Source organism: Lemur catta, chromosome 2 (assembly GCF_020740605.2).
Source record: "Lemur catta isolate mLemCat1 chromosome 2, mLemCat1.pri, whole genome shotgun sequence".
Classification (NCBI taxonomy): Eukaryota; Metazoa; Chordata; class Mammalia; order Primates; family Lemuridae; genus Lemur; species Lemur catta.
The window spans coordinates 133,916,260-134,202,125 of record NC_059129.1 but is presented as its reverse complement, the minus strand read 5'-3'; the positions used below and the strand labels follow the sequence as shown (position 1 = coordinate 134,202,125).

The following is a 285,866-nucleotide window of genomic DNA, read 5'->3' as shown; positions in this document are numbered from 1 at the left end:
CTGAAAGACAAAATTTATCCCGGTTGTAACTGGCCAACCCAGTGCCTGGGTTTTCACAAATAGTTGGAATCTCTATTAAAAATGAAGAAACTATTGGAATATTGACACTAGATTCCAGATAAATATCTCATAGCCAGATTTAGTACAGTTTAGTAGAGAGTTGATGTAACCAGTGGTTCAGCACTAGGATGTTGCGTGCTTAATTAATTAATTGCATGAATTCTAATGGTCCCTTGGGAACCATAGGTCAGTTATCCAGGATCAGATTTGTTTTCTGAATTAATCATTTTTATTGCAAGGACTACACAAAGGCCAATTTCTCTGGAATTTAGCCCTTAAGAAACAGTATATTTGCAAAATACTTGGTTTTAGGAATTTATACACATTTCACCCACTTTGACTTAAATTTTGACTATTTAGGAAACGTTAGAATTCTGTTACAGGCTGTGTTCAAAGCACTTTGTATACATCATCACATATAATCTTTACAATAACCCCAGGGTATAGATACTATTATTCTCATTTTACCAATGGTGATGGGAGGGGGTAGGCCCAGAGAAGTTAACTCATGTGCTCAAGGTCTCACAGCTGGTAGAAGGAAAAGCAAGGAGTTCAACCTGCATCTCACTTAAAAATCCACACGTAACCACTGCACAACACTTCACTCCCCTTCTGTAAGAAGCTTTCAACTGGGTTCTCTCTTCGGTTGTTAGTGAAAAAGTGGCATTTGGACCTCACTTAGGATGTTAAGAGCTTAAAAACACTGTTAAAGCCTATCTGAGAATGATTAACGTCAGCACATTTGAAAATGTATCACTCAGTACAAATACTATCAACATTTTCACATTCCGTGAGATTATATTTATTCGGTTCTTGGGAAATTCTTTTTTTTTTTTTTTTTGAGACAGAGTCTCACTCTGTTGCCCAGACTAGAGTGCCATGGTGTCAGCCTAGCTCACAGCAACCTCAAACTCCTGGGCTCAAGCAATCCTCCTGCCTCAGCCTCCCGAGTAGCTGGGACTATAGGCATGCGCCACCGTGCCCGGCTAATTTTTTCTATATATATTTTTAGCTGTCCAAATCATTTCTTTCTATTCTTTAGTAGAGACGGGGTCTCGCTCTTGCTCAGGCTGGTCTCGAACTCCTGAGCTCAAGCAATCCACCCACCTGGGCCTCCCAGAGTGCTAGGATTACAGGTGTGAGCCACTGTGCCCGGCCTTAGTTCTGTTTTTAATTATCCCTAACAGTGAGATATCCCAACATTTTGGATATGCTAGTTAGAATGTCACAAAGTTCATTCATTCATTCTGTTCTTTCTTTCAGCACACATTTATTGAGTGCCTATTATGTGCCAGGCACAAAGTTACTACTATGCCTCCCACTCAAGGTTCTATATCAAGCCACTAAGGTTTTCTTTTGTAGGGTTTTGGAGATGCCTTCAGAATTGCTTCAACTGGCATCTGGGTGACGGGGAAGGCAGCTGGTCTCTGTTTTCCACTGCTCAGTCCACGGCTGTCAGTTACCCTGTTTCTCCTCGGCAGCTTTGTCTTTCTCCTCCAAACAGCCAGTCGCAGGTGTCCCCACACATCCTCTCCCATGGGGCAGTTGTTGGTAGAGTTGTTCGTTGCCCTGAGAGGGTAAATTCTCATAAAAACAGTTTGAAATTTCTCAAAAACAAATATGTGTTGCCAGTGTAGCAGGCTAAACTTGTACTTCTTGTGCTTCTCCAGAAAGACTGGTCACATGAGACTTACCAATAAAATTTAGAGCCATAATAAGCATCTTGTGCATGTACCAAAACATTTTCAAATATAACATCAAAGGAATTCACAAATGTCAAGCATTTTACCACTGAGTTAATATACCCTCTTCAAAAAGCAATAATAATTACAATTATTAAAACAGTTTAAAATCCACACTTAACCCTACCCCAAAGATTCCTTCTCTAGCTACAAAGCCTTCAGGCAATTTCACTGAGCCAGTGGCAACTCTTCACCCTTGAAACTACTCTCTTATCCCTTTTTTGTTTTCCTTAAATGAAAAGTCTACTTCTTCTTTCTGAACCAACTGTTCCCATCAAGATATCCAATCATCTAAGAACCCAAATCCCACCCTCCTTTCTTGCATTTGCTAATTATAAACTAGAAGAATTAACAGTTTTATTCAGTTCATGAGTAATAATCTAACATTCATATGGGAACTGCAGAAAATGTTCAATTTACATATGAAGTTCAAAGGTCAATCACTTATAGATATACATCATATATAAGGCAAATACTAAATACTATCCTTGTAACTCTTTTTTTTTTTTCTTTTAGAGATAGAGTCTTGCTCTGTTGCCCAGGCTGGAATGCAGTGGTGTTATCATAGCTCACTGCAGCCTCGAATGTCTGGGTTCAAACCATCTCCCTGCCTCAGCCTCCTGAGTAGTTGAGACTACAGGGCTCACCACCACACCTGGCAGATCTTGTAATTCTTAAGAAATTTATTGCTTTGAAATTAAGTATAAAGCTAGCTACTTATATATCAGTTTCATTTACTAAGATTTAAGATTGGTTCCTCACTCAAATTCAAGATTACTCTAAAGTAACAAAGGAGAGATTTGAACCAAGTTAGAATAAATGATGTGCCCAACATGGAGAGAGAATTTCTCAGGACACATTTTTGGAAGGTTCCAGAAGGTATGTGGAAGGTATCTTCATTCCAGGGTGGATCAAATTAGCATAATCCTCACAGTTTCAAATCCCTTCACAAATTCTACAAAGGGTCCTAAAAGTACAAAACATTTTTTAAAAATATATTTTAACATGTTAATTCAATGAACTTTTATTGATTTGAGTGCCAGGCAAAATACTTGGGACTTTTCAAAGTTAAAAACTTGGGTTTCATGCCCCGCAAGGTGGCTCACACTTGTAATCCTCGCACTCTGGGAGGCCAAGGCAGGAGGATCGCTTGAGCTCAGGAGTTCCAGCCTGAACAACATAGTGAGACACCATCTCTACAAAAAATAGAAAAATTAGCTGGGCATGGTGGCACACACCTGTAGTTCCAAATACTCTGGAGGCTGAGACAAGAGGATCACTTGAGCCCAGGAATCTGAGGTTGCAGACTGCACTCTAGTAGCCGGGCAACAGAGCAAGACTTTATCTCAAAAAACAAAAAAAAAAGAAACTTTGGTTTCCCAAGTCAACATTGCTTATTTAAAAAAAAAAAAAAAGAATGATATTATAGAGACGTACACTTATGTTATAGAGAGGTATGTTCCTCTACCAACTTGAATTCCTTTTTGAATTTTTAATCTCAGATTTTCGATATGTTTCTTTGACATTGAAAGGTACATGTGATTAGGTACTCAATGAAAAGACCAATGCTTGACCTGAAGAAGAATTATTAAAATCATTTACAAGAGAGGGTGACTGTTTTAACCCATTTTGTAGATCTCCTATCCAAATCTCAGGAGATGAGGAGCTACATTCCTGGAAATTGATCCGGGATTTCTATCAGCTGTTTTTTTTTTTTTTAATGACTTTTGGTCACTCCCACAAATGTAGTATCTATAGGAGGGGTAACTGTGATAAATCAGAATAATAGATAGAAAATCAGTAGTGAAACTAGATACACTTCTCCTTCTCTCCCTCCTCCCAACATGCTGGAATGTTACTTCATTGCAACATCATTGGAAGCGTAATTAATTACATGAAAATGACTCCAAAAGCTGCAGCTGCTTATGCTGCTAAATCAATGCAAACTTTACTATGGAAAGTGAAACGATTATTTGGGTATGTTGTTTTTAATGTTACTGTCCTTTTGAGGATTCTTTGGAAGAAATTATGAGTAACTTATCTGAATTTTCCCTTCAATGTGAGAATTTGAAGCTGATTATTTCAGAGTGAAATTGTGGGGTTTTTTCTGAGTACAAACAACTCCTTAGTGAAAATGATATACAGTAAGTGATCACAATATCCAGTATTTCAAACACTACTTTACAGAACAAATTCCATGATTGGTGAGTGTCAACAGTCCCTTAGAATAGTTTTTGACAGGCTGGTTCTAGTACAGTGGTGTTTACAACTAATTGATCACAACCAGTTACAGATTCCTTTGTTCCTTCTCCACGCCCACTGCTTCACCTGACTAGCCTTAAAAAAAAAATAGTTTTTGATAGTTTTATTAAGGTATAATTGACACAGAAGGAATTGCCCACATTTAAAGTATACAATTTAATTTTTGACAAATGTTTATATCCTTGAAATCATTACCACAATCAAGATAATGACCGTAACCATTAACCCCTGAAATCTCCCTCTGTACCCTTGGAATCTCTCTGTCCAGGCCTCCTGGCCCCACCCTGCCTTCCCAGGCAACCACTGATCTGCTTTCTGTCATTATAGATTAGTTTTCATTTTCTAGAATGTTATAGAAATGGAATCATTCAGTATATACTCTTCTTCATCGGGTTCTTTTTACTCAGCATAATTATTTTGAGATGGCTCCATCTTGTTTTAGCAATAGCTATAGACAATTTTTACCTTATTAAAAAATTTTTTTTCTAAATATTTTACAGTGAATATGGATTGGGCTTTTTCTCCTGTAATGAAAAGATTGGCTGAATACTAGAGTAACCTGGGAGTTTTAGCAAATACTAATGCCGTGTTTTAACAGCAAAGATTCTGATTTCATCAGTCTTGTGTGAAGCCTGGGTATTGGGGCGGCAAAAATCTCCCTAGTGATGCTGACAAGCCGCTGAGGTTGAGATCCACTGCTCCAGGGCCTGGAGATTGAGCTGACTTTGTCGATGCTGCCTGGCTTTTCCTGTGTCTCCACCTGATGGGAATTAACAAACAGTGAACTAAACAAGGCTGTGGCAGAAAAGCAATTTCCTTTTAGCACAGTTTTTTAATAATATTAGGGGAAGGAGTCTATGCTCTGAAACCATCATGATTACGTATATTCAATCTGGTCCTTTCAAGGAAATCAATCCACCTGGAAGGGGTCAAAAATAGAGCCTCATGACATAGTGAATTTTGTTTTACAGTGGGAAAATCTTACAGTAAGACTAATTTTTTAAAGTCATGCCAAAGAAGATGGTTTTTCTAGTATATAGTTACAGATAAATATATTAATATAATAATCTATATGCAATTATCTACCACTTATTATATCCCTGGGCAAGAATATGGCTGTGAAATACTGAATATTTGCTCCTAAATGAGGAATTTAATAACTATAAAAAAACTAGGTGAGAACCTACATGCCTTCAGTCATGAAATAATCAGGCTGTGAACTGATGAACATTTTAACTAGGAACAAATTGAGGAAAGGCAGATAACGTGATCTAATATTTCTTTTGTATTCCTTTAGGCTAACTTGCTAAATGCTTTTAAGATACATGTAAAATAATTTTATAACAATAAATCTATGTAAATATGCCCAAATGATTTTTGACAAAAGTGCCAAAGCAATTCAATGGAGGGAAGATAGCCTTTCAACAAATGGCACTGGAGCAATTGGATATTCAGAGGCAAAAAACATCATCCTTGACTTAAGTCACATACATTATGAAAACGTTAACACAAAATGGATCACAGACTTAGATGTAAAACATAAAACCATACAATTTTTAGAAAAAAAATAGGAGAGGCCGGGCGTGGTGGCTCACGCCTGTAATCCTAGCACTCTGGGAGGCCGAGGCGGGCGGATCGCTCGAGGTCAGGAGTTCGAGACCAGCCTAAGCGAGACCCCATCTCTACTAAAAATAGAAATTATCTGGCCAACTAAAATATATATAGAAAAAATTAGCCGGGCATGGTGGCGCATGCCTGTAGTCCCAGCTACTCGGGAGGCTGAGGCAGTAGGACCGCTTAAGCCCAGGAGTCTGAGGTTGCTGTGAGCTAGGCTGATGCCACGGCACTCACTCTAGCCCGGGCAACAGAGCGAGACTCTGTCTCAAAAAAAAAAAAAAGGAAAGAAAAAAAATAGGAGAAAATCTTAGGGAGTGCAGACTAGGCAAAGAGTTCCTAGATTTGAAACAAAAAGCATGATCCATGAGAGAAAAAACTGATAAACTGGACTTCATAAAAATTAAAAACTTTTGTTCTAAAGAAGGCCCAGTTAAGAAGATAAAAAGACTAGCTGCAGATGGGGTATAAATATTTACAAACCACATATCCCACAAAGGACTAGTTTCTAGCTATAGAAAGAATTCTCGAAACTCAACAGTAAAAAAAAAAAAAAAATCCAAGGAGAAAATGGACAAAAGACTTAGACTTTTTTTTTTACTTAAGACATTTTACCAAAGAGGACATACAGATGATAAATAAACATGAAAATGTGTGTAATTTGAGAAAAACAAATTAAAATCACAGTGAGTTATCACTACACAATGGTCAGGATGCCAAAAAAAAAAAAAACCATAGTGACGATACCAAATGCTGGCAATGATATAAAGTGGATCACTCATACACTGCTGGTGAGAATGTAATAGGGTATAGTCATTCTGGAAAAGTTTTGCCACTTCTTAAAAAACTAAACATGCCCCCCAACCCCACCAAAAAAACCCAAAAACCCACAACTCCACATGACCTCACAATGGCACTTCTGGAGCTTCACAGACTTATGTTCACACAAAAACTGGTATGTGAGTGTTTATAGAAGCTCTATTTGTTATAGCCCCGAACTGGAGGCAACCCAGATGTCCTTCAACATGTGGAATGGTTAAACAAACTGTGATTTGTCCATACCACGAAATACTACTCAACAATAAAAAGAAAAACTGTTAATACATGCAACAACATCGATGAACCTCCAGAAAATCCTGACAAAAGAAAACCACCAGTCCCCAAAGTTATATAGCGTGTGATTCCATTTGCAATCACAAAATTACAGAAATGAATTAGAGATTAGTGGTGCCAAGGGTTAAGGAAAGGTAGGGGGTGGAGAGAAGTGGGTGTTGCTCTAAGAAGGCAACAGGAGGGATCCTTGTGGGATGAGAATGTTCTGTGCCTTGACTGTATCAATGTTGATGCCCTAGTTGTGACATTGTACTACACTTTTTGCAAGATATTGCCATTATGGGAAAACTGGGTGAAGGGTATATGAGATCTCTTTCTCTGTATTATTTTTCACAACTGTATGGTAATCTACAGTTAACTCAAAATGAAAAGGTTTAATTTTTTCTTTTTTTTTGAGACAGAGTCTGGCTTTGTCACCCTGGCTAGAGTGCAGTGGCGTCATCATAGCTCACTGCAACCTCAAATTCCTGGGCTCAAGGTATCTTCCTGCCTCGGCCTCCTGAGTAGCTGGGACCACAGGACCACATGGTGTGTACCATGACACCCGGCTAATGTTTCTACTTTTTGTAGAGATGGGGTGTCACTCTTGCTCAGGCTGGTCTCAAACTCCTGACCTCAAGCGATCCTCCTGCCTTGGCCTCCCAGAGTGCTAGAATTACAGGCATGAGCCACGGCACCCAGCCTGAAAAGGTATAATTTTTTAAAAAAGGGTGATAAAACATATATTTTCAGATGTGCTAAAATAAAGGTCCAAGATACCTGTTTTTATTCCATTTACAGCCTCAACTTTCCAGTGTCTTTGAAATACCTTTTAAAACTAAGCCAAATGAGACGTCAACACTGTATTAAAGGTTGGTATTTTGTTTTGCTTGTAAGCTTGTTAACTCTGAAACAATCAGATTTGATAAAATGCAGAAACAATAGGTTTCCTGACTCTGCCCTGCTATGTAAATACCCTCCTTTAATTCCTGGGCTTCATCTTGCCAATAAAGTAGCAGACCCACCTATAATTCCCAGCCAATATCATTTCCAAATCCTGCTTTAAAAGGGCCTGAAAAGAACCAGATCTAACCAGAAATGAAGCAAAGGCAGCAATGGGCTCCCTTTGTGAGACCAGCTAAGGGGAACATCTACACTCCAGAACAGTTCAGTTCCCGCCCTTGCTGCTTCTCTCACCAACGTTTAGCACAGCTTGAATTTGTAAAATACATACTGGAATCTAACAGAATCATGGAGGTGTGTACCTAGAGTCAGATAAAGAAACAAAAGGAGGAGGGCACTTTGGGGTTTAAAATGTTAATTTTCCAGGGTAAATTTAACTTGAAAAAAATTGAACATGATTCATATTTTCTGAATTTAAAAAATCCATATCTTCATATAGTCTGTATTTAATAACAACTATTATGTACTCACTTGCCTATAAAGGTTTGCAACACTCAAGGCAATGCAGCAAGGCACTCTCTGAGATTAACAAATTAATAACCTTTTTATCATCATAGTTTTAAAAAGCTCCAGCAATGATAAAGCTCTCAGCACACACAGTGTTCACCAACATTACATGCTGATTTTTGAGCAGGATGAGGCTCAAGTCCTGCCAGTGGAGCTACCCCAAAATACATCTATCTACATGGAAGGAGTTTTGATTTTCCCCACTTCATTGTATTCAAGTACAATGGTCTCTAGACACTTTGGAGATATGCAGAGAAAAATTCCATCTTGGCGTCTTTTCAGTGTAATGGTATGCCCAACTTTGGGGTCAGGGATAAGAGGTAAGAGGATGTGAAATGTTACTATAAACCTCTCCTCTAGACTTTGAGAGACTGAAGAGGTTTAGAAGAGGTTTAAATAGCTCATTGGGCCAGTCTGAGGAGGAAGACAGGTGAACTTTCTCCACATATGAAAAGAAATGGCTCAAGGACCTTATTCACCATTTGTCCCTGGCTCCAAGGGTTCTTTGAGATACATGGAATGGGCTTGGTCTGCTGAACAAACTAGCAATTGAGTTGAAGAATGATTATGTTTATTATTGAACAGTTTCTCCCTTCCTAACACTGTTTTCCTCAGTACAAGTAGCAAGAGTAAGGCCAGGCCCAGTGGCTCACACCTGTAATCCTAGCACTCTGGGAGGCCGAGGCAGGAGGATGGCTTGAGGTCAGGAGTTCAAGACCAGCCTGAGCAACAGTGAGATCCCGTCTCTACTAAAAATAGAAAAAATTATCTGGGTGTGGTGGCACGCGCCTGTAGTCCTAGCCACTCAGAAGGCTGAGGCAGGAGGATCGCTTGAGCCCAGGAGTGTGAGGTTGCTGTGAGCTAGGCTGACGCCACAGCACTGTAGCCCGGGCAACAGAGTGAGACTCTGCCTCAAAAAAATAAATAAATAAATAAAATAAGAGTCTCTTTCCTCCCACCCCAGCCATAGTTGGGATTCAGGAAATCATTTAGAGCTGCTAAAAATGTTTGGCCTTGGCCTTTATTTGAGTTCTTTCCTAAAGCTGCAAAGCTTCAGTTACTGCTTTTATTTATTTGTATGTTTGTTTGTTTGTTTGTTGGCTCATACATTCATTGTGGAAGCTGCTGTTATGATTTAGAGTCCCTTGTCTGTCCCCATCCTACCCACAACCACCCCCTCCCTGCTCTCTTCTCTTGCATTCTCCGGTACAGCCCTGCCAGTCAGGGATAAGGGGGGAGTTTGCTGTGGGAAAGCCCACCGCAGGGCCTCCTTGCTCTTCCTGGTGCCTCTAGCAGCCGAGTCAAGGACCTAGACCCTTGGAGAAACTAGCACCATTTGTCTCTTTGTGGGGTGGAGGTGAGGGTGTTAGAGGACAGGCCCTGCTTGGAACAGGGCCAAGGACAACAAAGTTACTCTCTTGATAAACCTGACATATTTTAAACCAGTGCATTGTCTTTTTTCTATTTTTTTTGGTGGAGGAGGGAGGGTTGACTATGAAAAAGGAAAATTAAACAATGTGATTTAAGCCAGGTGTGGTGGTACGCACCTCTAGTCTCAGCTACACAGCAGGCAGAGGTGGGAGGATCTCCTGAGCCTAGGAGTTTGAGGCCAGCCCGGGCAACATAGCAAGACCCCATCTTTAATATAATAAAATAAATAAGTAAAACACAAAATCCAACTTTTAACTGCATGATTTCTTTCATGGCTCATTGTGGAATTTTAAAAAATGATGTCTTCCACCAACCGTAGGTGAGAGTTCTGTCTGTGAAGCAGTGGCTGACAAATAAGAGATGAGACCTGTTAGTATCACAGACTCAGCCGCAGGCGGAGCTGATTTTCTAGAGGAAGAACTGGTGAAAACAACAGGAATTACAACCCATTTAACCTGTCCTTGAGACCTTGAAAATGAGAACTATTTATCTTGAACATAATCATCGGCTATGATAATTAAAGCACTCTTCATTCACATTCTCTCTTCTAGTTGCACTCTGGACCTGGAATAATTTCCCACTAACAAGAATTCTGAGACTGAGATTCTCCAGGAATTCTCCATGAGCAACAATGCTGAGCGGCCATGAAGGTGGTCCACACAGGGCCACACCTAAACACAGGTCCTCAGAGGACTGTCACAGTGGAAGAAAAAAACAGGTACCCTTTGTTTATATGTATTTAATCTCACCCTATTAAATTACTAACTTGAGTGCAGTCATGTGCTGCTTAAGTCAACAATGGGTCGCATAGACAATGGTGTTCCCATATAATTATGCTGGAGCTGAAAAATTCCTATCACTTGGTGACATAGGAGCATAGCTCACGTGTTTGTGGCAATGCTGGTGTAAACAAACCTACTGCACTGCCAGTCATACAAAAGCATAGCACAGAAAACTATATATAGTACATAATACTCGACAATGACAATAAACAACTATATTACTGGTTTGTGCATTTACTATACTATAGTTTTTACTATTATTTTAGAGTGTACTCCTTCTATAATACTTATTTAAAAAATAAGTTAACTGTAAAACAGCCTCAGGCAGATCCTTCAGGAGGTATTCCAGAGTAAGGCATTGTTGTCAGAAAAAGGCAGCTCCAAGCATGTCATTGCCCCCGAAGACCTTCCAGTGGGATGAGATGTGGAGGTAGAAGACAGTGATATTGATGTTCCTGACCCGGGTAGGCCTAAGCCAATGTGTTTGTGTCTGAGCTTTTAATTTAAAAAGCTAAAAAAGTAGAAATTTAAAAATTAAAAATTTTAAAAATAGAAAAAAGCATATAGAATGAGGATACAAGGAAGAAAATATTTCTGTACAGCTGTAAAATGTCTTTGTTTTAAGCCGAGCGTCATTACAAAAGAGCCAAAAAAGTTTTTATAAAAATGGAAAAGTTTATAAAGTAAAAAACTTATATTGAGCTAAGGTTAATTTATTATGGAAGAAAGAAAAACATTTTTTATAAAATTTAGTGTAGCCTAAGTGTACCGAGTTTATAAAATCTACATTAGTGTACAGCAATGTCCTAGCCCTTCACATTCACTCACCACTCACTCACTGACTCACCCAGAGCAACTTCTAGTCCTGCAAGCTCCATTCATGGTAACTGCCGTATGTGGATGTATCGTTTTTTACCTTTTATACTTTATTTTTACTGTACCTTTTCTATATTTAGATATGCTTAGATACACAGATACATACTATTGTGTTACAATTGCCTACAGTATTCAGTACAGTACATGCTGTACAGGTGTGTACCCTAGGAGCAATAGGCTGTACCATATAGCCTAGGTGTGTAGTAGGCTGTACCACCTCGGTTTGTGTAAGTGCACGACATGATGTTCAAAGGACAGCGAAATCGCCCAACAACGCATTTCTCAGATCATATCCCTGTTGTTAAGTGACATATGACTACATATTATATGATATACCTATCATATTGGTGCTAAAGGAATATAAGTATAATCTTTATAAATAAATAGATGTATGTTATTGGATGTGAGTGCTCAATTTTTTTAATTGATGGAGTATACAATCAAAAAGGCTGGCGACTACTAAAGGCAAAGAATATGTCTTATTCAATCAACTCCATAGAAAAGGACTGTGTTTTATGACCAGAAATTCATAACTGGCATTAGGGCTGGCTGTTAATTTATTCACACATCACACAACTCCTCAGGTGTGGGACCACGTTTTGCACGTGTTTGTTTGCCTGTGGCCTAGCATAGTCCTTGACAGTGTAACGGGGTTGTTAATGGAGGGTAACTGCGATGTTCATGAGTTAGTTTGCCTGGTTTTGAATCGTGGTCAGCCCCTTGGTGGCTGTGTGGCTTTGGGCAAGTTCTTTAACCTCTCTGTGCTTTGGTTTGCTCAACTGTAGAGTGAGGACGATATTAACACCTTCCTGATGAGGTCATGAGGAATAGAGGTGAAGATACACACAAAGGATCGAGAACAGTGTCTGGCACTGAGGAAATATTCCCAAAGCCCACTTTCTTCTTCCTCAGGGCAGTGGCCACCAGTGTTTTTGACTATAAAGTCCATCGATTTAAAAAAAATCGTTCATCTCCAATATATGTACTTGCAATTATTTATAACATATATCTAATTTATGTTAATCCAAAAATTTTCTGTTAATCCAAAACTTTGAGCATTAGTGCTAGCAAGCAAAATACTACGTATTATGTTACCAGGGTTGGACTGTGTGCTCAACCCTGGTATCACTTCTGAGATTAAAGACTTCGGCTTCCATCTTGGATTCTCTCTCTGTCTCTCGTATCTTCCTGAGGAAAGCAGGCTGCCACCTTGTGAGCCGCCCAATGGAGAGGCCGGTGTGGTGAGTGTGAACCCTTCTGCCATAGCCAGCTGAGGGCTGACACCACCAACAGTCATGAGAGTGAGCTTGGAAGAGGATTTTTCACTTTGAGCTGACAGCAGCCTTGGCTGACAGCTTGAATACAATCTCACGGGGGACCCTGAGCCAGACCACCCAGCTAAGCCATTTCTGGGTTCCTGATCCTCAGAAACTGAAATAATAAATATTTGGTGTTTTAAGGTATTTTAAAAAATGTTATGTGTTTGTGTTTAGAGGACAAATTACATGTAAATTTGCAAATACAAGGATTTTCAGATGTTTATTAAAGAAGACGGTGGTGGATTCTTATGATTTTTAGCAAATACACATTCCCAGTGGTTACTAGACCTGCGTGAGTTGAGGCCTCGGGTATTTCTCATGTCACAGTTAGGCCACACTCTGCGAAGATGCTGCACTGCTTGATTTCCTAACAGCAACAGAATCAAGCTCTCAGAGGCAGATGTCTGAGTAGGAAATCAGTTCATTAAATGCAGGCAGTCACAGAACAATTTCACGACAAAGACATTGCTGTAAAGAAAACCTGTACAATTACCACAGAAGCAGAATTAGCTGTGATAATCTCATGTGCAACTAAAAAAACCAGGAGGTCCTCAACTCAAACCTACTTAAATAGAACTACTATAATAAATGTAAGACCTAAAGCTATGAAACTCTTAGGAGAAAACAAGGAGGAAAATCTACATGACATTGGATTCGGCAAGTACTTTCCAGATATGACATCAAAAGCATAGGCAACAAAAGTAAAAATAGATAAGTCAGAAAACATCAAAATTAAAAACTGTGCATTAAAGAATATAATCAACAGTGTGAAAAGGTAATCTATGGTATGGGAGAAAATATTTGCAAATCATATATCTGAAATCCAGAATATATAAAGAATTCCTACAATTCAACAATAAAAAATCAAATGACCCAATTAAAAATGGGCAAAGGACCTGAATAGACATTTCTTCAATAAATATAAATGACATACAAATGACCAACAAGCATATGAAAAGATGCTCAATGTAATTAATCATTAGCAAAACAGATCAAAACCATAATGCAATATCACCTCATATCCACTAGGATGGCTACTATCAAAAAAACAGAAAATAAGAAGTATTAGCAAGGATGTGGAGACATTGGAATCCTTGGACACTGCTGGTGGGATTGGAAAATGGTGCATCCACTATAGAAAACAGTATGGCAAAAAAATTAAAAATAGAATTACCATATGATCCAACAATTTCACTTATGGGTATCTATCTATGAGAATTAAAAGTAGGATCTGGAAGAGATATTTATATATCCATGTTCATAGCAGCGCTATTCACAATAGCCAAGTGGCAAAAGTAACCCAAGTATTGACAGATGGATGAAGGGATAAACAAAATGTGATATATGCATATAATGGAAAATTATTCAGTCTTAAAAAGGAAGAAAATTCTGACACCTGCTAAAATGTGGATGAACCTTGAGGACATTATGCTAAATGAAATAAACCAGTGACAAAAGGACAAATACTGTATGATTCCACTTATATGTGGTACCTAGAGTAGTCAAATTCATAGAAACAGATTGATGGTGGCCAGGGGCTGGGAGAAGAGGTAAATAGGGCATTGTTTAATGTGTGTAGAGTTTCAGTTTTGCAAGATGAAAACTTTCTGGAGGTCAGTTGCACAATTATGTGACACTACTGAACTGTACACTTAGAAATGGTGAAGATGGGCCTGGCACGGTGGCTCACACCTGTAATCCTAGCACTCTGGGAGGCCGAGGCGGGTGGATCGCTTGAGGTCAGGAGTTCAAGACCAGCCTGAGCAAGAGCGAGACCCCATCTCTACTGAAAAAATAGAAAGAAATTATCTGGCCAACTAAACTATATATAGCAAAAATTAGCCGGGCATGGTGGTGCATGCCTGTAGTCCCAGCTACTCTGGAGGCTGAGGCAGTAGGATCCCTTCAGCCCAGGAGTCTGAGGTTGCTGTGAGCTAGGCTGATGCCACGGCACTCACTCTAGCCTGGGCAACAAAGCAAGACTCTGTCTCAAAAAAGAAAAAAGAAATAATGAAGATGGTAAAATTTGTGTTATACATTTTTTTGCAATAAAAATTTAAAAAATAAACAGCAAGACTTTGCTCAATGCCCTAAGAGAGTGCCTTTCTTTTACAATAAAAGTTTTAAAAAAAATAAACTGTAAGACTTTGCTCAATGCCCTAAGAAACAATCAAGTTTCTTGAAAGAACAGTGTATATAGCTCTTGGCTTTCACCTCTACTTAGTTCCTCAATGCTGTGCCATGTGGCATGTGTCTCTGCCACACCAGCAGGCCGCTGTCTGGTTGTCTCAGCTGCCACCTGCAGAGAGCATGTCTCAGCCTCTATCTTTGCTCAGACCCTGCAGCATTTGCCACCGTTGACCACTCCTCTTGGGAACTCTCTTCTCCCCAGTTTTTCTTTTTGGGGGGCCACTGCCCTTTGGTCTCTTTTGCAGACTTATTTTTTACTTTCCTTTACTGTGGCTCTTCCTCAAGTCCCCGTGGTAGGTCTTTTCTTTCCTCTCTCATACTCTATCTCCTTAAGTGAGCCCAGCCCCTTCCATAGCTTTGGTATCATCTGGGAGGAAAACTTTTCCTTTACCCTCTTAAGTGACGTTTTGGGGGATTGTGAATTAAACTAACATAAGACAGCAAAAGAAAAGACAGATTTTTATTCACATATCTATGGGTGTTCATGGAAAAATGCGATTCAAGGAGGTGATTAGAATTGGGAGTTCACAGCCGGGCGTGGTGGCTAATCCCAGCACTCTGGGAGGCTGAGGCAGGTGGATCGTTCGAGCTCAGGAGTTCGAGACCAGCCTAAGCAAGAGCAAGATCCTGTCTCTACTAAAAAATAGAAAGAAATTAACCGGACAACTAAAAATATATAGAAAAAATTAGCCGGGCATTGTGGCACACCTGTATAGTTCCAGCTACTCGGGAGGCAGAGGCAGGAGGATCACTCAAGCCCAGGAGTTTGAGGTTGCAGTGAGCTACAATGATGCCACTGTACTCTACCCAGACAACAAAGGAGAAGTGGTCTCAAAAAAAAAAAAGGTTAAAATGGTAAATTGTATTTGTATATTTCACCACAATAAAAAGAGTAGGGGAAAAAAAGACCAGACCCTAATCAAAAGTCCACCCTCAGAAGGTACTGCAGATATCTCACTTAACCTGCACTAGAGGACCCACTAATTAGCATAAAGATGTTAAAGATCATTTTCAGTTGGTAAATGAAGTGATCCAGGCAGTGGCTGCTGGAAAGAGCTATACAGGCACTTCCCCTCTGGTACAAATGGGTATACGGGTGAACTCAGTAGCCTAACACTTTCAGAGTGCTGCCTTAGTCTGGAAATCCTAGAAATCCACTAGTGTGTCCCCTCCATTGGCCACGCACGCATATTTAATGGAGGCTACTTAGGGAGAACTTGATGACATTCTGCCCTCAGCACACTCACTGTTGAATTTGTCATAGATTGAGTCTTTCTCGTGAGAGCCACCTCTGCTCCAAGAGGGCAGAGGGCTAGGATTTCACCAGGCTCACTCACACAGCAGGCTGTCTGACTTTCTGTGCCTGCTTGCTCTTGACATTGGGACCTGTTTTAGAACTCTGGGGACCTGTAGCTCTTGGCCTCTAATCCCGCGTGGCTGCAGAATTTCTCCAGCCATCTCCCTACAATGCAAGCAGGTCATGTCAATTTCTCCCTCAAAATTCTTCCTGCCACCACCATTACCATTGCTTTCCAAGTAAAATCCCAAAGCCTGGCCTCTAAGATCTGCACCTGTCTTCTTTCCCCTTTGCTTCCCAACCTCACTGTTGACCCCAACATACTAAACTCCGACCCCAGCATGGTAGCCCTTGAACCTGCCCACACCTTTCCCACCTCTGTACCTCTGCACGTGCCATTTGTTCTGCCGGAAAAGCTCTTCCTCCCCATACACTCGGGCTTTTGCTTCTGGGAACACAGCCGGTTTCAGGGACACCAAGTCCTTGCCTGGGATAGCATCTGTCCCTGGAATTTTACCTTTTCTCACAATACTTTTAGCAGCAATGAAAGCATCCAGTTGCTGCTGCTCATAAAGGAGGCAGAAAGAGAGACCCAGAGGGCAGCTGTCTTTGTTCTTTAACTGGTCCAGTTCCCGGCTCCCTTTCCTCCAGGGAAGCAGCTCAGCTTCCTGTACTTGGGTTCTGGGGAGCGAGCTGGAAAGCTCTTTTGTAGCCAATTGAGTCTTGACCAGGCGACAGGTATGCAGACTAAGCCCTCTCTTGGAGGTGAGGCCAGCTTCCAGCCACACTGGAAGACCACCTGGGGGGCAGGAAAGGGGGCCAAGTGACTGCCCCCAGCTCCCTCCCGGGACTGGCCACCTGGGGCAGCCGGCTTCCTCGCTTTTGGAAGAACTGGTTTAGCAATCTGGCACTTTAAAGTCAAATTAGGTAATTTGACTTTCTATTCTGTTCAATTGATCACCAAGAGAGGATTTTAAAAACTGAAAGGAATTGTTAACAATTTCTTCAAGAGGAGCCTACTTAACCTCAAAGGAAAGAAAAGATAGAAGGGTACCTAAAATAACAATGGAAACCATAGGATTGTTTGCCAGGGACTGGCTAACACACAAAAGGGAATGTTAAGATGGCACCTCCTTGGGTTAGTTATAGAAAAGCAATTTACTCCAGAGGTTTCATTTCCTTATGCTGCAACCTGAGGCTCTTCTTGGGAGCTTGGGTGAAACTGAAAATGTGAATAAGCTGTATTGGGGGCTTTTAAGTTAATAACAGCAAGAAAGACCCAAAATAGGACCTTGAAATCAATATTTATATTCTTAAAGGGCTTGTATTCACAGCTGATTTCCAATGTGAGGAACCAGGCAGCTTTTTGCTATAAAGCTGCTCCTGAGAACAAGAGGTACCTTTATCTCACGAACATCTCCCAGTGGTGCTGAGTCAAGGCACCCTCATCCGATCCTGCAGAAACACCACCGTGGCCTGCAGCTGATTCGCTGCTGACACAGAGAGGCGCCGAGCGAAAGCAAGCACTGCAGTCTCCAGAGAGCACTTAATCAGATTGTCGGGACGAGCTGGGCTCCTTGTGAAATGGAGGGTGGAGTGGGCACCGGGGCAGGGACAAAGCTCGTTGACAACAAGGGCAGGATGCAGGGAAGGAGCAAAAAATAAACCTGAGCTCTGTCTCAATTACAGTTAAGTGTCAGCCACCAGAATGCAACTTCAAACAGAAGGCAACCACCTCGTCTGCTACCGCCTGCAGGCTCTTCGGACCAGTCCTGGCTGTGCAGCTATTCTTAGTCGCGTCCCCCCACCCCCAGTCGGGAGTAGAAGTTAAAAGACTCTTCCACCTACAATAAAGGGCTGTCCTCTCCCCCTCTATCTCTTGATTTTTACATTCTGTTCTGTAGTCTCTGTTAGTGTGTGTCCCAGACATGATAAAAATGTAGCTAATTAATTCAAGCAAAAGCTTGTGGTGAGTTGGCAAACCATTATCATGATTAATAAGAGGACAGGCAGAGGGTAAAAGGAGGTTGAAACTGGCTTTCTTTGTATTTGAAAATCCTAACTCCTCTTTTTTTTCAATTATCTTAGCTATGCATTTTTTGAAAGCTTCTTGAATTCAAACTGGATACAGCTTCATTTCTTTCAAATGTACATAATAACTCACATTGAGCCCTCACTGTGTGGTTTCAATGACTATAACTGCTCTCTTTAAATCAGCATAATTTCTAAATCAAAATGTTCTGAAACCAGCAGAAATGTTTACTGCTAGATAAATTAGCTATGATTCAACAAGCTTGTTTGTGCTCAAATTTGTGGAAGAGATTCTTTCTTCAGGAACACGGGCTAGGTTGTGTTGTTATAAATGTGGCAATACAAATTGGGGAGATTTTCCTGGATCTGTCCTGTCAGGTTGGGTATGTCTCTTGAGACGGGCGGAGAGGAATTGCACGTGTAAGAGAGGAGCACCTGAGTCTCGGGGGTGGGCACGTGTTGGGGAGAGATGAGGGGGTGTCACACTGTGCCTAGAACACAGCCTCTACTGTCAGACAGACCTGCCTTGACCACTATGGGACCTTGGATGAACTGCTTAACGTCGTTAAGTCTTCATTTCCTGTTTTCTCATGTGTGAAGTGGGCATATAAAAGCCAATCTACACAACAAGATTGTTTAAAGGATTCCATAAGATGAAAGATGTAAGGCATTAAGCCCAGCAGAAAAACATGAGCTGTTGCTGTTGTTCTAACACCAGCCCCACCACCTGTGACTGTGCAAGGTCGGGCGAGGCTGCTGAAACCTGGTTCCTCATTTGTAAAGCGGGGCTGTCAACATCTGCGGCAGGATCACTGTGAGAATGAGCAGACAGAAGGTGTGTGTGCAGAGTCCTGGCACACAGCCTGTCGCCAGTCAATCCTGTGCCTCTGTCTCACCCCTGCTCCCTTCACGGGAAGACCACAGATTCTCTGGGTGTAAGGTATTACAAAAAAAGGAAAAGAAAAACATGCACACTCAGAAAACAAAAAGCAGCTCCCCGGATTCTGATGTGAACCCAAGGTAAGACCCTGGATTGCCTGGAGGTTTGGCTGTAGAACCTGAGACACCGAAAGTGACCTACCTCTATTTCTGCCACTGACACAGAGTATAAGTCCTCATCCTCACAAATGCCAGCCATTGGTCATGAGGGACATTGAGTATGTGAATGACAGTCCAGCTCATCCTGACTCCTGACAATCAACGGTATTTGTCAGCTGGAGATGCCATAACAAAACACCATGGACCAGGTGGCCTGAATGACAGGCATTTATTTCTCGTGATTCTTTCTGGAGGCTGGGAGGTCCTTACCAAGGTGCTAGCCTATTTGCTTCCAGGTGAAGGTTCCCTTCTGGCTTGCAGATGGCCCCTTTCTCTGTTTCCTCAAATGGCAGGGGGAGGGGAGGAAAGAGATAGAATGCTTGAGCAAGCTCTCTGGTGTCTCTTCTTATAAGGGCACTAATCCCATCATGAGGGCCCCACCCTCATGACCTCAGGCAGCCTCCTTGTCTCTGAGTGCAACTTTAGCCCTGCCTTGAGGTAACCTAATTACCTCCCAAATGCCTATCTCCAAATGCCAGCACATTGGGGGTTAGGAATTTTAGGAATACAAATTTTGGGAGCACATAATTTAGTTCATGGCACCAACTCCAAGACGAGGCCCCACTGACTAAGGATTGATCATCTCTTAGGGCCAAATAAGCTCATATTCAATGAAAAATCACAAGTTAATGCAAGAGTTTTTAAAAATAGCAATAATAGCTATATTTTTTGAGTTCTTACTATGCTCCAATTTTGCATATACATAAAAGTTTCTCCTCTTTCTAACAGCTCTGTGGGATAACTGTGAAATCCGCCAGTTGTTGCCTGCTACAGGTTGTGCATCTCCCAGTGGCTGAGCAGCAGATTCCAAACTTCATTCTTTCCATTATATCAAATAAATGGCCTTGAAAGATCTGTAATGAGGACAAGAGTGACCAGTCAGAAAAACAGCAAGGGAACCAGTAACACAAAGGAATATGACAATTAAGTGTATAATAAGTCGGGTAGGGGAGATAATGACAAGTAAACAGATAAAGGAAGAATGCATGAATAGAATTTAGGGCAAGCATCTGTATTAGCAAAAGAGACCAAAAAGTCCAACCAAGGGAGTCTTTTGTGAAAAATAATGAAACAGGCCCAGCATTTTCTGACTCATGTTTTATGTGTGTGCAAGTCTCATGTTTAAAGTTTTTCCTGAACACACTCTCCTCTACTCCACTCTCCCAGGTTTTTTGACCTCAGGAAAATCAATATAAAGAGACTATTTCTGTCATCTCCAGCTGTCCCCGTTGTCCATCAAATCCAGGCTTTGTTTCTCCGGCAAGCAGCCTCCTCGCCTCTTAGCGCAACTTTAGCCCTGCCTTGAATTGTCCTCCAGGCTGGGGGCTGACAGCAGAATCCAACCCTCAGAGACACAGACCTTGACCTTTACAGCCCACTGACCCACAACATGCATCAGTTAATACCCACAGGAAGAGATGGGAGAAAGGCAGCACACGAGTGGGAAAGGATTATCAAAGGAGGAATAAAAGGACAGAGAGCAGAGCCGGCTGAGCAGAGAAATCTAGATTCATGCTGAGGCAACCGGGGGATGGCTTTCAGGCAGGCTGGGGAAGGTCCTGGTGATGGCGTTAGCAGCCATTTCTTTTTCTTTTTACTTTTTTCCAGCTAGGCCCAAAAGAAAGGAGTTAAATATAACCTGGAATTTTGATCAGCTGTAAGAACAAACGTTCAAGGACAAAGCCTACTTAGTAAAGGAAAAGATGTTGACAAGGCTCCAAGTCACCCTTATTGGAGAATGTCGGGGCGTAATTATTATCAAGCACCAGCTAGAAGTCTGGCAGTGTCCTTGGCACTTCAAATGTATTCATTCCTTCATTTAATCTTTTAGGAACTCCCTGAGGTGAACATTATTACCTACAATTTACAGAAAAGTAAACTGAGGCTCAGTGAGGGTGAGGGACTTAGCCAGAGGCATGTGCAGTGAGCAGCACAGCGGGGTTTAGGCCAGGTGATGTTTGACTCTAAAGTCAATGCTCCAGACACCCTATCAGAAGGATCCACGGTCTTGAATTGGTTCAGACCAAGCCTTGGGCATGACCAAATCAACACAGGTGGGAGCCAAACCTGCCTTATCTTAGGGACTGAGTGTAAGAAAAGAGAAGGGAGGAGAGGGGAACTGGGAGTGACCTCACAGGGGCAAGTCTCCTGGTACTGCCCCCAGCACAAAGCCAAGGACAACCTTCACCTGCTTCCCTCAGGGTAAATGATTTTAGATTTGAATTAATGACATTAAGAAGTCCAAGATCAAGATGACTGCCTATTTGGTTCCCCAGTGAGGGCTCTCTTTCTGGTTTGAAAAGAGCAACTTCCCAGCCTCTAGAACTGTGAGAACTAAGTATCTGTTGCATAAGCCAGCAGTCTGTAGTATTTTCTTAGGGCAGTCTGAGCAGACTAAGACAGCGAGGTTTACAGAAGAAGACCAGGGGCTTTGAGGACACCACTGAGCAGATGGTATAAGGCTCCCACTCAGGTTTGAAATGTAAGAAAAAAGGATGTCAGCAAAAATAGCAGAGAAAAGACCTCTGAAAATTATCCCCTTTATAAAAGTAATGAGAAAACTGGCAAAAATTGTAGGAATCAACTTTTTTAGGACTCTGGACATTAACCAAAGGGTTGTAGGAATTCAGGGAGCATGTATTGAAGAAAAATGGCCAAATCTCAGTAATTAGAGAAATTAGAAAATACTTTGAGATAAATGAAAATGTAAACATACCAAAATTTATGGGATGCAGCTAAAGCACTGATTACAGGGAAATTTATAGCTGTAAAAGCCTATATTAACAAAGAAGAAAGATCTCAAATCAATAATCTAAACTTCCACGTTAAGACACCAGAGAAATAAGAGCAAACTAAACTCAAAGCAAGCAGAAGGAAGGATATAATAGAGATTATAATGGAAATAAATTAAACACAGAATAGAAAATCAATAGAGAAAATCCTCAAAACCAAAAGTTAATCTTTGAAAAGATCAAGAAAAATTGACAAAATATTAGCCAGACTGACCAAGAAAAAAAGAGAGAAGACTCAAATTATTAAAATTAGCAATGAGAAGGACACCATAACTCTAGAGCTTATAGAAATAAAAAAAAAAAACTTATGAGGGAATATTTTGAACACCAGGAAATTATTAATAGATAACCTATATGAAATAAACAAATTTCTAGAAAGACACAAGCTATTTAAACTGATCCAAGAAGAAACAGATCCAAACAGACCTGTACCAAAGAGATTGAAGTAATAGTAAAAACAAAAGAACAAAACAAAAAAATACTCCCACAAACAAAAGCTCAAGTCCAAACACGAGAAAAGAAAAGATCATTAGATGTATGATTGATTGATGAAGAAAAAGGACTTAGAATTCCAAACCCTTGATTAACCTACTTTCCTTTATTTTTATTGTGGTAAAAAACACATAACATAAAATTTATTATCTTGGCCAGGTGCGGTGGCTCACCCTGTAATCCTAGCACTCTGGGAGGCCGAGGCTGGTGGATCGCTCGAGGTCAGGAGTTCGAGACCAGCCTCAGCAAGAGTGAGACCTCCTCTCTACTAAAAATAGAAAGAAATTATCTGGCCAACTAAAAATATATATAGAAAAAATTAGCCGGGCATGGTGGCGCATGCCTGTAGTCCCAGCTACTCGGGAGGCTGAGGCAGTAGGATTGCTTGAGCCCAGGAGTTTGAGGTTGCTGTGAGCTAGGCTGACGCCACGGCACTCACTCTAGCCCGGCCAACAGAGTGAGACTCTGTCTCAAAAAATAAAATAAAATAAAATAAAATTAAATTAAATTAAATTAAATTAAATTAAATTAAATTAAATTTATTATCTTGACTATTTTTCAATGTACAGTTCAGTAGTATTAAGTATGTTCATGTTGTTATGAAACAGGTCTCCTGAACGTTTCATCTTGCAAATTGGCTACTCTATACCCATTAAACCACAAGTCCCCTTTTACCCTTCTCCCCAACCCCTGGTAACCACCATTCTACTTTCTGTTTCTATGAATTTGACGACTTTAGCTACTTCATGTAAGTGGAATTATATAGTATTTGTTTTTGTGACTGGCTTATTTCACTTAGCATAATGTTCTCAAGGTTCATCCATACTGTAGCATGTAACAGGATTTCCTTCCTTTTTAAGGCTGAATAATATTCCACTGCATATATACACCACATCTTGTTTATCCAATCATCCTTTCGTAGACACTTTGATTGCTTCCACCTCTTGGCTATTGTGAATAATACTGCTATGAACCTGGGTGTGCAAATATCTCTTTGGGATCTTGCTTTCAATTCTTTTAAATACATACCCAGAAGTGGGGTTGCTAGAACATGATAGTGCTATTTTTAAGTTTTTGAGAGATTGCCATATTGTTTTCCACAGAGGTTGTCCCATTTTACAATCCCACTGACAGCGTGCAAGGGTTCCAATTTCTCCATTTCCATTCTCCATTTACATATTCTAGATGTTAACCTATTTTCAGATATATGACCTGCAAATATTTCCCCCCATTTTGTACGTTGCGTTTTTACTCTGTAGATTGTGTCCTTTGATGCCCAAAGGTTTGTATGATTGATGTAGTCCCATTTGTCTACTTTTCCAAACTTCTTTTTAAAGTTGATTTTCTTTTATGTATTTCAATCTTACTTTTAAAGTTGATTTTCCACCCCATGTATCTTTACCTTGATTCAGTGACTCTCAAACTTGGATATGCACCGAAACCTCTTGGAGGGCTTGTTACACCGTAAATTGCTAGGTCCCACCACAGAGTTTTTGATTTGGTGGATCTGGGGTGGGGCTTGAGGACTTACACTCCTACCATGCTGATGCTAATGGTCTAAGGACACACCCTGAGGACTGATGCTTTAGTCAAACTCAACGCCATGTTTTTATGCAATGATTGGCATGCTACCCCGCCCTTGCTCGGGCTGTTTCTTCTGCCTAGACTGTCCTTTATTCATGCACCTCCCTCTATGAACTTTCACTGAACTCTCAAGCTGGGATGAATCTCTCTCCTCCTGAGTTTCCGTGTCATTTTATATTTGTTTTATTACTTAACACCTTTTACTTCTGATTATACTTATGTACCTAGTTGCATCCTCTATTAGATAATAACCTTTTGGATGTCAGTACTCATGTTTAATTTATCTTCATACAGCCCCGCAGTGCCTAGCGAAGTACCTCACTTGCACTAAGCATCCGTGAATATTTGTTAAATGAATGAAAAAATAAGGAAATGCTCCATGAAGAAAGAGCAGTATTTAAGGAAAGAAAAAGTAAATACAAATAAATTTAAAAAGGGAGAAGATAAATGTGGTGGAGTAAAATGGTGGGAATACTTTCCAAAAGGGAATTCTGTTTTGCCAACAAGATGGAAAACAAAAATAGACCAGTTCTTCCCAGCTGTTCTGTTTGTGTCTCTTTTCTTGCAGCTGTGCTAGAATTCTTTTTTTTTTTTTTAAGGCCAGAATTGCTAATGACCATGCCAGTAGGGCCCTTGTGATTTTAAAAACAAGAAAGAAAAAAATTAGTGACTTTAATTCCCAAACACCTAGGGTATAAGTATGGAGGAGTCCACTGTTCTGGCTCATGTCTGGAAATCTATGCTGTGCTTTGCATCTGATGAAAGATCAAGACACCTGTCCCTGTGGAGAATTAGGTGCCACTGAAATATAAAAAACAAGCATTGAAGAAACAGTTATGAACTCTAGAGTTATTAATAGTTGTCTATGCATGAAATTTTAAATTAATGCTTATAAAATGATCCAAATCTACAATTCTATATTATATTTACGGTCCCACTTCTCTAGCAGGTTAGACTCAGCATGATTTCTAACTTTTGCTTGGTGGTTTGATTATTTATTAGGTGAGCCTTCATTTAAAACTAGTAATACCCAATAGAGTGTTTTCTCTGTCGTGAGATGGCCTGTGGGCTGGCAGGGGGCTTTTCCAGTGCATTTGTGAATAGGCCTGTGAGCCTGAGGATACAGTCCCACTGCAAACGCTATGAGCCAAGGAAAGGAAAAAAACACAAAGTGCCCCAGGGTTTCTCATGGAGCACTTGCCCTGAACACTCTTTGGAAGTTTCTGATTTTTGTCCCCATGGCAGTGGTTTACACTGGGTCGTGGCTGCTACCCTGGGATTTTTCTGTTCATCTGCTTGCTTTTTCCATTTTTGTTTCCTTGCTGTTTCAATGCATTAGGCAGATTCCATTTTGTTATCCAGATGTTTCTATGCCCAGGTGCACTACCTAGCATTCTAATCACTGGACATGTGTTGCTCTTTAATAGTACATAGAAAATTCAGAGTCTTGAGAGCTGGCCTGAAAAATTTATTAGGCTCTTACTAGAAATTCATATTTTAAAATCATTTCTCCATGGTGTGATTGCACCTGGAAGAACTGGAAATCAGCCACTCAATTATGAGCGTAAGAGTCTGTGAAATTAAACACGATCAGAAATTAATCATTATTCTCTTCTCTTCTGTGAATGATCTCTCAGCAGTCAAGTTATCTTCTGCTGTGAGGAGACATTCAAATGAAAGAATTTGGAAGATCTTTCTAAAAGAATTTACACAAGACCTTGAAATAGATTCTTTGCATTTTGTATGCAAATTGATTTTTTAAAAATTTCCCTGCATATGCTAAGGGAAATGATGAGGCTGCCGAGATGGGTTTGTGTAGCAAAGTGGGGTTAGTGCCTTGTGGAGATGAAAGCGTAGCTATCACTCTCAATTAAATTTAACCCAAACTGAAAATTTTGGAGGAAATTTGCTATATCAAACATGAACCTGTTCTAACATCAAATGAATAAACTATTTTCTTGCTCAACCAGGGAGAGCTAACAGTGACCCTAAGCTGGGCGTCAACAGCCGCCTGTTTCTTCAAGGACTTTTAATACACAGTGCCCGTGTTTATCCATAAATTGGACAGAGATGCTAAAAGGCATTCTAAGAGGAGAAGCGAAACTGAGAAAGAAATAAAGATGCGGTTTTAGTGCCAAAAATTCTTTCTTTTCCTTTTAAAAAAGTGATAAAAGTGATTTTTCAATTTTGGAAAATAAATCCCACAGCTACACTTGTACACACGTATTTTTTTGATCTGTCCTGTACCAACCCCTGTCCTGGGAACTGCTCCTTCTGTAACTTCAGCCCTGCGATTCCTGTGGGAGTTCTTACGTGACCTGGCCCTCGCCTATGGATGCTTAAAGGAAAGACAGCACCAGTGATTCCCTTCTCTAGGCTATTTGAACCTGATTCCAGGGATGATTGTCAATATCTGTAACAACCAGGTACCCACCAGTCAGGGCAGACATTGAAACACAATGGACACGGGTGCCGCAGTGCATGTCGTCTGAAGAGCACCTCGTTTGAGAAGAGAAGCCACAGAGAGTCCCCTTCAGAGGCAGAAGCTGGACAGTGTGATTTGGGGAGGATGCGTTTTCTCCATGTAGACAAGCTGATTACAGTGAATAGGAACGAGGCCAGTGGCAAATACAGACACGGACGGAGACTCTCCGAGATATTGAAACTCCTGGTCCCTGCTGTTCCAACAGGCCAGCTGGATTCTCGCTCTTCCATAGCTTTATTGCTCAATGTCTCCTCATCTGGGAGCAAATAAATTCCATTTTTGGCCTAGTTAGTTCAAGTTCAGTTTTTTCCCTCCTGTAACAGAGTCCTAACTGATTGAACATTAAACAAAACTTTTTTTTCAGCTTTATTGGAGTAAAATTGACAAATAGAAATTACATATAATTAAGGGTACAACTTGATGTTTTGATATATATATACACTGAAATGATCATCACAATGGAGCTAGTTAAGATGTCCAGCAGCTCACATAGTTACCTTAGGGTGTGTGTGTGTGTGCGTGTGTGTGATAAGCACACTTAAGATCTATCCTCTTAGCAAATTTCAAGTATATAATACAGTATTGTTAACTATAGTCATAATGCTGTACATTAGATATACATAACTTCTTCATCTTGTGTAACTGAAACTTTGTATCCTTTGACCAAGATTTCTCCATTTCTCGCATCCTCCAACCCCTGACAACCAACATTCTACTCTGCACTTCTCTGAGTTCAACTATTTGAGATTCTACATATAAGTGAGATCATGCAGTATTTGTCTTTCTGTGTCTGGCTTATTTCACTTAGCATAATGTCCTCCAGGTTTATTCATGTTGTTGCAAATGGCAAAATTTCATTCTTTTTTAAGGCTGAAAAATATTCCACACACACACACACACACACACACACACACACACACCCCTACTTCATTTTCTTTATCCATTCATCTGCCAACACTTAGCGTGTTTCCGTATCTTGGCTATTGTGAACAGTGCTATAATCAACATGGGAATACCTCTATCTCTTCAACATACTGCTTTCATTTCTGTTGGATAGACACCCAAAAGTGGGATTGCTGTATCACATGGTAGTTCCACTGTTAAGTTTTTGAAAAACCTCCATACTGTTTTCCATAATGGCTGTGCCAATTTATAGTCCCATCAAAAGTGTGCAAAGGTTCCCTTTTCTCCATATCTTCACCAACATTTATCTCTCGTCTTTTTTTGGTTTTTTTTGTTTTTTTTTTTGAGACAGAGTCTCACTCTGTTGTCCAGGCTGGAGTGCAGTGGCATCATCATAGATCACTGCAACCTCCAACTCCTGGGCTGAAGCAATCCTCCTGTCTCAGCCTCCCAAGTAGCTGGGACTACAAGCATGCGCCACCATGCCTGGATAATTTTAAAAATTTTTTGTTGCCCAAGCTAGTACTGAACTCCTGGCCTCCTGAAGTACTGGGATTACAAGCATGAGCCACCATGCCCAGCCCTTCTTTTAGTTTGTGGGAAGAGTTTAAGAAGGATTGCCATTAATTCTTTTTTGAATGTTTGGTAGAATTCACCTGTGAAACCATTTGGTCCTGGGCTTTTCTTTGTTGGGAGGTGTTTTATTATGGATCCAATCTCCTTATTTGTGACTGGTCTGTTCAAGCTTTCTATTTCTTCTTGACTCAGTTTTGATAGGTTATATGTGTCTTAGGAATATATCCATTTCTTCTAGATTATCCAATTTGTTGACATACAGTACATGCTAGTATATACAATATACTATATATATAGCACCTAAAACAGGAGGAGTATTTAGTAAAGAATAACACTTAAACTGTTACAAATTGCTATTTTTATATATTCTCTCTCTATATATTTTGTATATATATTCCTCATAACAACCATAGAGGAATTATTGTCTTCAGTGTAGTGATGTGGGGACTGGCTTAGAGAAGCAAGGTTACTTCCTTAAAATCACATGGAAAGTTATAGACTAAGAATAAGTCTTGGTCTGTGCCATTCCAAAGCCACGCCCACCATGCAGCGTGGCTCCCCACTACCATGGTTCACTACAGCAATCCCACCCTTGGTTGACATCTATGTTGCTTCTTGGATTTTGGATGCTTTAGACTGGGTTAGAAGTTTGGCATCTAATTGTTTGCTTCTGTTGACTTCCAAATTGCTGTTTTTATCCACAAAGAGCATTTAAACTAAAAATATATACATTGTGTCAGGTTGTTGGACTGTATTTTGTTATCCTGTTTGGTCCAGTTATCTACCTTTATTATTAATAATTTACTCAATAAATTTTTTGAACAGCCAGCAGGTATTTGATGTTAATATCTAGTGCAAATGTGAAGAAATATGATAACCTTGGGAATATCAAGTTGACTCAGCCATGGATCCTGCGTAGAGCTTTTAGATTCATGGATCCTGCGTAGAGCTTTTAGTTTAGTAGAGAGGAAAAGAAGAAAAGCATGAATAATTATAATAAAAGGAGGAAAAGTTTAATATAAGGTGTAGGTTAAGAGACATACAGATAAATATTGTAGAAATTCAGAGGACGAAAGGATGGCTTGCAACTGAGAAGACTGGGGAAGACTTCCTGGAGGAGATGACATTTGAGCTGGGATACGAGCCATGGGTGGCATTGGAACCAGTGAAGGACAAGGGAATTTGGAGAACAGAGGTCAGCATCAGTGCTGCGCATGTCAGACAGAACTGCAAGGCCAGTGTCCCTTAAAAGGAAATACTGAATGAAGACCCAGACATCTCCAAACAGGAGGAGGGAGAGAGGTCAGCACCATGATTTATCAACCTCAAACATATTATTAAGTCAGAAGATGGAGTTATTTTCCTTTCAGATAATATTACCCTACTTACTAACTTTCCTTTCATTCCTCCATCCACTGCAATCTGACTTCTAAAGTCAACAGAAACCTCCTAATTACCAAATCCAGTTGTCCCTGTTCAGCTTGCATCCCACTTACCTTTCACATTGTATGTGATCATCCTCTTCCTTGAAAATCCCCCCGCCCCACCCCACCCCACCCAGCTTCTGTGACCACCCCGTTATTCTGGCACACCTCTCCTCTCCCGTTTCAAGAACTTTGAGACAATACATTTCTGTTCTTTCAAGCCACCCAGCTTGTGGTACTCTGTTACAGCAGCCCTAGGAAACTAAAACATTGTTTTAAAAAATCCTTTACAGATATATGATTTTTTTTTGTTTAGCTTTGTCTAGCCTGAAGTTAGACACTGAAGTATCTGTTGGATGAATGAATTCATTAATAAGCATATTCTCAGTAGATAGACCCATCTTAAAAATGGAAAAAAATGTTAACATCTACCATAGCTTCAAATCAATATTTATTAAAGTAAATTTACTGGAAGGTAACCTGTGATTATGCAAAATAATAGATATTTAAGGATATTTATTGCAGCATTGTTTACAATAGCAAAAGACTGGCAGCAACCTAAATGTCAATAGAGGAACTGATCAAATGAAGGACGCTTTTATATCCACTCAGCTGTTAAAATTAGGACTTTGCCTATGTGTGAGAAAAGCAAGTACAGATTCACATGTATAGTTTGTTATCTTTCATGTAAAAAAAGAGAAAATTTTATATGCATATATATACACACACATATTGATATTATAGAAAATTTCTGAACGTAAACAGAAGAAAATGGTAGCAATGCAATAGTTGCTTTAGGAAGAAGAGGAACCTGGTGGTCTTTAAATAAGTAAATAAATAAAATATAAAAGTAGAGTGTGTGAAAGGGTATACCTTTACATTTATTCAAATGCACCTTGATATTTGGTGGTATTTCACTGGATTTTTCTATTCTTCTGGCTTAAGGGGAACATTTTGTAATGAAAAATCAGAGGGTAGTCAAACACTAAAAGAGAAAAAAAATCACTATTATAAATTCGGCTCTAGTTTAAATTTTTTTAAAGTTTAATAATACAAACAGACTTCTTATTACGTGAGCTTCTTAATTGAAGCAGAACATTCATGCAGACAAGCTGACCCATCATCTAAATAAACAAACCCTGAGTAAACACTACTCAGATCAAGATTTAGAATGTTCCCAGCACCCCAGCCCGCCCCTGTGCCTCTTCCCAGCCCTTTCCCTCAAAAAGACGGCCACTGTTCTGACCTCGATCATTGGAAAATGGTTCTGCCTGGTTTTGAATTTTATATGTTAATAGATGGAAGCGCATGGTCTGCCTTTTCTCTGATGCACTGCATGAGTGTGACAAATATGACAATGAGTGCTTAACACGCTCCACCCATGCCTGCAAGGCTCACCCGCGTGGCTGCCATCTTCCCATCTTCCCCCATTGTACATCTGTGCCAGTTTATTTATCTATCCTCTTATGGCCATCTGGGTTATTTCCAGCCTGGGGCTCTTACAATAATACTACTATCCACACCATTGTACACACTTTCTTGTGCACATACGTAATGCTATGGTTTGAGTTCGGCCCCAACAAAACTCATGTTGACATTTGATCTCCGATGTGGCAGAGTTGGGAGGTGTTTGGGACATTGGGTGGATCCCTCATAAGGGGCTTGCAGTAATTCTCAAGGTAGTGAGTTCCTCCGCTGGTGAAGGTGGACTAGTTCTCTTGGGAATGGATTAGTTCTCGAGAGAGTGGGTGGTTGTGAAGCCTAGACGCTCTTTGGGTTTTGCCCACTTCTCCTTTGACCTTCCCTGCCATGTTATGACGCAGCATGAAAAGCCCTCACCAGAAGCCAAGCAGGTGCCAGTGCCATTTTTTGTGTCATTCCCAGCTTGCAGAACCATGAAGTAAACAAACCTCTTTTCTTTATACCCAGCCTCAGGTGTTCTGTCATAGCAACGCTAAAAGAAACTAAGACAGGTACAAATTGCTATCGGGTATTGTATTAGTTTTCTATTGCTGCTGTTAACAGATTACCCCAAAACCTTCAGCTTAAAACAGCACATATTTATTATCTTACAGTTCAGTGGGCTGGAAGTCCAGCCTGCGTCTCACTTGGCTAAAACCGAGACATCCGTGGGACTGTTTCTTTCTGGAAGTTCTAAGGGAGGATCTGTTTCCTCACTCATTCAGGTTGTTGGCAGAATTGTTTTCTGCTGTTGTAGGACTGAGGTCCCCGTTTTCTTGCTGAAGATCATTCCCAACTTCTAGAAGCCTCTGCAGTCCTTGGCACCTGGCTCCCTTTCTCTGCCTTCGAATCCGGCAATGGAGGTTTTGAATCCTTCTCCCTTCACGTGTCTCCAACCATTCCTTCTTTGTTGCGTGTCTCTGACCACAGCAGGAAAGGTTCTCGATTTTTAAGGATTTAGGTGATTAGATTGGGCCTCCTCACTTAATTCAGATAATTTCCCCACCTCACAGTCCTTAACTTAATCACACCTGCAAGGTACTTTTTGTGATGTAAAGTAACACATTCACAGGTTCCCGGATTAGGACATGGATGCCTTAGGTGGAGAGGGATGGTCTTTGTGGTTGTCCCTCGGTATCTGGTGTCTGTAGGGAATTGGTTACAGAACCTTCCAAGGATACCAAAATCCATGGGTGCTCAAGTCCCTGATATAAAATGGCATAGTATTTGCGTACAACCTATGCATATCCTCTGCATACTTTAAATCTCTAGATTACTTATAATACCTAATGTAATGTAAATGCTATGTAAATAGTTGTTATACTGTATTTTTAAAATTTGTATTATTTTTATTGTTATTTTTAATTTTTTTTTTCTGAATTTAGTCATGCAATGCACATATCATTTTGGTCAATGAGGTACTGTATATATGACAGTGGCTCCGTAAGATTATAATACTGTATTTTTGCTGTGCCTTTTCTTTCTTTTCTTTACTTTTCTTCCTTCCTTCTCTCCTTCCTTCCTTCCTTTCTTTCTTTCCTTCTTTCTTTTTTTTTGACACAGTGTCCTGTTCTGTTGTGCAGCCTAGAGTGCAGTGGCATCATCATAGCTCACTGCAACCTCAAACTCCTGGGCTCAAGTGATCCTCCTGCCTCAGCCTCCTGAGTAGCTGGGACTAGATGTTTGAGCCATCATGCCCGGCTATTTTGTCTATTTTTTTTTTTTCCCCTAGAGACAGGGTCTCCCTATGTTGCTCAGGCTGGTCTCTACTCCTGGCCTCCAGTGATCCTCCCATCTCAGCCTCCCAAAGTGCTGGGACTATAGGGATGAGTCACCACACCCAGCCCAGATTGTACCTTTTATATATTTAGATATGTTTAGATACACAAATACCATGTGTTACAGTTGCCTGCAATAGTCAGTATAGCAACACGCTGTACAGGTTTTGAACAGGTTCGTAGCCTAGGAGCAATAGGGTATACTATATAGCTAGATGTGTAGTTGCCTGTACCATCTGGATCTGTGTAAGCACACTCTATAATGTCCACATGATGACAAAATTGCCTAGTGACAAGTATCCTCATCATTAAGCAATACCATGACTGTATTTTCGATCTGAGGTTGGTTGAAAATGCAAATGTGAACCCACAGATACAGAGGGCAGACTGTATTCTGACTACCACAGGTGTATACTAGGAGTGCTGGGTCACAGGGTGTGTATCTATTCAACTTAGTATAGTCACAGTTTTTTAAGTGTACCAGTTTACACTCCCATCAGCAGTGTGGGAGACTCCAGTTGCTCCACATCCTTGGCAATTCTCAGTATTGGCAGCTTTTGTCAATGTTAGCCATTCAGCTGGGCATGTAGTGGTCAATAAATGTGGGTTTAATTTGCATTTCCTTAGGGATTAATCATGAGCACTCTTTCATGTTTCTTGGCCATTTGTATGCCCTCTCTTACAAAGTACCTGTTCAAGTCTTTTGCCCATTTAAAAAAATTGGGTTAAAAGAAGACCTTTTTTTAGACTGTGAAAACATTCATCAGGGTGAGATTTTTCCATCTGAACATGTTAAAATACCTAGAAAACAAAATAGATCATTCTAATGCATTTAGGGTGCCAGTAAAGGAAGAAAAGTAGCTAACATGCAGTTCTTTTCATATCTTTTTTTCCTTTAAGTAAAGCTTAATGAACAATGAAATCACTGAGAGTAACTCACATCTGTAGAGTGCTTTAGGATTTACAAAGTGTTTTCCTACCCATTTTCTCATTCTGTTTTTATTAGAAGTCACAAATGAAATATTGCTTGCTAGTCCCGTTTTCGTAACATATATTACTTCCACCAAATGCAAAAATCAAGGCAAAATGCATACATTAAACATAATTGTAGTTGGGTAAATCAGTAGCATAATTTGTGGATTTGATAATTTTTCTTCTGTGCTCACAATTACCTCTAATTTGGTAATAATTATAATACATGCTAGAAGAATGTCTAAAAACCCTCCATCTTCTGATATTGGAAGGTAACCGCCTTCTGTGAGTTATGTTTAAATCAGGAAAAGAGCATAAATCCACAGGAGCCTGGTGATTGGAAATGTGTCTGCTTCAGACAGGAGAGCAAACTGCTATTGTTGAGGGCAGCAGAGAGATACAAATCAAACAGACATTTTTCCAACAAGCAGATCACAAATAACCTTTCTACATTACAGATGCTGTTTTCATTCCTTCCAGGCTAGACACTAATTAAATTCGTCTTCTTTACTTTAGTGCTTAAGTAAAAAAACTGCCTCTTCTTTGAAGCCACATGTTTCCCAGGACTAAATATGTATGTCTTGGGGTTAGGGCAGTAATATCTATATGTACGTGTGAAATGAAGAGAAGCAATGAACATGCATTACAATTCTCAGGATAAATGGTACCCCTATGTTTTTTACTTTTTTGCTTCTTGACATTTTAAATACCAATATGCTATAAAAATATATGACCTCTTTTTCCATAAAGTTTACAACCTTCAAAGATAAGACAGACAAATGTAAGATAGGAATAAAAAATAAAAATTTAATCACTGTTTTTTTCATATGGCCATCTCAAAATTAGAATCATATCTCATAAGAAGTGACGCTGTAGTAAAAGCCACCAAAGACAGAAGATTTTACTTGCAAATATGATACCTACTGCAAGTATGTGTAGTTTTCCCCTCTCTTCTTAAACCACCATCTACCTCAACACAGATTATTGTCTTGTGCCATTTCTTTATTTTTCATACTTCTTTGCTATTATATTATTGCATTGGACATCATGGCGTCACTCAACATGCATTTTCCCTTTTCTCGATAGCTACTCTGCTCAGGATTCATCCACACCTCCCCCTCACAGCTCATCTGCTTCCAGGGAAGTGGACGGCCCTCACCCCCTAATTCCAGGTAAGTCACCCGGCTCAGGCCCAAATTCATCAGCAAAATTCCTTTCTTGGCCATGCCTGGGCACATGCTCCAATTTTGCAAAGACGCTTGCTGGGGCTCTTGAGAAGAAGCTGTCCATTATTCTGAGACAGCATCCAGAAGAGCCCTGGTCTCTCTCCCTAGGATTGGATAAGGATGCACATGGGCTTGGGAGGGAGAGATGAACCTGCTCATATAGAGTGGAGGTGAGAGTTAGACAGTGAGTGGGTCCTTCCTGGAGAACCTCACCAGATACTGAAATAGACCAGCCCTGGAGACTGCTCTTATTCTCAACACACAACACACCTCCTTCACAGCTTAAGGCAGTTTGAATTCGGTTTTCTGTGCTTATGACTGAACATATCTTAATTGGCATATTGTTTCTAAAACATAGTGTATTAACAGAAAATTTGAGGTATAGTAAGTCCAACAGATCGGGACACAATTGCCATTGAAAAGATGGTTTGTCACTCACAGTTCCTAAGAGAACGGGGCATGCCACACCCATGGGAGCCACACGTGGACACGCCAGGGTTGGCCCAGAGGCAGAGCGGCAGCAGGAACTGTGGGCAAGAACCTTTATTGTGGTTTCTGTGGGAAGAAACAGATGAAGCAGAGTAAGCAGTTCAGGATTGGCTGGTTTGAATCATTTCTGTGGGCTCTGGGGCATAGGAGCTGTCCCTAGTAGTCTGCTACCTGGCCCTGGGTGATGAGGACAGGTGGATAGTGGCCTGGAGCACGAGCGCTCCGTAAAGGAGGTGGTTGAGTTGTGAGCCCTGGAGTTCTGGGTTTGCATTTGGAAAGGAGGCTCGTGGCTGAGTTGTTTGGTATCTCTAGGGATTGGCAGTGCCTCCAGGGTCAGCGAGGCCCCAGATGTCAAGCATCACAACACAGAAAATGAAAGATGTGATTAATGGATACATTCACTAAAAGTTTAGCCAAGCACCTAAGGGATCATATTTTTACTATTAATATTGCAAAAAGGAACAGGGAAATAAATAAAGCTGGTTTTCATGAGGCCACCACAAATTTTCTGACCCCAAAGTATACGTGGACCATGCGTAATTTTCATGGAATGAAGCACTCTGGATTGCCAGACTCCCCACAGAGTGATTGATGAGTTGGGCTTGGTTACCTTTGCTTTATTAAAGAAGCTTCTGCTATCCTTTGCTCTTTCTCCTTTATTCATGCAACCATGTTTCTGAGCATCTGTGCTGGGCACTGTCCTGCTTATGGAGACACAGTGAGGACCACAAAAAGGTCCCTTCTGTCTTAGAGCTTATATTCTGGAGGTTGTGGGGGAATGGACTGTGGAAGTAATTAAGCAATTATATAATTTTTATATGTTGATAAGTACTAAGAAATAAATAAATAGGGTGGGCAGGCAAATAGGTGACATGGGACAAGGCCAGCAGTGTGTGTGTCGGGGGGCAGGTAATCTGTTATTGATGGGGTGATCCGGGAACATAATGCACTGCCTGTTCCTCCTCCCACCTCCGCCCCCACCGCACACACACTCTGGAGGTTTCTTATCTCTTATCTCATACTCATGCTCTCAAGGGCTTCCGAATCCAAGTGCAGGTGGCTTTTACCCCTCCACTCCATCCTGCTGCCCCAGATGTTAGGGGTTCTCCACTCTATGCCCATTGTCAGAACAAAGACAACTCACCAACACCACGGAGATCCTTTCTCCCTCCGTCTGCTCGTTTTTCATAAATTCAATCTAGTCGTTGCTTCTGGTGAGTCTGCTGTGCACAGAACACTGCATGAGACAGTGGGTCTTCCAGCCCATCTGGACACTGCATGTCTTGGCTTCGCCCAATAAGGCTGGTTAGCTGAGTGTCCCTGACCTTCCCACAGGTAACCAGCTAGCTGCAGAGTGTTTGCATGTGCGAGTGCACCTTTGATTTGTGGATTCCTCGGCTGGATTCTTTTTGTTTGTTAGTTTGCTTGGTTTTGGCTATGCACTGCCATTCCAGAAGGCTGAGGTTTTAGAAACCTAGTTTCTAGAGAAGACAGATTTATCTTTCAAGATGGCAGGTTTTACTGATTTAGGGTGTTAAATAAAAATTATAGGAGCCCATTGTTTTGGACTAAGCTCTGCACTAGGCCCCAACAGTCCAGACTAAAAATTACAATGGAGTCACTCATAAGTTCCAGATTTCCAAACTAAATTGTTATCTGACCTTCAGAGAAATCAGGAGCGAGGTAACAGGTGATTTCCCAAATGGGCCAGTTTCCATCTTCGGTGGCCATGATAATGATGTTCCCTCTGTTTTAATCCTTCACCGGAAGTAACCCAATGTTAACCAATCAGTTATTTTTCTGTTGTTCTGTCTCCATGTACTCACTTTACAAGGAGATTAACTTTGAAATGACCAATTCACTTTCTGTGCTTTGTTTCAAACTGCGTTCTTCAGCCCTCTTTCTGTCTATGAAGCCAACCTCCTCTGCTCATCTCATTGGAACACTTATTCTGTTTTACGGAATGAAGTGTTGCCCAATTCTAGAATCGCAATTAAAGCCACTTTAGACCTTTAACTAAATTTGTTGTAATTTTGTCTTTTGCCAGGGTCATAAAGAATATTTGCTGGGAACTGGCTGCTCACACCATTCAGGGGTCATTGTTACATTTTCTATAAATGTCAAAGAAATCCAAAATCTATGTGTTTCATTACTGCCCTTTTGACCACAGTGAGTGGTATGTACTGAATTCTGTCCCCCAGTGCTGCATACTGTCACCATATTAGAGACAGGGCCTTTGAAGGGGTAATCAAGGTGAAATGAGGTCATCTGGGTGGGCCCTAGACAATGCGATTGGTGTCCTTATAAGGGAAGGAAGAGACACCAGGGGCACATTACAGAAGGGAGGCAGGGAGAGGGCCGTCTGCAAGCCAAGGAAAGAGGCCTCAGAGGAAACCAACTAGCTGGCACCTTGATCTTAGACTTCCAGCCTCGAGAACTATGAGGAATTAATTTCTATTGTTTAAGTCACCTATTCTGTTGTGACAACCCAAGCAAACTAATGCAGCAAGGAAGAAGGGGGGCCCTGCCAGCACATTTCTTGTCTCCATGAGTTTTCTCTTCTGTTCAGCCCATCCTATTCCACACATCCTAGACTTTACAGCTTTGCTTTTTCTCTTCTGTGCCCTAAAACTCGAATGACATCCTTCCTAGCATCCATTCCCCTTCTACTGCCAATAACACCTCACTTTTTTTTTGAACAGCCACCCTTTTGAACTCTGAATCCCTGTAGTGTGGGTGGGACTGAGGCGACATTGGACTCTTCTGCCCCACCCATCCAGAGTCACAGGGAGGTGGGGAGGTTGTGGACGTTTCTGCAGCTCTAAGGAAGGAGAGCCTCTTGGATGGCTAAACTGAGCGGATATAAACCCACAGCTGCCAGAGGCCACCCCGTGCATTATGAAGATGCAATGAGCTCAGGAAAGCGGAGCTGAGACCACATCCTAATGACATCATTTGGTCTCGAGCCAGCCTTCTCTGAGCTGACTTCTTGCCTTTTTAATTATATGATCCAACTACCAACCTCCTCCCCACCCACTCTTTTTTTCAAGCAGGGTTAGGGTGAATTTCCATAACTTGTCGCTAAAAGAGTCATGACTTCCATACTAAATCAGATTCATTCCTTCACGCCCAGGTCATACCTCATCTACTTCAACAAACCTTTAATCATTTACTCCTGCACGCAGACTTTCTCAGCTCTGCATCTTCAAAGACTGTGCAGTCTGTGCTACACAATTCTGTGTGTCACTCTGCACTTGCTGCTCCTGGAGCACTTCAGCAGATGGTGAGTTCAGTCTTGTGTCCCAGCTTTCTTCCCTGCCGCACCCGCCCCACAGCCATCCTGTGTCACCACAGGCCAACTAAAAGCCCTATGTGCTTTCTCCTGGTCTCTTGATGGTTTATGTCATTGGGTTCTCCCTGCCACTGTGAGAAAGGTTAAGTCACTTGCTGAATGAAAGTTGTATAGTAGGACTTCGGGAGGGGAGGTGCTTATAGAACTGTGCCCTTTTAGGAGTTAGGATTACATTTGCCTACAATGACAAAAACCCAAAATAACAATGGCTTAAATTAGATAGAAGCTTACTTCTCTTTCCCATAAAGGAATGGGGGTTGGCAGTCTAGGGTGGAGGCTGTGCCCCAGGGACTTGGGTCCCGGGGCTTCTTACATCTGGAGCCCTGCCATGAGCGACTGCCACTGCCAAACTCACCTCCTGACTCAAGGTGGCTGCTGCAGCTCCAGCTGGCAGGAAAGAGGAATGGATTGTTCTTTTCCTTTAAGAATCTTTGTCGGAAAAGCACCATCATTTCTGCATTTATCCTGTTGGACAGAATTTACTTACACTAAACTGAAAGAAAGGCTGGGAAATGTAGTCTGTGTCCCAGCAGCAGGAGGCAGGAGGGCTGTCTTACTAAAGAAGAAAGGGAAACCAGGAGTCTCTGGCACTGGTTGCTCAGCCCAACCCCACCCTTAGGTCATTTATTGGTTCATATTTGAGTTCCCTCTTCCACCTGGCAGGAAGTGTTGTATGCAATTCTCCTTTGCATTCCTAGCTCCTTGGATAGTGCTTTCTACATTGTATTTTGGTGATAATAAATCTATAGGTGTTAAGGAGAGGAGGATTTGTAAAAGGAAACCAAAAGCTATGTGTTGGTTTTACAGCTTAATTGTCCCCCAGAGAGAACACCCAGCATGAAGCTGAGCCCATGGTCTTGCTCACGGTTTGTTTTTGGTTTTGGTTTTGTTTTTTGAGACACGGTTGCCCAGGCTGGCCTCGAACTCCCAGGCTCGAGGGATCTTCTTGCCTCAGCCTTCCGAGTAACTGGGACTACAGGTGTGAATCACTGCGCCTTTGCGCAGGCTTTGAAATCAGGTGATTCGGTTCTAGAATCCTGGCTTTACCTCTTCAGAGCTAGATGGTCATGGAATAGTGAGTAAAAGCTCTCTGAGCCCTATTTTCTTTATCTACTAAAGTGGAGATAATCTCTTCCTTACAGTGTTGTGAGAATTCCAAAGATGGTTTGTATGAACTGCCCAACACGCTATGGGTTTCATTTATTCCTTTCTTTAGTTTTCAGTATGTGATTATGGACTTGGGGAGGATGCTGTCTGGCTCTGTGTGTGTCTAACTCAGCAGGGCAGGTTTACTCCAGGCACAGAACCTACAGCCTCCTGATTTCAAAACTGTTCTTTTTTGTTCAGGCTCAGTGGCTCATGCCAGTAATCCTAGCACTCTGGGAGGCTGAGGCAGGAGAATTGCTTGAGACCAGGAGTTGGAGGTTGCAGTGAGCTATGATGACACCATTGCATTCTACCCAGGGTGACAGAGCGAGAGAGTCTAAAAAAAAATTGTTCTTTTTTTAAGCACCAGTGGAGGCAAGAAAACCTTCATCTTTCTCTGGTGCACCCTTTTAATAAAAGGATTTGTTCTGTAAAATTTGGATTCAGTCAAAAGGCTGCACTTAAGGACCTAGAAGGACACATGTGGCCTTAAGGCCACAGGTTCCTCACCCCTGCAGGGCATCAGAAATGTGTCTACTCTCTCTGATTTATGCAGTTAAGACTTAATCTTTGGCCCGGTGCAGTGGCTCACGCCTGTAATCCTAGCACTCTGGGAGGCCAAGCGGGGGATCGCTTGAGGTCAGGAGTTCGAGAACAGCCTGAACAAGAATGAGACCCCGTCTCTACTAGAAATAGAAAAAAATTAGCTGGGCAACTAAAAATAGGAAAAAAAAAATTACCCGGTCGTGGTGGTGCGCACCTGTAGTCCCACCTACTCGGGAGGATTGTTTGAGGCCAGGAGTTTGAGGTTGCTGTGAGCTAGGCTGATGCGACCCGCACTCTAGCCCAGGCAACAGAGGGAGACTTGGTCTCAAAAAAAAACCCCAAAAACAAAAGGCTTAATCTTTGTCTATCATGAGCAAAACAAAGGGTGATTCAAAACATAATTACAATGTTAATGTAAGAAGTTTCTAGGTTTGTACACATGACAGAATAAGTAGCATTTATTGGAAGATTTCTTCTGCAGTGACTTGCAAATAGCAACTGTAACTTAATTATTCAGAAAAATTCCGGGAACAGTCCCTTTGCCTTTGTATCTCCCTCTTCTGGAACATCAACAAATTGTTCCCTGGTGACTTTCAGCAAATTATTTAGAAAGTTATTGCAGCTTGAATATGGAAGGCTCTCAGTTCTAAGATATCAGAATTATAATAGGATCAACCCTTAGGAAATTGTTGTCTGTTTCTTCTTAGCTTTAACAGTCAACATTATTCCACCAGCTGATACTGAGAAGAAAAATTTAAAAAAAAAAAACTTTAACAGTCAACAGATTCATTTTTTAAATTCATAGTAGTCAGGTTTCTGATGCTTGCAACGAGTGGAGTCTAACACATAGGGATTACAGATGTTCTTTTTTTTTCTTTGTCAAGCATATCTCTTCTGTATTTTAGGTCAGAGCTATACCCATCAATCATGAGCCTGTTCTCACAAGCTTGTCTCAATCCAGAAGAGAGTCAGAAATTTCTCATATTTAGAAGAAGAAAAAACCTGCTCACAAGAATATTCTAATTTAGACTCAGCCAGGGACAAAATCATTTGCACAGATACATGCTGCACTCCCTACCCACCTATAATAGTCTCTCCCATTCCTTCCGCCAACGCACTTCTCTTCTCTCTCGTAATCATCTTAAGACTCACCTAATTTAGCACAAGGCACTTCCAAAGCTTTTTCTTATGCCATTTCTCTTGAATCCACCTGTGAATACTGTCCTATTCCGCGTGCAGGAACTTCAACACTGTGACCAGGAAGTGACAGGGTGCTTTTAGCCTCCCTTCGTCCGGTTCTCACTCTGTGACCACTTCTGCAAAGAGTCTCTCTTCTTTTTTTTTTTTTCTGAATTAATCTGCCACGGCCCCCTTTGGTTTTGGAATCTCCCTTCTCTTTTCCCCTGTGACTAGAGTGCCATTGTCAATTACAAAGCCCTGCATCCCCTCCCCACCAAGATGTGACTTGTGCTAGTCAGTGTCCCTACTCCCCAAGGTCCAGTCATCAGTCCAGCCATGGGCCAAGATGCCAGCAAGGCCAGGCTAGGTCATTTTCTAATTTTTTATTTTTTGTAGAGACAAGGTCTTGCTATGTTGACCAGGCTGGTCTGAACCTACTGGCCTCAAGCGATTTTCCTGCCTCAGCCACTCAAAGTGCTGGAATTACAGGTGTGAGCCACTGTGTCCATCCCAGGCTAGGTCATTTTGAGAGACTGAGATGGATGCAGGACGAGAGATGCTCTCTCTTCCCTTCCGGGATTGCAGCCTGCAGGGGCTGCAGCCTGAGCATGGCAGTGGCCGTCTTCCCCTTCCCCACTGTGCAGAAAAAGCCTGCCTGGGAAAGAAACAACCCAGAGGAAAGCAAACTGAGGGAGGGGGAGTGCCTGGCATCAGCTGGTGCATTCGAGCCTGGGCTTCTCATGAACAGCAGCCAATAGTTTCCTTTTTCGCTTCATTCACATTAAATCAGGTTTCTGATGCTTACAACTGGAAGGGTCTAACGCACAGGGATTATAAATAATCTTTTCCCCCTTCTTGTCAAGCACATCTCTTCTGTATTTTAGGCCAGGGCTCTCTCCATCAAACGTGATTCTCCACAGTTATGGGCACTGATACATTAAACAGACATTCACAGGTAGTACTATAGATCCCTTCATTTCAGTACAGACTAGGATTATATGTATTATATATTTGTTTAAAAGTTTATCTGAAAGTTTTAAAGCTTTTCCTGTGCACATATCTTGCTATCTTGATTCTGGTTGTGAGCTCCTGGACTGTGGCATGCATATGTCTATCTTTTTGTTGTCCGTGGACACTGCCTAGTATATTACAGATACATATTCCCTTACCCAAAGCCCCGGGGGCCATCCTCAGAATTCAGAACACTCTAGATTTTAGAAGGGCAACACAGAGCATAAAAATCCCCAGTGGGGCCTGTGGAAGCTCCCTGTAATGTAATGCAGTGATATATTTTCATTAATATGCATATTAACACTATTTGGGCTAAATAAAGACTGAATGGCTTCACATCATTTGAGGTTAAGGTTTGCTACCAAATGAGTTTTAAAACATTTTTGTGTTTTGGAACTTTTTAGGCTTTAGAATTATGGCCACGCTTGGTGTCCCTGTCCTCTGGCCTGGGTGAGACACTCTTTCCTTACCACCCTTCTCACAGCAGGGACTAAACTGCTCAGGGTAACATAAGAAGTCCCTCTGTCCAGTCACTTTATATTTCTCCCAACAGTAAGTGGCCTTATAAATAGATATAAGGTGTTTGGAATAAATATATTATGTGTACACAAACATAAACATACGCAAATATGTGCAAAAACATAATAGAAGATATGAACCAAATTATTCATTTTTAACATTGGTTTCCTCTGATTAGAGGGATTATGGATGATTTTTATTTTCTTTGTGGTTTTCTGTGTTTTTGAAGTTTCCACTTATACATGTCTTTTTATTTATTTATTTTTGAGACAGAGTCTTGCTCTGTTGCCCGAGCTAGAGTGCCATGGCATCAGCCTAGCTCACAGCAACCTCAAACTCCTGGGCTCAAGCAATCCTCCTGCCTCAGCCTCCCGAGTAGCTGGGACCACAGGCAAGTGTCACCACGCCAGGCTAATTTCTTCTATTTTTAGTTTCCCAGCTAATTTCTTTTTATTTTTAGTAGAGACGGGGTCTCACGCTTGCTCAGGCTGGTCTCGAACTCCTGACCTCGAGCGATCCACCCACCTTGGCCTCCCAGAGTGCTAGGATTACAGGCGTAAGCCATCACACCCAGCCTAAACATGTCTTTTTAAAATTAAATGCTTCTCTTGGATTTTCTAGGTAGTCAAACAACTTTTTTTTTAAATTTTTTATTTTTTACTTGTTAGAGATCTTGCTGTGTGTCGAGGCTGGAGTGCAGTGGTGTGATCATAGTTCACTGCAGCCTCGAACTTCTGGGCTCAAGGTGATCCTCTGGCCTCACCCTCCTGAGTAGCTAGGACTACAGGCACGATAAAAATTTTGTTTTCTAGAGATGGGGTCTTGCTATGTTGCCCAGGCTAGAAAGAAACATATCATCTTTAAATTGCTGTTTTTGTGTTTCTTTCTCTGTATTAACTATGTGTCTTTGTTTCCTGGGTCTCATTTCATTGGCCGGGATTCCAGAAGAGTTTTGAGTAATAACGTGATAGAGACTATTCTCACTTTATTTCTGACTTCAATAGGAAAGAACATATTTATGGAATTAGTGATTAAATAAACATTATTTTTAAAAGCTTTCATAATTTTGATGTATACCACATGGGGAATCTAAATGGTATAGATAAAGGATCTTTCCACATAAAGGGATCCAAACAAGTGCATAACACAAGGAATTTCACAGTTATAATCTTCACCACCGATTGTCTAGAGGATAGAAAATTGAAAATGGAAATGCGAAGTCAGTGATCAAACACTGATTTATTCTCTATTTATATTTTGAAGAAGTAGTTTTACAGAGTAAGTTCAAGAAAATATAATCTGAAAGCTAAAATGAAAATATCTAAAAAGAGTGGGAGAAAAAGAAAATTGAAAAATACAGCCACCGTAAAGTCCTCCAGAAAGAGAATTGGGAAATCTTAAAACAACAACAACAAAAGTCTGAAGTGGGGAAAGTTCTAGGCAAAGTCAAGTAAGAGTCACCCAAACCAACAAACCAAACAAAAACCAAAAAATTCCAGGAAAAGTATTTCATGTGTTAATGACTAAGGAACAGAATATATGAATACTGTGTTAAGGAAGTAAGATAAATTTGAGATCAGTTTAAAGTTTATAAGACCAAATTGAAAGGAAAGACAAAAAAGAAGAAAAATGCACCCCACCATCCAATGTCAACGCGGCCATCACTAACAAGTGTGCCACCTTTGTCTAAGCATGGCAATGCAAATCTGTGACCTTGGGGTGGCCTATTGTTCTGAAAATTAAGTCCCAGCTCCAGCCCTTCTGCTACCCACCTATACCCACCAACAGGATTTATTCTGGGTCCTCACTGGTTTGTTGCAATTCAGAAACGAGCCAGAAATATTTGCTAAAAAATGCTTTTTTGTGGGCCAGTAAATTTGCCTTTTATTCCAGGAATGATCTTTGTAATGAGAACTAAGTTCTGTGGGATCATGCAGATCATAACATTTTAAAAAGAAAGCAAAATTCTATTTTAAGGGAAACTTTGCTGGAACGATGCTGAAACCAGCTATTTTTGGATCACAAGATAATTTTACATCTTAAAGAAGAAATGGGCTGGGTGAGGTGGCTTACGCCTATATCCCAGCACTTGGGAGGCCAAAGCAGGAGGACTGCTTGAAGCCAAGAGTTTTTGAGACCAGCCTGGGCAACATAGCAAGACCCAGTCTATACAAAAAAAAAAAAAAAAAAAAAGAATAGCCAGGTATGGTGGCATGTGCCTGTGGTCCTAGCTACTTGGGAGGCTGAGTCAGAAGGATTCATTGAGTCCAGGAGTTCCAGGTTGTACTGAGCTATGATTGTGCCACTACACTCCAGCCTGGGCAACAGAGCCAGATCCTGTGTCTGGGGGAAAATAAAAAAGAAGAAGAAGAAACTTACAGTTAGAAAAAATAACACAGTCTATCAGGCACGATGTGATGTGGCCCTTCTGTGATGTCATTCGTCACTCTCCCCTTCTCTCAGTGTGCTACATCTGTTCCCAGGACACATTTTTCTCAGTCCTGGCCTTGTGCCAGCTATCTCCCCTGCCTGGAAGGCTCTTTCCCCAGGTCTTCATCCAGCTGATTCTTTCTTGTCTTTAAGTCACTGCTCAAATGACACCTCGGAGAATTGCTTTACCTTCCAGTCTAGAGCAATGCTTGCCTCACTTTTTCCTATTGTATCATCGCTTTCATTTCCTTAGACTCCATCATTATCTGCGATTATCTTATGTGTTTTTTTTATTTTCTGTCTTCTCCAATTAGAATGAGACCATGAGACTGAGGGTGTCATGTGTCATTTACTGCTCTATCTTTAGAGACCGGAACATTCTGAAACCTGGTGCGTGATTACTAAAAATCTGTGAATGAATGAATAATTCTCTGTTTTAGAAAAATGCATAGCTCATTGTTCTAGGCTTTCAGTAATCTGGCGCTGCGTTGAGCCTGGTCCCTGTGGGATCCCACAGTCTAAGCAAGCAGAGGGTCTCAGGGTCTTGGGGGAGCAGAACTTCAGTAGATGGAATCTCTGTGAATATTTATGCAATGGCCTTTAAGTTTCTGGGCACTTTTCCTTGGTGAGGACCAACAGCCTCACTGAAACTCCTTATCTCTCATGCTCTCTCTAATAAAACCCACAAGGAAGTCTCCTCTGAAGAATTTTGGCTCAAAGCCCTTAGCCTCAGATGCTCTGCCTGCCGACTGGTATCTTAGAATTTGAAATCTTCTTGTCTGGTTGCATCTCTTCAACTTGTGTTAGGAGGCTGCTGAGGTAAACCACCTCAGGATTGGTTGAAAATGTTTCTTTTTCAAGGAAATTTCCATGCAATCTTATTACAGTATTTGATGACATTGGGAGAGAGAGACAGCGAAGACGAATACCGGCCTCTGAACAAGGCCCTGGAAAAGATGTATTACGTCTGTCTGGATTCTGCCAGATAGGGTGGAGAAGATCAATCCGCATCAGGTTGAACATGACAGTGGTTGGTGAGCGTGGCGCCATGATTTAGGACTCCCACTAGGACAGCGATGATCTTCTTAGGCTGAGATTCTTTGAGGATGTGCCAGTGAATGACAGTTGTGTTTTTTCCTGTAGACCTAGCACAATTAACAAGTAGTTGGGAAGTTATTGAACGCGACCAGGTGCAGGCACTGGGCTAAGCACCTTGTGTGTAAGGTCTCACTGGGTGCTCACAACAGTCCTGTGAGACAGGTAACATGGTTAGCTTCCGTTCTGCAGCTGAGGGGGCTCAGGCACAGGGAGGACAAGTAACTCACCCAAGGCAACGCGGGAGGTGAGTAGCAGCCTTCCTGTGAACCCTCGCCGTGGACCCAGGCTAGGAACCCTCATTCTGCTGACCTGTGGCTGGGCTGCATGGTTTCTGTGAACTCCATGAAATTGTATGTGAAAACATTCACCTTATGCAAATATTTCTGGAAAGAGGGTCTATAATGATCACATTTCCAAGGGATTGTGACCTCAAAAGATTAAGGTCCACCAAAAAGGAGCAAGGGAGAACAGTAGATTATAATTTGTCCTAGAACAGTTTCTATGCTGGTTGGCTTGCTTGGTTTTGGTCCCATATTACACTTATCTACACACCAGGAAAGACTTTTTTGAGCTTTACTTTCTCCAGTGTGTGTAAGGAAAAATGAAAGCAATAGTAGGTTGGATGTGCTTTTTAAAATTACACCTGTTTCCAAGAACCAGTAACCACCCTAGACTATTCTCAAGGACACCTAGTTCAGCCTTCTGCTCCCTTGTGGTCTAACATTTTTTCCTTCGATGTCCAAAGGATAAACCCATATGAAAACTCCTTGGTATTTCTTGAATGTATTTCTTGTACTTCTTGAATATCTGTCATCTGCCAGGCACTCCGTTTTGCGTGAGCCCACAAACATGACTGGAACAGTCCTTGATTCTAGTGGGGGAAACAGATATGCAAGTGTACAATTTCCTTAATTTATAAAGAGCTCCTATAAATCAATATAAAAGACTTACTTTCCAGTGAGAAGGTGGCAAAGGATATGAAGAGACAAGCCACAGAAGAGGAAATGCACATGGTTCTTATACAAGAAATGATGCTTTACCTAACTCATAATACAAGACACACAAAACTACAATGAGATCAAAAACTCTCCTGGCGCGACCCATAGATCATCTCATAGCACAGTGAGGCCAACAGGATAAAGTGTGAAGAATGCCCTGGGTTTGGTGATGAGGGTACAGCTTCTTAGGTAGGAATGATTTTTGTTGACACAAAATCCTACTTTGTAAATTTTTAAATGGTCACTCAACATCTTTTGAATGACCTTCCAATTTTGGGGGAATTTTATGCCTTACGAATCTTGATACCCCAGAAACACACTTTCCCTTGAGGTTAGGGCTCAGGCATTGACACAGGCTCTACCAGCCAACACTTGTTTAGAAAGAGGGTAATGCAAAGAAAGAAACAGGTTCTGTGGGGAGGGTGGTGGTGTTGGTCCTGGCTTTGGGGCAACAGCAGTGGAGATTCTGGCACTACATGCTGGGCAGTGCCCTGGCCTGGTACGGCAGCAGAACTCTTCTACCGGAGCAGTGCTAGCTGCAGAACCTCTCAACCTGATTCCTGGACTCCCATAAAAATTTTGGTAGTATATTTATTAATATCATTTAATAAATATGTTTTCTGTTTTAAATAGCTTATAAAGGGTTTGTAGTGATTTTCAGGGTTGTGGGAGGAGGATGTAATTTAAAAAGAATTCCAAGGGTAAATGACGGTGGATGTAGGAAGCCAGTTTTCTCACTGTTGGAGTGGGAGATCACAGGTAAGCAAGAAGAGAATGCTAGGATGACTCATGCAGAACTGCATTAGAGTTGGAGATCAGTACAAGCTCATTTAGCTTAATATAGACACAAATGGCTACATATAGAAATATTTTTAAATATATGTATGTACCTGGGTAAATATAGCATATGCACATATATTTCTTTGCTCTGTCTGCTGAAAGGCTTATTTAGAAGCAATAACACCCCAATAGCAATGTGCACACCTAGGGCCCAGATCTTGGCTTCTATCACCATTCTCCAAGAAAGGGTACCAAGGATTCTTGAAGGAATGACTGATTCGAGAAGTGCAGCAGGAAACATACAAGATGAATGTGAAGAATTTTGTAGTATCAGAAAATAAAGAAGTACTCAAAACAAACAAACAAACAAAAACCTCAAACAACAAAAAAACCTAAATTGATGGAGATATATAAAAGGGACAGTAGAGCCTACTTAGAGTTCCCAATGGCCAAAACTGGAACAATTTTAGCAACCAAATGAATAAAATATTATAAAATATTCCTAAGTCCATACTGATATAAATAAATGATCAGGTAAATAATTGAGGAGAAGAGACAAATCTCCCATGCAGAAGAATTGCAAATAATTTATGTAGCTACTCCACCCTCAAGAACGTGGAGCATAACTCCCTGCATTTAGCTATTTCTTTCCAAAGAGAACAGTATGGCAAGGGGGAGGGTAACTTCAGAGTGGAGGAACCTGACGCATATCATCTCAGCCAGGTGATCAGCATCAACATCAACAGCGATAAGTTATGCTGAAAGTATACCCTTGATGAGATGTGATAAAAATGGCACTTTACCTCTGTGGTCTTCCTCCCAATAACCCATAACCCCAGTCTAAGTATGAAAAAACTTCAGACAAATTCCAAAAGAGGGACTTTCTACAAAATACCTGACCAGTGCCAGGAGCTGACCAGGAACAAGTAAAAGGATCTGTAGGTGGTACGAGGACCAGCTGAGATGGGGAAATAGACACTTCCCGCGACAGCAATCGGTGCTCTTAGCTCTTTTCTCTAGGCAGCTGGAGGCAGAGGCAGAGGAGACAGGGCGAATCAATCGTGGATTTGTACAGGGAGTGGAATAGGTGGTCGGGGAGTTGAGGGCCAGAGAGTAGTAAAGTTTTAGACTAAGAAAGAAGGTAGTAAGGCCAGGAGAAGCTTGCTATTGGGGGAAAGTGTGGGGCCGAGGAGCTGGACGTCTGGATTTGGTTGAGGACTGTGGGTTATGGGATAGTGGAATGAAATTCCGATTCTGGTCACAGTGGAGGGACTTGAAGTGTGAGATTTGAGGGCCATGCCATAATAAACTATGGAACATTCACGTAAGAAAATGTTAAGTAGCTCTTAAGCAAGGTAAATGGGAAAAACAGAAGCAAAGAGGTGGGAAAACGTTAAGGGTGGCTGAGAAATGTTACGGAATACTGTTTGGTTAGAATGGAAGATCTGTATATGTGTAAGTTGGGGCCAGATTGTGCCACGTTTCTGTCTGGAGTAGCGTGTCTGTACACAGTGCAAAATAATAATGTCTTCTTATTCAAGTCAACCTCCTATCAGAGGGTGGGAGATGAGGATGGCAATCACAGAGGTAGATTAAAAGATTAGGACTGAAGGACGACTATCCTGATTTCTGTACTAGGTCAATGGCATTAAAAAAAATTTGACGAGGGAACTCATCAATAGAGTCTTAAGAGGTATAACAACCAAATGAAATGCGTGCAACTTTTTTGGCTGTTGACTCAAATCAACTTAAAAAGACTATTCTATGAACTAGGGGAAATTTCATATGGACTGTGATTTAGCTACTATTGAGGAATTACTGTCAATTTTGTAGGAGTGACAATGACATTGTAATTATGTAAAGAAAATGTCTATATTTTTAGAGATGCTTCCTGAAGTATGAGGGTCTAAAGTGATATGATGTCTAGAATTTGCTGTAAAGAAAGAGGAAAACTGGGCTAGAGGAAGAAAGGTGGCAGATCTTAGTAACTGTTGAATCTGGAAGTTCAGCATGCTCTGAACTTTCACATACACTTGAAATTTTTCATAATACATTAAAAAATGATAGCTGAAAAAAGATTTGGGTTGAGAGTTAGAAATGTTCATTCCACCTGTAATCCCAGGGTGGGTAGGAACCCGGAGGTGATACCACTGGTGGGACAGGCAGTAGAGGCGGGTGGGCAGCCCCCAATCCAAGGTTGGACTCTGATTCAAGATCTGGAGTTGGGGGTGGGAGGTGACCGCTGGAGAACCCACCCATTTTTTCCTCTGCTCAATGTCTGGAAACCCCAAGGCTCCTTCTTTTGGTCCTGCCGGCTGCACTACAGCCCACAGAGGACAGGCTGAATGACAGAAGAAACAGAAGCTCCCACCTCACTTGTGTGTTTGTGGCTACTTAGCAGTTCTTATTACCCTAGAGTAGGGTGTGAGAAACAGTGATTATGGTAAAGTTTGTGATGTTTGTTTTTCCCCAAGATCAAAACTCCATCTCCCCTCTGTTAACATAAGCCATCAAAAGTCGATCTGTATTTAATTTTCCCTGGGTGGTCCTGGGTTGACATCTTGACCTTTTGTCCTACCATATGAACTTGGGAACCCAATCCTTCGTTCCATCTGCTTCTGAGACAGCCCACCTCCCGCTGCTGGCCTGGAGGTTCCAGCGTGGATTCAATGTTTTGAAACCTCGTCTAAAATTACAGGGAACAAGAGATCCTTACATTTCATGTGAGTACTCTCAGTGAAAAGCATGTGTCCTGGCCACAGTTGTGCACAATTGGTCTGCACTTATGAGAAAGCAGCAGAGCAGGTGAGGCCAAAACTGTGACCTCTCCTCCCCCCACTTCCTAAAGCCTCCCTTGTGTTGGACAGACCGCCCTGCTGCCTCAAAGTAGTAAGTGAAGCCCACTCTGGAGTGAGCGAATAGGCCTTCAATGGCCTGAGGTCTGGCTGGGGCTCAGTGAACTGTCCCCTGCCTGGCCCTGGAGGCTTCTCCCCTCTCTCCCTGGTGGAGTTGGGGTGGGTGATCAAGACAAAGAGTTGTGATAACTGACCCAGGAACCTGAGCTCCTGAGTTTTCAAACCACCTTTGCATGTTGGAGTCTTTCCCGGAGGCCACTCCTTCGTCAATCTGAGCACATCTGCACCGCCACCCCGACCCCACCAAAGAACAAATGTGCTTCTCTGGCACCTGCAAGGCGGGGCTATCCCAGAAATGCAAAAATGTACACAGGGCCACGTGCTCCTGTGACCAATCACAATCACAGGGCACACCTAGAGCCAGGGGAGGAGTGAGGGAGGCCCAGTGTCCCTCCTTCTTGTGCGTTTCTTTCCTTAAGCCATCCCTCCCTGCACAGGGAAACGCACTCACTTTGTTCCTTACCTCCTGGCACCCTCCAGCTATAGGACAATAGTGTTGGAAAGTTAGCAGTCATCTGAAACTTCGTATCCTTAGCTTTCTTTTCATTTCCCTGGAGTCTGAAGTCTGTTGCTATTGAAAAATCCTAAAAAGGCTGGATCCAAATCATAAAACACAGCTTTTACATGGAATTACTATGACGATGTGGGCATCTTGAACTCATTACGCGTATGGTTTTATAGGGTATATTTAAAATGCATATACTAAAATGAATGTAAACTTTACGATTCATTTTGCCCAAGAGGGAAAAAAAGGATGAGAGGAAATTAGAGTTGTGCTCTGGCGCGTTTACCTTCACGCAGCCTCCCTCAGTCCACGCAGCTGACGCGTCTGGGGGGAGGGAGGGAGGAGGGGGGGTGGAGGGGGAGGGGGACGGGGTGGAGGGGGAGGGGGAGGGTCTGCGCAGCGCCCCGGACTCGCTGCCTCTGCGTGCAAACTCATCTCTCCCCGGGTTGACAATCGCGTTTTTACGCAGCTCCGCTCATCGCCTGAGAATCTGCTCACATGACACCACCTCATGGCTCGGAGCAAAATTGTTCAGATTTTTCAGGTGTGTGGATGCAATTATACATCTAAAGCTCGGGGACTGCTGCTCACCTGCGCGTGAGCATTTTTCAGTCGTGCCTGAATCCTCCCGGAGATGGGTCCAGAGATAAACTCATTCAGGCATGACCATGAAATTCGAGGCTGGGAAAGCAGATTTGAAAAGCTGCCCTTAAGCGATCTTGATTTTCAGGTGAGGCCGAACTCCCTGAACTTAACTCACAGAAGCTCCGACGTAATGCAGGGCAACCCCCGGTTGCCGTGACAGTCTACCCCTCGGTAAAGTTCTTAAAGTCAGTTGTGGTCATTAAGTTGTCTGGAGGAAATAAGTAGTACATGCTGGCTCTCTGGATAAAATACATCAATATATTTAAGACACTCGTAACTGATTGACAGGTAGCAAGTGTTACATACTATTTGTTTCAAAATCTGGTTTCCAAAACAACATGATCTGCTCTCTCTCTCTCTCTCTCTCTCTCTCTCTCTCTCTCTCTCTCTCTCTCTCTTCTGTCTGTCTATAGAGAGACTTCGGATTTGAATCCTGGCCCTGCCACTTTGTAGCTGTGTAATTTAAGGCAAGTTAAACAATCTTTCTTTGCCTCAGTTTCTTCATCTGTACAATAGGCATAAGAATTATACTTTGCAGTATTATTTTGAGAATTACGTGAGGGACTATCAAAACTCTTAGGACAAAGTGTAAGAGCTCTATGATTCTGCAGTGATGGGCCTTGCTTAAAAAATAAATAAATAAAAGAGCTCAATAGTGTTCACTGTCATAATTATTGTACCTGGAATGATGTGCACCAAAATGTTAATAGTCACATTTTTGAGTGGTAGACTCCAGATGAATGTCTACTTCATATTACGTTGGGTAAGTTGAAGCTTCTAGGCAGGGGTACATTTTCTTGGCCCTCCTAATCTTGGTGTATTTAGTGCTGTGTCTGATTGATAGTAGTTGCTCAATAAATGTTGAACTCAGCTGTTAAGATTGCATTGCGTGGTCAGCATCTCTCCCAGGTATCCATGGTCGTTGTCTCATGTTTTCATAGCTTTTCAGGCAGTTTCTGGAACTGAAGTGGTAAAGTGGGATGAAATAAACAAAGCTTAGTAAATACTAATCCACATGAACATATTTCTCACAAAATTGTGTATCTTTCTCAAGACTCCTTGAGGGCTTAGATAACAGGTTCTGGACTTGCCTTCTCAAGCGAGGCCCCTCTGTAAGCCTGCACTGTGTGGTTTGCCATAAAAATAACAAACAAACTACTAGTTAATCATCTGCATATGTGGCCCATGTACTGCTGGCCCCAGGAATAGTAAGTAGATGGGATTTTATGGAAGTCAGACCTCTGAACAGGCAGTGAAATTGGCAGTCGAGGAAAACATAAACAGCAAAAAGCACGATTACAAGACAGCATATATGGCATGATTTCATATGCGTGTAAAACTACATATATAAATTTATATACACATACATGTATGGAATGTCTTAAATATAAATGGTGTTTATCTCTGGTAGTGGGATTTGGGGTGATTTTTTCTCTCTGTTTATACTTTTTCTGTACAGAAAACACACACACAAATATATTAAATATGTATGAGAAAGAAAAAACACACACCAAGGAAAATGCTCTATGCAATAGACTTCAAAAATTAACTGTAAGAATATCAAATCTGATGTCTTGTAGGGTTTCTAGATTTAGCAAATAAAAATACAAGACACCAAGTTAAATTTGATAAGTTTGATAAATAATGATAAGTATGTCCCATACAATATTTAGGACAACACCTCTTTTCTTCATTGTTTTTTGAAGAAATGAAAAGAAATATTTAATGATAGGAGCATAGCTTCTACACGCCTACCATTACTTATATTTATTTTTATTCTTTTCACTGTAAGTAGGTTTTGTTTCACATTGTCCAAAATCATACTGTGTGTGTGCAGTTTTCATTCACTTACTAAGTTTGTATTGAATCACCGCTATAGATCAGGCACTGTGCTAAGCATTGCAAATACAGCTGGGATAACACACCTTACGCTTTGCCTCCACTCGACATAAAGTCATTTTACATGGTTTTTGTATAAAAAAATTTAAATGAATGCATGATCTTCCATCGAGTTGGTATAGTCCATTTTACTTAACTAATCTTCCACTGTGGATTAATTTATTCACTCATTTACATATTAACTTTCTGTTACTGCAAACAATAACACCCTGAATATCTTTGTATATCAAGCTATTCTCGTGTCTTATCATCATTATTATTATTTTAGAGACAGGGTCTCGCTCGGACACCCAGGATGGAGTACAGTGCCACAATCACAGCTCATTGAAGCCTCAAACTCCTGAATTCAAGTCATCTTCCTGCCTTAGTCTCTCAAACTGCTGGAACTACAGGGGTGAGCCATCGTGCCTGGCCAGCATTATTTTATTTTTAGGATAGATATCTAAAAATCCTTTTATTTTTAGACTAGCTGGAATTTCCTAATAATTTGCTTAGAAAAGGTCAATTGGCTAGAATGACAAAAACAATTTTTCTGTATTTCTCTGACTACTAATATATTTAATCATCTTTCCATATATGGGTTCACTAATTTTATTTGCTGCGTTATATACTAATTTTTTGGGGGGAGAGAGAAGGTCTTAGTGATTTTTCTTATTTACTTTATGAACTCACATAAAAAGGCTGTTAACTTTGCATCATATTTATTTTTTGCATTTTTCCATCTGTTGGTGTTTTAGTTTTGGTTATTGGTTTCATTTTTTATTTTTGACCTAGAGCAATTTAACATTGTATCTAATAAAATATATTCATCATTTGGTTTCTTTAGCTGCTTCTCAAGAAGTGTAGAATATCATTTTTCTATCCAGATGTTTACTACCTGTTTAATTCTATTTTGTTATTGTTTATATTTTAAAATATATTAGTCTGGTTCCACTTAGGGGTTGGAAAAATAAGAATTAAAAACAAACCAAAAAAATATCAAAACCTTAAGTCATCTGGAACTTATTTTGGTGTAGGTTTGTAGTGAATGACTGATAGGATTTTTTTCCAGATGACCTATCAATTATTCACAAAGAATAATCCATTTTCCTTTCTTTCCTTTTGATTTTTATAATGGCCTTTTATCATATATTTAATTTTCTTATATAATAAAGCTTATCTTTGGATTTTATATAATATTCTTAATTCTTTATTATACAATATAATTACATGGTATTAGAAAGTGCTATAGTATTATATTATAAAGTATATAAAATGCAAATCATTATAGTTTTTAAAAATATTTTTAAATGTTAGAGGTATTCCCCTAATTCTAGACTCTTCTTTCTGAAAAAAAAGATTAACTTCTACAAAACTTCCATGGGGATTTGAGTTGGAATAGCACTAAAGGTAAAAATGAATTGGATAATAATGGATATTTCTCTACCCAGGGGCATGGAATTTCTCCATTTATACAATTCTGTTCTTTTCTATATATGTTAACAAAATCTATGTTTACCTCCGTTTTTTACATTTCTCTTATGAAGGTTATACCTGGGTTTCTCATATCTTTCATGGCTGAGTTCCATGAGATACACCCTGATCTACTCAGATCAGCTCCACTTTTGTCTGTTTTATATGTTGTCTGAAAGTAGTCTTTTAGTTAAACAGAGTTCTGTGGTTTAACATGATTTGAAAAATCACTGGACTAACCAGTCTGTTGAGATCTCTTCTACTCCTGAAGGTCTCCCTCCCATCCTCTCCTGAATGCACGGTGCTTTCTTGCCTCTACATTTGCTAATACTGTTCTTCCTGTCTGAAGTGGACCCGTCTCCACTGAACCCAACCGTTTCTTACAATCCAACTCACCTCTCGCCTCCTCTCTTCCCTCTTCATCACATTCTCTAGGACTGAGAAGCTCTCCACTCTTTTGGCACTGAATATATTGTCTTATATACTCTAATACTATCTCTCTCTACCCACGTCTTGTCTTGATTTTTTTTTTTTTTTTTAGACAGAATCTCGCTCTCTCATCCCAGCTAGAGTGCAGTGGCATCATCGTAACTCACTGCAACCTCAAACTCCTGGGCTGAAGTGATCCTCCTGCTTCAGCCTCCCAGGTAGCTGGGACTACAGGCACGCACCACCACAAGCAGCTAATTTTCCTATTTTTTGTAGAGACAGGGTCTTGCTGTTGCTCAAGCCAGTCCTGAACTCCTGACCTCAAGCGATCCTCCTGCCTCGGCCTCCCAAAGTGCTAGGATTACTGGCGTCAGCCACTGTGCCTGGCCTTTGTCTTGATCTTTGAATTAGATTATAAATACTTCGAGAGCAAGAACCATATATACATATCTATTTCAACAGCATAGTGCTATTATACTTTGTATGTACTCCATAAATACTTATTAAATGAACATAATAAATAGCAAGCATAGAATTAGAAATATGTTTGCTTATTTGTTTTAATCCTATGAAAATACAGTTAAGGCATGTTACTTTTTTTTTTCTGGTGTAAGTGAAACCTCATATCTTAATAAAAATGGAATACTCAGTCAGAGACCCAGTGCAGACATAACATAATTTGTTTACTCATTCATTAACATTCGCTGGCCTAATCAACATAATGGGTGCCATGGTGTAATGAGCTCCCCATCATTGCTGGCATTCAAGTAGAGCTGGGTGACTGCTTGTGAGATATGTGGTAGAGTAGATTCATGTCTAGATTCCTTCCAATACTGAGATTCACTTGTTTATCAGATACACATGGCTGAGGAAATATAAATGAGTAAGACGTGGTCCCTGATTTCAAGATGTTCACAGACTAGAGGACAAAAAATTATATATGAGGAAGAAAACCCAAAAACACATGCTGTTCATTTTGGTAGATGTGAATGAGGTATAGAGAAAGCAAAAAGTATTAAAGGGAGTTTTGATGGAGGTAGAAGTCAGAAAAGGCTTCATCGAAGAGAGAAAGTGACTGAGTCTTGAAGCTTTTTTTTTTTTTTTGCTTTTTTTTTTGAGACAGAGTCTCGGTTTGTTGCCCAGGCTAGAGTGAGTGCCGTGGCATCAGCCTAGCTCACAGCAACCTCAAACTCCTGGGCTCAAGTGATCCTCCTGCCTCAGCCTCCCAAGTAGCTGGGACTATAGGCAAGAGCCACCATGCATGGCTAATTTTTGTTTCTATTTTTAGTTGACTGGGTATTTTTTTTTTCTATTTTTAGTAGAGATGGGGGTCTCGCTGTTGCTCAGGCTGGTCTTGAACTCTTGACCTCGAGCGATCCTCCCGCCTCGACCTCCCAGAGTGCTAGGATTACAGGTGTGAGCCACCGCGCCTGGCCAAGTCTTAAAGCTTGAACAGGTGTTTCCCAGGAGGACGCAGGTGAGGGGAATGGGGTTCTTGGTGGAGTGCGCAAATTGAGCAAAGGCATGCAGGTGTGAAACCAATTAACTCTGAATGGTTCACCATAGCTGGCATAACCGCCAGGTCTTGAAGACCCTGGGTCTCTGTGAGTGTGGTTGATTCAGAGCACAGGCTAGTAAGGCCAATGTCCACCTCCATGTGGCCCTGCTCCAGGGGCAGTTCTGACCCTGGCCAGGTTGCCAAATGAAGGTCCCTGGATCCTGGGGCTTTACTGACCAATGGGGTTGGATCTGCCCCAAATAATTCCTACTACTATAAAAATACCTTAATGGATAGCCTTGTTTGTTGTTGCAAGATTATATATGTGTGTGTTTATATATAGAGAGAAAGTAATAAATTATAGAAAATAAAATACATAAATGTATATTCTTAGACAAGCTATAGAAGTGCAAGGTGGCATTATTATTACAAAACTTATAGCAGAGAATTTTCGTGGCTTCCCAATATCCATTCTATCAACCTATCCATGGTAATATGTATCCTATTGATCCTCTTTTATAAATAAATGCTGATTTTTATTCAACTGAACACACTGCTGCCTAGCAAAAAGGCTACGTTTCCTACCCTCCCTGGTACCTGGAATGCCTGGCCAGAGAGATAAGAGCAGAAATGTGATGTAATATTTCTAGCAAATCTCCTTCAAAAGGAAAGGGTAGCGTCCTTCTTCCCTCCTTCTCTCCCTTGTTCCCAATGGCTGGAATGCAAATGCTGAGGCTTGAAGATCTTGGACCCTGGAGCAGCACTCAAGGCAGAACTGCTAAGGTGGAACAGCAGGACCGGGGGCCTTTGATGATCTTGGGGCTCCCATCTGGTTATCAAGAAAGAGTTCTCTCTTTTGTTTAAACTACTGTTATTTTGATTTTAGTTTTGTTGTTATTCAGTGAGGTTGAACCTAATTCCACTGCTCCAAGATCTCTGTTATAGGCTGAATTGTGTTCTTCCCAAATCTCCATGTTGAAATCCTAACCCCAGAACCTCAGAATGTGAGAGCATTGGAGACAGAGCCTTTGCTATGGTTTAAATTTAATCCCCAGTGTAACAGTATTACCAGGTGGGGCCTTTGGGAGGTAATTACGATTATATAAGGTCATCAAGGTGGGGCCCCCATAATGGGCCTTGTGGCCTTATAAGAAAAGAAAGACCTGGATTGGCATGCCCTCACCCTCCCTGCCTTTCCTCCATGTTATAATACAGCACGAAGCCCTCACCTCGTGAGGGATTAAGTTAAAATGAGGCCATTAGGGTGGGCCTGAATCTAATCTGATTGGTGGCCTTATAAGAAGAGGAAATTTGGACACACAGAGACCCCAGAGATGCACACGCAAGGACAGACCATGCCAGGATGTAGACCGCAGCCATCTGCAAGCCAAGGACAGAGGCCTCAGAAAAACCAACCCTGCCAACACCTTGATCTTGGACTTCCAGCCTCTGCAACTGTGAGAAAATAAATTTCTGTTGTTTAAGACACCCAGTCTGTGATACTTTTTTATGCCAGTCCTAGCAAACTAATACAATCTCCATAAGAAGCTCAAATAAATCAATGGACATACTGGTTTCTTAGTCACTTTGGAAACAGGTGAAAGTAATGTTTTAGAATAAAGCTATAAACACCTTTACCAACGTGTCTCTCCATTTTTTTGGAGATCTTATGTAGTCCTGACATGTTTACTCCTGATTAGCATGAACAATTTAAGATTTACAGAAACATCCAGATTTATCTTGTGCAAATACAGTTAACTTCTTATACTAGAGTAAATGAAAGGGCATGGATTTGAAGATTCGTTCACAGGACAATAAACCACTGTACACTTACATTTCTGTGAAAACCTACTTGTGATCACACCCATTCAGCCTCTAAACACTAAAGAATGTGTGAGAAGTTGCCCCTTTGGGGTGAGAGGCAGCTGTGGAGGCCAAAATGGGATTTTTATTTGTTTTTGTTTTGTGCTAACTGGGTTTTCCTCTGGTTAAGACAACACAGTGCAAACCCAGAGGGACTTGTGCTGTAGAGTATAGAAAGATATTCTGAATCAATGTTGCTTAAAGAGGAGGCCTTTTCGTCCTGGCTCTTTGGCAACAATCCGAAAAAGGAGTGGAAAGTGCCACGGGACTGGGCTGGGGTGCAGAGTCGGCAGCAGAGCTCACAGCAAACCTCTTCTGACTGTATTTCTTCAGCTCTTCCTTTGAACACTATATCCAGAAAAGCAACCTTCCCTGAGGGTCTGCTCTGTGTCAGGCACTGCCCCACCTACAGCTGTCCGTATGAAGCATCTCGCTCAAGTCTATAATCCCACAGCTTCTTCCCCTTCCCGATCCCTCTGGCCCCGTTCATCTGGGCATCCACTTTCTGAATATACCAAGGAAATACACCCCTTCTTAACCATGTCAGAGCACAGAAGCAGAACAATTTAGAGATAGAAAGTATCTTAGAGACGGTTGGATTCCTAAGACTCTCAAACAAAGTACCACCAACTGGGTGGCTTAAAATAACAGAAATCTATTTTCTCACAGTTTCTGGAGGCCAGAAGTCCTAAATCAAAGTTCCAGCCATGTTTGCTCTGAAATCTGTAAGGAAGAATCCTTCCTTGCCCCTTCTGGGTTCTGGAGTTTCCCAGCAGCCCTTGGTGCTCCTGGGCTTGCAGCTGCCTCACTCCGCTGTCTGCCCCTGTGGTCTCAGGGCCATCTTCTCTCTTGTTTCTCCACCACTGTGTCTCTTCTCTTCTTATAAAAGCACTAGTTATGTCAGATAAAGGGCCCACTACTCCAATATGACCTCATCTTTACTAAGTGCATCGGCAAAAACCCTGTTTCCAAACAAGGCCACCTTCTGAGGTATTGGGGATCAGAACTGTAACATATCTTTTTTGGTGGGGGCAGGGGTACAATTCAAGCTGTAAGAGAGGCCATCTCCTCTTACTCATTCCTTTTATAGCTGTTTGTTTTTAAGGAAGTCAGGATCTCAAAGGTTGAGTTGGATTGTGAATTTGTATGAAATGGTACATTATTACTCTTGGGAGTCTTGGTTTCAAGAAACTAGAAACCCATCTTGCTCTACATTAGGCTAAAAAGAGTTCTTGGATCATAGAGTCTAAAAAAGAATGAACCAATCGGGTGCAGCTTGGCTTCAGAACTGGAACAGGGGCTCAAGTGGATCAGGAATTTTCCCTTGTTCTCTTCTTTGGGCTTCATTCTCTGTTGAAAAGATTTCTCTCTGTGTCTCTTTTAGAGATGGGTCTTGCTCTGTTGTCCAGGCTGTAGTGCAGTGGCCCCATCATAGCTCATTGTAACCTCGAACCCCTAGGCTCAAGGGATCCTCCTGCCTCAGCCTCCCAAAGTGCAGATAGAGGTGTGAGCCACCGCAGCTGGGTACCGTGACTGTTGTAAGTTCCCACATTTTACTCTAAGACTTTCTACACCAGAGAAGGCCTGCCTTTAGGGCTGGATCCCAAGGGCACATGCCCTGGGGGAGAGAGACAGCGCCCACAGGGACAGGGCACCTAATCACGGACAGAGAACTTTGGCCAGTGGGATGGAGCACGGTAAAAACAAAGCAGTCCCCACAGTAGCCTCACAGATGAGGACAAGTGAAACAGGACTGAACAGATGATATTATAGATGTCCACTATAAAAAGATAACTCAAGAGAGGAAAATCCAATTTTTATGTAAATTATCCAGACGGGCTCCAGTGCATATTGATATTCAGCAGAGAAATTGCTCTGTTCTCTATTCTGTGTCACTTGGTAGATCAGGTTTATATCTCTGCTCCAGGGAAATGACCTATGACATTTACTAAATCTTCAAATAGTGATTTCAGAGTAATTTGAAAATTGATTAGGTTGGATGCTTTTGCAGACACGTTTTTGCCCTTTTGAGGTGGGGGGATGTTAAATATCCATTTATGAATCCAGGTGTTATTTGTCAAAACAGGCTTTCAAGTCAATTACTAACATCCACTGGAGTTTAAACATAACCATTTTCTTTTCTTTTTTTTTTTTTTAAATAGAGATGGGGTCTCGCTCTTGCTCAGGCTGGTCTCAAACTCCTGAGCTCAAGCAATCCTCCCACCTTGGCCTCCCAAAGTGCTAGGATTCCAGGAGTGAGCCACTGCACCTAGCCAAATTTTGTCCTTCTTTCAAAAAGCTGTGTTCTCACTTCTCCAAGACCCTTTCCCTCTCTCATCCTGCAGTTCTCTCCCTGTCCCACACTGCTTGCCTTTATTGCCTTCCTTGCTGCCATTTTTAAAAATTCACGTCTTCCTCTATTTAATTTAGACAGACTGGATATACAAACGGGTAACGGCCAGACCACATATAAAAACAGACTCACAACCTCTAGCAACCTGCCCAGGAAATCAACCCTTTATCTATAATCAACAGCCCAGGAAGCCAGCCTGCTATAAGTCAGACTGGCAGGAAGTCAGGCCCCTATCTCTAGTAACAATCCAGAAAGCTAAACACCAACCCCTCAACAAATGGCCAACACTTGATTAATAACAGACAGTTTCCCTAATTCTTAATTCAGGACCCTACTTCCCTACTTCCAATTCAGGACCAACTAAAAAAAAACCAAATATGTACCCGTAACCAACCACATAGGATGCCCTGCGTCCAGTGAGCCGCCTGCAGCTTCCAGCAGCCTCCAGTCAGGGCACACCTGCAGCCTTCCCTTTCGTCCACTATAAAGCTCTCCCACTCCACTGCCTGTGTTTGAGTCACTGTCAAAATGCAAGTGACAGTGGCCAACTCCCTTGCTATAAGCAAACTCTTCATAAATAGCCTTTGCTGTTTTTATTTGGTGGGTCTTTATTTCCACAATTTGTAAAACTTTTTAAAAAAGCAAAACAATTGTATCACTGGTCCCTACTTTTTGCATACTCAGGGTCCTTTCCTTTGTTAAATCAGTTCCCTAATCTGGATAGAAAATGATTAATCTCCATGCCAGTCCAAGAAGAAATGGTCAGATGTCCCAGGTCACTGTAGGAGTTTTCTTGTCCATTTTGTTGGTTTTTCTTTTTTTTTTTTTTTTGAGACAGAGTCTCACTTTGTTGCCCGGGCTAGAGTGCCGTGGCGTCAGTCTAGCTCACAGCAACCTCAAACTCCTGGGCTTAAGCGATCCTCCTGCCTCAGCCTCCCGAGTAGCTGGGACTACAGGCATGTGCCACCATGCCCGGCTAATTTTTTATATATATATTTTTAGTTGCCCAGATAATTTCTTTCTATTTTTTATTTTTTTGTTAGTAGAGACGGGATCTCGTTCTTGCTCAGGCTGGTCCCAGAGAGCTAGGATTACAGGCGTGAGCCACCACACCCAGCCCTTTTTGGGTTTTATACAACATACTGCTATAATAAATCTTGTCTATTTGCTGCATCACTGTGTTGATATTAATTTGAAGTTACTCAGGTCAGAATTGATATTTTACTTTGCTAGAACCACTTCACTCATTTACCTGAAAGAGCAAGAAAAACCGTCATATTTTCAGCTTGTCATGAGTGACGCTAAGGCGGACACTGTAGTCAGCCTTCTCCAGCCTCTTAGACTTCTCGCCTCTCGAACCAGCCCCCTAAGGGCTTCTCTTGCCATTTTTTTCTGTTCACTTTAACCCTAAAAAATCTGATCTTCTGAAGTCTCATATCTCAATTTTCCAAGATTTCCTGGAACCCTGATTAAGCAGCAGAGTTAGAACAGCCTGCCAACCTGGTAGGACGGAACACCCAAGACACTGTTCTTTAAAACGAGCTATTTTATCCTAATGCAAAGTTCTAGAAAGCTTCAGTGGCTTTTCCCCTGACTATAGCATGAAGTCTGGTGGATCTGTGAGCCTTCCCACTAAATCTTGCCCAATTTCCAGCCAATATTTTCTGGTAGGAGATCATGTGCTCCAGCGTATGCCTCCTGCCCGCCTGCCTTTGTTCCTGTGGCTTCCCCCGCTTGGAAGGCCCTTCTGCCCTCCTCACCTGGGTATGTGGCCACACCTGTTGTTCTCCAAGTCCAGCTTTGGCAGTGGGAGAAGCACACTCTGTGTGGGGGATCATTCTGGGCTTTCTTGCTTCCCAGCTGTGGGAAGTAAAAAAGCTTAATCTTTCTAAGTCTGTTTTATCATCTGTAAACTAGGTCTCGTAATAATTACCAAATAGGCCTGAGGATTTAAAGAGAAAAATCCTTATTAAAACATTCCCAGTCAAATGTTCTCGTTCTTGACATGGGTGGTTACACAGGCATTTGCTTTGTGATAACTCATTGAACTGTATATTTATGTCCATGCACTTTTCTGTATGTGTGTTGACGTCACTTAAACAATTAGGAACAATTGTCTTAGTCTTGCTTGGTGGGCTCTTAATAAAGATGATAAATATTGGTTCTCTTTCATCCTTGTCTTTTTCTGCTGGAAGCAGATGAACAGAGCTGGGTTTGGTGGCTAGTGAAGGAATGACAGACCCATATTCACAAGAGTTTCAAAATGATGCATGGAATAAGATGAAATTTAAGAGCAATAAAATGAAATTTAATAGGAATAAATACAAAGGAGATTCAAAAAGAAATAGCACAAGTAACAAGTGGGAGATGTGCTTCAAGAGGAATTGTTATGAAAACTCAAAGATTTTTAACTGACCGCAAATGTTACCTGAGTTAACAGACCATCTTGGCCACTAAATTCTACAACCCTCTACAACACAAACAAGCAAACAAACCCAGAACAAAATAAAACAAAACAGAAATTTCAACATAACTTTAAGTTGCAGTAGAGGTATTATGCTCACATCCAGGAAGTAAATGCAACCACTGATTCCTGAAACCATCAGACCATATCTATATTGTAGGTTTCAGTCCTGGAAGCCTCCTCTTAGGATGAGCTGAGACCAATGACCATGTCTAGAGTTCAGTGACTAGGATCCTAAGAGGGTCTTAAAACCATGTCATATGAGGCCAGGCATGGTAGATCTGTAATCCTAGCACTCTGGGTGGCTGAGGCGGGAGGATTGCTTGAGTTCAGGTGTTCGAGACCAGCCTGAGCAAGACCGAGATCCTGACTCTATTAAAAATAGAAAAAAAAATTAGCTGGGCAACTAAAAACAGAAAAAATTAGCCAGGTGTGGTGGTGTGCACCTGTAGTCCCAGCTACTCGGGAGGCTGAGGCAGGAGGATAGCCTGAGCCCACACTTGCTGTGAGCTAGGGTGATTCCACGGCACTCTAGCCCAGGCAAGACTCTACTGCAAAAAAAACAAACAAACAAACAAATCATGTCATATGAAGATCTGGAAAATTTCACCTTAAGAGAATATTTGGAGACTGGCTGGGAGGGCCTTCTATGTTTGAAAGGATTTTGTCAATAGTGATTAGATTTACTCTGTGTGGTTCAATAAGGGAAAACTCAAACCAATAGGTGAAAGTTAGGAGAGGCAAATTTTGGATTCCATTAAGAAATGAGGTAGCTTATGATCGGGGCTACCTAAAAATGGGACGGATTGTGCCTGGCTATCATTGGCAGTATTTCAGCAGATGCTCTGTGGCTACACATTATGGGCATTTAGATTATATTTTTATTCTGGGTGAGATAATAAATTATATGCTTTCAGCTATGGGTTGAATGGTCCCCCCAGAAGATATGTTGAAGCCTTAACCCCCCAGTACCTGTAAATGTGACTTTACTTGGAAATAGAGTGTTTGCAGATGTAATCACATGAAGTTGGGGTCATCAGGGTGGGCCCTAACCCAGTAGGACTGGTGTCCTTGTAAGAAGAGACACACAGACAGGCAGAAGGCCACGTGAAGACACAGATGCACAGAGGGAAGGCGTCCACGTGACGTGGGAGGCAGAGAACCAAGTCATGCAACTGCGAGCCAAGGAACGCCACGGATTGCTGGCAACAACCAGAAGCAAGGAGAGAGAGCATAGCTCTGCCGGCACCTTGGCTTCAGACGTCAGCCTCTAGGACTGTGAGAGAACACAATTCTACTGCTTTAAGCCGCCCGGTTGGTGGTGTTTTGTGACAGCAGCCCTAGGAAGTTAATACACCAAAATCCATTCCCATTCAGCCTCTGATCCCTACTATAATAGTTGATGGCAACAATAAAGGCAGCCTTGCCGTACAAAGTGGTCTGGACACACAGGTATCTCTGGCCTTCTGCAGCCATCCCCAGGGTGACAGTCTTGACCTTCGATCTCCTTGTCCTCAGAGCCTTCCCCAGCAATGCTGTGGCTGCTGAAGCCCTGGGGGAGCCTCGCCACATTTCACCTTTCCCTTCTAGCCCTGCTTTCAGGCCCACTGCTGCCCGGGCCTCACAGTCCGGGGGCTCTGTGAGGCCCAGGGTCAAGGCCAGGGAGCTGTGATAGTTGCATCTGGCTCACAGTAAGTATCAATAGGCTTTGAGATCTCTAGCCCTCCATATATTAAAGAAACGGCTTTCTGAGATGCGAACAACTCCCCTGCAAATGAACCTTTGGCATACATAGACATGTGTGAGTTCAGGGACAATCCGTGTTTGACACTCAGGCCCAGTTTGTAGATAAGGCTGTAACCTTGCAGCATTTTGGAACATTCAGCTGTCCAGAAACACGCCGAAGGAGCGCAGAAAGCAACTCATTTTTCCTCCTACTGAAACTCAGGAATGTCCTGTGAGTACTTTTGCTGAGATATGCGAATGATTTGCTTTTCAAAAAATTGTAAATCAGGACCTCCGTGTGATTTTTGTCCAAGTCCTGCCTATCACGTGCAGAGCTTTTCTGGGCACTGATTGTCCCCGTGGGGGGAGACAGACCTGCAGAGCTGAGATCCAGAGCCAGAGAGGGAGGGAACCGGACATTGTCCCTGAAGACAGTAAGTACAACTTGGTCCTCTCTCTGACGTCCTTAAAAAGATATCAAAAACTTGATATCTGCAATCCTACATGTCCTTGGTTGAGTGATGCCGGTCCCCCTGCACCATTCCCCACACCCCCTCTCAGCCAGATAGCCCAATATAGCCTTACATATCGGGGTGCCACATAAGATTGCCTTTGAAAAGAGTCAACTGCTAACATATACACGTGCATGTGAATCTGTTTGAAAACCACTCTATGACCTGGAAGAACATTGTAGTGGGTTGAATAGTGGCACTGCAAGAAGATGCCCTTTGCCTTAACCCTTGGGACCAGTAACATGATCTTATTTGGAAAAAGAATCTTTGCAGATGCAATTAAGTTAAGGATCTTGAGCTGAGATGGCCCTGGATTATCTAGCGGGCCCTAAATCCAATGAGACATGTCCTTGTAAGAGAGAGAAGAGGAGAAGACACAGACACAGAGAGAAGAGGAGAAAGCCATGTGAAGACGGAGGCAGAGATGAGTGAGGCAGCCACAAGCCAAGGAATGTTTGGAGCCACCAGAAGCTGGAAGGGACAAGAGGACCCTACCCTAGAGCCTTCAGAGAAAGTGTGGCTTTGCCAATCCCTTGATTTCAAGCTCTGGCTTCCAGAACTGAGAGAATAAATTTCTGTTGTTTTGAGCAGCCACACTGTGGGACTTTGTCACAGTGGCCCTAGGAAACCAGTAGAAACATCATGAGCCATTTGAGTGTGCTGTGCCGTGAGAGGGGTTGGCGCATCCTGCCCGGTGACCTCAGCATTGTGTCAAAAGGAACATTATCATTCTACTTCTGGGGATCTATCCTGAGGAAGTAACTAAGGGTGCATGTGAGGATATAACTCGAAAAATGTTCGTCACGGTGCTGTCTGGAATAAAGGAATGTTGGAAACAATCTGAATGTCTCACCCTAGGTTATTAATTTAATCAGTTATGGTGCAATCATACAAAAGAGTCCTATGTAGCTGTTAAAATAACATTGCAGAAATGCAACTATTGATGTGGAAAGATGTTACCAATCTACTCGTACAAAAATACATCATGGTCTGATCTCATTAAAAAGTATGTAAGTACATGTATTTTGTATATATACCTAGAAAAATCTAGAAGGGAATGTGAACAGTGGTTTTCCTTGAGAGAGTGAGTGCTTTATATTCTTTCACTTCTCTATGTCATCTGTAATTAATACATAATTTATAGAAATATTGAAAAGTACTTGTAATAATAACGAAAAGCAATCAAAGACATTTCATTTAGGGAGAGCAAAAACCCTGAAACTTGTCATCAGCAACACAGTGGGGAATGTTATTTTGCCATGTGGAGGATTTAGGGCGACAGGTCAATCCAGCCCCAGGAAAGCCCTTTGTCCCGGGAGAGGCTGCAGTGTCAGGAGTAGGCTAGTACGCAGGGGATACTGAATTAGACAGCTGCAGGACTTGTCAGAGCCTTGGACATGCTAACGTCATCGTAAATCTCCAAGAGTTGGCTAAGTTACAATTTCCCTCCTACCTAATTTGATCTCTGATCCAGGAACGTATTATAGTACTCCTGAGAAACACACTTTGGGAAATTTTGGAATACCACTTGACAAAAACCAGTTCAACTGAATTAAGAGCAAAACTACCCAGACACAAATTGAGGAAGAATGTTTTCAGTTTATATATTGCCGAGAAAGACAGGCTGCTCTAAAGCGAACACAAGCAACAGTGAGCTGTAAACTGAATGTGAGTAACAGTGTCCTGAAACAATATTAAAAGTGTGGCAAGTAAGGACAAGGAGCCTGTCGTTGAGGGGATCCTTGTGGCTGCCTGTGCCTTGTGTTTTAGGAGGAATGTAGAAATCTTAGACAGGGTCCTGAGGATGGTGGCAGTCGAGGCCGCAGAGGAGAGGCAGAGCCAGAGGAATAAAAATCTTCCCAGCTTTGAGCTGACAGTTCCAACAGACTCTGTGTCCAAGCGTTAGTGCACATGAGAGACCTGCCGGCAGAGACCTTCCTCAAGCTGACTGGTGGGTTACGAAACCAGCCCTTTCCTGAAGACGCTGACACCAAGTGTTTACCTTGCATTCAAGTGTTCCCTGAGTTCTTACAGACTGCTGCTTCCATGGCAGTGGGGCTTACCTGGCCTTCCCTTTTCTGCCCAAATGCACACTAGTAATAGATTAGGTCCCCTCCCTCCCTGCCTTCCTTTCTTTCTTCTCCTTTCTTTTTTCTTTCTTTCTTTCTTTTCTTTTCCTTTCCTGACGAGCCTTTAGGAATCAAGTGGCCTGTCTTGCAGGCTTGCCAGGGGGCGAGGACGGGCAGGGGCTGGACACAGGACGCGGGGGGCCTTTACCAAAAGGGATGCGATGGGACATCCTACACTGGTGGGACACTCCTGGATTCCAACTTCCTGCCCCACGATATTATTACAAATGACTTAGCTTTCTGTGCTTCATCTGTAAGATAGGCATGATGGCAGTAACTTCTTTCCTGGGGATCGTGGGGTATTAAATGAGTAACTGTGCCTGGTACACAGCAAGTACTCAGCAGATATTACCACCAGCAGGTGCTATGGTCCAAGGGCTGCATCTCTAACCGGGGACCTCTGACGTACAGTGTGTAGCCAAGCCCCCGGCTCTGTGACTTGGGCTGTTGCAGAGAAGCATCTGGAGCATTAAGGCCAGCTGGAAACAGCTTGAGGTTTGTCCCAACCAGGGCGATCCTGGCACTCAACTTGGGACAAAGTAAATAGAAATACAGCAGGAGGAGCTGGTGTGGTGGGGACAGCAATGCAGAGAAGGAGGAAGACCCTCTTCATAGGGGATTTCTCAAAGATAAAGAAACTTGGTTTTCACATTTCTTTCAGCAGCCCGATATTCCGTCAATCAATAATTACTGGTTGGTTGGTAGTGCTTTGTCTTTCATGCAGAGAGCACATGTAATTTTGACAGCAGAGCCTCCGTTTGGTGGATGAGCGAAGTAAGGAATACTGTTGCATGAGCTGAATTTGTCCAAATATCCCCATTTCTTATCATTTGGGTTTACTAGACCTAAATCTCTCCTATTAGGGAAAGACTTTCAAACCGAGGCAGGACATTTCCCCAGGTACAAAGTGCCAGGCGCCGCACAAGGCCCTGAGGCCACAGCTGTGAACAAGGCAGATACTCTCCCAGCCCTGCTGTCGCTGCCCATCTGGGCAGGGAGGGATGAGGTTAAATAACCAGCGGCACAGGAGCTGCAGACTCGGGCCTCTGCTTCTCCCGGTAGCGTCTTCCCCCAAGAGATGGCTCGCGAGGCCAGCTCCCAGGAGAGGAGCTGCCTGAGGAAGAGGCTGGTGACACAAATCCTGCGCCTGTTGCTCTAAAGGACTGTGTGACCCTGAAGCGGGCTGTCTGCGGCTCTGCAGAGCTCTCCTGCCACCCTTCCCTGGGCTGACACTGCTTATCCGTGGCCCTCCACATGTTAATTCTGGTGGAAGCCTTTCCTGCCACCCAGGGCTGGGGTGGCTGCGCTGCCTGATGCCCCCTCGGTCCCCTGTGCTTACCCCGTCACAGCCCCGAGCACCAGGGCTCCGGCTGCTGCCTTCCTGCCCGCCTGCCGGTTTCCTGGGCTCCCAGAGGAAGCCAGGGCCACCCCTGGACCCCCAGCTCAGCACAGGGCCTGGCACATAAGAGTCACTCTGTAAACGTGAGTTCCAAGAAAAGGAGATGGAGAGGAGGAGGAGGGGAGGAAAAAGAGGAGGAAGAGGAGGGAGAGGAAGAGGAAGGGGAGAAGGAGGAGAGGGAGGAGGCAGCTCCTGAACACTGAACACCCCCAGCTGTTTAAGGAAAGGGTGTTGGGCTGAAAGACCGAGGATCTCATCTCAGTTTCCCCATTGATTCTCTGTTTGACTTTATGTATTTTAATACAATTGTAATTTCTGGAGCTTTACTTTTTCCACTTTTAAATGTGGATAATACTAGGAATTAACAGACTTGTAGTGAAGTTTAAAATAAAATGATGTGTATAAAAAAGCTATAAAAATTCAGTGTGACGTAACTACAAAAAATTGTTTGCATATAAACGATAGAATTACAAAAGCTTCATAAATCAGAATGATAGCTCCGGGGTAGATGTTCCACCTGCCACATGCACAGCAGAGCCCAGTGCGCTCTTTCTTGCCCGTGACATGTTCTGCTCGGGGCACCAAGAGTCCAGGTGGCTCTGTGGGAGTGGGAGAGGCAGCACTGGGGGAGGGGGAACCATATTTCTTTTAACTTGATCACTGAGCCACAAACTTCAAAAAACACACCCAACTGGCCTGGCCCGAAATCCTCATTTGCAAGCACTTTTTGCACCGTATTACAGGAACAATTTCTGAAAAAAGAAAAACATCAACATAGATTACAGGATATCAACAACACATAGAAGCTTGGAACTGGAAGATCTTTGGTATCAATGCTGAGACGATATTCTCTCCCCTCCCCATTCCTTTCTTCCAAACCTTTGCCTCTGCTCCGGCTCCAGGCCCCCTTCCGACTCCCACCCCAACCCACTCTCTGCAGCTGAGCAGCCTCCCGCTGCACAGAGAAAACAGAGGCTGCAAAGCTGGGACTGTCGCAGCTTCCCACCTCCCACCACCCATCCACCGCAGTTGTCTGCATCCACACTCATCCTCCCCTCTTTTTTCTGGGGAAGCGGTGTTGTCGTCCCTACCCAATTCTAATTCTTCCACCTGTGTTTGGAATCTTATTCCTCTCTGTGTCCTTCAGAATTTCATTCTATGAATTAAATCTTCCTTTGCCTCCATCTTTAACTTCTGGGCACTTCCTCTCCCACCGCCAGGTGTATCCCACACTAACCCTAACCCTAACCTTAACCCTAACCCTAACCCAGCACAGTGACTTTTGGCTGCAGGCTCTTTCATATCTTTTGAATTTGGCTTATTAAATGTATTCCTAGGCATTCCCTAGGTACTCAATTCCTATTTGATGAATTTGACCTCATTTAAATGTAGAAGATTCAAAATCCCTAAACCAAAGCATGGCATCAAAAACCAGTGGTGGGCCCCAATGCTGCCTCCCCTTCTCTCTGAGCTGTGACTTGCAACAGTTCCTGGGGCTGTGAGCTCCCCACGGGCAGAGGCCAACTGTGTTTTCACACCTCTGCAGCCCCAGTGCCTAGCTCAGTGCCTGGGTCTCAGTGAACATTTGTTTAAAGAATGGACTCAGGATGAGAAGGGATGAATATTTCATAGGGGGTCAAATGGCCTATTGGAAATCATTTTGAGCACTGGCTTTTTAAGCATGAAGAATGGTAAATGAAGAAGATGATAACTTACACGTATATATCTATTTAATATTTATAAAGTCCTTGTGCATATGCTTTAATCTGATTCTCACATACCCTTGAGAGAAAAGCTGAGCCCCAAAGAAATCAAGTTTCTTGCTCAAGTTCACTGGGCTAGTAAGTGGCGGGTTAGAAGCCAAATCTCTTTGCTACTGTTGGGCGTTGAGTCGTTTTGTGCTTTCAACAAACAGGGTTTGATAAATCACAGTCCTTCTTCCTCAACTACTTAACCAAGCCTATTGTGAAAAAAATGTCAGTGAGGAAGAAAGTATCATGTTTCTCTTTCAAAATGACAAAAATACACACTTGAAAACGAAGCTAAAATTCCATTTTTCTTTTTTTCAGAGACGGGGTCTTGCTCTTGCTCAGGCTGGTCCTGAACTCCTGAGCTCAAGCTATGCTCCTGCCTTGGCCTCCCAGAGTGCTAGGATAAAATTCCAATTTGTTATGAGAAAAGCCAAATGAAGGTTTTTTTCCCCTAAGCTAAAAGCTTGAAAAATATAAATATTAAATATTTCAATATGTAAAGCATTTGCTTTAAAAAATTGGTCCTGTCGCACTGATCAGTAGTGCGATCGTGCCTGTGATAGCCACTGCACTGCAGCCTGGGCAACATGGCGAGACCCGTCTCTTAAATAAATAAATTAATTAAAAGAGTAATAAAAAAAAGGTCCTGAAATGCACAGATTAGATTATTGCTAATTATCATTATTTATCAGATTTTAAATATTTTTATTTTCTTATTTCCTGTTTATGATGCAGACTCATCATTGGTAATACTTTTCATTAAATTCCAAATACAAACAAACGTTTTCATCTCAATGGTCTATGTCGGGGTTGGCAAACCATGGCCGAAGGCTTGTTTTTGGATAGCCCGAGAGTGAAGAATGGCTATTACATTTCTAAGGGTTGTAATAAAAACAAAAATATGCAACAGAGACAGTACGTGGCCCACAAACCCTAAAATATTTACTAAAAATGTTTGTTAAGCCCTGGTTTGTATTCAAGTGTGTGTGTGTATAAAATCCTTGGGCCAGAAAGCCTAGCATTTATCTATGCAGTCATGTGCCACATGATCACATTTTGGTAAAAGATGGACTTCATACAGGACAGAGATCCCATAAGATTACAACACTATATTTTTAGTGTGCCTTTTCTATGTTTAGATGTGTGTAGATACACAAATACCACCGGGGTCCAGTTGCCTACAGCATTCAGTCCGGTAACACGCTGCACAGGTGTGTAGCCTAGGTGTGTAGCAGGCTACGCCATGGAGGTCCGTGTAACCATACTCGATGCTCCCACAATGACGACATCACCCAATGACGCATTTCTCAGAACGCATTCCTGTCGTTAAGCGACCGTGACTGTGTATTTACTTACTCCCTCCTTCATTCCACAAAGGGCTCTATCAAAGCAGATGACTCCCAAAGGATCCATAAATCTTCTGCAAAATAAGCTGCTTCAGCTGTATGACCATGGCATCCGGGGCTTAAAAGTTGAAGGAGAGAACCAGCGTCGGACGGCCTGCCGCGTTCCCTGAAAGGAAATGCGACATGATGAGAGACAGCAAGGAAGAAAGCTGACATAGAAGAGCAACTTCTGCTAAGAAAGATGATTTGCAACATACATAGAACTTCCTATTTTACAAGTGCATTTTAATTCCGTTTTATCAATTTTCCAGTAACTCTTGATGGTCCGTGTGGTGTTAACTACAGACAAATCAATGAGAAAATAATGGTCTAGGCAATGCTAAGCAGTGATCTGTCAGTCTGAGATTTGTTTTCCGGTGCCACAGCAATACAGATTTTAAATATTCCAGATTTTTCTCTGGAGGCGATTGAACTGTGTTCTAACAGCCATCACTGTTATCTTGCTCTGAGATTTGAAAGTGGTAGTTAAGCTTTCGGGGTCCCTCGATTAAAGTGGAGGGTCCAGAGAAAGGGGAACGAGAAAGGGCAGGGTGGGGTGGAAGGGAAAGGGGACAGACAAGTCTCCTCCTGGCCCTGGGCCTTCTACACTTGCGTTGCCCAGAGACCTGCACAAAGTGGGGGTTACTTGGGGGGAGAGGGTCAAAGCATGGGAAGAAAATAACACACCAGAAACTTGGTGAAGCAGCTGGGCTTTTCAGGAGCAAAAACATCAAAGGCGTTTTCCTAATTTTCTTAGCATCAGCATTCAGGGTACTCATTCACCAAATCAATGAATCCTCCCCCACTTACCTAGTTAACCCTCCCCAAAGACAACTGCGGACAGTGTATTCATCTGGCTGTCCCAGAGGAGAAGTGATTTCTTAAGCCTATTGCTCAAATAACACTGTTCTGTGTGTCTTCACTACTTTGATGTCTCCCCTCCCAGCCTCTTAATGATGGGACTGCAGCCCGCAAACCATTCTTTATTTGCCAGGAGGAAGAAAGAGGAAAAGGTCAAAGTGTGAGCACAAGATCAATGACTTGCCTGAAGCTAATTCTTTTAACTCTGCCAGTGAGCAGTCCTGTGTTTCCGAGAGAATTCCAGAGACAGGTAGAAGACCGCCCTGTGGGTCCTCCATATTTGTTAAGGTAGCCCTAGCTGCCTTAGGCACTTAGCCCTAGCTACCTTAACAATAATCATGAACTGGATGACTTAAACAACAGAGATTTGTGTCCTACAGTTCTAGAGGCTAGGAGTCCAAAGTCAAGCTCTTGGCAAAGCTGGTTTCTTCTCAGGGCTGTGAGGGAAGGATCGGTTCCAGGCTCTCCGCGAGGCTTGTAGGTGGCGTCTTCTCCCTGGGTCTCTTATCTTCCTTGTATTCGTGTCTATTTCTAAATTTTCCCTTTTTATAAGGACACTGGTCACCCTAATGACCTTATCCTAACTGGATTCAAAAACTTTCTCTCCAAAACACTTTCACAGGTACAGCACTTCAACACTGAATTTGGGAGGCATGATAGTGAAATCACATCAGAGAGAGGCAGGAGACACAAGAGACTGTTGAAGAAGTGGAAGGATCACTAAGGAAATGGGAACGAGTTCACCACAAACAAGTGAAAGATTAAACAGTGTAAGGGTCCAGCTGAGGCTGGAAATAAAAATAATAAGAATAGCTAAATTTATGGAGCTGCTACTATTTGCCAAATATTATGGTAAGCATTTTGTGGCATTATCTCATTTAATCCTTCTCGTAGTCATGTGAATACTGTTGTTTTGTTTACTTCACAGGTGAGGAGCGTGAAGTGATAGGAGTATACCCAGCTGAATCATTTTCCCAGCTGTGCTCAGCAGCGTGGGTGTAGGAGCAGAAACCAGCAGATGGGAAGGCTGGGTCGTGGCTGTGGATCTGCCGGTACAAGGGAAGGACAAGAAATTAAGAAACCTAATGGTTTATTCATTTTACTCAACAGGATACTAGTCCATGTAAAATTAGTTCAAGGGTCTACTCAGAAGATCCAGAGTGGTGCTGTTCATAAACTTCCTGCTGCGATGGGAATGTTTTATAATTTGCACTGTCCAATACAGTAGCCATTAGCTCCATGTGGCTATTGTGTACTAGGGAACTGAATCGTAAGTTCTGTTTAAATTTGAACATCTGTACGTTGCTGGTGGCTACTGTCTGGCACACATAGCACACATCTATGGCATGCCGGAAAGCAAATACTCCCTGGGTGCACTGTGGACCTTTGTAGTCACATGATAATCAAGGTTAGATGAGGGCATTGGGGTGGACCCTAACCTAAAATGACAGGTGCCTTTATAAGTAGAGGAGACAAAGGGACAGAGGGAAGATGCTCATGTGAGGACGGAGGCAGAGAGGTCGGATGATGCAGCCACAAGCCGAGGAATGCCGGCGGCCACCAGAAGCTGGCAGAGACAAGGGAGGACTCTCCCCTGGAGGTTTCAGAGCAAGCACCGCCCTGCCAACACCTTGATTTCTGACCTGTAGCCTTCAGAACTGTGAGAGAATAAGTTTCTGTTGTTTTAAGCCACCCAGTTTGTGGTCCTTTGTCATAGCAGCTGCAGGAAATGAACACATTCAGTGGATGAAAATAGAGACCATTAGTTGTGAATTCTCTCAACCTCTTGCACTCTCCTCTGACTCCCCCTCCCTGCACCCCAGCGTGTTTACATCCACCCCCATCCTTGCAGTCTCTCTTGTCTCAGAGACTGGAGGAAGAGGTACTTTTCCTGTTCAAACTTAATCCTTTGCGTCTGTTACTCTCAAGTGGCCCTTGCATCTCTTCCCAAAGCCTTGCTCTGCCAGTCTCATGTTCTCTCTCTCTCTCTTTCTGCTTATTCCTCAGTTCATAAATGCTCTGTCCCTCCAGCCCCTTGCATGCAGCCTCATCCCATACCCTCAGTCTCCTGTCTCCATCCTCCACTGCCCAGCTCCTGCCAAGGTCATCAGTCAACATCGGCACCAAACCCCGTGGATGCTTGCTGCGATCCTCCACCTTGAGCTTCCTGTGGCATTTGCCTTTGCTAACCATTCCCTTCTTCTTGAACCTTTCTTCTCTTAGCTTCCAGAGACACACTCCTGGCTTTTCTTAGTTTCCTTTGCTGATACCTCTACCAGTATCCATAATTCTGGGCTGGGATTCTCATGGTTTCACACTTTTCCTTTCCAATCTCCAATATCACAGCAATCTCATGCATGCCCATCGGTGCACGGCGGGGCAGAGCTGTGGAGAGAAGCAAGGTCTTCAGGCCTGAGCTGCTGGATCAAGACAGCCCTTCCTTGGGTCTTTTCAAATATGTGAGCCGATCCATTCCCTTCATTGTTTGCTGTTTAAAGTGAGCTTTCTGTGTCTTGTAGCCAAAGAGTCTGACTTGATACAGTGGCCTGGCCTAGTTACTTCTGTGTTCTGCATGTAGCACAGAACCAGCACCTCTTTGACTTTCCAAATCATTCCCCCCCTCCCTTCCTGCTGCTAGAGGGGAGAGGCATTTTTAAAGCTATTCTCCTCCCACCCCCAAAAAGGCTTTACTGAATTCTTCTTCCAGGTCAGTGAGAGGAACTCTTCCTTATAGTAATTATTTGTGGAATAAGGCAGATCTGCTTTAAGGAGGTGATCTTCAGTCCCTAAAACAGGGGGTAAGATGAAAAAACCCCAAAATGTAATTCCTAGGAGAGCCCCTTGGTAGGGTGCTATCTTGTTTCCTGTGGCTGCTGCAATAAATTACCACAAAATTGGTGGCTAAAAATGACAGGAGAGTATTCTCTCATAGTTCAGGCCAGGAGTCTGAAATTAAGCTGTCAACAAGGCCAAGCTCCCTCCTATGTTCTAGCAGAAAATCTGTACCTTGCCTCTTCCGCTTCTGGGGGCTCCAGGCTTTCCTTGGCTTGTGGCTGCATCACTCAAATCTCTGCGTCTGTCCTTTCATGGCCTTCTCCTCTGTGGGTGTCTCTGTGTCTGCTCCCCTTCCGTCTCTTATAAGGACACCTGTCAATAGATTTAGGTGTGACCTGATTAATCCAGGATGATCTCATGATGAGATCCTTAACTTAATTACAGCTGCAAAGACCTTTTTCCAAATAAGGGCACATTCACAGGTTCCAGGTGGTCATATCTTTTGAGGGGGCCACTCCTCTACCCACTATAGGCTCTCTGCTAAACAAATGTCCCTTGGAACCCCTCTGCCACTGTCCGGGATCACTTCCTGGTCATTTGTTAGCTGGCTTGTCATAAAACTTGCCTCTCTCTTCTGGTTCCTCCTCTGAGCAGCATCAAAATGATCTTCCTGCAATGTGAAACTGATCGAGTCTCTCCCCTGCTCAGATAGCGTGAGACTGCATCGGCACTGTAATTCTGAGTGTTTCAGAAAGTGTGTTGTAATGGGAATGTCTCCAAGCTTTCAAAGGACAGAGAATTTGCTCCAATTTGTCTATTAGAACAATTTAAATACATTCATCTGGGCGATGCCTGCACATAACCTCCCACTCTGATGCCTGAATTAATGAATTAATATCAGGGCTCCAGCTTCTACCCAACTGCTTTATCTAATCGCATGCAAATTAAATATGCATACTTAGTAAAGTGAATTTGGAAAATGCACAGTCCCTCAGAGGAAACAAACTTCCAAATGCTCAATATGGCCAACCAGTTCCCTTAGACCTTAGCGTGAGATAATTTTCTTAAGTTTCCCACACTTTATCATAAATTGAGAACATAGAACTCCCATTATACATGAGCTAGCACAGGATGGTTAGCCCAGGCCCAAAGCCAATTCACTTAAGACCAGGAAAATCTGCTTTATTTCAGCAAGTGCAAAAAATCAAAATAAAATGAACAATACTTTTTAAAGATATCTCAGTGCTTCTTATAAAATGCTGATCTCCAAGGATGTGCTGCAAATCACCTGCTGGACTGCTTAGATTTCCAAAATCACTAAACAGACCAAACTCCTAATGATTCAGAAGCCTTCCCCTTTGGAAAGCAAATCGTATTTTTAAAAATGTAGTTGTGTCTCTGAAGCCTAGACAATCAAGTTATAAGACATGATTAGAAAGTCTCAAGTTATCACCAAGTTGAACTTTTCTCATTGGGTCTGTCCAAGGCAGCCCAGCCAAGACCCCTGGCATGTACCACTGTGGGGGACCACTTTATAATGTGCCATTGGAGCTTGGCAGTTGCTCTGATTTATTAAATCTCTTGAGAGAGCAAGTGACCGAAATTTAACTCAAATGGATGTAACATAAAAGAGCGACTTTATTGGCTCAGTAACTGAAACGCTTGGGGAATGGTTTGGCTTTAGTCATGATGGAATCCAGGGGTGTAAACAAATGTCATCAGGACATGGTTCCCTTTTTCATCTTTGCTATCGTTTCATTTCTGTTGGCTTCATGCTCAAGACACCTCTCTCTCAGTAGCTCCAGGCTTACTTCCTACTAACTCAGCAACCTCAGTGGAAAAACTAGTACTTGGTTCCTCCAAAACCTCCTACTCCCAGCAAAGTCCTAGGATTGGCTTTCACTGGCCTAATTTGGGTCACATTTTCATCCGTAAACAAATCCTGGTGATTGGCAGACCTGGGTCAACAGCTCATACCTGGAGCCAGTGATGGGGTTTGCCCTACCAGAATCACTCAGGAGTAGAGCGATGTGGTTCCCCAAAGGAAAACTGAGGTGTTGTTTCTAGACAAAGAGCATTGGGTGCTGGGAAGGCAAAAGCAGTATATCTGCTACATACCAGGATGTGAGTCAGCAATACATAGCGTCATAAAAGCACTCTTGTTCCATCTCTGAATTGTTACTGTCTGGTAGCTGAATGAGAAGGAACTCATTGGTGCAAAATAATATATATATATAAACATATATGTATATCTGGCCGGGTGTGGTGGCCCACGCCTGTAATCCCAGCACGCTGGGAGGCCAAGGTGGGAGGATCGCTTGAGCTCAGGAGTTCGAGACCAGCCTGTGCAAGAGTGAGACCTTTTCTCTACTAAAAATAGAAAAATTAGCTGGGTGTGGTGGCGTGTGCCCATAATTCCAGCTACTCAGGAAGCTGAGGCAGGAGGATTGCTTGAACCCAGGAGTTTGGGGTTGTTGTGAGCTAGGCTGATGCCATGCACTCTAGCCCAGGTGACAGAGAGAAACTCCATCTCATAAATAAATAAATGAATAAATAAATAAATGTATCTATATCTGTGTAGCTGTTTTGATTAGAAGACACAGCTCCTGAACTTTGTCACTCTTCAGACGCTGATGCATATGAAATTCCGAAGAGCCCAGGTAATGCTATTCAGGTTTATTTGTGATGAATATGTACCATCAGGCTGCAGGGACTGATTTGCTTCTCATGCACGTGGGTACTAGTCTGGTTGTCATCGCACTGTAAAGGTCGACCAGTTCTGAAGGACCAAGAACTCCCCTTCCCTCCTCATTGCTTTAGGCCTGGTCTTTACTGGGATGCCCCTCCCAGGACTCTGCAGTCTGTGACAGGTTGACAAAGTAAACCTTTGCCACTTCTAGGTTTGTTTTTTCTGTGCTAGAAAGAAACAGCTACTGAACACTGATTTATTGAGTACAATTTGCCTGAGTTTTGAGCTTAGAAATGTGTTCTTTGGACCACATACTTGCCCTAAAATACCCAGTAGACTACCACATATATACCCCTACCCCTACCCCTACCCCTACATTACCGATAGTAGGATGGCCACATTCACTGTTTACAAAGATCTGTTCTTTAGGACGGAGTCATTAATACAATTCTGTCTTCATAGCTTATTGGAGAAATCTGAGATAGGATATTTGAATTGAAAGGTACCTACAGGTCCATCTTCTTTTCCATTGATTGATTGAACCCCTTTCATACTGCTTCTCGAAGATGTTCAATCAGTCCTGCTTAAATATTTCCCCTGAGAGGAAAGTCACTATTTGCATGTTCCCCACCCCCTTCCTTGCTGGACAGTTTGCATCGTGAGGAAGATCTCTCCCATGTAGATCTAAAGTTGCTCTCTCACTAATATCCACCGCTTCTTAAAGCAACAAAGCAAGTTCAGAGGAATCTCTTTGTGCCTTTTTTCAGTAGGAGATCAGGGTTTATACTTCAAACGATTTCTTCGGTATCTCTTTATGAGTCAAAGGCTCATCATCTTTATTTCAGATCAGTAACAAGGCAGGTTTCTGGAATGTGTATACGGTTTTCGTATAAACAGTCCCCAAACTCATGCATCAATCTGACAAAGTCTAGACTCAAGAGTTTGTTTCAAGAAGAAATAAAAAGCCACTCATGATAGAAAGAATTGCAAGCCTGTAAATTGTGCTGAGGTGTGTTTATACAAGTAGATTAGAGTTTAAATAAAGCAATCCAAGAGTAAACTAAGCCACAACTCATAGTTGTAAAAGCAACCTCAGAAGGGTCAGTTGAAAGGACAGGGCACACTTGTCTTGACTGTGCACACAAGCAGATGGCCAGGACATCAGGATACTGCTTCCAGGGGGTAAGTTTCATTATCATCATTTTCATCTTGAGAAAATGAAGTTCAAAGAGATGAGTGACTGCCCCAAGTCAGACAGAGCTTTCATTTCAAGGGGAGGAATACCTGTGACCACTCTGACCTAGTCCAGGTGACAATTTACAGCTGATGCATATGACCCTGTTGACTTAGGCCAATACCCCAAAGCTGTTTCCCATTTCTTGAGATGGCAAGCTCACCTGGGAGTGCCATATGAGCTGGGAATTTTGTGAATTTTCATCAGTTTCTTAGAGATGTCTGTGACATGCCCCTCCCCGCCCATGACTAACTAGAACTCCTGAATCACAGTTCAACCGTCAATCAAGTGTTTTAGAGAACCAGGGAGATAATTTGCTCAGTGGTTTTGGCTTATGCTAAGGGTTAAGCAAAGTCAGGAAAGGAGGAGGGAGGGAGTAATGTATTCAAGTTATGTATTAAAAACAAGTCCAAGAAGAAGCTGAAGGAGGAAGTTAGTAGGGTTTATAAGCAAAATCAATGCTTTACAAAATTTCATAGTGTTAAGTAAATGTAATTTTAAGGGAAATTATATTATATGTGTATAATCACAAATACATAAAATTATACAGTTATACATCACTTAATGATGGAGATACATTCTGAGAAATGGATCGTTATGTGATTTTGTTGTTTGATCATCATGTGTACTTACACAAACCGAGATGGTACAGTCTACTGCACACCTAGGCTATATGGTACAGCCTATTGCTCCTAGGGTACACACCTGTACAGCATGTACTGTACAGAATATTGTAGGCAGTTGGGACACAATGGTAAGTATTTGTGTGTCTAAACATAGAAAAGGTACAGTAAAAATGTGGTATAAAAGATAAAATATAGTATACCTGTACAGGGCACTTACCATCAGTGGAGCTTGCAGACTGGAAGTTGCTCTGGGTGAGTCAGTGAGTGAGTGGTGAGTGAATGTGAAGGCCTAGGGCATTCCTGTGCACTAATGTAGACTTTATAAACCCTGTACACTTAGGCTACACTAAATATATAAAAATTTTTTATTTCTTCCATAACAAATTAACCTTAGCTTACTGTAACTTTTTTACTTTATAAACTTTAAAATTTTTTTTTAGCTTATTGACACTTTTGTAAGCTTTCTTCTGTTTAAATTTTTTTTTTTTTAGAGACAGGGTCTCACTGTGTTGCCCAGGCTAGAGTGCAGTGGTGTTATCATAGCTCTCTGTAACTCAAACTCCTGCCTTCAAGCGATCCTCCTGCTTCAGTCTCTGGAGTACCTGGGACTACAGGTGAGCACCACCATGCCTGGCTAATTTTAGATTTTTTTATAGTGACAGGGTCTTGCTGTGTTGCCCAGGTTGGTCTGGAATTCCTGGCCTGAAGTAATCCTCCCACCTCAGCCTCCCAAAATGCTGGGATTACAGGCATGAGCCACTATGCCCAGTCTGTTTTTTAAATTTTAAATATGTTTTACTTTTTAAACTTTTTTGTTGAAAACTAAGACACAAACACACACATTAGCCTAGTCCTACCCAGGGTCAGGATCATCAATATCACTATCTTCCACCTCCACATCTCATCCCACTCGAAGGTCTTCAGGGGCAATTACACACATATAGCTTTCATCTGACATGAAAACAATGCCTTCTTCTGGAATACCTCCTGAAGGACCTGCCTGAGGATGTTTTACAATTAGTTTTTTTTATATATAAGTAGAAGGAGTACACTCTAAAAATAATGAGAAAAAGCATAGTATAGTAAATACGTAAACCAGTAACATAGTCATTTATTAGCACTAACAAGTATTATGTGCTATATGTAATTGTATGTGATAAACTTTTACGCAACTGGCAGGGCAGATTTGTTTGCACCAGCATCACCACAGATACATGAACAACGTGTTGCACTATGAGGTTAGGATGACTAGGATATCACCAGGTGATAGGAATTTTTCTGCTCCATTATAATCTTACACGGCCACTGTTATATGCTCTGGACTAAAACGACATTACGCAGCACATAACTGTATTTCCAAGGTATCTCTTTAAGACCTATAATCTATTAATATTAGATGCTGGAACTACTTGAGTCCTAGCTACATACATAATTAGACAGGAACAAAAATGGACAGATGGTGTAGGCTGGTGGCTCAGAAGTGCAGATACATGTCATTGTCCAGACTCCTGATGTTTCTCACCTGGGCCACTTTAATTAACTCCCAATTTGTCTCCCTGACTCTTGATTCTCCTTTGTCTAATCCACCCTCTCTAGGGCCAGGAGGGCAATGTTTGCTGGAAATACTTCTATGGCTCCCTAGTGCTCCCGAAATACACATTTTTGATATGTCATTCCAAACTCTCTGAAATTTGGCACTAACGTATCTTTCTAATCTCATCTCCCACCATGTCACCAGAAACCAAATGTTTCCCCGTTCATCAGTTAGGATCCGCCTAAGACTCTGTCGTTTATGAAGTCATTGTACCGTGGAGCACATACTTACAGAAACCAGCTTTAAAGCAGAACTCTGTACGGGAAGGCTATAGATGTATCCCAGTCTATGTGCTCTTCTTCCGGCACAGATGTTCGTCCCATGGAGATGTGCGTTTACATTCCCTCCCGTTGAAGCTGGTGGAGGCTTGTGATCAGCCTGGTCAATGGCGTTTGTTGGAAACAATGCTGAGTAACTTCCAGGATAGGTCAGAGCAAGGACACAGCTTCTGCCTGGCTCTCTCTCGGAATGCTTGCCCTTCGGTCTCAGCCACCACCTCGTGAAGCAACCCAGGCCACGTGGAGAGGCCCAAATGTGAGTGTCCCAACCAACAGCCCCAGCTGGGCCCTTAGCTGGCAGGCAGCATCAATGGTCAGACATGCGAGTGAACAAGCCTTCAGGTGATCCCAGCTCCTACCCTTCAAACTTCCAGCAGAGGCCCCAGACACGGTAGAGCAGAGACAAATCTGTACCCCCCCCCCCCACCGGGCCTTTCCTGATTTCTGGCCTAAGAAATCATGAGAGATAATAAGTGACTCTTGTTGCTTCAAGTCACTAAGGTTTGGAGTGATTTGTTATGCAGCAATAGCTAACTAACACAGCGCTACTCACCTGGTTTTACCCACTCCAGGTAACAGATCTTGGTCCTCAGCAGGTAGTATTCAATGCAGAAATCTATACATAAAGTTACCCTCAAAGGCCTTTTAATTTTGGACTTTGTAGGAAAAAGAGAGAGAATATTTGAATCCTGATGAGGAAGTGGGTATATATGTGTGTAGTATTTGATGCATAGATAAATATGGTCAGTGGAGTTCTGATTATAAGCATCAATTGCTCTTCCTGAATTCTGGTGAGGAGCCTTAGCCAACATAGTGCAAAGGAGAAAAGCATACTTGGGTTTAGATTTCTGTTATTTGCACTTGAGCTATTCCTTCCTCTACTGTGTCCTACGTTATTCTTTTTACAGACTCCTGTGGTGGCATTGGCTACTTCTCCTTTAAAGACCTTAACAGTATTTTGAGATCTGTCTCTATCTCTGCAAGATGATTGCTCAATTTGGTTTCAAGTTCCAAAGCTCTGTTGATTTGGACAATGATTTGCTCTGTTAGAGCTCCCATGTATTCTTAATGGCTGCATAATGTCATTGTATGGATGGTCCAAGTTCTTTTTATTGTTGTTATCCAATTCCTAGGTTGATTTCCAACAATTTTGGTCCAGGAAGATAAATACAACTGGCCAATGCCCAGTTGTACTCTTGAGGCCTCTTCTTGCATTTCCTCCTGCTTCTCTGGCTGAGGGTCTCTGGGCAGAGCCCTGATCATTGCTGTGGTTTAGTGGGACAGAACAAATAATGGTTAGAAATAAACTTAGAGAATATTTGAAGGTCCATGGATCTTCATTGCACACCTGAGAGTGAGCCAATGTCTGCTTCACAGTCTGCATCTCAGGGGCGTCAACTGTTGATTGTATTAATGGTGGGGAGTAGGAGTCAGCACAACCTAATGTTCTGCCTGTGTCCTCATCCGTACTTTAATCACATTGAGATAGGACGTGGCTAATTTGGGGGGATTTCAAGTTGTTGAGAGAGAAAGAAAGAACCCACTATGACGGCCCGACTTTGAACGAGCCAACAGGCTGCCTCGCTGGTCTGTCCTCAACCCTCCATCCCTGATGAGACGACAGCATCATCCGTCACCCGGTAGGAAACGCAGCACAGCGGAAACAGCTGCTCTTTTTCTGGATCTACGTCTTCTATTCCAGCTAATTGCTTTTCCAGGGAGAAAGGTCCTTGGTGGTTTGGTTCGGATGTTTTTCCTGCTGCAGGACAGAGCAGCAGCGGAGTGCATGGGCTTGGGGGTCCCACAGACCAGAGTCCAAGGACAAGGACAAGTCACAGAAGCTATCTGAAGCCTCAGTCTCCTCTCTCCCAGACGAGGATAATCCTACCACCCCCATGGGATCCGTGCGAGCAGTGGATGAGGTAATGCTTATGCAATGTGCGGCAGGGAGCCTGGGATGGGGTCAGCTCTCATAAACGGCAGTTGTTATTAATCCCGGAATATCAGAGCTGCAAAAGACCACAACAGGCAATTCTTTTCAAATCTCTCATTTTACAGGTGAGGCAACTGAAGACCAGAAAGGCGAGAGACTTACGCAGGGTTGCATAACCAGTCTGAGTAGAACCCTGAATCAGAACGAGGGCTTACCTAGTCCCCGGAGATAATATGGATAAGGATGAGGAGACAGATTGTTATCAAATGAATCAAAAGGTTTGTAGGTGTCTAATAATCAAAGCATTGAAGCATTTTTTTAATTTGGCAAAATATATACAACATAGAATTTACCTTTTTAATAATTTTTCAGTGCACAATTCAGTGGCATTAAGTCCATTGACACTGCTGTGCACCCATCACCACCATCCATCTCCAGAACTTTCCCCCTGTTTCCATATTGAAACTCTGTACCATGAAGTAATAATTAATGGATTTTTAAATTAGAATTAAAATATTTTGAATTGGGAAAATAAAGGTCCAGGCCCCCAGCATATAGTTATGACTTAAAAATCTCGTAAGTTTTCCTCTTCTTCTTCAACTACTAGTGGATTACATCAGTTTTGACCACTTTTATTTAGAAATTATTTGTTCATTTTTGGACCATGGGGAACTTTTGATTTTCTACTCTCCACCCCTGAATGGGCCCTTGCTCTGCCCTGGGCCTGGCTGGGGGGGAGACTCGCGCCATCTAGGACCTCCGGCTTTACACATATTCTCACTCCTGGACACTGGTGCCCCCTCCTCCCCACCCTGCCTCATCTTTCCAGGATGCTTTGGTCACTGTGGTGCCTTGCATAGAGTGCTCAACGCTGACATCAACATAGTGAACAAGGGAAGCAAGAACTGTGCTCTCTCTTCATAGGAACAGGCTGAATCCCATATGACACATAGAGAAGAAAAATAGCCTGAAACCGGTAACTGCGACTCATATCCAGGAAACTTTCAGGACAAGTGACAGCCAAACTAGCCAGTTAAAGCTAAATCTCTGCGCCTTGAAAGCTCTTGCCACTGGCTGAGCTCCCACAGAACAAGAGCTGCACAGGCTGCGAGGTCTGTTTGTGTGAGAGAAACTGTTTCTGTGTCCAAGCATGCTTTCCTCTCGCTGGATGGTTCCATATCAGACCTGACACCTTCAAAGCAGGATGGTGACACAGACCAACTGTTTCCAACCCTCCCAAACGTCACTGGGGTCTGGGGCGGGATGGGTGAGAGGGCTAAGGAAAATGGGAGGTTACTGTGTCCAAACTTGCATGGGGATGCATCCCAGGAGAAAGTGACAAAGTGCCAATGGTAAGAGCAAAGGGAACTGTAATGATAAGGGGGCCATTGGGTCCATTTGCCCACAGCTGTGATTGGCAGCTGCTGGGGACCGGTGGTTTGTCTGGCTTCCCCAAGGAGCCACCAGCAGGCTCAGCCTCACCACCAGGGAATGTTCAGGAGGCTTCATGCCCTTTCTCAATTCCAAGGACTGAGTTTCCTGGTAGGCTGTTGAGCCATTCTCTACAATTCCTTCCTTTGGAATTGTTAGTGCTTCTTAATCATTTTTCCCTGTTAAATCCCTATCACCCATTTAAAAACCTGAATTCTGTGATGATAATATTAATAGGATTAATAGCTTAACTATCAGCATTTACTATGTGCAAAGCACTATATTAAGCACACTACACTTGTAACATATTTTATCTTCATGACAACGCTATGAAACAGTTATTATTGTATGAAGTAGAAACCGAGGCATTGTAAGCAGAAGTGACTTACTGGTGGTTGTCACTTACAGAGGCAGGAAGCAGAGAGCTAGACAGACTCCAGGCTGCCCTGGCTCTGCCCTCGTCCTGGATCCACTGTCCCCAGGAAGGGCAGTCCTAGCCAGGCTGCCATTATATTGATCACGTCAGCCAAGTTCAAAAGTCATTCAAAATTGGAGTAGTATGTTGGAAATAAATGTCATTACAATGCCTTTAAACACAAGCCAAGAAGAATAATAATTGTCAAATTAGCCAAAAATTGAAATACTAACAGAAAACCTGAACTTTTTTCAAAATTTTTGTGCAAAAATATACATAACATAAAATCTACTGTTTTAACCGCTTTAAATGTACAATTCAATGTCTTTAAATACATTCACAATGTTCTGCAACCATCACCACTATCTAATTCCAAATTTTTCAACTCCCCAAACAGAAACTCTGTCCCCTTCAAGCAACAGGTCCCTATTTCCCCCTCCTCCCAGCCCCTGGTAACCTCCAGTCTACTTTTTATCTGTGTTATAATTTGCCTAACTTATAGCTGTTTCATGTAAGTGAACTCATACAATATTTGTTCTTTTGTATATGGCTTATTTCAGTGAGCACAGTGTTTTCAAGGTCAATCCGTGTTGTAGCAGGTGTCAGAATTTTATCCATTTTCTGTATATACCACATTTTGTTTATCCATTTATCTGTTGATGGACACTTGGGTTGTTTGCACCTTGTGGCTATCGTGAGTAGTATTGTCATGAACATGAGTGTACAAGAATCTATTTGACCCCTATTTTCAATTCTTTGTGGGTATACCTAGCAGTGAAATTGCTGGGTCATATGGTAATTCTATATTAATTATTTGAGGAATTTTCTTTTGCTATAAAAGATTTAAATAAAGGAGATAAGGGTGCAGTGGCTCATGTCTGCAATCCCTGAGTTTTGGGAAGCTGAGGTAGGAGGATCACTTGAGGCCAGGAATTCCACAGCCTGGGCAACATAGTGAGTCCCCATCTCCACAAAAATCATTAGCTGGGCAAGGTGGCATGCACCTGTGGTCCCAGCTACTCAGGAGGCTGAGGCAGGAGGATTGCTTGGGCCCAGGAGTCTGAAGTTGCAGTGAGCTACGATCATGCCGCTGCACTCCAGCCTGGTTGACAGAACAGGATGCTTATCTGAAAAGAAAAAAAAAGAAAGAAAGAAAAGAAAGAAAAATGTAAAGTTAAAAAAAAAAGAAATGATAAAAGGAGATAAGCTGCAATTGTATAGAGTAAATTTCATTGCTATGATTAAAAACCAAACAAATAGTTCCATTTGTGGTTGAGAATAGCAATGATATACTTTTTCTATTTTTTTATTTTTAAAGTAGGGATCTTGCTCTGTTGCCCAGGCTGGAGTGCAGTGGCTATTACACAGGCACTGTCATAGCTCACCGTAGCCTTGAACTCCTGGGCTCAAGTGATCCTCCTGCCTCAGCCTCCTGAGTAGCTGGGACTAGAGGCACGTGCCACTGTACCCAGCCTGCAATGATATTCTTAACAATGTATTTTTAATTTTATGACACAAAAATAAGAAATACTTGTTGTGAAAATCATATTCAAAATTCAGCATAGTTGAAGTGAATCTGTGGTTGCATTCCAAGGATTGGAGTCTCTCCCTTCTTGAGGTGACGTTCGAAACACAGGCCAGAAGAACTGGCTGTGCTGGGGTGAGCAGTTTTCATATCAAGTCAATGGGGCTGGGCCTGGGCCCTTTAAGCCTGAGAGGGTCCTGGCGCAGGGAGGGCGCAGTGCCAGGCAGGGACAGCCTGCAGGAAAGGGCACTTCCAGGATGTTGACTTGCACTTGGTGGGGCATGCGGGAGAAGAAACGCTGGACTCTGAAATCCCTCCTTGGCCACCAGTGGATCAGCGGAGATGTCATTCATAGCTGCAGGTGGCCTGGAGTTTGAGAGAGCAAAGTTGTTATAGAAATCCTGAGTTCCACGCTGGACGCAGGTAAGAGCAGTCCTGGTGGGACCAGGAGGGCTGGCAGCTCCTCAAATTCCTCCCTCTCTCTGGAACATCTGGAGTCAGAACTTTGTTCTTTTTGCTCAGTTCAAAGCATCTTTTCGGCTTGCACCAGTGTGTGGTGTGTGTGTGGGGGGCATCTCTCTGGGGAGGGAGGCAGGCTGGTAGGGGCAGGGAGGGGAGCTACCGTGACTTGGCAAGTGCCCTCTCGGCCAGCCTGCTGCCTGCCCCTCTGCCCTGAGCATCACTGTAACCAGATCACATTAAAATGGAACACACCCTCAGCAAATGGATAATAGGTTTACACCGGATTGAATTATTTATTTATTTATTTTGAGACAGGGTCTTGCTTTGTTACCCAGGCTGGAGTGCAGTGGCATGATCATAGCTCCCTGCAGACTCTAACTCCTGGGCTCAAGGGATCCACCTGCCTCAGTCTCCCAAGTAGCTGGGATTACAGGCATGCATCACCACACCGGCTAATTTAAAAAAAAATTGTTTTTACAGACATGGGGTCTTGCTATGTTGCCCAGGCTGGTCTCAAACTCCTGGGCTTAAGTGATCTTCCAGCCTCGGCCTCTTAAAGAGCTGGGATTACAGGCATGGGCCATGGCACCTGGCCAACATTCAATGTATTAATAAAGCATTCTAAGGGATGAGTTTTCTCTCCAACTGTTTCTAAGAGTGCCAGGGGTGGAGAAGGAGGAGGAGATTGTCTAGACTTGGCTGCCTTGGGGAGGGCGCTATGGCCACCAGTTTCCACGGGGCTGGCCCTCACGCTTGGAGTCTGAGAGGTGGGAACTCAGTGGGAGTCACCGTCACCCTTTCCTCGGCTGTCAGCTCCACGTGTGGGGTTCCCTGCCCACGGAGGCCCAGCCCACACCTGCACTCATAGCTCCTGGCAACCTCTGGTGGGGGCCCCAGAACAGGCAGGAACTTTCCAGGACTTTCTGGGCTCTAGTTTCTCCACCCAGGTCCTTTCTCCCGACCATGAAGACTCCATCGCTGGCTGGATTCTGCCCCTCGGGCTTAGCAAGTCTCAACTTGCACTTGAGCAGATGGAGCAAGTCTTCAAGTAGAAAGTCTAATTCCTTTAACTTTATAAATGACCAACCATACATTACTGTTGAACCTGGGAGGTGCTTCAGCAAATGTGAGGTGACTGTATCCATCCTTCTACTTGCTGTCACCTCCAGGACAAGACTTCACTTTCCTCAGTGACACTAGGCTCAGGGGTTCTCTCTGTCCTGTTTCCTGCTGCCATCTTGGGCAACTGTTGTCTGCATGTTGATGATGAATTGGTGAATTCACTCATTCAATGAAACAATTCTTGAGCAGCTACTACAGGCTACTAAGCAGCAATAGAAATAATACTACTATCCGCAATAATGACAATGCTAATAACAATAATAATAATAATAATAATAATGCTCAATGAGCACCATGTGCCAACCCCAGTGCCGAGCACGTTGTGAGTATTAACTAAGTAATTCCTTCCTAACAACCCTGCCAAGCTGGTGCTATTATCCCCATTGAACAGATGGGGCAAATAAGGCTCAGAGAGGTAAAGTATCTTGCTCAGTGTCACACAGCTCGTTAAGGGTAGAGTTGGGAAGGTGATGATTTACCTCATATTCTAATATCTACTGAACTCTCAGTTATGAATCGTTCTCTGTCCACCACCACCCTCACCCTCCAGTCTCTCTTCTTACCCGTGTTGGACATAATCTGGCAGTTATGGGCAGTCTGTCTGGGTCGGTCCTGTTTTCATCACTTGGCTGTGTGGGGACCTGGTGGCCTGGGGACCACTCTACTGGATGCTCCAAATTTTTTAAATCCCACTTTCCAAACCATGTATCACAGAAGTGGCCTCGTTCTCTGAGCTTTCGGACTGTCTCCATACAGCTGGATTGGCCCTAGTCCAAGGACCCTTGGGAGCTTCTCTAAGCTTTCATTCCTTCTGAACACAGGCTCATCCCAATTTGGGCAACCCCGCTGGATTCAGGGAGGAGTGCTCAGTGGGTCTGTGCATGGGGTCTGGCGGACCAGGCTAAGAGTCCTGGCTGTCATTTGTTGACTATGGCACCTTGAGCATGCCCTCCTACCTCTCTCAGCCTCAGTTTCCTCAACTATAAAAGGGGAAAATTTTTTTTTAAAAACTACGTACCTACTTCCTAAGGTGGTTGCAGGATTAATAATAATCTGTGCAAAATGTCTGGGGCAGTTTCTGGCAGATATTAATCTTTCAGTAAATGTTAACTATGATAATCAGATGTTACATAAACAGGTGCCGGTCTTGACTGGCTTCATTTCTTGTTCTTGTTGTTATCCGGTCGCCAGGAGCCTTCACTTAGATGGCGTCTTGAAGAGTCTGGTCTCCCCTGTGAGCCTTCACCAGGCAGCTGACACGGGCTGGGAACAGGACCTGCCAGCCACCATCAGGCGTCTGCACAGATGAGGGACATCTGCTCAAACCTCTGCTAAGAGCCGAACTTTTCATGATTAATTGGTCCTGTAGGAATGACCACTATTGCCAGCCAATTTTGGACTTTCATTGTCAACCTGCCCGTGGGTGCTTTAGGGTTTGTGCAGAGTTCCTTTCTGTTGCTGACCTTCTTGTGTTTGAATGGGAACACACTGTGGTGGCAAACTGGGGCTGGGGAGGGGGCTGAGGGGACATCACATTCTTTTACCCTCAAAACCTGTTGCGTTCTAAGTAGATGCTTTGAAACACTATTTTTTTTTAAATTTTAAGATTGTTTGTTTGTTTGTTTGTTTTTTGGTAGAGAAGGGGTCTCACTATGTTGACCAGGCTGGTCTTAAACTCCTGGCCTCAAGCATTCCTCCTGCCTTGGCCTCCCAAAGTGCTGGGATTATAGGTATGAGCCACCACCTTGGCCCCTATTTTTTTTTTTAAATAGGGGACCCTGAACCATTTGCCAGTTAGCATATTCTTGCTCCCAAATTGCCACTCACTAAGAACATTTTTACCCCTTGCTGTCTCTGCAGAGGGGCAAGTGGGGCCGGTCCTGGGGTGGAAGCTGCAGATGGGACGCTATTAGGTGTTTCTCTGTGCTCTGTCTCCAAGTTCCAGGGGACCTCAACCAGCTCATGTATTGTGAACTTCCTTTTTTTCATGTTGGTCATGGCTCTGTCCCCTCTGCCTCCCTCTGTTCAGAGCCCTCAGAAACCAGAACCCACCTCGATGGCTCTTTGCCTGCACAAGCTTCGCTCCCCAGCCCTCGCCGCCCTCTTCCTCTCCAGACCCCACCCCTCCTCTCCAAACCAGCTCCCATCTCCAGCTGTTTCCAGAATAGCCCCACTTGCTCGTCCCTCCAGAGCTGTCCCACCCCGCCCCCTTCCTTGGCTTCCCTCCGTCCTAATTATTTAGCGCTTAAGAGGATCTTTCTGTCCATCTGTAGTTTGTTGTGGATGGTGTGGCTGTTTCTGTCACTTCTGTTTATGCATATTTAGGGTTAGTACAATTAATTGTTCTAATAGCGAGCTAGGTGGCATGAATAATTTAAGGATAATTTACGTTTGGCTTTGGAATGCATTTCTGTACTCACATTTGAGTTCATGTCTGATATTCTGGTAATTTACATTTCAAACTAAGAAATGGAGCCACAATCTAAAACGCCTTGGGAGGAGCAGGAGAGTGATTCAGCATTTCTTTTCCCCTGGCTCCTGAAAAAATCCTTTGGCTTCCAACTGCTTGAAGAAGTTGGAAAGTATCAATTCTCATCTAGTTGGCTTGTTCTGAACCCAGGAGAGCCTTCGCAGCTCTTCCGGGCTGTCTGTCTCTGCTGTTTGTCTGGTACACGTCGTCTCTATTGAGGGGGAGTCAGCGGGCGGACTTAGAGGAGGATCATCAGGGCTCATGTAATTATCTGCGGAACAAAAATTCCTTAATTGTAAGTCTTTGCCAAATGAACATTCATTAAATGTGTCTGCTCATAAGCACATACACAAATGTAACCTATCTCATTGTTTTGGAAAATTGTCTCTCCACAATCCTTATTGTAAAATACGTAAGCAACATGATGTATACTTGAAAATATTAACTGGCTTTAAACGATCAGGGTCCTCTCACGTAAACACGATGCCCGCACAGGGCCGAGTAAACAGATGACATTCATGCTGGTGTGCCGGGCCAGGCCTGCAGCCCTGACCGCACCATGAGAAATATTTAAGTCGAACTGATTTGTTACATAAACACTCTAACCACAAACTGGGTCTGAGCAATTAGACTGCTCTCCTCTGAGGTCTCCCATGCCAAAACAGAGGGGGTATGGGCCGGTTTTCATTTTAATCGTGGGGTGAAATGTGGTTGACAATCTATCTGAAAGTTCGTATTTTTAAAGCATTTCAGGAGACTGAAATACAAACCTAGGGCGCTAAAGAGAAGAGAAGCCTGACCGCTGAGTGTGATTTTGTGAACATGGACTCAAAGTATGGATATAAAACTTCTGGCAGGTGGGTGGCAGGCCTCATGCTGTTTGCAGGAGACCCTGCCAGCCCCCGCCCCGCCAGGATCTTCTTGGTGGCTTCTGGGACCATTTTAGGAGCACCCCTCCCCAGACTTGTTCCTCTTCCTTAATCCGCTGGGCCTAGAGAGATGGCTGGCCTGGGGCGGCACCCAGCCCATCCTGGATTAGTGGACAAGAGTCTGGAAGGGGAGATTCTGAACTCGGATGACCCCATCCCTCCTTCGTTGTGAACTGAACCTTCCTAAGAGGGCTGTGGTGGCTGAGGTGGCACAGGAATCAAACTCTTGGGGCTTGGGAGCCTAGCACAGCCGTAGCTGAGAAAGGCAGGGGAGAGATGCCACGAGAGCGTACCGGGAACTGTAGGGCTGTATTGGGGACGTATTAATATCTTATGATGGGGAGGGGGTTGGGGGACATAAGGCCAGAAGGTGGCTGCTCCCAGCCTTTATTTATCCTCTCAACAAGTCCTTGTCCAGCACCTTCTATGTGTTTAGCATTGTGCTAGGCAAATGACGATACAAAAGTAGAGTTTAGGTAAATTCTTAAACTTTAGTACATAGAAGAATAATTTAGCAAACTTCTTATATAAATTACAGACTCTCAGGATCACTCCCAGAGAGTCAAATTGATTAGGTCTAAGTGGAGACAGGAAGTTGCATTTTAAACAAGCATCTCAGGTAGTTCTAATGAAGATGGTCTTAGGACCAGTTTAAAAAAAAAAAAAGTCATAATTCTAAAACCTAGAAGTGAAAGCTAGCCTCAGAACTTGGGGACCTGCTATAATTGCCCAGAGAGGATTTGTGTTCAGCGAGCTCACATGGACTTAGCTTAACTCGAATACCCCGACGGGCCAGCCACAGTGCGGCCTCCTGAAACTGCCCACTGCAGTTGAGACAGGACACCCACAGCCTCAGACGCAGGAAAGCAGTGCTGGGTTATGGCCACACCTTGGACCTGGGGAGGTCGCTGACCCAGAGCTTAAGTAACACAAAGGAAAGGATCCCATCACCCAGGATGAGGACCCACAATGATGAGTCTGCTATCACAGCAGGGTGGCACAGCTAAGAATTTCATTCTTTTTTTCCGCTCTTATTGAAGACTCAGCTACATGGTCCTACTTCAATTTGTAAAGTTATGTTCCCGTCCTTTTTGGTTCCTGACATCTACCTTTTGTCCTAGAAACCAACCCTCTTCCTGAGACTTTCAGGGAGGTCCAGGAGCCATCGAGAGCTGGCCCCTGGCAATCCCCTGAAGCTACGGTTATCTACTTGCACGCTCAGGGCATGGGGCGTCCGCAGGCAGCATTCCACACAGTGGCCAAGTGGGACTTTCGCCTTCCAGGAACGGACACTGGCTATCCAGATCTGTCCCATCTACAGTGACCAATGGCATCTGACCAATAGGATGCAACCTGGGGCCCTGTGTTAAGCTAGGGGGGAGGGGCAGGTCAGGTGGGGACTCCCTTGCTGGGCAGCATCTAAAGCCACAGGGGTTGGGGGGGAGCCTGGCCTTGGAGCAGGGTGGGCTGGGTGCTCAGGAGCTGGCTGGGGTAGGGGGAGGGTGTGGAGTTGCTAACCCAGCTGTTCCCTGACATGGCACTCTACAGTGTCCAGAGCTTCTAGTACATCATCTGTATCAGGGGAAACTTTGGTGACTGGCACTGCCTGTCTTACTACTGGACAGAGATCAAGACTGTCTGCTAGATGCAGACCAGCTGCCCTGAAGCAGGGAGTCTCGGGGCCGGCCCGAGGCACACAGATATGGAGGTAGCAACATCCAAGACAAGGCAACTCTGCCACAGAACCAGGATTTAGGCTCTTAGAATTTCATCTAGTCCAGGGGATTAGAACCATTTATGTGCCATGCACAGAACACTTTGAAATGCTGAAACTAAAACACATATGATTGTAAAGCAAACCAATGATAGTGAAGGCTGATTATTAAAACATAGAAAAGGTACCCAAAATTGGTTACAGCTCTTTACACTTGAAATAAGGACACATGAAATAAGGACAGTGGCAGATCTAATGAACTACCATAATTTTGAGGCAACGAGCATAAATGCGACTATGAACATTTGCAGAAACTCTGTAATATTAAAATATCCATGATTCCTACTGGTGACAAAGACCAGAGGTACTGTTGATAGCTGTGGTTTGTTGCAGACGCTCATAGTGGAAGGAAATGCTCCATTGCAGTTAGAGGACAGTGAAAAATAAAGACAATGCTCGACTTTTTCACAGGATACGGATTAAAGATTTGTAACAAATGCTATCAGAATGCACATATTACTTTATTTTTAGTCCCTTGTACATACAAATTTATACAAAAGGAATGTACAAATATGTGTCTGTGGATTTTCCTGGAATAAATACGGTTAAGTTTAGCACACCATCTTATTTGTTGGTATGTGTAAATTATGATAAAAACTAAACTCCGGCCACCGTCAGAGGGGAGGGAATCACAATTCCCTAAGTGTGAAAAACACCTCCGTGTACTTTAATGGAGTCGGCACATTCTAGTTAAACCAAATAGCCCTGGCAATAGCGGAATGAAGAGTATTAATGGATGGGTTGGCTAATTGCCTTGCGGCCACTTTCTTGAGTCCCTGTTCAGCTGTCCCTCAGTTAATCCCTATGGTGTATTCCTCGGGGAGCTTTCTGAGAGGATTCTTCTGGCTGGGACTTAACCTTTGCCAGCGTTGCCACCACCGGCCCTCAAGTGGAGAGGGAGTGTGACTGCATGTTTGTGTGCCATGGCAGGTAACTGAGCCCCTCACCATTTCTGCTCTGTTAGTGTTTTTTTTTTTTTAATATTTCAATGACAGAGGCAGAAGGAAAGCAGGGTCCACCCTTCCTAGGCACCTTTCCAACCTAAACTCACCAAACCAGAGGTTATCTAATTTTTTTTTTCTCACACTGTGGCCTCAGAAGAGATGGTTGATGACTGTGTCCTCCCAATACTCCCCCAAATAAGCCTTCCTCTTGTCTATGAATGCCTCAAGTCATCATGAATTGATAGGCCCACTAATTAACCTGCCAGAGACCCCTCTTTTGGTGGAGACTGCGTATCACCAGGCAGGAGTATATTCTGCCACCAGTAGAGAAGTGAACAAGAGAAAACACAACAATCAGAGGCTGAGTTACGACACCCAGAGGAGTTAAAATGAATCCTCAGAATGGGAAAGTGGTTCCCAGCAACACCTGGGTTATAGATCCTTCCAAGGTGGTGACAAACTCCCCCACACCTGTGCACAGGATGCTTTTCTCTCCTTGTTGATGGGTTGCCTGGTGAAAATAGGTAAGGAGTCCCTAGTCTGAAGCCCTTTGAGTGTAGACTTCTAAAATATTTTTTTAAAACATTTCCAAAAATAGAAAATGAAACTCTAAATGGCAGAGGAAAATAAAAAAGTCAATAGCAGAAAGCGACTGCTAAAAAATCAATTTGCAATGAGAAAGACCACTTTATATAGAGAAAAAAATTACTGTGAACCCTTAAAATCTTAAATTAGATTTATACATCGAAAATAACAAGACAGGCGCAGTGGGCTCATGCCCGTAATCCCAGCACTTTGGGAGGCCGGGGCAGGAGGATCACTTGAAGACAGGAGTTTGAGACCAGCCTGAGCAACATAGTGATGAGACCCCCCATATTTACAAAAAGTAAAATAAAAAAATTATTAAAAATAAAAAAGAGAATACTAGCTAATTGTACATCAGGAGAGGTGTACTCCCAAATAAAGGGCAGGGATGGGGAGAGACACTTCAGAATTGCCAAGTAAAATTATTCTTGGGACAGACAGCCTTTGAGTGGGGAGGCTTTTTCCGTGATTAGACGGTGTTTTGGAACAAATGAAATTGTGCATAAACATACATCATGGGCTGAGCAATGAATAAGCTGGGTCACTGGAGAGTGGAGCACAAGGGCATGCAGGAAAGATACTGCAGGATGTGCCCGGGGGACAGTCAGGATATTTACGGCGACTGTTTCACTTACACTGTTTAGAGGACAATCACTTCTTGTTTGTTCCCCAATCCTTGGTTTTAACTTTTATATAATTTTATATTTTTTGTAGGAAAAGATGGAAACAAAGAAGGGTCAGGAACTCCCGGGAGAGGGAACAGGACACAGAACAATCTCAACTATGAATTAAGGGTTGGGCCAAAGGAAAAACATTTGCCAAACACCTGACCTTTAAGAGCTACTTTTCCTAGCCCTCGGGGCCTTACTTAGAAAGTTTAATGGCCACTGAGATTCATTCACAGGTGGAAGAAACTAGCATAAACTCATTTGTTTTAGGTGAGAGATATAAACTTTACTGGCACTGAAAAATAGTTCTGGATATACAATGCACTTTGTTCCAAAATCTTACAACTCTGCAACCATCAGAAGATTGCACAATTGACCAGATATTTCTCTATGTGTGTTATTTCTTGTCTTGTCGCATTTAAAAAGCTCTTGTTAGCTGGGCATGGTGTGGGCACCTGTAGTCCCAGCTACTCCAGAGGCTGAGGTGGGAGGATCGCTTGAGCCTGGGAGGTTGAGGCTGCAGTGAGCTATGGCTACACCACTGCACTCCAGCCTGGGCAACAGAATGAGACCCTACCTCTAAAAAAAAAAAAAAAAAAACAAAGGCTCTGGTTGCATTCCCAAAGTTCTGAGAAACTGGTGCCAGGTAACAACCCTGCCACACATAATTGCTTCACATGACATTACCTCCAGAGAGTACAGAGTTTTATCTGGAGATTTGCTGGTTGGTTTTCTAGATATATGTTTACTTTCATTTCAAAGACAAAGTAGAAAACTCCATAATGGAAAATGTTACCTTTTAGTTCACACTCTTTTAATCCCTTAGTCCCCATAAAATAAACATTCTAAAGTGTAAGCAGTGGAAATAATGTAAACTCTGCAGAAACAGAAAATAAATTAGTCTCTTTCAGACGTGGCGGAGGTCTTTTTGCTGAACACTATCTATCCTCTGTTGCAAACAGAATTTGACTTGGAGGAAGAAGAAATCTTTGGCCTATTTAACCATTTCTCCAACATTGCATAAGAGACATATTTCAAATTCACTTTCTTCTCCAACTATAGCAAAAAGGCAAGTAGTTTGTGTTTCAGGAGCCTGAAAAAGAGAAAAAAAAAAGTTTCAGTGGTTTAAGAACAGCTTTCTCCTTTGGTATTAAACTGTTAATATGTTATAGCTCTAAAGTTTGAGGCCCAAAGAAAATTCAAGAGCAGAGAAGTGATTCTATGCACAAGATGAAGGCTGGTGCGATCACTGGAATATTTCACTCATGGGAAGTGGAGGCTCAGATTCTGCACCACCCTGGAACCACGAGTCAGCAGGGCTACTGCATGCCGCATTCTGACCCCCCAAGAGATTTACTTGGGGACAATGGAAGAATTTCCAGAACTTCTGCATTTGGTATCTATAGTCTGCAGGATCCTGTGAAATGAGAATGTTTAGGATAAGGGATCCTGTCACCTTGGATTTTTGTCTCTCTTTTATATAGTAGGCACAGAAAGCAAGGTTTAAAAAATGTACTTAGTGGCCCTGGAACTTATTATTATTATTATTATTGAAGCTTTGTTGCTTTCTCTCAAAGAATATTAAATTCTTTGTTATTCTTTAATCCTGCAATCTTTTAGAAAGATAAGTGATCAAACTATACTTTAAAAACAAACAAAACACCTAAGTCCCAGGAAAAAATGCGTTCACCACTCCAGAAAAAATGTCAATGCAAGTATGTTGCCTTTAATGTGAAGTTATACATGGAAGGACGTATCTGTTGGGCCGAGACAGTTCAAACTCTGCCGCAAGCCAGGGAGTTGGCCTCCCACAGATAACTGAGAGGTCTGGAGCCAGAGAGGATGCTTGATTAGTTTCAGAACAGAAGATGGTGAAGAGAGGGGATGAGGAACTTCAAACACTCCCTTAACATCTGACTCAATCCAGGAGAGTAAACAGAAAACAGAAGTATTACAAGTATAATAAATATTAACAAAAAGAAAATATTTTAGATGTCAGGAAGGGAGGTTTGCTTGGTGCACTTAAACATGCCCAGCTTCACGCTAGTGGCTCTGGTGACCCTAGATGTGAGGGTCAGTATCTCCTGGGATGGGGGGGGACGCTGGGGGCAGGAGGGTGGGCTCAGTAGACGGCGTAGCAAGGCAAGGCTGGGCAAGGCCGCCCGTGCTCCAGAGGCAGGCGGTGGAAGGCCCGCTGATTAGGCACGTTACCTTCGTAGCCTATGGTTTTGTGTTTAAAGGGGCTTAGAGTCTGTGGTCCCCCATTTTAAGGAATGTTGAAGGGCTGCCCAACATATAGAAAGTCTGATTATAGATGAAGAAAATCAGAGACGCAGTAGCTAAGGTGAAAATGTAAAAAGGAATCTGTTGTTTATTGTTTATTCAGTGGAAAAAACAATTTCAGAAGTTTATTCAGTAGGAAAATATTTTAGAGGATGTATAATATAGGGAACATTCTATTTTGGTATGGGAATTCTCAGAAATCAAAACGTGTCCAGAAAAAGTTTCTTTTAAGGGGAATTAAGAATTTCACAATTGTTACCTAAACTTCAAAACATTTCATTTTAGTTAGATAGGGACCTATCATTACCTTTTAGATGCCAATGAGGGTTATTTGAGTACCTGGGGCTTCCAACTCACCTAGTCCCTGGCTGGAAATGGGAGGGAAGGGGGCACGAGGTACTCAAGGGTGGCTCAGGGTGATGAACTGACACCCTATTATTCCTTGGAGCACAGAGACGATGAACAATTTTTGAGCTGCTCTGTGAAAAGCAGTTTCAAGACTAAAATCACAGAGCCCGGGTGCTCTCACTGGGCACCTTGCAAGCCTGTGGTTTGTACCTCGGGGTTGACCAGCCCTGTCCACAGAAGAGTCAGCCTGCAGCAACCCTCCTCAAGATGAATTTATGATTATTAAGTATCATTGAAAATTTCTGCCCTAAAGGCAGTTTAGGAAAGAAATGAGCTGGTATTATACTTCTTTCTGCGTGTGTCACTGGAGAAAAGCAATTCTTTGGTAAATAACGAACATCTATTAGGAGCAGAGTGAATCTGATTCTGCACTAAATAGAACTTTGCACATCGGAACAAAGTAAGGGAGAACCTGAATTCTTCAGGAAATCTGCCAGACTTTATTGTGTGTTCATTTGAATGAATCCTGCCAGAGCTCGGAAATATGATAAACGTTAAGAATAAGAAACCAGAAGACGGGGAAAAGAAAAAATCAACTCCCCAAATCCAATTATTTTCAAACAAAAGACTCAACAGCAGGATCAATTTCATGAGGACAAACAACTTATTTTAATTAGTTCTATTTAGTGACATCCAAAAGAATGAATCATGCCCTTATTCTAACAATAGCGAAAGCACAACACGGAAGTCTTGGGGAGGCGGAGCAAGAGCTCAGATTCTGGTGATTTCGGGGCATCTCATGTTCACGTTCAGTCTCACACAACTTCCTAGAGGGCGAAGGAGGCAAGACAGGCGAGGGAGGAAGGAAGAAAGGACAGTGTTCATCCACCGATTGCATCTTCCCATGTGGGACATATCTCCAGCAAGTTCCTCCAGGAATGATGCATGTGCTGCCCAGCAAACGAGTGTGCAGAACCATCAATAGTCCTACCCCTGAGTGAGCAGAGTAAGCCAACCAGACATTTCCTTCTGGATGCCCAAATTTGTCCAAGCTGGCTTTTGTCCAAACTTTCACATTTTCATGTTATGCATTTTTAATAGCCATAGACCTCTGACTGTCAGTAGAAGTGGTCCCTGACAGCCATATGCGAGGGGCACAGGAAACAGAAAGAATGTTTGCTGGACCATTATATTGATGAGTCACCGAGAAGGAACGTTTGCTTTATATTGTGGTTTTATCTTAGGACACTGGATCTGTTTTTGATTGTTCAAGCAGGGTCAAATGATGGGTTCTGAACCACTGCCCACCAAGCCTAGAACAGTGTTTGGCAATTTACAAGGAAGAAAGAGGCCTTGGACAAAGGAGGGGGAAAATGCCATTCAATCAGAGAATTAAGTAAGAGTAGCCCTATTATAGTTGGACGAGAAAGAATTTTGACAAAGCTTTTAATACCCAAATAATTACCTGACAGACAACAGATCTGAGTTGAGTCTAGGCTTTTGTAGTTATCAGCTGTGCAAAATGAGCAAGTTATCAACCTCTCTGGGCTAGAGTTTTCACAGCTTTGAAATACAAATACTACCCATCTTCCTGGGGTTCATGCTGGCACAACACATGATGGGGGGGTGGCAAAATGACATATACCAGCTATGAAATGAGAGGCAGCACCTCTCCGTGGCCAGGTGGCTCTGCAGTCCTGTGCAGAGGGACCCCCAGAGAAGGCCCAATCCTTCTGAAGCCTTTGTGGCCTTATGGGACAACACCTGTCTCCAGAGGTGCTGTGACCACTCAGGCAATGTGTGCAGCACCGTGCCTGGGTCATGGGGGGTCATGACCACAGGCCAGTGTCCTGACCTGCAGGGCCCTGTTCGATCTGTGAATAAGATCTGGAGGCGTACTTGTTAGGAAACACTAATGTCTTAGGTAGTAAAAGATTTAAGTGTGTGTTAGTAAAGCTAAGGACATGTCCCTTGGCATTACCTGAGTCTTAACTGCAATAATTAAGGTATAATTGGTCTCATATGACCTACTTGGAGAGTAAATTAAAATTGACCAAAAGGCTGGAAAAATTCTATCCAAGAGAGACAAGAGAATTGTACACACTTGTGCTGGAGAGAAATGACAAATGGCAGAAATGTAGCATAATGAGTTCTTGACATGAAAAGAGAGATCAGTTGGGACCAGGGGTTGATTTTTGGTTTAAGAGGAATGATGCTGCTACTTTCCCAAGGCCCAGCTGAGAAATCCAACTCACAACATACAGTTGGGTGGGCGCGGTGGCTCACGCCTGTAATCCTAGCACTCTGGGAGGCCGAGGTGGGAGGATTGCTTGAGCTCAGGAGTTCGAGACCAACCTGAGTAAGAGTGAGACCCAGTCTCTACTAAAAATAGAAAGAAATTAGTTGGAGAACTAAAACCATAGAGAAAAAATTAGCCGGGCATGGTGGTGCATGCCTGTAGTCCCAGCTATCCGGGAGGCTGAGGCAGAGGATCGATTGAGCCCAGGAGTTTGAGGTTGCTGAGAGCTAGGCTGACGTCACAGCACTCGAGCCCGAGCAACAGAGTGAGACTCTGTCTCAAAACTAAACAAAACAAAAAAACACACACAAACAAAGTCATACCAAAAAGACTAAAATAACACTGTTATCAAAGGTCAAGTTTATGGGTTTCTTTGTTAAACTAGTGACTAGTCTCTCTTGTTTCATTTTCTGGAGTTTTCTTTTTCTGAAATGACAAAGATACAAGACATGGTTGTAGCTAAAACTTAACACAGTTCCCACTCCTCAGCAAAAACCACGCACAAACCCCACCCACAACCTAAACCAAGCAATTCCACACCTTGTTTTAAAGTAATTTCATTTTAGTGGTCACTTACCTTTCTCTTCATCGCTTAGGTCTTTAGTGTTTTAGTAACAAAGACTTAGAAAAACAAAAACCAAGACACAAACACCCTGCGTTAACACTGGTAGGGGAAGAAATGAAAGGAGAACCCTGGGCAGCTTTGGGCCGTGACACTCAGACAGCTGCAGGGAAGGGCCTTTAGGTCAAGGAAGCTCATCTGGAAGGCCCAGAATATGCTGGCAAGAGGGAGAGGTTCTGAGTCAGGACAGGAATGGCAGTGAGTGGGGAGAAGAGACCGGTGGTCCTTGGGGTGAAAGTACGTGTCCTAAGACCATGGTGAGGACATGTTTGATCCCTGGGCTAGGGAGAAGCAGCCCTAAGCCTTTCATACTTCTCAATGGGAGTTGTCCAGGGAGGAGGAGTGGGAGTTTGGTCATTTTTCTTCAGATGGGGAGTTGGGACAGAGGCCAGCAGGTGTGGCTGCAGTACTAAGGGGTGGACATGAATGAGGCTGCAAGCCCCCAGCTCCAGCTGCCCGAGATGATGCTAAGTCAAGAACGACCTTCTTAAACCATGTAGACTGTGAGTCGCCAGGTGGCCTGACTTCCGCTGCCCTGTCCCTCCTGGGACTCGTCTCTAGTTAGATGGATCTGTCCCGTCTCTATGTGTCTTTCCAGGGGCATGAGAGCCTAATACACGTGTTGTGCCATAGTCGATTGCTATAGGTTGAATTGTGTCCTCCAAAAGATATGCTTAAGGCCTAACCCTGGGCACCTGTGACAGTGACCTTATTTGGAACTAGGGTCTTTGCAGAGTAATCGAGTTAAGATGAGGTCAACAGGTGGTCCTAAATCCAAGAGGACTGGGATCCTTATAAGAGGAGAACACCGTGTGAAGACAGAGCCACACAGGGAGGATGCCGTGTGACCGCAGAGGCAGACTGGAGTGATGCAGCTGCAAGGTGGGCAACCTGATGGATTGACAGCCGCCAGCCGATGCTCGGAGGACGCAAGGAAGGATTCTACCCAGAGTCTCTGGGGGCGTATGGCCCAGCCGACACCTTGACTTTTAACTTCTAGCCTCCAGAACTATTTTAAACTTTCTGTTGCTTTAAGCCACCCAATTTGTGATACTTTGCTATAGCAGCCTTAGAAAATGAATACACCAAGATTCCTCTATCACATGATTCTAACTCTGTACCAAGAGATACGTGGTATTGGTTTTAATTGGTATGTGATATTGGTTTTAATTCTGGCAAAAGAATAATGAGTTTACAGGTTCCTTTGTTATGGCTAGAGAGGCTCTACACAAATCCATAGATGACAGGATCTGACTTTCACTGGACTCCAGCCAAGGTCCACGAAGGGCCTGTGTACTGACCATCTGACTCATACTGCTCCCAGGAGCGGACTCAAGTCATGGGCAGTCATTAGGTAGGAATTTGTAGTAACTAGGGAGGGAAATGACTTATCAGATCACTTTTGTAATAAGTATTAGAAAAACAAAACAGAAAAAGGATTTGAAGAAAGAAAGAAAGAGAGAGAAAGGAAGAAAAAGTCAAAACACAGCAGCTTACCTGAATCGGGTCCCGTGAGAGTCTTGTTCACTTAGAACAAGCCTTTAACTTGCTCTGTTTCCGTATCAAGATCTATATCATAAAAGCAGGGCCGAGTGGGCAGTCCCGGCATCGTGCTCATCTGGGGGAAAAGACAACATGTTATACATTAGCAAATGCTAAAAGTGATCATACGGAACACTGTGCATCTGATGACACGAATTAACCATATAATTGAACACACTTCATGTAACTTTGAGGGTATATATACATGTATCTCTTTAAATTTGCCATCTGCTATTTAAATTTTTGTTTAAGGAAATAAAATGGAAAAGGCAAATGTCAACTTCCTGGAAATGTAGAGCATTTACTTTTCCCCATGGTCCCACAACATGCCGTAGCTGCAAAACCGACTTTCCGAAACTTCTCTTCCAAAACAAATCTTCATGCTGAACCCCAAGAAAGATGACCCCCTCCGGTTGAAGGGGGCGCTGGTGTGGGTGGAGTGAAGGATGGTCTCCTCCTCATCCCCAAGACACATTTCTGTAAAACCAACGGCTCCTGGAGCACAGTTTGGAAACTGCTCTCCAGATCCCAAGCTGAGAACCTGCTTTGTGCTGGGCACTAAGTGCTTTATGCATTTTACCCTCTCAGCAACCTGCAAGGTAGGTACTTTAATTATTTCCATTTTACAGGGGAGGAAACGGAGGTTTAGAGAGGGTAAGTCACTTGCCCGAGGTCACACAGGTAATAAGTAGCAAAACCAGAAATCTGACTCCACGCCTGCAATCTGAAATTACTCATTTCCCCACTACCGTGTTGCTGCCACCACCAGCAGCCCCCCACCACTGTGGCACTTGGTGGGCCGTCTATGGGTTGTACAGATAACCTCATTAAGTTCCCCAGCATCCTATGAGGTAGGTACTAATTTTAGCCTCACTTTATAGATGAGAACAGTAGACATTCAAACACAGAGGCATGTGTTCAAGGACACGAGGCTAGTTAGTGGTGGAGACAGGGTTAAAACCAGTTCCTGACTGCTTTGCTTTGCTGAGTCTGCATGAAAGATCTTCAGGCTGTGCTCCTTGCCCGCCTGTATCAGAAACCCTCCGCGTGCCAGGGAAAAGTGCTGGCGCCCCAGCCGGTGATTCTTAGACACCAAAACACTGCCTTGGGATCCGGATTGGGAGGCTCCCTGATGACCCACTTTCTTTCCAGTGTAGCATTTCCCACTGTGCTTTAATAGTGTGCATTTCATAGGAATGAATGACGCTGATAAAGCCATGCTGCGAGCAATCACTCAGAGGAAATACCTGCGGCTCTGCTTAGCTCAGCTCTCCCAAGGGCTGATGCTGCGCCTCGCAGACCTCCCACCTGCCCGAGCCAAGAACACTGCCTGGGATGAAGCTGTGGTGTGGCCAGCGGTTAAGGCATTAGGGTTTGCTCGCTTCTTCCCACCCAGCAAACAGGAAGCCCTCTAAGGCCCACAGAATAGAACTCAGCCCTGTCACTCTCTGCTGCCTTTATACGGTGACTTAGGACTTCCCCTTCCCCACCCTCTCCTCCCACCATGGTGTTTAAAGATTCTTGCTACTCAAAGTGGGTCTGTGGACCAGTAGCATGGGCATCACCTGGGAGCCAGTTGGAAATTCAGAATCTCGGACCTCACCCTACACATGCTGGATCGGAATCGGCAATTGTAGCCAGGCCCTGGGGAGCAAGTGCACACTGCAGTTGAAGAGCGCTGGCTTTGGATGGCTCCCACTGCCCTCCTCACCTCCCTGCCCCGCCTCTTCAGCACTGGGAAGGGGAGCTTGCAGGGGAAGGGAGAGGAAAGCCTATTTAACCCCCACCCCAGCTGTGGCAGGTGGGCAGCAAATCCCTGCACCTGCAGGCCTCATTAACCACCCCCTTCCCTGCCCGCTGGGCCCGCTGAGAGTGGGAGTTGGGAACACATAAAACATGTGATGGATGGTGGCTGGCTCCTATCTTGCTAATTGCACAGGACTGCACTTTAGGTATATTATGGGCTAAAAATGCTTCTGAGGCCTGCCTGGAATATAGGTACCGTTTATAACATGCCTATGGGAAAATGTATTCTGGGTTCCAAACGATGAACTACAACTAAACTTTTGCACACAACCTGCTGGTAGGTGGGGACTTCCTGTATTTTAAAACTTTAGGCATGTGGATGCCCAACCTTAGCCTCCACGTGCTAAGGTCCCTAGCAGGAACATGTTTCTCTGGTTATTACAGTGGCCGCATATAACTGAGGAGACCCAGAAAGAAAACCACTTACTGTTTTAATGCTGGGACAAACACAAGGGTCACTGATTGACCTTGTTCATATTTTTTCCCAGTTGTCTGGGTTACAATTCAAACCAGGCACTCTACAGCAATTTCCCTGCCTAACTGCACTTGAGATGGCATTCGAAGGCATCTTATGGCATTTATAGAAGGCATTTTAAGATGCCCCTATAACCTGTGTAGAGCTATGGATTTGGAAAAAAGAAACAAGTATTTTATAGTTTAAGAGAAAGAAAGAAATGATCACATTCAGCCATAGTGATGCTGCTCCACCCCTTAGGTCAGCACTCTAGGTTAAAGGCATCGTTTACTACTAGGGCCATCTGGATTCTCTGCTGCTGCCTGAGGCTGCAACACTATTACTCTAGGGCAGAAGTTGGTACTTGTGAGGCAGGTCAAGTTTAAATACGCTGGGGGGGGGGGGGTGACAAAACCCAACAAGAACCTGAAGGCAGTGTATTTGGGCCCATGTGACCAAAGCTACCAGTGGAAGATTCCATTGTAGATAACACCCTCGTACCGCATGCTGGTTTACACACTATCTCAACTCCCCACTGGTAACTTTCAGCTGAGGAAAGACAAAGACAAAGGCAGAGTGTGATGCGTGTGTTTCCTGGAGTCCTACTGACTAGCTGCGGTGAACCAGAATGTGCATCTTTTGGTCATTCTGATTCTGTCACAAAACCAGGAGCTAAAATCCACCAAAATATTAAATGCCAGGAAGTGTGAAATGTCTTTCCTCTATTTTCAACTTCTTTCTTTCAAATGGGAGAAAAATGAGTTCAATCCGAAGACTCCCACGTTCCTTTCCAATGATGCAATAATCACTTCCAAGAAGTGCAACTACTTATTCGGGGTAAGCAACAACAGAAAAGAAACCACAGAATCTGCAGACCCAAGGGACTCCTTGACTAGTGAATAAACAGCCATCTCTAATAAGTCTACTTTTAAAATAAAACTTCTCCTGTTGAGCCAACACAATATGGAATTACGTGGACAAGACCTTATCCATTCACAGCAAATTCTGTCTCAATAAAAAACTGTTATCAAAGGATTGTAGCCCCCAGACAAGAGTCCACACACTACAGGACAAAAGGAATCCAGACAGCCTTGGGAGCTGACCTCTGGCCACACGCCTGGGGTCAGTGGTGATCCCTGTTGACTTTATCTGTGTGCCCTCTAAGGAGGCCGCCTGCTTAGAATAACTGAGGAGCCACTCAATTATACTTACTTGTCACGCGCATTAACGGATTCTTTTACAAAGGCTGAAAAACATGGGCTTTTGCCCTTCACGACCCTACTTTTAACTACAATGAAACTTCCAAATTTTTACTGTTTCGGGTTAACCTTATTTTGGAGAAAGGACGAGGTTTTATCAATAGCCTTTATGAACATACAGTAAAGACCAGTAAAGAGAGAACAGTCATGTTTTTAAAACTAGTCATTAAAAAGTAAAAGAATATTCTTGGCATGAGGAGAAAAATCATTACAAATTTTGTTTCATAAAGTGAGAAAAATCATAATTTCTAACCATAATTTTCTTTCCTTTTTTTATTGAGTCTTTTTTTTTTTTTTTAAAGAGATGGGGTCTTATGTTGCCCAGGCTGGTCTCAAACTCCTGGGTTCCAGAGATCCTCCCATCTCAGCCTCACAAGTAGCTGGGACTACTACGGGTACACACCACCACGCCCGGCTGTAACCATAATTTTCTTAGCCAAAATATTGGAATTAGTTTTGTCGTGTTTGTGAAATAATTTACTTTCTGATTTCTCCTGAAATCTACTGTCTTTTCCAACTGAATAAATAACCTAGTTTTATTTTGGTTCAGAAAAGAAATACCATTTTTACACATATCTATTCTGTTCCTACGGTTCATGGTCTGAAGTGGAGGAGAGTCCTTCCATATACTGCTTCTCTCCTCTACCAGGGGAGTGACATATGTCATCTTGTTTCAAAGCTTTAAAAATAACCAAAAAGATTATAATGGTTAACTATGTGATGATATAATTTAAATAAAGAGAATTTCTTTTTGAGGAAATAACTCAAAAATTTAAAGTCTTCATTAAGCAAGTGTGTTTTCTGAATTGTTAACACAGTGCCTGGCAATATTAGACCCTCAAAAAATATTTTTTAAAATACATGAGTAAAAGTATAAGATGATTCGAAAATAAGAAACAAAAAGAAGTCTTCTCAGACATTTGGCTTTTCCTTTCTGTTTCTTCCCTTCTCCTCTTTTGGATGTGAGGAACAGAATCATTTGTATCAAAGGTCATTTTGATAATTATACAAGTAACCCTAAGATGATGCATGAGGAGAAAGAATGGCCCAGTACGAATAACAAGTGACCGAGGGGAAGAAAGAGAGAGATTAAATGTCATCATAGGGTGGTGAGGTGGCTCTTGCCTGTAATTCTAGCACTTGGGAGGCCAAGGCAGGAGGATTGCTTGAGCCTGGTTTGAGAACAGCCTGGGCAACGTAGCGAGACCACATTTCTGCAAAAAAAATAGAAAAATTAGCTGGGTGTGGAGGTATGCGCCTGTAGTCCCAGCTACTTGGGAGGCTGAGCCAAGAGGATTGCTTGAGCCCAGGACTTTGAGTTTGCAGTGAACTATGATGATGTCACTGCACTCTAACCTAGGAAACAGAGCAAGGCTCTGTCTCAAAAAAAAAAAAAAAAAAAAAAAGATAGTGCTGCTACAACTGGAATTTTTGGCTTGACTTAGTAGAGATGGAATGTTCTAGGATTTTTTTCTGGGTGGCTATGTAATAGCCACAACTTGTGACTGAATCCAAAAGGTGATCTATACTTGGTGGTCAGGGATAGCCTGGGAGCTTGATGATATATCCTCCTTAATATACTTGTCTTTCTTGGTGGCTGATTAGCGAACCCTGTGACGTGGACTCTCGAGTGCTTGCTACTATATGAAAGGACATAGGGCCTTTGTTAAGGGCTAAGTACAAGGACACCGAGGTGACCAGGACCTGGCCCCTGCCTCCAGAGGGACAGACCACTGAGACACTCAGGTCACGTCATTTTTTCATTTTTTAGTTTAAAAAAAATGTTTTTCATACTTTACTTTTTATATCAAAAGAATGAACAAGATGAATTCCTAACTTATGACTTTCCGAGATGGAAGTCACATTCAATTACTATAAGAATTACCATACTGTGCTCCCACACTGTGCTGGTGCTACACAGCTCAAATCATGCTGTTTCTGTGGCCTTGAAGGAAAGACTGAACAAGTACAGTTATTTTTCTGCTTCTTTTGTAAAGATTACAGATTTCTTTTAGTGGTAGGAGGCCTGGCCCTGAGTAACTTTTCTATTCGTTTTTAAAAATTTAATGAAAAATATATTTCCAACATAGAAGTAAAAAAGCACACCCCCCTACTGCTTCCCAGAGGTAACCCCTGTAAATAATTTCTTATGTAAACTCCCAGGTAATTTTCTATTCCTATAGAAGCAATGTGTCTATATAATGTATATTTCTATATAGAAATTAGATAATTGTACAATTCTGGAATTTGACTTTCAGAAAGATTACTATTTTAAGTTTCCCCCCTGTATTTGTTATCCCTTTGGCTGTCATCACCTGTGGTTAGCAGCTCTGCCTCCTACCCATCCCCTGGTAAGGCCACACCCTGCTCCTGTGCCTGGAAGCCCAGCCACCCAGGCTTGGCTGAGTCCCCAGCCCCAGCAGTTCTGCTGTCCTTTGGGTGTTACCTTCATGCTCAGGCTTGCTGCCATGTGCGAGCAGCTGCAGGCCCACCAGCCACCCCGCCCCCCACGAGATCCAGTGAAGGAAGAATGTCTTCTTTGGTAGCTCCTTATTCTTTTTTCTTGATTCTTTTATTTGCCAATTTTTGTAGTAATAATTTGGTGCCCTTGCAACTCCAATAGTGACACCTCTGATGGAGGTGTTTACCATCTAGAAAAATGTAGCTATGGATGTAGCCATGCTCAAGGAAGGTTGCTAAGGAAGTTAATTTCTTGTATTTCAGGACATTACATATAACTTGTGTTTGTGAAGTTCTGACTATACACCAGGTACAATGCTAAGTGCTTTATATGCACTATATCTCGTTTAATTCCTACAACCCTGCAAGGTCAGTGTTGTCATTATTTCCATTATCCCTATTTTGTAGATTAGAACAATGGAGATATTGAAAAGCTCAGTGATTTGCCCCAGATAGCTTGTACCCGGTGGAGCTAGAAGTCAAATGCAGTGTGACTCCAGGGTCCAGGCCCTAGGCACGGAGCCCTCCCGCCTCCCTTGCATCGTGGTATCTGGGGTTACTGACACCCAGGGACAGCACGCCTGCCTCAGCTGCAGAAGGAAAGGATGAACACACAGGGTTGAAACTGCACAAAGAAATGTTACGAGCAATGGGAATCTATGCACTCCATCAAGCTACTGATCTTTCAGCTACAGTGTCCATAAAAATATATTTTTACTTTACAACTTTAGTCTTGATTCCTTTTCACCTTTAATGTCTAAGAGTATGTTACAGCTGGGCATGGTGGTGTGCACCAGTAGTCCCAGCTACTCAGGAGGCCGAGGCGAGAGGATCACTTAAGCCCAGGAGTTCAACACCAGCCTGGGCAACATACTGAGACCCCTTTCTCAAAAAAGAAATGTTACACAGCTCACAGTTGGGATAGTTTCTTTCCAAATTATATCTTAAAAAACTAGACAGGGCAGTTAGCAGTGAGTAAATAATGTCTTATGATCGTCAAAAGCAAACATTTCCAAAATGAAACAAATATAGTAACTACCCTGAGATTTTCTTTCAGAATAATGGGCTTGCTACTCTTTAATGATCAGCTATAAGTCATGGATTATTTGCACCTCTCTGGTAACCACTGTGCACTGAAGCAACTGAGGAACTATATGCATATTTAGCTAAAAATTTCAGGGAAATTAAATCAATCATAATTATGTTACAAATTTACTTTGGTAACTAGCTCTAGTGGGTCAGCAAAATCCAAGATAGATAGTTCTAAAACAATGTCACTGGTGATCAACCAGTTGCTTTCTCTATCACTTACATGCTTTGTTTTTATTCATTACCAAAAAGACACATAAAGGTTAGCACACTACACAGGTATTAAATTATTTACATTTCATTCTTCCTATTTCCACTGGAGAGTCTTCCCCGCGATCTCTCGTTTCACCATAACAACCATACTTGAGCCTCTCCACAACCCTGTGAGACAGGTGAGGTGGGAATCTTTCCTGTTCCCACCCACAGGTGCAGCGTCAGGCTCAATGCAGTTGTGTGACTTTCCCTGGACCAGTTAGGGAGGAGAACCGAAAGTGCAAGGCTCTCAGCGGCTTCACAAAGCCTGAGGAGTAACAGGAACCGGATGGAGACTCAGGTGTGCTGGAAAGGGCCCCAGCTTCCTGGGGAGACGTGTGACTCCTCTCCTGTACTAATACACCTTCTCAGGTAAGTAACCTCACTGGGCCTTGGTTCTTCATCTGTAAACACAGTGTAACAATACCTATATTATGAAGTCTATTTCCAAATTAAAATGAGATAAGGAAAGGACCCTAGTTTAGTGTTTAATACATAATATTTATTTTTTAAAATTATCGAATGTACAACTATAAGCACCTGCATGAAATGACAGAGTCGTAAGTTATTTATGATGGAAACAAAAAGGAAACTCAGAACCATATCTGGTCTATGACTAATTATATGTTTCTTTTACAGGGAAAAAAAGGTCCATTAGTTTTGTGAGATTGTTCCCTAATTTTTCTGGCTCTACAAACAGAAGTCACACTTTCCATGGTTCCTTCTTACGGCAATCAAATCCGAGGCTAAACTCAAGAGCCAAGAGCCAAAGTATTTAAGTAGCCAGGGATGGGTCTGGCTGAGGTCAGATACTACTGCGAGGGAGAAACTTTCCGAAGAGTGACCATAATTCCAAAGCAGGTATGACTCTAAACTGAGCTTCGGTCTTTAGGAAATGAAAAGATGCCCCTGAGCAGGCCAAAGAAGATGCTGTGAAGAGCAGAGCACAGTTAGATTCTTCACGAGTGCTCTTCTCTCCCAGGGTTTTTGCAGCACACGCACTCGTCAGCCTTTGACGGACAGGTGGCAAGCCACAAGTGTCACCACCCGCTTTGGCAAAACAAACAAATTTAATAGTATGTCTCATTGTTTGGAAACTCAAACAATGAGAAGCTCATCTCCTGGGCATGGGTTTTACCAAGGTCCTGCAGCCAATTACATCATGATCCCATAACCCCTTTAGGAAGAGAGAAGGTGGAGGTGATGGGAGGCAAGAAGGAAGCAGGAAAAAGGGGGCGGTAACATTGCTTCTACCTGGCCCATCTGGGCTTTCTCTTCCAGGGGCTTGTTATCAAAGGCACTGCTGCTCAGACCTCATCGTGGCATGTAATTTAGCATTTCCCTTTGGTTTTCCTCCCCACCCTCCTGACCCCTGCAAAGCCCCTCCCCTGAGATAATAAGGTCTTGCAGCAGGAAACATAACGAGACACAGGGAAATTGTATCCATTATGTAAACTCCCCTTTACGCCTCTCTCGGGACAGTGGGTACGCCTGAAGGTGGCTGGGGGAGTTGCCTCATCGGTCGGTGCTCACCACCACCCCGAGACTCGGCTGGCCAAGATTTGCTGAGTTAGGAAAGAATTCAGGGCCACCCTGCGACCTAGTTTAATTATTTTAAATACTAGAGGCCCACAATGTTCTGTAATTTTTTTTTCACATGATCCAGGCCAGATCCCAGTTGAATACTCAGGACTTCAGACGGGGTCTAGAAGTGATTTACTGTACATTATGGACTGATTGGTGTCCCCTCAAAATTTGTATGTTGGAGCCCTAACCCCCAATGTGACTGTATTTGGAGACAGAGCATTTAATGAGGTGATTAAATAGAAAAGTCCTTTTAATGTCATGATGTATTGTTTAAAAAAAAAGATAAAAAGGTCACAAAAGTGGGGCTCTCATCCAAAATGAATGGTGTCCTTTTAAGAAGAGGAAGAGACACCAGGGATGCATGTGCACAGAGAAAAGGCCATCTGCAAGCCAAGAGGCCTTAGGAGAAATCAAACCTGCCAGCACCTTGATCTTGGACTTCCAGCCTTCAGAACTGTGAGAAAATAAACTTCTGTTGTTAAAGTCACCCCGTCTGTGGCATTTTGTTATGGCAGCCCTAGCAGACTACTACACCAAACTTATGTGGGTATTTCTTTGCCTCCACACACTTTTGAGAATATCAACTAAACACGTTTTTAATCATTTTACCTTTCCCCAATTCCTGGACTGAAAGAGTCCTAACTATGCGACTTGCCAAGGCTTCTAGACTCCTTGCCAGAGCAGACGATAACGAATGGAGCAGGTGGGTGCAGCTGTCCCTCCTTGGCCCTCCCCTGGGCCTCTCCCACCCCCTATCACTGGCTTCCCCAACACCCAGCACCGCGGGGACACAGCAGCCGCCCACGCTGTCCTCCCCCGGACCAACGCCAGAGGTGAAAGAAAAAGAAAACTGTGGACCAAACATCTTCACATCCTTCACAAATCACCTCTCCCTCTTTCAGTGTCTCACAGGCACATACACGATATATTAAACATAAGGAGAAACACAAAGAGAGCAAGATGATGAATTCTTTTTTTGAACTTAATTTTTACAAAAGTAAATCATGTACATGGCTCAAGTCACTTTACTCCTCGGGGCTGGGTATAAAATACGACTGCTCCATCCCCTGCATTCCTCCTCCTGAGAGGGACCCACTAAGGACTTTCAGCTGTGTCCTTTCACTGCAGTTTTAGGTGTTAACTACTAGTTTTCTGATATATTAGTAGAAGATTAGGACTTAGCTCTTAGATCTCACTGCACATTCTCATCTGTTTCCATCTCCCAAATACAGGTCTGTCATGACTCTGGTTTACAGCAGGATCTATCAGGGCTGTGTAAGCATTTACAGCAAGGCTGTCTTATGTACCGACTGCATCTCCATTCTTGTACATCTTCTGCTTCTCCTGTTGTCTTGCCTCTTCATTTGCTCAGCAGTCTACATACCCTTTGCCTCAGCAGAATCAAGAGAAAAACTTTGCCCCTTGCTGGTTTGCAAGAAATAAGCTGCCGTGTTATGAGTGGGTATAAGGAAAAGGTCACGTGGCAGAAACACACATGTGGCCTCTGGGACCTGGGTGTGGCCTCCAGCTGACAGCCAGAAAAAGCTGGACCCTCAGTCCTATAACTCCAAGGGACTGAATTCTGCCAGCAGCCCTGTAGTTTTGAACCCCAAGCCTCAGACAAGACCATTACGGCAGCCTGAAGCAGAGAACTCAGCTAAGCTGCATAGACTCCTGACCCATAGAAATAGAGATAACAAACGTGTTGTTTAAAGCCAATAAATTTGTGGCAATTTGTTATATAGCAAAGGAAAGAGAGAATTAATACACACATCTTACTCTTTCATGGTTTACTTGCTCATTTGGGCGAAACATCTCCTCTAGTAGCTTCTTGAGACAAAGGGTATTGAAAGTAAATTTTTATAAACTGTCTGGCTTTGACTTTATTCTTATACACTTGATTGATGGCTTGGCTGGTTATACTATTTTCCTTGAATTTTGAAAACATTGTTCCATGCAATCTAGTCTCCAGTATTGCTGCTGAGAAGTCTAATGCCATTTTGATTCCAGACTATTTGTCAACATTTTTTCCCCTCTGAAAGCTTTTATTAATAGTATCTTCTTTTTGGCCCTATTGTTTTTTAATTTTATGATAAAGTGCATTGGTTTGAGTCTATAAATCCATTTTGTTGGCCCTTATGATTTGGACGTCCTTCAGTTCTGAAGGAAAAAAACTCTTTTAGAGGAGGATTGAGGATTGTTTCTCTGATAATTTCTTCCCTTCTGGTTTCTTACTTTTGTCTTATTGGAATTCTAATTATTTGGATGTTAGACTTCTTGGACTGGCCCCGTAATCTCTGAAACTTTTTCCTCTAGTTTTTATACTTTTTACAACTTTATTTTGGGAAACAAACTGCATTATTTAACACCTTTCGTTGAGGCAAATGGCATACAATGTCAAGTGTAAAGCTTATTGGATGTTATTACCAAAAAAGCTGCCATGAAGATTCATCTACAGATCTTTATATGGAAATATGCTTCATTTCTCTTGAGTACATATTTAGGAAGCCAATGGCTTGGTCATATGGTAGGTGTATATTTAGCTCTATTGCCCCAGCTGGAGGGCAGTGGTACGATCATAGCTCACTGCAACTCCAACTCCCCGAATCAAGTGATCTTCCTGACTCAGCTTCCTGAGTAACTAGCGCCACAGGTGTGCACCATCATACCTGGCTAATTTTTTCATTTTTTGTAGAGATGCTATCTCGCTTTGTTGCCCAAGCTGGTCTCAAACTCCTGGCCTTAAGAAATCCTCCCACCTTGGCCTCCAGAAGTGCTGGGATTACAGATGTGAGCCACCATGCCCGGCCATGTTTAACTTTTTAAAAAACTACCCCTAACTGTTTTCCAGAGAGGTTGTACTACGATATATTCCTACAGTAGTGCATGAGAGCTTTAGTTGTTCCATATTCTCACCCACATTTGGTATGGTCAGTCTTTTTCATTTTAGATACTCCAACAGCTATGTAGTGATATCTGCTGTGCTTTTAATTTGCATTTTCCTAATGACTAGTGATAGTATATTTTTATGTGCTTATCATCCATATATTTTCTTGGGCGAAATGTCTGTTCAAATCTTTTACTCATTTTTAAAAAGGGTTGTTTATGTTCTCATTATTGAGTTTTGAGAGTCCTTTTAATATTCTGTATACAAATCCTGATCAGATAGATGATTTGCAAATTATTTTTCCCGCTGTGTAGCTTATTTAGTTTCCAAATATTTGGAGTTTTTCCAGATGTCTTTCAGTTTTGATTTCTAATTTGATTTCATTGTGGTTAGAGAACATATTTTGTATGATTTGAGCCCTTTAAAATTTATTAAGACTTACTTTGTGACCCAGAATATGGTCTGTCTTGGCAAATTTTCTGTGTACATTTGAAAGAATGTATAATCTGCTGTTGTTGGGTGGAGTGTTTTAATCATGCCAATTAGGTCAAACTGGACTGGAGTATTGTTCAAATCTTGTTGAACAATTGATTTCATTATACTTGTTCTGAGAGGGGTTTAGAATTTTCTAACCATATTTGTGGATTTTCTATTTTTCCTTAAAATTTTATTTTTTTCCTTCACGTATGTTGAAGCTCTTATTATATGCATAAGGACTTAGAATTGTTATGTCCTGTTGATAAAATGTCCCTTTTATCATTATGAAACAATCCTCTTTATATCCTTAGTACTATTCTTTACTCTTGTTCTTCTTTAATATTAATATACCACTCTGGTTTTCTTTTCTTTTTTTGAGACGGAGTCTTACTCTCTTGCCCGGGCTAGAGTGAGTGCCGTGGCATCAGCCTAGCTCACAGCAACCTCAGACTCCTGGGCTTAAGCGATCCTACTGCCTCAGCCTCCCGAGTAGCTGGGACTACAGGCATGAGCCACCATGCCCGGCTAATTTTTTCTATATATATTTTAGTTGGCCAGATAATTTCTTTCTATTTTTAGTAGAGACGGGGTCTCGCTGTTGCTCAGGCTGGTCTCGAACTCCTGACCTCGAGCGATCCACCCGCCTCGGCTCCCAGAGTGCTAGGATTACAGGCCTGAGCCACCGCGCCCGGCCTCTGGTTTTCTTTTGATCAGTTTTAGCATTTTCCCATCTCTTTCCTTTTAACCTACTCGTGTCTTTATATTTAAAATGAGTTTCTTGGCTGGGCATGGTGGCTCATGCCTGTAATTCTAGCACTCTGGGAGGCCAAGGCAGGAGGATTGCTTGAGCTCAGGAGTTCAACAGCAGCCTGAGCAAGAGCGAGACCCCATCTCTACTAAAAATAGGGAAAAAAATTAGCTGGGCAACTAAAAATAGAAAAAATTAGCCAGGCCGCGGTGGTGTGTACCTGTAGTCCCAGCTACAGTTTCAGGAGTTTGAGGTGGCTGTGAGCTAGGCTGATGCCACAGCACTCTAGCCCGGGCAACAGAGCGAGAGTCTGTCTCAAAAAAAAAAAAAAAAAAAAAAGGTTTCTTGTGGACAACACATACTTGTTGCACTTGTAATTTTTTAGCCAATCTGTCAATCTTTGCATTTGAATTGGGGGTATTTGGACTATTTACATCTAATGTGACTATAGATATAGTTGAGTTTAACACATGAACTGCCACACTAGAAAAAAAAAATTTTTTCCCTGAAGTCACAGTGTTTTATTACAAAAATAGAATAAAAACTTCAAAAACAAGATGATCCTTTCTAATTTAATGAAAGATTTGTTATTTTTTATTGTTTTCTGTGTGTGAGTTATATGGCAACTTGAAAAATAGTTCTCGTGGCTTCCAAGGTGAGGAGACGTGTGAGTTACGTATGCTTCACGAGGCCCCGGGCTCAAAACTAGCATGAGTTAAATACAACTCACGATTCTTTTTCTCATTGTACTATCTGTTCTTTGTTCCTTTTGCCCTTCTTCTGCCTTCTTTGGGTTGAGTATTTTGAACAATTTCATTTTATCTCTTTTGTTAACTATAACACAGTTATAGTTGCTAATTATAACTTATATTATTTTAGTGGTTTCCTTAGTGTTTATAGCACAATCATGGCTCGCTTAACAACAGGGATATGTTTTGAGAAACGTGTTGTTGGGCGATTTCATCATTGTGTGAACATCATACAGTGTACTTACACAGACTGAGGTGGTACAGCCTACTGCATACCTAGGCTATACGGTATAGCCTATTGCTCCTGGGCTATAAACCTGTACCCCATGTTACTGTAGTAAGTACTGTAGATAACTGTAACGCAATGGTTAGTATTTGTGTATCTAAACATGGAAAAGGTACAATAAAAATATAGTATCATAATCTTATGGGACCACTGTTGTATATGCGGTTTGTCATTGACCAAAACATTATTATGTGGTGCATGACTGCATATACATTTAACTTTCCACAGTCTACCTTCAGGTGATATTATACTGCTTCACATATGGCATAAGAATCTTACAAAAGTATATTTCCATTCTCTTCTTAGATTTTGTGCTATTGTTGTCATATATTTTGTTTCTACATATGTTATAAACTCTATACTACATTTCTATTATTTTTGCCTTGTATGGTAATTTACCTTTTAAAAAGGCTTAAATAATAACAAGTCTTTATTTACCTATGTGGTTACTATTTCTGTTGCTCTTCATTCTTTTGAGTAGATTCAGGTTTCTGACTGGTATCATTTTCTTTCTGTCTAAAGGATTATCTTTAACATTTTTGTACTTCAGGTTGGGTAGTGATGAATTCTTTTAGCTTTTACTGGTCTAAAAAAGTCTTTATTTCACCTTTGTTTTTGAAAGATATTTTAACTGGGTAAAAAAATTACAAGCTGTGAATTTTCCTTTAGTACTTCAAAAATGTTGACCCCGTTGTCTTCTAGTTTGTGTTATTTCCAACAAGAAAACAGCTGTCAGTTTATCTTTGTTCCTCTGCACAAAATTTGTCTTTCATCCTCTGATTATTTTAAAAAATTTCTCTATCATTTTCTTTGTTTCTTGTACTTGGGGTTCATTGAGGTTCTTGAATGCGTGGGTTTATAGTTCCTATGAAATTTGTAAAAAAATTTGGCCATTATTTCCTCAAAGATTTTTCATTTCCTTTCTTCCTCTCCCGTGGGACTCATATAATTACATGGGTTTTTGGCTGCTTGAAATTGTCCAAAAGCTTTCTGATGCTCTTTATCCTTTGTAGCCTCTTTCTGCTTCATTGTGGATGGTTTCTATTGACATGTCTTCCAGTTAACTAATTTTTTTTCTGCAATGTCTAATCAGCTATTAATCAGTGTATTTTTTAATATTAGACACTGTAGTTTTTATCTCTAGAAGTTTGCTTTGTGTCCTTTTAATATCTTCTTTGTCTCTATTAAACATGTTAAATCTTTCCTCTAAGTTTCTTGAACATATGAACTATAGTCACAGCAGTTTTAATGTTTTAATTTAGTAAACATATTGTATCACCTGTGTAATGATGAGTTTTGATTGACTTTTCTCATTATAGTTGGTAGTTTCCTACTTTTTTGTATGCCTGGTAATTTTGGATTGGATGTCAGGTAAGACCTTTTTTAGTATTCTAATCAGCGCCCTTGGTTTTTCACTCTAACTGTTGGAAACAGGCAGCTCTTCCTGGGTCTGTGTGGGAGCCATGCCCTGCTCCTTCTAATTCTTTTGGGTGATCTGTCCCTGGCTTCAGGTAGTTTCTTTGCATCAATGCACGGAGTAGTACTCAATTGACTATTCAGTACTTTCCTCCTTCCTCTCCTCCCTTTTTTCCCTCTCTTCTTCTTCCTCCTCCTCCCCGTTCTCTGCAGTTCTTGCCTCTCTGGTACTCTGCGCTGCAAACTAGAGTCTGGCTTGGTTGCCCTTGAGGTATCCTCAGCAACATGTCTTCAACCCAGGGAGCCAGCTGAGCTCTCCTGCTCCTAGGTTCCCTCTCCCTACACAGCAGCCTGGCAACTTTTCCTAGGCCAGGACAAACGTAGGGCTCACCTTGTTTGTTTCCTGTTTTTCAGGGATCACTGTCCTTTGCTGCTTGCTGTCCAATGAATGCCTCAGGTGATGTTTCTTCATATACTTTGGTTTTTTACTTGTTTCAGCTGCGAAGGTAAATCTAGTCCCTGTTACTCTATCTTCACTAGAATGCAATTTACTTTCAAGAATGTTATGTATCATTGGGTGAGATAATATCATCTTATAAATTTAAGTATGAATTTTATAGGTAATTATTATTCTATTCACTCTACCTAATTAAAGTATGTTATAAATTTTATTTTAAGAAAGTATTCCAAGAATAAAATTAATTAAAAAAGGTCCAATGACACAATACAATGAGCTTAAAAAGAATTCACTTTCTTAAACCTACAGCCAAAATTTTAATCATTTACTAACACATAAAATAAATACTGGAAAAAATATATTGTTTTGTGTAAAAATGTTTGCAATCTTTAAAAGAGAGTATGATAAATACTATACTTATAATGTAGGTTAATATATACAATTTTTTTTTTTTTTTTTTTAAGACAGAGTCTCACTCTGTTGCCCAGGCTAGAGTACCGTGGCGTCAGCCTAGCTCACAGCAACCTCAAACTCCTGGGCTCAAGCAATCCTCTTGCCTCAGCCTCCCAAGTAGCTGGGACTAAAGGCATGCGCCACCATGCCCGGCTAATTTTTTCTCTATATATTTTTAGTTGTCCATATAATTTCTTTCTATTTTTAGTAGAGATGGGGTCTCGCTCTTGCTCAGGCTGGTCTCAAACTCCTGAGCTCAAACAATCCACCTGCCTGGGCCTCCCAGAGTGCTAGGATTACAGGCGTGAGCCACCGTGCGGGGCCTTACAATTTTTTTAGAAGAAAATTATTTGTAGAAAATAGGAAATAAGGCAACAACAACATTTTCTGTTTAGATTTATAAACCGAACAATAACCATGATTTAAAAAAAAGAGGATTCTTTAGTTGCTTGGTTATGTGCTTTTCTCAAACAAAACAAGTCAGTTTTCTCTGAACTCGTACTTTTTTGGCAAGTCAGCTCCTTACTTCATTGCTTTGCAATTGACACGAGCAGCAAGAAGCATCTGAAGTTCAATGTGTTTCCCTCTGCTGCCTTCCCAGTGACCTTGGTGAATGAAAGCTTCCCATGATGGCACATTCTCAGTTAAATATGTGGTTCAGGCATCTGACAAGTGTCTGAGTAATTCTCTCGCGTGTTGAAGTAGAATTGCTACCATCCACCCATTAGCAATTTTCCCAGAGAAATCAAGCCAATAAAGCCTTAATTTTTCATATATATTATACACACACATTCACACACATGAATTATCAATGTAGATGGACTTTATAAGAGAAAACAGTTCTACAGCATCACTCACCTCCCAGCTTAGTATGCAGGTATCCAGTTTTGACTAAAATCTCACTTTTCCTTCCATCTCCACCCCCAACAACCATTTTACCCAATGCAACGCCATTTTTTGTAAACCTAAAGTAAGTCTGGTGCTTACATGAGAAATTCATTTCAAGCACATACATCACCTAGACTGGGCAGGACTGCAAACAACATTTATTTCATTTGCTGTTATGTTTTTCAGTCGAGGCAAAGTGACCTGGAGCAGGGCTTAGAGACCCCTAAGTAAACTGGGGCTGGCTGGGGCCTTCCAGACCAGCTGCTTCCCCTCCTCGGTGGCCAGCGGGGATTTCCACGGGGAAGGGAACAGGGCTGGCTACGCACTTTAGGGAATGGTACTCTTGGCCCCTTTCATCTCATTCCCACCAGTACTTGCGGACGCTGGGAAAGTAAAAATCGTTCCCAATAAGGAAGAGGTTAGGGACTCCTGGAACCGTTTTGTATGCTTCTTACCCAAACATGAAATTTCAGGGGTTGGTAAACTAATGCCCACACACCAAATCTGGCCAGCCGCCTATTTTTATAAATAAAAGTTTTATTGGAACACATCCACAAACACTTGTTGGTATATCGTGTATGGCTGCTCTTGTGCTCTGACAGCACAGCTGAGTAGTTAGGACGGAGACTGCATGGTCCGCAAAGCCCGAAATATCCACTGTTGGGACCTTTACAGAAAATGTTTGTCAACTTCCATTCTCAAAGAGACAATGTCACAAACAAAAGAGTTTCGTAAAAACCAAGACAGATGAACAACTTGAGAAGAATATGGATATTTCATAACTTCCCCTAAAGCCACCAAAAACATCTTATAACTAGTAAAGTGCAGATATCAACTGAAAGAAAGAGCCCGGTGATGGTGTCTGAATCTAGATTAGCGGTTCAACAATATACACATTTTCCAAAAGTAAAAGGATATTGATCTGGCATAGTTTTAATATTTTTGGGCACTTCTGGGGAGCAAGCCCATCTCAGGTTAAAAGATATTGAAATATAAGGGATAGTACTTTATAGTATTTTTGCTTAGAATCTACTTCACAGATTCCGATTGGCAGAATATAATTCATAAAACCTAATTTGCAGATCGTAGATAGAAGTTTTACTTGGAATCTAATTCTCCATGATTGGAAAAACACCCAAGTTCTTGGAGACATGATGTCTTCTTGTACCAAAGGGCATGTGTAACTCTGTTCCACCTCGGCCAGAGGTGGTCAACCTATCAATTTATGTGTCACCTGAAGGCTGAAAAAATGACACTCTTGCTAACAAAGAGTCAACACAGAACCAGGTCCTCTGTGTCCTGAGAGCAGCACTTGTTGATGCCTAAGAGGGAGTGTTCCAATGTGCACTGAAACAAATAACTGGTTCTGTGGCATATCCAATGTGTCAATGGGACTTGTTGACGGATCTGTGATCTGAGAACTCTGACATGGTGGTTGGGGTGATCTAGTACTTGCTAATGTCCCTTAGTCGCGTGGTGTTGTCCCAAAGGCACTGCTGGGCTCTGAGCTAGAGGGTCACCAGAGAGGCCTCACCAGGGAAGTGATCCCTGGACAGGCTGGTAAACAAGACCAAGGACACATGATGCTAACGAAAGAAACACCGAGGCCTGCTGGAAGAAGGCAAGTTGCTATAGCAGCTTGGTTTAGCTAATGATGGTATGGGGGCAGTTTCCTAAGATCAAAATCAAAGTTGCAAATCCAGGGGAGAGGACTGCGATAGGAAAACAACATAATAAGGAATTTGATCAAAGGTGAGGAATGGTGAAGAGAAAAAGCGCAGAGTACACGGGAATCTGTACGGATTCTGTATTTAGTTTTTGCCATGAACATCCAGCATCCAAAGGTTCTCTGACCTACTGAGCCAGCAAGGCAGTAACTCCCTTGTTCCTGACTATACCTTACACTTCCCGGCGGTACAACCTGAAGGGTTAGGGAGCTTCCCATCAAAGAGAGAGAGAGACAAAAGATATAAGTACCCAAATAAACGTCATGTGGTCTCCATGTGCCTAGGTTTGGGCCTGATGACTACAGTCACTTTGGAATGAAGCCACAGCCAAAAAATCATGAGGTCGAGGTGGCTGAACTTATAAAGTGAGTCCTTATTGAGTCCCATCCTCCTTGCCCCTGGACCTGCCTTCCCAGCCTGAATTCCTCATCTTTCACCAAGACCGCCCCAAAGTATGATTGATGTGAGGATTGCAATAAAACGATACCATAGTTTTAGTCCTTTCCAAAAATTTAATGAAATCAGGCAAACTGGCACAAGTCCACAGAAGAGGAATCAAAGCTGGATACCACGATCAGTGCTTCAAAGAAACTGAGCTGAGTTCAAAAGCAGTGAGGCTGTGGACAAGTATTGATACTATTCTCAAAGACAGTGACGAGCCCTCCAATGAATGTGTCAGAAAAATGAAAATGCTCTTGCCTACTTAAAGTCCTAACATTGAGTAGCTTTTACATCCTCTCAAGTTTAACTGTCTTAGGCTGTAAGTAAACAATTTTTAAACTAAAAAATGTATTCGATTGATATCAAGCTTAAGAAATTTTCTATTAAATTAGCTTTTTGAAAAATAATTGGGCTGTATACTCAGAATATTTAGAGTGTCCCTTGGAATTAGTGGATGGAAACATTAAAAGCCTGCAAAAGTACTGGAAAAGAACAAAGGTCAGAGAGGGGCCGGGAAGCATATGGATGTTGTAACTGAACCCTCAGTTCAAGAAGAACCTGACCCGCAGCAGCTACTTGGAGCCATGAGGAAATGCCTCAGGATTTGAGAGATCTGGTAGCATTATTAACCATGTCCAAGAACAAAAAGTGAAAAACGATACTGGAAAATCCTGAGGTGTCTCCATCCCCATTACTGATAAAATCTCGGCTCAAGTTCCTCTTAATGGGTCACCAGGCAAAAGGCATCGCCACCCCCCCCCAATCACAATGTGGCTTTTCTCCCTCGGTGTGGTCAGGCAGGGATGCCTCTGTCGCTACACATAGGAGGACCAGCATAAACTTTTCTTTGTCATCTTTAGATTTCATCAAAACACAGTGCGGTTATCAGATCTGCATGAGAGCTGTAACTTTGGTTTGTTTACCCAGAAGTCTCCTCTGCTGCCAATGGCGTGAATCAGAATTGTGTTATCTGTTTAGCATTACTCATCTCTTTTATCTAGCTTGCCTGGGAATAAATTTGTTATTCAAATGCTACTTTCAAGTCCTCTTGGATCTCCCTTAGAGCCTCACTAAAAATTACAAATGTGCAATCAAGAATAACCATCCCCTGTTTATATGCACCCGAAGTCCACATGCAATACATGAGACACGTCAAAGTTCGTTTGGCTGCCACCATGTCCCAATTCCTGGAGAAGAACCAACCATACAGTGAGCCCGGGCCACTGCGTTGGAGAGATTTTACTCTGAGTATAAGGAGATTTGTGTTTATAGATCTAGTTCAGATCTAGTTACCTAACTACATTTAAGTTGAACATACAAACTTTTTTCTGTTATCTATTACTTATGAATGTCACAAAAATTGATTTAAAAATGATGAAATAACTTGTGATACTTTTAACTGGTCAAACTAATGTAACTCGATTTTATAATAATCACATTGATACATTTTTAAACACTAACATGGACCACAAAGACCTACACACACCGCTTAATGAGCTGAATATGAAAGGAGTAAGATGAGTAACTGGAGGAATTTTGTGGGAATAAGATGAAAGAATGCAAGCTTGAGAGGACCGAGGTTGGGCATCAGAGAAAGGATGCACTTGGCTGCAGACCCTTTGGAAGGGCCAGCAATAGACTAAGGACACTTTTTGGGTGGTTCTTTTAAAGCTAAAACATTATTTTTAAAAACCCAGTGCTATTCAGCCTTTGTGAGGATGGGGACCTCTTTTGAAGTGGAAAATTAATTCCCTTGGGGCAGGATCCATTCAGCACAAAAATACACAATGAGAAGAAGCTGCTATAAATTTAGTTATGCTTTTAAATAACTTTACATTTCATGCACTCCAACATTCACCTATAATTAAGCAAAGAGTAGTTTTTGCCTGCGGGATACATTTGATTCATCCACACTACAGACCAGGCACAGTCTGAGGGGCAGCCACGGGGGCCTGCCCTGGCCAGCACTCCTGTCCTGGTGCTCTTGCAACCATGGCAGCCATCCCACGCTGTGCAGGTGCGTCTGCCCCCACCTTACCCACAGTTGGACAGTGGTGGATTAGGACTGGGCGCAGGAGGCAAAGAGCCCAGCAGTTCCTGAATATTGACACGCAGATGGTGGGGGAGACAGACTCATCTTCCTCTGGAATAGTGAGTTTGGGTTTGAAGTAGTCCACTCTGAATGGAACCCGTCACTCCGAGAGAGGTGGGGCTGAAGAATGGAGAGTGACAGCCAGAAGCCTGAATCCAGCTGTGGCTAAAGCCAGACCAACGCTGGAAGATTTGTTATCTGTGTCAATTCAGCCCCTCTTTTCATATAAGTTTGAGTTGAGTTTGTCTTACTTGCAACCACAAGAGAGTTCTGACAACACAGTGGGCCTAAGGCTGCCCTGGCTAGGAAAGACTCTGTCCCAGGCTCCCACCCCCAGCGCCCCACCCAGGGCCCTCAGCCCGGAGAAGGTAAGGGGAAGAGGCCAGGGGAGCAGTGAGAGGCAGCCTGGGGCTGGGGGCCAGGCCGACAGGAAGGACACACAGCTATGGTCATCTGCTCTCCCGAAAACGCTTCCTTTGTTAACATGCTCCAGCTGTTAGGCCGGAGTGGCATTTCCAAATACTCCTAAATTAGATGACATCGCAGACACAAAATTGTAAAGAGAGGTACAGGTGGTCATTTAGGAATATTAACACATTTTTCAAGATTAGCGAACATTTGCTACCTTGAAAAGTTATAAGCTATGATTTGGTTTAATATTTTAAGCATTTTGTGGGGAACAACAGTGAATTACTAAACCAATCTTCACTACATGGGAGAAAAAACTGTTTCCAGCAAGTTAAAAATAATTTAACACTTTAATGATATTTATCAGGAATTTTTAAAAAAGTAACAAAGAGAAAAATTTTTAGATTTATGGGATAAAAGTAAATTTCTTTGGAAGTAAGCTCTCTAAGTGAAATCAGAGATTTTAAAGAGACAGCTCTTCAATTTGACTATTTTTGCCAAGTATTGGCTTATTTTTCCTTCTTTGATTTTTTTTTAGGACTTTAAAATAGCATATTTTTAAGACAATTTGATTTTGTATTTTGAGAAACTCTCAATCTGTGAGTTCATCCAGGAGTGGCCTGGTCCCAGTGGAAAGATTCATGACAAAGATATCCTGAATGTCTTTAAAAATTCTAAGGAGCATGTGCTGAAAATGAACATTCTCAGAAATGCTCATAACTTCCTGCAACAACTCTAATATTATACTGTGCTTTATTCAAATCTGGGGGAAAAAAACCTGAAACACAATTCAGATCTTTGGTTTTAAGGCTATATTTTTAAACAATTCATTAACTTCCAACTTAAGGCCAGATAATGTAACATGGCAGTTGGTGTTACTACTTCCTATCCTATTCTTGACATTTGGATATTCCGTTATTATATTCCCTTAACTGTCTAAATATATTTGCATAAGTTTGCAACAGTATCAGATGGAAGCCTTCATGAATTTGTCAATATTATTTTTGGCTAGCTTAATGGAATCATGCTACGCTAAAAGCATAAAATTTTGAACAGGGAAATAAGCAAACTGCCCTTACATCTGCATAAGACATATTTGTTGGTAAAGTTGAAAAGACAAGAAAGATGGGCGTTTAACTAGATTATTCATCTTACAAAATATTCAGCTTTCTCCCTATGCTATGCTGCACAGCGTCAATTAATCATGTTTGAAAGCTGAAAGAACAAAGGCTGTTTAGATGACAAATGAGGCAGTAAATGAAGCTGAGATAGGAGTAAAGATTCAAGAGGGAAAAATTTTGTTTCTTGTTTAATATATACTTTGAATTTATACAAATGACCTGCAACTTGTTTTAAAATTTACATTCTATCATTAAGTTTGACTTGACACATATTTGATGCTGTCCCCTGAGACAACTTAGAATGATGCAAAATTGCCCATTATTATTATGGGAGGGATGCATGACCACACAAAAAGCAGCAGCAAACACAAGGAAAGACATCCAATCTAGCCCTAAAAAGGCTGGCGTGGGCATCAGAGAAGGTCACTCTGCCCACCCCTGCCCCCAGCACACTCCTAATTTATAAGTTGTGTTCATCTATCTCCTTCCTGACCCTAGAATATAAGTAACTTGAGGGCAAAGACTATGCCACGTCTATCTTTTTATTCCTAGTAGCTCAGTGTCTAGAACCATACAAATTTGTTGCATAGACACAAGAGCAAAGAGGAGAGAAAGGTCTTAATACGTTGCTGCCCTTTGATAATCAAGGTGGATTGAAGATGAATGGCTGATTAGCGACTGCTTAGAAATTTCTTCCAGGCTGGTCTTGAACTCCCGGCCTGAAGCAATCCTCCCACCTCAGCCTCCTGAGTAGCCGGGAATACAGGGGAGAGCCACGGCACCCAACTCAGTTCTACTTTTGAGGGTCCCAGGATCAGCTCTTTGGGAAACAAGTTGCATTAACCATACTTACAAGGGCCTGCTTTATAACCTAAATGCCATTTCCTTCATTTATGCAAACGTATGACTTTGTCACTTTGCCAGGCAGTCTAGTATGATGGAAAGAACAACAGGATTAAAACAGAAAAATGTGCAGCCAACTCTTGTCATTGGGGCCTCAGTGTTCTCACTGCTATAATGGGAAGAACTGAACTAGATGACCTCTAGCATGGCGGTTTGCAGAAATATGAAGTTGGACTTTCTGTATCACCTTGGTTTTAACCAACATTTGAGGTGCTAATGACTCCAGAATCTTTAATTTATATCTTCACTGAACCTTAGACCCAATACCCAATTGTCCATCGGACATCTTCACTTGAACTTATAACAAATGCTTCAGATCCAACATGTTCATAAGTGAATTCACATTGTGGAGAAAAGAGATAAGGTAGCAGGTCTGAAAAGTCTGTCCTTGGAAAGACCTGCTTGCAAGGCTGGTATCTGGGCACTTGGATTGTGGGAGGGCTGCCCCTACCCGCTAACTGATAAGAGTAGCTCGCTCTGCCTAAGTTGTCTGTACAAACAAAATAGTTTATGTGGAACATTCACTTTCCTTCTGGGAGTCTGAAACTTGGTGTGTGGCAGGCAGAGGGTCCCTATGTGACCAGCCTCCAGCAAAAACCTTGGGGACTGAGCCTGTAATGAGCTTCCCCTGTTGATAATGTTACAGGTGGTGTCACCATTCAATGCTGGAGGAATTAAGTGCATCTTGTGTGACCTCATGGAGAGAAGACTCTGGAAGCTTGTGCCTGGTCTCCTCTGGACTTCACCCCATGTGCCATTTCCTTTTGCTAATTTTGCTTTGTACCCTTTTCCTGTGATAAATCATGGTCTGGGGGACCACCCCCCAAACACAATTATCTTTCTCCTAAAATTGGTTCCATTTTCTTTATTCCTTATCTAAAGAACCCCCCTCAACCTAGGGGAACAAGTCAGAAATCCGAGAGCCATTTTTCAATTTTCTCTTGCCCTCTCCTGTTCATTCTCCCTCTATAATATCTGTCATCCCTGTCTCCTGCCTGTACCTCAGTTTGGGCCTTGTGCATTTCTTGCTGCCTTAACTACCATCTCTCCTAACTACGTCTTTATGCCTCTAATCTCTCCTCTTTCCACTCCATCCTCCACATTCCTGCTGGAGTGATCTTTCCAAAATGTGAAAATAACTATGATACTGCTCTGTTTAAAGTCGTGACTCTTAAGCTTGACCCTCAAGGCCTCATATGACCCGGGTTTTGCCTTCCTGCCCAGTGTCACAGCTCTTACTAAATCTTCTGTTGCCTTTCCACACCACTGCCATAGTAAAGGATTTTATGCTGGGCATGGTGGCTCATGCCTGTAATCCTAGCACTCTGGGAGGCTGAGGTGGGAGGACTGCTTGAGCTCAGGAATTCGAGACCAGCCTGAGCAAGAGCAAGACCCCGTTTCTACTAAAAATAGAAAAACTTAGCTGGGCGTGGTGGCGCATGCCTGTAGTCCTAGCTACTTGGGAAGCTGAGGCAGGAGGATCACTTGAGCCCAGGAGTTTGAGGTTGCTGTGAGCTAGGCTGACGCCATGGCACTCTAGCCCGGGCAACAGAGTGAAACTCTATCTCAAAAAAGAAAAAAAAAAAAGGAAAGGATTTTAGCGATGTCCTCTCCTGCCTCAGTGCTGTGTACCCACTGCCTTTCTGTCCCCCAACGCCTGGTTAACCTGTTCTTGTCCTTCACGATACAGCTCAGGTAACCCTACTCCCAGCCTGACTTCTCTCGCCCTGCCAGCCCTCAATGCCACAAGCCCCCCAGGCTCCTAGAGCACAGGGCTCCCTCTGTCCCTGGCCATCAGCTCTTTCCATTGTCTATATATTTAACCTGTGTTCCTCTCTAGCCTGTGAACTCCCAAGTGCAAGGTCCAGGCCGATGCTATTGTTTTTTGTTATGGCCTAGTACACAGCACTCCTCGGTATATATACTGAACGAGTGAGTCAGAAATTAGGCATGTGCGTGGTTGCATAATGATGCAGCCTTTATGCTAGAATGGCCTAATGAATCACCACTGTTCGAGGGGGCTTGTGTGTCTAAAGAGAGAGGACCAGTCAACTGCAATGAGAAATCTCTATCACCTGGACTCTCTTGGTGACAACAGTGAAAGCTCATTCTCCAGGGCTCGCTTTCTAAAGTCCATGTGGTCCCACACCCCCTGGCGTCCACATCCCGCCCAAAGCAATGCACTGAATTCTTTACCATGTAAACCCGGAGTAGTTTTCAGCAGATTTTCCTGCATTGCTCCCCACAAGCTCAGTGCTGTTCATCTTAGAGATGTCCCCTTGCTGACCTTGGCCTGCTTTGCCCTTCCCTTAAATCCTAATGTCCTTCCTCAGTCTCTGTTGTACCCTCCCTATGTCACATGAAGGATCTGAGTCTGGAACTAAGCAAAGCCAAGATCTGCGGAAAGCATCCACTTACTTGTAAATAAAACGGATGGCTGCCTAGCGCACTCTGTGGCGTGCACAGGAAGAGCCCTCCCGCACCATCCCGTAGCTGAGCTGGCTGCCCACTGTGCAGAGAGCACAGCCACCCTCCCGCCTGCGGGGTGAGATGTGGTCTCATGCACAACGTAGAAACCGCTCTGGAAAATGCCAGTCTCTGCGAAGCTTGACTAGCAAGAACACTTTGTATCTCCAAAGGTTTTGGGGGATAAAAGCAGGGCCTCAATACATAGGGAAGTACCTGATGACGTTTAGGGCATTTTAATCCTTCAGTAGTTGTCATTCCTCATCAAAAGAGAACATTTTCAAATTTTACATTCTGATTTTATAAAAATTCCAATCACATCCAGTTTAGAATTCCAGAAACTTGGAGCTAAAAGGGCCTGGAGAACGTTATCCCACCGCAGGAATAGAGGGAGGTACTCTGTGGCAGAGGCAGGACTTTGAGCCTAGAGGCCCGGACCCCTTCAGTGCACTCGCCCCTGCACCACCCTGCTCTTCACTGAGGTGCTGCCTGCCTTTGATTTTAAAAAACAGTTCCTTTATAAGCAGGGTGAAATGCATAATATTGGTAAGGTGCTATCAAATAAGTTAAAACAGTTTAAAAAAAAACCACAACCCTTGGTCCACAGCTGCGGTGTCCCTGACTGATGTGCACACGTCCACATGGCTTGCATGGCCAGGCCAGGCCGGGCCCGCCAGGCGGGACCAGGGGCCCTTGAAAAAAGGAGGGGACGCGGCCACGCCTGAGCCATGGCTCTCTCTTCTCACTGAGGCAAATCACACAAATCACAAACCACATGATCAGCTGTATCTTGGGGGTTACATGGGCTTCTGCAGGCTTATTATCATCCATCCTACTGCAAATTTGCAAATGTACGTGGAATTAATGATTGTGGCTGGCTGCCAACCAGGTCAGCCTTAAAAGCAAGCAAAACAAAACACGTTTCTGCACAGCACGCCGACAAGCTTTCTATGAGATCAGAAATGCAGTCTCCGCCAGGACAAAGGCCAAAAGCAAATGTGACAGACCTGAGCACCACGGCTCCCACACTGGGGCCTCTGCTCTGAGCCCCAGCCCGGCCCCACCCAGGGAGACCTCCAGATACTCATCTTTCTCTTCTCTCTGTTGAGAAGCTATTTGTATTTCATTAACACATCAACTTGGTAAGTCCGCTTAAGCGCTTACTAGGTACTGAAATGAAGGAAGAGAAGAGGTAAAACCCAACCCCTCAATACACAAGCCACAGGTTGCCCCCAACTAGCAATGAAAATAAGGGTGCAGCCAGGCGCGGTGTCTCATGTCTATAATCCCAACGCTCAGGGAGGCCAAGGTGGGAGGATCACTTGAGGCCGGGAGTTTGAGACCAGCCTGGGCAATAGAACAAGACCCTGTCTCTATAATAAAAAAATGATACTAAAATAAGCGTTCTGCATACCACTTTCCTCAAAGGTAATACTATTCCCTAGAGTGTTCTAATTGTGGAGGAAAAGGCAGAAATGCCATCTTTGTGTGTGTGTGTGTGTGTGTGTGTGTGTGTCTATGTTTTTGGCAGGGAGGAGTCTAGGTCTCTTGGTTCTTGGAGCCGTCTGAGGCAGCACTGTTAGGTAGATAGCGAGGGGTTCTGGGGCTCCTAGGGACTAAAGTGGGTGCTGCTGCGATTCACGCCCCCCATGGGCTTTGAGAGGCTCATGGGAGATTTGCGTACGCAGTAAGACTCAGGTCATGCAGCTCCCAACTACACAATCAAAGTGGTTCCACAGTGACATCTGAGCCACTAGAGAGGTCTCAATCCACGCACTATAAAACAAGACGCAGACCACGACCAGCCCCTTTTTTGCGCCCTTCCTTTGGCTCTCCCTTTGCTGCGACAGTGGGTCCGGTCGTCATCTGTGGCGCATGTATCACGCCCTGTAAACCTATATCTTGCTCTTGCCCTATAATCTTATCTTTCTCTCCTCAATAAACCTCATTTTCACGCTTGCCTAACTTTGGTGTGTCTGGTCATTCTTCGACCATGAGTGCACTAAGAACCGACGTTTTCACACTGAAACCTGACAGCGCCATTATTATATCCTGCCTCCTAATCTTCTGTATGCCCATTCCAGAAGAGGCAGGTTTTCAGCAAAGAACATGAGGAGACTTACCTTAGAATAAAATTTCAAAATGAGATTGACAGAAATCAGGATCATGGAAAATATATACGGAATAAGAGTCAAGATTCAGTTAGAAAGTAGGCACGGGGCCCAGGCATCCTACAATTACTAGAGCTGAGCTGTTTATGAGTTACAGAGATTCTTGGCAATCAGAGCAAAAGAAAGACATTCAGCCCCAGGATGTGCCTTGTTCATATGGAAAACGAATTTAAACATTCCTTTATTCCTGCTTTTTTTCCCCCATGCATTTCTACATTGTTGACATTTTGCTCATTTTTCTCCACTAAACACACCAGTTATTTCTCCAAGTCATTAAACATCTTAAACATATAATCACCGTATATCTTTAGACACACTCATTCTGGCTACGAAACTATCTAAACATTACTATCTTTAACCCTCCTTTCAATGAGTCTTTTTGGATTACCCATTACCTTTTGGGGAAAAGAAATTATTATTTGGGGCTAGAAAGATGTCAGCTCATGTGCTTAATAGAGAAGATACAGAAAAAAATAAAATTACAATTCAAGATCTTTGAAGATTTACTTTGAAGAACCACTGCAGGCAGAGTTTTTGTTGTTAAAGTAATGACATCGAGCGCCACGACTGTATGTTGATAACACTCTGGAGGGAGGCCGGAATGTCAGAGTGCGCGGCAAAGTAGACTCGTGCACTTCGGATGAACTAGAACACTCCATCACTGTCCTCAGCTTGAATTTGTAATCACAAAGAAGTGCTAGAGAAGGATTTATGGCATATGTTTTTTTAGTCCTGCAAAGATCCTCCATCATGGTTCTCATGTACCATTAACTATTTACTGTCCAAAAAAAGGAATTCCACCTGAAGTTCTAATTCGTAAACTTAATTTTATTATTCTTACGAAACCATCTATTCTGTTTCCAGTGATGTGGTTGTAGCAATCATTCTTTTTTCTGTCTCAAATACTTCCTACTCCAAAGAAAGACATAAGGTTCCACTTTATGCTCAAAATGAAAACTAAAAATGCTCCAGAGAAGTTGAACAAATCTCCCACTGGAATCCTGTCGTTAGGTGGTTTGGTGTCTCTTCTTTCTCCCTGCCAAAACGTTTCCAACTCGAAATAGGAGAACATTCCACTCTTTACGGAAAACTTATCAAAATTAAAATAACCCCCAGCTGCCAAAACAACTTTAAGAAAAAAAGTCAGTTATGGTTCTCATAAATAACAAAGAATTTACAGCTACCTATGCAATGATTTTTACCCACGTGAAAAGCATTTTTAACGAAATGATTTTTTAATGGCATAAAAGATTATAAATGAGTAATTTGCTGAATTCATTATGTATTAACTTGGGAGGGAATATCACCCCATGGACCAGGGGGAGCTGGACTGACTGCCCTAAACTTGGAGAACTGAGTCCTTGTGAGTGGTGATGGAAATATCAGTATTTTCAGGACAAAACTAAAAACGATCTCTTAATATGAGCGCTGTAGTTGGGATTTACACTTCTCTTGGATACTAAGGTACGAAAGAGAACTTTTCACCTATTGTAATTTTATAGCTTTGATGACAAGTTTTTTTTTTTTTTTTTGAGACAGAGTCTTGCTCTGTTGCCTGGGCTAGAGTGCTGTGGTGTCAGCCTAGCTCACAGCAACCTCAAACTCCTGGGCTCAAGCAATCCTCCTGCCTCAGCCTCCCGAGTAGCTGGGACTACAGGCATGCGCCACCATGCCCGGCTAATTTTTTCTATATATTTTTAGTTGTCTAGCTAATTTCTTTCTATCTTTAGTAGAGACGGGGTCTCACTCTTGCTCAGGCTGGTCTTGAACTCCTGACCTCAAGCGATCCTCCCGCCTCAGCCTCCCAGAGTGCTAGGATTACAAGGCATGAGCCACTGCGGCACCCAGCCTCAAGTTAAATCTTGGAAGTAGTGCCAACCATGCTATAAAAGGTCGCAGTGGCCCTATAATAATTGTGACACAGGAGCAAATCAGTTGAAAGTGGAGCATTCTAATGGATCAGAAATATCTGTACAAGTCAGACAATGCATGGCATCTCAAACGGAGGAGAGATTACCTCCTTTATATGTGGGATAATTCTATTTGCGTAATATAGTTTGAAATAATATTAAAAGCTTTTGACCTATAGCAAATAACAGCCCATTCAGCCACCAAATTATTGAGGCTTCATAACTAGATGGAGATAGAAATATTATTTCAGCATCTCCACACAGGCCATCCCACCGTGCAGGAATGGCTCGTTGGTCCCTCAGCCTGGCCTGGAGCTGCCAGTTTCGGCGCCTCTGGCCTTCCCGTTTACCTAGGCCAAGATCCCTCCCATAGCCGGGGTCACACAGCCCACGTAGGGCAAATGGCTGAAAGAAGCATTAAAGGCAGTGAGGAACGGCCCAGAGCCCTTGCTCACTAGGCACACAGGAGGTGGCCCTGTACACATCCAGGGACCACCATTCAGACAACTGCTGCTAGGAACGGTGTCCCTTGGTTAAGGGCTTCTGTGGCTCACCCCACGGCCTTTGGGGTCCAGCCCATTGCTATATGGAACGTGCCACCCTGCCCTCCCCCATAAACGCTGCTCTTTTTAGGACACCACAGGCCATTTTTGGGCACAGGAGAAGCGACCGTCCTTCCTCTGTGTCCCTTTGCACCCTGGCAACTGTGGGCTCTCTGCTTGCACACAGCAGCCTGTCTGCCTCCCCAGCTCTGAGCCTGCAGGGCAGGGTCTGGGCCTCTTCCTTCTCGGTAACCTCAGTGCACGCTGCACGGGAGACACGCAAGGGTGTTTTCAACTGGAAGGAAATTCCAGGCTGCGTATCACCCCCAGGTTAGATAACTCCCCAGTTTTTACCTCTGGCCTCTCCCCTGAACCCCAGAAGCTAATTTCTAACTGTCTGATGGACAACCCCGCAGGGAGTCAGACACTCCTACCGGCAGGGCACTTGCCGGCCAACCACTTCCCTGCAGAGGCCAGTTTGCTGTCCTTGCTCTGCTGGGTCCATCCTTCTGGGTCACCAGGACTCACTTGGGCTCCTTCCTCACATTCCATCACTTGTCAGTTCCTGTGACTTCCCCTTCCCTGAGTTTCCCTGCCACTCACACCAGCCTCTCCACCTACTGGAGAGGACATCATTGCCCCGCTGGGGGCTCGGTACCACTCCCCGGGGCCTTGGCACAGGCCTGAGGTCTCCTGCCTCTGTCCCTCCCCCCCTCAGGAGGGCACTGCCAGGTGGTCACCCACCCACAGACCCTCCAATGCCCTAGTATGTCTTCCCGAGCCCCACCTGCTCAGCCCGCCTTCCTGGACCAGCCCACCCACCCGCAGTGCTCTTTGTCATTTATATCTTTCTTTTGGCAAGCAAATGACACTAACTGTATTTGCTTTAATTTTTCAGGTGTTTGTGACTTATTTATCCAAACATCCTGGTGCCACCTCAGGAGAACTCTCCTTTGCCACTTATCCCTGACTGTGCTCGCTGGGCTGCACGAGGAGTGAAGAGCTAATCTACGCAAAGCGTTCGGAAGAGCCTCTGACCTGTGGTAGGGACAGGCGATGCGGGTGACGATGCCGCCTGGTATGCAGGTGTAGTAAGTGGATCCCCAGCTTCCACACACATGGCGGGACTGCCCAGCAATCAGATTTGGTGGGCGTGGGGTAATATTAAAGGTATTTGATCTTTGTCCTCACAGGGCTCCTAAAACCCTAGAAATTTCCTGAGAGATATGAGTGCCTTTTCTTAGTCATAATGAGCTCCTCTGATAATACGTGAGTTCATGCTAATGAGGTGACTTAGGCTGGGGCCCCCAGAGCCTTAGGATGGAAAGCCCAAGTGATCAGAGGTCTTTGAGCCCCACCACCAACCTCCAGGAAATCTCCTGACTGCGATTTGCAGAGCTTGCATGTGTCAGGAGGGAGGCACACCCCAACTCCACAGGGACAGAAGCTCCTGTACTCAGGGCGCTTCCAGACCTCGCCTTATGTACCTCTGCATCTGGCTGTTCACCCATATCCTCTGTAATATCCTTTACGTAACCTCCCTGAGTTCTTTGGGCCACACTAGCAGATCAGTGGAACCCAGGGAGGGGGGCCGTGGGAACCCCAGTTTTCAGCCAGTCTGTCAGAAGTTCTGTCTGGACTTGAGATTAGCATCTGGAGTGGGGGCAGTCTTGTGGGACCGAGCCTGTAGTCTGCAGGACTGGACGCCCTCTCTAGGTCGACAGTGCCAGAAGTGAATGGACTGATAGGATGCCCAGTTGGTGCTCGCTAGAGAATTGCTTAGTGTGTGTGTGTGGCGAGGGGGGGGGGCATCACACAGCTGGTCACAGGAGTGTTCTGTGTTGAATGCAACAGCACCAGGAAAAAAGAGTTTGCCTTTTTCCTTTATAGTGGGACATTTAATGTGTACGTCCCTATCTAAGCACATTAATAAAAATGTATTTGGGCTTGGTTTTATTGTCTCGTTGGTCAGTAACTGGTTCGACAAGAAAGACGAGGGCATGGATCCCAAAAGGATGGAGTTGAGAGCAGATAGGATTTGTGGGCACGTGAGGCTCTCCTATTAGCTCCTTAAAAGACTGTTCTAGACTTTTTGGCGCCTAGGATTCTGGTACTGCTGAGTTTACATGGCCAGTGGACTCCTTAAACATTGCCCTGCTCTCTGCAGCGCTAGCAGGCCACCAGCACACTGAGTTGGCTCCTATGGTATGTTCTACACCGGACTTCCAACTGTGGAAAGGTCAACAGAACTGAAGACACAGTCCGTACTGGGGTGGGGAGGGGTTCCTGGATTAACAGGAGACACTGGGTAAGGTGACATGGTAAAGTAAGAGGACCCCCAAAGGCAGTAACTGCAATAAACCTTAGCTGGGTGGAGCTGGCGGCACAAATGCAGAGGTGTGCCTGAGTGACAAACGGGGTGCTGGAGGTAGGTGAGTAGGTATTAAATATATCCCGGTGGGCGTACTGAGGACGCCATCCCCCCAACTCCAGTCCTGCAGGAGGCTCGGGAGCCCGGGTGACAATGCACGCAGAGGAGAGACACAGGTGGGTCTGGGAACCGGATGATGGGCTTGGAGGTGCAAGGAAGCCCAGGGCAGGTAACTTTAGTGGGTCCTGCATCTCCACACTGATCCTTGGGGTTAGGATGAGACTCAAACAGGAGACTGACGGCCTTGATGGCTTCAGGGCCTTATGTCCCGACCCCTGGGTGTCTTCCTGGGCAGCTTGTGGTGTCTGTATCACAAATGGCTGGGGTGGCACAGCTCCCCCAGGCACCTCAGCAGATTCTTACAGGGGGTTGGTGATGCGGTTATGAATTTTCACTCTGGGTCTTCCAGGGACTTAATAAAATTCCTTCAATTAATCATTTAACCCAACATAAATTATTCCCCTAAACCTACTTTACACCTGTTCCCTGATTTTATTATACCAGTGAGTACAGCCAGATCTAATTAAAAGTTTTAAACCTTCAGTGGTGCCCAGAAAAAAGTATGTGATAACCAATTCTCTCAAAAGCAATTTCTTGCAAATATTTTCATTTACAGTAAGTACATTTTCTTCACGTAACACAGTGGATAGATTCCTGGAAACTACAACTCTAAGCGAAATGAGGCACTGTGTGCCCAGGGAACTTAACTCTCATTTATATTAATGAACTTATGGTAAAACTGGGTTTGTTATACAGAATGACCGTTTGCTTAAAGTGGCCGTTTCCAAGAACCTGTTAATGACATTAGGTGAGGACTTACCATAATCTGATGTTCACGGGTGGGTAGTTTAAAGAACACATATACAGTTAAGCCTGCAAACTGCCATGAGTTCCAGATATTATCAGTTATGTTTCTCCACAAATTAGAATTACAGTTTTTAAAAGTTTAGCTTTTCTTTTTATCCATCCTTCCCACTAAACCCTCAAACTGACTCTGAGGGTGGCCTGGCTGTGTAATTTGCAAAACTGGTATTTTGGTTTGCATTAATTTTATTCCCTTGCATAAATTGTTTAGCTGCTTCTGATCATAAGCCTCTTAGCGAAGACTGGGATGCAGAGTATAATTATTTAACAAAGAGGCACAGAACACAGAGAAGCTCCAGGGGTACCCAATAATTTTATGGGTGCCTTTCAGATGTTCTAAACTGGGATATATCTTTGTTGTCAATTTTAGGCTATGAATCCAAACCAAGAACAGGAGAAAGGAAACAAGCTGGCTGCAGACTAAAGTGGAAGAAAAATGAGCCAACATTCCATCAGCTGCTAGGAAAAATGATATAGATCAATATGCTGATTGTGCAGCTGGACACAGAAGTATCACAAGCACTATTTTTTCCTTTTCTCTTTTTCCCTCTACCCTGAAAAGAAACACACACCCTTTTTCTATGTACATCAATAGTAAAAAAGACAGAACCGGCACACGGGGATTAACAGCAGTGGATTACAAATTCAACTTAACAGTAGAAATATCTGGCATATTTCTAATACTAAGTATTATTACTCAGCATATTTCCCTGGCTGAGACTGATTTCACTTAAAGTTGTTTTATATTTGTGCTAAAAATAAATCTGCATCCAACCAGGGGAGAAAAGATCCTTTAAACAAATGGATTGGACCTAGATGACCTCCTGTGTCAGAGAGGAAAACATCATTTTCATGAGTCACAGAGCTTTCTTCCCCCTGATCAATATGATACGCAGTTTCTGGAAATTGAGAACCACGATGGTCACCTTCCTCTCCCCCGAACACGCCACACTGAACAGACGGGAACGCTCCTCTCCTACTGGACAGAGGCTGCGGAGGAAGGCGTGGCCACAAAGCAGTCGGAGACCTGCTGCAGGGATGTCAGGACACCAGGAAGCTGCGCATGCCTGGGCCAGGCCAGGGAAGGGACTGTTGGGAAGAAAGCAGGAAATTCTGATGCAGAGATAAGGGAGAGTGTGGGGAAAAGGACCCAAGCTGGGTGGGGAGAAGGAAACAAGATTCCAGGATGGCAGGGAAATGACACAGGGACACAGCGTGAGGCCAGCCTGGGGCCGGGAGTTGGGGGGTGGCCCTGGGCGGGGCATGAGCTGAACCCGGCTTATTTCATACTAATCAGACATTGCAGGTGTGCCACTAATCAAGGCCAAAGAACACGGGAGATAGGTCATCTGCAGAGACTTTTGTAAAATGAGCTATGAGTTTCTCTGTTTATTTGTGGGGTGAGAAGGTAGGGACGTGGAGAGCGAGTGGAGAAAGGAGGGGTAGGTGCTGTCACAGGCAGCGTGCCCGCCCGGGCTGACGGCGTCCGCATAATCTCACGTCACCGAGAGCGCTTTACTACATTACTGCCCATACGTCTCACTTAAGGTGCAGCTTGGGGAGCCAGTGCTTAATTTTCTCACTATGTGACTGGCCATAAATCTCTGGAAAATGTGAGGAGTCATGCATTTGATTTAAAGCTCCGCGGTCTGAATGAATTCACCTTCACGCCTGGCGGAGTGAAGCGAGCGTGTAATGACCATGCATCCCTAATAGGCCGGTACAAAGGGGAGAAAGCACCTCCCCACTGAGCTTGCAAAGAACTTCACCACTGACCCGAATCAGATCCAGCAGGAAGCGAAACATTCAGTACATACTTTTACTAGAGGGAGGAGAATGGGAAACAAAGTGAGTGAACTGAAACGTGAGAACCAACAGCATGGCAGCGACTCTGCCGGGTAGTCCCCCCCCAGCCTCTGGTCGTGTACCACCCTCCACCCAGTGTTAGCTGTGGATGACATCGCTGATGCCCCAACATGCTCCAGCAGGGTCCTGCTTTCCAGAGTCCAGCCGGGCCATGACATCAGCGGTGCACCTGGGCAGAGACGTGGCCGGGCCAGGTCACAGGGAGGGGAGGAGATAAAGGCCAAGTCAGCCACATACACTTCCAGTTTGACTACAGGTCTTTTAGTCCCTTGTCCCTGGACAGACTTCCACCTTGTGATGGGTCCAGCCCAGGCCAATCCCTACAGGAGGAAAATAAAAAAATGCATGTATATATACATGCAGAAAGGGCACAGGGACCAAAGTGACGGGTTATAGGAAGACAGAGGGAAGGACATCTCTCAGGGATAAACACAGCATGGGGCCAGGCCAGGGGCTCGCGGCTGCTGGGTCTTACAGTGGCCACAGGCAGCACTCGTCTCTCTCCCGCATCTGGGGGTCAGAGCACAAATGGTCTATTTCACTATAGTCCCAGGAGCCACCCTGTCCCCAGAAATACCCTAAATGGCACTGACCACCACCTAAGTGCCACAGGACTTCTGGGTGAATGCCAGGCTATTTAACCCTGAGAATGCAGCCCAGAGTTTGTCATATATAGCCTTGGTGGCTTAACTATATGTCCCAGGTTTGTCAATGAAAAAAGAGTTCATATTTTAAGTTCTTCAAGAGCCTCTCTGACTGTCTCAATGCGATGTCAAAGGCATGGACATCTGCTAAGAATTCACACTTGGTCAGACACCTCCCCATGCCAACTGTCTTGAAAATGCATTGCTGTTTTAGAAAGCCCTGTGAGAAGAAACGGGTCACTCATTCTCTTCCGACCCTAAAACAGTACGCAAGAAGGGCCCAGGGACAAATTAACATGGAAAAAAAATCTGGCCTTTCCTTAGGAGAGTTTGAGGCTCACAAACATTGGTCAGATCTAGATGAACCACACTCAGGAGTGCATTTCTTTTTCTTTCTTTTTTTTAGAGACAGAGTCTCCCTCTGTTGCCCAGGCTAGAATAGAGTGCTGTGGCATCAGCCTAGCTCACAGCAACCTCAAACTCCTGGGCTCAAGCGATCCTCCTATCTCAGCCTCCCGAGTAGTTGGGAATATAGGCATGTGCCACCACACCTGGCTAATTTTTCTGTTTAGTAGAGACGGGGTCTCACTCTTGCTCAGGCTGGTCTCGAATTCCTGAGCTCAAGAGAGCCTCCCGCCTTGGCCTCCCAGAGTGCTAGGATTACAGGTGTGAGCCACTGTGCCCGGCCAGGAGTGCATTTCTTATAGGAATGTTCTAGCTTGTTTGTCCTTTCATCACTGTGCTACCTTCTGAGGTGCTGAAACACTGCGAGACAGCTTGGACGGGCCAGGCAACGTCCCACGTGTTGCGCGTGTGTTCTGACTCTCTGGCAACTCTTTGGCTTGAGTTAAACATTTTCCCCAAGAACTTATATTACAGTTTATCATCTTCCCATTTATTGCATTTTCATGTTAGAAAAGTGATATATGCCCAATGTTGTAATCAGAACTACACAGAAAAGTAAAGAAAAGAAAAAAAGCTACTCATAATATCACTGTCCAATGTTAAGGTTTTGGGGTTGTCTTTACAGTCTTTTTCTATGTGGAATGTAATTTACTTCTCTATAATATAACTTTATATACTTTGCTTACATATTAGTATTTTTATGTGATGAAATTTATGCCAACTGATTAAACAGTCCTTGTAAATTATAAAAACTTAAAGACAATATCAAAACAATGTGACCACAAGACAAAGACCACCTACTACTAAATTTTTTTTTGGCATGAGATTGTTTTTTGAGAAGTTTTATAAACTCTTGGGTTTATTGAACACTATAAACCATAAGCTTTGAGAGAGAATTCTGGAAACATACCATAACAGGGTAATTTTTAGAATATAGGGTTGGAAAATCCTAAAAAAAGCAACTTGTTCTTTTCTTCCTAGATCAAAGTTCTATACTGGATAAACTATTTCTTTCAAAAATACATATTATGTGTTGTGCTGGTTGAGAATCTTGTACTATTTCCTAGCTTTCAATAATATGGCGGAAAGAAACCACATAAGTATATCATCAAACAGAGGCAAGAATACCTATGAAGCTTACTGGGAATGAAGAGTTATTGAAGGAAAAATGAGCTACCTTAAAGTAATATGGAAAACACTACCAATGTATCTGAGAACAGTAGCGAAGGGCACAGATGCCCATGAGCTGGGAATCCTCATACAGGTGGCTTCTGTAAGAACAGCGGGGTGACGTGAAACACACCAGTGAAGCTGCTACACCAGTTAATGGTATTTATTATTATTATTTGATTGTGTTGCCCAATGTTAAAGCAATAACTAAATAGAACACGATAAAATAATTCATTGGTAGAAAAAATTTGGCCTCCAAGTAAAGATGGAAAGTAAAAGTAAATATTTAGAAAGCTAAATCTGGAGGGGAAAAAGGCTGAACTGTCCAGCATCTCACGACGAGATCTCCCAAAGTCAGTGACGCTGGGGACGTTCATTGCTTGAGGAGGGACTCGCTTGGGTTGGGATTCTCCACTTTTGGACCTGTGAGGTAGCCAGCGGCACGAGGGGCTCTCTGCCTCCCTTGAGGACATTCCAAGAGGGAATTTCCTTCTTTGTTATAAAGCCCACAGCGTTCTGTCTTATATGGTTTTACTCCAGTCCACCGTAAGGCCCCTGCAGGAAGGACCGGATCTTGCTCACCTCCGTGTGGTCTGTGCCCCTGCACGCTGTGGGTGTTTAGTGACAGTTTGTTGAATGAATGAATGAACACTGCAGAAGAATGGGGAAACTTTCTAACTCTGAGGTCTCAGTTTGCACTTTCTGGAGTGGATAGAGGAATATGTACTTCAATGACACTCTGATCAGCCCAAGTTGAGTGACTAAGCACAACAGTGATTCATTTTGCTAGAATTTTCCCACCTGCAGGAACCAGCTCCCCCCATCTTGTCCCCATTCCCCTTCCCCTTGGTCATCTCAGCAGGAAATTGCCACACTGTCTCCCGCACGAGTGATGAATGTGCAAAGCATTCCAGCTGATCGTGCCAGGGCCCGGAATGGGACCAAGTAAAAGTAAATACCAGCCCTTATTAGGAGATCCTGGCTCCGCTTGTGCACTGTCCCAGCTTCCTGCTCTGTCATAGAAAGCAGCCCTCTAAGGCCACCACCCCCAGGGACAGTTTCCTGATCTCCAGGAACTTCTTTAGTCAGGCATCACTTCCTTCCTCAGGCCTCACACCGATTGTGTCAGGAGGATTTTACCACGCTGTGTTGACGCTCACGGTGACCCTGCCTGTGGCCGTGGGAGGAACCCGGCAAGCGCTGCAAGGATGAGATAGGATGAGATAGCGGCACACAGCACGGAGGGCTTGCTTTGGGAACCCAGGGGCTGCGGCCGCTCCGAGGCCATTCCACACATTCATTTTCTACCTAGTCACAGTTCTGAGTGACATCAAGAGCGGCCAGCCGGCCTAGTGCTCGGACTCGAGCCAAGGCTGACGGAATTCGGATGTTCTAGAACTGTTTGGTCTTTACCGGGCACTGGATGTGCTGGTGTTAGCTGGGGTAGGAGGAGATTCATATTATACATTTATATTATATATAAGATTTTAAATTGTATTGCGGCTTTTATTCAATGACTGCTAAATGTTCAGAAATGAATTAAAGGATCAATCAAAAGCACAATTTTTACACCAAACCATTTTCTTTGTCAATTTACTTCTATCTACCTCTGCTAGCCGGAAACCGACTAGAGCAGCGGAAGCTTCATCATGTCAGGGCTCCCCGTCCCCCTGAGCGGAGTGCCGGGTGCACACCGGCTGAATGAAGGAATTTTGTGGGTGAACTACCCTGGGATTTCGAATCTGCCTGGGGCAAGACAGGACCCATTAGGAAGGTGGCTAACCTTCTCAGTTATGCCCACTGTCTCATGCTCTGTGTGGGCACCCGCTGCCCCGGTCTCCCCTGGCACTCCACTCTCCCGGCCTGCACTGCCTGGCTTCCTCTTACCCCTAAGCTAAGGCCTTCGCCAACTGAAGCCCAGGGGTGCAGTGGCCGCCACGGAGGCCATTCTAAGGCATAGAAAGCAAGCTCTTCTTATGCCCGTTTTTGTTAATTGAGGTATAATTAAATTATACACAATAAAATTCACCTTTTTAGGTGCATAGGCCTATGAGTTTGGAACCCCCACCACAATCAAAATATACAGTATTCGCATCACCCCAAAAAGTTCTCTTGTACCCCTTTGTTTTTTTTTTCAGGAACACTTCTTTTATTTATTTAATTTTTTGGGGGCCGGATTAATGCCCATTTATTTATTTATTTTTGTCTCTTATTTTTATTTCAGCATATTATAGGGGTACAAATGTTTAGGTTACATATATTGCCCTTGCCCCTCTCCCCGAGTCAGAGCTTCAAGCATGTCCATCTCCCAGACGGTGCGCATCGCACTCTTGTACCCCTTTGTAGTCAACCCCGTTCTCCAATCTCCAACTTCTAGTAACCAACCACTGATCTGAATTGCATGTCCGAAACTGTCATTCAGAACTCATTTTATTCAAACCCTTCCCCATCATCATCCAGAGTCACCAAGCTGGGACAGCCCCTTTCCCCCAATCTCCACCTGTAGGTAGCTGGGTCTCACTCTGTCACCCAGGCAGGAGTGCAGTGGTGCAATCATAGCTCACTGCAACCTCGAACTCCTGGGCTCAAGCGATCCTCCTGCCTTAGTCTCCCGAGGACTTGGGACTATAGGCACGTACCACCATACCTGGCTAATTTTTTAATTTTTGTAGAGATGGGGTCTCCCTATGTTGCCCAGGCTGGTCTCCAACTCCTGGCCTGAAGCAATACTCTTGCCTCAGGCTCTCAAAGTGCTGGGATGACATGTGTGAGTCTCCACACCCCACTGGTAGCTACTTTTAAAATATGTCTCAGATTCACCTCCACTGTCCTTATCTGCGGTGCTGTTCTAGATTGCCTCTGGCCCCAGCAGATGTGACCTATCTCCCTGGGTCTGGTTCTCTGTCCCCTAAACACTCTCCCCATTGCTGCCAGAGCTATTTTTCTAAAATACACATCAGACCACATTCTTCTTCCTATTAAAAAAAAGGAAAAACAACCCAAGAAATAAACTAAAACCCTCCATCCTATAGTGGCTCCCCAGTGCATACAGGACGCAGTCCAAATTCCTTAAGATGGCATTCCAGATCCTTAACAATTTGGCCCCGTTCTGCTCTCCCAATCCCATTTTTTGGCCTCCTTACCCCATCCAACTCTGGCCACACTGGCCCACCCCAGTAAGGGACATCATGTACTTTTGTGACTTTGAGTCGAAACTCACTCTGCTTTTTCCAGTTCAGAGGTTGAGCCCTTCATGAAGCCCTCTCGAGTCTCCTGTTCCTCTACACCCCCTTCCCCTGGTAGAACTAGCTGTTGCCTCTCCTGGGCTCGGAGGCATCCAAATGCCAACACGGCACTCCCCAGATGCTCCGTGCTGTGCAAACCTACACGTCTCACACTTCTCATCTGAAAATCCCTGTGCCTCACATGAAGAATGCAAAAAATGCTTATTGAAAACATTTTGTCCAGTATTAGATGAAATGTGTAAATATCAAGGCAAGAGTTCTGCACTCTTTGCCTACCCATCGCTTGTTTGCATAATAGAACCACATGGCTTATTACAAAAAATTGTTGCAATGTGCTCTGTTTGGGCTCAGATCAGTCTGTAATAATAATAGTAATATTGAGGAGAAAAAGGAGGAGTTAGAATTTTTTTTGTCTGAACCTAATCCACGAGCACTTCCATGACAAGAAGTCAAATTTAGGCCACTGGCATTCACCATGAGAAGGCACCATAGCTCCAATGAAGTAGTTGATGTATGAAGCCCATCACCATGGATTCTAAGTGTTTTGATAAGCTTTTATTTCTCTTCTCATTTCCTTTCCCCCATGGATAACCTGAAATAGCATAATAATCATCTAATAGCAATGCAGTCCCATTACAACAACATCAAAAATGAGAACTGGTGTGATGCACTGATTTCTAAACCAGAGTTTCCCACCTGCCGTGCTGGGGAAGAGGGCGGCAGGGGAGGCTGGGCTGGTCCTGTCCAGCAGCAGCAGTTGCCTCCACCCCGCACTGAGGTACAATGTCATCGGTCTGAGAGCCACGACGGGACGAAGGGCCAGAAGCCTGTCCTAAGTCATTCTATCACTCATGCAGCAGACTGAATTCTCCCAGCTATTCTCTTCCTCATCTTAGGACGGGAACAGTTTTGACCCTATGACTCCTGAGCACATGATCCAAAAAAAGAAAACCCAAACCACAGTGGCAGAGGTGGTTGGGTTTTTTTGCTGGATGAGCGTTTAGAAAAAGAGCAAATACTACGCTATTAATTACTCCCGAGAACATGATTGGCAAACAGTCGGCAGAGCATAATCATTTTAGGCGCCAAGACAACACAGAACCGGGAGGGTTTTTGGAGAATGTTACTCACTCACCGTTCCGACCAAAGGGTAAATGAACCCAGCACCTATGCTGGCCCGGACATCGCTGATAGGTAAGATGAAATCCTTCGGCACACCCTTCTTATCAGGTTGGTGAGACAGAGAGAGGTGGGTCTTTGCCATGCAGATGGGCAAATTTCCAAAACCCTGTAAGAAAAGAAAGGAAATGTGTTCACTGCCATAGATGTCAGTCTCCTGTGCTTGTTTAATTTGCACCGTGTACAGTCTCTGCAGCAACAGTACGTTGGCTCAGATCCAGGAACACACAGTAGCTGCCCATTACTACTTGTTCATTAAACAAGAAGTTGAGGATAAAACTCATCTCCATGTGATCATTACTGAGCAGGTTGAGGATGACTGTTGTTTATTTTGGCGGTTCTCTTCAGATAAGGCAGCATTACGAGCACGTTTGGGCAAAGCACGGCTATTTTTCGGCAAAGTGGCTATAGAAACTACTTTCCAAGGCTATTAATATCCAGGACCTAGCAAGGTAGTCTGGAGAAAGGCTCCGGAATGAGGCTTTTAGTCGTGTTGTTCACTCATTCTTGGAATCTGTCAGGAAGTAAAGGGCCCTTTTGTGCTGGTGTATGAATCATGCCTATTTGATCTGCGATTACATTATAGGAACTACGATGAGGTCACTATTTAAGCCTCTTATTTTTAAGGACCAAAGTCTAGGCCTGACCCAGAGTTAAAAAGGTGAAAGGGCAGGGAGTCACATGTGGTGTCTCACAAAAAGGACAGTGTCTTAGAAGCCTGGATCTGATTAAATGGCACATAGTGTTCCTTTAGAGACTTTGTTAATTAATTGCAACCACATACTTGACACTTAACTTTTAAGGAATATTCCCTTGGTAGACAGACATAAAGGGGATGCAATCTCCAGAGGTAACCCACATAGGATTTCTTATGATTCAGCCTCAAACTATTCGGAAGATTTTAGAGTCTTATTAATTGGGGGCTGGGGGTGGGGGGGGGTGTTGGAGCCATTCTCTTTTGGAAACCTCTGCTCTTATAGTCTGATAAGAATTTTGCTGAGAGACAATCACAACTGCCCTACAGAAATGGTGCCAGAATTTTGGATATCAAAAATCAGTCAAATATTAAAATAACTTCTATGAACTGATATAGGTTTGCCAACTAAAAAATTGTGCCAGTAGGGATAGTAAAAAAAAAAAAAAAAGCAACCAATGTGCCACATACCATCACCCCATTATGTTATAAAAGAAAGCACATTTTAAAACTAAAAAAAGATTTAATGTTAGAATTAATAATAGTCCTAAATAGCTTTACTAAAAACTCATGAAAAAGACCAAACCAACCTCATGACAATGACCTTGTTTTACTCAGTTCATTGCACACGAATGAAAAAATCTCACAATGCCAGTGGGAATCCTTTTGTGGCAGATAAGCCAAGAGCATACATGGAAAATTCTAAGAAAAACTGCATTGCTGACTATCTTACTAAACCTGGGGGAATACCCTGGTTAGCAATGGTAGTACTTAGTAATATATTAAACAGGATTTACAAATAGGATTAAGGAATTGAAGAATTAAGAAAAAGGAGATCCGTGCTATCCATAATGAAGCTCTCTTGCCAGCAAGCGCCTTTCTTTTCTTTTTCTTTCTTGTTGGAGACAGGGTCTTCACTCTGTCACCCAGGCTGGAGTGCAGTGATGTAATCATAGCTCACAGTAGCCTCAAATTCCTGGGCTCAAGTGATCCTCCTGCCTCAGCCTCCTAAGTAGCTGAGACTGCAGGCGCACAGTGTGACATGTGGCAAATTAACAAAAAAATTTTTTTTTGTAGAGATGGGGTCTCACTTTGCCATCCAAGCTGGTCTTGAACTTGAGTGCTGGGATTACAAGGGTGAGCCACCCCGCCCGGCCTTCCAGCAAGCTCTTAAAGCACTCTGACTTCTATCTTATGCAAAACTGGACGGGGCACTCAGCATACAGTCCTTTTGGTCAGGGTGGCTGAACACCCTGCAATGGAGTCAACGGATTATGACCATTATAGGACTTGGTGACTTTGCTGCTGGAGCACAGCCATCCTCACAGCTGCCTGCCAGTTTGTCCTTGTCATTGCCTAGAGGTAGATGATGATGGAGCCTTCAACCTCAGAGGACGATCTTGGCAACAAGCCAACGAACCACCATCTTCATACACTATGCTCCTGTTTGCCTAACCTGGCAATATGCTGACATTTTTAAGGTAGTAAGAGGCCTGCTCTTTAACAAAGAGGAAGCACTACAAATCACCTAACCTGAAGCCACAGGTGCACATCAAAGGACACTTTCGGTTTCTGGCTGAGTGGGAGGGAATCAAGATCACACATCGCACGCAAACATGGACACATCCTATGTCAGACACATCACAGAAGTCAATGATGCACGTATCAGAGGACATGTGCCCTCACCATGTGTTCTCAATATAGTGGACACTCTCTACCCAAGGAAACACCTTCAACCATAATTAACTATGAAGTAGACTAAGCAAAGTTTGGCTGGTCAGACATATACCACAAGTCCTCAAGTCAAGGTGAGTATTTCAAGAGGCAAAGGTGGATTTTTTCCCTAAAAGTACAACTTTTACCTGTTCAGTATAACGATCTATTTTGGATTGTGCCATAGGAGATAGTTCGATATCTTTGGCTCCATAGACAGCCTGGGCAATGGTTCTTATCTTTTCCACAATGGGAAGCTGGAGAAACAGAAAAGATAACAAAATTGTTAACTTTAATATGGTTAAGGAATTAAGGGAAAGCTTAGTGAGATTTTACTGAGATTTTCTGTAATTACTTAAAATTCCCTATGAGAGCACCTCCTCAGCAACTGCAGCATTTGTAGCAAACCCTCTTTTCCCTATCATTCTTAAAGCACTGAAATTTTCAAATCAGATGTCAATTAGCAAATAAGAAGCCTTAGATGTTCAGCTAATTTAGAGGCTGCTTATCTAGTTATAACCATTTTTACCCATTGCAACATTTTAAAAAATGTAGTTTATACTATGCTTTTTAATGATCATGTACATTAGAACAGAAGTCTCCTAACTAAATCGTTAGTTTTAGCTGATTTTTAAGTGGATTTGAATAGTAGTTCATAGCACTGCTAAAGAAAAGATAGCAATACTAAAGAATGAGCATATTTTTTTGTGAGCAGGAATGGGTTGAGATTTTAATATAAATGCTGATGTGATCAAACACATTATTGGAAAATTAGAAGTTGACCTTACTGTCACTTTAACAAATTATGAGAAATCACGTTGCCTGGGAAAAATGCGAGAAGACTAGAAATGGCCAAATAAATGTGAGTGGGGAGATGATTTCCGTAATGCTGTATGGAAATCCTGCATGCAGATTGCTGGCCACATACAGAAAGTGACCTTAAGAAACAAGAATGGTTCATTAGGAAAGGAATATTCCACAGATACAGTGATTCTTAATTGAAGCAAAGCATTTGACAACATTGTTCATAATCTTACCATGGGTAGAAAAGACATAGGCATGATGCAGTTAGAGGATTTACTGTTTGGTGAACAATTGCTGAATCAAGTGCTAATGAAATGATGTCAACCAAGGGGCAGAAGTCTCTTGGGCCCGCCTCAAGGACTTTGCTTGGCAATGGCAAATGGCATTTGTATGAATTACTGTTGATACAGGAGAGTTATCCAACAAGAGAAAATAAAAACTAGTACTCTCCACCCTTCCAACCCTGACAGACCCCAAAACTGCTTTAAAACATGTTTTTCATTACTATAGTTTTTATTACTGTAGAGTTATTCTGGGGTCTGGAACTTAAATATTGGACAATTTAACAAATAAAAAAGAATAAAGGTACAAGCCATTATACCCTTTCATTGAAGGGCATAAAAAAGGTCTGAATCAATAGAGAAAAATACTACTTTGTTCATGGATGAGGAGACTCAATACTGTATAGACGTCAGTTCTCTTAAACCTATCCCATTAGTTCCATGCAATTCCAATAAAATTCCCAAGATCACTTTTGCATACTTGGCCAACTAGTTCTAAAACATGAAGAGTAATGGCATAAACAGGTAAGATAACTTAAAAAATAAACAAAGAAAAAGGACTTCTCTACTAGGTATCAATCACACCATGAAACTATGCTAATTAATTCCAAGGGTACTAGCACGGGAATAGACAAATTAATCAATGGAACAGATGAAAGAACCCAGAAAGACACCTCAACAGGTGTAGGACAGTATATCATGGAAATGACACCAATCAACCGAGAAAGGGCTGACTACCCAACTGACTTTTGGATGGAGAGAAATAAAATTAGGTTCCTACCACATGCCAAATCCCCAAATAAATCCAATATGGAACAAACGCCTAAACTTGACAAATAAAACTATAAGTATTAGTAGAAAACAGTGGGAATTCTACCATCCTGCAGTAGGGAAGGATTTCTTAAACGTGACAACAACAGAATAAGCCTTAAAGGAAATGATTTATAGACTTGACTATATCAAAATTTAAATTTTTTTTAAAAAGCCATCATTACTTAATAATGGGCAAAAGGAGTGACTAGTAACCATATGAAAAATTGCTCAATCTCATTTGTAATAAAAAATGCAAAGTAAAATGACGAAAACCAAATTCATACTCATTAAATCAGCAAAACTGTAAAGCAGATATTATAATATCAGCTGTAGGTGAAGATGTGAGGAAATGTGTTCTTGCCTTGGTTGAGATGCTAACCTACCAAGAAAGACAACTTTCTAACTGATCTCTTTGCTTCTAGCACCCTCTACCACAAGGCTAACATTCCTGGCATATAACTAAGCAAGAAAAATTCCCCCATCCTCAGCTCCCCACGGTCTAAGGAAGAGCAACATCTAGTTCTAATATTTCAGCATCTGCACAATATGTCCTCTGAAGCATAAGTAGATAAATCCCTGTATCTTCAAATTTCTCCCCATCTTCTTGTGCCTGGGCCCTGCACATAAAGCCTCTTTCCCTATAATCTTCAAAGACCAACCTCGGTTAAAACTCTCTAGGCTCTCCAGGATGGATCCCCAAGGCCACCTCCTATGGATCCTTCTCAAGCAGCTGTGAGCACTCTTCTTTGATGTGCAGATGCCCTTGGGGCCTCTCACCTGCTGCTTCAGAGGACAGAGGTTCAAGCCAGTGGCTGCTAGAGAAGCTCATGGTATTTTGGGGAGTGCTGATGGAGCTCCAGTAGTTGACAGTCCCACGACACTCAGCAGGACCAAACTCTAACACTGAACTCTGCTGGGGGAAAGGGGCCTTTTGTAAACAATGTCGTATGACAAATTGAAGAATCTCCTACTCTAGAAGGGACAAGTCTGGAAAGAAATGATCTTTATTTGCAGGAAACCAGAATGTGAACCAAGGGACAAAAGTTAGGAGGAAGTAATTTTTAGTCCAATGATTAAGGAAGAACTATAATAAACAAAGCTCTCTCACTAAGCAGTGACCTGTCCACTCCAGGAGGGTTCAGTATAAGCTGAACATGGTGCCGAGAATGCTGTAGAAAGAGTTCCTGCTCAAGTGCAAAAAGCTGAGGCTGGGCTAGAGAGAGAACCTTCATGGTAACTTCTAATATAAAAGATTCAATGTTCAAATCAGCTGCAAAATAAAGCATGGCTTATAAACTCTTTGGGGTCAAGGACCATCTCTTGTTTACCTAGAGGTGGGATATAATACAGCCCCTGGCATATATACTAGGCCCTCAATGTAGATAGAGTTGAACAGATGAATGACTATTTCTAAATTTCCTGTTGGCTAAGCATGGGTTCCATACTGCCGATAATAGGGAGAGAGGACTTTTTCCATGAATCTTAGATCTCATCCATCAGCATATGTTGCTGGACACTGAAGTGCTTGATATTGACACTATCCTGAAGCCCACATGAGCTCCTCTGCTGGTCAATAAATGCTTTGCAAGGAGCAGCTTTTTTTTTTTTTTTTGAGACAGTCTTGCTCTGTTGCCCTGCTAGAGTACAGTGGCATTATCATAGCTCACTGCTACCTCAAACTCCTGGGCTCAAGGATCCTCCTGCCTCAGCCTCCCAAGTAGCTGGGGCTACAGACACATATCACCACATCCGGCTGATTATTTTTCTATTTTTAATAGAGGTGGGGTCTTGCTATTCCTCAGGCTGGTCTTGAAATCCTGAGCTCAAGCAATGCTTCAGGCTTGGCCTTCCAGAGTGCTAGGATTACAGGAGTGAGCCACCGTGCCCGGCTGGAGCAACTTTTTAAGAAATATTAATAAAAGTTAGTAAGGCACTAGAAGATGTTTCTAGCAGGAAGGGAGCCACACGGCAAGTGCAAGGACCATGCTTTGTCAGGGTGAGTCAGCTCCCAGGATATCTGTTCCCTAAGCAGTGTTAACAGTGGTTCCTGGGAACCAGGCAATGTCCTTGTTACACCCAGTCTCTGCTCTGTGCCTCCCCCAGCTCAGTCACTCCCCACATGGGCTTTGCACAAAGAAGGCTGGCGGCTGTGTCAGGCAGGAGGGCTAAGAGAGAACACGAACCCTGCTGATGGTTAAATCATGCAGCTGCTCTGACGATGTTTCCTCCCTCCTAGGAGGATGTGAATTACTCCATTTGTATCATCGAATTGCACAAATTGAAGCAGTGTAAAGCAAGCCAATGTAACGCTGCACTATACAAACCTCGAGTAACATTATTACAGAGTGAGGTGGTAGGGTGAATGAAAGAACTATGTTTTCTCTGGAAGCACCACAAAACAACAAGATACTACTACCCATAAGATATTTAAAGAACAGAATGTATTTTATACTGAACTCTAGATCATGATTCTAAAATAAAGAGTGACTGTGATTTTTCTATTAAGATAATAATTAAGGAAAAACTCACAGGGGAGCAAATAATAGCAAACGAATGACTAGTGAAGGAATGTGTGAGTAGGTATTTGATTTATTACTTTGAAACATGAATGTATTTTATTTCAAGAACTATATATGTCAATTTTTAAAAATTTTAATTGTGGTAAAGTACATATAACATATAATTTACCATCTACCCATTTTCTAACTACAGTTCAGTAGTGTTTAGTACATTCACATTGTTGCACAACCAACCTCCAGGACGTCTCCTCTAGCAAAACCAAAACTCTCCACTCCCCCAGCCCCTAGGCCCTGACAATTACCATTCTACTTTCTGTCTTTATGAATGTGACTACCCAGCTTAGCCACTGCTGGAGAAGATGAAGGTGCCTCCCAATGGCTTCAACAGGTACAATACTGGCTCCTGGGACATGAAGAGAATGTACCATCTGAGCTGGAGTCCTGTGGCCACATGCTTCAGCTCACATAGCTAGGAAGCCCACGGCCAACGTCTTCTCAGGACTCCTGATATAATTTTTCTTTTTCATTTACATGTACAAGTAAAGAAATAAAAACATCTCAGCTAACACATCTTTTAGATTTGGTGTAAAAACTAAGGACCACTCTGATAAGGTATTTTCCATTGCACGCCATCTATTTATATTGCATCAGTAGGCAAGAACTTCCTGTTGTTTCTCTGCTCAATTTGGGGGGAAAGTGTAATCTTCAAAGAAAAAAATAAAAGGCACGCTTAGTCCAGTGATCTTGATCTGAACTTAATATTCACTTGTACTTCACTGTAGTAAATGATAGCTTTTATAAAACAAACAAAACGGCAAAATAAATTATGAGTGTTTATGCATTAATCATTGCTGGCTCTTCCCTGGCCCTGTAAATATTGACTAATCTATTTATTCACCATATCTTTCATCCTGATAGTCCTGGGGCATAGGAGAGTGGCTTGCACACAGTGGGCATCCCATAAGCATTTGCCGAATGAACAAATAACCCTCTAGGGCAAGTACTTGAAAGATGCCAGGGCATCGTACATAGAGCTTCAGGGACTTTGTGCGCAAAGAATTGATGGACTGGGGATAATGAGAGACAATAAGCAAGCATGACAGAATAGAGTGTGCGACCAAGGCTCTGCACAAATATTACCATTTAAGTTGGGAGACTGCAGATTGCAGGGGGAGGCATAACAATCGGCAAAAGCTGGCAAGACATAAAAAGGAACTTGAATAGTGCCTTTAAAGGAAGGATAGGAAAGATCTCAACAAGCAAAGGAGAGAAAGAGTATTCCACGTGAACACAAAGGCACAAGCAAGGTGCAAATGGTGGCAAATACAGGGCTTATTGGGGAAATAGTGAACATTCTGTTTATATTATGCATAATTCCTTAACATATTAACAAGTTACTTCACGAAGCCTGGAGTCCACACTAGTACCTTTGGTCACTTTTTAACTAACCCTATGTTAACTTTTCATATTCGCCAAGAATATAACTCTACACATATTCTGCATTAATTCCCTCCCAAACTTCTGAAATACATATTTAGGAAACAAAAATACTCTAGACTAGAGCTGTCCACTGGCACTTTCTGCCATGATGGAAATGCTCAATAGCTACGGCTTCCAGTCCAGTAGCCACCAGTTTTGTGTGGCCATTAAAGCATTTGAAATGTGACTACTGCAACCGAGGTACTGTATTCTCAATTTTGTGTTACTTAACTTAAATTTAAATAGCCATATGGGATCTTGGGCAGTGTGGCTCTAGAAAATAACTATGACCCATTATTATATTGCTGTTATCTTGCATACGGTAGGCATACCATCACCACTAGCTGGGTGGCATGAAGGTACGTTGGAGGATGCGGTGGTCTTCGTGCTTTATTAAGTGCTTTGTGTAGATGTGGCGCTCCAGGTTCATAGACATCACTCAAAGTTAGATAGTATATCCTTCTTGAAAAGGTTCTCGAAATGCCCACTGGAATTACGAAACTACTTAAGACATGCTTTTTGGTGGAATAAAAGTGATCTATAAGTTCCAGAAAAGCAGTTATTTAAATTTTTAAATAGTTCTTTGGTGATAAAAATGGACAAAATAAAGTGAAATGAACAAAAGTTTAAAAACGAAGCTGCTGGAAATAAAATAAAGACTTGTGAAGGCTTTATAATGTAGTGACATCTCATCTCACTTGGAGATCAGATTCTAAAGTCAGCAGCCCTGAAAATCGTTTAGAAGACCCGCAAAAACACTACATACTACTCCACCATCAATACCCCCCTATCTCTCAATAAGCCCACGCCGTGGCTGAAGTGTTGGAACACGTTTCTCTTTCTTTAGTCCTGCACCAGATGAAGTCGTTGGTGTGCATCGGGGCCACACTGAATGAAAAACACATTGTTCTTTTGTTTCACCAAGGCCAAACAGCTGAATTCATGTGAGTTAAATGTTCCTATGCTGTGCTTCTGGCAAAACGTATTCCAATGCCCGTAAAATACATAAAGAAAAGGATCAATTAATAAACTTGCCAGTTGAATAGAAATCTCTGGACACACAGTAATTATTTTAATTTGTATTTTGTATTTTAAATGAAGCATAAGTTTTAAATGATCTATGAGTACAGTTTGGGAAATAGTCCTTCCTGTACTTCAAATACAAGTACAACATGAAACTCCCGATATTAATTTATATTGACCATTGTATACAAGGTGCAAGCGTTAAAAACACACCACCTGACTGGGCGTGGTGGCTCACGCCTGTAATCCTAGCACTCTGGGAGGCTGAGGTGGGAGGATCGCTTGAGGTCAGGAGTTCGAGACCAGCCTGAGCAAGAGCGAGACCCTGTCTCTACTAAAAATAGGAAGAAATGATTTGGACAGCTAAAAATAATATAGAAAAAAATTAGCCGGGCATGGTGGCACATGCCTGTAGTCCCAGCTACTTGTGAGGCTGAAACAGAAGGATTGCTTAAGCCCAGGAGTTTGAGGTTGCTGTGAGCTAGGCTGATGCCACGGCACTCTAACCCGGCAACAGAACGAGACTCTGTCTCAAAAAAAAAAAAAAAAGACCACACCACCTGGAGCCACGGGAGCAGCTCTGCCATTGTTCCTGAGAACAACAAGCCCTTGTATGTTTGACACAAAGCATGTCCTTGGCTGGAAACCAACACTTCTGAGCTACCAAAGGTGTACGTGCGGACTTCCATGAGCCTGTCCACGGAGCACCAGTCCCTGCTGGCTCCCTGGCCCTGAGCAACTAGTTAACTCTGCAGATTCCCAGAGGAATCGGATTCTCCTGAGGCAAATGTGTTGTACAGTGGAGGTAACTGGGAAGTGAAAAAAAGGCTCACTGCCAGAAAATCTGCATTGGTCCACATGAAATGATGACAATAAGGAATTCACAGGGTGATCTTTTATTACTCCCAAATAGTACATTACAGCAATGCCAAAGGAAGGGCATATGTAGAAATAGATGATTTTAAAGATCTTGTTTCACCCAAAAGATGGGGAGGGGCTGACAGTGGCCCGAGCTCTCTGCTGGGCTCACTGACACTCACGCAGGATCTGCTCGTTCCTCTGTCACAAACCTGACTTAGGGACCTCAGTGTGGTATAGGAGCCATATGAACGAATGCAGGCGCAGTTGTGGTTCTATTCTCACAGGCAGGGAGCCCTGGTCCTTTACGAGTGGTCCTTTTTCTTGACTGGACGACAGAAGCCACATATTGCCCATCGAAATCTACTGAAGACATGCTTCCAAAGAAAAAACCTTCTAAGACTAAAAGTGCCATTGAACAGCAAACTACTTACATGAAAGGAAAAAGAGATCATTTTCTGAGAAAATGTTATTGCTCAAAACAAATCCCCCAGCCTCTGAGAGACTGGAGCGTCAGGAAGCCTGTGCTGTTTGACCATGTTTTCTCCCCAGTCCTAAGGTTGTAGTTTTCTCTCTTAAAGTGGTCTATTATACGTGGTATCTTTAATGTTTACACCGGAGATAATATTTAATGTTCCTTAAGTGCTTGCTTTTAGGTTGAGAAAATGGAAACACTCTCTATTACAATGGTCTCATCCCATCTAAACTGAAGTCGGAAAGCCTGTGGGGGGATGGAGTGGACAGCTGAAGGCAGCTGGCCAACATGTGGTGTGACTTAGATAGTTCACCATTTTATATTATCTCGTAATTTTAGATGAAATAATGCATTTCTGGAAACTTCCATCATAATGACATTCCATTTTTCATGCTAGAAGAAAGCATTTCAATGAAATTATAGGGATCCTTGTGACACGTACAAAGCATGGGGCACGCTTTGCCAGAATCACACAGGATGCTGTGAGAAAGCTGGGCTGGTACTACCAATAGGTACAGATCTCTTGAGACTATCGAACACAGACGAATGAGGCACCAGGTACGCTGGGGAGGAATGTTACAAACTGCAGCCAAGAAAAGACTCCACAGAGAACCTAGCAGCCAGTGTCAGAGAAGAATCTAGATTTGACACAGATCTGAGGTGTGTTTGTGGAAGCAGCAGGGCATCTGGGGGTTCAGAGCTGAATCACAGGAGAGGAGGCTGGGGGAGAAGAGGCTTATGAGGGGCTCGTTGAAGCAGTTCAGGTTGGATGATGAAAGCTCTTTAAAGGCAGCTCAATCATAAATAAGACGGCAGAACATTAAAGAGTATGGGGAGAGAAACAGATTTAAGAATGAGATTCTTAACGGACTGGAAAATGTAAGGGGCAGCTTTCCACAGCACACGCCACACATTCCCATGCACGGGGAGAAGAAAGGCGAGCGAGGACGGGCCTGGTGGCCCAGCACATGCGGCGGGGGATGGCGGGGTGGGGGTGGGGGTTATAGGGGTCCTGAAGACGGGAGGAAAGTGCCTGGGGAGGCAAAGGCCCCAAAGGGGAGACAATCCTCTAGGGACAAGAACAAAACAAAGAGACACCCTTTCTCCTTAGATTGCATTTTTTCAATTACTGTGAAATACAAAAGATGTACAGAAAAGATGTGCATAAATATTTAAAATTTTAAAACTCTTAAACTCTATACATACAGTGTGAATGTACTTAATGCCACAGAACTGAACATTTAAAAATGGTTAAGGAGGAAATTTTATGTTATATATATTTTTACCACAATATAAAAAAACCCCACTATATACACATAGATACAAATATATACATATGCATATTTATTTATTTGTTTAATTTTTGAGGCTCTGGTTGCAAATGTCCTAAGTCCAATTAAAGGGGGATTCTCAAAACCCCACCAATAACTGGCATGTGTTCAAGTTTGAACATTTAAGAAATAAGAGGCCAGGCGTGGCACTGTGATCCTAGCAGCCCTAGCCGAGGCGGGAGCCCGGGAGTTTGAGGTTGCAGTGACCTATGGTGACGCCACTGCATTCTAGCTGGGGTGACAGAGTGAGACCCTGTCTCAAAAATAAATAAATAAATAAAAAAGAAAGAAAAATAAATAAAAAAAGAAGAAATATGAAAAAATTTCTCCATAACCCACCAGATAACATCAATGACAAACACACCCTCTTTTACAAAAGCCCAGCAGGGGGGAGGCGCTCCTAACCACACGGACGGTGCAAGTGTAAGTTCAGAAACCAGCGTGGCCGCTGGTGGCCCTGGGCTGAGACCTCGTGGTGTGTTGTGGTCTTGCTTCGTCCAGCCCCCACTGTGATCAAGAGAACGGCTTCACGCAAGGAACAGGAAAGATCTTTTAATAAAAACAAACACTATTCTGTCTTGCTGTCAAGGTTACACCTCAAAATGTTTGTAAGGTTAGAGGAAGGATATAGAGACGGTTTTTTTTTTTTTGAGACAGAGTCTCACTCTGTTGCCCAGGCTAGAGTGAGTGCCGTGGCGTCAGCCTAGCTCACAGCAACCTCAAACTCCTGGGCTTAAGCGATCCTCCTGCCTCAGCCTCCCAAGTAGCTGGGACTACAGGCATGCGCCACCATGCCCGGCTAATTTTTTCTATATATATTTTTTTAGTTGGCCAGATAATTTCTTTCTATTTTTAGTAGAGATGGGGTCTCACTCTTGCTCAGACTGGTCTCGAACTCCTGACCTCGAGCGATCCACCCGCCTCGGCCTCCCAGAGTGCTAGGATTACAGGCGTGAGCCACCGCGCCCGGCCTAGAGACGGTTTTTAACCTTAACTCCTGATTCAACAAACAATACTCACACTGACTTTCAAGCGCACTTTCGGTGCCATACCTACCTCTTTGCAAAGTGACCGACTTTCTGTGATATCACTAAGGGCTCCCACTTCTCACTGCGAAGGAAAAATGTCAAATGACTTGTTTTAACTGAGTGGTGCCTTTCTTTCCTGGTGCACTAGGAGCCCTGGCTTCTAATTCCTAATTTTAACCCACGTGAAAAAGAAACCAACCCTAGAGTTTGACAGAGTGACCCTGACTTACTAGAGAATGTTGAGGGTGACATCAGGAGGCCTACTTTCTTTCTGCAGAGAGCACGACCGCAGAAGAGCTGGCAGCGCCTGGCGCTTCCTAGGGTCCAGATTCTACTCCAAGGCATTTCATTTTGTCCCTGCTGCAGTTCAGGGAAGTTGGTGTCCATGTCAGACGCCACTACGCAGATGAGGAAGCGCAGGCTCAGAGAGATTAGCTAGTTCGCCCACGTTTATATCCAACCCAGGAGGACTAGTCAGGATTTGAACTACATTCTGCATGGCCCCAAAGCTTTAGCCTTTTAATGACGTGTAATATGTCCGTCTCCTATCAAGTGTCCATTTGCTATGAAGCAAGTCTGTCACCGTCCTGTCCATAACACAGAGCTGAGCCCATGCAGCAGATGGGACTTGCTGAGGCCTGAAAGAGTGTGTGGAAGAGGCATTTCTCAGCTGACCAGGTGTACACACAGAGCAGCTCTTCTTTCAGCTATACTGTCTCCCTGTGCGCTTGCAGATAAGGGGACATTGCACTAGTCAACTGTACAGATAGAATTTGGAACAATCACACCACTACATCTTATTTCGTATTTTTGAATTATTATTCTGAATCAATTAGCCGCTGCCTCTGGTTCCATAATCAGAAGTTGATTAGTATTTAATTAGAAGCTACTCTGGTAAAAAGATGTAAAATTGTTCTCTAGATGCCAGTGGCTGTGAATTAACTCAGTTTCTTATAAAGTTCAGCAGAGACTCCCAGGTCAGAGATGAAACTCGCTTCTTGCCTGAAATATGGGCTTGTCCGGCTTCATGGCATGTGAGGCAGGTGCTTCCACGTCTCTCTAGCTGTCCCCCTTTCCTGTGGGGTCCTGAGACCATTTCTACTTCTCACACAAAAGCAGTCATGCCCTGGGCTCCAACACTATGTCTCGTTCCCCTAAATGATCTCAGGTGTCTTTCTTCCATAACACAAGACTGGGGTAGGGGGAGAGCAGCAAATAAGATGCCATCAAGCTCATACTGAATCCATTTTTGGGGAGTTAACAAACGGCACGTGGAAATAAAGTTTGTACCGAAAAGCAAAGGGAGGAGAGTAACTTATCCCCAAACATTTCTAACTTCTTTTTCCTATAGAGCAATCCCACAACTATCTAGCTGTCCAGCACCAAAAGGTTAATAGTGGGTGGGGGAGGAGGGAAGGGAAAAAAGGGCTTCCAGAAAACCATTACTTAATCCATAAACTTTACCAGCCCCGAATAATGCAAGAAATCAGGGGAGAAAAAAGTTTGTGCTCTCTTACTGACTGCATCAACAAACTCAGATTTTTATATGGTCACAAGACAAGATTGTACATGGTCTTACACTATCTAATCTTCTTGCCAGTGTGAGGAACACAGCTATGAGGGAGACAGGACAAAGGGAGCCAGAGGCAGCTACAGCTCTTTTCATAAACTGTCATGTTGCAATAGGCTGAGATGCTGATTATCTAACAAAAATTATGCAGCTCAAATTGAATTTCTGTGTCCTAAGAAAAGGGAGAAGTGTGTTGGCAAAGGAAGCAAAAATCCTGGCCTTGAGGCTGCTTATTAAATATAAGACTGCAGACCACATTATTATAAATTTTTTCCCTTTCACAGGAGAGCAGACATTTTAGTAGTATTATCTCCACGAAGAACGGGAATTCAGAAAAAAAAATAATTAAAACATCAGTGGAGAGGAAAAGGGTTCATCTTAGGGTTAGTGCATGTCTGAGACAGTGTAACTCAGAAACATTTCTTTTGTTTGCTGACCTTCCTTTCACCAGGGATATTTTCCATGAAAAGAGACACTTTGTGAAATCATTAAAAAACTGCCTTTGCCACTTAGAGTGGGGTGGTCTGTGATCAGACAGCAAGATGGTCCGAGGCACTTACAGGACATGGAGGGTGAGTTTCCTGACAGTGGTTTGTGTAGAACAGCCACGGGCTGTGCCACACATTACAGATACCCTGGCAAGCCTTACGCGGGACCAAGGAACAGGTCAGGGTCACCTTGGCCACCCGCCATCTGAGTTGGCTTCAAGCCCTCTGACTTGCCCACGGCAGGGCTACATCTATGTTACGGTTACCATTTCAACACCGGAGAACTCACAGCTTCCAATTAGCACATTTTTCTTTATGCTGACTCCAAATCCTCCCCCCAGTTGATCACGACCACCTCTGTCAGCCAGAATATTTCAGTCCCTCGTTCATAAAACTACCCTTCAGCACGACAAACCTTTTGTGAGCTAGCCATCCCAGTTCATTCCTTACGTCCTTCCACAAACACTAAATGAATGCCACCAATATCCCTCATTTGGCATGGATTCTGTGCCTGTCCCTGTCTCTGTCACCCTACCTCTTCAGGCAGTCACTTAGTCACTGCCTCCTTTAGCTGTGTGCCCCCAACACTTTTGAGCACAGCACTGAGCTCTGAAGCGCAGGGCAGCAAGACGGCCTCAACCGTTCCAGGCCTTCCTTCCCCCAGCTCTGCCTCTTTACAGCTGTGGGACACTGGGCAGGTTACTTAATCCCTCTGTGCTTTAGTCTGCTTATCTGCAAAGTGGGAGGAAATCACCAGTTCCTACCCAGCAGGGATGTCGGGACTAAGGAAGTGAACAGGTGCAAAGTGCCCGTACACCTGGCACCCCAAAACCTCCTCAGGTGGGAGCCTACATAACACGTCAGCCTTGTGCTCTTGCTGCCGTGCCTCTAGGCTTCCCGAAAATGCTGCTAAGCTCTCTCACTTACTTTTTTCCTTCTTCACTTGTGCTACTGACTTATGTCATTTGAATAAGAAAGAGGAGCGATGCTCCTGTCTGTGACACCTGAGACAGGATGGAGGAATGGGAGAAGCCGCTGTCAGCGTGAAGGCTGAGCTCTCCGGCCACCACAGACTCCCTGTGAGGACAAGTCCGTCAGCCACCACTGGAGCCACAGGGTTCAGAACGGAGGTGACAAGAGGATGCCAGGATAAACCGAGGAGGACAGTGAAACTCAGATTTTCTGTCTAGATGTGTTTAAAAATATACTACATAAGGTAGCAATCCGCTTCTGGGTATATGTCCAAAAGAATCGAAAATGTGGTCTTGAAGAGATGTTTGTACCTATGTTACGAACACGCACGTTCACAGTAGCCAAGAGGCAGAAGCAACCAAGTGTCTGTCAGCACATGAACAGATGAACAAAAGGTGGTGTATCCATACAATGGAATATTATTCAGCCTTAAAAAGGAAGGAAATTCTGACACATGCTACAACATTGGTGAATATTATGCTAAGTGAAATGAGCCAGTCACAAAAAGACTAATACTGTATGATTCCATGTGGATGAGACACAAAGATTCATAAAACTCATAGAAACAGAAAGTGGAACGGTGGCTGCTGTCAGGAGAAAGGAATGGGAAGTTGTTTTTCGATAGGTACACTTTCAGTGTTGCAAGATGCAAAGGGTTTTGGAGATTGGTTGTATAATAATGTGAATCGATTACTATTGAACTGTGCACTTAAAAATGGTTAAGATGGTAAATTTTAGATTATGTGTATTTTACAATAATGGAAAAATATATATATATGTGAGACACAGCTCGAGGAAACCAGAATGAGGGGAAAGAACCACAGCAGAAATAGTCAAGGAAAATACCTCCCATAATTTCACGAGCCTTATGCGATTGCTTGAAGGTCTTGTTCCTGGGCAACTCCTGAAAGTGTTAGCGATCGAACCCTGTTCTTCAAAGCATCCCCTCATGTGGGTCTGCTATTTGGAAGCAGAGTATAGTCTTCAAGAGCATAGGGTTTAGGCCAGGTGTGGTGGCTCACGCCTGTAATCCTAGCACTCTGAGAGGCTGAGGAGGGAGGATAGCTTGAGGTCAGGAGTTCAAGACCAGCCTGAGCAAGAGCAAGACTTAATCTCTCAAAAAAAAAAGCATAGAGTTTGGGGCTAGGAGTTGGTATTCGCCCCAGGCAACGTGACTTTGTCAGATGGCTTAACCTCTTTCATCTTTAGTTGCCTTATCTGCAGGGTTGACGTGACAACAGAATGGGACAACCCATGTTAAAGGGACAAGAAATGTGAGCCCTTATTGTTGTTGCTATTGTCACTAGACCTTACCTGAACATCATACAGAAACTGGAAGCGGCTTCTTTTACTTGCAGCCTCTCTCACAGCCTGAGCCAAGTCCACCGACCCTCTGCCACCAACTGACCAGTGATAGCAGGGGACAGCATCAAAGGCACCAGCCCGCTTCGCGAGCTCACACACCAAGTCAATCTCGGCCCGGGTGTCGGTCCTAGTGATGAAAATATTTGTGGTTGTACATCTGTATTCATTTAGTGATGTTTTTAAAGAAAGACTAACTGTTTATACAGAACTTTGCTCCCTAACACTGAATACATTTGAAACATCAAAAGTGGTCACATCGTGTTTAAATAAATCAGACTTAAAGAAAAGCATGGAAAAAAATCCTCTCCAACACGACTCAAATATTTCAAGTTGTCAAGGGTTTTATCGAGAAAATTCCATAACATATCCCTTTGATCATTCAGTCTTGGAGACAGAAATGCTGGGTAGAATTAAAAAAAAAAAAATAAGCCCAGGAAATGGCAATTCACTATATAGATTTCACTTCCCTAATAACATTGGGAGAACACATCTGCTTAAGTGAAACCAAACCAAACAAACAAATAGAAAGGGCTGAGTATTTCTGTATACTTTTAGATGAAGCAGAGAAAGACCAAATACCCTCAATGCACAGATAATTCACAGGGTGGCCCAGTGATACGACCACATTTAGAGTAGGAGGCTTGACTCACTTGAAGACATTCACAGCCACCACAACGGGGACCCCGAAAAGCTGAGCGATCTGAATCTGCTTCTGGAGGTTACAGCAGCCGTCTGCCACCAGCTGTATATTCTGTTAAAAAAAAAAAAAAATCCCAAAAACAAAAAAACTATTATACCCCTGTGTGTTGTCTCCCCCAGACCTGCTGGACTAAACCGGTAGCACCACTTTGCCAGGTTTTGCTGACATCTTTTCTCACTTTTTCCTCCAATAAAGATGGCCACAGAACGAGGAGGTTTATTTTCAAAGTAATTTCTAAAAGTATTCAGGGTCCAATGGCATATTTGGGTCTTGAGCCCAGCAGCTACCTCTGCTGCTGGGACCTAAGCCAGGTGCCCACGCTGCAGGGTGGCTGACGGCAGGCTCCAGGCTCAAATCCCTGGTGCCACCTGTGGGAGCTGAGCGGTACTGCTGCCAGCAAATCAAAGCCTGTCCCCAGCAACGAGTCCCGTCACTGTGGAAGTCATAAAGCCAACCGTACAGCCTCCAAAAGTCAGTTTATTCCATACCAAGAGAATCCATGGCTATACATTTCATATTTTTTTCTGTCCTGGAGACCTTGGGCTCCTGCTCTGACAGGTGCCCCGGGAGTAGAGAATAGTAGATTAAAGCCTACATCCATCTTTTCTGGAGATCTGACAGTTAACTGAATAGATTTTATCCCATCATCCCAGCATATCCTCTTGGATTCTTAGGAAAGCACTTTTCTAAGAGAAAGGCATTAGTGGATGGTGCATACACCGATTGTCAACTGCAAGCCAAAGATTGACTGGAGTTGAATGATTCTTCACGTAAAGTGTCTCTTCTTACCTCCTCTGTATATTCCTTCTTAAGAGGGACACCAGGAGTTACCTGAAATAAAAAATGACAAAAATTAAGAACAATCCCACAAAAGTGCTTACTCTGATAAAGATTTGGGGGAAAAAAACCCATGAGAAAACCCCAAATAATGGTCACTTTCTGGAAAAGTAGCCCTACATTTTGAGCTTTTAAACCAGTAGCTGGCAGCGTTAGCTAAACATAAAGACTTGTGGGAAGCTTTTTGAAAACACTGACGCCTGGGCTCCACCCGGAGCAATGAAACCAGAATTTCTGGAAGTGGGACCCAGGATCAGTAATATTTAAATACTCCGCAGATGATTCGAATTTGATCCAGTGTTGAGAACTTCCATAACATAAAATGGAACTAATCATATGTTTAATACCTGATTTATACAGAGTGCATCATCATTCCAAATCAATGGTAAATCATTTCAAAGTCATTACTTTTTTTTTTTGCGTCTAGTTTCTCATTAACACCCTATGAGGTTGACAGATGAGGAAACTGAGGCTGAGGGAAGACAGGTATCTTGCCTAAGATGACAACGGAAATGAGAGGCAGAATGGGGATCTGAATATAATAGAGTTTTGGAACCCCAATGTGGTGCCTTTCCACAATTCCACATTGCTTTTGTCTACAGCAGGCTACTGATTTAGGGGAAAAACACTAGAGAACGTTTGGATTCATGCAGGACATGATGACTTTCCCTCCTCTCAGTGGAAAAGGCCTTAGGAACATAGAAATCTTTTGAAAAGAAGCGACCTCTGTGAAAGAATTGCTTTTTATTAGTGTGTGGGAACACGATAAAGTATTTTAAGGGGGGTATTTCCAGAAATAGTGTAGAAAAAACTGTGAGTGAACTTTTCAACTAGAAAAATGAAAATGTTAGATTAAAAAACATTAAGCATTACTGAGCTTGCATGCTTGTGTGCAGAATTCCATGGAATCCAAGAATGAAACGAAAGCAGGAAGGATAGGTTATAAGCAAATGTCAAATAGTAGGAAGATCAACAAAGCCAGAGTTGGTTCTTGAAAAGACTAACAAAAATTCTAGTACGATTTTAGAAAAAAGGAACGAAAAAGATTAGACATGCTGTACACAGAACTCGTAGGTTACTATGACAACTTTGTACCAATACATTTAAAGACAGATAAAACAGAAGAATTTGCAGAGGTATAACTTTCATTAAAACTCATTTAAGAAAAACTAGAAAACCTAAACAGTCCTACTGTTATTAAAAAATCAAATTTGTGTTAAAAAATCTATCCCCCATGAATAAGCAACAGGCCTGGACAGGTTTACAATTGAATACTGTCCAACTTTGAATAAACAAACTATTCTACTGTTACACAAACCCTTACAGAGTATATAAAAAAGAAAACAAATCCTCCCCAATTTATTTTATATGGCTAACAAATATCGCTCATATAGATGCAAAAATCCTACTTTAAACATTAGAAAACCAATTAGCAAAATCCACTTATTCATAAAAAAGATAATATATGCCCAAGTTGGATTTATTTTAGGAATGTAAAGTTCATTTATTATTTGCAAGTTAAGTAATATATAACTTTCAACATTAATAATTATAGAGAAAAACCATATCATCTTAATAGATGAAGAAAATTCAGTATCCATTCAGTATAACTTGGCAAATTAGGTATAGAAGTCAATTTCCTTAATCTGATTAAAAAAGACATTAAAAATTCTACAGCAAATGTCATAGTTAGTGATGAACTATTAAAAGCATTTCCTTTAAGATCAGGAATAAGAAAAGAATGCCTGTTATCACCACCCCTATTCAACATTGCACTGGGACTAGGAAGATCCAGTCAGTGACAACAAAAAAAGTATAAAGATTGGAAAGGAGGCAACAGAATTGTCATTATTTTCATGTATGACTGCCTACATAGAATTCCCCAAAGAATCTATAGCTAAATTAGTACAGTTGATGTAAGAACTTAGGTCATTGGATATAAAAGCAATATACAAGAGTAGAAATACCTTGTTACATTATTAAAAATATAAAGTACATAGAAATAAATCTATAAAAAGATATACAAGCCCTTTATTGAATAAACTCTAAGCCCTATAAAGAAATAGACTAGAGTAACCTTGTCCTATAAGGCTGTGGTCTCCAACCCCTGGGCCTCGGACCAGTACCAGTCTGTGGCTTGTTAGGAACCAGGCCACACAGCAGGAGGTGAGCAAAGCTTCATCTGTATTTACAGCCGCTCCCCATTGTTTGCATCACAGCCTGAGCTCTGCCTCCCACGACACCCCAAACCAGTCCCTGGTGCCAAAAAGGTTGGGGACCGCTGCTGTAAGGTTCCAGTGTAGCAGAGACACCGTTATAAAGAAATAGACTCAAGCAACTGAAGCGAGGTCCCAGAAAGAGACCTATGCATGTACGGGGAATGGATCTATCACAGAGTGGGCCTGAAGATCAGGAAAAAAAGAGGGACTATTTTAATAAATAGTGTTGGCTTATTGCTTATTCATGTAGCAAAAACATGAAATTAGATCTGCTCACTGCACCACACACCAAAATTCAGTAATAATGGGTGTGTTGGTTAGTTTTATATGTCAACTTGGCTGGGTGGCTGGGCCATGGGGTGCCCGATACTTGGTCAAACATTATTCTGGGTGTTTCTGTAAGGCTGTTGTTGGATGAGATTAATATATGAATCAGTGGACTTTGAGTAAAGCAGGTTGCCCTCTACCCTCTACAGTGTGGGTGGGTCTCAACCCATCAGTTGAAGGCTTTTTTGAATATAGTACAACAAAGAGTGGCCTCCCCAAAGCAAAGGCGAATTCTGCAGCAGACTGCCCTTGGGCAGAACCTGCATCACAGGTGCCCCTGCGTCTCCCGTCTGCCGGCCCGAGGTGCAGACTTTGGACTTACCGGCCTCCACAATCACGTGACCTCATTCCTTATAATAAATATTTTTCTATCCTGTTGGTTCTATTTTTCTGGAGAACCCTGATTAATACAACGGGTTTAAAGAACTAATTGTGAAAGGAATATGTGGATCCAAAAGTGTAACTAATAAAAGTATTAGTTCTTATATTATACCAAGAATGGTGAGCATGGTGAGGGCCAGGATATGAATTTAAAATAACTGAGGCTAAAACAGACCAGTTCAAGAGCCACAGGACTTTCCACTGCACAAATTATGGAAAAAAACTAGCTGAGTAAACATGAGAGGCAGCGATGGTTATTTGTATAATGGTATCAAAAGGAAGTGGATCTGAGCACAGACCCGAGAAAAAAAATTATAATGGATCAAAAACATTACCACAGAGTCGTTCCAAGTAAGGAATGACACTGAGACAAACAATATGAAACGTAGGATTAAGGAGATGAAAGTACAGTTATTACCCAATTATTGAAAACATTTCCTGGACACAGACTATGCCAGGCATTAGGGACATACCAATTAATAAGACACAGTCCCTAATCTCAAGGAATTGCGAATTAAGTGGGGAGATGCACGACCAGACATCCACAAAACAACGAGGCACAAGGTCCTTCTGGAACTCAGGAGAGGGACGCTTAGCTTTTGGGGCTGTGGATCCCAGTCCCCACCTTTATTAGCCTCCACCCACGTCTGTGCCACCTGAGCCTCCTTCCAATCCTCACTGGCAGAGAACCAAGACTTGAAGTGGGAATGGAAGAGGCACAATGGATTAATGTGGAAAGAAAATGCCACCCCTGTAAAACAGAGCACATACATTAAGATGAAATGAAACCGGATTACACATAAAACGTGGAGAATTTTTACAGGACAGGGATCAGAGTCTGGAAAAACACTGGACTGGAAGTCAAGAGGCCTTGATTTTAGGTCTGATTAATCCCCAAAATAGATGTGTGACGTTACACAAGCCACTCTGTGCCTCAGAGATTTTCTGTTTATAAAGACTGAGCCAGACTAGACAATCACATAGCCCTTCCCAGTATTAAAGTCCTTTGATTTTTCCCAAGGGTGTGTGGTCTTTAAAAAAATTAAAAAAATAGAGTGGAATTGGAATGTTCCTAACAAAAAGAAATGATAAATGTCTAAGGTGATGAATACTCCAATTACTCTGATTTGATTAATTCACATTTAGAGCTGGCAACAGAATATCGCATGCACCCAATAAAGATACACAACTATTTGTGCCAATAAAAAATTTTTAAAAATTTAAAAATTAAAGAAAAAGTGGTTTGATTTTATAATTTTCAGGGTGGCAGGACAGGGAGGGAGAATTCAAAATGCATCTTACATAGGTAGAAAAAATTCTTTGGAAATGGAAGTTGGCATACAGATTCAAAGTCTAAATATCCAGAGTGACTGTAGCAACAACTGGTGCTTTGAGGAAAATCCGAATTCTTTAGGATTTACTACCTTACGATCCATATTTATTTTATCAATCTTGCATTTGAAATGATGATGAAGCTTTAGGGAAAAATGAAGTGGTTAAGTGTCTCTCGTATTACGAGTGGATTTCGGGTTTAGAACATTTTAACCCTTCATAAATATTCAGCTCTGCATGGTGGACAGAGCGGGGGATTTGGATCTGAAGTCCTTGGCTTCTGAACTGGCTCTCTGCTGGCCTAGTGACACTGCCCACATTCCCTAAACCCATCAAACCTCAGCTTCCTCATTACAAAATGGTAGAAAAAATAGGTCTGCCTCTCCCAGGACAAAGAGTTGCTAAGACGATCAAATAATGTGTATACATGATGGCAAACCTGCATAATAATCATCGATTATATGACTTTTGTGTACACAGTATAGTACACTAATTAAGAAATCAAATCTGGCAGTTTGGCTCATATATGAGTATTATCATGATAAAGAAACTTTAATCATAAGTACAATAGGTACAAAATTTCATATTCTCCACTTGGAAATTCCTAAAAATGAAACAAAAAAAGTAAAAACTACACATATTTTTCCTTTAGAAAAGAAAACATTTCCTTAATGATATCTGTAATTTTTCTATACATATCGAGATAGGTAAATATCAAAAGTCTTTTAAAAATGTTGAAATAGAATTCGTGTTTTCCAAGCAGAGCGCTTGTAGAAACAATCCAACATTATAACAGTTATGGGGTGAAATCATAATAAACAGAAAGAGAAGAAAAATAGTTTTAGATGAAATCTGATGAGTTGCAGCATCAGTGAACCAAAAAACTATCTGTATAAACATTGAAAAACTTTGGTCATCAAAGAAATCACTCTAACCCTCATGTTCTCCGTTCAGGAACAAGAGCCTCCATCCTCCCATTACCATGTGGTTATACAGCCTTGGCTTGAGTATCAGATGTGAATTTTAAGACTACAAAGTGGTTACATTATGCTCCTTTCCAAAATACTGCTTAGAAATAACTGGGTGTTACTGTTTACTTGAACTAAACTCAAGGTGCTCCATGGTGGTAATTTGTACAAAAAGGTTTTAGCAAGAAGACATTCCAGAAAACCACAGCCATTAAGTAGGCAGGAATGTTTCTAATGCAAAATTCTGTTTTATCTTAACTAAAAAAAATTTTTGCTAGGAAGTTAGTGTGGGCACTTACACTTGGTCCACCTCCGTGCATCTTCAGAGCTCGCACCGTTGCCACCAACACAACCACGTTGGGCACCAAGCCAGAAGCCCGGCACTTGATGTTGAAGAATTTCTCCATTCCAATGTCAGCACCAAAGCCAGCTTCGGTCACTGTGGGGAAGCAAGATGGAAACGTGCTATGATCTTCTAAAAACAAAAGTAGGTTTTGGCAATCATTGTTATGATTCAAGCTCAAAGAACAGCTTCAATTCATTTTGTTTACCTCTGCAAAGGTAAACGGACTTTCCTGTTGTCATAGAAACGTTCTACTTCATTATATGCCCTAAAAAGATGGCTTTCTACTCTGCTTCACACCACCCACCCTAAAGGATTCTTCCAAGATTTTTCTTCTAGTATTGCAACTCAAAAAGAAGCTTTTCAAAATACAGATGGGATTTTCTACTTTGTAATCAGGTTCCAAATTGTATCAAAGGACAATGAAAGCATGATTACAACAAAAGATCCTTTCTTACTCTTTATATTTGGAATAATTTATTTTAGTGCCACCTGGTCACTTCTGCTGATTGACAAAATACAAGTTCGTTGAGTGGTGTACGGATGTTGATCCTCAGACCTGATACAAGGCAGCACCTTTATTCCAGAATCAGAGAAAATACTCGTTTCTACGCGCACCCCCTCCAATTGCTAGAACTATTACAATGGCAAGCACGGAAATAGCAGAGAGGATATTAGTGTTGCTTTCCAAGATAGTGCCACACACTGGGTCAGTGGCATCTCGATACACGAGGAGGAGCTCTTGGACCGATACTCCATGCGTGACCCATGGACCAACAGCATCAACATTATACCTGCGCTTCCTGGAAATGCAGAATCTGGGCCCCCCATAAAAACTACTGAGTCAGAATCAGCATTTTAACTAGATTCTCAGGTAAGATGAACGTCCACTAAAATTTAGGAAGCACATTACTCTAAAAAACGAATACTACTGATGCAATAAAAAGAAAATATTTATGAAATATGCACTATATACTGACAGTACAACTGAGGCCATAATTTATAGCACAGATAGTAAAATTTTTTTTACTGCCAATTCCAAAGAAATCAAAACATCTAAAAGTATAAAAAGGAAGATATTTGTCCCTAGCATTCACTGAATACACATATTTTAACAAGGATGAAAGGAAACGAAAACGATAAAATTTCACGCATAATTGCAAACTCTGAATACATCCATCAGTTGTTCTAATTCCCTTGGTTTCCTTTTAATACTTCACAGGCGCTATAGTTTGGATGCTGAAATGGGGGTGGATCCATTAATGCTGTGTGTGTGTGTGTGTGTGTGTGTGTGTGTGTGTGTGTGAGAGAGAGAGAGAGGGAGAGAGAAAGAGTGAGCCAGAGCTCGCACGCCTGGCGCCTCCCTCCCTCTTGCTTCCCGTCGTCTCTCTTCACGGGACCTTTGCACACACTGCTCCTCCCTCTTCACCTTCCATCCTGAGTGGAAGCTTCCTGAGGCCTCGTCGTAAGTAGATGCTGGGGCTGTGTTTCTCGTGCAGCCTGTAGAACCGTGAGCCAAATAAATCTTTTTTCTTTATAAATTATCCAGTCTTGGGTATTCCTTTATAGTAAGTAACACAAATGGACTAGGATAATACACCTACATAATTTTTATAGAACAGGTAGAATTTTATAGTCTGATCCTTCACTTCGAAATGATCCGTTTTCTTGCTGTACTACAAACTTTCAAAATTTACGATGGTAAGTGGCAGCTTACAATTTTGTCAAGTTGATGTACCAAGATTTACAAAATTGTTCCCCCTATGACTGAACATTTGGGTTGTTTCCAATATAAACAATGCTAAATTGAAAATATTTGTGCACATGAGCTTCAATCTCTTTTGAATTATGTTCTTGGAATAAATTCCCAAGGGTGAGGCAATGCTGCCAGAAGATATAAAAATTTTTTATGACCATTGATATGCTTTGCACAAAATAAAAATATTCCTTATAAAAGACATTCCTTTTTATATAGTGTTTGGGACAATTCTTCTGAGTTTATTAGTAGTCAAAACCATAGAAGATTGTTTACAGAAACAATCCCTATTTCAGTGGTACCCCTGGTAACACAAATATTAATGTTAGCATGTTGGTGGCATAGTGGACCCCAGAAAAAGAATACAGTTGACTTCTGTCAAAGGTCATTAGAGAGTGGGCTCCCAGAGGGGGACACTCGGACAGCTGGGCAACCTCACTGTATCACAGGGGACTGTCCTGTGGGTTAGTGTCACAGGTGGCATCCTGGGTCCCTCCTAGCTGTGCAACCCTGGAGAGTTACTTAACCGGAGTCTCAAAATTCTCATTTGACTTATTGAGAGGATTAAGTGAGATGTAAAGTACTGAGTTACTGGGTATTTTGGGGTGCATAGTAAGAGCTCACAAAAATGGGTGGCATCATTGATACCAAAAGGACACAGAAATCACATTTATTTCCTAAGCAGTTGTTGAATTCCTGCTATGTCCAGGCATTTTCCTCGGTGGTAGGAACCCACTCTCAGGATCACCATGCTCAAGCACTCCAGGGAAGTGGGGCAGAGACCACCTGCCCTTCAGTTCCAGAGCACTGGAGGGCAGCATGCGGGGGGTGGGGGGTGGCGTTTGCCTGGGCATGTGGGGAGAGGTGACAACGGAGCCAGGCTCTGAGGGACAGGCAGAATTTTTCCAAGCAGAGAAATAAGGAGCTGGGAGAAGGGGGACAGAGGGTCAGGGGAGGAGAGGGAAGGAGGAAAGAAGGGAGTCACAGGTAAAGGACAGAGCCAGGGCAGATGCCACCTTGTCCAGATGAAGGGAAACTGCCCGTCATGCCTGGAGACCAGCAAGAGCTGTTCTCTGGCCTAATAGCACTGAGGAGTGAGATGCAAGTACCCAGAGTTTACCCATTTTTTCACAGCTGTGGTATTCTGAGAAGCTGTTTAATGTTGCCTGGTAGCTGGAGGAAGACTATTGCGCACATTTTACATAACTGGGGTTGATCGGGTCATGTCTAGGTTCTTTCCAGTTGGAGGCAGGTTTACGCGTTAAGCTCCCCTATTAGCCTGTGAGATCCGGGAGGGCAAGGGCCTCATCTGTCTGAGAGAGTGACACGGCAAGGCACACAGAAGGCACTAAATGAACGTCTCCAAACCAAATAAAAAGGAGTGGACAAGATCAAGATTCAAAACGCTTGGTCACAAATATACTGATGACATGTTTCATTTGTAATTATTTAATCCCATGGAAAAGTTGCAAGCTCAAATTCCCTTCAAAAACCTCGCTCTCTCCCTTCCCACACATGCAGGCACCATGTCTCCTATCTTCACTGGCTCCCTCTTACCCAGAGGGAAAAATCCAAGAGCCTTAATTAAAACCCTAGGCCATGTTCATGTGAACCTTAAGCATACACCCTACCTTCATCTTCCTCTACACTCCCTGCCTCAAACATCCTGCTTTAGCAAGATCATGCTTCCTGCAGAAACACACACTATGTAGCTCATCACCTCTACCCCTCTTCCCCCATCTGGAACATTCCCGGTGCTCTCAGAGTTAGTTACTCCTCCTGCCCTCCCTTCCTCCCAGCCCACTGGTGCGCTCCCCTCACCTGTCACTGCATGTAGCTCCCTAATTAGATTTGTGTGGCACCTCCCACTGGGAGGGCAGGGACCAAGCCTTATTTACCTTTGTGTCTCCAGGTCCTCTGACAGCACCTGGCACATGTAAGTGAATGAATTAACAGAGAGAGATGTGGGAGCCAACGATGATCTCAAGTAAAGGCTACACTTCAATGGAGATGGACACATAAAATAGAATTAAAAATGTTCTTAGTCCTTCCCATCACATTTCTCTTTCTTCCTTTTAATACTAAAAGGGTTTTACTCAAAGGTATAAATGTCAGATCTGATAAAGAGATATGATCATCTCAAATGTCCACATAGGCTAACTAAGGTTCATTTCATATTTTAGGAGACAAATTGGAAACAGAAAAAGTGGTGACAAAGAGAACTTCAGTTGGGAGAAGAAAACAGGATGCAGTAATACAGGTCCAGGGCCTATGGCTTCCAAATGCAAAGGAAATATAGAGACAAATACTGGGGAGAAAACAGAAGAAAGTGCCAAATTCTCACACTTTGAAAACTGTTCTGAAATACTGCATGTGATCGCTTTTATGCTGTTTGTTTTCAAGCGTCAGGCTGCCAAGGAAAACAGAGAGCATGGAAAAGATATGCTGATGTGTAATCATAATTACAAAAGTAGGAACTGATTTAATAAGGTGTCACCAAGAACTACAGACACTGTGGAGTGCTGTGTCTCTGTGCCTTAGAACCCCAGGGGGCCTTGAACTGAAGACCTGCCCTCTCAGCAGGGGACAAAACACTCCTGTAGGCAGGTTCCATTTCTTAGGTACTTGTTGGGTATTGCCAACATATAAAACCTATAAGTTAAGTTTTCCTAGTGACTTGAAATAAGTAATCTATTCCCTTATCATACCTGCTGCTCTTAATAAATTTTAAAAAAGATACAGGTCAAAGAATGATTTGATGTTGAACTTAATGTAGACTTGATCTTGAATCATGAAGCAAGTCCACTTAGTGTGATTTAGCTTTCCTGAAAAGCATGTAATATAGACTACTGAAAGTTGCAAATTTAATAAAGCTCACAATAAAATGTTTGCACAAGCTACAACAATTATTTGTCTTGGCAATCTCTTTCCCTTTTGTTACAGCTATCCAACTTACAACATGAATGAAAACAGGAAATGCTGACTGATACTCTTATTGTGTAACCATAGAAGTTATTAGATCGCGAATCCGTAGCATGATTTGATTTAAACTTCAAAACCCCAGATCAGCTCGGAAAGGGTCAGTGGGTTTGAGTTAGGAAGGGACTATTTGGACAAAGACTGTTAGCGACGTCCACAGGAAACAGAGCTCTGGGTTCAGATGGACAGTGAAAACCGATCCTGGAAAACCAGGCCACTGGCTTTCCACGGTGACCCACAAGGGCACCAAGAGTTCTCTTGTAAAACTTAAACGATGACAACGACAACCACAAAAACACCAGAACAACAAAATACTACTGGCAGGTGCACGTGGTATCTGTGGAATTCTTCAAGGAATGAGAGAGATGATTTTGATATCTCCAATTTTTCTGTATGTCCTCAATTTACTATACGCATAGGAGACAGTTGCAGTGACAATTAGGACTCAGATTTTAAAGTAATCACCAATCTGCTAACTAAAAAAAAAAAAGTATTACTGTCATCACTTCATAGGGATGCCCTATAAAATATGGGTTTACCAAATCCGACAGGTCTGAGGGAACTGCAGGCACAAGGTGCTCTCAGCTCCTGCTAGCTCCTGTGCACCAGCAAGCCGCCTTCCTGAGATAATGCCACGGAGCCCAGAGTGCTGTCCCAGGTCCCCTCAGATGGCCAGTGCAGGCTTCTCCCTGCTATGCTTGGCTTTCTACTCAAAATCCTTTTGAGTAAACACATACATCACAGTATTTAGGAACAACCTTTATTTATTTTCATTCAAAAATTACTCACCCTCTCTTACTCTGCCTGGCATTTAAGCAATCATCTATGTGCCAAGAAAACAGAAGAAAGTGCCAAATTCTCATACTTTGAAAACTGTTCTGAAATACTGCATATAATCACTTTTTATATTGTTTGTTTTCAAACTTCAGGCTGCCAAGGAAAACAGAGAGCATGGAAAAGGTATGCTGATATGTAATCATAATTACAAAAGTAGGAACTAATTTAATAAGGTGTCACCAATAACTATGGACACTGTGGAGTGCTGTGTCTCTGTGCCTTAGTACTTCAGGGGCCCATGATCTGAAGACCCACCCTGTGACCAGGGGACAAGCCACTCCTCTAGACAGGCTCCATTTTTTAGGTACTTCTTGGGGATTGCCAACATATAAAACTTGCATGTTAAATTTTCCTAGTGATCTTAAATAAGCTATCTATTCCCTTATCATATTTGCTGCCCTTAATAAATTCTAAAAGAGGCATAAGAATGTGAGGAAACAGCCTCAAGCACATTTTTAACATGGCAAAGATGGGAAAGATTAATTACCTAATTAAAAAAAAAATCTTTCTGCCCTTTCCTTTTTCATTTTATTTTCTTTCTTCAATTCCCTTTGGTTCTTTCAACTTTTTGTTTATTTACCTGTGTGCAGGTAAATTTGAATGCACTTCTGTTTCACATTCACTTCTGAGTGTTTTCATGCTTTAGTACATTTACTGGACCCACTTGTACGGAATCACAAATCATAAATACAGTTCAGTCCTTCTTGACTGGGGGCAATTCTGCCCTCCCCTTCCCCATCCTCCCTGGGGACACTTAGCAATGTTTGGAGACATTTTTGGTTGTTGTAACTGACTCTAGTGGGGATGCACAGGGCAGCTGGACTCCGTCCCCCTCCCCTTCAAAGAATAACCACCCAAAATGCCAACAGGGCCGAGGCTGAGACAGCCTGCTGTGGTTCAAGCAGGACGAAGGAGGCTTGTACTTTCTAGCACCGCTCTGAGAATATTAAAAATTTATTACATGCCAGACTAAAAGACAGAGCTTGGACAAAAACCAAGACCTATCTGCCCAAGGCCCTGCTCCATCCTGCCTTGTCAATACATAAGCTGAGCATGCAGCATTTCTCTAGATGAATCCCTTGGGCAGGTTTCTGTTCAAAGAAAATCTTAAAACCTCCTACTTCAATAATATTTCAGCATCTAAAAAAGCTCTCAATTATTTTCCAGAACTAATAAGTGTGTCCAGGTGTGCTTTCTAAGTGCATATGGCCCTGCCCTGACAACAGAAGGTATGGAATCTAGAGTTCTCCCCTTTATGATCTTCCTTCTTTCTTTTACCGAATTCAGAATGTGTTTTCTCTCAGAGCAATTCATTTAGGGATTACAGATCACCTCCTCTCCTAGTTCTAGGTCGGTTATTTGTCAGCAGTGGTGAGTCCTGGGGCAGTAGCAGGGAGTATTCTGGTGAACAAACAAAAACGTCAGAGAGGGGAAGCTCTAGGGACCAGTTCCACCTGGACTTGGTACCCAACACCAGGCAGAAACGGGCCCTGCAGGTAGACAACACTCACACAGGTAGAGAACCAGCGGGCTCCTGGGGGCCTGGGAGGTATTTCACCACCTCCCACTGAGCGGTCAGACCCCACTCCCAGCCTCCTCTGACCAGGGACAAGCCCTCCCATCCCTGGGCGGAGCAGTAAATGACTCCAACTCTCTGGCTTGGGTTTCCTATTCCAGACTGCATGATCCCTTATGGTCACATGCACATGGAGGGGAAAAGGCTGAACAACGCTAGAGGCAACAGAATCTAGACTTTTCAGAAAGCCTTTTCTGCCCTGTGTAAACATACCTATTCAACTGCAGCTGTCTGCAGGAATAGCTGAGTTCCAATTCACAGAGGCACATGAATTCTGAACTTGAGCTCAAGGTGGGCTAGTGAGGGTTTTAATCATTTTTAAAATGAGCTTGATTTAGAACTTATTAACTCTGAGGCTCCAGCTTATCTTAAGTCAATGAAATTTTGCTAAAAACTAAATCCTTTCAGCTCCTAAGGATGTATATATTTAATATACGATCTTCTTTGATTTTATTCAATGTCTCAGGGTCACGTTTCCATAGGGTATATAGAATTAACTGGACACACATTAGTAGACCTAACAGAAACCAGTAAAAACCTCAATATTAATATTAGCACATACCCTTCCTCCTCCTTGTCCTTTCCGAGATGGCCAGGGTCATACGCGTTGGGGAAGACTGGGAGTGGTGTATGTAGCAAGCGTGAGGAAGTTATTGGGGATATGTCTGGGGAAAGGGAAAGAGAGGAGAGCAGTGTAAACAGGACACAAGTACATGGGGACGTATTTTTGGCGGTAATAAAAACTTTGAAAATACCGGTAATGCCACTTAGATGGGCTTTGGTGTCAGAATTATAATTTCCTTCCCCCACAAAGTAAATTAGTTATACACACTGGTTCACGTTATTTGGAACCATCATTAATCATCTTGTTTTGTGAAATGATTTTGACCAAAGTGAAATTTAATTGGGGGGGTAAGTTTAGATGAAAATTATGAATTATACATGTTTAAAATTATAATATTCAATTATACATGTAATAAATATATTATTTTAGCTCCCTTATAAAAAATCCAACTGAATTAAATCCATGAATCCATATTCAAATAGTTCCCTGTGGGCTGGGCTCCGTGGCTCACGCCTGTAATTCTCACACTTTGGGAGGCTGAGGAGAGAGGATCGCTTGAGGGCAGGAGTTTATGACCAGCCTGGACAATAGCGAGACCCTGTCTCTACTAAAAATAGAAAAATTAGCTGGGGGTAGTGTTCTGCACTTGTAATCCTATCTACTCAGGAGGCTGAGGCAGGAGGACTGCTTGAGCCCAGGAGTTTGAGGTTGCTGTGAGCTAGGCTGACGCCAAGGCATTCTAGCCTGAGCAACAGAGCAAGATCTTGTCTCAAAAACAAAAAAACCCCAAATAATTCCATATCCTTGTAGGGAGCAAGAACAGTTTGTACAAGGTCATGACTATGACCAGCAAACAGTGGTGTTCCCAGGACTGGGATTCTGGATGACTGCATGGAAGCAGAGCTGCTCTCTGGAACCTCCTAAGAACTGGACACAGGGAAGTTAACTTGAGACAGTAACGAATCCTGATAGGCGTGGCTACTAACATGACTTAACCTAAAATAATGGAAAGATGAAATGGAGCATTTTTAATTGAATGGTTTATGAAAACAAACCCAAGGAGGAAAAAAGTACAGGTTGAGTATCCCTTATCCAAAATGTTCATGACCAGAAAGACACGTTTTGAATTTTTTTGGATTTTGGAATATTTGCATATACATAAGGAGATATCCTGGGGATGGGACCCAAGTCTAAACATGAAATTCATTTATGTTTCATATGCACCTTATAAGCACAGCCTAAAGTAATTTTATGTAATATTTTAAATATTTTTGTGCATATAGTTTCTCCTGCATTTTGACTGTGACCCGTCACATGAAGTCAGGTATGGAATTTTCCTCTTGTGACATCATGTCGGTGCTCAAAAAGCTTTGGATTTTGGAGCATTTCCAATTTCAGATTTTGGGATTGGGATGCCCAACCTGTACAAACATGAAGAGGTAAATACATTTTATTTTAAAACTTCTCAGGAAAGAACAGTATCAAAAACCTTGCAATAACTTTTTCTGGGACTATTAACATAACTCAGCAAGAGAAACTATGACTATTGAATCTGAAAACAAAGTCAATGTGCCAGCATTCCTGGTATGACAACTTAGATTATTAGAAGAAATTAAGACAGACAGAAGGAAAATATTTTAAACTTGAAAGTTGTAAGATAATCAATGTATATTAACTCAATACAAACAGGCGAAACATGAAACCAGTGGTAGAGACCCACTAGCTTGTCATTATATCAGTTTACTGAGTTGCACCCAGCACTAAAAAAGAAAAAAAAAAAAAGGGTAGAAAATATGAGGATACATCATACAAAATAAGCAAAAGCAGTATCATTTTATAAGATTTGATTCAATTTTTACACACACACGGTGTGAAATAAAATGTAATTCCTGCTCTCTATCTCATTTAAAACATTCAAGAGCCAGTGGTATAGAATCTGCCTCACGTGATGCCTTAGCTAAGAATTGAAGAGAGAGACCTGCCAGTTTCTTGGTCATGTCTAGACCTACCAGTGTTTCTCAAGCAGATCAATTTATTTTTATTTTTATTCTTCCTGCAAAGACCCAGAAGAGAACAAGCAGGTCGATTTACTGAGTACTCAGGCCTGGCTTGAATAATCTGCTCAGTATCGGCACAAACAGGCAGCTCCTGCGGAGCAATGATCCCAGTGTTATGCGTGGATGTGTTTACATGTAGGGTCACAAAGCACAATCAGAACCTGAAGATGAAGAAAAATATCTATAATGTTACTCTCTCTGATGCTGTGACTCATATCCACTGCCCTGGAGCTGGACAGGAAAAACGTAACATAAAAAAGAAATGCGGTGAAGAGAATCCTGTTAAGTTCTGCTCAATTTGGCCATTTCCTTTATTTTGTAGACTATTGGCAAGTTTTTCCTTATAGCTGCAAACACCCTTGTTCAGGACACATTGTTCTACAGGTAACACACTCATCCTTTCGCTCACTGAGCTGTGGCCCCCTCCGCCCTGGAGCAGACTCAGGGTCCTGGCCCTCAGTCAGGATGAAGGAAAGTGAGCCCTCGGGGCTGCCCAGGGCAGAAAACAGAGAGGCTCAGACAGAGCTAGGACCAGGGCCCAGGAGAATGCCTGGGTCAGACCAGCGACAGTGGGTAAGAGTCCGGTGACATGGTGGAAGGTTAAAGAGCCCCTTCAGATCAACTTCAGCTCCTTAGGGAGGGAGTCTGGGATTTAGTGTTCTACCCTCGCCATGCCCCTGGGAGCCGAGGTGGCTGTTTTCTCGGCTCTCTCTACGTCCCTAGAGAGCAGGCTAATTCAGGGATGGAGGGGATGAAAGCAGGACATCATTCAGGATCTTCCAAAGATGAATGGGGTCACTAGTTGCCCTCAGATCCTGACTGCTTGCCTGGACTCCGCAATCAGAGGAAGCTGCATCTTCGCACCTACTTCCAGGTGCAAAGGGTAAACATCTGCCTCGGACAGGGAGACCCAAATTCCCTAGCTTAGGTTCTCCAGCTCAGCTAGTGAATCTGTTGGCCTTGTGACTAGGTCTTCGTGAGCAGAGGGAGGCTTAACTTAGCCTAGCTGGCTGCTCGGACCCTGGGGCCCTCAGGCTCCGCGGGAGCCACGGAGTTTGAGAAGCGGCTGCAAATGTAAGAGATGGGAACACAGTGGAGCGTATCTGTGCAGAAGGCACCACCTAAGGAGGGAACTAACACTGAAGGCAAGACCGGTGGCTTCTCTGCTGCTGCTGCTGACATTAAGAATGGTGACAGGGAAGATGAAGTAAGCTGACACTTGATCAAGTTCTCCAAATTCAGCCCATAGCAGCTGCTACACCCCAGTGGTGTAGGCGGGCCATTTTGGGGCATGGAAACAAGGACAATCTGCACTGTCATGCTTTTCCCATGTCCTTCCAGTGTGTCTGACGCAGCCACTAGCATGAGACAACCCACTGCCCGGGCGGTGGTACGGGATCGTACAGGGATTCAGCTTTACAGAACCGGTCAGGACACACCGAAAAGGCAAGTTTGAGCTTTTAATAAATTTACATTTGTTAAAAACTCAAACCACAGATAATAGCCTTGAAAAGGAGGGACGAACGGATTTTTTTCTTTGGCTTATTTCCAAAATAACTTCTGTTTAGAAAAAATATATATTAATATATTATTAGAAATATATTATTAGTGATATATTATTGGAAAATTTGATATAAGGAAGAAAACAAATCAAGCACTTTTAACCATTTTCACTGTAATCTACGTTTCAGGTTATCTCTTTACTCTTTGGACAGAGGAATGACGTCCTTGAGATGTCCAGGCAAACATATATTACAGGGAAAAAGTAATGAAGAATGCGGAATAATTCTCATGTCATCTCCCCCTTCTACCCCATCTCTAAACCCAAGAAGAGCTGAGACTAAAGTTTGTTATGTTTCTTATTAGTATAAAAATTAGAACAAACTCTCAATTTGCCACCTCTCCCTCCTCCCCAGCCTGACCTTGCATCCTCATACAGGAGTGAGTCTGACGTGCGTGAAGTATTAATAGCTGATGAAAATATGATTAATTGTATTGTATAGGAAAATACTAAGTGCATAGAAATATTTAATTTTTATATTTATTATATTGGCAAAAGATATGCATTAGAAACAAGGTTTCCTTATGCCTAACTACCTTGCAAATTTCTGAGACAGGGTCCTGAGGAGCAGTTTGGGGCTGTCCCTCACAAGGACAGAATTCTCTGCCTACTCGCCTTATCTTCAACGTGGTGGATGCCAAGCTCTGAAGACAATTCTGCATCGAGGAACTACTACATGAGCCCAGAGTCCCTACCCTGAACTTTTATATGAGAGAAGCAAACTTCTATTACAGCTTGGTCATTTTTCTCACTGTTGCTGTTTTTTGTGGGTGAAGATAATCCTACTTGATTATTTGTGAAAAAGAGCCTACTTAGAAAAATAAAATAATAGCATTTTTCATTTTTATCACTTTAGTTTGCATATTACTGGAACATTGTGCAGTGTTTTCTTTCTCCATACAACATTAGCTCTGGGGCTTGAAGTCAAGGTTACATTTCTAATTTAGAAGAGATAGGAGATTTGCTCAAAGTTTTGCTTATGGAAGAGCCGAGCTTTCAGAGGCTGAGATGTGGCCATCACTCTTCACCTGACACTCCAAAGCTATGCCACTGCAGGCAACTGGGAGAGGGAGGGTCACCAGCTCCAGACACGGAATTAAATCAAGACAGCAGAAACCAGTACACACGTCAGTTTGGAGGAGCACAAGATATATATGAGCAGGATTCCGGAGGATTTCATGTTCATCTGTCTTAAAAAACTGTTTTTACTCTAAATTTTATCTCCTTTCTGTATATGCTAAACAAAGAAATGTTTTTTGGAAGAAAAAAACCTGATTTTTATAGTTGTTTTAAATATTTTTAGAAGTTATGTCATGAAATTGTTGCCTGCCGCTAAAAACGTGAAAGCAATCTACAGTTAACCAAAACATTTATGCAATTTTATAAGACACAAAGAAAAAAGGACTAAACAATATGGGGGGGGAACCAAAAGAAGTCACTCAGATTCCTGGTGTTTGAAATTCAGAATGTTTGTGTGTATAAACACTTGAACACATGAAAAAATTTAAAAACTCGTTAAAACATAACCGAACATCTCAGTGCTGAATAAGGAGTTTTTGATGAAAGAATAAGCCGAACCTACTGCCCTTGGAAAGGAGACTACCAGGGAAACCACGGAGAAATCTCGTGGCATCGCTCGCGTTGCCAAGTTCCATTTGCAGAGAGTCTCACCCCGGCTCAAACCAGCCTGATTTACCCTGGTCACCTACTGACCACATCTCTACCACGCATCCCAACAGGAAATGCAAGAGTGAGGATGGCGACATATAAAAGCCACCACCACTGCAAGAGAGTAACATAAAGCCCCTGGCCCACTACACATGGCTATTAACATCCAGATTTAGTTCTAAAAAAGGTGAAGTCTTGACCACATACTAATCACAGCTGCCAATCTTGGCTCAAGCCTCAGCCTCTCTCCTAAATTATAGACCCGTATTTCCTTCTCCTCGCCCCTCAACTAAAAAACATTAACGTTTTGCCACAGTTGTTTAGATCTTTCCCTTCTCAGAGAAATAAAGCAGCCGAACCGCTGGGCTGAATCTCTTAGGCACCCTTCCTGGTCCAGCATCCCTGCCCTTTCCCACCGTCACAACTGCAATGAACTTGGTGCTTATGCACAACAGGTTTTCATACTTTTTCTACATAAACATACACATTCATGAACAGAATATGGTATTGTGTCGGGTGTTTTGAAAATGTAATAAGCTGTATATACACTTCCACAATCTGCCTTTGCACTCTGTATTTCAGAGCTCCAGCCGTGTGGATATACCCAAGAGTGGCACTGCTGGTGGTATAGCATGCACATCTCTAACCGTCAAGGGGTCCTTTCGGGGTGGGGGCAGGAAGCCCTGATAGAGAACACTTTGTCTTCTCCTTCCCCTCATTTATTCTACTTCAGGAAGGTCAATGACTTGTCTGATGGAGGGTTGAAAAGAAACACCATATTAAAGCGCAGTCCTGGCAACAGTAACTCTCTGCAAAATCATTCACAAGTTCTCACAGATTTAAAACGATCCGGGCCTTCTAAAGACACTGAATATATGACTCCAGTCTTTCTGCTCACCCTATTTCTGAGCTAGCTGAGCTATTTATGATTCCTTGAACGCAGGAATCTTTCTCCCCTCTGCCCTTCTTCCTGGGTTGTACCTTACTCCTTCTTCAGGGCTTGCCTCATTGCCATCTTCTTGGGACAGTATCATTGGAGCCACTATTTACAACTTGTTGATTTTTCTCCACCGGTCATTGAAAACATAACATTTCAGATTAGCATTTATTCCCCTCCAAAATATGACCTCATCTAATGCTAAAACTCATCTCCCTCAGATGTTAGGCCCTAAAATATTCCCAGAATCTACCAGCACTTTTCATCGACTTGCTCTTTGCACTCTGCAAAGAAGAGTGCATTTCTCCGTATTTCCCATGGCAAATTATCTCAGATGTTTCAAGTCAATTTTTCCTTTACAAAAAAAGTACAAAATTAACACACTGTAAAAATTTCAGCATACCATGATACATAAAATATAAAGTGAAAATCACTGTGACACCATATCCCACAGGTAAATAAAAGTAATCCCTTGGGGCCAGGTGCGGTGGCTCACGTCTGTAATCCTAGCACTCTGGGAGGCCGAGGCAGGAGGATTGCTTGAGGCCAGGAGTTCGAGACCAGCCTGAGCAAGAGCGAGACCCCCGTCTCTACCAAAAGTAGAAAAATTAGCCGTGTGGTGGTGTGGACCTGTAGTCACTCAACCTGGGACGATGGAGCAAGACTCTGACTCAAAAAAGAAAATCACTTGATCTACTTCTATGTCTTTTCATTGAATAAACAGATTTATATTTCATGATTTTATTAACATTTGAAAATGTATTGTAAATATTATTTTTGCAATGTGGCTTTTTACTTTATATATTGTGACTATCTTCCCATGTCACATATATATTTACCAGTTCTTTTCAATAACTTTGATGTCATACCGATTCTATAATTTTAGTTTGCTATTCGCTTGAAGCTTTATGTTTTAATTTTGACATTAAAAAGTTAATCTATCTTTATTCTGAGTATATTGTGATACAAGACAAGGTTTATATTTTAAAATTATTAGTCAAATGTCCCAATATCATTTAATCAGCAATCCATCCATTCGCCACTGATTTAAAATGCCTTCTTTTGTCAAATTATTAATTCCTACATATGATGGAAAAAGTCTATTTAATGACACTCTAGGTTGTTCCTCTGCTATCAGTTTTTGTCTATCCCTCTTTTTATTGTGCCAGTATTTCCCCATTTTGATATCTAGAATTAGGCAAGTCATCCATCATGATTCTTTTAAATTTTTTCTTGTTTATCCTCATGAATTTATTCTTGTAGAATTTAGACAAATGTTTACTAATTTAGCTTCCTCCACAGCTTTTAAAGTAAGTACAGTATAGTACAGCATGGCACAATATAGTATAGTAATTTTGTAGTAATTTATTATTAGTTTTACAGAGGAATGCCTTCTTCTTTTCTTTTCTTTTCTTTTCTTTTTTTTTTTTGAGACAGGGTCTTGCTCTGTGGCCCTGGTTAGGGGGTAGTGGTGTGATCATAGCTCAAACTCCTTGGCTGAAATGATCTTCTCGCCTCAGCCTCCGAAGTAACTGGGACTACAGGTGCATGCCACCAGGCCTGGCTAATTTGTTATTTTTTGTAGACATGGAGTCTCCCCACACTGCCCAGGCTGGTCTTGAACTCCTGGCCTCAAGCAATCCTCCCACCTTGGTCTCTCAGAGTGCTGGGATTACATAAGCGTGATTTACTGCGTAGAGTGATAGTTTAATACTGATTATTCCCATTCAAGAGTATATTATATGTTTTACCATTTATTCAGGTTTTTCTATTTGTTTTTCAATAAAAGTTCATAGTTTCTTTCTATCTGCCAATTTTTTTTTTTTTTTTTTTTTTGAGACAGAGTGTCACTTTGTTGCCCAGGCTAGAGTGAGTGCCATGGCGTCAGCCTAGCTCACAGCAACCTCAAACTCCTGGGCTTAAGCAATCCTGGCCTCAGCCTCCCGAGTAGCTGGGACTACAGGCATGCGCCACCATGCCCGGCTAATTTTTTTCTACATATATATTTAGTTGGCCAGATAATTACTTTCTATTTTTAGTAGAGACGGGGTCTCGCTCAGGCTGGTCTCGAACTCCTGACCTGGAGCAATCCACCCGCCTCAGCCTCCCAGAGGGCTAGGATTACAGGCGTGAGCCACCACGCCCAGCCTATCTGCCAATTTCTTGTTAAATTTATTCATAGGCATTTTATTAATATATTTTGGGGGACATGTATAAATAGGATTTTTGTCCATTACAGTCTCTGTTTATCGCTAATATAAAGGATAACTATTGACTGTTACGTATTTACATTGCATCCAACTAGCAAATGAAAACTTTTATTACTTAAAATATATTTTCAGTTGACCGTTTTGAATTTTCTAGTTATACAATCATTCTGTATGTAAATAATAATAAATTTATCTCTTCCTTTCCAATGTTTGTTTTTTTATTGTTCTTACTTTATTCCATTGGCTGGGACTTCCAGAATAATGATGAATAGCAGTGGTGATGGTAAGCATTCCTGCCGTGCTCCTTACGTATTAGGTGTGCCTTTCGGGTTAAACTACTTACTGTGGATGCTGTTTGTTAGTTTGTTTTTCAATTTCATTTAAATTCTTCTTTCTTTATCTCTTTCATCCCTAAAGTTAATTCTTTACTGTGCTTTATTTTGAACTGGATACTCAAGCACTTTGTTATTTACATAGTACTTTTAAATCTTAGGGAGGTTTTTACTGATATTATTTGTATAAAAGCATTAATGACTAAAACAATACTTTTATGAGTGCAGCTAGCAAGTGACTGGAGACTTTTAGAAAGTCCTAATAATTTACGTTTCTCCCCCTTCCCACTCCAAAAAGCCTAAAGAGGTCCACAAAAAGATATACTAAATCACACATTCCTTTAGCAATGGCTACTTTCCCAATATTCCCTGTTCAAAGTTCTATGTTTCCTTTGAATGAGAAGAGCACAGTATTGTAATTATACCAAACATTGCTAAAAACTAAAAAACAACCTCATATAACTGCAATTTTCTAAACTATAGCTTATATAAGGAAGAGGTAGCCTGACTCCTCAGCATCCTCAGCCTGAATGTTCTCAGTCAATATCAGGTAAGACAGCAGTCATACGATGCAAATTTTTTTTTTTGCATGGGGAGTGGGTCTTCCAGTGAGAACAGGAAAACATGCTAGACCAATTCTAAAAGAGCTGTAACACTCATACAATGTAATTTTAAAAATTATTATGAAATGGATATTTTTTAAAAATTCCTCAAGAAGTGTATACATTTCGTGAATTTCAAAACTTAAGTTTAACCTCTGGATCACATTTTAAAATCATTTTAGGTTAGCTTCCATAGCACTAATCTATGCATGACAGTGTTTTGACAAGGGTCTTATTTTAACTCCATTGTGTGATGATAAGCAGAACTACATTCTAAGCACATTATTTATAATATTTATAAATCATAAGCTGGGAAGGGCTATCTTACTGAAAATAAATTTGCATTTTATAGCACATAAAGAAACAGTCAAGGTTGGGTTAGATATTCCTAAAGTTCAAAACTCCTCGCAAAACGCTTACTTTTTAAATTTAATCACGTTTAATTCATTTATTTAATTACTGCTTCAACAAACCACATGGCAGCTCTATCAATGTTCACCATAAAAAGCCAAGTGGCCATTCAGGCAGGTTTACCAGTAGGATAAGTCATTTAGTTACCTGAAGTGTATTATTAGTTTTTCATTCAACAAACATTTACTTAGTGCCTGTTTTGTGCTGTGCACAGGGCTATGTGACGATATTATGCAACCAATGGCAAAGCACAGTGGTACAGCAAAGGCTCTGGGGCTGAAGGCTTCGGTTCAAATAAACCCCTGCTCCCTTCGCACTACCTGTTTGCCTTTGAGCCAACTGACTGCTAACTCGCTCTGATGGTCGATTTTCTCATTTGTACTACGGGGCTAGTTCTGATAACTACCTCCTGAAGTTGTTGTAACCATTAAATGAGTCACCACATATAAAGCACCTAGCAGGGTGCTCAGCACGCGGCAGGTCCTCCAGGAAGGAGGCAAACTCTTGTTACCGTTAGCAAAGATCTATCCGTGCCTGGAGCTGCACCACATACTTTATCTGAGTCATATCTGTCATCCTCACACGGCCTTGGATGTTAGGTCATATCACTTTTCGTAGCTTTGCAGATGAGAGAACTGGGGCATGGGAGGGTGGACAGACCCCTATGGAGGGGGTACCACCCGTGGGGGTATGTACGGTGGTCAGAGATTGGGAGCCACCAGGCATGCTGGACTTCTTATGCAGAAGACAGTCCCACAAAGACTTGCCCCACGCCCCACCAGACGTTCTCTTAGTTGAGAAACCTGTTTATGATTTTAGGAACCTACAACCCTTCCCCCCAATCTGTCTTACGTAAAACACAAACTGTTTTTTTCAAGAGATCAACATGTACCGAATTCTTAAGGAATGCACACAACAGTAAACACTGAGGGTAGATTAGACTTTGTTTTCTTTGGAACTTTGCCAAGAATTGTTTGCTTTTTCAGAAAATTGCATCCTCACTGCCAATAACCACTGGTGACATTTGAGTTGCCAGCAACACACGTGATCCTTCTGCATTTGTGGCTGTCCTCCCCACTGATTCCGGTATATGTGCAAGCACCTGACCACTCACAGTATCTTCCATGTAGTCGAAATGTCTTCCAGTTAATAGAGATTGAAATATGTAGCATACTATCACAAAATGCTTTTATATCACAATTAATACATTATATTGTTTTTGGAAGTTATATATAGAAGGTTATGTTACATATAGGTTTCATTTCAGAATAATGAAGTATTTGTTATATAAAGAGGGCACTGGGCCCGCTAAGTTTGAGAATAAATACGCAAGCTGCATAATTTGTTCATAAACACAGAACTGACAAGGATCAGAGCTAGGATTTGAACCTGGCTGGTCCTAGAACCCATGTTTATAATTCTGATATATATATATTCCTGAGACAGAGTCTCACTCTGTCACCCTGGGCAGAGTGCAGTGACATCACAGCTCACTGCAACCTCAAACTCTTGGGCTGAGGCAAGCCTCCTGCCTCAGCTTCCTGAGTAGCTGGGACTACAGGCATGTACCACCACACCTGGCTAATTTTCCTATTTTTAGTAGAGATGGGGTCTCGCTCTTGCTCAGGCTGATCTTAAACTCCTGAGCTGAAGTGATCCTCTGGCCTTGGCCTCCCAGAGCGCTAGTATCACAGATGTGAGCCACTGTGCCCAGTTTATAATTCTGATACTTCTGAAGTGAAAAACTTATTTACTGCTCTGCACCTCTGCAAAGTTATTTGATCTGGTGGGTGGCTCATCAGATATTTACTCAGAGCTTACCCAGGGCCAAGCACTGTTCTAGAAGCTGGGGATACAGCAGGGACCCAAAGGACAATGTGCCAGTCTGGAGTGGATTTATATTCTAGCGGAGAGACAGGGCTCAAACACCATGTCTGACGAAGCCAACAGTGGGGAGGGCAAGGGTGCCGGGGAGGTGGGGGTGCTCTGTCTGCTAGAATGTGCACAGAAGGCATCTCTGATATGCAAGCAGGGACCTGGATGAAGCTGGCAGCAACCCGCAAAGTATGACGGAGCTTTGGGAAGTACACGGAGACTGTGCAAAGGCCCTGACCGGGAAGAAGGCCCTGTGGACCCAAGCCAGGTGCTAAGCAGAATGAGTGGACGGCAGGGCAGCATGAGATGAGATCAGAGAGGAAGGAAGGGGGAAGAGCAGCTTGGGTTTATTCTGTGCCATGGAAAACACTGCGAAGTTTGAGCAGAGGTGGGATGTGATCTGACTTAGGCTTTGGAAGGGCTGCTCTGGTGGCTTCATGGAAATAGTCAGTGGTCAGGGTGGGGTGGGGCTGACTGTTACAAAGCCCAGGCAGACCTGGACCAGGCAGGGGTGTCATGGGTCAGGAGTGGTGGTTGGATCATAGATATCCTGAACTGATGACGGAGTGTGGATATAGAAGAGGGGGCAAGAATGACTCCGAGGTTTTTAGCAAACGTATCCAGAAGAGGAGAGCTGGGAGGGGCTGACATCTAGAAAGTGCTTTATAGAGGAGGAAGCCCTGTTACATGTAGCTAAAGGCTGAGCAGGATGAAGAGTAAGAACTGACCATCAGAGCATTGGAGAGGAGAACAAATACACAAAGTAGTAGAGAGAAGCAGAGGCTTGTACAAAGTGGCATGCAGTCGGAAGACAAGCACAGCCTATGTGAGCCACAGTGAATACCGATGGTGGGCGACAGGGGTGTGGGGAGCTGGAGAGGGAGAACCAGTTTGGAAGAATGCCTAACCAGGAGAGCTCAGTCTAGTCAATGTGTCGTTCTGCACACAATAATGCTAAAGGAAGAGCCTGAGCAACTCATAGCGATAGGATCATCACTGACCTTTTAACAAGAAACTCTCTTACGCAGGAGAAGTATAAAAGTATTTTAACAAAATGTGCATTACCTATGTATGGAGACATTTTGGGTGATGTGATCTTTTTTCTTCACATATGAAGTGTATCTGATTCTTCCATTGTGATTAGAGCATATCGTTAATAAAAGAAAGTAATTTTTGAAACTGTTTTGTATTGCGCATCTGTAGTATGTTACCAATCATAATTAAATTTTTCCCAGGTGAAACTCTTGCACAAGAGTCCCAAGGGATAGGAGCAAAAATGTTAACTCATCATAGCATTGTTTGTCATAACATGACACCTGGAAACAAACTAAATGTCTGTTGGCAAGAAAGTGGATAAATAAATTGCTAGATGCAAGTACTAGAATGAATCTTAGGAACCTAATATTAAATGAAAAGGACAGGCGGGGAGTGGTGGTTCACACCTGTAATGCTAGCACTCTGGGAGGCCGAGGCAGGCAGATCACTTGAGCTCGAGAGTTTGAGACCAGCCTGAGCAAGAGTTGAGACTCGTCTCTTCTAAAAATAGAAAAATTTACTGGGCATCATGGCGCAAGCCTGTAGTCCCAGCTACTCAAGAGGCTGAGGCAGGAGGACTGTTTGAGCCCAGGAGTTTGAGGTTGCTGTGAGCTACAATGATGCCACTGCACTCTACCCAGGGTAACAGAAAGAGACTCCCTCTAAAAAAAGAAAAGGAGAGAAAAGAGCAGGCTGGGCATGGTGGCCAAGCACCTTTAGTCCCAGCTATTCAGGAAGCTGAGGTGAGAGATTGCTTGACCCCAGAGTTCAAGTCCAGCCTGGGCAATACAGCAAGACCCCATCTTCAAAAAAGAAAAATAGGTGTAAAAAAAAAAAAAAAAGGCAAGACAGAAAGAAAAATAAAAAGGCACACCAGAGAAGATTCTAACACAATAAAACACCACATTATTTTTGCAAATTTGAAGCTTTTTGTTTTATACTTCAGTAGCGAGAAAAGAAGACGACTAAAATTAAAAGCTTTGTTATTGCCTGGTTGCCTGCATAACGGATTTGGGATGGTAAGCCTATTACAGCATAGCACATACAGGTCAGTTTTAGCTCCTGGGATTTGGAATTTAAGAGTTATATCACAATGCAAGTTAATTTAGAAGTTTTTTTTTTTTTAAGTGAAAGTCCTTGATTCGGGCCTTTAGCTGGTATTCCGAGTTAAGATCGATTATAAAGCAAACACATTTATAAAAGCTCCCCAGTTAAGTTCTGCATTATTGACTAGCACTTCCCTGAAAGTAAATGCATTTAGAGTAATAATCAGGTGCTACATATATGGACCTACAGACTCCAAACGGTTGGTTAAAAGTAACACATACTAAATGACTTAGCTACTCTACTTTTCAAAAGTATTTGCCTCTGGTTTCTCTCCCCCTGGCAGTGATGGCCTTTCCCAAATAAGGAGTGAAATCCCTAAAGTTTTGATTAGCGTCCCTTTTGGCACCAAGAGTCTATTTGAGATGTTAAATATGCCAGTTAGATTTAAGACCATATGTTTTTAATTTGAATGTTTAATGCCACTCAAAGATTCTCTGCATTGCTTCTCAACAATTTTCATGTTTAAGTCTCCTCACTCCTTTGCACTCCGGAGTAGTGGAAGGCTTAGCGAGAGGGAAAGGCACTGAAGTGACATTACGTAACAGTGTCTGCTGGGTTCCTGCTTCCTCCCAGGTAACGATGAAGCATTTTAAACCAGGCTACCTAGAAGGATTCTCCTAACCCAAAGGAGGAGGGTTTTTTAAACAATCAGAGCCCCTCAGATTTCTCAGATAACCTCTATTTATAATGGTCCTCGACGCCTTTGTATGAGAAGGACACACCAGCAGTAGCGTTTCCCATCGTCAGAACTCTAATTGCGCTGTGGGTTTCATTTATGCACACACACACACACACACACACACACACATGCGCACACACACACACACACGCACATAAGATTTTAAAAAGTGTACTCACACAGATATTCTTCACTTGAAAGAGTGAATTATGTTTGTGAAGGTTTATCTTACAAGTAAAGATCCTCGGGGTCTTAAAGTGGTAACAGTAGCAGGCACCCAGTGACTGCTCAGTGGGTATCAGAGTCCGTCCTTTTCCCAGCAATACTTCATGCCTAGAACAAGCCTTGAGATACGCACTGAAGACATAGAGATTGGGAGAGTTTAAGTGACCCACCCAAGGTCACTGCCAGCACATGACACAGAGCAACTCAAACCCAGGTGACCGGAACCTGCAACCTAATACGCTTGGCTGCTCTGAAGAAAATCACCTCCATTATCTCAATTTTCATTGTATTACAGCAGAAAATGACCCGACATTATATTGGTCTCAAAATGGGTGCTAGGATTACAGGCATGAGCCACTGCGCCCAGCCAGATAAAGAAATTTAATTCAAAGAATCTTGTAAAATATTAAATAGAAAATGTAGAGTTTGACCATAAAATTAAACCCTGGCTTTTCCAACTTCCAAGGGACCTTTTACAACAAATGTTTGGAATTGAACCCTAATAGTTACCAGAATCAACACAAGAGACGTTCACTTTTCCAAAAGATCATGTACCACCGCCCGAGTAAAGCCCAGCAGCAATAGATCAAGGGAGAGTCAGGGAGAGATGATGCTTGTAACCCCTTCTAGAAGAACAGCTGACCACCACCTGCATCAGCCTTGGACGGTGCAGGACTCCGGATAAGGAGAGCAGCACAACCGGCTGATCTGGATCTATGGAGGTTTCATGGCCCTTTTCTTAGGGCTGGGCCTGACAACCATCTCTGTACACATCACCGAGGAAGAAAAGCTTGCAAATTGTATGAATTAAGGAAAAGGGACACCATATACAAACATAAATTCTAAGATGACTAAAAGCCTCAACCCTAGAGACAATTTATAAGACAATATACAAGATTATCCTTATAATCTCCAAAAGCAGAAATCATAAGGAAAAAGGGCAGACAAGAAGAGGTACAATAAACGTACTTAAAAGATAAGCCACACAGGGGAGAAGAATTTGTAGCACATAATGGCAAAGCATTCATATCCAGAATATATAAAGGGCTTATATAAATTACTAAGAAAAAGATACATAACACAATAGAAAATAGATAATTCACAAATGCCCAGAAACATCCATCAATATGCTTAACCTCACAACTATAAGGAAATACCACTTCACTACTATCAGATTATCAAAAGCTGAAAAATCTAACAGTACAAATAAATGTTAGGAAGAATGTGGAGAAATCAGAAATCTCACAAACAATTGGTAGTAATATAACTTGGTACGACTTTGGAAAAGAATTTGGCTTTATCTATTAAATTGAAATAAGCATACTTTTAATCCCCCAAATCTCACTCTCAGGCATAGTTCCTAGAAAACCTTTTGTACTTAATCTCAGAACATGTACAAGAATGTTCCCTGCAGTATCATTTATAACAGCAGAACACTGGAAACAATCTAAATGCCCCTCAATGGAGATTATAAAAATCTATGCTATATTCACACAAAGGAAGACTACATTGCAGGTAAAATGAGGACTCTTTGATCACAGCTACATGAGTACATGCAAAAATGTAATGTTGAATAAAAAGATCAAATTATAAATATAGAGCAGGGGTGGGCAAATTATGGCCAACAGGACAAATCCAGTATCCTCTTGTATGGCCTGCCGTTTTTTAAAAAAATATTTGAAAATATTTTTAAATTTTAAAAATTTAAATTTTAGGCCGGGCGCGGTGGCTCATGCCTGTAATCCTAGCACTCTGGGAGGCCGAGGCGGGTGGATCGCTTGAGGTCAGGAGTTCGAGACCAGCCTGAGCGAGACTCCGTCTCTACTAAAAATAGAAATAAATTATCTGGACAACTAAAAATATATATAGAAAAAATTAGCCGGGCATGGTGGTGCATGCCTGTAGTCCCAGCTACTCGGGAGGCTGAGGCAGTAGGATCGCTTAAGCCCAGGAGTTTGAGGTTGCTGTGAGCTAGGCTGATGCCACGGCACTCACTCTAGCCCGGGCAACAAAGTGAGACTCTGTCTCAAAAAAAAAAAAAAAGAAAGAAAAAAAAGAAAAAAAAGAAAAAAAAAATTTTAATTTTAAAATATTTGAAAAAGATAGCAGAAGAATAGTATTTCATCACACATGACAATTACATGAAATTCAAATGTCAGGGTCCATAAATAAAATCTATTAGAGCACAGCTGCACTCATTCATAAACATTGGCTAGTTTATGAATTTATGTTGTGCCAATGCTTTCTAAATTGAATACTTCTGACAGAGACCCTATGACCCACAAAGCCTAAAATATTTATCATCTTGCCCTTTACAGGAAAGATTTGCTGACCCCTGTTATAGAACAATGCAAACAGTAACATTTATTAATATAGAAAATTTGAAAACACATAAAATATACAACAAAAAGGCTATACATCTGTGGTTCCCAAATACACACTTAGTCCCTGTGAAGCGTGGCAGTAAACTCCCAGGAGCTATGGGATATTTTAAATTTTTCAGGGAAACATGGTAACACCCGACATCCACTGGACACTGCAAACCATACACTAGTTTGAGGTCATTCACTGTCTCAACAACGGTGCTCTACATTCCCTTCAAGGACACCATATATTTGCAAAGCAAAATTTTTGGCGGGGGCCTCAGTAAAAAGCAAACTCCATGTGAAAGCTGACGTGGAACAGGAAATGAGGTTGGAAGTGTTGACTGGTTACAAAGGTTGAGAAGTTAGTTGTTCAGTGCCCAACAAGGACACACATCTCATTAATAATGTATGGTAGTTATTTAAGAACAAAATATTAATAGTATTATTTCTTCCTTTGAGTTCCTATATATTATGTTCTCAGACAGCTACTAAGTTTTAAGGGCACAAATACCCAATCAGTTGTTTGGACCTAACTACCTAATAAATGGAAATGTTAGGTATTTCTTTCGGCCTGGGCTTTCATGAACATCACCGCAGAGCCATCCAGCAGGGGTGTCATGAACAGAGAAGATCTGGGAACCCCTTAGACACATACATATGTGGTAAAAATCTAAACACACCCCAGAAATGGTAACCCTCATCACGAGAGTGCTTCCCTCTAGAGAAGCAGAAAAAAAGGTGAGATCAAGCAGGAATTCACAGGAATTTCAACTGTCCCCAAAGTCTTATCTCTTTTTAAAAAAACGAAAGCACATATAGCAATAAGTGAAGGTTTTGATGAAGCGGAGTGATGGGAACATGGGTGTTATATTAATTTGCATATTTTCCCATATAGTGCATACTCAGAACATTTTACTTTTTCATTTTTTTCCCCAAGGGCAGAGGAGCGGCTGTTGAAAGAAAAGAGGGCTCCTTTATATAAAAACATGGGAAGAGAAAGGTGAGGTAAGGCCAAGGCCGGTCCAGAGAGTGAGGGAGGAATGAGATTCAGCACCAAGCAACATAAAAGAAACCAGAACTCCAGGAATAACACAAAACAACCTCCCCTCGCAGTTAGGCTTTCCTGAATACAGGGGTTAAAAAACACTACCCGAGATTTCCTGAGTTAGCACATGACCTTCGGCCAGGGTCTCCAATAACACGGCACTTCTTATCCTTGATTGAATTAAGAATACCGTCACTAAAGGGGGAAATTGGGAGTATCTTAATAGAATCAGAGCCCAGGCTGAGATCAGTGGTTTTAAATAATGTACACAGGGTGCGGCCTGGGAGAGCTACAGCTTAGAAGCGGAGGGCCACTCAACGTCAGATTTTTTTTTTTTTTAAGGGTGGATGAAATCATAGGAATGTTTAGTTTGGCCTGGTTTTCTTCTACCAAAATGAAGGAATATTTAAAATCTCATAGCAATAAAAATGGAAACAGAGAACAAGCCAGTAGCTGGGTGTAGCCACCAGCAGAGACCTCTGAAGCCCAAGACATAAGATTTAAAACTGTCCCCAAAGGACATGGGCTGAAGGCAGCAGCAAGAAGACAGAGTGGGCCTCAATGAAGTCACCTTTAATCAGCAATCTACTAGGGAGGAAGAAATGTGAAAAGTAGGAGGGAGAAAAGCAAAACAAAACAAAAGCAATCCATCACTGTCAGCACATATTATGATACATTGGCACGATACACTCATATTGGTACTCTTTGTAAAATGTGACCCTCTGCTGTAGACAGGTCATCTGAAACTGTTTGAAACGGGACTGGGTGGAGCCAGGTAAAGAGAGTTGAGAAAATCCCCGAAGGCAGAAGAGCCGACTGACCATCCACAGGCTTTGGAGAGAGGGGCCCTCAGATTACATCTTCTGTCACTCACTGTCTGGGCGATCGTGGACAGGTGTCATAATCTTGCTAAGCTCCCGCCACATAGTCTGTAGGACGAGGATAATAACACTGACCCTACGAAACTGTCGTGAGTATTCGTGAGAATGTATATGACAGCCTCGGCGCAGGTCTGACGCTCAGGAATGGCTTAGAAAATGGGGGCATTTATGATGAAAATATTAGCTGGGCTTTGTTTCCCAATCCTCCTCAGTTTGTCTTGGAACTGTGATGGCCATTCCTTCGGATCTCTAAATCCTAATCCTGAAATGTTGCAGGCCAGGATCATTGCATGTCTTAATTGGGTAGTGGTCTCGTATTTCTCTTCTGCTGCGAGTGTGTTTCTGCTCATGAACCCAGGAAGCACCTGTGTGATTCTCTGCAGAGAGCGACCTGGATGGAACATCGAGCCCCATCTGAGCAGAGATCACAGTACAGTGAAGAAGGTTAAACAATACCCATGAGGCTCTGAGATGGACACCCACACATCTTTCTTGAGCCATGGTCCCCTTTGAGAATTCAACGAGAATTGTAAAGCCTCTCTCCAGTTTTTTTTTAAAGGCATATATACCCGTATGTATAAGTCTGCATTTAATTACCAGAGGGATTTGTAGATCCGAGTCTATCCATAGATCCCCTGGCGGCTGGTGACCCTCTGTGAAGGACCCCCGGCTGTAAGAATATATACAAGTGTTCTCTGCACTCCCCGGCAAAGGCCAGGTCTTTATCTGAAAACTGGAATCAAAACCAACCAAGAGAACAGAAAACAAATTTTAAAAATCCAAAGTTCACGTGTAACTTTGAAATCCCTACACATAGTTTACATATGAGATAAAAAAAAAAAAAAACAGGAACTCAATATTGTTTTTTCCTTTCTTTTTTCCTTTTTTTAAACAACACGGTTAGGGATTGATGCCAAATAAATGTTTGCCTTTACAGCAGTAAATGGAAGTTGGGTGGACTCCCACGAGGACTGTTGAGTAACGGGAGAAACAGCCATCGTGGTGACCGCAGCACTTTTTCAAAAATTCTCATGAAGTGTTTTGCTCTAGTATGACAAATTCATGCAATTAATTAAATAAACATCACTCTGTTTTAAGTCTAAATGGACTATTGATTCCATTACCTTGGACAAATTACTCACAGTAGACAAAATAACCCTTCCTTGTGTTTGCTTTTTGTAAGAACAAAATATTAGACTAAAGGTACCTCAGCAACCCCAGTAATATGAAGAAAATTCTAAGTGACGCCCACCATCTCTCAAGGTTCTTAGTTAACTGATATAATACTTAATCTCTCAAGTGCACTGTACTCACCACTGAGGTTCTTGGCTCCCGCATCACAGATTACTGGGGAGTAAGACTGGGTCCTGCTCGTCTTCGATTCCCAGCTCCCTGACACAGAGCAGTAGTGCAGTAAATGTGTCGTCAACTAAATTATTTCACAGGACTTTCATATATTTTCAATTCCTTCTCTTCCAGGGTATACATAGAACTGAAATTGCCAGATCATTTGTTCATTTTCAGTTTTACCTGGAAATTCTTTGTAAAATGTGACCGTATGTTGTAGACAGGTCATCTGAAACCTCTTTTTACTTTTTCTGAGAATTACTTTTTAAAATCCTTTGCCTGTTTTTCGACTGAATGATTTATCTTTCTCTATCAGTCTGCAGTCCTTGGTGTTTTATATATTCTGAATGCCAGTGATTTGTCTATTACCTTGACAAATGTTTTCTCCCAATCTGTCACTTATCTTTTAATCTTGTATCTTTTATCCCGACATAGTTTACTTTTTAATGTAGCCCAAATTATCAATCTTTTTCTGTTTCGGGTTTGAGCTTTTATATCTTAGGAGGTCCTTCCCTAGTACGAGGTGATAAAGACAGTCTCCTACAAACAACAGTTTTTTTAGCATAAATTCTTCCTGAGACTTCAGGTAAACCTTATGCCTACTGCATTTAACTTCTGGGAAAGGATGTTAAAATGTAGTTCTTTTTGTCACACTTTTGTTTCAGGCCACAAAACAGTGTGGATTGCTCACATGCCAAAGGATGATGCTGGCCGACCCAGCAGGATTTGCAAAGAATCTGTCTGAAAATAGATTTTGTATCCCTTAGCCCAACAGTCACCTTGAGGTTTCAAAAGGTTAGAACCTGGGGAAGGATTTCTTCAAAGAAAGTTATGGGTGGGCCAAATCCAACTCCCTTCCCACCACCCCATGGGAAGGGTTCAGAGCTGCTTCCCTCTTTTCTCAAGCCAGTGAGCAAGGCTTCAGAAGACCAGCTGGAATGGCTCAATACATGTCCCTGGCCAGAGGTCAAAGGTCGGTGGTGCCTGGAGACCAGGTGTGGAACAGGCGGTAGGATTGTCTAACAGTGATACCACCCAGGCGCTTCTGCCCAAGCAGGTGAGGACTTCAGCTGTAAGAGGCTCCAAGGTCACATCACACACCAAAGCATCAACCCCAGGGATGGGGGCCAGGGCCAGGCTAAGTGCAAGACTAGGGTACAGAGAAGAAACCACTGTCCCCTCCCCATTCTTCACCAGAGGAGGCCCAAGATAGGGGAGGGGAGGAGCTCAAAGCGGAATGAAATTTGAAGTTTTTGATTTTTATGTAAGACCAGACACACATTTTTTATTAAAAGGGGGCTATTCTTGTCACTGAAAGTATCCCAAGGAATTAAAAAATATATATTTTAGAGGGACCAGATATTAACTGAGAGTGAGAGGGAGGGAGCTACCATAAACTTCACAGGGCAGGGAACGAACAGCCCCACAGAGCAGGCTGCAGCAGGCAACGGGAGGAAGAATGTCATCTCCTGGCTGTGCCCTGTCCCCGCTGTCCAGTTTGGGGGCTTTGCCGTCAACATTCAAATGGAGCTACAGCATCCATACAGCACCTTTCTGAGAGTTTAATGCTACAGGGCCAGAGTCCTACAGTCTGTACATATTTATGTATATCAGTCATTGCCTGTCACATATTTGTACACAATAGAGCATGACTTCTGTACATTAAAAGTAACATACAAGGAGGTATTTGTACACCTATGTTCATAGCAACATTATTCACAATAGACAAAAGGTAGAAGCAACTCAAATGTCCACCGATGGATGAATGGATAAACAAAGCGTGGTATATGCATACAGTGCAATGTTATTCAGCCTTAAAAAGGAAGGAAATTCTGACACATGCTACAACATGGATCAACTTTGAGGACATGATGCTACTTGAAATAAGTCACTCACAGAAGGACAAATGCTACGTGATTCCGCTCACATGGGGTACACACACCTAAAGGAGTCAAATTCATAGAGACAGAAAGTAGAATGGTGGTTGCTGGGGGGAGAGGATGGGGACTGTTTAATGGGCACAGGATTTGGGCTTTTGCAAGAAGAAAAGAGTTCTGGAGGCTGGCTGCATGACAATGTGAACATACTGAACTGTACGCTGACAAATGGTTAAGAAGGTAAATTTTATATGTGTTTTACAATAATTAAAAAATGAAATCATGATCCAAAAAAATAAACTAAATTAAAAGAAGGAAATTTAACCTTCATTAGCCATATATCAACAGGTCTCGGGTGCCAGGATTTAATGCCCATGATCTCATTTAACCCTAATTTCAAACCTATGAGGCAAGTCCTTTCAAAAGCCCTGTTTTCCAGGTAGGGAAACTGAAGCAGAGAAGGGCTAACCTGCCTAAGGTTATATGACTTGAAAGGAGCTGAGAGCCAGAACCTCTAATCCCTGGGGCAGTAGGCAGATTTCATTGTCACGGAAATCGCCCCACTCACAGCCTCTTAGACTGGAAAGGATCATAGGAATAATTAGCATAATTGCTGACATGTGCATGGTTCTCTATGCTGTACCACGTACATTCTCATTTGATACTACTCATTAAAGTACTGTCACACAGGTGTTCTTTTATCAAAAGAGGAAATCAAGCCCTAGAGAAATTAAGGAACTTGCTTCAGGTCACACTACCAGTTAGGGCTCTGATCCCACAGCTTCTAAGTCTAGATTCATGCCTTCCCTTCCAAACCCAGCTCCTCATGTGGTCCAACTTGTCATTTCCAGATGAGAATGTCCATAGGGAACACACCCAGTGAGACTAATGGCTTATGCAAGGTCATATAAAGATCGAGATTATTTTGCATACATCATCGGCTTATACCTTTAAAAATATTTTGCCATGATAACACATATTCTATAAATATATGTTTGACAAAGTAAGGATGGCTATAGAGGCAGAGAGCTCTCTCAGCATAAAATAGAGTGCCTTCCTTTAGAAGCTCCTCTATTTGCAGAGCTGATATATCAGAACCACCACTTCACTTAAGTACCCAACTTTTCAGTGCCTGCCCTGACCCAGCCTCCTTGTCCATTAGCTCTACAATTATGCAGCGATCAATTGAGCAAATACTTAGACAGCACGTCTAGCCGCTCTCGTAGTGGATTTGGTACTGAAGCAGCAAAGTACTTGAGAGCTGGAGAATGCAGACCTTTGGGGAATGAACTACATAAATCCTCATTTGATCCTGACTACCTGTCTGTAAGGAATTCTTATAAGAGTCTCAGTAACACTGAATGAACTTTGTGATGTTTGAGCATAAAAGCGCAGGGCTAAGTTCACTTTTGTAGCACACTCTTTTCTAGAAAATATAACTCACTTCTGAGTTTGATTCGAGGCTGCTGGTAAGTGTGAAAGAAGACATTGCAGTCCCTGATTACAGGCATATATGTGGTTAATGGAATTTATCGATTAGCATGTGAAATCTGCCAGTGTAATCCCTCATATGCCAAATTAAGGTGCTCTTCTGTGAATGCCCGTGCTTTGGGTTTTTTGTTGTTTGTTGCCTTGCAGCCTTAATATTGTGGGTGAGGTTGGGGCTGGCAAGGACTGAGCAGACTCTATGTCGGTTGCCCCTTCTCTCTGGTTGGAATATGCAACAAAAGCCAAAGGGGAGTGGGTTCTATGAAGAGCTCAACAGCCGCAAAAGGTGTAAAGTCCTACCAATTACAATTTTGAAGTCTATTGGTTGGGAATCTCACCTCCATTAGTTCACAAAAACAAGGAGAAACCTGATTTCATTTCAAGTTATTAGTACTACACAATAAGAGTAATAATGGCTAACATTTAACGAACACTTTCTCCTATTAAACTATGTATCCATTAGATAGTATACTCCATGAGGGCAGGGACTAGGTCTACTTCTTTGTTTTCAATTTTTTTTTAAATAGAGATGAGGTCTCGCTATGTTGCCCAGGCTGGACTTGAACTCAGGGCTCAAGCAATCCTCCTGCCTCAGCCCCCAGAGTGCCTGGGACAACAGGCACACCTAACTGCCCAGCTGGGCTAGGTCTGTTTTACTTACTGCTATATCCCTAGATCTGAGTAGCATGCCTTGTATATGGTAGATTCTCAATAAATGCTTGCTGAGTGACTAAATAATCTCATTTGGTTTTCATGATAACCCTATAAGGTTTGATACAATATTGTAATCACAATTTTACACATGAGAAAACTGAGGCCAGTAGTAATTAAAATGTGTCCAAGGTCACAGCTGTAAAGTGTCAGAGCTTATATTCAAACCCATATGTACTCAACATCAGAATCTATGGTTCAACCACAACATAAGTTCACTGGTATAGGTCAGACCTTAGGGCTTTTCCAATACTGAGACCATCTAGCAAAAGGGGGCGTCTAAAAGAATGCATTTCACGTCAGTATGGATATCACTTTAGTCCAGCCATCATTTTTTCAATTTCTTCAATATTCTGCAATGACTAAATTTAAAAGAAATGACTTACCCACAAATCCTTCTTCACCAACCAGTTTCAGGGCAATTTTATCAGCCAACACTGAAGAGTTGCCATGAGCAATGTTCGCAAAGGGGCCAGCGTGCACAAATACAGGTGTTCCCTAGAGAAGCAGAAGAACAAGTCAAAATCCCAAAAGACTCATGGAAGCACAGATACCAAGATCGATTTGTGCCAAACAAGGTGGGAAGGAGTGTAGGGTGTTTAAAGACTCATCCAAGTCACTCTGCTTTCATTAATACCATATATTTAATGCGCCAAATCTTTAAAAGAGGGTTAAAACACCCTGACTTGATCAAAGGAATAAATTCCCTATATATTCTGGAACAGTATCATTCTACATTTAATGATGAGCCAGTGAGAAAAAGCTATAAGAATACAGTCCTTTCCTTCTATAATTTTGATAAGCCATTGTATTAGCTGCCTCAGTGACCAGGAAATAAACTATTTACCTACTTTCATTTTGCTCTGCATTATATTTTTGAAAAGAATGGAATTAGACTGTGATGTGCTAAGAGGTGTATTTATTTTTTTTTAATTAAGAAATTAGTCGATTCAAGAAAATCAAAAGTAAGCATAAAAATCAAGACAATTAATAAATTGTGGATGTCATAGAAGGCCAACTACATAATACCTAAGTTTATAGACTGTTTTTATTTTAGTAAGAAAGTTGCTCCTTTGATTTTTATAAGTTCTAAGTCTTTCTCACTGTTTAATTGCCTTCCAAGTTAGAAATCTGGTAACTATTAAGATAACAAAGGCAAAGAAAAATTTCACTCATAGTAATATGTTGGAGTAATTCTTATTAATAAAAAGCACAAAAGAAACCAATTTAAGAGAACCATCAAAAGCTACAGATTTTAATTCTTTAAACAAAATCTGTCTATATATTCATTTTTAATGCCACTTCTACACTTTTCCCTTTTCCTTTACTGACAATAGACCTTAATCCTATCCAAGAAGAATTTATCCACACACGTTAAAATGTCCAGGTTTTATTCAGAGCCCAGCCAGGGCCACTGGGGTCTGCACACGCGGCCTTGTTCAGCTCCACCTGTGAAAATACAGGCTGCCCTTGCAGGGACACGGGGAGGGCAGGGAGCGCTGTGGGGCCTGGGGGGCCGGCAACCATGGAAAATTCCCAGGAACCACAATGGGCTGTTAGCTGACCACGTTTCAAAGATGAGAAAGCTGAACAAAAAAGCAGGCAGAAAGGAAGTGTAAGAAAAGTCATCGCTGAGAACGAAAAAGATAGAGTTTATCAAAGCCACTATGTTGAGTTCTCTATTTACTTCTCCTCCACAGTCCTCAAGAGGGAGAATAATACAAGGCCCTGATATGTTCGTACACATGGGTGTGGAAATAAACCCCATAATAAACTGACGACCATAAAACCCAGACAGACACGCTGATGGATATGCATCACGTATGTTTAGTGTCTATATTCTCTTTCTTACCATCTAGAACTTCCCACCTCTATCTAGATAAACCTTTTAAATGCTCTGAAGAAAATATTTTAAAAAAGAACGTAAAGTCTCCATAACCTCCTAATCTCGCCAGTTCTAGCACGTCGCTGCCCGTGGTAGGATAGAGGCATCCGTAAAAGTTGAACGCAGACGATGTCACCGGCTCCAACCCTGGACGGGCAGCTGACTTCCCTCCCTCCTCTTCACACTGCAGCCCTCACCAAGGCCATCTGCCTGCGAAGCACAGAGCACTGGACTCCGGGGGGACAGGTGACAGCATGTGGCTGAATCAGCACAGACACATCACCGTTCCTGGGATAACCACACCCTCGGCAATACTTTAACTAAAAAAGAAAAGAACTTATATCCTTAAACCTTTGAACATTAAATAGATCAATATTTCAATTATATGTTAGCTTACAGCGTTCTAAAAGAACACTGTCCAAAAGAAATGTCTGCAATGCTAGAAAGTCTCTATCTGCACTGTCTGATACCGTAGCCACCAGCCACATGTGGCCACTAAGCCTTTAAATGTGGCTAGTAAAAACATCTTCTAATAAATAAATGCATAAATGGAAATGTGGCAAAGATGACTGAAGAACTGAATGTTAACTTTTCTTTAAATTCAATTAATTTGGATTGGAATAGCCACACGTGGCCAGTGTCATCAGATTGGACAGCATGCTCTGGCACACAGCGTTTCTGTCAGCACAGCACCCGGCTGGCCTGTGGGAAAATGTGAAGACCTCTCATTGCTTTCTTGTCTTGATTAAGTCTTCTACAGGTTCTCAGCCTGGTTGTACTGAGAATCACCTGGGGCACCCAGGCCCGACCCCCAGACATTCTGGCTCACTGGGCTGGGGGTGGAGCCTGGCACCAATCAGTACCCTTACATCTTCCCAAGTGCAGCCGGGATGGGGAACTACTGGTCTCCGGCAACTTGCAGACTTGCAGCCCATGATGACCTCCCACAGGACCGACAATCAAGGGTCTTCAAATGGGCGCACTGAAGCACGATCCACACACTAATCAGTGATTTTTAGATTGCCCTCTAACATAGATTCCTAGTCACCGATTAGCTACGTAAATCCAGAGTGACTCCACAGGATCAAGGTAGCAGATGTCATGCATGCAAATATTTTAACCGATTGCTGTTTTATGTTTTAAACAGGCCCATTATCTTTTAAAGTAATCTTAAAACAGCCTATGCATTAAATGAAAGATAGGCATAAACACTTGGAGAACAACAAGAACTGCTCGCGGCAACCCCATCTACTAATTCATTCATTAAATGCAAACTACTTTTCAGAGTGAGAAATATGTCAGAGGCCCAAGAAGGAAACCGGCAAATGCTATAACCCAGGACAACACCGTCTCCCCACGTCCCTCCCTTCTCTTCCATGTGTCTCTTTACTCAACTTGATCCAGGCACTGTTTGGGCCCAAATCCTGGGGTCTCATTAGCCAGGAGGAAGAAATCGAGCAATTACTAAATCAAATAAATGTGACTAGTGACCAGAAAACCAGATTAAAATAGAGACAATTTGATAAAAAAAATTTAAGTTCAATAAAGACAAGAGCAGGGCAAGGCATGTACGAAAACAGCCTTCTTACAAGAGTGGAGTACAGCATACTTTCCCAGAAAACATTTCTTAGCATTTACTGTGTTTTGCTTGGGGACAAAAAATAAAACAAACCAAAAAATCCAAAACTTAATGATTGAGAGATTAAGTAAAAACAAATGCGAAATAGAAAACATAATGTAAATGTGGCTGTACAACCTACTAAAACATTAGACAGATACTAAAAGAAAACAACTTACTTCGAGGGTCTGCATCAGAGTTGGTTTTATTGCATCTTTCATCAAAACTGTCAAAGCACCTGTCACCCCCTATAGGAGAGAGAAGAACATTTAGATTCCTGACAAAAGATCCTCCCTTGGCCGTTTCTCTCCAGCCTGCTTCCCAGGTGGGTGTCCCCGCAGGCACCTGTTGGCCACAGGTGACAGCGCTTTGCCTCTGGTCATCCCATCATGTCAGCCGTTTTAAGACGTGCAGGGCACTGGGGAAGTAGAGACCTTGTCCTTCCTCGACACCTTCCTTGATGGTGTTTAAGAGGCTCGCCAGAAAACCGAACTTTCATCCACCTGAAAGTCTTCTCTGGTAATTTATGCACATGATGTTTTCGTTACCAGAGGCTTTACTCTTGCCCAAAGAAATAAGATGAAGAACTGAAACGAGGCTATTTACAGAGCAGGAATGCAGAGAGGTAAAGGGAAAAATCTAAAAGCACCCATTCTGGTTTCTCACCCTCTCTAAACCTTTTATCCTGCATATAAAGAGGCACTCAAAAAAACTGCAGCATTTGGTAGGCTTCATGCTCTCTCTCTCCCTACAGTGAAGCTGATGCCACTTATACATAAAATAAGGCAACCCCCTGCCAGTCCTGGGTTGGGTTCCCTCTAAGTTCTCTTTCTCCAGTCCTGGAAAAGAAAAGAAAAGGAAGAGAGAACAGGAATGAAGCCTGAGAATTACAGCAAAAAGTGTGCCAAAGAATGTCACAAGGCTATAGGTTGTTTTCTTTTGTTTATAAATGTGATGCCATTATTCACTTTATTTTCTTTCTTTCTTTCTTTTTTAATCCCTTCTTGTTTTGCTAAAGACCCTGGGTGGTGTCTTGGTGTTTCCAACAAATTAGTTATTGGAAGACTATGTTAAGTCTTCCAGTAAGCAAATGCCTGTGAATATAGCTCTGTAAAAAATGTTTTAAAGGGTACTATTCCTTGCTGCACCTGGTATCAGAAAACGGTACTGTTTTACCATGGCAGGCCTTAGGTCGAACAGCTGAGGTGGCAGAACGTGGAGAATCTTCCCCGCCCTAAAGTGCATTACTTTCTCCCTTTACTCCTATCCCCAACAATCTCAAATGTTTCTCTCATGTGATCAATTTATACTCATAATATTTAATCATTTATGATTTATAAGAACATCCAATCTATTTTCTTCCTTCCTTCCTTGTATAATAGATCTCTTGAACTTATTCTTCCCATCTAACTGAAATCCACCTTGCTGTACAAAATATTCTTTCTTTCTTCTTTCTTTCTCCTTTTCTCTCTCTTTACTTTAAGAGAGTATCACTCTGTCGTCTAGGCTGGAGTGTGGTGGCCTGATCATAGCTCATTGCAGCATCCAATCCTGGGCTCAAATGATCTTCCTGCCTCAGCCTCTCAAGTAGCTAGGACTATAGGCGTGCACCACTATGCCCAGCTCATGTTTTTTTCTTTTTCTTTTTTTGTAGAGACAGGGCCTCCCTGTGTTGCCCAGGCTGGTCTTAAACTTCTGGCCTCAAGAGATCCTCCTGCCTCAGCCTCTCAAAGTGCTGGGATTACAGGTGTGAGCCACTGCTCCTGGCCCAGAGGAGTAAGTTTCAAAACTACTCCTGACATATGTTTATTTATTGCTACCTAAGATTAATAGGCTGCAGAGAAATTTATTTATGCAGAAACTGTAATATGTTAATTTAGACAGAAATAGTGAGATTTTGGTGATTTTAAAAAAGCAGCACTTTTACAGCAACCTGAATTCGGGTTTTCTCTTTAAGCTTTATATTACACATCCCATAGAGCTGCTCACATAAACATAGCTATGTGATTTACTTGATAAGACCTATGAGATGAGTTGGTTGCATTCATTTCTCCAAAAGTAGCCAAAAATAATCAAGAAACTTAGAAAAAAAATTCAAAATACGTCCTAAGCCCTTGGAATTAATCAAATATTACATTGCCTTTCTCCATTCACAATTGTTTTTCAGTGCTCACTTTGGCAGCACATACTAAAAGTAGACCGATGCAAAGATTAGCACGGCCCCTGTGCGAGGATGACACACAATTGTTTTTCAATTGTCAGCCTGCATTTTAAATGCCATTATTGTATGTGACCCAATATGAGGGAAAGTGAGCTTAAATTTAGAGCAATGTTATAGTATCCTGACTTATCACACGGAAGACTGGTGTTCAATTCTCCGACAGGAGGCAAAAAAACAAAGAGGCTTATGTCATACCCAAGCACTTATAAACATGTACAAGCAAATGAAATGGCTATGGCACAAGTGAGGAAGTGAGGTTTAAGTTAATAGTAAAGGTTGTTATTACAAAGAAGAAGAAGAAAAAGAGATTAGCATGCCAAATTAGAATAAGAACTAAAAAAGGCAGTGGTGTACCAGGAAAGCTTTATAGAAAACAATATGCCATTCACAAGGCAGCTAGAAGATTAAGACCAACTGAGGCAGAGATTTGTTTTTAAAATGTAGTACCCAAATCTAAAGCACAAAATTAAATAATAAGCCAGGCTGTGCCAAAAATGTGCCAATTTTAACTTTATCTTCCTGTTAGTGAAGGTAGAGCCACTTACTTCTATTCCTCGGAAAGGTGATTTGCCCTCAATTTTTTCAAGCAAGCACAGGTTGCACATTTTTAAAAGGCCACCAGCTGCAGGGGATGGCACCACCCCAGCCCAAGCAGAAGCAGAGATCAGCGTTGGCAAGGGTGGTGGAAATCTTATGAAATAAATTGCACATGTTTTGGCTGCAGCCAGACATTAGCATATCGTAAGTGCCCATGAGAACACTGGGAAGATATAAGACAAACTGGCTTGAGAGGAAAGCAAAGTGTGCATAGGAATTGTTTGGATCCCCATTATGCACACTAATAAAAGGAAGAAACCCTTCCTCCTTCTGGTTATGAAAGAACAAGGACAGCGTGCTCGCTGGAGCTTCTGGTGGGACATACTCACCAAATCTTCTGCTGTCACAGGCTGCCCGCTTTTGTCACTGGCCACCACCATCCTTCCCAGCCGCACCTTCATGTCCGTGAGGCTGTCCGTCAGGGCCAGCACTGCCATGATCTCACTGGCCACCGCGATGTCGAACTGCGCCTGCACCAGCCAAGCACAGGTAGTGTCAGTTCTGCACCATGGGGATGGCCACGCCCACACGGAGCCGGATTTCAGCACTGAAGCCATCACAGGCCCGGGGTTGCGGGCGGGGGAGTGATCATTAATGTCATTATCTGTCTAGCGTGTGCCTCCATCACTGGACTGTAAGTGCCACGAAGGCAGGGACCACACTGGGTGGCTGACTTCTGAATTCCCAGCACAGAGCTCGAAACCCAGTAGGCACTCAGTACACAGTGACAATAAATAGCCTACCGGCCACCTCTGCTCTTAGTAACTGGGCTGTCAAGGGGGCTGCAATTGTCTGTCCAGCTGGGATATGAGGAGCAGATGGTGAAAGATGATGCCGGTTTCCCAGAGCTAAATCTCAACACAGCATTGAGGGCACCTACAGTACCCCCCGTCAAATGGTGGCACAGATTCAACTTTCTGCTACCCGTGAGGTATGGCCACATCAGAGCCTGAGGCATTCAGCAATGAAAGCCAGAGAGCAGCAGCTTTACACAAAGTTCCCAGGACTTCCTATTCCCCCTCTTGGCTCTGACTCCAGGTTGTACAAAGTCCAACAGGAACTAGAAGGGACACGAGCAAAGTGTACTTCCTGCTCATCGTAATTCAGCCACTAGGAAAGTTTCTATGGACAGAACCACTTCATTACACTCCAGCTTAATTCTCCTCTCCCCGAGGGGAGCGTGAGCCAGACAAGTTCAAGCCTGCGCAGAGAGGCAATGGCTGTGCCCTGGTGGGATCACCTTGTGAGACATTTTATTATCCATTTCCGTCCCCGACAAGTGAGGAAATGAAGGAAATAAGGAGCTTTCTTGCTACTTCCTGGTTGAGATTGCATTAGTCATTGATTTAGTGAAAAAATATTACCTGAAAGTCAAATACAACTATATTCAATTATTATATTCTCCATATAACTCATTCCAAACGTGATTTTTCATTGTATGAAATTTAGGTTTCTTTATACCATTATTCCATTCTAAACAGGGCATATAAGAAAATGACTAAGATTTTCTGTATAAAACATGAGACTAGAAATATTCCTGGAATATTATCTGTGTAAATAAGTATAATTTATAATATATATACAAGTTTTTCATTTGTAATCGGTACAATTTCAAAATTTTGCATATTGAGCATCAGAGATGAAATAAACTGGGTCAATTGAGATACCATTGCATGCATTTTACTGACTAAATCATGTGTGTAGTAGAGAGCTGCTCATTTCTGTTTTGCAAATAAAATATCTCAAAACCATATAAAGGTGCAAATGAGATTATTTATCAGATTAGCATAAATTTAACCCAAGGACAATATGCAATGTTGGCAAGGATATAAATTGATATAACTTTTCTGAAAGGTAATATGAAAGTATACATCAATATTTGAAATTTGCATCTTCTTTGACCCTACAATTATACATCTAGGAGGAATTTGTTCTAAGGATATTATCAGAGAAATATATAGACAAATACGTGTTATATTTACTACAACTTATTTGGGATAGCCCAACACTGCAAATACTCTACAAGTCCATAATAGGGAACTGGTTGAATCGATCATGGTATATGTATAATAATAATCTTACAGTTAAAAAAAAAGCAGTTAAAGCTCCTAAGTATAAAAGGATCTTTTTATTTAAAAATATGTATGAATAAAGCAATATGAGATATAACCTTGTGCAAGTTGTTTAACATAACATCCTCAATTTTCTCATTTGGACATCAGATTTACAACTTAAATGTGTTCATGTATGCAACAGACCTATCAACAGAAGGCGCATAGTAGGCATTGAAATCAAGGCCATTGTTAATCTTCCATCTCACCACTAAACATTACAAAATATGCAGAGAAAAGGTGGAAGGCCTTCTTCACTACCCCATTTCGTTCCCAATCCTCTTTCCAGAGGTAACACTTGGTGTACACCTTTCCAATTTCCATTCTAGGCGCCTATATACATACATGAACATGTATGCTGGCTTCTTCTTATACAGGATTACATTATCTATATTTTACTTCAAATTTGTAAATTTCTTTTTTAAACGTTCCATTTCACAGTGTACATGAGAGCTCTCTTTATGTCACTCCATCTGTATACACTTTAGTACTTTCAACTCCCATGAGATACAGAGGATGTACCACATATATGTACACATCCGTACTTCTGGACATTTGGATTATTTCAAATCTTCACCATTACAAAAAAATGCTACAATAAATATCCTCATATATAGATTTTTTTTTTGCACATAAGCAAATATTTCTTCTTCTTTTTTTAAAAAAAATATTTTTAGTCTCCAAGTTATAATTGTTGGGTCATTTCAAATTTTAATACTAACCAACTGTCATCCCAAAAGGCTTAGCCAATTTCTACTCCCACTAACTCTACATAAAAGTCCCCATTTCCTTGCAACCATACTGGCATTTAAGCATTAACTATTTATGTTTTGATAAGCTCCTCAGTAAATAATACTTCATTGATTTAATTTGCAGTTTTATGATTACTTGTAAATATCTTTTCATTTTACTTATTCTGTCCATTTATTCAACAAATACTTATTGAACAACAATAACTACTACGTAACAAAATTCTGTTCTGAGCATGGGGAATACAGCAGTGAATTAAAAAGGCAAAACCCCCTGCTCTTGTGAACTTTAGGAGGAGAGGCTGAGACCAGACAAGGTGAGCAGGAATGTGTGATAAGGATGCTAAGTCCAACAGGGAAAGGAGAGGGGAGGGAGTCTGGGGACAGGCTATTGCACTTTTAAATAAGGTAGCCAGGGAAGGCCTTATTAAGAGAAAAATATTCTAGTATTCACTTCTGGAAGTTCCTTTTATGTTTGGCACATTCACCCTTTGTCATATGTGTTGCAAATATTCCCTCCAAGTCTGATACTGATCTTGATGGTTTTCTGTCACTTTTTCATACTGAAGATTTTAATTTTTTATTAAATCAAAATTATCTATTCTTTTCTTTATCGATTCTGCATTTTATGTCAGTGACAGTACATATCTATGGCAACTGCTGATCTGTTTGACTTATTCCAGCCAGCTTATTCTATATTTTCTATTCTACATGTTTTATTGTTGCTGCTGTTGTTTTACTCTTTCTGCTAAAGATTCTAGGTTCAAAAATCATTTCCTTTCACAACTCTGAATCAATCTCCCCAGTGTCACTGAGCATTCGGCATTGTCAGTGAGAAGTGTGATGCCAACCCGAGTCATTCCTTTGTGAATAATAAGGACCTTTTCTCTCTGGCAGCTCTCAGGAATTTTTTTTAATGCTTCATGTTCTGAAATTTCAACATGACGTGTCTGGGTGTAAGGCGTTTTTTTCATTTATTCTGCTCTGCATTTGGTAGTTTTTTTTTAAATATGAAACTTCATGTTACAGAAATTCCCTTTTCATCATTTTTTTGAATGCATTCTTCCCTCCATTTTCTGCCACTTTCTTGTTCAACTCTTCCTAGTTGCCTATTAGAACTTCTTGATGTGTGTTCTATGTTTCTTAAACTTTTCTTTCAGATTTTCTATTGCTTTTCTTTTGGAACTATGTTCTGAGACTGTTCCTTGATTTAGATGTCCCTCTAGTTCATTTAAGCCTGTTCAATTATTCAGCCCATTAACTGGATTTTTACTGTGACAATATTTAGTTTACAAGATTTTAACATGCTATTTAAAAAAACTGTCAATTCTCTCTCCTTGGATACGACAGCTCTCTCAACCCTCTGAGAGTACTGATTATATATACTCCTCTTAAAGACTCTGTCCACTGATCTACTATTTTGTTTTCCTTGGGCATGTGAGTCTCCCTTCACTGAATCTGGTATCACTCTTCCTGATGTGGGTTTCCTTAAACATCTGGTGATTCCTGGCTCTGATGCCCCTTGTTACCTGTCTGTAGACATGATTTCTGACGACCCCAGCCCATCTCCAGAGATGGCTCCCATACTGAATCCATTCCCGGGGCCACTGTTTAGGAGGCCCTCTTTGCAAATGACAAAAGCCTGCCCTTTCCTCAAAAAAGGGTCAGAATGTATTGGTTGTCTTTGAACAAGACCCCTTTCACTGACACCTGCCAAACAAGAGGCATAGCACATACACAGCCCCGTGACTGTGCTGTGGGCTGGTGGGGAACACTGTGCACTGACCGCAGGACCACACCAACACCCCTAGGCTGAGACTCAGGTGTCCTAGAAAGGTGTCCATCCACCAGCTTGTGGGAGCTGTCCCTAGTCACTAGCCCTAAGAGGTATGCCGGCACGCTCCTATGTCTGAAAAATAGGATATTTATTGCCTCTGAATTTAGAGAACCCCTAAAATCCTTGCACCATATTTTGGGCTGTCCTTTTCTCCATCAATCCAATTCTATCTGCCTATCTTTCAGAAACGTCCCAAAATTTTATGGCAAGGATTCTGGTTTTCTAGCTTGGACACTGACTGTTTGAAATCTGTCTGTGTGTGCGAGTTCCAGGATTTGCAGGAAAGGAGGTGCATGGGCTCAGTTTGTCTTCCTGATCTAGTCCCCACATTCACTTATTTTTTTTATTTTTTTTTTATATTTTTGCACCCCCCCCCATTCACTTTTTAATTCAAGATATTTCAAAGGGTCCACAAGTCTATTTAGTATCAGGACTGGTTATGACAGTACAAGTGACCCTTTTCTCACTAATAAAAACTTAACATAAAGATCATAAATCTAAAACTGTCATAAAATATAAACTTTATTACCAATTAAAAAGAAAAAACAATTTAGAAGCCCACTGTGCCCAGATGAAAAATTGTGGAATGAATTTATGGTCCCTACGTGCCACTGACCGACATCATGGACCTATTAAAATGAAGGTGGATGTCATATTTTTTCTTCCACATTCTCCACATTTGGGTAATGAGCCATTATCCTTAAAAAAAAGAAACCCAAAACTCATGCTATTAAGCATAACTACGTGTTTGTCTTGATTTATGAAATATGAGTAATTTGTTTTCATTTTTCAGTTATGCAGATGTGGTATTAACTACGTGGGTTTCCAATAAACTATGCAAGAACTTATGTTCAAGGGACACACCGAGTGGCTCTTCCCAGTAATATAGCTGAAAACATGAAAAGGATGACAAGAAGACCCCACAGCTTTCCAGCCTCCTAATCTTCTCCCAGCCCTGCTCAGGGCCTGAAATGGGGGCAGAGCCACTGGCCACTGCAGGTGGCAGACGAGGAGAGAGAGGCCGAGAGTGACCCCCTGGGCCAGTGGAAACCAACACAAGTAAGAACAGAAACACTCCCGGGAAGAAGGTGCTTCCTACCTGCCGGGAGTAGCCCTTCTCCGTGCCGGCCTGCCCAATCGTTATCTTCCGTAGAAATCGGTCATTTGTATCCAACACTGAAAGAGAAGAGAACAGATTAGTTATTCAGTCAACAAATATGGACTGGCTGCCTGGTGTGTGCCTGGCATTGCTCTGATGCCAGGGAAGCAGCAAAGAGCAAAACAGACAACGTCCGGCTTTCTCTGAGCTGACGGTGGACACAGGGAAGGAATCAAATGAATAAGTAAATATCTGCTAACGACAAGTGCCCCAGGAAGACAAAAAGGGTGATATGATGGAGTGTGTCAGTAAATGGTGGTGGTGCAGGTGCCCTGTTAAACTAGGCGGGAAGGAAAAGCATTTCTGAAGTGGTGATATTTTACGCTGAAACCTAAGTCACAAGAAGCCGACTCAGTTTCTCAAGATGTTAAATAAGAACAATCAGCAATTTTACTACTAGGTATTATTGAAAAGAATTGAAAACAGGGACTCAAATAGGTAAGTGAACATTATGTTCATAGCAGCATTATTCACAGTAGCCAAAAGGTGGAAACAACCAAAGTGTCCACCAACAGATGAATGGATAAATGCAACGTGGTTGGTACACACAGTGGGATATTACACAGCCATAAGTGGAGGAAAATGTTGACATATACTCCAACAGCAATGGACGTTGAAAATGTGCCTAGTGAAATATGCCAGACACAGAAGGGCAAATACTGTAGGATTCTGCTTCTATGAGGTACCTAGAACAGGCAACTTCATAGGGACGGAGAGCAGAACAGGGGTTAACAGTGGTTGCCAGTGGTGGAAGGGGAGTTATTATTTGATGGATACAGAGTTTCCATTGGACATAATGAAAAGGCTTTGGGTATAGATTGTGGGGATGGTACAACCACTGTGAATGTATTAATGCCATGAATTTTATGCTTATGAACGGTTAACAAGACAAATATTATCTTAAGTAAATTTCAGCACAATTACAAAAACCCAAAAGCAATAAAGTAGCACGGTGGGGGCGGGTGGTCAGCCATGATTAGTGCAGGTGCCAGGCCTTTGTTTTTATCACTGGCCTGTTTGGATTGCACTGATTTAGACTTTGTCGGTGAAAACTAGATCTGGTTTAGGGAAAGCCAAATTTACACAACCAGGAGACAAAGCCAGAAGGGCACAGACCTCACTAATAATTGAGGGTGGCTTCAAATAAGCCGTTCACACTGACAACTTGGATCCAATTTGCCAAATGTACCTATTACAGCACTAACGAAAACGGTGATGGAAATGAGCTATTTGGGGACCGTGGGCATCTGTAGGATGAAGAAAGTTGGCCTTTTCTGTTACACACAAAGCGCTCCAACCTGCCGGCCCTGCCTATGTTGCCCCCTGACTCGGCTGTCGTGGGTCCTTCTCTATAATATGCGCAATTTCTCGCGCGCTCTGTCTCTCTCTCTCTCACACGTACACACTCAGACACATTCACACAGATCAACACATATAAACCCTCTTTATGATTTTTAAAAATATAAGCAGGGTATCTACAAAACGAAAGGAATGCTTCTCAACATTATCACTAGCTACTACTTTTATTCCTAAGACGTATGGTGCAAAATCATATAAAATACAAACATCTCCTTCTCTGATATGTAATATATACAATCTTGGCACCTGATTGAGATGATCTTTTATCAAATTCCTTTAAAGTCAACAATGGAAATTCAGCCAGTTTTTATTTAGCAAAGAGAAAAGAAAAAAAAGGAGAGAGAGCAAGAACGAGAGTTTGACAAGATCAACTGCAATCAGTGGCATCCAATGCCCACCTGTGCCTTTAACACGGCCCGGGAGAGCAGGGTGTCTCCCCATCCACCAGGACTTGCATACACAGGGAAAGGGATGTCTGGCAGCATCAGTGACACATAAGGGAAATGTGAACCAAGTAGCCCCAAGTTGGTGATACACAGTTCCTCTGAATGATAGAACTAAAGGTAAAATAAGAAACATATTTATTCCTTCTGGAATACGTATTGAGGGCCTATTTTGCACCCAGTCCTGTGCTAGCTGTACAGCCATACAAAGAAGAAGAAGACATCAGTCTCTGCTCTAAGGTGTGACTTGGAGGGTGGCAGTAAGCATAGGGGGACGGGGAGGAGACAGATCTGTTGTTTATTTGTTGCTCTAGACAGTCCTTTCAGCACTACAGCATTGTGTCATGAGGGACATCCTCAGTGCCTAAGGACTTACTGAATAACCAACACTGGCTGAGAGCCTGGGTGACGTGAGGTGCTGAATCAGGGCCAGGTCTGCTATTGTGGCTTCCATGGAAGCCGTGGCACTGGTTCCCTACGGCGCTGTCAAGGCCATACTGGGAACCGAAACTTGATGTTGATCCACTGAGGATGAGTGAGGCTCGTGGGGCCCTGGTCCAAGCCAGGACATGTACACGCGAGGGAGAGGGGGGAGAAGGCGAGCTGGTGAGCCCCTGGGGTGTCAGATGCTCAGAGAGACAGGGGCTCCGACCTGTCCAGCTGTGCAAAGTCCTACTCTGCAACAAAATGGCTTGATGTCTTCTTTTTCTTCTGCTTATGTTAAGTGTTTCTGGAATAGTCTATGGGTTCCTGGTTTCTACCTGGTTTCCACCCAGTTACCAGGCACATGAAGTCTTTAAGCTTCTGGTACGAGGCATGGGATGAACAATCACCTGATTTCGTACACAGGCTGAAAGGAAGGGTGGAACTAAATAGTGGAACATCCACATGGCCTGAGAAGAAAGTTTCACCCCACCCTCCCCTAGGACCACTGAGTGTCCACCTCCAGTGATCAAATCATATAATGATGCAATCTCATTACCAGAGCTGCATTAGTTCTAGGTCTAAGTCACAACACCCTACCAGTAAATGTCCTCAATTCATTTATGAACAGGCCTATTTCTTATATTACTTTGTGGTAATAAGAGCCAAACTACTTATCAAATGTCATTCTAAATTCCTTTGAGCCAGGTGGCTTGGCCATAGCAATAAAGTTTTTTTTTTACTTTAGTGCATTGAACAAGAATATAATTCTAGTATTTTCCTGGAATAATCTGTTAAAGTTGTCTCTTCCGTTAAAATGGCAACCACAGAACACTTCAGTCCCTTCCGCCTCTGCAGAGAGAACCGATCTCACGCTGGCCCCAGGTATAAAACATGATGTAACCTTTCTAAGACCAACATCTGAGCCAATGCCCTATTTCTGATATGTGCCCAGGCTGGAACCCCAAAGCAGAAGTGGAAGAATGCCAACTGGTGTAAAAAATTCTCTTTTAGCATATCCACATGCTTCGTTTAAAATACACACATTTCCACCCGCACGATTTTTCATTCACCAGTAAACCTCCAAAAAAGTTTTAAAGAGTAACACAAATTCACAAATGCCTTTTAAGAAGGTGACTATATCTTTTGGACATAATGGCATGTTAATCATTAATCTTACTAGCTATTATAAAAATTTTTTTAGAAAAACTATGTAGGTTTCCCAATAAAATGCTGAAAATATTCATGGCAGTTATTTAAAATGTTGATTTGTTCAAGAACAGAAGCGTGTTTAAGTAAGTTGTGGTTCATCCACAAAGGAATATTCTAGACACATTTAAAATGGTCATTATAACAAAGAGCTAAGAAAATAGAAAGTTCTTATGACATAAATGAAACTAGTACAGGATATAAAATCTACACACCTAAATTATAGTTAGACCTACACACAAAACCCAGATGCACAAAAAAACTATGAATATAGTAATTTCATTAGTATAGTGAGGTTTTTAAGACATTTCCAAAATCTCTATAATGTTCTTACTTATTTTTAAATGAAAACTGTATCCTCAAAAGTTTCCAAGATTTTAATTTAGTTTGGGAGACCAAGACACGGAAAAACAACATAATACGACTATTACAATGACATCTGATGATCACCCGGGCAGTACTTTCTTTCCAGTAAGGAAAGTACTCGCATTTCAGTGGGGCGTCCCAGCAGGGAGGCTGATGTTACCATTTCATTTTAAAGATGAGGAAATGGAGGAAGTAGTTTGTCCAAAGTTATGCAACTCATAAATGATGGAGCCAAGACTTGGTCTCTGGTCTTTGTCTCTCTGCTTCACAGTGTGTGTGAAAACACTAAATTCTTAGCGGACTGGCTGAGTTGATTCCCAGGAGGGAAGCTTCATGAAGATGTGCGACCTGGACTAGATCTGGAGGGAAGACTGGGCTAGACAGGGAGATGGGACGGGAGGGCTCGGCAAAGGCCAGCACAAGGACAAAGGTGGGCCCTCCTGACTGGCAAGCAGACGGGGAGCAAAGGGAACGAGGTAGCCCTGAAGGTCAAGCTATGCAAAGGCTACTTTATCACCCAGGATGGGGGGAGCCCCTGGAGGCTTCTGACAAAAGAAACGACATGATGAAATCTCTGTTAATACAAACCTCCTAAACTGAGGAATGGAAATGGAAGCAAGATAACTTGTTAGAAGGAAACTGCTATAAACTGCGCATCAGGCTGGGTGCGGTGGCTCATGTATATAATCCCAGCACTTTGGGAGGCCGAGATGGGAGGATCACTTGAGGCCAGGAGTTAAAGACCAGCCTGAGCAATACAGTGAGACTATGTCTCTGCAAAAAATTTAAAAGTTAGCTGGGCATGGTGGCAGACCTATAGTCCTAGCTGTTTGGGGGGCTAAGGTGGGAAGATCATGTGAGCCCAGGAGTTGAAGGCTGCAGGGAGCTATGATCACACCACTGTACTCCAGCCTGGATGATAGTGTGAGATCTCATCTCTGAAAAGAAAATATTAAAAAAAAAATCAAGCATCTGATAAATATGTTCTAAAAGTGGGTAGAAATGGGGAAAATGGGGGCACAGTCTGAGAAGGACAATCCAGGAAGGCTCAAGAACACAAGCCATCGAGTATTTCTGCAGCCCCGTGGGGTTCACAGAGTGCTACTGCTGCATTCCTGTGAAGCAGGTCTGATCATCTCCAACACCTCCAAGAGACCAAGCCCCACAGCATGCACGTGAATGGCTTGGGGTCATGCAGTGAGTCAGGGGTAGGTGGGGGACACACTCGGGGCTCCTAGTCCCTGCATTTAGTGCTTCCTTGCACCATCCTGCCCTGTCGTGACTGACCAGATGTAGAGGGCAGTGGAGGAGAAGGGAAGGGGTGTCACAGACAAGAGGGAAGCAAGGGGAGCTCGAAGGGAGTCCGTCCAGGCTGCATCTGAAGCAGTAGAGGAATGCACAGGAAGAGCTGCAAGCACATCCCAGACTCGAAAAAAAAACTCAGCACTGAAAACCCAAATGAGAGAACTGCCTAGAGCTTGCAAAAGGGCACGAATGGGAAGAAATTAGGATGGTGGGTGGAGAAGGCAGCAGGATAAAGAAGGGAAGACACTGGTTTTAAATTTTTTGCAGAGACAAGAAGCCAAGGAAGAGAGAGATAGAAGAGAAAATTAAGTAATTTTCCTTGGAAATTTGGATGGCATTGGGCCAGATGGAGCAGTTGGTCTAAACAAGAGGCAAGGAGAGGGAAGAGGATGGCAAAACATTAGTAACTGAAAGAGACAGTGTATTACGAAGCACAGGCCAGAGATCAAAGCGAACGTTTATGAAATGAGCCTAAGAGCTTCAGGGGAAGACATCCTCCCAGCCCCGCGGTCAGCACCCACCTCGCTGCCAGGTGATGGTGGATGGGTCGATGTCGAGACGGGCAAACCTGCTCATTTCCTCCTCCGTCAGGGTGCTCGGATCGGTCTTATTTATTCCCAGTTTCTAATGATTAAGAAGAAAAAAATGTGGTCAGTTTCAGAAGGAATGGAAAGCAAAAGGTAACCAAAATTATCCCTCCTCTTTTATTTTCTCCATGATTAGTAAATCCTTTTGAAAACTAAACTGAACTTTGTAGGTTAGTTCAAATCAGCTATATAAACGCTGACCAAGTATCTTCTACAAGTGGAAGACACTGAACATTTGTAATAGACTTAAAACGAGAGATCTGAAAATGCAACACAGTTGACAGCAGACAATGAACACTCGTGCCTGCTGCTGGCAGCCTTGGCTGGAGGCCCTCGGGCCGCTCTGCGTGGCTACCACGTCCTGTGCTCAGAGGGACATAAACTGCTCTCCATATAGTTGATGCTCTGGTTTATCAGGTCTTCTTTTCAGATACAAATACCAATCATTCAAGTAAAGTGTATGTCTATGCTCTAAAACAAGTTATTTTCTAATTCACTGAGGAGAAAAAAACAATGTAAAACTTCACATCTGTTTCTGTGAAGAAAGCATCCAAAGAAAGTGGTTTTTAATGATGAAGTTTAAGAAAAGAATCCGGGAAACAGAAGCTGTACGTGTTATAGCTGCTGTGGGTAGAATTTCTCACTATTCTCAACACACTGAACATGGTTCAGTAAGGAGCAAGGGGGTAAATTTCAAAACCATCTAATGCCAACCAGTGGTTGTAAATTATACCATTAAGGATTATGTTTTAGTCTCTGAAAAAGAGCAAGTGGAAAGCAATTTGCATAGAAGGCCAGAAGCAGCAAAACTTATCAGAAATAAGATAACAGGGTAAGAATTAGGATGGCTTTCGTAAGTATGCTTGTAGTATCTTGCTACAACAAAAACTGAGATAGCTGAATTTTCAAAGGCTAGTTGATCATTTACTTCTCTTTAGAAAGAGGATTCACAAAAATTCTAATGTAAGTTTTTTTTTTAAGAGATGGGGTCTTGCTATGTTGCCCAGGCTGGAGTGCAGTTGCTTTTCACAGGTGTGATCACAGTACACTGTAGCCTCAGACTCTTGGCCTTCAGTGATCTTCCTGCCTCTGCCTCCCAAATAGCTGGGACTACAGGCATGTGCCACCACGCTCAACTAATTTGTTAGCTGACTAGGGAACTTGTAGATTAGCAAAGTAGATCTCTCGTTTCAAGGTAATGAAAGTGAGACCTAAAAACTTTAATTAATTTGTCCACCTGGTTCTTTGGTGCAGGGTCCAGTTTTCAGGCATTTAATACTGTACACTCTCTGCTATATTTATTTGTCTCTTTAGAGTTTAATACCCAAAAGAATATCTGAAAACCAAAACAAAATCAAGTTCAAAATTTCTAGCTTTGACAATCCTTCTGGTGTGTTTCTAGGACTTTTTTTTCTTTTTTTAAAGAACTGCTAACTGGAAACTTACTTTCAGTCGAGCAAGTTGAATTTCTGAAAATTCTCTGACACCATTCACTAGAGGAACCAGCCGATTATACAGAGCCTAAAAACACAAAACAAAAACAAAACCTCAGAAAAGTTTAGGGGTCAACTATGAATTTGGACAATTTACAAGATATAACAAACTTCATCATATTTGTAACTAAACTATTTAGATAATAGACACTATAAAAATTTGTAGGCTAATATAAATAATGTAGACCTAAATTCTGTCATTTTAATAAAACTGACTGGACCTGAAATAATGCATATTGCAAAGATTTGCATAAATAGATTTCTTGATCTATATTATCTGGAGTCTGCTCCAAAGACTCACTAAGGAATTACTTTAATTGAAGAAAGTCAAGACCCTGTTGTAAAACATGCCAGAAAGTAAGCTTTTATCCATGTCCTATGTCTGCTGAGGAATTAGCACCCATTCCCCTCTAGGGGTGTGATTTACCTCTTAGGCTGCACACACATGAAGCCCAACAAGGGTCTCTGACCTTTATAACAGCACACCTAGGATAGCTACATGTAACATTACTCTTCAAAAGACGTCTGTCCAATCTCCTTAGTATAGGCCAGAGATTGGATCTACAACAAGAAGGAAGAGAACTGGTCTACCCATTACCTTTAAAACTAAAGACTCATCTCAAAGAATATTTGGCTTAAAAAATACAACATAATGTAATTCTCCCAACAACTTGGTAGCAGTGATAGACCTACTTGAGAATCTGACCAAAAGTATGGACCCTCTCCTCAGGAAATATGGACATATATAAAATTCACCAAGTTCTGGACGTTAGTACTTTGAGACGGGAGTCTGCCAACCTCCTCATTTGCTGGCAAATTAATAAACTCCTCTTTCCTTTTCCTCAAACCACTTGTCCTTGTTCTTCTGATGTGGCCTCAGGGACAAGTGCTGGACTTTCGGTAATATGGGCTCCGAAGAAATGGACTGGCTTTCAAAGATGGCAGGTTAGGGGTTTGTCTCATCTGTATCTGTTCCCGCCACACTCACTCACAACCCTGGAGCCCATGGTCCCTTCTCTTCCCACTTCTCCCCCACCCCATGTTTGTGGGGATGCAGAGATATATAATGATTGTGTGAAAGGAACATTACCTGTCAGCAAGTGAGTGGGTGGTTTGGAGCAGTACTTAATGGTAGGGTTGGAGAAATGAATTAAAAAGAAAAACTGATTGTGGAATCAGCACTCACAAAAAAGAAAACAGAAAGAGAAATTCACCAAGTTCTTAATAAAATTTCAGAGTTTACAGATCTCAGAAGTCTCTCCATTAACTCCTTAAGAATCCAGGAATCCCAGATAAGATGCCCAAAATGGACAGCAAGGAATTCTCTCACCTTGTCTGTTTGAGTGTTCTCATGCAGAATCCTTGTGTCGATAGCAGCAGCCAGCAAGTTGTTGGCAGCAGTGATGGCATGGATGTCCCCAGTCAAGTGAAGGTTGAACTGGAAATGAAGCGAGACATCTTTCTATTTGTTTCAAACAACCATGGCAGAATTCAGGAACTGCCTTAATAAATAATGTAATATGCTAACTACATATCCCTATAATGAGCTGAGTCCACAGGACAGCATAAATCAGAAAACCAATGTCAAGGTCTTCCATTTGACAACAAAGAACTCTTAAGCAGTCTCTCTGATTGCAAATTCTCCCGTTCCTGGGTTAAGAGCAACATATTCCAGTGTACTTAAGGACTAGTTTCTTTATTTTCACTCTTATGCATAGTCACAGTTTATGGGGGGCTCAATATAGTACATGTACCAAAATTTTCAGCCTCCTGTGTCTGGATATTTAAGTTGGTTTCCAAATTTTTCACATTTGCAAAGAAGGCTACAATTATAAAGAATACATGTAAATAGCTTTTTTCCCTTTTTTAGAAAGGGAATTGCTAATGAGCAATATATTGTCAGGAGTGCAGTTATTGGGTTAAAGGATCTTGATAATATCACTGAATTGTTTTTTGAAAGGGATGAAGTTACCACCTGCAATTCAGAAACAAAGTAACCTCTGGATTAAAAAAATAATTTAATAGTTGAAAAAGTAGTGTTCTGGTTTAAGTTATATTTCTTTAATTCCTTGGAATATTAAACATTTTTATTTTCTTGTTAAAATTTTATAACTTATAAAAATATGTTCACTGGAGAAAATTTGAAAAATTAAATATGTATGTCATGTATATCTTATAAAATATATTTATAATTTTAAATATTGGGATCTTAGCACTTAATAGTTTATATTTTAGCTTTTATACTAAATTTTAATATTACTAGCATTTTTACATTAGTCTCAAAATACAGTTAACATAATATCCTATTATTAGACATTTAAGTTCTCCAACTTTTTAATGCTACAAACTATGTAAAGGTACATAGTTTTAAAATTAAATCTTTGCACACACACCCAATTTTTCCTTAGGATAAACTAAAAATGAATTTATTTGGGCCAATGACTATAAAGGTTTTTAAGGCACTCGATACATATTTCTAACTCTGCTCCAGAAGAGCTTAATCAACATACACTTCCCAGCAGTGCATGGGAGTGTACTTGGATCTCTCATTGCCAAAATCTGGTATCATTACTATTTTGAAAAATCCAATCTTGTCAATTTGACAAGTAAAATGGTAACTGATAGTGGGTTTCATGTAGATTTATTTATTAGTGAAGATGAACATTCACTGGTGTGTTAATATTTCTTTTCCGATGTTTCTACTGAACCCTTTGGCCATTTTACAATTGGGATGTAAGTTTTTCCTCCCAGCTGTCTCCTTGAGACCCACTTGCAACGTTTCACAGGCCCCAAAGAGCACTCTCCTGACCACAGCCCTCCACCACACCCGCCCCACACAGTTCAAACCTCCCACTCCTCTCTCCTCTGCTTCTCCATTTCAAGAAATGACTCTACTGAGTTGCTCAAGCCAGTACCCTGGGTGTCAGGGTGTCAAATCTGAATCCTCCCCGCTTCTCCTCGTCCACATCTAATCCTGCAAACATCAGCAAACAGATCTTAAATCGCCATCCTCTTTTCCACCCTCACTGCCACCAACCTGGGCCAAGCTGCTGCCATCTTTCCCCCGGATAAGTCCAGTCCTTACTGGACTCCTCATGTCCACGTGGGGTCCTCTCAGTGCCTTCTTTGCACAGAAGTCAGAGTGAATTTTATAAAACCCAATTTGCATCGTGTAACTGTCCTGTCAAGATCTCTTCCATGGCTGGCCATGGCACCCCAAAGAAAATTAAGCCTCTTGGCTACAAACTGCAATCACCTGAGAAAACTGGCACCTCACCATCCTCTACCTCCCCTCCCTCCCAAACGCCAGGCCACTGGGCTCCAGCCACCATGGGGTCCTCCAGTTCCCGAATTGCCCCAGCAATTCCCACTGCTCAGAATGCGCAACCTCATTCTTCCCGAGGCTGGCTCCTTCTCACCCTTCGAGTCTCAGTATTTGCACCGTCAGTTCCTCAGCCCACCTGGACTTTGATCTAACATGTTCCCAGACGACCATTTATTGGTTTCCTCCAGCATTCATTGTCTGTGCAGGGTACTCGGTGAATAGCCACTAAGTGTCACGCTCGGTGCTCAGAACTGGGGACACAGATGAAGTAGATACGGGAGGTGCTCAACTTCAAGGAACAAAGTGCCCAAGTGTGTTCAGGCCACTCAACTACCATAAGGTAGTTTCCCTTCGGGCTACACAGCTGACACCCTAACACAGTGGGACATCGATGTCCTTTCAGTATTTGCCGGCTAAATCCTAAGCCATTCCCTGGGCACATGGTTTGTCCTCCCTCCCCAGTTTGGCCTCCCGGGCTCCCGGCTGGGTGTGGTGCCCATCCCCACCCAGATGTGAGGCTTTGGGCTCCTCTTCTCAGCCCTGCTTTGGCTGCTTTCTCACCCCCATCCCCAATACTTGACGTTTACCCAAATGTTCTCTTTGGCTTCCCTGACACTCAGGGCCCCTTGAGTAAACACTTCCCCTATTCCTTCATCAAAGTCAGAAAATATCTCCTCGTGAGTACCTACTATGTGCCAGGCACTCTGCTAAGTGCTGGGACCTGAAACCTCCAGAAACGCCTGCAGCTCGTCACAGCTGACCGAACCAGACGGCGTAAACACAGAGTACGAGGGGGATTTGTGGGGTGGAGCAGAACCTAGGGACTAGCATCTGAGCTGGGTAGAGAGGGCAGCAAAGGAAGGGAAGAATGTTCCAGGCAAGGGAAAAGTCCTGGAACCGAAAGAAAACAGGAAGGGAGTCTGCAAGGAGCTTGATATGGTAGAGAGAGGGGTGCAGGTGGGATTCTGTGGACAATGAGGTCAGAACAGCCACCCACGAGGACCTCCGTGCCCGCTGGAGAGGGATGGGTGATTGCCAAAATTACAAAACAGGAAAGGAGCCTGGGCAGACTTGGGCTTAGCAAGATGGTGCAGGGCCTGGACTGCGAGGCTGTTGCAGAGTAGAACTGACACGCACTGGTCACGGGGTAGACACAGGGGACAAGGGCAAGGCCACGCAGAACGTCGATGGAGTTCTTGGAAAAGTAAGAATTAACAGCATCCGTTGTTTTTGCCCATTTTCTTCTGGAGCTATCTAATTATGGAGTCTTAATTGACAGAAGTGAGGCATCTAAGTCTTCCTGAACTTGGCGGGGTAGCAGACGATCGATGGAGATGCAGGTCCACAGCCTCGTACCCAGAACCCTCAGTGCCAGATGCGTTTTGGGATTCAGAAGTTTTTGGAAATTAGGAAGGTAGTGTGGGGTTTATAAAATACCCCAAGTAGGGGCTAGGTCAGCACTCATTAATCAAAATAATTTTTCTCCAGCAATATATGTAAATATTCACATCAAGTGGCACAAACAAAACACATACACAGCTCATAACAGTCAAGGTCAGGTTTTGTCACCACATAAGCTATGCAAACATTTTTGGTTTTCAGAGCCTCTCTAGGACTGTGGGGTTGTGCATGGAGGGCTGTGGGCCTGTGCCTAGGGAGCCGCAGAGAGAAGGGGGTCAGAAGGGACACGCAGTGACGCCCGACACACCTCTCTTCATGGTCTTACCTCCTCCATGGGAATCACCTGGGCATATCCGCCGCCCGCGGCTCCCCCTGAACAACAGAACGAGCAGTATTTGAAACGAGTCACCAAGAACAGCAACCCCGATGGACACAACCCCCCAGACCCAACAGGGAGGCATCTACATCCAAGATGAAATAACAACACACCGCGAGAAACATTAACTGCTCTAAGCAGAACAAAAGAAAAAAAAAAAAAGTTCACATTGTGTCCAACTATGTAATTTAAAGACTTCTGTTTCTTTGTGTAAAAATACAAAGGTAAGCATAATATAGGAAATGTCATTACTGTAAAACATATCAAGATGAGATTATGTTATTAATTTATTATTAGATTTACATGACTATGCTTCATCTAAATCCTATATGTCTTGAAGTATCAGAAAACTTTGTTAAAAATAACCTACCTGATAACCACCTCAGATTAACAAATTATCACCTTCAGTCAATTTATTTCAAATAATAGTAAGATTTGTCATGCTGCTTATCCCTCAAACGTTATAATATTAAAAAGACTTCTCTTTCCTAAAACAATAACGATACTGTCCATGTTTGGATCATTTTACAATGCACCCTGTTCCTTATATGCTATCTCATTTGATCCTCACTCCCAGCCATGAGACTGGTAATACCAGCCTTTTTACATTTTTGCAGATGCAGCTCAGAGAGGTTATGACTGGCTAAAGGTCACACAGCGGTAAGAGATGCAGCTGTGAATAAAACCTTGGCCTTCACGCTCCAAGTCCAGTGTTCACTGCACTACATAATGCATGACACTCTGTGAGTTATCAGAACTTAATGAGATAGGAGGTATTAATATTTGTAATAGTAATATAAATATAATACTGTTAAAAACCCAAAAGTGCCAAGAATAAACAGTAATTGCAGCAATAAATGCTGTTGTAAAGTGAGCTAAGGAATGAGTTCATGATAAATCAAGGAAGAAAGAGAAATGAAGGGGAAGGTGCCAGATATCAGCCCGACCACAGCCAAAGAGGCATTTTCATTATAACTCGCTGTCCGCAGCCAGCTGGTCTCCCGAGAGCTGCTCAGGCCCCAAACGGCCACCCTGACGAGCTGAGACGAAAGGGCCTCTGACTGTTCGGAGGAGAGACCTTTCCCCGGGGCTGGGATGATAAGACACCAGCATGAATGGCAGCTTGTCAAGATCACTTGGCAAAGAGCCGCCGATGGAACGGAAGGCTCTGCTCCAGGCGGGAGTGCTGAGCAACGGAGCCAGGGGAACGGGCTTCCTGAGGGGCTCCACTGAAGCCCCCCACAGCTCCCTCGACTTGTCTTTGTCCCCAGGAGGACCAACGTGGGGGACTGCTCCGAACTGAGTGTGCAGCGAATGAAACGTGCTAGCTCCTCTGCAACGTTTTAACTCCTTATCTGTTCATCATTTTTTTAAACGTTCCTCCCCCAAATTTTGCTCGGAATAAAATGCTATAATAGTTCTTAAATACAGTACCTTTCACTCCGAAAGTCGGTCCCTGGGAGGGCTGCCTCAGACAGGCAAAGGAGTTGACATTCAGGTGTGCGGTCAGAGCCTGCACAAGCCCAATCGTGACGGTGCTCTTCCCTTCTCCCAGAGGGGTGGGCGTGATCCTGATTTGAGGGGAAAACTGAAGTTAATAAAAATTTCCCAGGCAATCTATGTGAAAGCAGGGTAAGATACCCGAAGCAAATCAGATGATGTTGGTAGAGAACACACAATTCCAAAATCCACTCAATAAGTCCATTTTCTTGGAGCAGTGTGGTCCACCCACACACCACCCAGGCTGGGCTCAAACTAAAGTCAAGACACAGATACATCTTTACCAAGAGACCAAAATTGGAAAGGTTACTGGGCAGTGGGGCTGATGTTAATACTGGTATCAATCTAAAGAAATGCCATAGAAACATCCATTAAAATGGTCTAAATAATTATATGGATGTCATTTCTTGCTGGTGAGTAATTAGGTACTATTCTTCCCGAGCCATTTATTGGGGATATGGTGTGGGCACAGGGCCTAGCTCAGTGGTTCTTGAGTGAGTGGGGCATGGCCACTCTGAGGCTTAGAAAGGACCTGAAGACCCACTCGTCCATCTCCTTCCAGCTATGCTTGCCCAGGGTTTGTCCCTGCCCAGGGCTTGTCCCTGCCATGCCGAACACAGACAGTGACAGGAGCCCATCACCTCCAGGGTGGCCCGCTCATTTCCAGAAAGCTTTTACAGTTAGAAAGTCTTTGTTCTAAAGAGGAGACATCTGGTCTGAGGCCACACCGCCCTGAAGGCACCCGATCTCTTCTGATCTGGGAAGGAGACATCTGCATTCCTGCTGCTTCCTATCTCTTGGAATCCCACACACTAAGCCTAATCCCTTTCCCTATAATAGCCCTTCAAATATTTGAAGAGTAAGTCCAAAGCCCCTCCACATTCTACGGGGATAACTTCTGCCCTAGAGGAGCTTATTGTCAACACCACCACCCTCCAAAATGGAATATTCACACGTTCGTAACGACATCACAGTACTAAGTCACAGGAGGGGAGCCTATTACATTCCCAAGGAAGGCCTCATAAATTGTTCCTTAGCATACTATAACCATCATTAAAATTTTTTAAGCTGTCATGTGGGCTTCCAATTTGGTCTTCTGTGGATGATGTGGGCCAGGCTGTCTAGGATACTCAACCACAACAAATCTGATAAGAGTTTTCTGACCCACTAAACCTAGTGATGTGACCACAAAGAAGTAATGCCTTTAGATGCATCATCACCCCCGCGATACAGTCATTCAGCAAATATTTATCAAGTATTTTGTGGCAGGCCCCAGGCTAGACCCTGGGGACACACTGCTGATCAGGTCAGATTCCATCTCTGCCCTCGCAGAGCTTCTAGCTGATAGGGAGGTATGGATATGTCAGCAATCACGATAAATGTGATAAACACCAACATGGGGAGAGCGGGCGATTAGACTGTGTTAAGACAGTACATGGAAAAATGATCTAAAGGATCTCACTAGATTTGGAACATCTGGGAAGACTTTCTATCGGAAGTAACAGCTAAGCTGAGACCAGACAAATGAATAAATATTAGCCAGATAAAATTGAGGGCTGGCTGGGGGCAGTTAATAGGCAAGGAGCTATGTATTATATTTATTGGATTAATTATTTGTATCTCCATTTGACAGACGAAGAAACTGAGGCATAGAGAGTTTAAGTCACTTGCCCAAGGTCACACAACTAGTAGCAGAGCCGGGAATCAAACCCAGTCACCTGACCTCACGAGGCTATTTCGGTGGATGGAGACCATAACCATAATTAGCAGTTTAAAGCGTGGAGTGGTAAGATCACCCAGGGAGAGGGCACAGGGTGAGAAAAGAGGTTAGCACATTTACTTTTAAGGAATAGTCAGGAGAAGAGAGACCACAAGGAAACCAGGAGGGATGGTGTAAAGTAAGGGAACCCTGGAGAAGGAGGAGGGGCATCACAGGGAAGTCTCGGATGGAGGCCAAGGAAGAAGATGTTTCGACATGAAGGGAGACAAATGCCACCGAGGCTGGAAGCGGGGTGAGGGTTGAGAGGCGGTCAGTAGATTTAGCACCAAGGAGGTTGCTGGTGACCACTGCAGCGGGAGCTGGTGAGGCAGTCCGAACACTGCTGGGTAAAAGAAACCTCCAGCTCCCCAAGCCACACGGCACTGGCTTCTCAGTCACCTCCGCATCTGTCTAAATAGCAAATGTCTAGTGGAGTCAACATGAAGACTCAAAGCTACACAGAGGTACTTATATTTTGAGTCAACTTTCTATTTTCTTAGATACAATGGGAATAAAGTTACTTAGAATGGCCTGTAAAGACACTGTAGCATCAAACGTAGTGTAGGTACCATACTGAGCATTTGGTGTTTGCAGAGGACTAAGTGGTTTGCTTAAACTGTGTCACATGAAGGATTACATTTTCATTCCCAAGGATATGCTAGCATAGCTGCTGGAGACAGCCAAAAGCAGACACGCCCAGAGATGACCTCCTCAAACTTCAGCGCACCATCCAATTTTTAATTAGAAACACAGGGCTGTTCCGCTTTCTGCCAACTAATACAATTCAGGAAAATCAGAAAGTAGGAAGTATTTATTGGGAGCAATAAAAGGAGAGCTACAATAAAAAATTTATTTCACCTCATTCCTGCATTTGGTATCAAAATTGGGTTTGATCCCCCCCCCCACCGCGTATCCTTAGCTCAGATTCCAAATCATCAAGTTGATTTAGAAAAGAACCAGCACCAAGTTAATCTAATTTCTTTTTCTATAAGAGCTTAGAGTTTATGGAGATTGGACTGATTTTCGTTCGTAACTTTCCTCAACTTCTCAAAGCAGATTATGTACTCCCTCCCCGACATCCAAGAGCGCTCACTACATAATCATTATAGAACCTTCCAGACTGCATTATTATAAGCTTTCTGACATGTCTGTCTCACCTACCAGGCCACAAGCTCACAGAGGCAAACAAAAGTGGGTAACAAAAACTAAAAAAACATAAAATGCCCACTCTCCCTGCATTCTTATCACCGCATCAGGGCGTAGACTAGCAGAAAATGGCTGATGATGTAATGATGCCTTTTCTAAGATAAATATTATTTACTATCAACTACAGTACAAATTTGTCAAAGTACTCTCTGAGACAATTGGGACAAAATCAGAAGGAAGTTTATCATTTACTCAAAGGTCAAAAAAGATTGCTTATCAGGGAGTACCACTCAGCCACGCACACACAAAAAAAGTGGTGAACTAATACCTCTTGTATTATCCTGGATGGAACTGGAGCCCATTCTTCTAGGTGAAGTATCACAAGAATGGAAAAACAAACACCACATGTATTCACCATTAAATTGGAACTGATTGATCAGCACTTAAGTGCACATATGGAAGTAACATTCATCTGAAATCAAGCAGGAGGGAAGGGGAGGAGGGGATGGGTAAACTCACACCTAATGGCTACAGTCCACATTATCTGGGGGATGGGCACACTCATAACTTTGACTCAAACGGTACAAAAGCAATTTATGTAATCAAAACGTTTGTACTCCTGTAATATTCTGAAATTTAAAAAAAAAGGTTGCCTATACAGAGAGGTGTGGTAAGACTTTGAGCCGTTCTCAAATGCAGAATCCCGTTGAACAGTATTTTCGCCATTAGCCATGAGCCTAACCGTGAACTCCAACACCACACGCTCCAACAGCATCTGAACATAAAGCATTCGTCCTAGGCATCTTGATGACTTGGAAGGTTTTTTTAAAGCCTTTTATTATTTAACAATAAACTCCACGGTCCATTCTGTTGTGTTTCCCATTACACTTGACTGAGGGAATAGTTCAAAGGCCCTCTCGGGGTAGTGTTTTTTTCTAAATAACTTTGTTCTCTTCTGCAAGTAGTACAAATAAAAGAAAATCTCACAGATATATAAATAGTTACTCAAGACAAAAGGCAAAAGCTTAGAAAAGTCAGTAAAGATTATTTTTACATTGTACCAAAACAATGGGTTGAAACAAAAAAAAAAAAGAAAGAAAGAATCAAATCAGGCATTTGGCACTCTGCAGAAGAAAAGATGAAGTGACATGAATGATTTTAATTTTTCTTTAGTGTGAAATTCAGTCTGTTCACAGACCAGTTTGGGCTTCTTTTTTAGCTCCTCCGTCCAAGCAATTCAGAGAAATTCCAGAAAATTCTGCATAGAAATTGGTGAAGGCCCAATGGAGCCAGAGCACACATTCAAATGCCCTGCAGCTGCACTCCGAGTCAAGTTCTCAAACAAAATTCCTTTTCATTAGTGTAACTGGGAAAATATGTAAAACTCAAGAGTCCCTAAGATTCTTTTGGCATATTTCCCTGAACAATTCCCAATACTTTTCATTTTGTCAGGCAAAGCAAATAAAGTGATGTGTAGGTGTAAATACCATGCGATGTGTAGTTGATGAAATACAGATGATTCTGACTGAATAAGAAATCCTAAAGTTTGAAGAATGGCTTTTTAGAAAAATTAATCTGTTCTGCATTTTGATTACTAATAGAAGATTTTTTAAAAATCTCATTGTTTTATATTTTAATCCCACTGTTGATATAGTTAAACCATATTTATATATAAATTCAAATGTATAACAAATATATTGTTATTTAGGTCTACTGAAAAATTACTTGGGTATCTGAATTCTGCTAAAGCATGGGAAAAGATTTATGTTATAGTGTTCAGAGAAAAAGTCAGGACAAAAAAATGGTATTTATAGCATGATGTTAACGTTTAAGAAGGATGAATGTATAGATAAAATCCTGAAAGGAAATATAAAGATTTGTAACACTTCTGAGTAACAAGGGACTTATTATAGTTTTCTCCTTCTTTTTGCTTTTCTTTATGTTAAATTTTTTTACAGTAAGCTGACATTATTTTCAGAAGGAAAAAAAGACTTTCAGAAAAAGGAAATAATTCTCTATTTAATGAAGGGATCATTTATATTTCTAAAGAAGTTGCAACAGTGCATATAATTGTTTGATAATATCGTTTTCCCCTGTTGACATGATCAAAAGTAAAAATATGGAGGTGATTTTTCTTTCAAATTGACTTTTCACTTTAGATTATAGATAAAATATTGTTGGTGTTTTAAACTGATCTCAATCATTCAGATATTAAAGGATTAGACGCTGTTGGCGGTTTACACACTTAAAAAAATATACCATTTGTTATGTTGGGGGGGCTGTTTATTCTTCCCTTATAGAATCCAGTATGGTATACATTTCCTAAAAAATCTTCAAGCTCTGTTACAGATACATATATATCATAATTCTATCCTCACAGTTTTTTTTCCCAATACAGTTGAAAGGAACACCACTTAATTTTTGTTCCTTCAAAGGCCTGTTAGGTAAAGGAACTTATATCACAATTTCAGAAAAAGAATTGTTGATCTTGGTGTTAAATTTGTTCTTGAGAATTCATGTTTAATTTTCATTTCTATTTACAACACGCAGGCCAACCTCAGCCTCAGCTCAGCCACGCATATTAATGCTGGCAGAGAGAGGCGTGCAGCGATGTTCCGCTGGGCATAGACCCACGTTAGCTGCGATACCCAGCTAGCCATGCTCACGAGCGTTCTCTAGCATGTGGCTGGAGGCCAGGCCTTGACGGTTTGATTCCCAGTTAGGAACTTGATAACAATATCATATCACAACTGTTGTTTTAGAAGTATTGATGCTATGTTCCCAGCTGAGGGCAGGGCTATGTCCAGATTTGTGTTTTTATTTCCAGTGTTGACAAGCCCCGAATGGAGTAAGTCTCAGCCACTCTATAAGAAAAACTGTTGCACGATTCTTCCTTCATAAACTGAGACCTCATCCTCCTGAGTTTTCCTTAAGTCCTCCCATCTAGACACAGTGAGAAAACCAGCAAACCCCCCTACCAAGATCATGTAAAGCCTGGAAGAAGGGAACCAAATCCTTGGGGATGCTTTTAAAGTTCTTAATATCCAAGAGTTTGTTTATTCATTGCAAACAAATGTACACCAAGCAACTTCCATGAAAACACCCCTGCTAGACGTACGCTCCAACCTCAGAGACCCCGGAGCCGGGAATAACTGTGTGCTTCTCAGCTAGATAGCCGGCCCAGAGGATGCCTGCATGTGGGGCCAACCTCTCCCCTCAGCAAGGAGCTTTCCTGAAGCTTAGTTACACGGACATTGGGGTTGGGGTCCTAGGTTGGAAAGGGGCCCGGGAGTCCAGCTGCAGTGAGCCTAGAAGCCTGAGGGACAAACTTTAAGTCACAGGCAACTGAGGTGCTGCAGCAAAGTATGAATTCCTTAAAACCCCAGCTGCCGAGAGACTGATAAACCCTGGCTGTCTAGTGCTCTCACAAAAAAGTAACAGAAGGAGGAATAAGAGGAGGGGGAGGTGGGAAAGGGAGAGAGGGAAGGAAGAGATATGAGGAAATTATGACACCATTCAAAAGGTGATATTATTCTTGGATGATATTTTGCTTTACTTGTAGACTTAAGAAAGTTGCCTCTAGGGATCTAAGGAGATAATTGGATAAATGCACACTATGCATGCCCAAGGTTGTTAATTTTAGCACTGTTTATAATGGCAAAATATTGGGAACAATTCAATTGCCTGTCAATAGAGAATTGGTTAGATACATTATGGAACATCCCCTATCATATTTTAAAATCCTTTTTCTGCATCAATGCACTTGAAGATTAGAAACGTGCTGTGCTGTCCGTGGCTGAGCCACAGCTGCGCTTCGCAGTGGAACCAGAGGCGCTGGAAGGTGGGTACAGGGAAATCCACCCCCACCCCAGGCATTTTATCCCCGCCGTTCTCCCTTTTTCCAACATGTTTAAGAATTTGGGGTGTGAGCATTGGAATGTTATGCAGTCATGAAAAATGGTAACATAGCTCTAGACTCAGTCACAGGGAGCTAGGTGTACAGCATATGAATAATCGGGTGACTTAGAGAACAGCATGTCTAGTATGATCTCACTTACAAAAGACTCTATCAACGTCAAGATAGCCCTTACATGTTTCACAAAAACTACAGTTGTTGCCTCTAGGTGGTAGGATTTGGGATGTTTTACTTTCTTATTTACATTTTCTGTACTTTTGGAATATTTCTACAATGAGACTGTGTTATTTTTATAACCAGAAAAAGAAGTAAAGAAAAAGGGACTTACATTAATAATTAAATATGTAAAAACAAAGTTAACTATGAGTCAAGTCCTGTCACGAGAAGTGTCCTCTGCCTAACACGCAGGTTTTTGTGCCTTAAGCCTTGGCCTATGTATCATAAGCAACAGTCACTGAAATGAAATTTCAAGGCAACAGAGGAATTTATATGGTTTCTTGGTGTTCCCTGAGGTCACAGTGAACAAATATTTGAAATCCCTTGCTTTCTATCATCTTTTCAGCTAGTGAATGCATTTCTCTTTTTAAAAAAGAGGGGTAAAAAGCCAACACTCCCTTTCACAAAAACTCCAAATTTCTTTTATAAAATAATGAACACAAATGAAAATGGTGCGACATTAGTTTTGAAATACAAGAACAGAGAACTAATGAGTTTCTGTAATGAAAATATGTAAGAAGTGTTAAGGACATTAACAGGAAAACATAAGGTTCACACAATTGTTTGTACATTTTTCCATTAAAATATTATTTTTAAGTAGAACACACAGAAAAATCTGCTAGGTTCAAAATATTTTACTTTCAGTTCTTGTTTTGACTTTTATCACGAAAAGCTAAATGAAAAAGCTCAGGGGAGCAGGGGTGATCACAGCACAGCATGAGGAACAAAAGATAAGGTTTTGCAACTTGTTACACTTTCTATTTTATAGAGGAAATTAATTTGCTCTGCATTGAAAATAAAAACTTACCTGATGCCAAGTGAAGGATTGCTAAGTGAAATGGACAAAATAATGTCAAATTTGAGAACAGGATGGATTTGAGGGGTATGAGGACAGAGACAAATAGGGAAGAGAGTTTTCTAAACATGCCTCCTTAGTGAAGTAGATTTTAAACGTAGTCTTACCCGGCAACTAAGACGTATTTTCCATCTGCTTGATCCTTTAACCTTTCTAGCAGGGACAAACGCACTTTGGCTTTGCTTTTGCCATAGATTTCAATTTCATCTGCAAGCAATCCTATCTCCTTGGCAAGGACATCCACAGCTTTTGGAGTCTGTCCTCTTGAAATCTCAATATCGCTGGGGGGGAGAGACAGCATGAAAGAGGCATGAGTCTTGTCAGCTTAGGTGGTCACTGCTAGAGCGAAAGCAGCCATACCTCACGCCAACAATTAAATCAACGCAATTGCTTTGTGGTCCTTTCTCCCAGGCAATATTAAGCACAACTGCTAACAATTAATGTGCATGAGAAAACGGTGCATACTTTTAGAGCTGCGATTCCAAAATACGCACAGAGATCCTAGAATTGTGTCCAGGCATAAGAATAACACCTATGCCATAGGGACAAGAGAACTATATATCACCATGTGTCCCAGGGCCTCCTGCAAGTGTAAATCCACTATAAAGCAAAACGCTCTACGTGTGCCATCACTGCTCTACGTTAGCCATGAATAGAGGGTTATTGCATAATGCGCTCCCATTGGGCTAGCCACGTGTGTCTCTTGGCTATTCAGAAAGGTGGAAATGCTATTTTGTTTTATCTGTGTCCATACTTTCCCTCTCTTTCCTATTTCCAGTCCAAAATCATATTTCAAAATATTTTAATAATTACATAACTGTCGGTAAAAGGACCCAGTGCCTGAAGCTCAACTCCAGACTGAGGAAATATTAGGAAGCCCGGGGTGTCTCTGGGCACAAAGTTTAACTCTTCAATTTTACTGGCAAGATGAGAATGCCCCTGCTGACCTTACAGGAGTGCTCTGGACACCAGCAAGTGTAACACTGCCCTCTCCAGAGAGAGCCGTGTGGGGCTCACATGCTCAGTCATTTCTTTATTGTGGGGGTCAGGCCACCCACCTTTCTGACTGCCCGTCAGTGGGAGAACTGGAGGTCACACTTATTCCCCTCCCATGGCAGCAAGGCTAACCCAGAGCCTTGGGCACAGGAGAGCAGGCGTCAGAGAACGGCTCTAAGGGTCACATCAGTGAGGACGGCCATCCCCTGACTGGCACTGGAGCACTTATTTGTGGCACAGCAGCCTCCTGGCCACAGGCAGCAGATTGCCCCCTCCTTGGGTGGGCAGCCCTATTTCTGTAGCTGCTGCCTGCACTCGACTCTCAGCCTTCAAACTTTCGTATGTTCTCCTGCAGGGTCCTGCGGGAAGCGGGGGTCGACCTTGGGGTAAGAGACAAGAGCAAACACACCTCCACACAGACTTCTCCAAAGGGCACCAGAGAAGTTAGGAGGGGAGTAAGGTCTTAGGGCCTTGTGGGGTGGGTGCTGGACTTCTGCCAGGTTCCCCCAAAGGCCACCCTGTTCCTGTCCAGCTCTCTGCCCACCCAACCTTTACTCTACGGGCTCCTACTTCACTTTGCCTTCCTGGCTATACCTTTTTCCTGTTTCTCTCCTCCCACGATCTCCTAAATTGAAGAGCCTAATCTTGGAGAATCTCCAAGGTTTTCTCTTTACTAGCTGAAGAGTCATAGTGACATCATTTTGATTTTTCTGAGTGATTCATAAACTACTCGGCCTACCTTTCTTCTCCCAGTGGCTCTAGAAATCAAATTTGGTTAAACAATTAAAGCACTCCTCTCTCCCCCAAATAGAAATTACTTTGAAAGACTGTGGTACACAATTTGATGGAATCTATCTTTTTTTTTAGCTCTCTGTGGGTAGAATTTGTTGACTTTTGCTTAAAAAGCTAAGGCCCCAAAGTAACATAAATAATTTCAAAAAATAAGATATTTTCACTCTGAGAGGCTGAGGCGGGTAGATTGTTTGAGCTCAGGAGTTCGAGACCAGCCTGAGCAAGAGCGAGACCCCCGTCTCTACTAAAAATAGAAAGAAATTATAAGGACAACTAAAAATATATATTGAAAAATTTAGCCAGGCATGGTGGTGCATGCCTGTAGTCCCAGCTACTCGGGAGGCTGAGGCAGGAGGATCACTTGAGCCCAGGAGTTTGAGGTTGCTGTGAGCTAGGCTGACGCCACGGCACTCACTCTAGCCCGGGCAACAGAGCGAGACGCTGTCTCAAAAAAAAAAAAAAAAAAAAAAGATATTTTATGAAACAGATTGCACAACTACAGGGATGATGTTACAAAGAATAACAGTCCTCAATGGAATTTACGTATCAATGAAGACAGAGCATGACTAAAATGTTTAGTCTATTGCAGGGGTGAAAACAGAGCCTGGAGGGTATAATCGTACCAGAGTGTTCAGCTGACAGCCCAAGGAAAACAGAGGTCAGTTCCAAAAAGTCACTGGTTATCAGGTGAAAAACTACTCAGTTACTGGAGGGGTTTTATCTCCTTGACACTGTGCTGGATGGGATTACCTGAGGAGTCACACCTGGCCATGCACACCTGGATAAAGGGGGTGGGGCCAATTCCTTAGAGCAGGGCAGACAGAGATGAGGCATCATCAGGCTGGAAAATGCAGCTCTCTGGCTCAGACATCATCTCCAAGTAATCATTCTAAATCACAGGCTGAGACTATGTCTTGTAGTTTGTATTACCAAATTTATACGGAGACAACATGTAGCTTAGACCTTATCAAATACCACTCTGAGGTAAACAATCATCTTGACCATCATAGACTATCCTATCAGATAGTTCTGAAGAAAGCTGAGCTCAGTTTCCACATTGAATAGTGTTTGATTTGGTTGCTCATTCACTCCCAGAGTAGAAACCTACATGGCTCGCAAGACCAGGCTGCTATGTGTGCTGGGCATTTCTAACACTGAAAAACATATTCCAAGTATTGTGTTACCATATTTTGTCAAATCTAAAACCATTATTTTATGGACCACTAAGAAAAAAACATTGCCATTTAATATAGGAAATATCACTGAAATGAAATGAAAAAAATATGCATTCTTAGAATTGATACAATACGGTAAACATATTCATTATGATTTAATTTTGGAGGATTTACAATAGAAAAAAGAGTGTGGCAATGTAATGATTAGAGAAAATTATCAGTGGGCATGGTGGCTCATGCCTGCAGTACTAGCTACGTGGGAGGCTGAAATGGGAGAATCGTTGGAGGCCAGGAGTTCAAGGGTGCAGCGAGCTATGATTGCCCCACTGCACTTCAGCCTGGGCGACAGAGTGAGACTCCGTCTCTTTAAAAAGAAAAATTATCTTCCATCAAAACTATAATACCATGAGTTGTGCCCCGCCCTCCCATGACTAATTTTGGATATTTAAGGTGCTATGGAGAGCTGACATCAGTATAAACAAATCACCAGCGTTACCTTGGTACAGGCGAGAGAGGCTGAAGTTTCAAGCAGTGAAGCCTCCACCTCCGGTGCTGCTGTTCACGAAGCCATCTCCTTCCACTACTGACCATGTTCTTCAGGAGGAACAGAGAGGAAAGCGTATGTTATAAAAGTAAAAGCTGACAGGGTATGCACTTAAATGATACTGCTCATGGATGTTGCAAAACAAAAAGATTATAATCACACAATAATCCAAGGGAACTTTAGGAATAGTTTTATTCACATGTAATTAGGTTTGTAGGCTTTTCTTAAAAAGGAAAATGTGAGATAATAAGTGTTCACAAAAGACATCAAGTACATGAATAAAATTATACTGAGTGGGTTCATCATCTAAATTAGAAAAGAAAAATGAGGAAAACACAAGACTGCATGAATGATCAGCTTAGATGCCAAGCTTCCAAAATTTGCAACACCATTTCAAGTACCATCCTTCTATACTTGGTATACAAGAACAAGCAAATTGAATTATTGAATAGTGATATGCATATATATAAATTATAAATAAAATCAAAATAAATCAAAATAAATAGGAAAAAAATTTGGCTTTAGTAGAAATTTAAGTTATACTCCCTACAAAAATGTACAACACCCCATTTTAAGGTTAGGAAGTTTGAATTGTACAATACTTTGTATGTATAAAAGAAATGAAGTAAAACTTGCTTCTGTTTAATTCAGGTGTGGTAGCAACTAGAGGTTTGGGTTTTTCCACTGCCAGTTAATGCCACACCTTGCAGTCACCATCACTGCAGGTTCCAGAGCCACAGGAACACTCAGTTTACACAGTGGAGGGCTGGGGACCTTGGGCTTTAGGTCACATAGATGGTGGTGATTTGAAAAGATGTCTACAAATTTTTTAATACTCCTGTCTTCAAGAGGTGAACCCAATTCTCTTTCCCTTGAATGTGAACTAGACTTAGTGACTCACTTCTAACAAACAGAAGAAAAGAAAGTGGAGGCAGGTGATTTTGGAGATTAGGTCATAAAACATACTGTGGCTTCCTCCTTGCTCTCTCCCTTGGATTGGGGGAAGTCAGCTGCCACACTGTGAGCAGCCCTACAGAGAGGTCTACATGATGAGGAACTAAGGCATCCAGCCAATAGCCAATGAAGAATTAAATAGCACCTGCCCACAGCATGGGAGTGTGCCATCTTGAAACGGATCCTCCAGCCCCAGTCAAGTCTTCAGATGGCTGCAGCCTCTCTGACATCTTGATTTTGACTGCACGAGAGGTCCTGAGCCAAAACCATCCAATCTGCTAATCTGCCCCCTAATCCCTGACTCACAGAAACTGTGAGATGATACATGTTTGTTGTTTCAAGTTGCTAAATTCTGGTGGTAATTTATCATATAGCGCCAAACCCTGATTTGGGTTCCTGCCCCATTACATGCCGTGTGATCACAGGCAAATAACGTAGTCTGTCTAAGTCTCCTTTTCATCACTTATCAAATGGGCCTGACACTCTGTGTAAAGTGTTTAACATTATATCTGGTAAAAAGACAACACTTGTACCTGAATCCGCAGAGCTGCAGCAAGAAGACTCACATCCTCCTCCTCAATGTGTCCACTAGAACGTACCCCAGGAGAAGCACATCCAACCTTCCCTGTAAAAAATTTGAGGAGAAAAAACACTTTCAGCATCTTGTCATTTATAACCAATCGCTCCTTGTAAAAAGCCAGAACACTGGCCGGGCGTGGTGGCTCACGCCTGTAATCCTAGCACTCTGGGAGGCCGAGGCGGGCGGATCGTTTGAGCTCAGGAGTTCGAGACCAGCCTGAGCAAGAGCGAGACCCCGTCTCTACTAAAAATAGAAAGAAATTAGCCAAACAACTAAAATATATACAAAAAAATTAGCCAGGCATGGTGGTACATGCCTGTAGTCCCAGCTACTCGGGAGGCTGAGGCAGGAGGATCGCTTAAGCCCAGGAGTCTGAGGTTGCTGTGAGCTAGGCTGACGCCACGGCACTCACTCTAGCCCGGGGAAACAGAGTGAGACTCTGTCTCAAAAAAAAAAAAAAAAAAAAAAGAAAAGCCAGCACACTGAATAATGGTCTCACTTCTAACCAAGCCAAGCAGGTTAGGCTCTCAGGGCATGGCTGCAGGCTGGTCTCAGTCACAGCGTGGGGCTTCTTGATTGGGCCTGCTTCATATTGTACATTAAAGAAGTGTCCAGGGGCACGGTGGCTCACGCCTGTAATCCTAGCACTCTGGGAGGCCGAGGCGGATGGATCGTTTGAGCTCAGGAGTTCGAGACTCGTCTCTACTAAACATAGAAAGAAATTATACGGACAGCTAAAAATATACACAGAAAAATTAGCCGGGCATGGTGGCGCATGCCTGTAGTCCCAGCTACTCGGGAGGCTGAGGCAGGAGGATCGCTTAAGCCCAGGAGTCTGAGGTTGCTGTGAGCTAGGCTGACGCCACGGCACTCACTCTAGCTGGGGCAACAGAGTGAGACTCTGTCTCAAAAAAAAAAAAAAAAAAAAGAAGTGTCCAGCTAAACTATTAACCTGGGATAAATGGATTTAATTTAATAAATTTAATAAAGCACACCATACTTTAGAAAATCATATCTCACACTGAACCGGAGAGAAACATCTAGGCACACTGCCTTATCAAACTACTCAAAACGTCATATTGTGATTTTTAAAATATGGTATAATTGGAGGTATAAATAGTAGCTGAAGACAATTCATAGGCAGCATTTGAAACATTTAACAGGGAGGTGGCATAGTCTGTCTGCACATTAGGCCACAGACTTTAGAGTTAGACCTGGATTAAAATCACACCTCTACCTCTTGCTAGCAATTCTGACTTTGAACCCATTAAGTAATGGGGGTAAGATCAACATCCTAGAATTCTGTGAAAATGAAATGTGAAGTGGTATGTAAAGTGCTTGGCATACAGTGTGTGTGTTTAAACTATCAGAGCAAAAATACTGCTTAGGAGAAAGGGATGGGATGTGTATTCACAGCGTAATGTGTCAGAACCACTTCCTCTCCAAACCTTTTAATTTTTTGACACAGTGGGGTTTCATTTTATTAGATGAAGGGTTCATAAAAATAGACGTGATTTCACTTCTGGACACAAAGCATGAGAAGGAAGATGAACACACAGGGTAAGGCCGGCCAATGTGCTATGCGAAAGATCAGGTTTTCTTGAATAATTTAAAAAATCCCTGTCATAGAAGCGATACAACCAATTTTCTATCAGAACTAACAAATTATATCTTAGGATATTAACTTTAGGGATTACCTAATTTTCAAAACAGAAAGACATTGATTAGAATTCTACTTTTCCCTCCTTTAGTTAGCACTTATAAAATTTCTAAAAAGTAAACACACAAGCAAAATGCTTTAGCCTACATCCCCCCTTTGAGAAAAGAAATATTTCTGATAGTAACTTTTTTGAATTAAGAAACTATTTTCTTCTTTTTTGGACAACTCTACTCTTAAATTATCCACTTTTGCTGACAGTCCTTTGCAAGAAAGAGCACAAAACACTTAAGAGTATGTGTTTTGTGATGGTCTACTGTCCAATGTATTAAGGGTGTTGGAAAATCATATCCCTCAGGTATTGTTTAAATATTAGTAACACTTCAGTTTTGTAAATTATTAGGGAAAAGCCAAGAGTCTAGGGGATGAGAGAGATTTGCTTTGTTTTAACCACCAGAGATCTGATCTTGAGATCTTGTCCAACTGCTATGGAAAAGAAATATGCTTCTCTCATTCTTCTAAGTCAGTGGTCCCCAACATTTTTGACACCAGGGACGGGTTTCATGGAAGACAATTTTTCCGTGGACGTTGGGGTGTGGGGGTGGGCAGGGGAGCTTAGGCAGTGATGCGAGCTATGGGGAGCAGCTATAAATATGCTCACTAACTCCTGCTGTGCACCCACTCCCGCATGTCCTAAGTTTCTGGGAGACAGTTTTTCCACGCACTGGGGAGGTGGGGTGGGGGGGCAGGAGGTGCAGAATGCTGTGGCCCGGCCCCTAACAGGCCACAGACCAGTAGCAGTCCACAGCCGGGGGTTGGGGACCACAGCTTGAAGTGATAGACAAATAAGAAAAAGCTACATTCTGGGAGTTGGTAACAATTTATAACTGCATGTTCCCAGAATCCAATCACATTTCCACAGTTACGTAGTAAATAATTCCTTGTATAATTATAGTCACTTTCATAACAGAATTTAGCAAAAGGGAGCATATTCTATTTTGAAAAAAAGCTGTATAACTGCTGATACATCCATCCATCTCACAAATAATTTCAATGAGCACAATGAGCTATGTGAGGAGAAGGCATAATTAACACAACAAAACTCAAGGTTTCCAGCTCCAGAAGGCAGGAGGCACACACAATACTACTCTCTTCTCCCAACCAAACCTCCATTAGAAGTGCTTAAAAGATATGTTAAAAGGAAATAAGTCATAATAGTAAAAAGTGTGCCATGAATGGATCAGAAATCTTGAGAAATTCGTGGAAGAGAGAAGTAAGTAGTATGAGACTCGTGAGAAACCAGAGCAGAAGAATCCGTAACCCCAAACGCTAATAATAGAAGCCTGCAAGGAAGTAAAACCTTTTCTCCTCATAGACCCTGGCTATGCCCCAAACTCACAGTCAACAAGTATAAAAAGCAGGAGTGATAAAGTGGCAGTCCTTGGAACACTAAAGAATGTCCACCAGCAGCTAGGAAAGTTGACTTTGTTTACACTGATTTTTATGCCTAGTAACTAAGGTTTACTACTTGCAAAGGTAACTTTTGGCCCATTAAAAAACATATAATTAAAAACAACAAAGATATTAAAACAGCACAAAACCCCTACTCTCTTATTTATTTTTATATACATGTACAAGTACATATATTTTAAACTTTAGAAGAATCTTGTAGGACCCAGTATTTCTCTTTTTGAAGAAACAGTTCAGTAATGCTTTTAGTATCATATTATTTTCATTTTTATGGAAAAATGTACAATGGTTATCTCGAGGTGATGAGATCAGAAGTTATTTCTTTCTGTACACTATTCTATAGTTTGCAAATTTCCTACCATGAGCTTTTGTAGTAGGAATCAATACAATCTTAAAATTGAATTAAAAGTTCTGAATCCAGAGAATTTGAAGCAACGAAGACTGGTCACTCATGGAATCAGGAATACATTCTTAATAAATTTCATGGCTACAGAGAATTGAGAAAGGAAATCCTTGTTTCACCCCCTTGCCTGTGTGAAGACAGGACTCCACCTGGAGGTTGTCTAACCTGGGCCTGGGAGGCGCCCTGGGATCAGAATCTAACAGGGATCCTGTCCCCAAGCGTGCTTGGGTCTTTTCACTTCCCACAAAGTGCTCTCATTTAACTTGTGATTTCTCCAGGGACAAGTCAATGAATCACTTTAAAAGACAGCCTTTCATTTATAATTTTTCTTATAACCAAACTTTATGCAATAAGAACATTTAAAGCCAAAATGTTATCTTGCTTTCCTTGGAAATCAGAACAGCCCTTTCCCTGACACGAGCTGTTCTGAGACCACCCTGGGAACTTTGCCAGAACAATCAGTGGAGTGGGAGGGACCAAGGCAAATTTCAGTCGTCCTGTCATCTCTGCTCTATGAAAACTTCTTGGCTTTTGCATAGTCTGGCCAAGAGCCCCCTTCTTATCGCAAAAGTGCTCTAGGAACCCGTAGACTGAACTCTCAAATATTTTTTCCCCCTCTAGGAGAACAAGTTACTCTAAAAAATTTATCTGAGGTTTTAAAATCAGGAAGAGCTAAAAATTGGAAACTAGCACAGATAAGACTTTTTTAGAAAACACACTGGTGATTAATTTTTAAGCTAAATATATTAACTACATAGGATAAAAAGTAAGCAATAAATTGAATTAGTATAAATCATTTAGTATAATTTTTGTGGCAGTGCTCTCAAGAGTTGCATTCCTAGTTTAAATCATTTGAATCCTGTTACTATTAAATGACAGTCTATCACTATTGTTTTTAAAAGAATACAATGTAAGAAATGATTAAAGGAATGTAATTAAAATATTAGTGTCAACTTACATAAGCAGTCCTTTTGGAACCACTGAAACCAAATTAAGAAAGAGATTAATACAGGGCTACATATTTTAAACGACTTGAACCTTTTAAAAAGGTAAAAAACCAGGCCAGGCTCAGTGGCTCACATCTGTAGTCTCAACACTTTGGGAGGCTGAGGCAGGAGAATCACTTGAGCCCAGGAATTTGAGGCTGGAGTGAGCTATCATGATGCCACTGCACTCTAGCCTGGGCGACAGAGCAAGACTCTGTCTCAAAAATAAATAAATAAACAAAGATTAGATTATAAAAAAGTAAAAAACCAAATATATTATATTGAGAACTAACTAAAATTTGAAATGGAAAACTGGCAATGTATCTCAGGGATAGATCCAAAATATCCAGAAGTTCCAAGAAAAAATAAAGGAAAACAGGTTAGAGATACAACAGATTTTAGAATGAAATTCATAAGTCATAAACAAATATCCCTATTTTATTCCAAATATTAACACATTAGGATAGTGATTAAATTACACGTATGTTCAATTTCTCTAAAGCTGCCTTCTTACATTTTCAGAATTTCACTAGACTTCTTTCCTTCCCTGGACTTGATTTTTCATATATAAACTTTTGTTCTGCTAAGATGAAGTCTGAAAGCTATTTTATGAGCTGGTGACATGGCAAAATGAAGTGGAGGGAAGAAGTGCTGGGGTGGATCCACATTTGCTGGCGGTATCAAAGAGGCACTGCACCTGAGTAGGACCTCAGTCATTCCCCCCAAAACCCTTGCTCCTGTTTTACCTGCAAGGAAAGTGAGGATCAGAGAGCTTAAGTGATTTGCTTAAAGTAACGCAACCAAAGTGCAATGCAATTAAGAGCTTTAAAAAAACCTAACTCTCTTCTCCTCCTCAGGTTAATCCTGATGCTAAAGTCCATGCTCTTTCTACTATATGATACTGTCTCCTTTCAGAGCCATAAGAGGGAAGGCCCAAGGTCCCGCAGGGTCCTGCAGCTCCTTAGCACATCCTGGGACATGGCTGAGGGCTCTTCCCCTACTCTACACCAAATAGAATTATGTGAACTGAAAATGATGCCGTAAACTACTCCAAACCACAAAGTTGCTGTTTCGATACTATTCTCTGGGCCCAGACATAAGACCAGCTTCTCCTTGGTCCCATTTGGTACATCAGTAAATAAGTCCTAACAGGATACAAAATGGTCTTGCTTAGGGCGAATTCTGCTCTTTAGCAAGCAGGGCATTACAAGATCACGGCACGTTCCTCTCATTTGAAATAGTTTGTTAATAATAAAACAGTAGTTATTTTTATAGCTAGAAAACAGAACATTGACATTTCCCAGTTTTAAAATGTAAACATTTGACTCATGTAATAGCAGAGTGAACAGACCCAACAAGTTAGGTATAATTGTATTGTTTTCTTTTTTCTTTTCTTTTTTTTTTTTTTTGAGACAGAGTCTCACTCTGTTGCCCAGGCTAGAGTGAGTGCCGTGGCGTCAGCCTAGCTCACAGCAACCTCAAACTCCTGGGCTTAAGGGATCCTACTGCCTCAGCCTCCCCAGTAGCTGGGACTACAGGCATGCGCCACCATGCCTGGCTAATTTTTTCTATATATATATATATATATATATATTTATTTTAGTTGGCCAGATAATTTCTTTCTATTTTTAGTAGAGATGGGGTCTCACTCTTGCTCAGGCTGGTCTTGAACTCCTGACCTCGAGCAATCTACTCGCCTCGGCCTCCCAGAGTGTTATGATTATAGGCGTGAGCCACATCACCCGGCCGGTATAATTGTTTTCTGAGCTCTGCTTCTAGGATATAAGCCATCAGGAAAATCTCTCCTAGGAGTAGGTATTCAATAAAATGGCTCTACAGAATTACCTCCTCAGAAGTCACCACATCCCATCTATTTTTACAGCAGGGAGGGGAAGGGACCTGTACCATTAAGGTGAGAATGAAAATTTCATTACAAACCCTGCCTTCACCAGCCTCAAGTTTATTAAACATTCTTCTTCTGATCTTAAGTTTAAGCAAAAGCACTTTTCTTTTTAATAATGTTTAAAAGTCTATTTATTTGTTTAAAGCAGCAAGATTATGAAGAGGGAAAATATCTTTATCCAATTTACTCATAGATTAAAGTTGCTAAAATTATAACTTTGACTTTTTAGAAATGCAACATTATTATGAATAGTACTATCTGGGAAATGTTCGTCTATATCATCAGCATAACTTTCCGCATCTTTGTCTCAATGTGCTCTGCCAGCCCCATTTTTAAATGGGAGACCAAGTTCAAAGAAACATCTCTAAAAAATGTGCAACAAACTGAAAACCACGAGCAGAGTACAACCCTGAGTCCACATTTATCATTCAACACCCAATATTCACTGAGTGCTTACTAGGTGTCAGGCACCATTCTAGGTACAGGGCATTCAAAAATCAACATGAGGCTGGAGCGGTGGATCACGCCTGTAATCCTAGCACTCTGGGAGGCCACTTGAGGTCAGGAGTTCGAGACCAGCCTGAACAAAAGCGAGACCCTGTCTCTATTAAAAATAGAAAAAATTAGCTGGGTGTGGTGGCACGTGCCTGTAGTCCCAGCTACTTGGAAGGCTGGTGCAGGAGGATCGCTTGAGCCCAGGAGTTTGAGGTTGCTGTGAGCTAGGCTGATGCCATGGCACTCTAGACTGGGTGACAGACAGACTGTCTCAAAAAATAAAAATAAAAACAAAAAATCAACACAAAAACTATGACAATTGGACCAGATATATTTAAAATAAACTAACTGTAACCAGTCTACTTGTATATAATAGAATCATTTCAAAATATACAGATGCTTCCTGACTTACCATGTCTCAACTTACTGTTTTTTGACTTTACAATAGTGCAAAAGCGATACACTACGTTCAGTAGAGGCTGTACTTGGAATTTTGATCTTTTCCCAGGGGAAAAAGATGCTGCTTGAGATGTTGGGCAGCAGCAACAGCGAACCCAGTCAGCCACGTGATCAGTAGGGCACACAACCAACACTGTACGGAGTATGGAGTTGCCAGCTCTTTGGGGGATATTTGTGTTTTAGCGTCCCAGCATGTCTACCAAACACCTATTTCCGACTTAAGATATTTTCAACGTATGATGGGTTTATCTGGGTGTAGCCCCACTTTAAGTCAAGGAGCATCTATAATGCTTTGGCCTCTCCCCTCTTCCCCAAGAGAATTGTTACATTGAAATCCAAGGTTTTGGGAAACATTTTCAAAAAATAAGTGTCACAAAAAAAACCTTATTAAAAATAAAGGTGTTTCACTAATAAGGTATGTCACTGTCATATAATCAAAGGGCTTAAGTGGATTACAAAAGAACATCAAAGTAGACTCTCCTATGTCCATGCGGGACTATGCCAAAATTATCCTAAATATGAACTTTAACAAAAAGCAGCAAGTACATATTGCAGCAAAGAAGCATTCATTTAACAGAAACAAATGTCAGAATTAGTTTTCTTAATCTGAGATTTTGAATACAGGGACAAATCTGTCTCGTTCACCATTAATAAGTCAGACTTTTTTTTTTTTTTTTTAGGTAAAAAAAGTTATATGCAGACCCTACATATATTTTAAAGAAGTTATGTATATGCCTTCTATTTGTTAAAAAGAGCCATTAACCTCACACTCACATTGCACCTCTAATTGCTTCATTCATCTGTGTGCTTTTGGATTTTTCGGGGGACAGAGTCTTACTCTGTCACCCAGGCTGGAGCACAGTGGCATGATCATAGCTCACTACAGCCTTGAACTCCTAGGCTCAAGTGATCCTCCTGCCTCAGCCTCCTGGGTCGCTGGGCCTACAGGTGCACACCACCATGCCTGGCTAATTAGTTTATTTTTAAATTTTTTTTGTAGAGGTGGTGTGAGTCACTGTGCCCAGCCCATCCGTGTGCTCTTGGTGCAAGAGCCGAGTGTGTGAGCCATCTGGGAAGCTCCTGAGCATCTTCCTTGGACTCTTCCATCCATTCCACCCTCTTCAATTCCAAGGGCTTTTTAATCCCATTGGTCAATTCTGGGAGGACCTGCATTTCCTAGAGGGGAGGGTCAATGTCACCCCTGGGTATGGCTTACTCTCTTCTGTGGGGCTGCCTAGGTTTCAAGATTTCAAACTCAAGTATGTCCCTGGCAGAGGTGAAAGAGAGCAGAGGCCTCCATGACTGTGGTGCATGTTCTGCCCAGCTCTGGGGGAAAGGCTGCCCCTGCCCTCCAGCCCAACCCAACATAGTCCTCTCCTCCATGTTGAAATTTGGGGGCCAAAGCCAAATTAACAAGAAAGGAGGGTTCCTCTGCCTCCCTTTGCCATTGTCTCTCGCCTACCTATGCCACTCAGGCCCTTGCTGAGCAGGGCTGGATGTGGTCCAAGGCTTTCTTAGCCTCCATGTCTTTCTGTGAATTGGAGAAGACACCCACTCTGGGCTGGCACCCACTGGCCCCTGGGCTGGCTGCTTAGCTGTGGGCACAGCTTGAGATACTCTAAAGACAGGCCTGGCATGGTCCACAGCATTCCTGGGTCCCTTGGAGAAATGCCGTCAAATATTAATAGCAGCACCAATCCTCAAACCATTTGTTTCTCATGGTGATTTTCATACTGTTCTCAGCGACTTTGGGGCTCCCCGGAAGAGTGCTTCAGGGATCACTGCCCGGGTAAATCAGGGAGACACAGAGGCCGGCGCCGCTGCCACCCTTCCCTGCAGCGCAAGCTTTCATCTGTTGAGATTCTGCTGAGATTTCTTTGGAAGAAATGATTCCACTATGTGTTCAGAGACTGAAAACCACTATTTCTAGTTTATTGCACACATACACAAATCACCTATTTTAGGCCTGTAGGGGGAGCCTTCAGCGTGAGGGAGCAGGAGGCACCACCTCAACCGCCATCTTGGCTTCTCTCAGCCTGACGACACGGTTGTAACCCAACAGGTAAGCGCCTCAACCAACGCTCTAAGTTTCCCACCCTATATGTTTACACGAACTACAACCCACATTCCAGGAACATACTCTATTCAATAAGGTTAACATTTCTCATAACTGACTCACATCTGAATCAGCAGCTCCATACAGATGTTAAGACATTTACCTGACAGGAAGTCATGGGAGCAATTGAGAACAGTAGTTCCTGGTTGTATCCAAGTAAGAGGAATCTCTTCTGGTTTAGGGGAGCCTAAGATAACAACGTCAGCCTCATGAAGCTAAAAGAGAAAAGGACAAAAACACACACATTTTAATTTGAAGCATAAATACATGACTAACTGCTGATGTCAAATGTTTTTAGCCTAAGAGACATAAATCACAAATCCAGAGTTTTGTTCCAAACTGCTAACATGGATGGAATTGTTTTGCTGAATCCTTTCAAGCATATATTAGTACAAACAGAACTTGATTATCATATCCTAGAAAGAAAAGAAAATAGGACTTTAAACATTTCTTCAGTGCAGTAAGTTCAGCATACACTGTGTGGAGTATTATAATTTATGTGTTTTCACCACTAATTGCAATATCAAGAAAAAGGGAGGCAGAAGGATTGCTTGAGCCCAGGCGTTCAAAGTTACAGTGAGCTATGATGATGCCACTGCACTCCAGCCTGGGCAACAGAGTGAGACCCTGTCTCAAAAAGAAAGGATAGTGCAAAGAAAACTATCCTGGTGACAGCAGTAAACTGAAAGGAAGAAGACCTGGGCATTGGTGGGGATGTGAGGAGGTGGCATCTGACTCATGAAGTGGCTTAGGAGCAAAAACAAGGGCTGTCCTGTCCTGGTGAAGCCACAGGAAGGTTTGATCAGCACAGTGGGCCTGTCAGCCTGTACAGTGCCATACTCAAAATTAGACCCACGTGGAATTTTACTATATTCATAAAAGGATTTCTAGGAGCTTGAGAAACAATCGCATTTTCCTTGAGGCCCTGGTTAGTCTCTTGTCCAACTGCTTTTTTTATTTTTCTGAGAAAGTGGAAAGAATGCAACTCACTACTACAAAACACATTCTTAATGTCCATCCTGTTTGTATTTTGATCATACGGTGCTGTAGGAACACATCTGGTAGGAAGGTTACATCTAGACATAGGGCAAAAAAGTTGGCTCTGACCTTAACCAAAGAATGACCACCTTTCCAGGCACCACTAAGCAAGTGATGATTTCAAACTGGACCCCCACATGGAGGGAAAGATGAACAAGGTGTATTAGACAAGTGCACACGAGTCAGCTAGGTGCTATGAGTACTATCTCATTGACTATCCCAGATATGTGAGATTAGTGTTACGATGCTCGTTTAATAGACAAGGAAACTGAGGTCCTTAGAGTTTAAGTAACTCTACGTTATGCCCTGTGTCTCCTAATGAACCCCATCTTGGAGATACTCTACAAGGTAGAAGATGCCTGCCACTCATTCTCCAACACGGAGGGTGCCCGCCCCACCCCCCACACTGTCCTGTCTAGGGATTTCAATGCCCTGCAGCTGACTGCAGAGTCTCTAGGATCAGACAGACAGAAGGGCAGAAGACAAAATACAACACCACCACCACCAAACCACCCACCCAACCAGCCAACACGTCCTCATCCACTCCCAGCTTGGATAAGCTGATCACTGAGGATCTCGCCAGCTCTCCAGCCTGAGAATTTCTAGCAGTGTTTGGGCAAGAGGATACATCAGCTGAAGCCTTTTAGTAATTTTGAAACAAGATGGTCATGAGGGCAATCCATGACAGTCCTACCTGGTTTATGAACAAAAAAGGCCAGGTCAAGGGTGGCCCCAAGTCTCCTAATAGAGGAAGAGCATGATGACAATTTAAATGCATGTCTTTCATAGAGCTGGCAAAGCCAACTTTCAAAAGTTAATAGCCTGGAAATCTCTGATCCATTTGACCATGCAAATAGGGAAAAGTACATTAACGCTCATTGAGCCCACTAATGAGCAAACAGCCTTTCCTGCTCGTTGGTGCCTTACTTTACTACGGCACAGGAAATAGAAGAGCACACTGAAATGGTGTCGCGCTGAATCTACTGTATCAATCATATTAAAAAGAAAAGAAATCCATACCGAAATTTGCCCAGATAACGATTCTTCTTCTGTGCCACACGGCCATAACCCTGCTAACCTGCACCAAGAAGTCTGCAGCCAACATCACCAGCAGCCCAGTGGTTCAAGCCCCACGCGAGCCCTGCAGCTCTACAGATAAATCTGAAAGGCAGCTAGATTTCTGGGTGATGTTATATTTAGGGAACAAAAGTGTTCTAGTGGGAAGAAGATTTTAAACATTTATGTTAAAAAAGTATTTCTTCAGCCAGTTTGCCTCTGCAGGGAGAACTTGCCTCTGCTCTGTCTGTAGAGTAGACTTTCTACAGTTTCTGAATAAATCTTGCTTTCACTTTAAAAAAAAAATATTTCTTCACTTACATACACTACTGTCATAAAATCAAGCACAGTCATCCTCAAGAAAAATGCAAACATTTAAGGCTTGTTGCAGATCAGCGGATCAGAAACAGCCTTTTGCGAGATTTTCATGCCCAAGAGCAGCAAAAACAGCACATGTTAAAATATCTATAAAAACAAGATTAACAGGAACAAGAATGAAATGTTCATTTTGGAAAAAGCCAAGGATCACAGGTTCACATAAGTCCCCTAAGAACACTTAGTTTCCTACACGTGGTGTCTTTGATAAAACCTGTTCTTTTCATTACCTATAAATCTCAGAAACCTCTGTAACCATAGAGGCCCATCAAGAAAAGAAAAAAATAAATAAATAAATCTCAGAACTCTCATTCCTGCCCCTCCACTCCGTACCTCCACACGGCTCTAAAGTGGGCTGCGTTAATAAGCAACCGGCGGACAGTTAATCCCACCGAGAAAAGACAAAAATCTCCTCCCTTAGCAATGATCACATCATGGATGTTAATTCTTTCTGGAAAGGAAAAGTGCTAGATGCTTAAATCAATAAATAACCCACTGAGGATGAGGGAAGATTTTAATGAGCTAAAATTCGAGGAGAATTATCGTCTCGCTTGCTGTTCCTACTTTCCTCCTCCCAGATGGGAAAGACCCTGGCCAAAGCTTGGCTTGAAATTCTACCTCATAACCAAATATTGTTTTCTCTGCTGAGACCTGAGTAGAACAGCTTAAAGTGAACCACCCACTCCCCAGGCAGAGGACCAAATGTTAAAACAATAGCAAGACACAGAGATGCAGACATGTAATGTGGAGCATGTGGATGTGCAGCAGTTTAGATAACATGAAAACGATTTTTCTCTAAGTTGGTGATTTTTAACACATTAAGTGCCATGTGAGTTGTATTTAACTCACGCTAGCTCTGAGGCTGGGGCCTCATGAAGCACGTGTAACTTACACATCTCTTCATCTTGGGAGCCAAGAGAACTATTTTTCAAATTGCACATAATTCACGCAAAAAAGAACAATAAAAAATAACAATTTTTTTCATTAAATTAGAAAGGATCATTTTATTTTCAAAATTTTTATTCTATTTTCAAAATAAAACACCATGGCTCCAAGGAAAAAATTTTTTTCTAGTGTGACAGTCAATGTTTTAACCTGGTGCAGGCACAGCATCAGAACATGAAGGGGCAGGAGGAAGGGAGGACAGGGAGATCTAGAAAGTTATATGGACTGTCATAATCTTGTATTTAGCAAATAAATACATTAAAATTTTTTTTAATCTACAGAAAGTACAGCCCACCCTCTTGGCTAGAAGACAATTTATCTTCTGCTATCAACATGTTTTGAAAGAATTCATTATGAGAATCTCAGGTATGAGATCACCTGAGACTCATGCAACCTGTTTCTGCTTCCTTCAAACGTTATCAACACAGTTCAGAAAACAAAGTTCAACATGAGGAATGTTACTTTTAAAAAATTAGCAACAAGTAAGTGCTTTCTCCAGCAAAGATGCGCTTCTATAATGACAGTAACTAGGCCAGGCACAGTGGCTCATGCCTATAATCCCACCATTTTGAGAGTCCAAGATGGGAGGATCTCTTGAGGACAGGAGTTCAAGACCAGCCTGAGCAACATAGTGAGACCCTATCTCTACAAAAAATAGAAAAATTAGCTGAGTGTGCTGGCGTGCACCCATAGTTCTAGCTACTTGGGAAGTTGAGGCAGGAGTATGGCTTGAGCCCAGGAGTTTGAGGCTGTAGTGAGCTATGACACCACTACACTCCAGCTTGGATGATAGAGTGAGACACTGTCCCCCCAAAAAAAAAAAAAAAAAAAAAAAAGAATATAATAACTAAAAAGATGAAAAGAGATCCAGGATTCTTTAGTTAATATACTAATTCACATGACATCTCTCAAGTGCCATTGGGGCAGACCCTGGGTAGGTGAGGATCTAAAAACAAAAACCCAGCCCCTGCCTGGAAGATTTACAGCTGGGATCTTTAAGATGCAGGGGCACAGGGCAAGCTACTGACACAGGAGAAGAAAGCATTAAACATTCGATTTATACTTATATTCCTCACACAACATGGAAAGTAAGCTTTACTACTATTTAATACCTGGGTAGACTGGGCATTCTTGGTCAGTGCCCGCGTGCTAGCTGGTCAGCAGTCACACCCACAGAACAGGGAGGGGTGCCGAGGGAAGGGAGGGCTCTACCACACCAAGGTGGTCGCCTCACTTGGTCCTTCACTTTCAGCGAACTGGGATACACTGCGGTTTACGTGTGCAGTTAAGTGGCTTTATGGATCCCACTGTGCTCCACAGCAGATTCTTCACGCTTTGTAATAAGACCGGGTGTGTCTGTGAAAATCTTACATAGCATCAAGGCTCCTAGACTATCTCATGGCAAAGTCCTAAAGAGTTAAGTGTTGCTTTTGTTTTATAAGATGTCAAAATTTCCAAATTTTCACACATTTCCTTTTTTTTTTTTTTATTTTTAAAATTTAAAAAATTTTTTTGAGATAGAGTCTCACTCTGTTGCTGGGGCTAGAGTGCTGTGGCGTCAGCCCAGCTCACAGCAACCTCAAACTCCTGAGCTCAAGCAATCCTCCTGCCTCAGCCTCCCGAGTAGCTGGGACTACAGGCATGCACCACCATGCCCAGCTAACTTTATATATATATGTATATTTTAGTTGTCCAGATCATTTCTTTCTATTTTTAGTAGAGACGGGGTCTCGCTCTTGCTCAGGCTGGTCTGGAACTCCTAAGCTCAAACGATCCGCCCACCTCGGCCTCCCAGAGTGTTAGGATTACAGGCGTGAGCCACTGTGCCCGGCCTACCTTTTCTTTTCTTTCCTTTTTTTTCTTTTTTCTTAGAGACAGGGTCTCGCTCTGTCACCCTGGCTGGAGTGCAGTGGCATAATCATAGCTCACTGCAGCCTTGGACTTCTGGGCTCAAGTGATCCTCCTGCCTCAGCCTCCTGAATAGCTGGGACTACAGGTGTGCGCCACCACACCGGCTAAATTTTTTATTTTATTTTTTGTAGAGGTAGGGGTCTTGCTATGTTGCCCAGGCTGGTCTTGAACTCCTGGCCTCAAGAGATCCTCCCAACATTCTGGCATTACAGGCATGAGACACCAAGCCTGGCCAAGCTCACCTTTTCTTGGTAACAGACAAGTAGCTGTCAGGTTGGGCTATGCTGTATGGCTGCCCTCATGCAGTCAACGTGTTTTAGGAAGATTCCTCTGCAAGCTGGATTGAAAATGCGCTAGAAGGGTGCGAGGAGAAGCATGATACTGAGACATCCCCAGTGAGGTGTCAGGCAGGATGCAGGATGCACAGGTTTGGAACTGACAGTGCTCTGGGAGCGTGGGGAGGCAGTCGGGATGCATCCACATGTGGGCAGTGGTTAAAACCAGAAGCTTGGATTAGATTTCCCAAGGGAAACAGGCAGAATGGCAAGGAAGGCAGGCGAACATACATCTTGGGGAGGACCAGATGAAGAACAAATGATGGAGCCCACGGTGTGGACCAGGAGTTAAGAAGGGCAGAAAGAGCCGTTTTCATGTACGGTGAGGGGAAAGGGTGTGGCCAGCAGGTTTAAATGACACCAGTGGTCAAGCAAGATAAAAGCAAAAAATACATTTTTGGCAATTAGGAATTCACTGGTGATTTTACTATAGAAACAGGCATTAGCAACCATGCCTGGTATATGTCTGCCATTTGAGTAGCGCGTGTTGTCTGCATATGGAAATTTCATTCAGGCAAAATTTGTCATGAGCAGAATCCCTGCTTATTCATAAATTTTTCTAACTTAGAATGTTTAACTTTTTATTTGAAATTAACCGAACCTCTACTATGAAATGATTGCTTTGCATCTAGGAATTAAGGCTCACCTTTCCCTGAAATATGAAGCATACTATCAAATAGGAAGGTGAAAATAACAGCGTAACTACTCTGAAATAAGAATGTCAGACCATTTCCATTCAGATGTTGTAATACTTTGGCAAGATAAGAGGATGACAATTGCAGCACAAGGTATTGTCCCCACTCCACATCCACCCAGTGATCTCATCCTGGGATAATTTTTTTCCTTTCAGGAATTGGGTGTATTTCGTTTTTCCACTCTCCTCTGTGATCAGTAGAACAGATTATTGGCTTTTAAAATTGTAAGACATTTCTTATGGTTATTGCATAAATCAGACTGACTACAAGCCAAATGGACAACTGGGAATTATGATTACAGCATTTATCTACCATTTTCCTCCTAAAGGATAATTAAATGATCTTCCTTTTTCTAAATGTTCCTAAGTTCACCTCTTACTTCATCATTCAACTTACTGCTCACTATTTGAGAATATCAAAGATATTCAGTTGTGTCCAAAATGTTAGAAAAGACAGATAATCACTCCAGAAGTGAGCTCGATACTAAAGTCATGACAGATGATAAAAAAGGAACAAGCAACCTCAAACCTAGTAATGGATGCCCTTCATCAAAATTAATTCCCTTTCTCACACTCACTCACACCCTAGGAAAAAAATTACATTACAGAGTAGGGCTGAGAGAGAGTGTGGGGAGGGGGAACTTCCCTCACGTGACAGAGACTCAGGAGCACGGAGCACAGAAATGAGGAAATGCTGAAGTTACAGTTCCCAGAGCAACACCAAGCAAGCTGGGCTTCACAGAGGAATCAGAGCCCTCAGGATTTATGTGTATGACGCTACCCACGTACTTTAGTACATACGGCGTGTTCACAGTCACTCAAATCGATGTTGCCGTGGGAAATTTAGCGTTGCATTTCCTAACATTTCCGATTTCCAATGCTGAACCTCACACCGCACACCCACACGGTTCTGCATTCCACTTCCTTTGAGAAACTCTCCGGGCCTCGGTCGTCTCCTCTGAAAAGTGAGGAATTGAGACGCAGGCAGGAGAGCACAGTGGGTGGAGTCCCACGACCTGGATTCAAGTCCAGACGCTGCTCCCTCATCAGCAACAGTCAGAACCAAGGCTCTCGGTGAACACAATACCTCGTTTCCAGGGTCGTAGCATGAATGAGATAACATATATAAAAAAGCCCTGAAAATGAAATCTCTACACAAATATAAGGTGCCTTATTGTTATAGATTATGTTTAAGGCCTTCCCATTAAAAGAGTCTAATTCCGTGTCCTTAGAAAGCTTCACCTTGGAGGAGAAGGCATGGAAAAGAGAGCCAGGCTCTGCTAACGGTGCAGAAAAGCGAATGAAAGATGACAGGCAAGTGGCGTGCAGGGGACGCTGCCGGCAGGTTCTGCACAGGACACCACCTGTAGCCCTGCTTCCGGGATTGGTGACAGCTCTCTTTTGTGCAATATACACCTCATGTTCCCATGACACCCCCTGATGACAATGAGGACTTATTTGTGGCTGGTCACAGGTGACTGCAAAGTAACATGGACCACATGAAGGCTGAACCTGACCCCACAGTTTAGACGAGTGTTAAAGTTCCAGGTGAAGTTTCCCACAAAAAAATCAAAAACCACATCAATATGATTCTGTTGTGTTACTTGTTAAACTGGCTTCACCATCCCGTGAACCTAATATTTTTAAACGTTACATTTAAACCTAACATTTAAAACGTTAAGTCTATGAGAAAATACATTTCACGTTCAAACCAACCTTCAAACACTGGGAACATGATCCACTGAGACTGAAATTAGAATGTTTTGCCCAGAAGATGGAGGAAGAGCATCTAGAAGGGGGAGGGTGTAGGCAAAGGTGGAGATGGATGGCATTTCTGTTACAGTTTTACTCACATAACTGATATAAGAACACATCATTTCTCCTAACTTTCAGTTAACTTCTCAGCTTAACTTTTGAACCATCTAAGACTAATCCATCTTAGGTCACCCCCTCTTTACCCGGCACCTTCTTGATCTCACACCCATTAGTTTCAATACATTGTCTCACAAATCCTTTTCTCAACTCTGCTAAATAAAAGCGCCTGATTTTTTTGGCTTTTAAAAAAGTTGTATTCACCTCCATCTCTGGTGTTAATAAGCAATGCAATGATCAGATAGAAGCAAGAGTGAAAAGCAGGGAGCGGATACCCAAAAGTCTGTCAAAGAAAGCTCAGGGCGTACACTAGTCACGTGATTACACACCACTGACGACCTTGGCTACTTGCTCAGCACCAGCTGTGGTGCCCGGGGGCGTCTGGGGCTATTCTCTGCACCTCACCCGGAACAGGCAGGGAAGGGGAGGAATTCACACAGCTGAGGCTGTCCTGTGTGTCCACACACCTGACCAGGGAGCCTGCCCTGCCCTCTCCAAAGACCGCACACCATCCCTTCTGAAGAGGGAGCCTGGACAGCTGGTGACAAGCCCCAGGCCTCAGGGAGGGGACAGCCTTCAATCTACTTCAGCTTGCTTCCCTTCCATGTATGTTTCTGGGATTATAAACAGCTGGAATAAAACAACAGTGTCTTGACATAAGCCCAGTGTCTTTGGCCTTAGTCTCTCTGATGTTCCACATCTGAGGTGGCAGGTGGCAGGTGCTTTCTGGCTTTAAAGATTAGAGATTAGACTTTATGTGATTATCTGGAATAAGAGCTGACACGAGGTCAGGCGCAGTGGCTCACGCCTGTAATCCTAGCACTCTGGGAGGCCGAGGTGGGAGGATCACTTGAGCTCAGGAGTTTGAGACCAGCCTGAGCAAGAGAGTGAGATCTCATCTCTACTAAAAATAGAAAAATTAGCTGGGTGTGGTGGCGTGAGCCTGTAGTCCCAGCTACGCAGGAGGCTGAGGCAGGAGGATCGCTTGAGCCCAAGAGTTGGAGGTTGCAATGAGCTACATCAGTCAAAAGAAAAGAAGAGCTGACACAAGACAGTGTTAAAAACACAGGCTGTATTGCCACCTCCATTTTTAAATTATATGATCTTTGGAAGTCTCTTCTCTGAGCCTCAGTTTCCTCATCTGTACTATGGAGAGGAGGACGGCTCTGCCCAGCAGGAAGAGTGTGCTGCATCAATAAGGTAACAGTTCACAACAGTGGTTCAGAGTTGCCATTTTGTTAACCAATGTTGTCTGTCATTACTGCCACTACAACAGGTTACTGTTTTAAGTGTAGGCTGTACTGGTAAAGGAATTGTCATGTAACTCACTCATCTAGTCCAGTTTAAAAGCGAGGGATTTTCTTCCCCTTTGGAAGAGATATTATTCTTTTTTCAAAAGGCCATCCTTTCACATATATAATACAAATACATTTAGAATTTTCCAATTCCATTTTAAAAGGCTTTTTATAAGCCACGCTGTGCGCTAAATTTAAACTGGAAAGGACTTTGTGATCGTTTAGCTTTGCTCAAAAAAGCCAGACCCTTTGATCCTTCAAATGTGAAAGACCTGTATTTTTCCCTTCCTCTGTTAGGACTAGTTTTGAGGGTCTCTGTGCTCAGGAGGAGGAGAAACGAGATCCTCTGAGAAAAACAAAATAAAACGGTTCTCCTATTTCTAGGTTATTTCTTCTGCACACAGCTGGGGTTTACCTGATTCTTCCCAGCTGGAGGCGGTTTCAGCACCACCGTCCAGCTGCCCGCAGTTCCGAGACTCTCAAGGGAGCAAGGCCCGAGGTGCCCGCCAACCTCTCCCTGCCGTGGTGAGGGAACCACCCCGCCTCATAAACACCACATGCAAGGCCTCCCTCGCCTCGGGCTGGGTTTGGAATCGTGTGCAATCACGGGGGGGAGGAAGAGGCTATCTCCAACCTAGGCTCTTTCCCAGGAGTGGAACCAGCAGTGTCGGGGAAGTGAGTGTGGGGCCCGTGTGGGGTGGAGGAAGGTGGAGGAAGAAGAGGGTTCCTTAGCCCTAGCCCAGAACATCAGCTCCAGAGCCCTGGCTTGCTGACATCTGACACTCCACAGCATATGGCTGACTTGGACAAATGCCCAGACATCCTCCCCTGCCCCACACAGTGCATCTCAGAGCCTGGAAGGGATGCTCAAAAACAAAGCAGGAACTTCTCAATTTTTAATGGTACACCCCAATGGGCATAAGCTACAAAGCTACCAAACACAGAAGTCTATTCTGGTTTTCTGTGGCACTCAAACAGGGCGAATCTTAATTCTTCATGCTCAGGCTCCAGGGAGATTTTATACATTATCAGTGTCCGTAGAAAATCCCTGGATGTAGGCAGAGTGGTAGAGAAAAGCTCCGTTTCTATTTAATGAGCTCAATGTAACTGTCCCTCCAAATCACAGGGCCTGGCAGCGAGGAACAGTGAATGAGGAGCGTGCAGCAGGCACGCTGTGAAGCAGAGCAGCTTACAGGTAACAAGAAGAGGACAGAAGCAGTCCCCAGCTCTCTCTGTGACGTTACTTAAAGTTGATAAGACTCCAGTTGAGGACCAGGTGAGCCTGGACTGGCCAAAGCTGGTGCCACTCCGGGCAGTCCCTCCTTTCTCTGGGACACTGTCTCCTGGCAGTTTTGCTTTGGGTTTAGCTCCCTCAGCCAATACCTTGTTGGGGACCTCACAGATGGAGAGCTAGACCCTGTCCCCTTCCCTATGCAGACAGTGGAGGCACGTAGACCACACCTCCAGGGACGGACCCCAGGTCACACTATTTTATTGGTTTATCTACTTATGATTGGATTGGTCCACCTGATCGACCCACATTATTATTTAGGCCCTGCAAGGCAGGGCACATTACGACCCCCATTCTGCACACGAGCAAGCAGGCCCAGAGCGGTTAAGTGACAGCTAAGGGTGGAGCCCAGAGCTGTCTGCCCCCAAAGCCTATGCTCCACTGCTTAACAAGAACACAGATGTGCCCGACTCCAAAGCTTCGAAGACAGTTCCTGGTGGCTGCGGCAGGTTGACGGTCATCCCACACCTGTAAAGCTACCTGTATTTTAGGAGCTGGTAGAAAGGACTCTAGTGTTACAGTCACACGCTGATGCCCAAACCTCTCACCCCCAGCTGTGGAACCCCCGCCAGATGTCCCACAGGGAGTCTGGCTCCATGTCTGGAACAAATAAGCATAGAAGAAACACTTTTCAAAGATAATGTCCCTCTACTTAATAGTCACGAGGCTTGGCCTGTCCTCTTCTTTCCCCAACTCTTTTATCATTGTCAGTAATAAGAAGCTAAAGGGACTATAATCTACAAATGGACTTTTATTCATTGTTGATTAAAGTGGACAAAAAATATCCCCATCTGTTGTTGAATTTTTCCTACCGGTGTTTTCCACAGTGAAGCTTTTCCAAGGATGTGGGAAGTGTGGACAGAGCCTGTCCCTGTCGGATTCCCCAGAACACTAACCTGAGCCTAGGAGCTCGTGTACCACTGTGCCCTGCTGACCCTTTGAGTGGTACAATCGCTTATTACCACGGCTCCAAGGAAGGCTAGAATTCCTGCTGAGACCAAAAGGAAGGGTTTTCTTCCCCAGTTTCTTCTTGTCAAAAGCAAACATAGGAAGTGTGACAAGTCAAACGTCAGGGAGAAGCATGGAGCCTTGTTGGGGTGGGAAGAGGTCTGTGGCCGGTGCAGGGCCAGCCGCCCACAGACACCCGGAAGAAGAGGCTGTATGTAATTTGTGGTGGGAGCATGTCGTACGGAGGTAGCCCCGGTAGAGGGGGACAACTGATCACTTCCCGTGTTTTTGGCTACAAAGATGAAGCAATAAGAGTTAAAGTTAACAGCCTCTATCTATCTATCTATCTATCTATCTCTCTATCTATCTATCTATCTATTTATTTATTTTGAGAGAGTCTCATTCTGTTGCCTGGCATCAGCCTGGATCACAGCAACCTCAAACTCCTGGGCTCAAGCGATCCTTCTGCCTCAGTCTCCCAAGTAGCTGGGACTACAGGCCTATGCCACCACACCCAGCTACTTTTTTCTATATTTAAGTGTCTGGCTAATTTCTTTCTATTTTTAGTAGACACAGGGTCTCGCTCTTGCTAAAGCTGGTCCCGAACTCCTGAGCTCAAGCAATCCTCCCGCCTCGGCCTCCCAGAGTGCTAGGATTACAGGCGTGAGCCACCACGCCCGGCCCAAAGTTAACAGCCTCTAATATTCATGGTGGTGTCTTCATAAGTACCAAAAACTTAGGGAAAAAATTGTGTGTGTAACATCAACTATTAGAGAGAACCTTTCTGCATATACAAAAACAGTTATGTTACCCAATTTCTGGATTCTCTAGAAAGTCAAACCATTTAATCATTCTCAAAGTTAGGATGAGATTCATCCCAAAGTACAGAGTCAAGGTGATTTATTTCCATAATAAAAAGTACTTAGAAAAATGTCTTTGTTTTTCAAAAATACAGATACAACTAGCAATAGTATCTTGTGGCAGCTGTGAAAACATTCAGTTGCCAGTGAAGGTATTTTCTTTTTTCGCCACAGCTGTTCAGTGCAGGGCAAAGTTTATTTTCCTCTTCCACTAAGCTTCCAAATCAAAAATTCTGGGCTCTCAAGTGCAAAATATTATCGTTGAATTTTCTTGGATAGGCTGCCACCATGTGGTGACCACTAAAACTGCAACAGGCTCAGGTTTAATTGCAAGACCACATTCCTGAGCTGTCTTAACATAAGTGTTACTTAAAGTAAATCCACCTGCCACACAAATATTCCAAATCTGTTGAGACATCTGCCTTCCCTGGCAGGACTGCAACTTGCTCCTCATTTCCAGTCTCACACAACATGAGGAATGTGTATTTTTAGAACTTGTTCTGTAGTAATTTACTGCACTTACTGCACTCACTTTAACTTCACTTTGTTTGAAATCTGTGAGCTCCACTGTCAGTTTTTTTTTATTTTTTGTTTTGAGACAGAGCCTTGCTCTGTTGCCCAGCTACAGTGCAGTGGCAACATCATAGCTCCCTGCAACCTCAAACTCCTCGGCTCAGGTGATCCTCCTGCCTCAGCCTCCCGAGGCGCGAGCCACATGCCTAGCTAATTTTTTTTTTCTATTTTTAGCAGAGATGGGTCTCACTCTTGCTCAGGCTGGTCTTGAACTACTGAGCTCAAGGAATCCTCCTGCCTTGGCCTCCCAGAGTGCTAGGATTATAGGCGTTGAGCAACTGGCCCAGTGTCAGTTTTTGAAATGAAAAACTTTATTAACTATTTCAGATATAAGTAAAAGAATAATATAACACACCTGGACACCCATTCCCCAGTTTAAGAAAAAAGGCATGAAGGTCCCTGGGTCTCCTTCCCCTTCTCGTCCACATCCTTGCTCTGATAAATGCTTTTCTGATTTGGTTCATAGTTCCCATGCATCTCTTTTCTTTTTTCTTTTTTCTTTTGTTTTGAGACGGATCTCACTCTGTTGCCCTGACTAGAGTGCTGTGGCGTCATCATAGCTCACAGCAACCTCCAACTCCTGGGCTCAAGCAATCCTACTGCCTCAGCCTCCCGAGTAGCTGGGACTACAGGCATGCACCATGCCCGGCTAATTTTTTCTATTTTTAGTAGAGATAGGATCTCACTCTTGCTCAGGCTGGTTTCGAACTCTTAAGCTCAAGCGATCCTCCCGCCTCGGCCTCCAGAGTGCTAGGACTACAAGCGTGAGCCACTGTGCCCAGCCCCATGCATTTCTTTATACTTTTCCTTCATATGCATATTACCCCAAAATATACATATATGTGGATTGCTTTCAGATATATAAATGGTATTATATGAAATACATCCTTCAGCAACTTGTTTTTTTTTCACTGAGTACTGTTTTTAAATTTTTTTCTATGTTGATATCTATAGTTCTAGTTTTTTAAATTATCACTGTTGGTATGTCATTCTGTTTTTATGAATATATATCTATATTTACTCTATGTACAACTATACTGATTTATTCATTCACTCTGATGGACATTTAGGTCACTGTTTATGATACTTTTTGCATTGCATTATAAACATGCTGCTCTGACCTTTTTGCTCTCTCTGTCGCCCAGGCTAGACTGCAGTGGTGTCATCATAGCTCACAGCAACCTCAAACTCCTTGGCTCAAGTGATCATTTTGTCAAATGACTATTCTGTACCTACTATGGTGAATATATAGTTTTTAATCTGATAATGTGGTAAATTACAATAATAAATTTTCTGATGTTAAAATTACCCTGGCAATCCTAAAATAAACTCAACTTAGTGCTATATTTGGTTTTCTAAAATTTTGCTCATGATCATTTCATCTATATTCATGGGTGAAAATGGCCCTAATCTTCCTTTAGCACCTGGTCCCTGTCTGGTTTTGGCACCTACAGAGTTAGGATATGCTCCTTCTTTGTCCATTCAGTGGAGAAAAGATTAGATCAGGACGATCTGTTCTTTGTTTGATAGAACTCATTTGTAAAACCACCTGTTGCCTTTTTTGTTTGCTTCCTTGGTAAGTGGACTGAGTCAATGTCACTTAATAGCTATAGGTCTATTCGATTTTCTTTCTCCAACTTTTTAAGTTACATGCTTAGCTTACACACTTGCAGCCTTTCTTCTTTTCTAACACAAACATTCAAGGTTGTATGTTTCCAACATGGAATTTACCTTGCTTTGAAGCTGGGGTGCTTTCCACTGGGAGCTCATTGTCAGGGACCCTCTTCTCTGGAACAGGCACTGCAGGGCAGCTTCCACAGAGCCATGGGCCCCTATTACCAAGATCTTCTTTCCATCCAAGTTGACACCTACCAACCAAATGAAAACTCAATATTACAATCAAAACTTCAGATCCTTCCTCCTATACTGCTTTGACTTAAGGAAGAATGCCCTTTGAAAACTTGGCCTTCTTAGCAACAACCTACAATGACTGTAAGCTAGGAGTGGCGTGCTCTGATTAACCAAGATTCTCTATTTGAATGCTTTTAGTTCCAATTCGTATTGCTGATTTTCTTTCTACAGTGCATTACTACAATTTACTTGCTGTAATTTGCTCTTCTTTCTTGGAGAACTTTCTGGTGCAGTGGCTCAGAATCACCATCTTGATAATCCACATGATGGAAAAACGCTATATATATGGATTATCTCAGAGATTTGACCTTAATGGTTGCTGCCCAAAAGGTGTATCCTGAGTTAATCTTTTACTAAAACTTGGCTACATATTTTTTGAATTTTTGTTTGATTATTGCATGTTTGAGGTGGGAGACGGGCATTTGCCTCTTTTCTATCCAAATTGACACAGAGAAAAATTTAGTTAGTTGAATTTTTATGTTCTCAGCTAGACAGCCCTTAGATACTTGGCAATAATTTACCCCTTAAATTGAACATGTTTAAAACAGGCCAGTCATTCATCTCTACCAATTTCTCTTCTAAATTATAATACAGTCAATCTTACCAGAAAAATATTCTAGTTATTCATTTGTATCTCCCAAAAGAAAAGTACGTCAACATTAAGTATTACTACCAAGTTTCAACTAGAATCTCTCAGAAACAAATCCTTATGAAAAAACAGTATAAACACCAATAAATAGAAAACAGTATTTCTTTTCTTTTTATTGAGACAGGATCTCCCTCTGTTGCCCGGGCTGGAGTGCAGTGGTGTCATCGTAGCCCACCACAACCTCAAACTCCTAAGCTCAAGCAATCCTCCTGCCTCAGCCTCCCAAAGTGCTAGGATTACAGGTGTGAGCCACCACACCTGGCCAAAACCCAGCATTTCTGAAGGAGCACCCTACCTGATTTTTCAAGAAGTTCAATTACAGCTCTGGCAACAGGTGAAACAAAACATTCGTGGGCATCTCCACGAACCAACTTCCCCAGGTTTATATCTGTTACTCTGGATCAGAAAATAAGGGAACAGGTAAGTCACAGTCCAGTCAAAACTCACTCATATGTAGTTCACCTGTATTAGTCTCAAATAACACACAAGTCAATGTTTGATAGACAGAATACACCACACGTAAATTAAAGAGAGGACAGACAATAAAGGCTGTTAAGCCCCTCAGGAAACTTCACTCTGATCCCTATGTGGGGCTTTCTGATTCCGCCCATATATCAGGATGTAGCATGAAGCTATGCAGGGCTTCACTTCACAACCCCACAACTTCAGAGAACACCTTTCAGTGAACGACAATGCAATCCACGTACCCCTGGAATACTGCAACACCATGGTCCTACAGTCCACTTGAAACCCAGAACCAATCCTAAGAATCTGGAATGACCCAGGGTTCACAGGTCTGAACCCCATGACTTTAGTATTTATCTCCTTGGGAAATCAGGAAAAAAACAAATGAGTAACCACACATTTTCAATGGCTTCTGTGCCATTAGATTTGTTCAAATCTAAGACAAAACATTCTGTAACTATCTATAAGGGGGGGATCAGCATGTTTCCTGGGGATTAAAAACCCCATTTTCCTACATGGAAATTAAGGATTATATTTTATATTAAACTGACAGTGTCAATCCAGATTAGTAACAAAATGGAGACATTTAGAAAAGTTTTCACAACTGCCTCCTTTTATGAAAGACTTGAAAGTGTGCCCTGATACCTTCAGATTCTGAAAGTTTTCTCATTGATGAGGGTTTCTTCTCCCTTCGTAGTTAGTCTGCAACAGCACTGGAGATTTTCACGACAACGTTTTAACCTGTGTTTAGGTCTACCCCAAGCCACAATAACAGACTAGAACGGAAGATGCCGGGGTGTCTCAGGGAGGTGGCAGACTCTATCCAGCCCCTGAAGGATATACTCCCAGATCAAGAGTCTAATCTTATAAATTTGCTTACAGCCTTGTGACCCTAAACACATTGCCACAGTACAAGATATAATAATTCCTAATTTCCATGTAGGAAAATGGGTTTTTAATCCCCAGGTAACATGCTGATCCCCCATGGTAGATGGGCAGTATTCTTTGTCCTGTGAAGCTTACATCACGCCATGGCATGAATCAGGGCACCTGATAGTTATGATTTTTCCCTCATTTCAAATAAAACCTGTGTCACCCAAGCACTATAAAAGGGTTAGTGTATTTTCCAAAATATGTGCTTTCTGTACACAGAATTTAAAAGTCCTCAGACTCCTAAAATATTTTAAATGATTTTTTCATCTCCTAATTACTGACATAGTTGAAACAAATAGTAGGAATTTAGGGCAAAAAAAAAAATCATGGTAGAAAAAGTGATTTAGCAATAGGTTTTTTTTTTTAATATGTTTTTTTACCCATCAACATCTTTTTCTGGTGTCAAGGCATTGAGGACTTTGTTGCTAAATGAGTTTTCTGAGATCTGAAGAGCAAGACCATGTACTCTGGTGTCTTCATTAATCTTCAAGATTTCATCTATAATCTAAAGAGAAAATAAAACAAAAACCTAAAAATTAGTTTTGTGAAAATAAGACCCAACAAAAGAAACTTTATATAAAAACTGGATTCATGAAAAATGCATGTTATAGTTTTTTGGGTTTTTTTTTTTTTTTTTACTCTTTGTTGAAGCCTTGGTCTAAAGCACAGTGAAGAGGTCTAGTTTCTCTTTCCATCATGTTTTAACAAGCTCGAAACAAAATAAAGCTTGGCTGAATTTTTTAGTGACTTCTCCATCTTTCTTACTGCTCTACTCTGTGCCAAAACCAAACCAAACCAAACCAACCCAAAGCTCAACAGCTATTAAGGATTAGACAAAAGACAATGCTAGGTGAACAACCATTTTGAGTCAAACACAGTGCCAGTTTCCAGGGATGCCAGGAAGCATGAGTCTCAGGTGCTCCAACCTGGCCCAGCTAAGCCGGTGAGCTTCAAATACAAAGTGTTCAACAAAGCTTAGGAATCATGACATGCAAGAAGTCACAGAGGCCCTCAGGGTCTCTGGACCTGCACGGCACACAGGAAGCCTTTCCAAAGGCATATGATAGAAAAACGCTAAGCACACATGACTCTTTTTTATAGAAAACACTAACTCATGATTTATGAAAAAGACCAAAGTACAGTTTGGGAAGCTAATGCGTAATCGCTACTGAATAGCTAGGTACATCTCTAAATAAACAATGCTCTATCCTCTCTCTGTTTTTCTCTACTTTATGCCAGGAGATAGAATCCTGATTCATTTCACTTAACAAAAGTATTTGCTCACAAGTAAGAAGATACTAGCCTGTGCATGCGGATGTCACTCTGAGGAAGTGTTAGTTTAGCATTTTTGTTCCATTGCCTAGTAAAAGATCAGTGGGGTATTACTACCTGGTAGGGAGGAAAAAAGCTATTTGATATACAAAATCAGAAAGAAAATTTTGTTTCATTTATTCAGTATTCTTTCATTCTTCATTCAGCAAATATGTTTTGAGCACCTACCTACTTTGTACCAGTTCTAAGTAAAGGAAATACACAGTTGTAAACAAAACTGCCCTCACGGAGCTTCCATTCTAGTGGAGGAAGCAAGACCCTCCTCCAAAAAATAAGTAATAACAATAATATAATCTCTGGAGGTGAAAAATGATATGCAAAAAAATAACGCAGGTTATGTGAGTAAAGGGCTAACAGAATGATGGGGGTGGAGGGTGGTCAGAGACTGTGAAATCTAAGAGTCCAAAATGAAGTGAGGAAACCATTGTTACCTGTACCTAGGATTTGGGAGAAGCAGCAAAAACAAAAACAAAAATCCTAAACAGTAAACTGAGATACTTTTTCCAACATCATAATGTCATACTATTTCACTTTAGGAGAATTTCACCAAAGAAAAATAGGGAATAAATGATTCCTTCTCAAAAAACAAGCCAAGACAAAGGTAACAAGAACGCACAGTGGAGAAAAAACTGTTTCTTCAACAAAAAGTCCTGGGAAAACTGGATATTCACATGCAGAAGAATGAAACTAGACCCTTATCTCTCATCCTTTACAAAAAATCAACTGAAAATGGATTAAAGACTTAAATGTAAGACTGGAAATTATAAAATTTCTGCCAGAAGAAAATATAGGGGAAACACTTCATGACATTGGTCTGGGCAAGGATTTTTTATATAAATTCTCAAAAGTGTAGGCAACAAAAGCAAAAACAGACAAACGGGATTACACCAAAATAAAAAGCTTCTGCACAGCAAAGGAAACAATCATCAGAGCCCAGAGATGACCTACAAAATAGGAAAAAGTATTTGCGAACTATGCACCCGACAATGGGTTAATATCCAGAATACATAAGGAACTCAACTTAATAAAAAAAAATAATAATGTGATTAAAAAACAGTCAAAAGACCTGAATAGACATTTCTCAAAAGAAGACTTACAAACGGCCAGGCAGTCAGAAGAAAAGCCAGCCCTGAAAGGACCAGGCCCTCGCACCTGTGGCCTGAGGTCCAGTTTCCTCACCTCTGCTTAGCAGGGAGGCTGCCTCTCCCAGGCTTGAGATGACACCTGGGGAGGCTGTGACTCCCTGCTGGCAGAAACAACCAGATCACACGGAACAGCATCGGAACAGCAGCGAAAGGGACACTCTGGGTGTTTTTTATCCGACTCCCTGATACACCACTGAAGGAAACACAGATGTTAACCTGGAAAGGACCCTGAAGACCATCTGGTCCTGTTCTTCCATTTTATCAGCAAGGCAACTGTGACCCAGAGAAGCCAAAGGAATGGCCCAAGGTCAACCAACCTGTCAGACAGAGCCAGACCAGAACCTGTCCTGCAGACAGACACCCGCAGCCTGACAGTTTCCACTGACGCTGCCACTACAGCTGAAGAAACACAACTAAAACCGCCAAGTGGCAGCTCAAGTCTTCAGGAGAAACATGCAAGAAAGGAAAAAGAGATCAAGAAGCATTTACATTAGAGAAAAAAATTTTTTCCTCTAAAAATTCAGCCACATGACAAGGCTGGATCTGTTGCAGCCACAATAAAAGATGCGAATAGGCCCATTAGGTCTAAAGAGGAAAGAGTTTCAGCGCTAAGCGCTCTGCGTAATTACCTCATCTTCACTGCTGTTGGGAGGAAGGCAAATGTGAGTGATGTTCAGACCGGCCTGAAAACGGAAACAAGGTTATTGGTCACTATAAGAGAATATATTGTTAAAAACAATAATGAATTTTTAAAAATTCAACCATCCTCACCTCCTCGGCCAAATTCTGGTTGATTTCCTGCATCAAGTTCTCATCACCTGCCTTAGGAGAGGGGAGGAAGGAGAATGTAACAACATAAAAGAATCTTGAAACAGTACAAAATATAATATAGGGACCAATTTTGTGATTATAAATGATCTAATTACAAAGACGATAAGGAAAGTGCAGAAAAAGAATCATATTGCTTCTAAAAAGGGACTAATGGCAAGTATTTATGAATATATTACTTTCTCAGTCTTTCAAGTTATGTCACTTAAAAAAATATATCCCTCCTATTGTAAGACATACATGGGAACATAGCGACCATCCCTCCGTAAATGAGACAAAGACAGGAGTTTGAGCGGTTTGCCCTTAGGTAGAAAGCCAAAAACTGAGGAGATTCCCAGGAGGCCCAAGCTCCCCATTTAATTTTCTTTCTATTGTCCCAACTTGTCTTTCTTTGTAAGGGGATGTGTATACAGACCCCAAAGAATGTAAGTAACTTGAGCAGAGCTCTACAGCCTTGAAAAACAGCACTGATGGAAGGAGAGGCTGCTATTTTGATACACTAGTGCGTGCCAAACCCCCAACTGTCGGGCTGTGTTAGCTTAGAGGCTTGGCTCACCTCATTATCCCTCAGCACCTGCCACCACACACGAGTGCCAATCGGGATGGCACACAGTGCCAACTGCAGCTCAGAACCAAGGGGCTGCAGCCAAAAGATGTTCATGGCTTGCAAAGCCCTTTTGACATGGTAATGCCTTCTGGCCCATGAAGCTCATAGCAGGCTTTAAGAGAGAGAGTCAAAAGATCACCAAATACCCATGTTTCATCTAGCATCTGTCTTCCACCAGAAACAAAGGGGAATTTTTTTTTCTACCATATCACGTGAGCATTTATGAGCACACACAGACCACAATGTATCCTGTGTAATGCAGTCTGTATGGGCACCTCCTGACTCTGAAAACTACCCCAGAGAGGAAGACTCATGAGGGACAACACCTTCAGGCAGGGCAGGACCTACCCAGACCCCAAGGAAGCAAATGACCAAAGAAAGGGAAACCCACAGCACTCCCAACTGAGCCACCTCTTCTTTGACAAGAAATGCAGATGGTCTTTTGCATACAATTTTCTAGAGCGAAAGGCATCCTAAAATAGTAGGATTGAATCAGTTCCCAGCTTACCTGAATAACAGCAAGAACTGGCTTAAAGGCAGGGTTTTTTTCTTGCAATAACCTCAAAGCTTCTTTTGAATTCTGAATGACTTCTCTACATTGAGAAAGAAAAATAACATAGTCATTTCTTGGTTAATGAGTAGAAAGGCTTGATACAACACATTTTCTTAGAAAGTCTGTTATTACAAGTGAAAATAATGAGACAACAGAAGGATGTGCTCCAAGTATACAGAGAAAAGAAAAATAGCTCAAGAGCAGTGCCAGCGAGCAAGGCAGGCCCAGAGACCAGGAGGGGGGGACTTCAGTCATCCCCTCCCCACAGCCATGCCTGGGGGCAGTTGGTTAAAGTCATTTGTCCCAGACTAGATCTTCCCTTTAAAAGCAGTTTAAAGAGGTTTAGCAGCAGGTAGAAGTGGATTTTCCCTTTAAAGATCCACTTGTAACTGCTGCCAATCAACTTGAATCTATGCTGCCCAGTTGCAATCCTCAAGCCTGCCTCAAATAAACTCTCCATTTATATTAACACTTATAATAATTTTGCCTCAGCTTCTTCCTTTTAGGTTGACAATACAGTGTGGAGGGGAGAGACAGGCTAACAATGAAATCAAGACACACTAACGCAGTGTAAACTGTGGCAATCCAATTCTGAAAATATGCAGAGGGAGACAAACTAGATGTTAATAATTTTCTAGGGGTGAATTTTTCTCTTGTGTTTTCCAAGTTTACTATAATAAAAAGTTTGGGTTTCTATTTTAAGTAATCTCCTTCCTCCACCATACTCCCCCCTCCAAAAAAAAAAAAAATTGGGGGTCCACAGGGAAAGCAAATGAAGGTGGGGAAAGGGTAGTGAGGATGGGGTGGGGGAGGGGCTTGCTGTTGGACTAGAGGTGGTGGGTCTGGATAACCTACAGGGCCCAGGGAGGGAGGGAGGAAGGAAGGAAGGAAGGAAGGAAGGAAGGAAGGAAGGAAAGGAAGGTAGCAGAACCCTGGGGACACATCAAATTTGACAGTGCTACGAAGACCTCCTAGGGAGAGAAGCATTTCGGCCTTCTAAGAGCCCAGCAGGGGTTACCTTCACCTTCACCTCCCCGAAGGTGAGAGTGCTGGCCCAGGGTGGGGAAGGCCTAAGTAAATGTGGTAAGGGCTAGGCTTTCTTTCTGGAGCCTTCTGGGATGAGTGACTTCAAAGGCCACCTTCACCACTACCACCCCTAGGAAATGTTATCACATTTTTTTCCCCCTCTGACAATAGACTAAAGGTTCAGCCAAGGCAGTACCCAAGCTTCAGTGTTAAGACCATCTTTAAATTTTGGTTTTGGTCTCCCACAGGGTCTTGCATGCATGCACCTAGCAAAAAATTCAAGGTGAAAAAGCTCCAGCCAGATACCATCAGCAGTCAATTGCCAGGAACAAAAAGGCATCGGGGCAGCTTCTCCCAGTTTTCAGAGAGGTAGTGGACGAACATAACTACAGGACGCTTTAGCTCGCCCAGAGGGGGTCGAGGAGAGAGGGGTGCTCTGAAAAAGTTTAAAGGCTTCAAAACCAGGATCACCCTTTCTACTGTTAACTGAGCTACAAGTAGGCTAGGTGGGCAGGCAACTGTCTGTGATGCGTGAACATTTCTATTTGTTTTGTTTTGAAACACTGGGGATAAAGCAACTTAATCCCCAGCCAATCAATTATATTATTGTGTTGAATAAAGGAGACCATATGGGAAAGTTTACAAATCACCTAATAAATGAGCACCAAAATCCATCTGTCCAATAATGGGTGACTGAGGTCCATATGCTGTGCTCTCTCCAGCCTGTTGTAACCGCTAATCTGGGCACATTGGGTCTTTATTTCTGCTTGGTCTGGGAAGGCACTGAAGTGTGGGTCCTAAGCAGCTCTCGGCATAAGGATCACCTGGAGAGCATGGTAGAAATAAAGGTTGCTGCTCAGGAGCGGTAGCTCATGCTGGTAATCCTAGCACTTTGGGAGGCTGAGGCACGAGGATCACTTAAAGTCAGGAGTTTGAGACCACCCTGAGCAACATAGTGAGACCCTGTCTCTACAAAAACCAGAAAATTTAGCTGGGTGTGGTAGCATGTGCATGTCTATACTCCCAGCTACTTGGGAGGCTGAGGCAGGAGAATCACTTGAGCCCAGGAATTTGAGGTTGCAGTGAGCTATGATCAAAAGTGAGGCTCTGTCTCTAAATTAAATAAATAAATAAATAAATACTCTGCCTCGAGCCAGAAAGTTTGATTCAATAGGTCTCAGCAATTTTAAAGGAGTCCAAGTAGTTCTGAAACACTGATTGAGTGGAAATATAGCCCACGACTGTCCTTGGGCATTTCATTTATAAGCGTGGGCAAGTGGGCAATTGACTTAGTCTCTGAGGAACTCAGTTTCCTCACCTGTAAAATAGTTATGCTACGGTGGCTCTTGACATTTTTCTTATGATTGTACATATTTTTTTCTGTCACCCAAAAGTACCCTTAAACACTAAGAACACTCACACTAGCAGCAATAATTTTCTCAAGGACATTTACAGTCTTGCCTAACCCTCAATAAAATGAAAGGAACACTTCTGTAGATAAGTCAGCAATACTTAAAAGGAATCAGATTTTTAAAATAGTGTGTGTGTGGGGGGGCAGTGGATAGAAAAGAAAACACAGCCATACTTCATTTTATTGTGCTTTGCTTTATTGCACTTGGAAGAATTTTTTTTTTTTTTTTTACAAATTGATGGTTTCTGGCAACCCTGCGTTGAACAAGTCTGTGGGCGCCATTTTCCCAACAGCATGTGCTCATTGTGTGTCTTGTGTCATACTTTAGTAATTCTTGCACTATTTCAGACTTTTTCATTATTATTATATTTGTTATGGTGATCTGTGATCAGCGATCTTTGGTATTACTGTTAAAATTGTTTTGGGGTGCCGTGAACGCTGCCCATATAAGATGGTGAACTGAATTGATCAATGTTGTGTATGTTCTGACTGTTCCACCAACCAGCTGTTACTGTTCCTCTCCCTCTCCTCAGGCCTCTCCATTCCCTGAGACATAGCATTCAAGTGAAAGGAAGAGTCGCATGTCTCTCACTTTGAATCCAAAGTTAGAAATGATTAAGCTTAGTGAGGAAGGGAGGTCAAAAGCCAAGACAGGCTGATAGCTAGGACTCTTGAGCCAAACAGTTAGCCAAGCTGGGAATCCAAAGGGAAAGTTCTTAAAGGGAATTAAAAGTGCAACTCTAGTGAACATAAAATAAAAATGATAAAAACAGCCTCATTGCTGATATGGAGAAAGTTTCAGTGGTCTGGATAGATCAAACCAGCCACAACATCCCCTTAAAGCCAATGCAGAGCAAGGTCCTACCTCTTTTCATTTCTATGAAGGCTGAGAGAGGTGAGGCAGCTGCAGAAGAAACAGCTGGAAGCTAGCAGAGGTCGGTCCATTAAGTTTACGGAAAAAAGCTGTCTCTATAACGTAACAGTGCAAGGTGAAGCAACAAAACCTGATGTAGAAGCTACAACAAGTTGTCCAGAAGATCTAGCTAAGATCATTAATGAGGGTGACTACAATAAACAGATTTCCAACATAGACAAAACAGCCTTCTAAGTGGAGGAAGATGCCTTCGAGGACTTTCATAGCTAGAGAGGAGAAGTCAGTGTCTGGCTTCAAAGCTTCAAAGGACAGGCTGACTCTCTTGTTAGAGGCTAATGCAGCTGGTGACTTGAAGTTGGAGCCAATGCTCATTTACTATTCTGTAAATCCTAGGGCCCTTAAGAATTATGATACATCAACTCTGCCTGTGCTCTATAAATGTAACAACAAATCCCAGGTGACAGCACATCTGTTTACAGCATGGTTTACTGAATATTGTAAGCCCACTTTTGAGATCCACTGCACAGAAAAAAAAACAGATTCCTTTCCTATCACTGCACAAAAAAAACAAATTCCTTTCCCATCACTGCACATTGACAATGCACCTGGTCACCCAAGAGTTACCATGGAGATATACAAGGAAATTAACGTTGTTTTCATGCCTGCTAACACAATATCCATTCTGCAACTTGTGGATCAAGGAGTAATTTTGGCTTTCAAGTATGATTATTTAAGAAATACATTTCATAAAGCTATAGCTGCCATAGATAATTATTCCTCTGATGGATCTGGGCAAAGTAAATTGAAAACCTTCTGAAAAGGATTCACCATTCTAGATTCCATCCATTAAGAACATTTGTGGTGCCGATTGCAGTGGTTCACAACTGTAATCCTCACACTCTGGGAGGCCAAGGCAGGAGGATTGCTTGAGCTCAGGAGTTCGAGACCAACCTGAGCAAGAGGAAGACCCCATCTCCACTAAACATAGAAAATTAGCTGGGCGTTTTGGTGCGCACCTGTAGTCCCAGCTACTTGGGAGGCTGAGGCAGGAGGATTGCTTAAACTCAGGAGTTTGAGGTTGCAGTGAGCTACGATGATGCCACTGCACAGTAGCCCAGGCAACAGAGCAAGACCTTGACTCAAAGAAAAAAAAAATGTGTGATTCATGGAATGAGTTCAAAATATCAATAACAGGAATTTGAAGGAAGTTGATTCCAACCCTCATGGATAACTTTTGGGGGTTCAAGACTTCAGTGGAGGAAGGAACAGCAGATATGGCAGAAACAGCAAGAGACCTAGAATTAGAACTGGAGCCTGAAGATGTGACTGAATTGCTGCAATCTCACAATAAAACTTGAATGAATGGGGACTTGCTTCTTATAGGTGAGCAAAGTGGCATCTCGAGAAAAAATCTAACCCGTGTGAAGATGCTGAGAACATTGTTGAAACACCAAAAAACGATTAGATTACATCAACTAAGTAGTTGAAACAGCAGCAGGATTTGAGAGGACTGACTCCAATTTTGAAAGACGGTTCTACTGTGGGTAAAATGCTACCAAACAGCATTGCACAATACAGAGAATTTTTTCTTGAAAGGAAGAGTCCGTCAATGTGGCAAACTTCATTATCTTATTTTAAGAAATTGCCACAGCCAGCCCAACCTTCAGCAACTACCACCCTGATAAGTCAGCAGCCGTCAGCATCAGGGCAAGACCTTCCACCGGCAAAAAGATTACAACTTGCTGAAGGCTCAGATGATTGTTGACATTTTTTAGCAATAAACTATTTTTTAATTAAGGTATACATAGTTTGTTTTAGACATGAGGTTATTGCCCACTTAGTAGACTACAGTGGAGTATAAATATAACTTTTACATGTACCAAAAAATTTGTGTGACTCATTTTATTGTAATATTTGCTTCATTGTGGTGGTCTGGAACGGAACCCACCTGTCTCAGAGGCATACCTGTATAGGCATAAAAAGGGGGTTCAACACTGTTACCAACTAAGCTAATAAAACAAAACTAGCTCGGCTCCCTATAACTTGTCCTGTGGGTAATGTTTCTTTCTTCGGGTTACTCATTATTCTTCCAGTTACAAGCAAAGCAAACAAGAAAGGAGACACCAGGCTCAACAAGTCTAAAAAGTAGCACATGTGTTTCTAGTCAGAGACTTTCCTGACTTTGGGGGAGAAAAATGGCCTTGTCAGCTTCCATTCTGACTGAGAACAGTGGGAGGGAATGTGGGATTCTCTGGCTGGGCTGCCCCCTGTAGCTAAAACCCAGAACTCTATTGTTAAAGGCAATAATATTACTGTTACTGTTACTATTACACTGAATGTGTCTACTACCACCGCTAGTACCATGGACTCACGCTCCTCTCCCTCTGGCTGTCTGTGCCATAACGTGTGTTAGAGGGGCCGCCTTGTAAGAATGGCCACGTCCCCCAGCCTCCCTTGTGGCTAGCTGTGGCCACGCCAAAGCGTGTAAAAGAAAGCAGCTGGTAGTGTTATTGAAAATTATTATACCAACTTAAATACCCTGAATGCTGAGCCTATTGATTAATAATACTCTACATTTCAACTTCTCAATCAAAGGTGAAAGAAGTACCTTTCTATAAATATAGCGAATATTTCCAAAGCAGTTGCCTCCAAAGACAGCCACCAGTGTTCAGAGAATTAGTCCAGGTTAAAAGCAGCACAGAGCAGTTCACCAAGCCACTGCCCTGGAAATGAGTAGACACACTCAATACGACAGTAATAATAGTACAGCTGATGATGATGGCGGAAGTGACTGGGTACTTCCTATGGATAGTACTTCCATGCACTTCCCTTTTCTTTAACAATAGAACTCTGAGTCTTAGCAGTACCCAGCCACCCAGCTAGACGGCGTATCTGCCAGGTTCCCTCACCTGCAGCTGGGTGGGGTCATGTGGCTAAGTTCCGGCCGGCAGAAGGAGGTGAGGAATGTACAGCTACCAAGAACATGCACCAGCCACCTGGCCCCTCTCCCCTCTTGCTGGCCGGGAGGTGATGAAACCGAGCAGCTGTCTTTTACCCAGAGCTGAGCAATGCATAGATATCATAGGGTCATCCACCTCCCCTGGGCTGCTCTCCTCTGGACATTCAAGTCCACAGTATTTTGGGCAACTGTTCAAGGAGCCTGGCCTGTTTCCTGTGTTATGCACAAGCCTGATCTGAGAGCTTAAATAGGATAATCTTATTTACTGTATTCCATCAAATCTTAGAATGAAATACACACCATTGTTTTATGAACCACTAAGAAAAAAAAATGCTACCACTTAGCACAATCTTTTCTTAACATAGCATGTTTATTCTATAAGTATGGACAGGATTTTTCAGTCTTATTTAGACATAGATTTTTTTTTGTCATAAACCAGTGACGTGTGTATATGTCTGTGTGTACATATTTTATATATATGTACATATATATATAAAGGAAAAGATAAATTGATATTGATTAAGGTATTCTGAAACTTCACACTCAAGATCTGACTCTTCTGATTTTTTTGATTCAAAGTCATTGTTTTTTGCTCTTATAGTCTGTCAGTGTTTTGGAGTTCTTTTCCATACAACGTCACCCTCTGTGCCACCAGTGTTGGCAGCATTTCTTAGATCACATCATTTTTGTCTCTGGGGTTTTCATTCAGTTGCTGACACCCATTCTGCAGTTTTGATGCTGGCACTTTCTTGATTCTACCAGATGTCAGTGGAGGGTTGACAGACAACAACCAGAAATCACATTATTTCCTAAAATGACCTTTACAAGCCTTGTTGACTGAAACATTGCGGAATTACGTCAATCTAGTCACACCATCAGGAATAACAGGTCACTATGCTTTTGAAGGAGTTCATTCTTTAACCTTTCTGATACAGGTCCATGAATCAAGAACACACTTAAGACTCCTGCATGTCTATTCCAGGTGACTTCTAGCCAGACTCACTCCCTCGTTTCTCCTACAAGTCTGGGGGAATCTCTTGCAGGACTGAGAGTTTTGGTAAACCATGCACATAACTCAATTGAAAGGTACAGCAATATGCATGGCTACGACCAAGTTCCCACAGGTATAGGCAATGACAAATGTGCCATGACTGCCACCCAGCCAACAGGGACTGTAAGACACAATCAATTGAAGGACAAATACCCATTTCAGAGATATTAAAGATGTAGGTCATAGGATGACTAGATGACAGTAACGTCCACAGCAATTTTATGAAAAGATGATGTTACAGCTTCCCATTTTATATACAAAGAAACTGAGATCCAATAGCTTGTCCAAGTTCTCACAGCTAATGAATGATAAAGTCACGCTGCAAATGGAGGTACCTGACTCTTCACAATAATTCAATGAAACACTAATTCATGGATATAGCACTTTGTACTAATTTAGAACAAGAGCCAACAAACTATGGCCCAGCTGTTAAGAATGCCTTTTATTTATTTATTAATTTCTTGAGACAGAGTCTCGCTCTGTTGCCCCAGCTAAAGTGCAGTGGCATCATCACACTTCACTACAACCTCAAACTCCTGGGCTCAAGGGATCCTCCTCCCTCAGTCTCCAAAGTAGCTGGGACTACAGGCAGCACCATTACACCCAGTCAATTTTTTTCCATTTTTTGTAGAGACGGGGTCTCACTCTTGCTCAGGCTGGTCTCCAACTCCTGGCCTCAAGTGATGCTCCCACGTTGGCCTCCCAGAGTGCTAGGATTACAGGCGTAACCCACCACGCCCAGCCTACATTTTTTAAATTTTTTTAAAATCAAAGTAAGAATAATATTTCATGGTATTGGAAAATTATATGAAATTCAAATTTCAGTGTCCACAAATAATATTTTGAATTTCATCCAAAAAATTGTGGAAGTTTGTTCTTTTGTTATAAAAGTACTTACATAATTGTTTGATTTTTCCTCTTGGCCCACTAAACCTAAAATATTTACTGTCTGGTCCATTACATAAAAAGTTTGCCGACCCTTGGTTAAAAGTTTTTTTTTTTTGAGACAGAGTTTCACTCTGTTGCCCAGGGTAGAGGGCCGTGGCGTCATCCTAGCTTACAGCAACCTCAAACTCTGGGGCTCAAGTGATCCTATTGCCTCAGCCTCCCGAAAATAGCTGGGGACTACAGGCATGCGCCACCATGCCCAGCTAATTTTTTATATATATTTTTAGTTATCCGGTTAATTTCTTTCTATTTTTTTTTTTTTTTTTAGTAGAGATGGGGTCTAGCTCTTGCTCAGGCTGGTCTCAAACTCCTGACCTCCAGCGATCCTCCCACCTCGGCCTCCCAGAGTGCTAGGATTACAGGCGTGAGCCACCGTGCCCGGCCTAGAATATTAAAAAATAACAATAGCCAGCATTTGTGGAGGGCTTAGAATGCAACAGCCATGAGCTTCACATTGTGCGTGTCTTCTCTCGTGCAAGTGTTTTCATGCCCACTTGAGGTAGGTACTGTTATTTCCCTCCATTTTCCTAAGGGAATTGAGGTTGGTGAACCCAGTGCAGCCCATCTAGAAGCCCCCTACTGACTGCTCATCTGTAGGGCAGTTATGGCTTTAAAGGAAACTATATGCATGAACACAACCCGCAGATGACCCCAAATCTCGATTCATTCATTCACCCACCATTTCACCAGCGCCTACCCGCTCTCCCCAGCCCCAAAGACAGAGCAGGGAAGAAGACAACTCCATGGAGCTTACATTCCAGGTGGGTGAGACAAACGAGAAATGAGGAAATAAATAAACGAACAAGTAATTTTCAGATAATAAGCACTCTCTATAAAGCAAGGCCGGGTGATAGGCTGCTGGTTTCTGCCTCTCATGCTGCGCTCAGACTCTAACCACTAAGATGAGGCTCAGGTATGAGCTGGTTAAAATCCACTGACCTAAAGTAAACCCAACGTTCAGAGAGAGAACAAGGTGGACTCCATAAACCAACAGCCTCAGAAACTCACAGAGAGAGGGGAGGAGGAGGGGGAAAGGGCGGAGGGGAGGGAGGGAGAGGGCGGAGAAGGGTGGGCAGGCAATGACTTTTAGACTGCGGGCTAGAAAGAAGAGGTTGATTGTAGAGGAGGTGGGGCAGCTCGCCCGGGGCGATGGCACGCTGGACCGCCTTCCCAATCCTAGTTGGAGGGAGGCAGGAAGGGGCTTCCGCGCCCCCTCCCGGTGCGTCCTGGGCTACCCGCTCTGCACGGTCTGGGTCCCAGCGACCACACTGCTCCAGGGCTCTTGCTCCTCCCTCCCACCGAGCGGAGGGCTGGCTGAGGACCGGAGCAAGGGGTGCGAGTGCGCGGGGAGCGCAGGTGGCGCCTCCTGCGGGGTACTGCCCGGGGCTCCCTCAGTGCGCTCGGGCCGGAGACAGGCTTCCCGGACAGCTGCGCTGCGGGTGGGGTGCGGTGGGGTTCCAGGTGGGAAGCCGGAAACCAGGTGGCAGAGACCTCTCGGCTCATCCCGCGGATCACGCGGCGGGCCCGGCTCCACCGAACTTTCAGGAAATGGTGCCGGCGATCACAGCACCCACCCCTCCCAGAGGCGGCGGCTCCGGGCAGAGGGCAAACTGCCATGCACCGCTAGCCGCCAGCAGCCCACGCCGCGGATGCCGCCCCAGCCCTGAACCCCAGGCGAGCGGGCGGACAGAGGCCGGCGGGGCGGCGCAGAGCCCCAGCGGGCACCCCTCCTCCCGGCTCCCGCCCGCCGCCGCGCCGCCCCTTTCCTGTCTGATCGCGCCGGGAGCGATTGCATCACAGCCGGCGGCCGGCGGCGCACGTGGAGCGGGGCGTGTGGGGCGTGCGGTCCGCGCCGCGCCCGCCGGGATGCTCGCACCCGCCGATCCCCGGGCCCGCTCGGCCCCAGGCACCCCAGTCCTCCCCCAGCCAACCGGCCGGCGCGCCCAACTAGTCCGCACCAAGCACTCCCGGCCCCGCGCCCCGCGAGCCCCCCAGCGGCGGCGCCCGGGACCCGCGGAGACCTGAGCGCCGCGGCCGCCTGGCGCGCAGGGGCCAGGCTGGATTCTCACCTGACGATCGAGTCCGGCGACGCGGCCGCCCGGCCGCCGGGGCTGCAGCTGCTCCGGGCCTGGCCGTCCCGTAGCCGCCGCTGCCCGAGCAGGCCCTCCCGGCCGCCACTGCCGCCGCCGGTGCCGCTGGCGCGACAGGGCACGGGGAGACCGCGCGGCCGGCCCGGGGGCTGGGGCGCGCGGCGGAGCTGGCGCAGGACGAGCGGCAGGCGATTGCTCATGGTGCGGCGCGGTGGTGCAGAGATGCGGATGCAGCGCGCGGGGACCGGGTGGCGTCAAGTTACCGCAGGCTGGCCGGGCGGGTGCCGGGGAGAGCCGTGCCGGCAGGTAACGGGCCAGAGGCAGGAAGGACCTGGCTCTTCCTCCTCGGCCCAGCAGGGGCCCCCAGGGAGCACTGCACCTAGTGGCCGTGACGTCGCAGGGGCGGGGGCCTGTGGGCCGCGGGGCGGCTCATTGGAGTGGCCTGGATGTCAGGCGTAGGCTTCCAGCACTTTCATTTGGTTGGCGATACAAGCAGGAGGCTGGAGTATCAGAGTACCACACCCTGCCCTGAGACCGTGTATCCTCCCTTCTGCCTAAAGTGCTGATAGGTCCCTCGGTCGTCAGGTGGCAGTTCACTGCCTGGACAGGCAACTCAAGTTTAGGTAGGGGTTTGGATTCACTCTGCTGGCCGCGGCCTAGGGAAGCGCGAATAGGCCTCGGAGTTGTAACGACGGCCTTGCAACCTTAGGCAGGTTACTGAACCCCTGTGAACCTCAGGGCTTCATCGGTAAAATGGAGATAGCTATACTCTCCTTACAACCTTAGAAGGATTATATAGTCCTGCTTGGTTTTAGGACCTCCCGAGTGTACCAAAATTTAAGGATGCTCAAGTCCGTGATATAAAATGACACAGTATTTGCATATAGCATACGCACATCCTCCCATATACTTTTTAATTTTTTTGAGACAGGGTCTTGCTCTTGTTGCCCCAGGCTGGAGTGCGGTAGCGTGATCATAGCTCACTGCAACCTCCAACTCCTGGCTCAAGCGATCCTGCAGCCTCTGTGTCCCCAGTAGCTAGGACTACCGGCCACCATGCCCAGCTAATTTTTCTATTTTTTGTAGAGACAGGATCACTGGCTATGTTGCTCAAGCTGGTCTCAAGGGATCCTGTTATAACAAAACTATGTGGAACAAAACGATGC

The 285,866-nt window shown here is 42.6% G+C and overlaps 1 protein-coding gene, 1 long non-coding RNA gene and 1 other non-coding gene across 3 annotated transcripts; 1 reads left to right on the top strand and 2 right to left on the bottom strand.

Annotated features, from left to right (window-relative positions):
- The first annotated feature begins 16,958 nt into the window (after positions 1-16,958).
- Positions 16,959-18,010, top strand: LOC123633372. Its single transcript, XR_006733583.1, has 2 exons — positions 16,959-17,062; positions 17,825-18,010. It is a non-coding gene; the product is annotated as an uncharacterized LOC123633372 (long non-coding RNA).
- An 80,459-nt stretch (positions 18,011-98,469) lies between these two features.
- MTHFD1L (methylenetetrahydrofolate dehydrogenase (NADP+ dependent) 1 like) lies at positions 98,470-285,046 on the bottom strand. The gene is made up of 28 exons (XM_045544570.1): positions 284,680-285,046; positions 274,297-274,381; positions 273,125-273,175; positions 272,983-273,036; positions 270,257-270,381; positions 268,774-268,874; positions 267,650-267,786; positions 252,829-252,940; positions 243,190-243,281; positions 241,655-241,752; positions 238,303-238,476; positions 230,237-230,373; positions 228,752-228,798; positions 225,031-225,138; positions 223,654-223,728; positions 222,142-222,244; positions 216,456-216,532; positions 210,989-211,129; positions 208,021-208,089; positions 204,725-204,836; positions 172,168-172,307; positions 166,594-166,635; positions 165,755-165,855; positions 165,054-165,231; positions 150,248-150,355; positions 147,648-147,800; positions 104,794-104,914; positions 98,470-98,837 (listed from the first exon to the last, which is right to left on the bottom strand). Exons 1-27 carry the CDS (start codon positions 284,898-284,900, stop codon positions 104,825-104,827), a joined length of 2,931 nt encoding a protein of 976 aa, XP_045400526.1. The 5' UTR covers positions 284,901-285,046; the 3' UTR covers positions 98,470-98,837; positions 104,794-104,824.
- On the bottom strand, positions 189,286-189,347 carry LOC123633729. The gene has a single exon (XR_006733743.1). It is a non-coding gene; the product is annotated as a U7 small nuclear RNA (small nuclear RNA).
- Positions 285,047-285,866: the final 820 nt, after the last annotated feature.

What these genes read in the sequence shown, in the direction of transcription:
- MTHFD1L (XM_045544570.1), bottom strand. Translation starts at nt 284,900, where the DNA reads ATGAGCAATCGCCTGCCGCTCGTCCTGCGCCAGCTCCGCCGCGCGCCC. An exon ending in CCAGAAAAAGATGTTGATGG is followed by an intron (nt 268,875 to 270,256) that starts GTAAAAAAACAT and finishes TTTCTGATCCAG; the next exon opens with AGTAACAGATATAAACCTGG. An exon ending in CACCCCAGCTTCAAAGCAAG is followed by an intron (nt 252,941 to 267,649) that starts GTAAATTCCATG and finishes TTTCTCTTTTAG; the next exon opens with CTTCATGAGGCTGACGTTGT.